Below are 288,358 nucleotides of genomic sequence, written 5' to 3' on the forward strand. Positions count from 1 at the left end.
ACTGTCAATCCGCCATACTGTTTGTTGCATTGGTGACTGTGTCTTCTTAACCTGACGCAAGTGCTCTAATCTGTATACGATTCATAACTGATCAGTTAGGTGAAAGAGAGCTCACTGCACAAAAAATAAGTCTCCTCTAGAGGACTCATGCAATTCCCCTCCAGGACTTGATTACCACCAGGATTCGGTTCAAATGATTCAAATGGCTCTGAGCACCATGGAACTTAACTTCTGAGGTCATCAATCCCCTAGAACGTAGAACTACTTAAACCTAACTAACCTAAGGACATCACACACATCCATTACCGAGGCAGGATTACAACCTGCGACAGCAGCGGTCAAGCGGTTCCAGCCTGTAGCGCCTAGAACCGCTCGGTCACTACGGCCGGCCCAGGATTCGCTTAGGAAGTAAGTCCAGAAGGTTGTGCAAGTACGTCGCATACAGGTATAGCTTCGCTCTGTGGATTTGATCGCCCTCTCCCACCAAAAAAATGTTCAAATGGCTCTAAGCATTATGGGATTTAACATCTGAGGTCATCAGTCTCCTAGACTTAGAACTACGTAAACCTAACTTAACCTAAGGACACCACACACATCCATGCCCGAGGCAGGATTCGAACCTGCGACCGTAGCAGTATCGCGGTTCTGGACTGAAGCGCCTAGAACCATTCGGCCACAGCGTCCGGCTGTCCCACCAAATTGTGAGGGTGCTGATGTCGGCGTTTTACACACTGTTCAAACATGTCCTACAGATTTTCTATAGTGTTCAAATCATGTGAATTTGCAGGGCAATCGAGATGAAGCAGGGTAGGGTAGTGTTTAGAAAACCAGTCACATATTTTTCCTGTCTGATGAATTCTGTTGTTGTCTTGAGTAACAGGGGTGTCAGTAGCATACCCATCATGCAAAAGGCAACACTTGATCATTCAGAACGTTTAAATAAACATGCTGGTTCATGCTACTTGTCACCTCAGTGAGTGGGCCCACTCTGTGATTAGAAAAACACACCTGAGGCGTCACAGACCCACCTCTGGCTTGCACCTGGTCTTGTACTCATTCCGGATGAAATGCTTTATTTGGTCTTCTGTGCCCCTGAGGATGTGTTCCATTTGAATATGGGCAAAAACTCTATTCTTCAGACAATAATACGTTCCACAGTCAGCTACGGTCCACGTTTCATGATTTCTAACCCATTTCGAGCAACGGCCTTTGGCACGGTGACCGACCTCAAATGCTCCTTGCATGCAGTTTCCGTCGCAATGTTTTCTAGCCGACAGCTGGGGTGGACATTCATTTGCTGCCTATAGCAATTTTTGTCGTGTTTCGACGCGATTTTGATCCACGTCTCTGATCCCTCTCAGCCATGATCTTTTTCTGACCACAATTCTGACGTGTTTCGCGACCACGTGTGTTACACCTCTGCTTGTAGACACGTGGGACAGTCCGCTGTGAAAACCAACAAATCCAACAACTTGACACACTATATGGCCATGGGCATGGCCTAACATGTTTGCCAGTTTTTGCCACTCTGTCACGTCCTTACATTTACCCATGTTTATGCGCAGTTTGGGCTTGAAATGTAAATGTCTCACTGATTGCTACTTCCTTATGCTCACGCAGAGACAGCGCGCGCTGTTGAGCACGTGACTGGATCGCTGGGCCATCTGTAAGTGCGTAAAGATTCATCTGTGCGTGCGCAACTGAGTGAGTAATTTTTTGCCCGGTGAGCTTATGGCTTGTGACCCCTATATCGAGGATTTTCGAAAGCCAACGCCGCGTGGAAAAAGAGAAGAAAAAAATGGTGAAAGCTCTAAGAATTGTGTACGTAAGTTATGCAGAAGTTTCGAAATAGTTCGAAATGCTGCTGACAGATGGCGCTGTACGCTTGTTGCTCGTACTGTATCAGCGTGCATCATTAAACTCGTCCTCTGCAAGCAGTCTTTGTAGTTACAATCAATCTTGTTCGAAATATCCACCACTCGTAGTAGGGAGATCGCGAACATGAAGAATGAAATTTGCCATCACACCCTGCGGTGCCTCAACGGAAATGAATTAAAATGCAACACAGATCGCCGACTCAAGCTTGTCCAGCGTCGTAGGATGTTTCTGGTAGACAGCGTCTATCAATATACCCCACAAAAAGTAGTCATTAGGAGTCAGATCAGGCGAATATGGAGGTCAGTCCATCTCGGCACCAGCAAATTTGCAGTAATCCAACGCCATGACTCAATTCCTGAAGTGTACGTCAAGAAAGCGAAGCATTTGTTCGATACGATGTGATCTGGCCTCATCTTCAATGAACGACTCGCTGCCTGGTCAGTGCTCCCAAGACATAAGTGTGGCGACAAATTCTTCCAAAACGTAACGTTCACTAGTTACCGTTTCTCTCATGAAAAATTGGCCAATAATGCCTCTGCTGCATACCAAAGCCCAAATAGTAACTTTTGGAGGAAACAGTGGTTTCGCTTCACACAAATGGGCATTCTTTGGAGCCCCAAAATCGCCAGCTTTATTTATTCACGACTCCATTCAGGTAGAAGTGTGCTTCATCAGTGAGCCGGACGGCCGACCGTTGTGGCCGAGCGGTTCTAGGCGCTTCAGTCCGGAACCGCGCCGCTGCTGCTGTCACAGGCTCGAATCCTGCCTCGGGCATGGATGTGTGTGATGTCCTTAGGTTAGTTAGCTTTAAGTAGTTCTAAGTCTAGGGGGCTGATGACCTCAGATGTTAAGTCCCTTAGTGCTTAGAGCCATTTTTTGTGAGCCGGACACAGACAACTTCATTTCTTTCATTTATCGATCAGTGTGAGAGTATCTTTCAAAAAGTCAGTTCTCCGTCTTACAACTCGTAAACGTACGGCCTGGTGACTTTGGATTTTGAATGGAAGCATGCGTAGGCTCTGTCTCAGTATTTTCAGTGTGCTGGAACGCTTCAACTCACTCTCTGCTGCAATTCCATGATTTTGCTGAATAATTCCATAAATCATGGCGTTTTCAGGGGTAACTACAGTTTGTCTGGAGCCACCATTCCTCGCTAGAACGTCAGCCACGCTGCCTGGAGGCCTTTGGAAATTGGCGAACAGCTTGCGAATGTTTTTCGCATCTATTGTTTTTGGAACACTAAATCGTGCTTTAAAACTACGCTTTGTTGCCATAGGGCTGTGTTGTAACTTGTGGTGCTGTCCTCTTCTTAAGGCACTTTATGATAACGGAGGTTGGCGTCCGGACATGACGCTGCAGCGCTTGTACTTTCCCTTCAGTGATGAGTTGTATCAACTGGCATCTTCCGCCTTTTTTTATGTGTCCTAGAGACTGAGTTTTCCTTTGTTTTATAGTGATCACAACTTTTTCCCTTTCTTTTTTCTCCATCCCATGAAGGATTCCTTTATTGTTTCAGCACCCACGGTATGCATAAGAGATGGCGATACCTATAGATTTCAGAAGCATCTACTCTTTTCCTTAGGTATTGGTCAACGGTTCAGCTTTCGCATTCTTCGACAAAAACGAGGAACAGGTATCAACTTGTCATTCGCATTCTCAGCTGCAGACTACAATTCGATCTCATAAAAAGTTCTTTTATGCTAATAAATAGTCTCCGGGCTTGTGCAGTTCAAGAGCTGATGTCTTTCTTGCAGTCACACTGCCCAAGTACTACAAGGAGAATATTTGTTCATTCTTATTTCCTTTTAAGGTTTGCTGGATACTTCTCATAGCGAAGACTACCACTTCGGTCTTGGAAGTGTTGACAAACCAACCAAACTGTTCACTGTGTTGGACTGAACTGTCTATCGTGTGTTGGGGAGCACGTAGGTCATTCGCTACAACGACACTGCGATTAGCGTACTAATACTGTTAGTTTCCTTTCAGTTTATAATGATCCCGTTGGCTTGCTCCACCGCCATTTCCCTGAAAATTACTTCGAATCAAATGTTAACCAGGTGAGGTGATAGTACACAGCCTTGACGAATGCCTTTACTAATTTTAGTCGCTTCTGATGTCCTTTGGTCAGGTATTCCAGTACCATAATAAAAGGTTGGTCAGTGGTATTCATGACTTAATTCTCTTCCTTCGATACGCTTACCTGCTCTGTGGAACTGATCACACTGCTCTGCGACGCAACATTTATAAGCAGTACGTATTGCGATTACTGTGCCATCTGTTAGCAGCTTTTTGAACTATTTCGATACTTCTGTATAGCTTCTGAACAGTTCTTATAGCTTTCACAATAAATATACCGCTTATTCCAGCTGTGCATCTACCTTACACACAGCAAAAAAGTTTTGCATTACCTCGGTTTCGAGAGTTCTGGAACCTGTACAGAAAATTGGAATAGAGATCAACATAAACATCATTTCCGTCCTTTTTATTGCTCATGAAAAACACACGTTGCGTGTCGTACCACCATATAGTGAGTCCTTCAGAGGTGGTGGTACAGATTGCTGTACACACCGGTACCTCATATAACCAGCAGCACGTCCTCTTGCATACTATCCCCAAGTTTATCAAGACACTGTTGGTCCTGATTGTCCCATTCCTCAACGGCGATTCAGAGGAAAACCCTCAGAGTGATTGGTGGGTCACGTCGTCCATAAACAACTCTTTCTAATCTATCCCAGGTATGTCTGGAGAACATGCTGGCCACTCTAGTCGAGCGATATCGTTATTCTGAAGGAAGTCATTCACACGATTTGCACGATGGGGACGCGATTTTTCATTCATGAAGACGAATGCTTCGCCACTATGCTGCCACATATGGTTGCACTATCGGTCGGAGGATGGCATTCATGTATCGTACAGCCGTTATGGCGGCATACGTCGCCCCCACATAATGCCACCTCAAAACAGCAGAGAACCTCCATTCTCTGGACAGTGTGTCTAAGGCGTTCGGCCTGACCGGGTTGCCTCCTAACACGTCTCCGACGATTGTCTGGTTGAATGCATATGCGATACTCATCGGTGAAGAGAACGTGATGCCAATCCTGAGCGGTACATTCGGCATGTTGTGGGCCCATCTGTACCGCGCTGCGTGATGTCGTGGTTGCAAAGATAGACCTCGCCATGAACGTCTGGATTGACGTTACTCATCATGCAGCCTATAACGCACAGTTTGAGTCAAAACACGACGTCCTGTGGCTGTACGAAAAGCATTATTCAATGTGGTGGCGTTGCTGTCAGGGTTCCTCCGAGCCATAATCCGTAGGTAGCTGTCATCCACTGCAGTAGTAGCCCTTGGGCGGCCTGAGCGAGGCATGACATCGACAGTTCCTGTCTCTTTGTATCTCTTCCATGTCCGAACAACATCACTTTGGTTCACTCCGAGACGCCTGGACACTTGCCTTGTTGAGAAACCTTCCTGGCACAAAGCAACAATGCGGAAGCGATCGAACCGCGATATTGACCGTCCAGAAATGGCTGAACTACAGATGACACGAGCCATGTACCTCCCTTCTGGTGAAATGACTAGAACTGCTCGGCTGTCGGACCCCCTCCATCTAATAGATGCTGCTCATGCATGGTCGTTTACATTTTTGGGCGGGTTTAGTGACATCTCTGAACAGCCAAAGGGACTGTCTCTGTTAAAATATCTACAGTCAATGTCTGCCTTAAGGAGTTCTGGGAACCAGGGTGATGCAGAACATTTGTTAATGTGTGTATTTGTTTCCTACACAACTTATACCATTCTTATGAGATATTTCACAAAGATTTCCCAGGCTATCTCAGGTGTTTAAGAGTGATATACTATTCTTCTTCTTTACAAAACTAATAATATATTTACTCACTGTAACTTAGCAAGTTGGTCACGTTATGGTAAATGGAACAATTTTTATTTAGAAATCAAACCCCATAACCATTGAGCAATGAGGACCATGGGTATTTGTTATTTTTTAATTCATTTTTATCTTGACTGCTGCCACTCTCAAATGAGGCTGCGGACCTAGTACCTCTGTCAGGTACGTGTTCGTGTGGCCTCTGGGAAAAGTCTGCAGCCTGTGGCCACTACCAGATGCTACGTATCATGTGTGACAGAGAGCAGCCAAGGCCATCTCCAGTAGAGTTATATAGGAATCATGTGTGTGTGGAGGCAGGCTGAACGCTAAAACAGTAGGTGCGAGTTTCACCTGTAGAGCAGCTAGGACCGATATTCCTTAGTAGGAATGATACAGAGCAGGTCGTTTGCATCACTCAGGTGTGTGGTATGCTCCTTATTGTTGGCATCACAGATATGAGCGGTGATGGCGTATGACACCTGCTGGCTTATGAAGACTGGAGCTTCAGACATAGGTTAAATTGCAGCATTTATATCTCTCCCTCTCGCTGGACGTTCTACATCTACATTTATACTCCGCAAGTCACCCAACGGTGTGTGGCGGAGGGCACTTTATGTGCCACTGTCAGTACCTCCCTTTCCTGTTCCAGTCGCGTATGGTTCGCGGGAAGAACGACTGCCGGAAAGCCTCCGTCCGCACTCGAATCTCACTAATTTTACATTCGTGATCTCCTCTGGAGGTATAAGTTGTAGAAAGCAATATATTCGATACCTCATCCAGAAACGCACCCTCTCGAAACTTGGGGAGCAAGCTACACCGCGATGCAGAGCGCCTCTCTTGCAGAGTCTGCCACTTGATTTTGCTAAACATCTCCGCAACACTATCACGCTTACCAAATAATCCTGTGACGAAACGCGCCGCTCTTCTTTGGATCTTCTCTATCTCCTCTGTCAACCCGATCTGGTACGGATCCCACACTGATGAACAATACTCAAGTATTGGTCAAACGAGTGTTTTGTAAGCCACCTCCTTTGTTGATGGACTACATTTTCTAAGGACTCTCCCAATGAATCTCAACCTGGCACACGCCTTACCAGCAATTAATTTTACATGATCACTCCACTTCAAATCGTTCCGTACGCATACTCCTAGATGTTTTGCAGAAGTAACTGCTACCAGTGTTCGTTCCGCTATCATATAATCATACAATAAAGGATCCTCCTTTCTATGGATTTGCAATACATTGCATTTGTCTATGTTAAGGGTCAGTTGCCACTCCCTGCACCAAGTGCCTATCCGCTGCAGATCTTCCTGCACTTCGCTGCAATTTTCTAATGCTGCGACTTCTCTGTATACTACAGCATCATCCGCGAAAAGCCGCATGGAACTTCCGGCACTATATACTAGGTCATTCATATTTATTGTGAAAAGCAATGGTCCCATCACACTCCCCTGTGGCACGCCAGAGGTTACTTTAACGTCTGTAGAGGTCTGTCCATTGAGAACAACATGCTGTGTTCTGTTTGTTAAAAACTCTTCAATCAAGCCACACAGCTGGTCTGATATTCCGTAGGCTCTTGCTTTGTTTATTATACACGAGGAAGGCCCTGGGCCAGCTTCAGACATAGGCTAAATTGCAGGAGCTATATCTCTCCTTCTGGCTGGGCGTTGTACTACATACGCGAGGAAAGCTCTGGGACGTCTGTTGGGACAAGTAGGGTACAACCCCTCTTTGTTGTAGACACAGTACGAAGCAGTTGTTGATTTGTTGTAGTGTGCTAATTGTTCAGTCTAGTATTTAGATGCATCCTCTTGAAAAGTGGGAGAAGGCTGGTTATAAATGTAGCAAAACTGTAAATAGCAATGCAAGGTGGTTGCAAATAATGCTTTTGTTTCTGAAGTGTAGATTGCCACCTTTCTCCAGCGAACTATGGTGAGATGACTACATTTTTTTTTTTAAAAGCATTAAAATGACTGGATGTTATGACGGAAAAATAAAAACAGTTCTGTAGGAACTATTATTTTAGTATATACAGGGTGGTCTGAAAAATCCTGAAAAACTTGCAAGGGTGTTGGCGGATAGGTCGTGCTGAGAAATAATTGTTAAGAAACAATTCCATATGTTGCGTTGTTTCCTAGTTAATTAGCATTGAACTTAGCCAATAAGCAATTGCATGCACAAGTTTGAGTGGACCGTTGGATGCTATTAGAGTCTGTTGTTCTAACAGCATACATGATAGTGCACGAAACTGCTCAGCCTTTGGCTTGGGTTCGATCCTTACTATCGTCCCATTTCCAATTTTTGTTTCACTGCCTTGTTCGGTTAAGGGAATAACATGTTTGGTGATACTGTCTCTGTCGGGGTGCTCGAATTTGCACACGCAATGGCCTGATTGGCTAAGTTACATCCTAATTAATACGGCAACAGTGCAACGGATCGAATTTTTTTTCTTAACAGTTATTTCTCAGCACAACCTATTGTTGTAGTTGTTGTGGTCTTCAGTCCAGAGACTGGTTTCATGCAGCTCTCCATGCTACTCTATCCTGTGCAAGCTTCTTCATCTCCCAGTGCCAACTGCAACCTATATCCTTCTGAATCTGCTTAGTGTACCCATTTCTTGATCTCCCTCTACGATTTTTACCCTCTGCGCTGCCCCACAGTACTAAATTGGTGATCCCATGATGCCTCAGAATTCGTCCTACCAACCGATCCCTTCTTCTAGTCAAGTTGTGCCACAAATTTCTCTTCTCCCCAATTCTATTCAATACCTTCTCATTAGTTATGTGATCTACCCATCTAATCTCCAGCATTCTTCTGTAGCACCACATTTCGAAAGCTTCTATTCTCTTTTTGTCTAAACTATTTATCGTCCACGTTTCACTTCCATACATGGCTACACTCCACACAAATACTTTCAGAAACGACTTCCTGACACTTAAATCTATATTCGATGTTAACAAATTTCTCTTCTTAGAAACACTTTCCTTGCCATTGCCAGTCTACATTTTATATCCTCTCTACTTCGACCATCATCAATTATTTTGCTCTCCAAATAGCAAAACTTATTTACAACTTTAAGCGTCTTATTTCCTAATCTAATAGCCTCAGCACCACCCGATTTTATTCGACTTCAGTCTATTATCCTCGCTTTGCTTTTCTTGATATTCGTCTTATATCGTTTCGAGACACTGTCCATTCCGTTCAGCTCTGTTCCAGGTCCTTTGCTGTCTCTGGCAGAATTACAATGTCATCAGCAAACCTCAAAGTTTTTATTTATTCTCCATAGATGTTAATTCCTACTTCGAATTTTTCTTTTGTTTCCTTTACTGCTTTCTCAGTATACAGATTGAATAACATAGGGGATAGGCTACAATCCTGTCTCACTCCCTTCCCAACCACTGCTTCCCTTTCATGTCCCTCAACTCTTATAACTGCCATTTGGTTTCTGTACAAATTGTAAATAGCCTTTCGCTCCCTGTATTTTACCCCTGCCACCTTCAGAATTTGAAAGAGAGTATTCCAGTCGCCAGTGTCAAAAGCTTTCTCTAAGTCTACAAGTGCTACAAACGTAGGTTTGCCTTTCCTTAATCTGTTTTCTAAGATAAGTCGTAGGGTCAGCACAACGTATCCTGCACAGACTCATCAGACTGTTTCTGACCATCCTGTATATATCGGGTGATCCAAAAGTCAGTATAAATTTGAAAATTGAATAAATGACGGAATAATGTAGATAGGGAGGTACAAATTGACACACATGCTTGGAATGACATGGGGTTTTATTAGAACCAAAAAAATAGAAACGTTAAAAAAATGTCCGACAGATCGCGCTTCATCTTATCAGAATAGCAATAATTAGCAGAACAAAGTAAGACCATGCAAAGTTGGATGATATTCTTTTCAGGAAATGCTCAATATTTCCACCATCATTCCTCAACAATAGCTGTAGTCGAGGAATAATGTTGTGAACAGCACTGTAAAGCATGTCCGGAGTGAGGCATTGGCGTCTTATGTTGTCTTTTAGCATCCCTAGAGATGTCGATCGATCACGATACACTTGCGACTTCAGGTTACCCCAAAGCCAATAATCGCACGGGCTGATGTCTGGGGACCTGGGAGGCCAAGCATGACGAAAGTGGCGGCTGAGCACTCGATCATCACCAAACGACAAGCGCAAGAGGTCTTTAACGCGTCTAGCAATGTGGTTTTTTTTTGTTCTAATAAAACCCCATGTCATTCCAAGCACGTGTGTCAATTTTTACCTCTCTATCTACATTATTCAGTGGTTTATTAAGTTTTCAAATTTATACTGACTTTTTGATCACCCGGTACTTATATACAGTGGCAAGCTTGACAAAATTAACATCGGCCCACAAATTGTAAAATGTTACTAAAGTTTTATTCCGACGTCTGCCAGGCAATCCATGGCAGCTCTGGCGAGTCCTGTTGACCAACACTCCAGCCAGACGGGTGTGTGACAATAGCCACAAGTGATGCAAGTAGAGCAACTAATAATACAAAGCAGTGTGACAGAGGGAGGAGTAACATCTTGTAACTCAGAGCACTTTCATGCTGCTGAAAACTCACATGTTGCAAATATGACCGAGGCTAAGAACCTGAACCCGGTGTGCAGCCTTGCAGCGACCCAGGAATAACTAACGACCTGAGTAATGTCGAACAAATCCGCCTAGACGTGATCACCCGCAGTCCTGGTGAGTGAGCAGGGCCTCGGCCATAGCAGCCGGGCACATCTCACTGATATCACGAGTAGTCAAACTTCGGAGACCGAAAGCGGGCTGTGCCCGTTTCTTCACCGGCTCCCAGGCCACACGGAGCCGCAGAGGTAGGGGCCTATGGCCCAGAGCAATGCACGTCACGTGCGCCGCTGACGGCATCGGCACATTCCACAGCCGGTGGCGCTAGCACGCGCCCTGGGCGGTCCCGAGGCCGCCGTTGCACTGTATGTTGCTCTTGGAAACAAACTTGTTAATACTACCACTGTTTCACTGTGCGATCCGGTGCAACTCGGCCCTACCCCCGGCCAATGTTTCTTTTACCCATCCCGAATTAACAGAGAACCTTCACCTTGCTGCACTCGCTGGACAGTGTGTCTAAGACGTTCAGCCTGGCCGGGTTGCCTCCTAACACGTCTCCGACGATTGTCTGGTTAAAGGCATATGCGACACTCGTCGGTGAATTTGATGCCAATCCTGAGCGATCCATTCGGCATGTTGTTGGGCCCATTTGTACCACGCTGCATGGTGTCGTGGTTGCACCTCACCATGGATGTCAGGAGTGAAGTAGCGCATCATGCAGCCTATTGCGCACAGTTTGAGTAGTAACACGACGTCCTGTGGCTGAACGAAAAGCATTATTCAAGATGGTGGCGTTGCTGTCAGTGTTCCTCCGAGCCATAATCCGTAGGTAGCTGTCATCCACTGCTGTAGAAGTTCTTGGGAGGCCTGAGCGAGACATGTCATCGACAGTTCCTGTCTCTCTGTATCTCCTCCATAAGCGAACAACATCACTTTGGTTCACTCCGAGACACCTGGATACTTCCCTTGTTAAGAGCCTTTCCTGGCACAAAGTAACAATGCGGACGCGATCGAACAGCGGTATTGACCGTCTTGGCATGGTTGCACTACAGACAACACGAGCTGTGTACCTCCTTACTGGTGGAATGGCTAGAACAGATCGTCCGTCGGACCCCCTCTGTCTAATAGGCGCTGCTCATGCACGGTTGTTAACATCTTTGGGCACCTTTAGTGACATATCTGGACAGTCTAAGGGACTGCGTCTGTGGTACAATATCCAAAGTCAACGTGTGTCTTCCAGAGTTGTGGGAGCTGGGGTTTTTGCATTATTAAAACCTTAAAGCGATGGAATGTAGTCGAATTAAGGCGGGTGATGCTGAGGGAATTAGATTAAGAAATGAGACACAAAGTAGTAAAGGAGTTTTGCTATTTGGGGAGCAAAATAACTGATAATGCCCGAAGTAGAGAGGATATAAAATGTAGACTGGCATTGGCAAGGAAAGCGTTTCTGAAGGAGAGAAATTTGTTAACCACGAGTATAGATTTAAGTGTCAGGAAGTCGTTTCTGAAAGTGTTTGTATGGAGTGTAGCCATGAATGGAAGTGGAACATGTACGATAAATGGTTTGGACAAGAAAAGAATAGAAGCTTTCGAAATGTAGTGATACAGAAGAATATTGAAAATTAGATGGGTAGATCACATAACTGACGAGGAGGTATTGAATAGAATTAGGGAGAAGAGAAATTTGTGGCACAACTTGACTAGAAGAAGGGATCGGTTGGTAGGACATGTTCTGAGGCGTCAAGGGATCACCAATTTAGTATTGGAGGGCAGCGTGGAGGGTAAAAGTCGTAGAGGGAGACCAAGAGATGAATGCACTAAGCAGATTCAGAAGGATGTAGGTTGCAGCAGGTACTGGGAGATGAAGAAGCTTGCACAGGATAGAGTAGCATGGAGAACTGCATCAAACCAGTCTCAGGACTGAAGACCGCAACAACAACAAAAAAGCGAATCCGTCTTTTGTGGAATCTGGCCTTGCCTCGCGGGATAGACGCGCGGTCTGGCCGCCTTGCCACGGTTCGTGCGGCTCCTCCAGTCGGTGGTTCGAGTCCTCCCGCGGGCATGGGTATGTGTGTTGTCCTTAGCGTCAGTTAGTTTAAGTCAGATTAAGTAGTGCGTAAGCGTAGGGACCGATGACCTCAGAAGTTTGGTCCCATAGGGACTTACCACAAAATCTGGCCTAAGATTGATGGTGACAAGACTTCTTCCAGGTGTCAGTTGAGCTGTGGAGAAACACAAAGAATTTTATTCCTCACGTTAGTTGCCCCACATTTGAGAATTTATTTATCAAGCGAATTTCCTTAAAAAAACGTCTGATTGTCAGTTACTGTGCTTATTGTACTGCACTGTCTGTACCGTACTGTACTACTGTATATCTTGTATTACTATATTACTGTACTGTTATTCTATTACTGTCAGTTACTGTATCAACAAATGAAATTTCTTCCACTAGGCAACAACCAGCACTGAAAGACCTGAGTCGAAACAAGGCCCCCGGAGTAGACAACATTCCATTAGAACTACTGACGGTCTTGGGACAACCAGTCCTGACAAAACTCTACCAGCTGGTGAGCAAGATGTATGAGACAGGTGAAATACCCTCAGATTTCAAGAAGAATATAATAATTCCAATCCCAAAGAAAGCAGGTGCTGACAGATGTGAAAATTACCGAACTATCAGTTTAATAAGCCACGGCTGCAAAATACTAACGCGAATTCTTTACAGACGAATGGAAAAACTGGTAGATGCAGACCTCGGGGAGGATCAGTTTGGATTCCGTCGAAATGTTGGAACACGTGAGGCAATACTGACCTTACGACTTATCTTAGAAGAAAGATTAAGAAAAGGCAAACCTACGTTTGTAGCATTTGTAGACTTAGAGAAAGCTTTTGACAATGTTGACTGGAATACTCTTCTTCAAATTCTAAAGGTGGCAGGGGTAAAATACAGGGAGCGAAAGGCTATTTATAATTTGTACAGAAACCAGATGGCAGTCATAAGAGTCGAGGGGCATGAAAGGGAAGCAGTGGTTGGGAAAGGAGTGAGACAGGGTTGTAGCCTCTCCCCGATGTTATTCAATCTGTATATTGAGCAAGCAGTAAAGGAAACAAAAGAAAAATTTGGAGTAGGTATTAAAATTCATGGAGACGAAGTAAAAACTTTGAGGTTCGCCGATGACATTGTAATTCTGTCAGAGACGGCAAAGGACTTGGAAGAGCAGTTGAACGGAATGGACAGTGTCTTGAAAGGAGGATATAAGATGAACATTAACAAAAGCAAAACGAGGATAATGGAATGTAGTCAAATTAAATCGGATGATGCTGAGGGAATTAGATTAGGAAATGAGACACTTAAAGTAGTAAAGGAGTTTTGCTATTTAGGAAGTAAAATAACTGATGATGGTCGAAGTAGAGAGGATATAATATGTAGACTGGCAATGGCAAGGAAAGCGTTTCTGAAGAAGAGAAATTTGTTAACATCGAATATAGATTTATGTATCAGGAAGTCGTTTCTGAAAGTATTTGTTTGGAGTGTAGCCATGTATGGAAGTGAAACATGGACGATAACTAGTTTGGACAAGAAGAGAATAGAAGCTTTCGAAATGTGGTGCTACAGAAGAATACTGAAGATAAGGTGGATAGATCACGTAACTAATGAGGAGGTATTGAATAGGATTGGGGAGAAGAGAAGTTTGTGGCACAACTTGACTAGAAGAAGGGATCGGTTGGTAGGACATGTTTTGAGGCATCAAGGGATCACAAATTTAGCATTGGAGGGCAGCGTGGAGGGTAAAAATCGTAGAGGAAGACCGAGAGATGAGTACACTAAGCAGATTCAGAAGGATGTAGGTTGCAGTATGTACTGGGAGATGAAGCAGCTTGCACAGGATAGAGTAGCATGGAGAGCTGCATCAAACCAGTCTCAGGACTGAAGACAACAACAACAACAACAACAGGCAACAACCATGTATCTTTAGAATAAACTACTTACTGCATTATTTTTCTTGATCTTTTTCTTGTCAGTGGCAGCAATTTGAAGTTCACTTTTACTGAACTGTCTTTAACTCTGGTCTAGTCCTGAACCCAGTGTGATACAACTACGACCACTTTTGGAATGTCCAGTTGTTCTTCTTGCAGGCGATTGCAGACACTTTCCAGATGCTGTTGCTGTTACTCTCCGGATATTGAGACGAGCCGTATATCAGCTTATATACTCATTTGGGGGAGGGTTCTCCAGTTGGAAACTGTCAGAATGTAGTGTGGCGGATGTATAAAATAGGTCTTGCTTAGTGCACGCCCTCTTGGTGTCTCCGGTTCACCTGTGTAGTAGGCAGCTCAACACTCTTTTGCGTATGGCTGTGTGCCATATCTTCAGGAGGAAGACCACAGCTTGTGGGTTGAAGGATTTTCAGGAGGCTATTGGGACCTCGAAGAACGGGCAACGATGAATATGGAAGATTAGCCAATCAAGAAGCGTGTACCCATATAGAGAGAACTCGGACACCACGGGGGAAAAGAAGGAGTTTCCTTAGATTGGATCGGGCGAGGTTGACACATCAGATAATACAGCTTCTCGTAAACAAGACAACCAAAATGCATTGGATGCAAAAAGTACAAAGGGATCTGGAAGAAACAGTAAAACAGTAAAAAGATATTTGAGGCCGTATGATTCTAAAATCAACAATTCAGGCTGTCAGAGGTTTCCAGGACAAACTTAGACTCAGGGAAATATCGTAGCCAGAAGAGTGAATAAGGTTGCAAAGTATAACAATGACAGAATACTTGACAAGGAAAAAGAAGAAACGAAGATAATCCGAATTATTGTCGTCTCTAGAAACCAAAACGAAAAGAAGAAGGTCATTTTTTACGCGAACGGTACACTGTAAGACAGTTTTGAACAGATCCTGACAAGGGAAAGCGCTATTTACAAAGACGTACAGCTGTTCATATCTACGTAACGAACAAAGTTAAAATGTCCCCCTGGTGGCTAAACAACATTTGCTCCCTCGTTTCCTTTTTTTTTTTTTTTTGGACTATCACCGTTATTTGGTGTGATGAAATACGCCCTCCTTCCAAAAAGTTCCGAGACTAATGGTATTTCTTGCGTAAGAGCGACGTCAGTACAGTAACTACTGCAACTGCGGCGAACCAAGAAATGTATACAACAGATGTCCATTCGACCACTCAGTCGTGAGCAGTCTGTATTGAGTAGTGGACGTGAGGCTGTAGTGTGTCAACATCGTTGTTTCACACACAGCAACAGAGCCTCAGTCTGAACAATTCTTCAGGAGTTCTGAAGAACAGAAAAGTGAGTGCAAACAGAATGAGATTTTCACTCTGCAGCTAAGTGTGCGCTGATATGAAACTTCCTGGCAGATTAAAACTGTGTGTCGGACCGAGACTCGAACTCGGGACGTTTGCCTTTCGCGGTCAAGTGCTCTACCAACTGAGCTACCCAAGCACGATTCCCGCCCCGTCCTCACAGCTTTACTTCTGCCAGTACCTCGTTTCCTACCTTCCAAACTTTACAGAAGCTCTCCTGCGAACCTTGCAGAACTAGCACTCCTGAAAGAAAGGATATTGCGGAGACATGGCTTAGTCACAGCTTGGGGAATGTTTCCATAATGGGAAATTTCACTTTGCAGCGGAGTATGTGCTGATATGAAACTTCCTGGCAGGTTAAAACTATGTGCTGGACCGAGACTCGAACTCGGGACCTTAGTAGTAGTAGTAGTAGAGGGGTTTTGGGCGCACGACAGCAAGGTCTTCAGCGCCCGTTCAGTAACTTAGTGAGACGGGTGTCAAGAAAAATCCCAGAACAGGAATATAAAACGAAACAGAAAACATGGGTAACAATCGTTGAAAAACATGTGCTCTACCAACTGAGCTACCCAAGCACGAGCGTCAGCAGTAAAACATAGACAACACAGAAAGAAAATATTAGAGGGAGCTAAAACAATGTAGCAGATCGAAGTGGCTGGCTGACCGCAAGGAAAAAAGGGTAGGAGTCAGCCACTCTGCAACACACTAAAACCTCCAGCCTAAAAGTTTAGGCCAGAGTCCAGACACATCACAAAACTTAAAAACCCTAGACACACACGTCTCATCATTAGCTAAAACAGAAGGCAGATCCCCATCAACTTGTGCTTCTGCCCGTGCATCACGGTATAAAATGCAGTCTGTTAAAATGTGCCGTACAGAGATGTGCACACCACAAGCATCACAAAACGGAGGATCGGGACCTTAGCCTTTCGCGGGCAAGTGCTCTACTAACTGAGCTACCCAAGCACGACTCACGCCCCTTCCTTTCTTTCAGGAGTGCTAGTTCTGCAAGGTTCGCAGGAGAGCTTCTGTAAAGTTTGGAAGGTAGGAGACGAGGTACTGGCAGCAGTAAAGCTGTGAGGACGGGGCGTGAGTCGTGCTTGGGTAGCTCAGTTGGTAGAGCAATTGTCCGCGAAAGGCAAAGGTCCCGAGTTCGTGTCTCGGTCCGGCACACAGTTTTAATCTGCCAGGAAGTTTCAAGTGTGTCCAAAGTTTGTCCCGCACCATTCGACTCCTGAACACAAACAATGACACTTGGACGCCTGGATCGACTTGACTGAAACGAATGAGGCTTACAGTTCCGTTCCGGAAGAAAAAAGGGTTGACAGTACTTGGTGTTATCGATACGGAACTACCACAAAACGGCAGAGCGCAGACAGGGTCTGTGAAGGTGCGGATGTGTGGCGCGAGTTGACCAACATCCCGAAGAAGGACTTTTCTGACAGTTTCACATGGTTTTATGAACCCTCTGCGCGTTTTACTCAAGTGGCGCACGTGATCTTTTGGATTAACGTGCCGTGAAAGCACACGCTTCCCTGGCGGTGCGCCGGCCGCTCCACGCCGGAGCGTGGAGTGGGGATAGCTAGCTAGCTACTTTCCCGCAACCGGTATAAGAGACGCACACACCTCGCCAGCCGCTATTGTCGCCATGAGGTCCTGCCTGCTGCTGTTGGTGAGTACCTCTCCGCTGTGCGTTTACCCACAATATAATAGTCGCACACCCTACAGTGTCCCAAATCAAAGTGCGAGTGATTGCAGGCTAGAGTGCTTGTGCTACAAAACGTGAACTGCCCGGTCAAAAAGTGGCGTCAAGATATGAGGTGTTGTGGGAAGAAGGGTTACATTTTACTGACATTAAACTTCTGTAGAACAAATGTTATTTTTGCAATTTATTACACTGGCGTCGAGAGTGAAAGACTTTCCGTCACATTTCAGTCCACAGCGTACAAAGTTTCTTCTCCTTTTTGTTGTTGACAATGGGACGTGGATTCAAACTGGCAGTTTCGTGTCCCTGCTGCCAAACTTTTGTGCAGTTGAGGTGCCTTCCGGTAACTGAGGATACCAGATACATGGTACTGGCCCTCGGAGGTAAATCACTTATGAAAAAGAGAAAGAGGTTTTGTCTTAAAATTAAGCCAGCAGGAACTCCTTGCGAAGTTGTGCTCCACTGAGACGCGTCACTTATATTATTCGATGTTACAATTACTGTTTGATTCTTATATGACAGTTAACGCCTGAGTTACTGCAGTGTATTATGTCAGTCTAGTTTATAAAGTATCATGGAGTGATAACGAACTGCAACTTTTTTTACGGTTAAAAGCGGAAGAGTGTCATAGATTAGGCATATTTAATTTATCACAGATAGTGGTACACTATTCTAATATTGGAATTTCGGTAACAAAAATCATCTACAATCCTTAAAGATACTGATAACATCTTTTCGTAGAAAAAGGAAAAAAAAATACCGAGGTTTATGGTTAAGAATCAAACTTTAATTTCACTGTGAGTTGAATGCGTGTCTATGTTAGATGGCAGCAACTAGATTCTGAGAAAACATTTGTGACAGTGTACATCCGAAAAAAAAATCGTTATCTAACTCTACGTAATGCCGTGACATTTCACACAAAACTTTCTCCTCTGGTGTTGTAATGCGACATGGCTATGACATCTACTTTCACAAACATACAACACTGTAGAACCCAACGTAAACCACCTAGTCTTGGCACGTTGGTTTTAAGCACCGAATCAAATACACGTTCTTGATTGAAAGTTACCTACTTTAGTACAACAATACAGTAAATTCGCGTACTGTCATGTATTCCTGTACACTTTGCTGTGATCGAGAAACTCAACAAACGAGTTTCGTCTTTGAGACAATTACTAGTTAATGCACACGTTTATCATTAAATGTCAACCACTGACGGCCTAGAGTGTGTCGAATGTCGACAGTCGCCCGCAGCAAATGACAGTTATTCAGCACGTTTCTCTGAATACGAAAATTGTTTTCTCTCTATCTTAATATCCAAACCGCTTGCCTTGTGCACTTTACTGCTCAGTTCATGCTGTCAAACAAGTGTCGTGTTAAATTTCTTATAATCGGAGAGAAAACAACTTCGTTAAATAAGACAGTTACTAACATTTTGGCACACACAGAGAAATTCTTCGACCACATTCACTGTCATAAAAACATTGGAGTAGGTTACGGAACTGACTTGAAAGTTTTACTGTGTGAGGTCGGAATGAGAGTCGAACCACGGCCTTTGAAAGTAACTGTTCACTTGCTGCTGCAGTAATGTTCTTTTAAAAAATTCAAAACCTCCGGCAGAAAATTTCAGGATTTTCTTAAATGCGATGCTAGATCATTGTCTTCAGTGCACTGACTGGGACAGAAATTATGATTACAAGCATTGCGAAAACGTGAGGGAAACAGGGAGAAGTAAGTTTCTGAACAAGTCCATAGAATAAAATAGGGAACTAGTGAATTTTATGAATCATTGTTGTCAGCACTTTCAGAAGATACTGAAAGGAATCAATGTACTTCAGAAATAGAGGCATGAGGAAATCCCATAGATCAAACAATAACAGGGGAGGAGATGTTTCGCACGGTTCTTAACCAACAGAAATTCATTCAGATTTGGTGAATATTTGTCACAAGTCCGTTCCTACATTTTCAGCTGTTAAGGTATTGGCATCTAAATTAAAACGAAGCTGATGATACACGTGAACGACTCCATAAAAGTGGAACCACCGAGAAATTGCAAATTACGGTATGGAACGATCCGTGTTTAAAGGGGTACGGAAGCATAGGCAGAGGTCTGCGTTCATACGCAAATCAGTTGTAATAATTACTTTGGGGATACAATCCCACTCCGTTGTGAATGTCCGAGGACATATCTGCGTATATCATCAATAACTGTTACTTTGCATTTAAAAGTTAAAGGATAGCGTCAGTTTTACGATTTCCGTCTATTTGGTTTTGCTTGTGATCGATAGTAATAATATTTACTATTTTAAGTTTCTATTATTACTCATTCGGAATTGAGTGCCACTGTGTTTGATGGAATGCACTTTATCCTGTAGAGGGTAGATCCATGTTCCATATCTGCAGGAACTAAAAGTGGCAATATGCCCTTCTTCCTCCTTTATCACTCAATTACACGTACATTCTATTTCCTTTGTGCCAGCAGCAAGTACAAATTGAAACGTTTATTGTATTGAGAATTATATTGTGATACCATGTTATTGTAAATTTAAGTAAATTTATTAAATAAACTACTCTTATATATTTGACCGCATGCAAAAGTAACGCCAACAGGAAACGACTACGTTTAACTTCCTAATGCACTGGAAATAACCCTTCAAAAATTCTCTAAATCTCTTCCGGTAATTACGATTTAAAAGTGTTTGTTACTGAATGTGAGATAGTCTGAATTGTTTTCATGGTCGAGCCCCACTTTCTTAGTCAATGGAATGTAAATTACGAAACACCACTTCAGCAGAAGAAAATTCAGGTCAAGTGCAGGCCTACCGTCTGGAATCCGGAGTACAGAAAGAGTGAAAGTGGTTTACAGACCTGCAATATCCGTGACTACGAATAAAAGACTTTTAGATGCAGATGCAGGTAATGGACTAGCGGATGGAATGCCGATGCGGATAACACTTCTCTTATTCGCGAAAACCGTAGGCTTATAGATGGAAGACGATAGCAGAGAGACATTGTGCAACACGGACGACTTTACCGTTAGAAGTGCGACTTCCTCTGTTGCAATAAGAGTCAAAGAACACGGTACTTAGTTCTAGATTAAATCTCGTGAAATGACCAGTCACAACTCATCAGGAGAGAAAGAGCGGAGTACCCTCTGCCCTACACCGCAAGGTGGAGTAGTCGTGTAAATGTAGGTTAGCCGTTTTCAAATTTGCATTCAATAAATAATAGACAGAAAATAGAAAATGCAGGTAAAAGCAAAGTTTTCACATGGAATATTCTACGAATCAAGTATTACGATTTTTCTGGAAAAGATATAAATGAAAAAAACTTCTAAAATTTTTACTAAAATTCGAGAGACACATATTGTGTCGCAAATTGTATACAGTAACTCTTTAAGAGTAACGTGGTGGGATTTCGAGAAAATTAGCATGGTTCTGTGACTTGGCAGGGGACAACTCTTACTCGTGGAAAAGATGTCGGTTCAAATACTTTATATCTAAGACTGAAAAATTCGCGAGAATACGCTAGATAAGCGATATTCTGACGAAAACAGAGTTCAGAGATGAGCTTGTGGGCAAACATATTTCAGCCTCTTACATTCGTCTCGCGAAGTGACTGCAGTGAGAAAATTGGGAGTTAATATGAAAATATTTATCAAGAGACATTCAGCAGCAGTAGTCCCATCTTTTTTTTTCTCGATCAATAAAGAGACAACATTCTCCCGTGAGTTTTGTGAGCCTAAAAAATGGATGGACTGACATGTTAATATGCACTCTCTTTTGTAGTCCTGTAGTATTTTCTAAGTGTTCTGCCAATGAAACGAAGTCTTTGGTTCGCCTTTCCCACATTTTACATGTGTTACACTATGTGATCAAAAGTACCCGGACACCCCCAAAAACATACGTTTTTCTTATTCATGCATTGTGCTACCACCTACTGTCAGGTACTCCATATCAGAGATCTCAGTAGTCATTAGACATCATGAGACAGCAGAATGAAGCGCTCAGCGGAACTCACGGACTTCGAACGTGGTCAGGTGATTGGGTGTCACTTGTGCCACACACCTGTACGTGAGATTTCCACACTCCTAAACATCCCTATGTACACTGTTTCCGATGTGATAAAAAAAATGGTTCAAATGGCTCTGAGCACTATGGGACTCAACTGCTGTGGTCATTAGTCCCCTAGAACTTAGAACTACTTAAACCTAACTAACCTAAGGACATCACACACATCCATGCCCGAGGCAGGATTCGAACCTGCGACCGTAGCAGTCCCACGGTGCCGGACTGCGCGCATAGAACCGCGAGACCACCGCGGCCGGCTCCGATGTGATAGTGAAGTGGAAATGTGAAGGGACAGGTGCAACACAAAAGCGTACAGGCCGACCTCGTCTGTTGTCTGACAGATACCGTCGTAATATTTAATAAGCAGCAACTATCCACACCATCACACAGAAAATACAAACTGCATCAGGATCCAGTGCAAGTAGTATGACAGTTAGGTTGGAGGTGAGAAAACTTGGATTTCATGGTCGAGCGGCAGCTCATAAGCCACATATCACGTCGGTAAATTCCAAACGGCGCCTCGCTTGGTGTAAGAAGCGTAAACATTGGACCATTGAACAGTGGAAAAACGTTGTGTGGAGTGACGAATCACGGTACACAATGTGGCTATCCCATGGCAGGGTGTGGGCATGGCGAATGCCCGGTGAACATCATGTGCCAGCGTGTGAAATGCCAACAGTAAAATTCGGAGGCGGTAGTGTTATGGTGTAGTCGTGTTTTCCATAGACATGGCCTGCACCTCTCGTTGTTTTGCGTGGCACTGTTACAGCACAGGCCTACATTGGTGTTTTAAGCACCTTCTTGCTTCCCACTGTTGAACAGCAATTCGGGGATGGCAACTACATCTTTCAACACGGTCGAGCACCTGTTCATAACGCACGGCCTGTGGTGGAGTGGTTACACGACAATAACATCCTTGTAATTGACTGGCTTGCACAGAGTCCTGACCTGAATACTACATAACACCTTTGGGATGTTTTGGAGCGCCGACTTCGTGACAGGTCTCACAGACCGACATCGATACCTCTCTTCAGTGCAGCACTTCGTGACGAGTGGGCTGCCATTCCCCAAGAAACCTTCCAGCACCTGATTGAACGTATGCCTGCAAGGGTGGAAGCTCTCATCAAGGCTAAGGGTAGGCCAATACCAAATTGAATCCCAGAACTACCGACGGGGGGTGCCACGAACTTGTAAGTCATTTTCAACCAGGTGTCCGGATACTTTTGATCACATAGTGTATTTCTAATATAAGTTGTTCGTAATTGTAATTCCTACGCACTTAGCAGAATTTACAGCCTTTAGATTTGATTGATCTATGGTGTATCCGAAGTTCAACGGATACCTTCTCTCAATCATGTGGATTACCTCACACTCTTCATTATTTAGGGTCAACTGATAATTTTCGCACCATACATATATATTTTCTAAATCGTTTTGCAATTTGTTTTGATCTTCTGGTGACTTTATTAGACGATAAACGACATCATCATCTCTAAATAACGGTTGCTCAGATTGTCTCCGAAATCGGTTCTATAATTAAGGTGCACCAGAGGGCCTATAACACTACCTTGGGGGACGCCAGAAATCAATTCTGTTTTACTCGACGACTTTCCGTCAGTTACTACGAACTGTGACCTTTCAGACAGGAAATCATGAATACAGTTGCATAACTGAGACGATATTTCATAACTACGCAAATTGATTAGAAGCCGCTTGTGAGGTATGGTGTCAAAAGCCTTCTGGAAATGTAGAATTATGAAATCAATTTGAAATACCTTGTCGACGGCATTCGCCACTTCGTGTGAGTAAAGAGCTAATTATGTTACACAAGAACGATGTTTTCTAAATCCGTGTTGACTATGTGTCAATAGACACATTCGAGGTAATTCATAATGGTCGAGCACAATATATGTTACAAAATCCTGATACGTATCGACGTTAATGTTATGGGTTTGTAATTTAGTGGCTTACTGCTATTGCCTTTCTTGAATATTGGTGTGACCTGTGCAACTTTCCAGTCTCTGGGTACGGACCTTTCGTCGCCCGAGCGGTTGTATATGATTGTTAAGTATGGAGCTATTGCAACAGCATATTGTGACAGAAACCTAACTGGTATACAGACTGGACCGGAATACGTGTTTTATTAAGTGAGTTAAGTTGCTTCACTACTGCGAGGATGTCTACTTCAGAGTTACTCATGTCGGCGGCTGTTCTTGATTCGAATTCAGGAATATTTACTTCGTCATCTTTGGTGCAGGAATTTCGGAAGACCGTGTTGAGTAATTTTGCTTTAGCAGTACTGTCATCGACAGTATGTCCATTGCTATCGCGCAGAGAAGGCACTGGCTGCGTCTTACTGTTAGCTTACGTTACATACGACCAGAATACCTCTGGATTTTCTGCCAGGTTTTGAGACAAGGTTTATTTGTGGAAACTATTGTAAGCGTCTAGCATTAAAGTCCGCGCTAAACTTCGAGCAATGTAGGGGTTCTGCGTTCGTTTAAATTTGGCATGCTTTTTTCGTTGTTTCTGCAACAGTGTTCTGATTTGTTTCGTGTACTGTGGGGGATCAGCTCCGTCGTTCGTTAATATTTTTGATATGTCAGTCAGTTGCTGTCGATGCTATTTCTTCGAATTCAAGCCGCATCTGATCTACACTTACATTGTTAATCTGGAAGAAGTGAAGAGTGTCTCTAAGAAAGGCGTCATGCAAATTTTTATCTGCTTTTTTGAATTAATATTTTTTTTCATTTTTTAAGGATTTGGGAGTTACGCTATTCAGGCTCGCTAGGGCAACTGTGTGTTTGATGCTCGTTATTAGTTAAGGATTATTTGCTGCTAAGAGGTCAAGTGTGTTTTCACAACCGTTTACTATTATACTGAGCTCATGAATTAATTGCTCGAAATAATTTTCAGACAATGGGCACACAATTTCGGATGATATCTAATGCGTACCTCCGGATTTAAACACGAATTTACACCAACACATGGTGGGTAATTTGAAGTTACCACCAGCTATAATTGTATGAGTCGGTTACGTGTTTCAAATTAGACCCAACTTTTCTTTAAACCTTTCAGAAATTGTATCATCTGAGCCGAGCGGTTCTGGGCGCTACAGTCTGGAACCACGCGACCACTACGGTCGCAGGTTCGAATCCTGCCTGGGGCATGGATGTGTGTGATGTCCTTAGGTTAGTTAGGTTTAAGTAGTTCTAAGTTCTAGAGAACTGATGACCTCAGAAGTTAAGTCCCATAGTGCTCAAAGCCATTTGAACCATTTTTAAGTTGGGAGGTCGATACAAGGATCCAAATTATTGTTTTATTCCGGTTGACAAGACTGACCTTTATCCATACTAATTCACAGAAACTATCTATTTCAATTTCGCTTCAAGATAAACTACTCCTAACAGGAACAAACAAGCCACCGCCAACTGTATTTTTCAACAACGGTGGATCCTTCTCAAAAATTTGGGCTGAACTTACCCCAGCTTTCAGTGCCTATAACAGTTTGAGCATCAGTGCTTTCTATTATCGCTTGGAGCTCTGGTACTTTCCAACACAGCTACGACAATTTAAAACAGATATAGCGATGGTTCCTGAGTCTACGTTATTCCCGTGTTCAACCTGCACGCATTGAGACTGGATCCCTTTTTGTGTTTCCCTTAGATTTTCTGACGCAAAGAAACTCCCAATCCATGTCACACATCCCCTGCTACTCGTGTAGCACTCTCCTGCGTGTAGTGGACTCCTGAAATATTGAGCCGTACCCGAAAACCAGCCACCCTATGGCACTAGTGGACGAATCTGCAGCCTACACGATCGCAGAACCGTCTGTCCCTCTGATTTAGATCCTCCACACAGGTCTGTACCAGAGGTCCGCAGACGGTCCTGTCCACTATTCTGCAAATGGTGAGCTCTGCTACCATCACGCAAGTAAGACTGGCAGCCTTTACCACTTCTGATACCATCTCGAAACCAGAGAGAATCTCTTCCGATCCAAATCGACAGAGATCATTGATACCTACGTGAGCCACCACCTGCAGTTGTCAGCACTCTGTGCTTTTCATGTCATCCAGAACAACCCGCTCCACGTCTGGAATGACTGCCCTCAACATGTACATGCCTGCACCTCGTGATCGTGCGGTAGCGTTCTCGCTTCCCACGCCCGGGTTCCCGGGTTCGATTCCCGGCGGGGTCAGGGATTTTCTCTGCCTCGTGATGGCTGGGTGTTGTGTGCTGTCCTTAGGTTAGTTAGGTTTAAGTAGTTCTAAGTTCTAGGGGACTGATGACCATAGATGTTAAGTCCCATAGTGCTCAGAGCCATTTGAACCATTTGAACCAATATGTACATGGAGTGCACTCTGGCTTTCTTCCCTTCAAAAATGGTTCAAATGGCTCTGAGCACTATGGGACTCAACATCTGAGGTCATCAGTCCCCTAGAACGTAGAACTACTTAAACTTAACTAACCTAAGGACATCACACACATCCATGCCCGAGGCAGGATTCGAACCTCCAACCGTAGCGGTCACGCTGTTCCAGACTGAAGCGCCTAGAACCGCTAGGCCACACCAGCCGGCTTTCTTCCCTTCCTTGGCAGCAAAGTCCTTAAGGGCCCCCATAACGCGCCTAACATTGCAGGTTCCAACTAACAATGATTTCATAATCTGTGAGTGCCCTTATCGTGAAGACTGAGAGGTTTCCTCTGAGACAGGACAATTTGGCTGAGGTACAGTGTCAGCTGGCATAGACAGCACCTGGAATCCGTTTGTGAGACTAACGGAGAAGGCCTTACTTTCATGCTCCCAGGGAACTCTTTCGCAGCCATTGCCAATAAATCCATGACAGTGTTAAAAGATCACAATCCACTTAACACATTTCCTTCACTCTTGACCAAGAGAATATTTGGTCAATTTGGCATTCCTAAAAGCGTTAGGATTTCCCTCTCCACTGTGCTCCAGCTGCGTCATATGTTTTGGGCAGAGAGGGACGGTGAATGGTTCAAATGGCTCTGAGCACTATGCGACTTAACATCTGTGGTCATCAGTCGCCTAGAACTTAGAACTAATTAAACCCAACTAACCTAAGGACATAACACACATCCATGCCCGAGGCAGGATTCGAACCTCCAACCGTAGCGGTCACGCTGTTCCAGACTGAAGCGCCTAGAACCGCTAGGCCACACCAGCCGGCTTTCTTCCCTTCCTTGGCAGCAAAGTCCTTAAGGGCCCCCATAACGCGCCTAACATTGCAGGTTCCAACTAACAATGATTTCATAATCTGTGAGTGCCCTTATCGTGAAGACTGAGAGGTTTCCTCTGAGACAGGACAATTTGGCTGAGGTACAGTGTCAGCTGGCATAGACAGCACCTGGAATCCGTTTGTGAGACTAACGGAGAAGGCCTCGCGTGGTTCCGGGCTGACGGTGAATACTTGCGGTTGCCTGTCTCTCACCCACGGCTTGCAACGCTGAGTTATGATCCGCATAGGGACGTTCTTTCTGCTTCTGTTTCTGTTTTAGAAAAAATTCTAGGAATACTTCCGCTTGTTAACGCAATATACACTCCTGGAAATTGAAATAAGAACACCGTGAATTCATTGTCCCAGGAGGGGGAAACTTTATTGACACATTCCTGGGGTCAGATACATCACATGATCACACTGACAGAACCACAGGCACATAGACACAGGCAACAGAGCATGTACAATGTCGGCACTAGTACAGTGTATATCCACCTTTCGCAGCAATGCAGGCTGCTATTCTCCCATGCAGACGATCGTAGAGATGCTGGATGTAGTCCTGTGGAACGGCTTGTTATGCCATTTCCACCTGGCGCCTCAGTTGGACCAGCGTTCGTGCTGGACGTGCAGACCGCGTGAGACGACGCTTCATACAGTCCCAAACATGCTCAACGGGGACAGATCCGGAGATCTGCCGGGTGTTGGCCCTGTGTGCCTCGGTCGTATGCAGTCCTGATTGTGGCGCTCACCTGCACGGCGCCAAACACGCATACGAACATCATTGGCACCAAGGCAGAAGCGACTCTCATCGCTGAAGACGACACGTCTCCATTCGTCCCTCCATTCACGCCTGTCGCGACACCACTGGAGGCGGGCTGCACGATGTTGGGGCGTGAGCGGAAGACGGCCTAACGGTGTGCGGGACCGTAGCCCAGCTTCATGGAGACGGTTGCGAATGGTCCTCGCCGATACCCCAAGAGCAACAGTGTCCCTAATTTGCTGGGAAGTGGCGGTGCGGTCCCCTACGGCACTGCGTAGGATCCTACGGTCTTGGCGTGCATCCGTGCGTCGCTGCGGTCCAGTCCCAGGTCGACGGGCACGTGCACCTTCCGCCGACCATTGGCGACAACATCGATGTACTGTGGAGACCTCACGCACCACGTGTTGAGCAATTCGGCGGTACGTCCACCCCGCCTCCCGCATGCCCACTATACGCCCTCGCTCAAAGTCCGTCAACTGCACATACGGTTCACGTCCACGCTGTCGCGGCATGCTACCATGTTAAAGACTGCGACGGAGCTCCGTATGCCACGGCAAACTGGCTGACACTGACGGCGGCGGTGCACAAATGCTGCGCAGCTAGCGCCATTCGACGGCCAACACCGCGGTTCCTGGTGTGCCCGCTGTGCCGTGCGTGTGATCATGTCTTGTACAGCCCTCTCGCAGTGTCCGGAGCAAGTATGGTGGGTCTGACACACCGGTGTCAATGTGTTCTTTTTTCCATTTCCAGGAGTGTATATTGTCAACTTTATGTCACCCGTAGTGAACACTGCAATGGTTATAAAGCCTCAGCATAGCTACACTAACACGAAAGCAAACTCGAAATACTCGGCGTGCATCTAAAAGTGCACACTTCAGAGAGAACGAGGTACTCTGTAGAGATTATTATTATGTAGTATTCTGCGTAGTGGCAGGTCTATGTTTGGAGAATTTCTGGCGCCATTGTTCCCTGTCTTCAGCTTCTTCCCTTAGTCTGGTGTATCTCCTTCTACCTTTAATGTTATCCCGATGTTTGATTCTCCTTCTTCCTCGTCCTGAAGTTCCTTTGATCTTCCATTCGATGACGGCGTGTAACAGCCCCGCGTGTCTAAGTACGTGTTCGTTCCAGTTAGGCTTCCTCTGAAGAATTGTGTTCAGAATAGTTTTCTTCTCTCCTTCACTTCTCAGTACATAGTCGTTTGTCACCCGACCTGCCCACTTGCTCTCCTCTTTTCTTCACTAGCACCACATTTCAAAGCTTTTCAGGTGTTTTTTCTCCATGTTTCGCATGGTCCATGTCTCTGCTCCGTACAGTGCAATGCTCCAGATTTAGAACTTCACCAGTTCCTTCCTTAAGTCCAAGGTCAACTTGCTGGTCAGCAGAGTCTTCTTCTTGTTGAATGCGGCTTTGGCCACGGCGATTCTTGCTCGAATTTCATTTGTACAGTGCGCATCCCTTGTCAGCAAGCTTCCCAAGCACTTGAACTGCATCACATTCTACAGCTCTCGATTGTCGACAGTGATCCTCAAAGGTTTCTCCCGTTTTGCTATCCGCGTCACTTCTGATTTCTCGATGTTGATTCCCATGGCGTATTTCCTTCCAGTTTCCACTAACTGGCTTGTCACATGTTGCAGTTGTGTTTGATTTTTGGCGACCGCTACCACGTCATTTTTATCCTTGATGGTTCTAAGGAGTCATCCTCCTATCCTGAAGTTTCCGCACTTTTTCAATGCTTCTCTCGCCAGCCATTTTCCATGTAGTCTGAAGAGACTCGGATGTAGACAACATACTTGTCTGACTTGAATTCATATTTCCAAGCTGTTTGTTTCACCGTAGTTCAGTCGCACCTTTACTCTTTGTTCTAGGTACAAGATAACAATTAGCATCCAGTCTCTACAGTTGATTCCTACCTCGTTATGGATGTTCATCAATTTTGTTCAGTTGACTCTGTCGAGGGTCTTCTGCTAGTCTATAAAACAAGCGCAAACTTTTAGGTTAACAGTCAAAACTCTCTCCGAAAAAATCCTCACATTGCCGATTTCGTTTCTAGTATTTCTAGACCTAGAGTAAGCTTTTAACAATGTTGACTGGAATACTCTCTTTCAAATCTGAAGGCGGCAGGGGTCAAATACAGGAAACGAAAGGCTATTTACAATTTCTACAGAAACCAGATGGCAGTTTTAAGAGTCGAGGGGCATGAAAGGAAGCAGTGGTTGGGAAGGAAGTGAGACAGGGTTGTAGTTTGTCCCCGATGTTATTGAATCTGTATACTGAGCAAGCAGTAAAGGAAACAAAAGAAAAATTCGGAGTGGGAATTAAAATTCATGGAGAAGGAATAAAAACTTTGAAGTTCGCCGATGACATTGTAATTCTGTCAAAGACAGCAAAGGACCTGGAAGAGTAGTTGAACGGAATGGACACTGTCTTGAAAGGAAGATATAAGATTAACATCAACAATAGCTAAACTAGGATAATGGACTGTAGTCGAATTAAATTGGGTGATTCTGCGGGACTTAGATTATTAAATGAGACGCTCAAAGTAGTAAATGAGTTTTGCTACTTGGGGAGCAAAATAACTGACGATGGTCGAAGTAGAGAGGATATAAAATGTAGATTGGCAATGGCAAGGAAAGCGTTTCTGAAGAAGAGAAATTTGTTAACCACGAGTATAGATTTAAGTGTCAGGAAGTCGTTTGTTGAAGTATTTGTATGGAGTGTAGCCATGTATGGAAGTGAAACGTGGACGATAAATAGTTTGGACAAGAAGAGAATAGAAGCTTTCGAAATGTGGTGCTACAGAAGAATGCTGAAGATAGATGGGTAGATCACATAACTAATGAGGAGGTATTGAATAGAATTAGGGAGAAGAGAAATTTGTGGCACAACTTGACTAGAAGAAGGGATCGGTTGGTAGGACATGTTCTGAGGCATCAAGGGATCACCAATTTAGTATTGGAGGGCAGCGTGGAGGGTAAAAATCGCAGAGGGAGACCAAGAGATGAATACACTAAGCAGATTCAGAAGGCTGTAGGTTGCAGTAGGTGCTGGGAGATGAAGAAGCTTGCACAGGATAGAGTAGCATGGAGAGCTACATCAAACCAGTCTCCGGAATGAAGACCATAACAACAACAACAACAACAACAACATCTTTTTCCTTTCCTAATTCTAAACTGGTCCTCTCCATTACTTCTTCAATTTGTTCTTCCAGCCGTCTGTTGAGTATTCTTGCAAAGATCTTCGACACGTGGAATTTTTCTGTAATCACTACACTTCTGTAGGTATAACCGATATTTGAAGCAGCTATTAAAATAACACCTTTTACGGAGTGGAACCTATTAAGCAAATAACACGTTACCTGCAAGACGTTCCAGGAATTTTAAACAAATGAATGAAAGTTTGCCTGGCGCTGTAATATACAGCATCAAGTTCCGTCTCGCAACTTCTTACGCACAGATAGCTTCGTGCAGTCACGGTGTTACTCGCTGCTAGAACATATTCGTTCCTTCGGTGAAAGTTACAGGGTGCAAGCAGTGGCACCGTTACAACACTTTTACAGCTTCGAATGTGTTCGTGCACCGTGTAACAGGAAAATCAGATACAGAAATTTTACGCTAAGTTTAGTCTGTAGTTGACAACAATGAATAAATCTAGTTATTTTTTGAGATATTTGTCTCTAATAGATTACAGTAACGAAAACTCTCTAGATTTCGAAATTTAAGCACCATCAGTGCCTCATTAATTTTTTTTTCAAAGCAGGCTATATAGTAAATGGTCGTCTTACTTGCTTAAGCACAATAGATATCAACCTTACGTTTTCAAATACACTACTGGAAATGGAAAAAAGAACACATTGACACCGGTGTGTCAGACCCACCATACTTGCTCCGGACACTGCGAGAGGGCTGTACGAGCAATGATCACACGCACGGCACTGCGGACACACCAGGAACCGCGGTGTTGGCCGTCGAATGGCGCTAGCTGCGCAGCATTTGTGCACCGCCGCCGTCAGTGTCAGCCAGTTTGCCGTGGCATACGGAGCTCCATCGCAGTCTTTAACACTGGTAGCATGCCGCGACAGCGTGGACGTGAACCGTATGTGCAGTTGACGGACTTTGAGCGAGGGCGTATAGTGGGCATGCGGGAGGCCGGGTGGACGTACCGCCGAATTGCTCAACACGTGGGGCGTGAGGTCTCCACAGTACATCGATGTTGTCGCCAGTGGTCGGCGGAAGGTGCACGTGCCCGTCGACCTGGGACCGGACCGCAGCGACGCACGGATGCACGCCAAGATCGTAGGATCCTACGCAGTGCCGTAGGGGACCGCACCGCCACTTCCCAGCAAATTAGGGACACTGTTGCTCCTGGGGTATCGGCGAAGACCATTCGCAACCGTCTCCATGAAGCTGGACCACGGTCCCGCACACCGTTAGGCCGTCTTCCGCTCACGCCCCAACATCATGCAGCCCGCCTCCAGTGGTGTCGCGACAGGCGTGGATGGAGGGACGAATGGAGACGTGTCGCCTTCAGCGATGAGAGTCGCTTCTGCCTTGGTGCCAATGATGGTCGTATGCGTGTTTGGCGCCGTGCAGGTGAGCGCCACAATCAGGACTACATACGACTGAGGCACACAGGACCAACACCCGGCATCATGGTGTGGGGAGCGATCTCCTACACTGGCCGTACACCTCTGGTGATCGTCGAGGGGACACTGAATAGTGCACGGTACATCCAAACCGTCATCGAACCCATCTTTCTACCATTCCTAGACCGGCAAGGGAACTTGCTGTTCCAACAGGACAATGCACGTCCGCAAGTATCCCGTGCAACCCAACGTGCTCTAGAAGGTGTAAGTCAACTACCCTGGCCAGCAAGATCTCCGGATCTGTCCCCCATTGAGCATGTTTGGGACTGTATGAAGCGTCGTCTCACGCGGTCTGCACGTCCAGCACGAACGCTGGTCCAACTGAGGCGCCAGGTGGAAATGGCATGGCAAGCCGTTCCACAGGACTACATCCAGCATCTCTACGATCGTCTGCATGGGAGAATAGCAGCCTGCATTGCTGCGAAAGGTGGATATACACTGTACTAGTGCCGACATTGTGCATGCTCTCTTCCCTGTGTCTATGTGCCTGTCGTTCTGTCACTCTGATCATGTGATGTATCTGACCCCAGGAATGTGTCAATAAAGTTTCCCCTTCCTGGGACAATGAATTCACGGTGTTCTTATTTCAATTTCCAGGAGTGTATGAAATGTTATTTGTTGAGGGATACGTTAACACACGGATTCGAATCTTCAATAAATGTTACATAATTCACACTTTAGAATGATTTCCTTAATGACGTAAAACACTTGAAGAACACTGTTACAATCATGCGAACTGTTCTGTTGGTTTCGCCGTACTTCATGGCCTGTGTGGAACCTTTTAAATGATTACTAGGTCTCTAGAACCAGGTGCTAGAACAAGGTTGCAACATGAACGTCGTAACGTATTACTGTTTAGCCATTCCCTGCTAGTAATGAGGCGGGTGCGTGATGCCATCTGTGCAGAGAGGGGCGGTATCGCAGTTGTGTTCTCTGTGTCTCACGCCACATGCTCCAGGCCTTGCTGCCCCTGGTAACTGTCTGACCCCTACTGTTTCTGTCGTATAAAAATTTACATTCACGGCAAACTGTCGCTGTCGTTTCGTAACGCAATACATTATGTGTTTGCCTTATGCTGCCCATAATGAACACTACATTGTCCAAGTCCCATTACAATACCAAAATTAACATGAAAATCTTTGCATGTTATGTTAGCTGGGTACCTAGAAACGACGGAGAGGCTCCGTTCCCACCGCAGCCGTAGTGGTCCACAACCCCACAACGACTACCGCAGTCCACTTCACCCCTCCGCAGCCCCACACCGAACCCAGGGTTCTTGTGCGGATCGGCCCCCGGTGGACCCCCCAGGGAACGTCTCACACCAGACTAGTGTAGCCCCTATGTTTGCGTGGTAGAGTAATGGTGGTGCACGCGTACGTGGAGAACTTGTTTGCGCAGCAATCGTCGACATAGTGTAGTTGAAGCGGAATAAAGGGAACCAGCCCGCATTTGCCGAGGCAGATGGAAAACCGCCTAAAAACCATCCACAGACTGGCCGGCTCACCGGACCTCGACACAAATCCGACGGGCGGATTCGTGCCGGGGACCGGCGCTCCTTCCCGCCCGGAAAGCCGTGACGTAGACCGCACGGCCAACCGGGCAGGGTAAAAATCTATGCATACCCAAAGCGTATGATAAACATAGTAGTGGCAGAATGACTGTATTGGCTGGAGCGTCACGTGCTACACTGTGCCTTGTTAGGTGCAGACTCTTATACAAAAAGGAGTCAAGACGTTGTGATCACGGGCCGGCGCGAGACAGCCAGGTGGCGTGATGCGCTAAGGACAGTATATAAGAGCAATGTGGAATCACGGTACAGGCAGGCAGCGTCTAATGGAAGTGACCGAAAGACGGTGGACCACGAACTGGTGTCAAGGGGTTCGACGTGGAGATCAGAGACTTGATTACTGTATATACTGGGTGATCAAAAAGTCAGTATAAATTTGAAAATTGAATAAATCACGGAATAATGTAGATAGAGAGGTACAAATTGACACACATGCTTGGAATGACATGCGGTTTTATTACAACCCAACAAATACAAAAGTTTAAACAATGTTCGACAGGTGCTGCTTCATCTGATCAGAATAGCAATAATTAGCATAACAAAGTAAGACAAAGCAAAGATGATGTTCTTTACAGTAAATGCTCAATACGTCCACCATCATTCCTCAACAATAGCTGTAGTCGAGGAATAATGTTGTGAACCACACTTTAAAGCATGTCCGGAGTTATGGTGAGGCATTGGCGTCGGATGTTGTCTTTCAGCATCCCTAGAGATGTCGGTCGATCACGATACACTTGCGACTTCAGGTAACCCCAAAGCCAATAATCGCACGGACTGAAGTCTGGGGACCTGGAAGGCCAAGCGGGATTGAACCGTCGTCCTCCCGAATGCGAGTCCTGTGTTTAACCACTGCGCCACCTCGCTCGGTAGTGAGGCAGTATTACACTGTAAACTGTAAAGTGGAAGGCCAAGCAGGACGAAAGTGGCGGCTGAGCACACGTTCATCACCAAACGACGCGCGCAAGAGATCCTTCACGCGTCTAGCAATATGGTTTTTTATTTTTTGTTCTAATAAAACCCCATGTCATTCCAAGCATGTGTGTCAATTTTTACCTCTTATCTACATTATTCCGTGGTTTATTAAGTTTTCAAATTTATGCTGACTTTTTGATCACCCGGTATATGAAGATGGTATCTGTTGTTTCGGACATGTCCGAAGGAACAGATACCATCTTCATACATATGTAGTTAAGGCTCACCGGCCATTTGACCATCTTCTTCTGTGCGGATGCATCAACAGTGCCTGAACTCTTACGGGAATCGGAGTTAAAACAGCGAGTAATGAGTATGATGGACAGGGGCACCATGAATTTAGTGCGGGACAATAAGCTGCGAATGTGGGTCTCACGGGAGGCTTGCCAGAGATAAGTCTCTGCAGTCACACTATCCTATGCGTCCTCGGTTGCACAGATGGATAGAGCGTCTGCCATGTAAGCAGGAGGTTCCGGGTTCGAGTCCCGGTCGGGGCACACATTTTCAACTGTCCCCGTTGACTTATATCAACGCCTGTATGCAGCTAAGGGTATTCGTTTCATTGTAACTTGATTGCTGTGTGAAATCGGATAGGCGGCGTTCTGCGGTAGATCTGACAACAGTTTACATGTAGAAGTCTCTCGTATCTCATCATTCGGCACACATTGAAGAACGTGGCTTCCGCAGCCGACGACCACTCCGTGTTCTCATACTGACGCAACGACGTCGCCAGCTACGATTCCAGTGTGCACGAAATCATCGATATTAGACCACGAACCAATGGAAACGTGTCGCCTGCTTGTATGACTCGCTTCCACGTTACACATGGTTAATGATCGCGTCGGTATACGCCCAGGTCAAGGTGAAGGGCTACTCGAAACGTGAAACAGTCCGTGGACACAGGACAGTGAGGCAGTTGGTTGGTTGTTTCTGGGGAAGGAGACCAGACAGCGAGGTCGTCGGTGTCATCGGATTAGGGAAGGACGGAGAAGGAAGTCGGCCGTGCCCTTTCAAAGGAACCATCCCGGCATTTGCCTGGAGCGATTTAGGGAAATCACGGGAAACCTGAATCAGGATGGCCGGACGCGGGATTGAACCGTCGTCCTCCCGAATGCGAGTCCTGTGTTTAACCACTGCACCACCTCGCTCGGTAGTGAGGCAGTATTACACTGTAAAGTACAGTCATCTGGGCTTCCGGGGGACATATGGTAGTAACCGAGAGCAGAATGACAGCTGTGGATTACGTGAACATTAACGCAGTCCACCTGAATCTCTTGATGCTCGATACCTTCCCCAATGGACATAGTGTCTTCCAGCAGGATAACGTCCATTTCACAAAATTTGAATCGCACTACAGTGGTTTGAGGAGCGTGATCGTGATCTCACGTTGCTGTCTCGGCCACGAAATTCACATGATCTGAATCCTCTAGATCACTTTTGTAACGCTATCTGGTACAAGCTTAGTGCCCACAAATCACCAATTTAGAACTTAAAATAACGAGAACCGCGTGGGCTGTGCGAAGCCATCTGGTGCCACATACCTCCGGAAACCTACTAAGGACGTGACGAATCCGTATTACGTAGAATCACTGCTGCACCCCGTTCCAAAGCAGAACCGGTGCGTTTTTCAGACAACTGTAAGTACCGTTATTCCACTGCGGTTTCGTGACTTGCATGTTCAGTACGAAGTCCGCTGGTGAGGCAACGAAGCGGCCAGATAAGGCGGTCGCAGGAAGGTCAGGCGAGTCGTCTCAAGATCTTGAACCTGACTGACTGCACAAAACCGGTTCACTCGTGCTTCTCGGCCGCAGAGCAGGTCACAAAGTGAACCACTTGCAGCTGCTCGGCCCGTAATCACTCTCAGCATTTTCCCTGTCCGTAGCAGTTCTCGTACTTAACGCACCAAGACTGCACTTTGTAGCAATTCCTGTAAGGTTGGTGCCGCGACACATATGTATACGCTGAGTCCATAATTGGTCTCCTCCGTGAAGTTCGATACGGAAATAGCGAGAGGAAATTCTAACATTCTGCACACGGTGGTTTGCTGATTCCTTGAAGATACATTTTCTTGCCTCATGTCTTCTAAATTTTTCCCGTTGTCCTACTGAAATTCGTCTGCAAATGGGGCAGCTTCTAACATAGCTACTTTCAATGTAAAAGTACGTACGGTCGTGGGAATCGCCACTATTGTTGCTAAAGAGTATTCACAGGTTTTTATTTAAGATAACGAGTAACACACTAGTTCCAGAATGAGATTTTCACTCTGCAGCGGAGTGTGCGCTGATGTGAGACTTCCTGGCAAATTAAAACTGTGTGTCGGACCGAGACTCGAACTCGGGACCTTTGCCTTTCGCGGGCAAGTGCTGTAACAATCTCATTCTAGAAACATCCCCCAGGCTGTGGCTAAGCCATGTCTCCGCAATATCCTTTCTTTCAGGTGTTGCTCTGCAAGGTTCGCGTCCGCAACTCGTGGTCGCGCGGTAGCGTTCTCGCTTCCCGCGCCCTGGTTCCCGCGTTCGGTTCCCGGCGGGGTCAGGGATTTTCTCTGCCTTGTGATGACTGGGTGTTGTGTGATGTCCTTAGGTTAGTTAGGTTTAAGTAGTTCTAAGTTCTATGGGACTGATGACCATAGATGTTAAGTCCCATAGTGCATAGTGCTTTTTTTTTGCGAGGTTCGCAGGAGAGCTTTTGTAAAGTTTGGAAGGTAGACAAGGTACTGGCAGAAGTAAAGCTGTGAGGACGGGTCGTGAGTCGTGGTTGCGTAGCTCAGTTGGTAGAGCACTTGCCCGGGAAGGACAAAGGTCCCGAGTTCGAGTCTCGGTCCGACACACATTTTTAATCTGCCGGGAAGTTTTAACACACTAATTATTTGATCATTATTGTTAAATAATGAGAACATTTATATCTGCCAATGTGGTACAATTAACGCCAAGTAGGAGCGTGCAAAATCATTAAATCTGTATTATGTTGACGTTGTGTGATCGTAGTATAGAGCATCCATTACAAATATCATAGCTGATGTTACTTTATTTTCTTTACTGAAAGTCACTGTGTTGCATGAGTTCTACCACTTGTTCAGTAGCCCGTGTAGGGTCCGGTTCGTCAAAGATCGGGCATCCCGCCATGTTTCGTGCCGTTAATTCTATTCCCTTTGTCTTCTTCAAATACAGTTATGAAACGACAGTATGACTAAGTTTTCCAGTAAGGTCAATTTGGCTTTTTAATAAGTTATTTGTTAATCATTAACATTTGCAGCTATGCATATTACCGCCAATTTTGTACGATATGTCCTAGCTCGAGGACAAAGTCTCCAACTGACTGAAAATTTCCCACGCTCCAGGTCCAAAGGTACTGATCATTTGTTGCAGTGCAATGGCTAAGCTGCCTATTCTGTTATAGCGCTGAAAGTAACTCCGTGTTGAAATAAAATTTAGAACTGCAAAAAGACATAAACGCCACAACTTGTCAGTTTCTTAAATAACTGAAGGCGAATAATGAAATGATTCGTTAAACGACATCAGGACCTGAAACTTCCTGGCAGATTAAAACTGTGTGCCGGACCGAGACTCGGACCTTTGCCTTTCGCAGGCAGGTGCTCTACCATCCGAGCTACCCAAGCACGACTCATACCCTGTCCTCACAGATATACTTCCGCCAATACCTTGTCTCCTACCTTCCAAAAATGGGTAGCTCAGATGGTAGAGCACCTGCCCGCCAAAGGCAAAGGTTACGATTTCGAGCCTCGGTTCGGCACACAGTTTTAATCCGCCAGGAAGTTTCATATCAGCGCACACTTCGCTGCAGAGTGAAAATCTCATGCTGACATCACGACCAACTTCGTTCTCCATATGTTCCCAGTCCTGCCTTGTGCTCTTGTGCTAATGGCCCGTCACAATAGTGCATCCAAATTGTCCTTTCTTCCTTCGACTATGTGATCGCGTTTTGCTTACACTTTACATATATGGATTTTCACTGGCACCCTTTTCGAGGGTGGGTTTTTAAATTTTTACTGAGATGTGACATTACTGATGCTTTAACATTTGCCATTCGCAGTTGTTAAAATAACGGATGTTCAGGAAATGACCAAGTACTTTCTTTACTTCCTTCTGCTTGTGCCTTTTTTCCCACGGATACGCAGGGTCAGCATGGTTAATCGGACGTGGCAATGTTAGTTGAAGGGGTGGCCGGATGCTCTTCCTGCCGCCACCCCGTACCCCCCGGGAAGAAATTAGTGTACACCAACTGTCTGCGACTAGTGTAATCCATGGAATGTGCGAAAGTGTTCAGATGTGTGCAAGCCGTGTAACGGAGGCGGGACGTGGGGACCAGCCTGGTACTCACCTAGGGGGATGTGGAAAACCGCCTAAAAACCACATCTACGCAGGCCGGCCCTCGTCGTTAATTCGCCGGGTGGATTCGATCCGGAGCCCGCGCGCCTACCCGAGTCGAGGAAGCAGCGCGTGCTCGGCTAATCTGGCGGGTCCAAGTACTTTGTTTACTGTGAGCGATTAAAGATACAGTGTTGTGAAAAACAGGAAATTTCACAGAAAACTCGTTTCCAGTTTGACGAATACTCAAGCTAATATCGTACTTCTATTGGCACAATATATCACCGGATTTTAAACCCATAGAAAATATCTTGAACTCCACATCCTGACGTAAAAAGTGAAACACCCAAAAGTAGAGGAGGCTACGAAAAGGTGCACTATGTGATCATAAGTACCCAGCCACCCTCCAAAACATACGTTTTTCATATTAGGTCCCTCCTATTGCCAGGTGCTCCATATCAGCGACCTCAGTAGAGAGAGCAGAATGGGGAGCTCTGCGGAACTCACGGACTTCGAAAGTGGTCAGATGATTGGGTGTCACTTGGGTCATACGTCTGTATGAGAGATTTCCACACTCCTAAACATCCCTAGGTCCACTGTTTCCTATGTGAAAGTGAAGTGGAAACGTGAAGGGACACGTACAGCACAAAAGCGTACAGGCCGACGTCGTCTGTTGACTGACAGAGGCGGCCGACAGTTGAAGAGGGTCGTAATGTGCAGTAGGCAGAAATCAATCCAGATCATCACACAGGAATTCCAGACTGCAGACTGGGTTTGTAATTATAGTGATGTCGAAAGGAAATGGAGGACTTATGATATATTTTTAATATGTTATGAATGGTTTCAGTCTATATACATTTTTACTAGTGTACTTAAAGGAGTACAGGAAGTGTATGTCCATGTAGACTTTCCCGGTGTATACAGCTGACGAAGTCTCGCATTCCCATCTGAGTGGCTGCGTTTAAATTCGGTTTAGTCTTAAAAGGTATAATGTTAAATTATTTTCACAAGAGTCACTTTCTAATTCGAAATAACACATTTGTGAGTGACATTGCTGATACTTGATTTGTGGGAATTAGGCCGTGCTCCATGGTACAAATAAATCTCTCCTGACGTTTCGTCTTCCACTGCTAGAGACTTCAACGACTCAGAGCTGTTACAGACTCAAGCAAGCTCAGCATGCCGAACTGTATAGAAGTATTCACGCAACGGTCGATTCGTGACGTCATCAGACCGCTGCCGAAGATCGCCTAGGAGCGCCGACCAATAATGCTATGTGGAGGGGAAGAGCTGGCGCTGTTTGTGTTATTTAGTACTGGGGCCTGTAATTTGTCTAATTTCGGTCCATCTTTTCTGTTGAAATCTTGCTGTAACCACAGTGTCAGAGAAACGAATTATGTGGTTTCCCGGTCCTCGTGCGTGATCTGCTACTGACGATTTATGTGTCTTGTTCAGGCGACAATTGCCTTTGTGTTTCTTGAGGTGGGTGATTACGCTTCTGTTTGTAGTTTCTACGGCAAGTGCACGGGATTTCACATTGTCAATTCACACTAATGTGATAACCCGTTAACAGTTTGAATAACCACCCTTTTGCAGTGCAGACAGTTGTTAGTCGTGCAGTAAGAGAGCCAGTCAGCTTCTGGGAGGTACGGACCGGAATGTGGAGTGCCGTCGTGTCCAGGTTCGTGAACAGATGAGCAAGATTTCTCCGCTGAGAATCCACTGTGCGCACTGCCCGATAGTGTTGGTCACACAGACTCTCCGTTGGGTTTAAATCCGCGGAGTTCGGTGGCCAAGGGAGTAGAGTATATTCATCCTGTTGCTCTTCGAATCACGCACATACACTGCACACTGCGCGGCACGTTGCATTGCCCTGCTGGTAGATGACATCTATCCTAGGGGATGGGGTTGGGGGGGGGGGGGCGGCTGCCATGATGCATCAAACACTACCATAATTAATATGATTGTAAACTTATCGAATCAGCTCCCGTCTAATTCATACACCCTGTGCATGCAACAACATCTACAATGAATAACTGACACGAACAAGTCGAAACTGGGTAAGTTCTAGATGGCGTCACTTACTCTTTGATAACCTCATACATGTTCACCGGAAACGTGATATCTGATTGATGGCAGCGGCTAGCTGACGAAATAAAGTTTCGACAATCAGCCAGCATGCGCGCTCTCAGAAGAAATAATTTATATTACCTCAATGGCTAATATTTTCGAGACTATTTTTGAAGAAAATCATTATCTCGAATGGTTATTTTTCTTTTTAGACAGAAACGTAATTCGTGTCAACCTGTTTGTTTATGTACAAGATGTGGCGCTGCAGTCATGGGCTGTGCGGCTGGTCCCCGCAGAGGTTCGAGTCCTCCCTCGGGCATGTGTGTGTGTGTGTTTGTCCTTAGGATACTTTAGGTTAAGTAGTGTGTAAGCTTAGGGACTGATGGCCTGAGCAGTTTAGTCCTATAAGAATTCACACACATTTGAACATTTTTTTGAACAAGATGTGGAAGAAAAATATCCCAACGAGTCACTCCTGTACGTGCTTAATAATGTAGGAAAGGCGACTGTCAATTCATATTTCCGTTCTTTAAATCCACGGTACAATAACGTTTACTGAATACAAAGCCGCCTGTAAAGAGGACAGCCTAAAAGATCGTCGGTAAACATTTGTACCATTACTCATTTGTTTGCTGATGTCTCAAGGCTACCATCATAGAATCATAAAAAACAATACTGATACTTGCCAGAGACAAAATTGTGAACATGTTAATGCTAATAAAATTAACTGTTTCTAGTACATAAATTAATAAACAGCATTTAAGATAAGTGGTATATACAATATACAGGGTGAAAAGAATTTAAACTGACAAACTCTTGGAGGTTGTAGGGCATATCTGAACAAATATTTTTCCCTAATGGCATTTTTTCGTATGAGGACTATTTAAACTGGTGGAGGCCATATTACACTCTTCAGTTGTTAGAGGCCGTATTTCGCTCTTCAGTTGCAGGCAACTGCTGTCCACCAGTGTAGTAATGCTTTGTCTCTGTTTACTAATGGAGCGATACACCTGGAGTGAGTACACTGATCTGGTTGGTGCGAACTACGTAGCGCACCACAACGGACGAGCTGCACAGCGGGTTTATCAACAAGAATATCCTATTCGTAGTATCACGCATCATACGACCTTTGCTGCTGTGTACCAACGTCTGCGTGAGGCCGGGTCGTTTAGCACATTACCTGGGCAGGGACGCCGTCGCACGGTAAGAACGCTGCGATTTGAGGAAGCTGTCTTGCAGCATGTGGAGCGGGATCCTTCAATCAGCACTCGTGCAATTGCATGTAACAGACGAATGTAAGAACAGTCCTTTGAGAGCACTTGTTACGTCCATTTCACTTACAGCGAATCCACAACATGGAACCAGTTGATTATCCACCCAGAGCACAGTTTTCGCAGTGGTACCTGGAACAATGTGAAATGCATCCTACATTTCCATCCTCTGTGTTGTTTACCGATGAAGCAACGTTCGGGCGTGACATGCACAATTCACATGTCTGGAGTGAGGATAATCTCCCTCCACCGGTTTAAACAATCGTCATAGGAAAAAATGACATTAGGAAAAAATATTTGTTTTGATATCCCCTACAACCTCCCAGAGTTAGTCGGTTTAAATACTTTTCACCCTGTATTTTCTAATGCCACTTAAGAGATTAAATTCCACACAACGCATGTTGTGTTTCCAAGTACTTGCTCCATTTAGCATCATACTCCTGGTTGTATACCCTTTACCATCGGCATTTCATTATTTTGTATTACAGTCATAGTAAAGCCCCCGATATTATTTTCTTGTTTTGCTGTTTTCCTGGTAATTCGTATCTCGGTTGCTACTTCAGCAACCGTTAGTTTTTCAATGGTTTTTGCACTGCAAGCCATAACTAATCACAAACACTAAAATTTTCTGCTCCATTTCGGTTTTGAAAACACTGTTTGATATACCGAAAGCAACCTACGCTATTTTTCTCTTCTCTTTATGTCTTTTGCTGTTCATCTTGCTGTTGCCTTGAAATATCCTACTACAAAAGCTCACGGCAACTCATCCACCACGGAACGCACTTTCTGAACATGCGGTGGTCAGTGCGTTGTCTCGAAACGAATGAGGCTTACGGTGGTAGGTTTACGAGGAGGCTCGGAAATGGAAAGCATTGTGAAACTGGGGCAGTCGAACAGGCCAGCGGCTCTTTCGGCGGGATCGATTCGTGGCGCTGCGAGCCACGGAGAGCACGCGCCCAGTCGTAAAGATGACGCCGGCCTTGACACGGATCAGTCGACATCTGCGTCTTGAGGAACCGAGAGCGCGCCAGTTTCACACCCGCGGAGAGAGTGATACCCTCGGCGGCTGACCTCGCCTGCCGGACTAAAAATCTGTTTTTTTTTCCCGATGCTGTAGCTTCCTGTGATTTTCTATCTATCCCTTTATGTGACAATTTTTTTCTGCACAACTAGTAATGCATGCCTCTACCCACTCCTTGGGTGACAGAAATTAATAAAACTTCTCATTTTATTATACACTACTGGCCATTAAAATTGCTACACCACGAGGATGACGTGCTACAGACGCGAAATTTAACCGGCAGGAAGAAGATGCTGTGATATGCTAATGATTAGCTTTTCAGAGCATTCACACCAAGTTGGCGCCCGTGGCGACACCCACAACGTGCTGACATGAGGAAAGTTTCCAACCGATTTCTCATACAAAAACAGCAGTTGACCGGCGTTGCCCGGTGAAACGTTGCTGTGATGCCTCGTGTAAGGAGGAGAAACGCGTACCGTCACGTTTCCGACTTTGATAAAGGTCGGATTGTATCCTATCGCGATTGCGGTTTATCGTATCGCAACATTACTGCTCGCGTTGATCGAGATCCAATGACTGTTAACAGAATATGGAATCCGTGGGTTCAAGAGGGTAATACGGAACTCCGTGCTGGATCCCAGCGGCCTCGTATCACTAGCAGTCGAGATGACAGGCATCTTATCCGCATGGCTGTAACGGATCGTGTAGCCACGTCTCGCTCCCTGAGTCAACAGATGGGGACGTTTGCAAGACAACAGCCATCTGCGCGAACAGTTCGACGACGTTTGCAGCAGCGTGGACTACTGCCGTACCATTAACACACTGTCCTAACGGATATGTTCGTCATACGTACACATTGATTTCTGCGGTGATATCACGCAGTGTTGATTGTCTGTTAACACTGACAACTCTATGCAAACGCCGCTGCTCTCGGTCGTTAATGAAGCCGGCCACTGCGTTGTCCGTGGTGAGAAATAACGCCAGAATTTTGAGATTTTCGTCACATCCTTGACAGTCAGGGTCTAGGAATATTCCTTAATGGAATGTTGCATGCGCCTAGTTCCAGCTACCATTCCGCCTTCAAAGTCTTTCAATTCCTGTCGTGCGACCATAATCACGTTGGAAACCTTTTCACATGAATCGCCTAAGTACAAATGACAGCTTCACAAATGCGAAGTCCTATATCATGTGTACGCCATACTACCGCCATCTGTACATGTGCATATCGCTATCCCATGACTTCTGTCTCCTCAGTGTACAGGTACTTTTGTTGTCTGGACTTACGGTACAATTTTTGTAGAACATATGTTTTCAACAAATCCTGCCCGAGGCAGGATTCGAACCTGCGGCCGTAGCGGTCGCGCGGTTCCAGACTGAAGCACCTAGAACCGATCGGCCACACCGGCCGGCGGAATCTACATTTTCTCCAGTTTTTCGCTAAGATTGACAAGATGACGATGTCGCGTGTGTTAGCCAAGCCTATGAACGCAATTATCAGATAATTATTCCGAGAGAAATATAGTTGTACCATCTCACCTTTCCCTTTCCGAAACCCAAGTTGTTTTTCCGGTAATATTTTATTGATTTAACACCACCATTATAAGCGCCGCTTTACGATCATTCCATTACCTTCGCTGAACATGATACTAAGGTGACAGGGCGATAAGACTCAGGTTTATCACGTATTTTTCCCGATTTGAATGTGGACGACACGACATGTTTTCAGCGCGTCGATTTTGATCTTTTGTGTCATTACGCTACTGTAAATTTTGAGCAATAACAATTTCTCTTCGTGTGGGGCGTGTCTCAGCATTGGGTAATGAATGTCGTCGGGGACAAGTGCAGTACCCTTCCCTTGGGAGAGAGCAGTTTGGAGTTCTTCTGCGTAATGACACTGTTGTTCTCTTCATACTCCACCTCGTCTTCCTTGTCCACTGTGTCTTGTGAAACTATCACACATAAGAACGATTCCAAAAGTTGGTCAGATTTGGAGGCGTGTGCATGTCCATTGTCAGACCATTTTTATGTTCCTGAGCGTGTTCCAAATCCTGATTATTTGTGTTTCTTTGCAGACTGTAGTCCATAAATTTTGCCACTATTTTTTTCTCGAATGTTTGCTTGGCTGTAGCTTTGGATTTCTTAAGAGCAGAAAATGTCGTATCACTTGAGAGATTTTTGTATTTAATCAGCGCCTCCTTTCATTGCTTGAGGACGACGTCGCGTTGTGAATCCCACCAACAGGGCGACGGCCGATGGATAATCCGCTAATCTCCTTTTTGAGGTATTGGGACTACCGCTGTTTCATTGATAAGTGAGGATAAGACCCCATAGTCTCTTTAGAGATCTTCAGTTTAGAGGATCGATTCCAATTTTTCAGTTTCGGCCTTCTCTGATTCGTTTCAGAGGCTGAAGTCGTGCGTAAATAAGCGAAAAACTGTGCCACCCCTTCAGTCAGAGATTTTACTCCTGACGACGACGGCAGAGAAAGCCATCGAAAGCTCTAGAATTTTATTCGAATTGATCTGGCTTGACAACGGAGAAGATTTTATTCGTTTTCTAAATGTTTTCGAATCGTCTAACTGAGGCGTGATGTTTCTAGCAGGCTGGTATTCACGTTCAATAAGTATGCGTTCGAAAATATAAGGACTGTATGTGCCGGCCAATTAATTGAAGCACTGTAATAGCAACAAACTGCCACGTCTTTGATAATGCCATAATTTACGCGGATGAAATGAAATTATGCACTCACAATGATCAGCACTACGCCTGTGAACACTGCTCTACGAGCTATGGCTATACGAGTGCGTAAATTATGGGAACTGTGTTTCTTTTAGTTGTTTCCGACTTCATTCAGGTGGTCAGTTATTTTGTTCTCAGTGGAGGGACTTCCCATTTCTGTCTTCGCTTATTCTACTTCCCAAGATTTTCCGGTTCTACCGAATCGTGTCGGGTTTGTTGTTGACAGCACGCATGTCTGGAATGTCAGGTCAGGCCGCAGTCTCTCGTGCAAGCAATTCAAAATTGTCCTTCTACATCTGCATCGACATACATACTCCGCAATCCACCATACGGTGCGTGGCGAAGGGTACCTCGTACCACAACTAGCTAGCATCTTCTCTCCCTGTTCCACTCCCAAACAGAACGAGGGAAAAAATGACTGCCTATATGCCTCTGTACCAGCCCTAATCTCTCTTACCTTATCTTTGTGGTCTTTCTGCGAAATATAAGTTGGCAGCAGTAAAACTGTACTGTAGTCATCCCCAAATGCTGATTCTCTAAATTTCCTCAGTAGCGATTCACGAAAAGAACGCCTCCTTTCCTCTAGAGACTCCCACCCGAGTTCCTGAAGCAATTCTCTAACACTCACGTGAAGATCAAACCTACCAGTAACAAATCTAGCAGCCCGCCTCTGAATTGCTTCTATGCCCCCCCCCCCCCCCCCCCTCAATCCGACCTGGTAGGGATCCCAAACGCTGGAGCAGTACTCAAGAATAGGTCGTATTAGTGTTTTATAAGCGGTCTCCTTTACAGATGAACCACATCTTCCCAAAATTCTACCAATGAACCGAAAAAGACTATCCGCCTTCTCCACAACTGCCATTACATGCTTGTCCCACTTCATATCGCTCTGAAATGTTACGCCCAAATATTTAATCGACGTGATTGTGTCAAGCGCTACACTACTAATGGAGTATTCAAACATTACAGGATTCTTTTTCCTATTCATCTGCATTAATTTACATTTAGAGTTAGCTGCCATTCTTTACACCAATCACAAATCCTGTCCAAGTCATCTTGTATCCTCCTACAGTCAGTCAACGACGACACCTTCCCGTACACCACAGCATCATCAGCAAACAGCCGCACATTGCTATCCACCCTGTCCAAAATATCATTTATGTAGATAGAAAGCAACAGCGGACCTACCACACTTCCCTGGGGCACTCCAGATGATACCCTCACCTCCGATGAACACTCACCATCGAGGACAACGTACTGAGTTCTATTACTTAAGAAGTCTTCGAGCAACTCACATATTTGGGAACCAATCCCATATGCTCGTACCTTAGTTAGGAGTCTGCAGTGGGGCACCGAGTCAAACGCTTTCCGGAAGTCAAGGAATATGGCATCCGTCTGATACCCTTCATCCATGATTCGCAAGATATCATGTGAAAAAAGGGCGAGTTGCGTTTCGCAGGAGCGATGCTTCCTAAAGCCGTGCTGATGCATGGACAGCAACTTCTCTGTCTCAAGGAAATTCATTATATTCCAACTGAGAATATGTTCGAGAATCCTGCAACAAACCGATGTTAAAGATATTGGTCTGTAATTTTGAGAATCCGTTCTTCTACCTTTCTTATATACAGGCGTCACCTGCGCTTTTTTCCAGTCGTTCGGGACTTTACGTTGGGCAAAAGATTCGCGATAAATGCAAGCTAAGTAAGGAGCCAATGTAGTAGAGTACTCTCTGTAAAACCGAATTTGTTGTAGTAGCTTGTAATTTCTGGAATTCCTCGCCATTTTCGAGAATCTTACTTTTCGTTCTCCTTCATTTTCCGGAATTTAGCTGTGATATTCAGAAATTCATATGTATAATAAACATAAATGCTCCTACAAAAACTGTTTTTTTTTTTTGGGGGGGGGGGGTATCATCACCAGTTTTCGCTGCCTCAGACCCGTGCCTATTTAGCACTAGTGGACTTGCTCTTTCATATGAGAGCATTCTCGATATCTGACTACAGAGAAACAACCAAACCAGAAAAGCTTGCCGCAGATTATTCTCCATGAGTGTGCGGTGCTGGCAGTTCATTCAACGTTTGTGCGTTCGTCAGTTTCCGGCAACAGCGCAACGGTGGGTGAGACGGCGTCCTTTACGAAATGGGCTGCGTTGCGCAACGTGGAGCGGAGAAAGTGTGCCTGTCGCCCGCTACACGCCCGAAACAACAGTACCAGGGCTGGCTAGCTCCACATGCTCACTAGCTGGCACCAAGACGCAAGGGGGTGCTTGGGATGCTGGGTGCATGCATGTCCGAAGAAACATTGCATTGTATCTCTTACAGCCCCTGTAATATCGTATTTATCCACCGGTACCAGGCTAGCGGCTTTCGATTAAATGAGTGCGCTGTATGTGAATTGCAGAAAGTGTACGAGTGCAGGTTAACGACGCATGGACGACGACATATGGTAATTTGGGTCTGGTCGTAAGACTTGCATAGATGTTGTTGTTGTGGTCTTCAGTCCTGAGACTGGTTTGATGCAGGTCTCCATGCTGCTCTATCCTGTGCAAGTTTCTTCATCTCCCAGTACTTACTGCAACCTACATCTTTCTGAATCTCCTTAGTGTATTCATCTCTTGGTCTCCCTCTACGATTTTTACCCTCCACACTGCCCTCCAATGCTAAATTTGTGATCCCCTGATGCCTCAGAACATGTCCAACCAACCGATTCCTTCTTCTAGTCAAGTTGTGCCACAAACTCCTCTTCTCCCAAATTCTATTCAAACCTCCTCATTAGTTATGTGATCTACCCATCTAATCTTCAGCATTCTTCTGCAGCACCACATTTCGAAAGCTTCTATTCTCTTCTTGTCCAAACTATTTATCGTCCACGTTTCACTTTCATACAAGGCTACACTCCATACAAATACTTTCAGAAACGACTTCCTGACACTTAAATCTATACTCGATGTTAACAAATTTCTCTTCTTCAGGAACGCTTTCCTTGCCATTGCCAGTCTACATTTTATATCGTCTCTACTTCGACCATCATCAGTTATTTTGCTCCCCAAAGAGCAAAACTCATTTACAATTTTAAGCGTCTCATTTCCTAATCTAATTCCCGCAGCATCACCCGATTTAATTTGACTACATTCCATTATCCTCGTTTTGATTTTTTTGATGTTCATCTTATATCCTTCTTTCAGGATAGTGTCCATTCCGTTCAGCTGCTCTTCCAGGTCCTTTGCTGTCTCTGACAGAATTACAATGTCATCGGCGAACCTCAAAGTTTTTATTTCTTCTCCATGGATTTTAATGCCTACTCTGAACTTTTCTTTTTTTTCCTTTACTGCTTGCTCAATATACAGATTGAATAAAATCGGGGAGAGGCTACAACCCTGTCTCGCTCCCTTCCCAACCACTACTTCACTACTTCCCTTTCGTGCCCCTCGACTCTTATAACTCGCGAAAAGTGAGAAATCTGGTTTCGACTCCGAGTCCAGCAGCCGGCCCGAGTGGCAGAGCGGTTCAAGGCACTACAGTCTGGAGCGGAGCGACCGCTACGGTCGCAGGTTCGAATCCTGCCTCGGGCATGGATGTGTGTGATGTCCTTAGGTTAGTTAGGTTTAATTAGTTCTAAGTTCTAGGCGACTCATGACCTCAGATGTTAAGTCGCATAGTGCTCAGAGCCATTTGAACCATTTGAACCAGTCCAGCACTAATTTGCAGTGTCGTCATTCCATTCTATTGCCGGATCGACAACTGTAGTATCGATAACTGCGAATACATTTCAAATTAGTTGACGCTTAAGGACCGAAACTGCTATTGCTGTGCCCGCATCTCGTGGTCGTGCGGTAGCGTTCTCGCTTCCCGCGCCCGGGTTCCCGCGTTCGATTCCCGGCGGGGTCAGGGATTTTCTCTGCCTCGTGATGGCTGGGTGTTGTGTGTTGTCCTTAGGTTAGTTAGGATTAAGTAGTTCTAAGTTCTAGAGGACTGATGACTATAGGTGTTAAGTCCCATAGCGCTCACAGCCATTTGAACCATTTTTGCTATTGCTGTAGCGATAATTACAGTGTGCTGGTATACAACTTATCGCTCCGCTCCCAAGGAGACAGGAAGTCACTCTAAAGTCTCTATTTCCAAAAAAATCACGTAAAAAATCTGAAATTCACATAGTGGTGAAGTTTTCTGTTCTGAAAAGCAACTGCAACCTTATCACGCCACATTTTGTAAACTATTAAAATTACTAAAATCGTTTTTATTTTTCGCTGAGTACCAAATTACCTCAGCCATCACTGGATCTTCCCAAACTTGAGTATAGCATTATGTTTGTCATATACTGGCTTCGCAACTGAGCACTTTTTATGTTAATATTTAACTTACAATAATTATGAAGTTTAAAGTCTCTGTCTCCAACAAACACCTCATAAAATTTCCGAATTCACGTATGATATAGATCTTTATAGTCCCTCGTCCCTCTACGCCTCTTTTTCAATTACTTTCATCGCCGTTGATGAAATGTAGATAATTATTTCATTCATTACGGGGGTTCCTATTTAAAAAAACTCAGTTGATATCCGTTTGACCTATGGCAGCGCCATTTAGCGAGCCAACCATAGCGCCATCTGGTTTCCCCCTTCAAGCTAGACAAGTTTCGTTCTTTGTAGTTTTTTCGTTTGACGCTTATTTCGTGAGATATTTGATACAGTCACGATCAATGGACCACCCTGTATAAACAAAATGGTCACCAGATGCCATCTTAATTACCATAATTTACTATGCAAAATGACTGTCTCCCCTCTCCCACTCCTGTAGTGCAATTATAACTGTGGAATTTGATACCACCCCCCCCCCCCCCCCCAAAAACCACTCTTTGGGGTATAGAGTCGTGAGATGGACTTAGCATTTCTGCTCTGTAAATTTGTCAATAGATGGCGTGAAGCATCCGCGGGAGAAGCTGCACATTCTGGATATATTTATGATTTTGTTTTCGTAATTTGTGGCAGAATGTCGTTCCCAGTGGTATTTTCTGCAAGCACACCAATGTATAATGCTATTGACAGATTTGGGGCCACTGATTTTCTCCCACTTTTCAAGCTCACCATCATAAATCAGATGTAAATATGAAATTTTAAACGTTAAACAATTTCCACATTGTGATGTTTTTAATAAATACACAAATATCTCACATTAAACAATTTGCACTGGCAGATGATATAACAAATACAGTAATATCCCATGTTAAACAATTACCTACGACTGCTTTTACCACTCGCATCCAGTGTGCGTGTGCTGGATAAACAGGCACAGGTGCTCTCTCCGTGCTACTATCGCAGACCTGCCCAGAACAATGATCACCTATCTCGAGTCATCACGTAGTCTGCAGCTCCCTGAAGGGATCAGCGATAGGCATCCATCTTAACATGTGTACTCTAAGTACTTTTTAAATTTAATCTGTCTCTTAGTCACAGGGGATATTCCCAGAAATGAGATGTTACTAATATTCCTTCACTCTACCACATTTTCCCATAGCTATATCTATATAGTAAAAAAATTTTATGTCATCTATACTATATTTAAATGAGTGATGATGGATAGCCAATGAAAATGCGATAACATACTCCACATAGCCAAAGATGCTGAGGGCAATAAATCCCACCAATAGGATTGCACCATAGGAGTCTGTGAGGGTTGTCGGCCATTTTTATGGCAAATTATGTTAATTAACGAGAAAGTTAGAAATCATGAATTAAATTAGGCTAAAAGCACCTGATGGCCATTTTGTTTATATGTAAGGACACAGCCACGAGAGCAGTTTATTTATATCGGAGTCATTAAGCGCCGGCCGCTGTGGTCGAGCGGTTCTAGGCGTTTCAGTCCGGAACCACGCGGCTGCTACGGCCGCAGGTTCGAATCCTGCCTCGAGCATGGATGTATGTGATGTCCTTAGGTTAGTTAGGTTTAAGTAGTTCTAAGTTCTAGGGGACTGATGACCTCAGATGTTACGTCCCATAGTGCTTAGAGCCATCATCCAGTCATTAAGCTAATAGCATTTGTTCATTAATTTAGTCCTAAATAAACATTACCTAGAGCTCAAGTGAAGCAGTTTGTTTACACTGAGATCATTAAATTAAGCTATGCCATGTGGCCAGTTGGTTACATAAAGGAAACAATGGGCCCTTTTCCTCCATTAGTTTGGATCGTCCTCTGGACTCTTTGTGCACACTTAAGACAACTTTCCTCGTACTCTATCCATTCGCCGGTACCGACCATAGGAGAGTCCCATTTATTGCACCAGTCTCTTTGTTACCGCCAGTTCTAGTGATGATAAACTGCGTTCGACCTATACTGAGTGGGACAGGAAACTGAATGACGACAAAATAACTTCAAGCAAGGTGTACCCGTCACTTTCAAAAATGGTTCAAATGGCTCTGAGCACTATGGGACTTAACATCTACGGTCATCAGTCCCCTAGAACTTAGAACTACTTAAACCTAACTAACCTAAGGACATCACACAACACCCAGTCATCACGAGGCAGAGAAAATCCCTGACCCCGCCGGGAATCGAACCCGCCACTTTCGTCTGCCCTGCTACATACATAGACGCCGAAGATGAAACAAATTTTTAAAATAATTAAATAGCGAACACACTGTGTCGGCCCACGGAACGGAATGTTGGACCCACCCCTGCCTTGTAATCTTGCTATAGACAAATCGATTGGTGAGAAAGAGGCATTCGGACGAGAGCTCTTCTCTTTCCACTGGCAGAAGGAAACGAAAGTGTACCTGAGCTGGCAGGATGAGGGAGGAGGGAAGTAAAGTCGTCTCCGGGAGAGGATTGTAGCCGCGCGGCTCAGCGGCAGTGGTGGCAATACCCAGCCCGTGGTTCCGGAACTCATAAATTCGGCCAAGGGCGGAACATAAAACCGCCAGAGGAAAGGATCTCCCGTTTTACGCAGTCACCGGTGGCCCTCTCTCAGAATGAAGGCTGTCACACACGCCGCCAATAAAGCACACTTCCCACTCTACAGCTACGTCTGTACACCGCAAGCCACCTTCGGTGCTTGGCAGAGGAGACTTTGTGTTTTCTGTCACGTCCCCCCTTTCCTCGTCCAGTTGCACAAGAATAACGTAGTTAGTGGCAGCTCGTATTATCTCACTAACGGCTTGTTTACGAATTTACTTTTCTGGCGCGATTTAGTTTCTGCTATCGCACTTTTTCACCCCTGTCCGTTTTCTCTATTATGATACATCCTGTGATACACGAGACTCTCGAAGTAATCAGATTTGTAGACGGAGTCAATGGAGTTTTCGTTGTTTTTTTTTGTTTCCCAGTGATATTCAAATGGTTCAAATGGCTCTGAGCACTATGGGACTTAACATCTGAAGTCATCAGTCCCCTAGAACTGAGAACTACTTAAACCTAACTAGCCTAATGACATCACACACATCCATGCCCGAGGGCAGGATTCGAACCTGCGACCGTAGCGGCCACGCGGTTCCAGACTGAAGTGCCTAGAACCGCGCGGCCACGCCGGCCGGCCCCACTGATATTACACATACATTATGTGTATAGTATATCTCCTTAGAACTAACTTGGTTATGTAAACTCTAGATGCCCAAACCCTAAAACCATAAAAACGTAAGAGCTTCTAGAATAAGTTTTTCGTTAGTCACTTCTTTCATGAGTGAATAACATTACAATTCTTCCACTGAACCTTAGACCGGCATCAGCTTTTCTTACAATTTGTTTTAAGTGGTCATCAGTCTTAACGTCACTCAAGACGGTTACGGTAGTTACTCTTTGATGTGTTTTGTGTAATCGTACAGTATCTGGTAACTTCGCATACCCGTGCACCCTACGTTACATTTATTTGCGTTCTAGGTCAACTGCCAGCCCCTGTACAACCTCCGCAAGTCTTACTGCAGTTCGCTACGGTTTTCTGGCATTTTTACCTGCTTATAGACCACGACATCATTTGGGAACAGCTACTCCAGCAGCGGCAGCACAGCCCTAGATCGCACTAACCAGGGTGGCCGAGCGGTTCTAGGCGCTACAGTCTGGAACCGCGCGACCGCTGCGGTCGCAGGTTCGAATCCTGTCTCGGGCATGTGATGTCCTTACGTTAGTTAGTTTTAGGTAGTACTAAGTTCTAGGGGACTGATGACCTCAGAAGTTAAGTCCCATGGTGCTCAGAGCCTTTTGAACCATTTTTTGAGCTACCGCCATGCAACAGCACCGCCCAGTCGTTGCTTATTCTTCGTGTTTCACTGTACCTGTTAATACGTAACGATATAACTAATATCGCTCTAGACTAATTTGGGATCGCTCTATCCAATGCGCACGTAAAATCCCGCTTTAATTTTTCTTTTATTATTGTATTTTCCGTCGACACTGGACGTCGCATGAAAGAGATGCTGGCCGCTGTGCCCGAGCGGTTGTGGGCCCTTCAGCCCGGAACAGCGCTGCTTCTAAGGTCGCAGGTTCGAATCCTGCCTCGGGCATGGATGTGTGTGATGTCCTTAGATTAGTTATGTTTAAGTAGTTCTAACAAGGGGAGGCCACGACGTTTGGAACGCGGATTTACTTCAGACTTCGTACACTCTTAGTACTCCATGAGGACAACAAAATGTGTAAGCAGTGGCACGTACTTCTCCAGCGTTAATGAGAAAATCGCAAGATAATTTCGGTGGTCGAATATGTATATCTGTACGTGGCCATTTTAACCATGAAGTGACTACAGCCGAGTGGTGACGGCACGGTAGCTCAGCGTGTTCGGTCAAAGCGTTAGCTTCCCTTTCAAATAAAAAGACTGAGCGAACAAATGAACGAACAAACTGAACGTGTGTTATGGGACGTCCCCCCTGAACAAATTCAGCGAACAATATAGAATTTTTTTTAAGACGCTATTAAAATACACTCGATATTGCATAATCAATTATCAGCGCCGATTTTTAAGGAAATACTGCGTTATGCATGGTTCGCTTCCAAACTATCGTCAGAAAGAGAGGTTTTTGAAAATGTTAACAAGGTTCGTTTTTCCACAGAAAACGTCAAGAGACCTTGCGTATGCGGAAACATAGCATGTATTCAATGGAGCTGGTGCCGTTTAACTTTATTTTTTCCATGTTTTTACGAAAAATACCATCCTGCAACTTGTACTCGTAATGTCGAAAGCGACGATTAATTGTTTATCTTTCGAAAGCCGTCTGTGCCGGTCAAAACTTGGAGGTAACAAGTCGTTTCGGGCTCCTTCCAGGTATAAGGGATTTCTCAAATCACAGACAAGCATACATTTTCAGTATTAATTTATGCATTCGCTCGTTTACTAGTCGACAGTTATGAATATTACATTATTTGTGATAATAAAAATTAGTAGATTGTCACATAACATTAAAAATTTAATAAAATTTCATCCGATTACACATACTTTCCCCATTATATCAGTTGTAATAAAAATAATAAAGAAAATGACTGTGTTGAAATCCCGCATCTCGTGGCCGTGCGGTAGCGTTCTCGCTTCCCACGCCCGGGTTCCCGGGTTCGATTCCCGGCGGGGTCAGGGATTTTCTCTGCCTCGTGATGGCTGGGTGTTGTGTGATGTCCTTAGGTTAGTTAGGTTTAAGTAGTTCTAAGTTCTAGGGGACGGATGACCTAAGATGTTAAGTCCCATAGTGCTTTGAACCATTTTGAACGGCGCTGAAAAAAAAAACAAAAAAAAACTGACGAACGCATCTCGATCCAGCGATCGAGCGGCTTGAACGCCAAACACTTAAAAAAAAAAAAAAAACCATTTTGTTCGTTGAATTTGTTCATGGTGGACGTCCAATGACACGCGTGGAATTTGTCGATGACCCGTTCACTCAGTTTTTTAATTATAAATGGTAGCTAACGGTCTGGCCGAACACGCTGAGCTATCGTGCCGTCACCGCTCGGCTGTAGTCGCTTCACGGTTAAAATAGCCACGCATATATATATATATATATATATATATATATATATATATATATATATATATATATATATATGACGACCGAAATTATCTTGCGATTTTTTCAGTAACGCTTGAGAAGTACGCGCTACTGCTTACACATTTTGTTGTCCTCGTGGAGTACTAACAGTGTACGAAGTCTGCAGTAAATCCGCGTTCCAAACGTCGTGGCCTCCCCTTGTAAGTCTAGGGGCCTGATGACTTCATATGTTAAGTCCCATAGTGCTTTGAGCCGTTTGCACCATTTGACCCATGAAAGAGATGAGCTGGCTCCAGCTACACACTGAAAAAACAAAATTGCAAACATCTGCCGAAGCACCATAGAAAATGTGCCTGACCGCCCTTAAGATGGACACTCGTTATGTTGTAAACAGTAGGGGTCCTATTACACTTGCCTGGAGCACACCTGAAATTATCTTCACATATGTTATATTTTGTTGAGTTCTCTCCGTGGCCTACAGTCGGCATGTGCTTTCCTCGCGAGAGATGTAGCCCGTTATGTCCATGACGTTAGGAAATAACTGGCCCATTTTCCCTCAACACTGAGGTGGCATTTAGGAACTGGTGACGAGGCGCGATAGTCAGATGCATACCGGTCCGGCGGCCTTGCGCGGAGAAGCGAAATGTCAGACCCAGGCATCCCACCCGCGCCTCCGGCTGCGGCAGCATCCGGATTTGGAATCGCGTCCCGTTACATAAGCGACGTAGCCCGTCTGAGACTCCGTGATTACCCCACTGTTCACATTTTAACTGTTTGCAAGACGCTACTTTCAGACTGTAGATCTGTTGTGCACGCGCCATCATTGCCCGAAAAATATGAACACGCAAATCGTTCTGGTACACAGGGTGGTCCATTGATCGTGCCCAGCCTAAATATCTCACGAAATAAGCGTCAAACGAAGAAACTGTCTAGCTTGAAGGAGGAAACCAGATGGCGCTATGGTTGGCCCGCGAGATGGCGCTGCCATAGGTCAAACGGCTAGCAACTGCGTTTGTGAAAATAGGAAACCCCATTTTTATTACATATTCGTGTAGTACGTAAATAAATATGAACGTTTTAGTTGGACCACTTTTTTCGCTTTGTGATAGATGGCGTTGTAATAGTCACAAACATATGGCTCACAATTTTAGACGAACAGTTGGTAACAGGTAGGTTTTTTAAATTAAAATACAGAACGTAGGTACGTTTGAACATTTTACTTCGGTTGTTCCAATGTGATATATGCACCTTTGTGAACTTATAATCTCTGAGAACGCATGCTGTTACGCCGTGATTACCTGTAAATACCACATTAATGCAATAAATGCTCAAAATGAGGTCCGTCAACCTCAATGCATTTGGCAATACATGTAACGACATTCCTCTCAACAGCGAGTAGTTCGCCTTCCGTAATGTTCGCACATCAAATCACAATACGGTGACTCATGTCGTCAGGCGTTGTCGGTAGATCACGATAGCAAATATCCTTCAACTTTCCCCATAGAAAGAAATCCGGGGACGTCACATCCGGTGAAGGTCCGGGTCACGGTATGGTGCTTCGACGGCCAATCCACCTGTCATGAAATATGCTATTCAATACCGCTTCAACCGCACGCGAGCTACGTGCCGGACATCCATCATGTTGGAAGTACATCGCCATTTTGTCATGCATTGAAACATCTTGTAGCAACATCGGCGGAACATTACGTAGTAAATTAGCATTCATTGCATCATTTAGACTGCCATCGATAAAATGGGGGACAATTATCTTCCTCCCATTATGCCGCACCATACATTAACCCGCCAAGGTCGCTGATGTTCCACTTGTCGCAGCCCTCGTTGATGTTCTGTGGCGCAATAGAGCATATTATGCGTGTTTACGTTACCTCTGTTGGTGAATGACGCTTTGTCGCTAAATAGAACGCGTGAAAAAAATCTGTCATCGTCCCGTAATTTCTTTTGTGCCCAGTGGCAGAACTGTACACGACGTTCAAAGTCGTCGCCATGCAATTTCTGGCGCATTGAAATATGGTACGGGTGCAATCGACGTTGATGTAGCATTCTCTACACCGACGTTTTTGAGATTCCCGATTTCCGCGCTATTTGTCTGGTACTGATGTGCGGATTAGCCGCGACAGCAGCTAAAACATCTACTTGGGCATCATCATTTGTTGTAGGTCGTGGTTGACGTTTGACATGTGGCTGAACACTTCTTGTTTCCTTAAATTACGTAACTATCCGGCGAACGATCCAGACACTTGGATGATGTCGCCCAGGATACCGAGCAGCATACATAGCACACACCCGTTGGGCATTTTGATCACAATAGCCATACGTAAACACGATATCGACCTTTTCCGCAATTGGTAAACGGTCCATTTTAATACGGTTAATGTATCACACGTAATACCACGTACTTATACGTTTATGACTATTACAGCGCCATCTATGACAAAGCGAAAAAAGTGGTCCAACTTAAACACTCATATTTCATTACGTACTATACGAATATTTAATAAAAAAATGGGGGTTTCTATTTTAAAAAACGCAGTTGATACCCGTTTGGCCTGTGGCAGCGCCATCTTGCGGGCCAACCATAGCACCATCTGGTTCACCCTTTCAAGCAAGACGAGTTTCATTCTTTGTAGTTTTTTCGTTTGATGCTTATTTCGTGAGATATTTGGCCCGGTCACTATCAATGGACCATCCTGTATACACGTTACTTTATCACGGTTATGAAGGTCATATTTATAGACGGCGTCCCACACCCGCCTCTCTCCCTTCCTGTTCCAACCACCACCACACGTTTGTGTTCTACTTTCGACGGTGATTGTTTTCATACTTTTTTGTTGCCCTAAAAAATAAGTTTCCACATTGCGAAAAAATGTAATCAATAACTGGACTCCTTAAAAAACATATCATTGAATTCATAGTTAAATTTTATCTTTCTATTTTGATTTACCTTCCTACCGTGAATGGAAAACCTCACTGATAGAGTCAAAACTTGACCACTGCATGAACGGCGGGTGCCAAATGGGAAAATGTATTGACGTAATCGACTTTGACTAAGATCAGACTGCCTCTGCCCGGCGCCTGGGAACACGCATCTCGGAAAAAGCGATGCTGGATGTCCACGCCTCATGACAGAACGTGCACGTCGGAGGCTCGTCACGTGGTAATCTCTGGCAGATCTGACGAGTACAATCCTGGTCCATTCACAGATTCTTGCAATACCACCTCTTGCAAAGTAGGTTAGAAATCAGATTAATAATGTTGCTCACGCAGCATATGTTCGCTTTATCGGGCAAAAACAAAGTTATTGACTGTGGATGGTATCGTCAGATTGGAAATAGTGAAGTCACTGTAAAAAAGTCATTAATTTGGCACTTATCTTGAATGGATTCCCACGCAGATTTCGTCGAAGTTGTTATGGCTCATCTTGTTGATTCTAGGGTGATTCAACTTTGATGCTAGAAGGTCCAGATCTGTATTTTAGCAACATTTGAAGACCTAACAAATGCGTTTTTCAGGAAATTCTTAATGATCAAGCAATCCCAGATCAGAACAATGGTATGGTAGAAATAATTTTTGACTTGGTGTTCACGATTCACATTTTTATTAAACTTCTTGTAAATTGACATATACTTCTTCTCAATTGTCACATCATCAAGAAAACAGTTTTGTATCAATCTTCATGTATTTAATTTCCACTTTAACCAAACACAAGACTTGACTGTTCTTTTACAAACGGAAATAACAACTTCACTTCTGCAAAGTGAAACAAAGACTGCTCTGTGCGCATTCGCGCCAAAACGATTACAAGTAAGTCAAAGATCATGACAGTCTCACAGACATGAATAGACACAAGAACCATATCACTGTACTATATCGATACATCGGAGTACCTAAACATTAATAAAACCAAATGTGAATATTGTCACAAAAATATGTCTGTTACTTCGCAAAAAAGTAGTACGATATTACTGGTATCGAGAAGTGGGGTTGGAGTGCCGTAATGATCACGTAAATAATGAACCATTACAAGGTGTTTCGGAAAAATCCATACAACGCACATTATGGAACATAGTTCTCCACAGCAGACGACCTCTCTGTGTTTTCATGTTGACCCAACGGCGTGGTCAATTACGACTGCCGTGGGCATGTGATCATCGAGGTCGAAATTGTAACGTGCATCAAGGAAAACAGTCGCCTGATCGATGAATTACTCTTCTGGTTACGGAAGGTCGATGGTTGCGTCTGGATATGCCATAATCCAGATGAACATCTGCTCGAAACATGCATCGTGCCACGGAAGCAGGGTTATGACAGCTGTAATATGCACCTGGGCTTCCACGAGACCTGTGGAAGTAATCTAAGGCGCCGTGAAAACTGTGGACAACGGGAACATTATTGCAGACCACCTGAATCTACATGTTCATCTATATCTACATACACTACTAGCCATTAAAATTGCCACACCAAGAAGACATGCAGATGATAAATGGGTATTCATTGGACAAATATACTATACTAGAACTAACATGTGATTATATTTTCACGCAATTTGGGTGCATAGATCCTGAGAAATCAGTACCCAGAGCCGGCCGCGGATCTAGGCACTTCAGTCCGGAACTGCATGACTGCTACGGTCGGAGGTTCGAATCCTGTCTAGGGGAATGGATGTGTGATGTCGTTAGGTTAGTTAGTTTTAAGTAGTTCTAAGTTCTAGGGAACTGATGCCCTCAGATGTTGAGTCCCGTAGTGCTCAGAGCCATTTGAACCAGTTCCCAGAACAACCATCTCTGGCCATAATAACGGCCTTGGTACGCCTGGGCATTCAGTCAAACAGAGCTTGGATGGTATGTACAGGTACAGCTGCCCATGCAGCTTCAACACGATCCCACAGTTCACCAAGAGTAGTGACTGGCGTATTGTGACGAGCCACCATTAACCAGACGTTTTCAATTGGTGAGATATCTGGAGAATATGCTGGCCAGGGCAGCAGTCTAACATTTTCTATATCCAGAAAGGCCCGTACAGGACCTGCAATTTGCGGTCGTGCATTATCCTGCTGAAATGTAGGGTTTCGCAGGGATCGAATGAAGGGTAGAGCCACGGGTCCTAACACATCTGAAATGTGACGTCCACTGTTCAAAGTGCCGTCAATGCGAACAAGAGGTGGCCGAGACGTGTAACCAATGGCACCGCATACCATCACGCTGGGTGATATGCCAGTATGGCAATGACGAATACACGCTTCCAATGTGCGTTCACCGCGATGTCGCCAAACAGGGATGCGACCATCATGATGCTGTAAACAGAACCTGGATTCACCCGAAAAAATGACGTTTTGCCATTCGTGCACCCAGGCTCGTCGTTGAGTACACCATCGCAACGCTCCTGTCTGTGATACAGCGTCAAGAGTAACCGCAGCCATGGTCTCCGAGCTGATAGTCCATCCTGCTACAAACGTGGTCGAACTGTTCGTGCAGATGGTTGTTGTCTTGCAAACGTCCCCATCTGTTGACTCAGGGAGCGAGACGTGGCTGCACGATCCGTTACAGCCATGCGGATAAGATGCCTGTCATATCGACTGCTAGTGATACGAGACCGTTGGGATCCAGCATTGCGTTCCATATTACCCTCCTGAATCCATTGATTCCATATTGTGCTAACAGTCATTGGTTCCCGACCAACGCGAGCAGCAATGTCGCGATACGATAAACCGCAATCGCGATAGGATACAATCCGACCATTATCAAAGTCGGAAACGTGATGGTACGCATTTCTCCTCCTTACACGAGGCATCACAACAACGTTTCACTAAGCAACGCCGGTCAACTGCTGTTTATGTATGAGAAATCGGTGGTAACTTTCCTCATGTCAGAACGTTGTAAGTGTCGCCACCGGCGCCAGTCTTGTGTGAATGCTCTGAAAAGCTAATCATTTGCATATCACAGCATCTTCTTCCTGTCGGTTAAAATTTCGCGTCTGTAGCACGTCATCTTCGTGGTGTAGCAATTTTAATGGCCAGTAGTGTATGTTTGCGGCAGAGGAATCATTCGGCATCAGCTTCAAATGCAAATTCTCTAAATTTTCTTAATAGCGTTTCTCGAAAAGAACGTCGCCGTCGCTCCAAGGATTCCCTTTTGAGTTCCCGAAGGATCTCCATAATACTTACGTGATGCTCGAACCCGTCGGCCGTGGTGGCCGAGCGGTTCTAGGCGCTACAGTCTGGAACCGCGCGACCGCTACGGTCGCAGTTTCGAATCCTGCCTCGGGCATGAGTGTGTGTGATGTCCTTATGTTATTTAGGTTTAAGTAGTTCTAAATTCTAGGGGACTGATGACCACAGAAGTTAAGTACCTTAGTACTCAGAGCCATTTGAACCATTTCGATGCTCGGACCTACTGGTAATGTGTTCTGCCCACTCGTTTAATATAGGGTGCCTAGGGAGCCTGCCTTCTCGGACCGCTAGGCAACAATTCAAGCAAATGGTATTAATAGATTTCTATTACAGTAAGTTAAGTGAGAATACTTAACTCTGCGTATTCACTAAGTTGTATCGCATGCAAATGGTGACATGCAAGTAAACAATGTCCTTCAGTACATACAATTCTAATGCAAGCAAAACAATTCAGTACATAAGCCACCTGTTGTAGCATTCGTTGGACGGTTTGTCTCCAACTCGGGCCGCGGCTAAGCGGCGCAGCTCTTATAGTCTCTCCGTGTATGGGCTGGTCCTATCTCGGTGTCGTCCAAGAGAGACTATCGGCTGACGTCGTATCACAGCCCTCTCTGCCCCCCCCCCCCCCTCCCCAAAGCGTCGTCGTGTAGGGAGCGCGACAACGGTGGGGCAGGCAGGACTGTGGACGCTTCGCTGGACCGGAAGCTGTGGCTGCAGGCTTCCGGTCGCACCCCGCCATACGGCCTTAGCTCTGCTGAAAACGTTCCCCGGAAACGACCAGAAGAATACGCACCCTCCCCCTGAGGCCCATAACCAGATATCGAAGGCGTCGGCTGCTGCGTTGTGGGCGGGTCCGGCTCCATCAATAAGACAGGAGGCGGAGGAGGCGAAGGCTCCGTCTCTGTGGGGACGTCCCGCTGTGTCTTCATGACACCCTTTGGCGGCTGCTGAAGCCACGGTGTCCTCGGGATCGGTGAATCTGGGGGGAGAGACACAGAAAGATCACCGTCCATCTGACAGAGGCGAATTTGATTGTGATGTAGGCGCTGCAATCCGTCGGGGCCTGAAATCAGATACATGCACACACCAAGTCGACGGACGATCTCGCCTTACGCCCATAGTCTGCTGCAGCTAGAGACACTGTAAAACACAATATCGTGCGGCGCGAAGCTATACTTGCGGCCTTCCTTCGGCGGTGGATACTGAGGAGGGTGGAGCAGGTTGAGCAGTGTCCGTTGGCGGTCGTGAAGCAATTTCGCCGGCGATGCGCCATCTCGTGGAGGCGAACGGTAGGAGGCGAGGAACAGCTGCAAAGCTCGATCCCTAGTGTAGGCGGTGCGAAGTTTGGCCATCTGCTACTTGATGGTTCTGACAAAACGTTCCGCTTCGCCTTTTGACTGTAGATGGAACGCTGCACTAGCTAGATGCTGTATGCCGTTGCGTTCACAGAATGTTTCAAATTCATTTCACATGAACTGAGGCCCTTTGCCCGACACTATCTGTGGTGAGCGTACTGTAAGACTTGACTTGTCGCTCTAACGAAGTAGGTGAGTGTCAGCAATATGTCTCGTGGACTAATTGTGGCGTGTTTATCTTCTGCCTTTAGGTCAGACGATAGAAATGCCACTTGCACGCTTAGAGTAGCAGATTGACAGTGACCAACTTTAAACAGAAAATTGACAATCTGAAGTTCCTTTGGTCTTGGTACGTTAATCTTATTCTCACATATATCTCTGATAGTTGACAAAAGTGTCTGTACATTTACCTTCACGGCTATGTACAGGAATATGGTAATCTTATTAGGCGCAGACTGAAACTTAACTATAGACTGGTACAGACTGGTGCAGACAAATGCAGACTCACTGATCGGAGGTCTGTACACTCGTTATAATACCTCGCGCGTTCATGTATCACTGTGCCAGTGTGATCCGCGAAAAGAAAAGGTTCTACGTTAGCAGCAGTCTCATTGGATGCTTTACATATTAATACGCGGATCGGCGGAAGCAGAATTTGGTCCGTCTCTATGGCAGCGCCATCTCGTAGTGCGGAGACGGACGATCGCTGCGCCTACGCTGTTGTGCTTAGCGGGGCGCGCTATAGTGGGAAAGTTGTGTACGCGCTGACTACGCAGAACTATGTACACAACACTATGACTTCAGGTAAAACTTCGAGGTAAGAAATAGAGGACAACGCCTGAATTGTGCTACATGACGTTGTCGAGTTCATTGGCACAGCAAAAGGAAACTTTCTATACGAGTTAACCACAATCAACGAACGAGTGTTCCAAAAAGGTCCCACAAAGCCTATGTGCACATGTTGCCATGGTGATCGCGACTTTGGCAGAGCTGAGAATGTTAATGGTGGAGCGGACTAATTTTCCGCACGTGCGTGACACTGTGACGTCATCTGCTCGATTTGGGTGTCCATATCCTTCCAAGTACAGAGTCGACTCCCTAACTATTTCGTACCAACATTCTCCCAGTGTCCTTGGTGAAGTAAATGCAACACTTGCTTTTGCAAAGCTTTAGGGATCAACACATGTGACTATCCACTGTCATTTTGAACTGTCATTCTGTATAGCGATGCTATGCCAGCGTGCAAAGTGTCTACATCTGCATCTACATATATACTCCCAAAGCCACCAAGCGGTGTGTGGCAGAGGGCACAATTCGCGAATAAGTCATATTCCCCTCCCCCCCCCCCCTCTGTTACACTCACGGATCGAGCAAGGGAAAAATGACTGTTTGAACGCCTCAGTAAGAACTCTAATGTCCCTTGTCTTTAAGGGAGTTCTTTAGGATATGCAGCGTTTATGGTATGAGTTTTATGCTATGCAGAGTTTATGCTATGAGGTTCACGCTATGCAGAGTTCTTTATGCTATGCAAGGAACGAGGTCAAGATGTGCGAATGTATTTTAGCAAAATGTTCAAATCTGAATCAGCTTTCGTGGCCTGCGCAGTTTTCCTACAGTTTAGCGGAAAAGACTGAAGCAATTCAGAATCCTGAGCATCGATGTGACAACAAGATGCAGCAGAAGTGTCAAAGTCTGTATCAGGACCAGTAGGAAGAGGTGAAAGTGCGTCCGCATTACCATGTTTAGCCGTCAGACGACACACAATGTCGCACTGGTATTGAGACAACAACAAAGCCCATCTTTGCAGTTTTTGGGCAGTTCGTACAGGTGGCTTGCGGAGTATGGATGTAGATGTAGATATAGATGTAGAACCGGCGTTGTCGGATGAGACAAGGACCGCAATGGCTTGTGATCAGTTACTATGTAAAATTTTCTGCCATATAAAAGTGGTGGAATTTGGTGACACCATACACAATAGCCAATGTCTCTTTTTCTATTTGTAAATAGTTACACTGAGCTTTGGCAATACTTTTGATGCGAAAGCAAGTGGTCTGTCTTTATCACCAATTCCGTGCGAAAGCACGGCGCCTATTCCATAAGAGGAAGCGTCAACTTGCAATACAGATGGTTGAGACAATTAGCACATATTTATTAGGTACCCTATCACCCATCTCATCTTTAGCATTCTTCTGTATCATTATACTTCGAAAGCTCCTAATCTCTACTCTGAACTGTTTCTCATCCATGTGTCACTTCCATACAATCACTCATGCCAGACAAATACGTCAAAAAAGATTTCCAACACTTAAAATAATATTAGATGTTAACAAAGTTCTCCTTTTCAGAAAGGCTTTTCCTGATCATGAGAATCTACAGATCATATTCTGTCAGTGTCAGCTATTGCCAGTTATTTTACGCACAAATAGCAAAACTTACCAAGTATTTATACTGTGTGATTTCCTAATCTAAATCGCCTGATTTAAGGATTTAAGGCTCCGAGCGACAGTCTGATGAAAACTACCGACTTTGCCTGTACCTCCATGGGACAGACAGTTCCCATGAACTCTTTTTCTTATCAAAATTGTTACACAACAGAAACGCTGATTGTATCAGTGAAAATTAATTATTTAAATTATATCAACATGGGCTCAAATAAGTGGCTTATGGTGGCAGCACCTCTCCATGTGCAGTATTTAACATGAAATAGGGTAATATTTCTAAACATTTAAATTAAATTCAACGTCCAGTGGAATTACTACATTTTTTTGCTCTGTATGTGTTCACATGAGATCAGAAAGGTACAGTAAATCGTAATCACGAAGTCTGGTGGAAGAATAAGATCATAGCACATACAAACAGTGAGACAGTTAGTACAACATAAGTATGGCAGGACTTTAGTGGTAATGGTGGATCAAGTGGGTACTACCTTACTGAATTCTAAAGACGATGACAAAATTTACCATTAGTAGCTAGTTGTGTGAATGGTCACATTAATTTTACTGCGATGTTATATACAGTCCAAAACACCAGATTTTGCCAAATAAATCACTATCGAGCTATGCGAACATTTACATGTAGGCAATGATACATACAAATTTAAGACAGTCCATGATGTGATGACATCTAAACTTCAGTAAAGCCTCGAAAGACCATGCTGCAGAAACGTCTTACCGGAAACTGAAGCTACAAGACATGCATTGCTGCAACCAGATGAGTCCTAACTAACAATTATGGGATGACCAGGTATCGCTCACCTCTAATATCCTTCGGCCTTCGCAGCACATCAACGCGAAATTTTCTAAGCTCAGAGCGAGCTCGAAAAGTGCTTAAAAGAAAGCCAAGACCCAAAACAACTTTACTCCGAGAGAGCTTACCACGATATCACTAAACTGCTTCTCCACTCCAGATTCGGAATTATAATTTCGTGCACCCACCTCCACTAATTACAGGGCTACCCCCAGAGCTTCTGTCCAATGGAAAGTTTAATAACAAAGCTACATCTCCCACCTACAATCTAAAGAAATTATCTGAATGAACCAATTGGCTGTGTCGCCACGTAGAAAAAATTAAGCATTCAAATCTTTCCCCAGGCTCAGTACCAGTCCGAAGACGACGTGCTGCAGACGCGAAATGTAACCGACAGGAAGAAGATGCTGTGATATGCAAATGATTAGCTTTTCAGAGCATTCACACAAGGTTGGCGCTGGTGGCGACACTTACAACGTGCTGACATGAGGAAAGTTTCCAACCGATTTCTCATACACAAACAGATGTGTTACGACCCGTGGCTCTACCCTTCATTCGATCCCTGCGAAACACTACATTTCAGCATGATAATGCCGACCCCATGTTGCAGGTCCTGTACGGGCCTTTCTGACTACAGAAAATATTCGACTGCTGCCCTGGCCAGCACATTCTCCAGATCTCTCACCAACTGAAAACTTCTGGTCAATGGTGGCCGAGCAACTGGCTCGTCACAATACGCCAGTCACTACTCTTGATGAACTATGGTATCGTGTTGAATGTGTATGGGCAGCTGTACCTGTACACGCCATCCAAGCTCTGTTTGACTCAATGCCCAGGCGTATCATGGCCGTTTTTACGGCTAGAGGTGGTTGTTCTGGGTACTGATTTCTCAGGATCTATGCACCTAAATTGCGTGAAAATATAATCACATGTCCGTTCTAGTAAAATATATCTGTCCAATGAATACCCGTTCATCATCTACATTTCTTCTTGGTGCAACAATTTTTATGGGTCAGTACTGTATAAGGAAGAGATGAAGTGAAACTGTGATTCGATTACATAACCACCAATCGATCCCAATGAATCAGTTTAATATGACAAGCGTAAGTCAATTTTTTTCCAAATTAGCATATCAAATTGAAGAAGTGAATTAAAAAAGAAAGGAGGCAGTCCAGCCTCTCACATTCAGTTACCCTTGTTTTACTTTTATTTTTACTCATCTTGCAACCTCTTTTCAAGACTCTATACACTCGGTACAATTGATCTTCCGAGTTCTTCATTGTCTCGGACAGAAATGCAATGTCTTTCGCAAACCTTACAGTCTATATATCTTTTGCTGAACTTAGCTCTGCGCTGTTCTCTGTCTCCTACATCTCCTTTACTAATCCTACATTTCCTTGTTCCTCAAGCCCTTCTTTCATCATTGAGACTTGTTTCTTTCTGTTCTTCTGGTAAGTCAGTATCATATTTCCATTTCCTTTCTTTTAATGAGTTCACTTATGCCACACTTCTTTCTCTCTGGTGGTTGAGACCTCTTCAGGTTTTTTATACAATTCTTTGTTCGATCTCTAGATAAATGCAAAATGATTTTCTGTTGATAATTTGGCCGTAGGTCTTCTTTATAAATTTCCTACCTTTTTGTTCTGTTTCTGAGCGTGTAAGTTAAAAGATGCGTTCAACCTCTGTCACTCCAAATCAGTTTATTTACTACACTACATGAATCAGAAGGCCCGCTTTAATCTTCACGTTTATCTTCCTGAATAAACTGATTCATAGCGGCAGAATTTGAACTTTCTCTTTATTATTGATTATTGTCAGGCATCCACGGTCATCTTTATACCACTTTCCCAAGGTGGACATGTTTCTGAGAGTCCATTTTTGCCCATCGTCTCTGCTGCATATAATCATATTAGTAATATTACAGTTATTATCACGATTCGTGTAGTAATTAGTGTAAGCTTAGGAACCGGAACTGACCCTAATTTGATCCAGTTGTGTAAATTTCTTGAGGAAACGAATAATTCTTTTTGTTCTTTTCAGTCGTTATGCACTTATCTGTTGCGATACCCATCTCTTGTTCCACTTTTTCTCCCTTTATGTTTGTTTCTTTCGCTGCCCATCGTGTTCATTCCATTTTGTTCATTATTCGTGGATGTTCTTTCCTAATTTGTAGACAATCAATTAAATCACAAAAAACTTAACCAAATAATATTAGGTTTTCACTTTTTCGAAAGAAATTGTGCAATATTTGCTTAATTTAGAGGTGGGAAATGTGATGTGAATACAAAATTTCCTCCATTTCTTCTCAATTTGCTTTTTGGGCTGCTTTGTTGAAATAGGCTATAACTGTCTTTAAATAGGGTAAGCTCGAAGTAATGTAGGCATTACCAACATTTTAAGAAGCGAACATATATTTTGATCAAAATTAGATTAAATTGTAAGCGCTCCCCCGCTTGAAACTACTGGCGCCACAGCAAGAAGAAATAGACTTGGTGACAATGGTTCGCCACAGACATATAGAGCGGAAAATAATGTGGCAACCGGGAGAGGTGCCGGCAATGGCATCCCAGCCTCCACGTCACAAATCTCTGTCAGCAGACGGCGGAAAGCGAGAAACGGACTGCGCGCTGCCGAGCAGCGATTGAATGGACCACGCAGAGTATTCAGGCACACGATGAAAGCTGCCGGTCTGAATGCTAATCATTACCCTCTCGCCCGCAGATTGGCTGCCCACCCTCGCCTTGACACGTAATACGGCGTCAGCAGAATCGGATTACTCGCGCCTGAGGGCGGAGGGGGCCGCTACGCATCTCTTCTCTGCTATTTCAGTTCTTAATTCACCTCAGTACTTGCCACGGAGGATGAATCTGTGCTATTCTCGTCAACTTTGTGAGGCCCGCTTGCTGGGGCATCATTAAGAACGTCTTCCGTGTCGCTGATTGTGGATCCCGTCTTTCATCCGCTAAGCCCGAAGTTCTTCTTGAACATGACGTTCTTACCCATCCCCATTGCCCAGTTAGTTAGGTTTAAGGGGGCCGATGACCTCAGGAGTTAAGTCCCATAGTGCTCAGAGCCATTTTTGAACCCATCGCTCTTGCGCTGACTATAATACCACGTTCTAGCTCACTTAAAACTTGATGAGCTGCCATTTTAGCAGCAGTAACCTATCTAACAACTGTGGGAGACACTTTTTGTCTTAGATAGGCGATGCCGACCGCAGCGCCGTATTCTGCCTGTTTACATATCTCTCTATTTGAATACGCTTGCGTATACTAGTTTCTTTGACGCTCCAGTGTATGAGTACTTCATCTTTGATACTGTGAAATAAATCTCTTCTACTTTTGTTCTTTGCATTCCATGTTTTGAGAGGTTGTAGTATGAACCAAAACAACAAAAATATATACGATAAACGTGGGCTGTACACTGCATACCATAAACGTTATGAGTACTTGTTGAGCTTTATCTGCGAAACACATCGCTTTTGCTCAAGTGCTCATAGCTCTTATGGAATGTATTTTAGAACCGATATTTACTAGACAATTTCTTCTTGTTTTGGTCCATAATACCCCGTCACAAAATACGGAAAGCAAAGAGCTTGCAGTAAAAAAGATGTTGGGTCGGGTTTTTTTGTGGGGAGGAGATCAGATAGCGAGGTCATTGGTCTCATCGGATTAGGAAAGGACGGGGAAGAAAGTCGGCCGTGCCCTTTCGAAGGAACCATGCCGGCATTTGCCTGGAGCGATTTAGGGAAATCACGGTAAACCTAAATCAGGATGGCCGGACACGGGATTGACCCGTCGTCCTCCCGAATGCGAGTCCAGTGTGCTAGCCACTGCGACACCTCGCTCGGTTAAAGGAGATGTCTTTCACAGTATCGAAGATGAAGTATTATATAACGTGGTTCATATTGCATGCTGAAGCGTAAATATCGGTTGTCTTTTTGTTACGAACACGTTACTTATATGTAATAGTTTTTGGCAGTTCCGGATCCAGCGATGCCATATGAGTACAATGGAATTTCTGTTTCGCGAAAAGGCAGTAATTACGTTTAATTTTTAGAGATACTGTTTTGTGGTTTTTAGTTAAATGTTAAATGTTCCACAATTTTTTGTTTGTCATGGCAATATAACCTTCTTATTTTATAATGTCAACAAATTTCTCTTTTTCGTAATTTTTTTCTTAATATTGCCAGTTTGCATTTTATATCCTCTCTACTTCATCCACAGTCAAAATTATTGTTTTATTGAGCAAGCAGCAATATTCTTCTTGTATTTCAGTGTCCCATTTCCTCATGTAATTCCCTCAGCATTGCCTGACATAACTGGGCTAGATTTCACTAATATTGTTGTATTTTTGTTGATATACATATTATAACTTGTTTTGAAAACACTACCATTCCTGTTGAGCTGATCTTCCAAGTCATTTAGTATCTCTTACGTCTTACAGAATTACGATTTCTTCGGCATATGTCAAGTTTTTATTTCTTCCCCCTGAACTTAATTTCCTTTTGGAATTTCTTCTATGTTTTCTTTAGTGCCCGCTCAATGTACAGATCGAAAAACATTAGAGAGAGGCTACAACCTTGTCTCATTCCCTGCCTCCCTTGCTTGTTCTTCGAATTTGATGGCATCTGTACAGTTTGTAGATAACGTTTCGGTACCTGTACGAGGCGTGTTTTTAAGTAAATACCGTTTTGAAATTAAAAAATACGTGCTAAGATATCTCATTATTTTATTTTTATGTGAAAGCCTATACCTTAATCTACCATTCGACGTAATTTCCATCAATGTTGAGGCACTTGTCATAATGTACCAATTTTTTAATACCCCCCCCCCCCCCATAGAAGTCTTCCGCCTGACTTTTTAACCATTGCATCACCACTGTTTTGAATTCGTCATCGTCTTGAAGACGCTGAGCGCCCAGGTGTTTCTGCAAGTGCAGGAACAGATGGTAGTCACTGGGCCCAAGATCGGGGCTGTACGGAGGATGATCTAGAATTTCCCATCGAAAAGATGTGATGAGATCTTTGGTCTGATTCGCCACATGCGGACGGGCATTGTCTTGCAGCTAAACGATGCCCTTGCTCAACTTCCATGGACTGTTAACTTGATTCTGATGTGAGGTAGGCCACCCATGTTTCATCGCCCGTAACAGTCTGGCTTACGAAATCATCACCGTCGTTGTGGTACCGCTCAAGGAAAGTCAATGCACTGCCTAAACGTTTGGTTTTGTGTGCACCCGTCAAAATTTTCGGTACCCAACGTGCGCACAATTTTCAGTAATTCAAGTGCTCGGTAGTCCAGACACTACGAGAAACATTAGGAGAGTCATCTCACAAGGAGGAAATCGTAACGCGTGTGTTTTCTCTCACCTTATTGTCCACTTTCTGCACCAAACTTTCATTAACGACCGAAGGACGCCCACTCCGTTGTTCATCATGCACATTTGTTCAAAAATGGATCAAATGGCTCTGAGTACTATGGGACTTAACTTCTGAGGTCATCAGTCCCCTAGAAAGCAGAACTACTTAAACCTAACTAACCTAAGGACATCACACACATCCATGCCCGAGGCAGGATTCGAATCTGCGACAGTAGCGGTCGCGCGGTTCCAGACTGTAGCGCCTAGAACCGCTCGGCCACTCCGGCCGGCGCACATTTGTGAGGATATCTTTAAATGTTCTCACCCACTTTCTTACCATTCTATCACTCATAATGTTTTCTCATTAAACTGCACAGATCTCACTATGAATATCGATCGGTTTTAGGCCTCTAGCACTAAGAAATCTTATAACAGCCACTACTTCACAGTCGGCGGGACTCACGATTATCGGAGGCATCTTAAACACTCAGTACAAAGTGTAAACAAGGAAGAATCAGACTGTAATGGCGTCAGTTCGTAGATTAAGGTACAGGCTTTCATGTAAAAATAAAATTATTAAGATATCTTAACACGTCTTTTTTTAAATTTCATAACGGTACTTGCTTAAAAAAAATACTCCTCGTATTTTATCCCTGCTTTCTTCAGACCATCTTCTGATATAAATGATAAGGTCAGTCCTGCCTCGTATGTTCATACACTTATCCAGAATCTAAACTGACCTTCCCTGGGGTCAGTTTCTACCTGTCTCTTTATTCCTCTGCATATAACTCGTGTCACTGTTTTGTGTACACATAAAATTCCCATAAAGACGTGTCGCTCTTTACGCCTGTGGTGGAGGCGGCGGTCGTTCGTCTAACCGTAGGGATTCTCGTTTCCTGGGATATTGTGCGCCCGGGAGGGCAATTTCACCGGCGAGAACAGCAAAGGAAGTGATAGCAATTTTATGGCTTCAAAGTGTTTCACAGCACAACGAGAAGCCAGGCGTACACATTCACGGTGTTTGTTTGCGGTATTACGTAAGCAGACAGGGAAGTAATCAGTGGCCGCCAGTTCCTTTGTCTTGCCGCTGTGGGCGTGGAGCAAAGAAAGGCATTCAGCTGGTCCGTTATCGCTTCAGGTTCTACGTGAACACGCAACCAGCGGCTTATAGGAAGTTCCACCGGCAATTGATTCGCTGCTCTGTGGATTCAATTTCAGTTTGTCGTGCTTTTACGTCAAGAGCAGAGTACCGGTATCGTAATGAACTGCTGCAGATGTGCGATAGTAACTTTCAGCACACAACAAAGAGGTCGATGAGTTATGCTGACAGTCTAAATTCGATATCCTCACTCGGCTCCTGCTTGAAAGCGCTTTCCATGATACGCGGATGCTGCGTATAGAATCGGGAGGCTACACTCACCGTCTGTATTTGTGCGTCTCAGCTTCCGGCCCGTGCGGCATACCGGTACCTAAGTGATTTCCGTGGAAAAGAAGGCCAGAATCCTGCGAAGATGATTGGTGTGTTTTCAGCACACAAAGAAGAAATAAAGTTTTTGTATGTCCAACCTCTTCTCAGGAGGTCTTGCGGACGACGGCCGTTTAATATTGTGAGAAAATGAAACGTCAACAGCAGTCCTAATGATTTTATTTATTTTATAGCTACCAGTTTCCGCGCCTCAATGCGCTATCTTGATGCTGTAGTTGATGCTGAATGGGTTGACACGGTCCCCATCTATACAGCATCAGTGCCCAACATAACTGGTTTCGCAGACTGAAAACGTTTGTGTCAGCACTCCAACCATCAACTGCCAAAGTCGGCAGTTGATGGCTGGTGTGCTGATAACAAAGTTTTCAGTCTCCGAAACCAGTTATGCCGACATTCACAATCCGTCTACTACGTCTGTCTACCGATCCGATTGCCTTCAAATTGAACAATAAATAATATTTCGAAAAAGAGGACCAAATTACAAACGCTCTGCTTCCATTTCTTGACTAAAATTCTCAAAATGAACTAAAACAAATGGTTACCCTATGTAACCCGATAATATCCATGGTTATCCTATATAACCCGATGTAATACATAAAACGATAAAGGCGTCTTTCAACTGCCATACCGAGTACTTTGACAAATCATCAGTAACGAATACTTGCTCAAATAACTGAAGCTATCTGAGTGATTAATATCAGCTCCGCAAATCTTTCATGGCCATCAGAAGCAGGACATCTGTGATCCACAATCATTATTAATCTCCTTAAAACTTACCCTACTATTCCACTATCACTATTGACAGATCACCACTAATTGTGCCGGCCGGTGTGGCCGAGCGGTTCTAGGCGCATCAGTCTGGAACCGCGCGACCGCTACGGCGGCAGGTTCGAATCCTGCTTCGGGCATGGATGTGTGTGATGTCCTCAGGTTAGTTAGGTTTAAGTAGTTCTAAGTTCTAGGGGACTGATGACCCTAGAAGTTAAGTCCCATAGTGCTCAGAGCCATTTTTGAACCACTAATTTCTAACCTCTGAAAGAAAGCACTGGAATAAAAGGAGGAGTCAGTTCATCCTTCCCGGTGACGCAAAAACATAGCGAATAATGCGGAAATAGGAAACCAGGCAGCATGTTTCGTCACACCCGCCCGTGATCTAGACTACGAATAAACACAGATGCCGCAAACGACCATCAGTATCCCACTCAGACTCATACGGCACAGGAGAAAATAATTACGAATGACAAAGAAACATCAGGCAAGCGGAGCCTTTCACAAATCCATTAACACAACCTCTCTCTCAAGTAGAAATTGGAACCATATCCGGTCAATTCCAAAAGCTGCCGCAGTGAACTTTTTCCGGACTTGAAATATACTTCAAACGATATCAGTCCGATGGAGAAAATGCATGTAGCTGTCCGAATTACAAACATTTTCCTTCATACACAGGACAGTGCTATTAAGAGAGGCCACGAGGTACCAGCAATGTGGCGCGCGAGTATTTTTAACGTTTATAGCTGCCCGATTATGATATCGACTTCGTTTTTTTAATGGTGCTAGACAGGGTGACGAAAAACTGCCGCACTTGGAGGACGCCATACGATTCCTCATCCAGATTCAAGGCAAAAGTTTATCTAGCAAAAGCAGATCGGTTGCATTTTGAAAACATGCGTATGAAAACGAGAAGCTGGTAAAATTGAAACATCGTGCAGCGCGTTGGAATGTACAGAGGAACGTGTATCACGCTGCGCTACCGTAATAGCAGTCGTAGCTCTCTTAGTGAACTGCTGGACAACAAACCTATTTCCAGAGAGCTATGGTTCGAATCTTCGTCGTTATTTGCGGATCCCTGACGGTGTCCACCATGCAGGGATTCGACTGTCCACGCGTGCTTAGCAGACCAGTCCCATACCCAGCCTCTGTGCTGAGGCTGGGGAACCGCCACTTACTATCCGGAGGCAACTCCAGCTGGTGCGCCAGGCTTACAAGTTTCTTGCAGCTCCAACCTGCTCACCATATTGTTGCTCATCCCCCTCTAGACCGCCTTTTTTCCAACCGTCCCCGAGCTACGTTGCCGTTTGGGATCCGTGTGCAACGTGTGCTAGAGTCCCTCGGTGTGGAGTCTGTACAACCCCAAATCCTGGGTTTTAGCCGCCTGCCACCCTGGTTACTGGAGAGGCCCAGAGAGATTTTAGATTTGGTGCAGTACAAGAGAGATTGCACTCCTGCCACCGTTTTCAATGCAGCATTTTCTGCCATTTTATCTGAGCACCACGACAATGTAGCTGTTTTTACGGATGGGTCGAAACAAGGGGATTCTGTTGGTTGCTCTGTTGTTTTTCCGGATCGTGTCCTCAAGTTTCCACTGCCTCAGGCTTTTACTGTCTTTGATACAGAATTGTCTGAAAATGGTTCAAATGGATCTGAGCACTATGGTCGTCAGTCCCCTAGAACCTAGAACTACTTAAACCTAACTAACCTAAGGACATCACACACATCCATGCCCGAGGCAGGATTCGAACCTGCGACCGTAGCAGTCGCGCGGCTCCGGACTGAGCGCCTAGAACCGCTAGACCATCCCGGCCGGCAGAATTGTCTGAGATCTTGCGGCACTGGAGCAGATGAGACATTCCTCCTGTCCTAAATTTCTTGTCTGTTCCGATTCACTAAGTGCCCTTCACTCATTGCAACGTTTTTATCCAGCAGATAAAATAGTCCAGACCATCCAGTATGCCCTCCTCCAACTAAAGCGACTGGGGAAGGTGGTGGCTTCTGCTGGGTTCCGGGGCACGTCGGCATTGCTGGAAATGAAAAGGCAGATCTCGCAACCAAGGAGGCGTGTCTCTATCCAGAAGTGTTTCAGTGTGCTATCCCCCTGCACGCACTCACCTCGCTGTTGAGCTCATGAGTCATGCATCGGTGGGAGGATGAGTGGCTGGAAGTGACTGACAATGAGCTCCGTTTAGTCAAGTCCACAACGCGTGTGTGGTGTCCTTCCTTTCAGCCCCGTCGACGGGACGAGGTTCTCCTCACCCGGCTTCGGATAGGCCACAGCTCTATGACGCATGGCTTCCTGCTCCGGCGAGAGGACCCTCCAATGTGTGGTGCTTGTGGCGTCCAGGTCACGGTGCGCCACGTTTTATTTTCTGACCAGCCGGCCGCGGTTGACTTGCCAGAGAACCTGCAATCTCTTTTAGGAAACACTCGGACGAATGTGGTTAAAGTTTTAAAGTTCTGTGCCATGTCAAATGTTTTTACAAAGATTTTAGGGAGAGGGTCTTAATTTGCTCACTTTGTGACAAGCTCGCCCGAATTTTATGTAAGTGCCCAGCCAGTGGCAATTTTATGTGGCATTCTTGCTGCTACGTTTTCCTTTTCCTTACGTTTTACTTTATTGTGTAGTATTTTCCTTCTTTTCCTGCTTTCTTTGCGTGTGTGCTTCAGTTTTGTTAGGTCTATCCACATTCGTTCCTTTTAAGGTGTGTCAAGGTGCTGACGACGTCGACGTTGAGCGCCCATAACCCCAACACACACACACTCGAATCTTCGTCAGCTTACTCCAATACTTGTTAAAAGCCCGTTCCCTAGATTTCGTCGTTTATAAGTAGGACGTCATTTTGTCACATGACAGTAGCCTATTTCATGACAGTGGGAGCCATTAAACTGCATGCATGTCTCTGCTAACCGTGCAGTTCACAACTATAACTGGCCCTGTCGGGATCGTGTAGGGGGGCTTCCCGATGGAGTACACAAACGACGAGCACGTCGTGATGCTTTTGGTGCCGAGTGCATCCGATAACCAAGCTACTGCTGTTGCTCGTGCGTATGCTGCACCGTATCCTCAAAGGCCCCCTCCTGATAAGAATGTTTTTCGTCGCCTGGAGCAACGCCGTCAGGAAACCGGTAATCTTCGTCCACTAGTACTGGATAGATATCGACCAAGGACTAGATGTACTCCAGAAACAGAGGACGCGATACTAGAAACCGTTCACGAATCACCTCGGCGACGTACCCGTGATATTGCAAGGGAGTTCTAGGTATCTCAAAGACTGGTTTTCAACTGTTGCACGATGAAGAACTGCATCTATATCATTTTATATTACCGAGCGGGGTGGAGCTGTGATTAGCACACAGCTCTCGCTTTAGGGAGGACGGCGGCTCAAACCTACGTCTGGCCGACCTTATTTCGGTTTTCCCTAAATCGCTTAACGCAAATGCCGGGAGGGTTCCTTCTTCAATCTTCCCTAATTCGAGTTTGTGCTCCGTCCACAATGACGTTGTTGTCGAAAGGACGCTAAACATTAATCTCCTATTTCTCCGCCTCACCTTCACGTTAACTCAACATCAGCGGCCAGAAGAACGTTTGCAAGTGAGTACAGTTTTGTGAATGTCTCTTGCAACAATATAATAAACATGTTACGAAAACGTGATATGGACTGACGAATCTAGAGTGAAGAAACTTTCAACCACCACAACAGCCATTATTGGGCGGGACACAACCCGCATGTCAACCACGAACTTGGGTTTTAGGCGAGCTTTGCCATAAACTTGTGGACTGGAATCGTAGGGTGAGTGTTTTTGTGCCCTTCCCTATTGCTGGACGAGTTGGATGCGACCCTGTATCGTGCGTTTCTTTGCAGTACTTTGACTGACTCATTAGAAAACGTTCCGCTTGTTCGGCGATAGCTATGGGTTGTGCATGAAGATGAACCGCAACACTTGGGAATGAATGTGCGTAACTGTTTAAATGAAGCGTTTCGGAGAAAATGGATTGGTCGCAGAGGTTCAATGTTCTGGCCTCGACGTTCCCCTGACCTCAGTCCACTAGATTTTAAGTTGTGGGGACACCTAAAGGAACTAGATTATAGTACTGCACCCACGGATGTACAGGACCTAACGGTGCCCGTGCATTCGACTTCGGCAGTATTGTATACAACTAACGATCCAATCAGTACCTAGAACAACCACCTCTGGCGTAATAACGGCCTTGATACTCCTGGGCATTAAGTCAAACAGAGGTTGGATGGCGTGTACAGGTACAGCTGCCCATGCAGCTTCAACACGATACCCAGTTCATCAAGAGTAGTGACTGGCGTATTGTGACAAGCCAGTTGTTCGGCCACCATTGACCAGACGTTTTCAATTGGTGAGAGATCTGGAGAATGTGCTGGACAGGGCAGAAGTCGAACATTTTCTGTATCCAGAAAGGCCCGCACAGGACCTGCAGCATGCTGTCGTGCATTTCCTCCTGAAATGTAGGGTTTCGCAGGGATCGGATTAAAGGTAGAGCCACGGGTCGTAACACATCTGAAATGTAACGTCCACTGTTCAAAGTGCCGTCAGTGCGAACAAGAGGTGACCGAGACGTGTAACCAATGGCACCCCATACCATCACGCCGGGTGATATGCCAGTATGGCGATGACGAATACACGTTTCCAATGTGTGTTCACCGCGATGTCACCAAACACGGGTGCGACCATCATGATGCTGTAAACAGAACCTGGATTCATCCGAAAAAATGACGTTTTGCCATTCGTGCACCCAGGTTCGTCGTTAAGTACACCACCGCAGGCGCTCCTGTCTGTGATGCAGCGTCAAGGGTAACCGGAGCCATGGTCTCCAAGCTGATAGTCCATGCTGCTGCAAACGTCGTCGAACTGTTCGTGCAGATGGTCATTGTCTTGCAAACGTCCCCATCTGTTGACTCAGGGATCGAGACGTGGCTGCACGATCCGTTACAGCCATGCGGATAAGATGCCTGTCATCTCGACTGCTAGTGATACGAGGTCGTTGGGATCCGGCACGGCGTTCCTATTACCCTCCTGAACGTGGTGGTACGCATTTTTCCTCCTCACACGAGGCATCACAACAACGTTTCACCAGGCAACGCCGGTCAACTGCTGTTTGTGTATAAGAAATCGGTTGGAAACTTTCCTAATGTCAGCTGAAAAGCTAATCATTTGCATATTACAGCATCTTTTTCCTGTCGGTCAAATTTCTCGTTTGTAGCACTTCATCTTCGTGGTGTAGCAATTTTAATGGGCAATAGTGTACTTTCTGGACCCCCCTCGTATTGAGATGCTCATTAACCTGACGCACTTCACGTCTGGAGGAAGAGGAGTATCAGGTAGCTCGCATAAGCACGACTCACGAATGAGGTCTCATGTACCGTTACTCCATTGAGAGATAATCGCATAACATGCATCAGTGGCTCGTGGGATAGAGCAAACAACATCTTTGAAAGCGGGCACCCTCGTGGGACCGAGCTGTTAATGCGACCTGCCACCTCTTCTTGGCGGTTTACCATCACCTTTGATGTTGCTCATCGGATCAGTTTCGTAAATATGAAGATGAAGACTAGTGGAAACGCCATGCGGCTCATAAATGACGATAATGATCATGATTTATCCTGTCGAATGTACGATCAAAGTCACTGATATCAGAGTTGCTCGCATTCGACACATTTCTGCAAGGTCTTTGATGTCACGACATTCACATAAAGCTGAGTGTATTCAAAACGGTGCCTTGTTTGTTTTAGGGACTTTCCTAGGGGAATTGTGGAAAGATTTCTCAACAAATAATGTTAGCGAATAGGTGATGAGTGGAATACATTATTTCAAATTCTGAAGGTGGCAGGAATAAAATACAGAGAGCGAAAGGCTATTTACAATTTGTACAGAAACCGGATGGCAGTTATAAGAATCGAGGGACATGAAAGGGAAGCAGAGGTTGGGAAGGGAGTGAGACAGGGCTGTAGCCTATCCCCGACGTTATTCAATATGTATATTGAGCAAGCAGTAAAGGAAACAAAAGAAAAATTCTTAGTAGGAATTAAAATCCATGGAGAAGAAATAAAAACTTTGAAGTTCGCCTATGACATCGTAATTCTGTCACAAACAGCAAAGGACCTGGAAGAGCAGCTGAAGGGAATGGATAGTGTCTTGAAAGGAGGATATAAGACGAACATCAACAAAAGCAAAACGAGGATAACGGAACGTAGTCGAATTAAATCGGGTGATGCTGCGGGAATTAGATTAGGAAATGAGATGCTTAAAGTTGTAAATGAATTTTGCGATTTGGGGAGCAAAATAACTGATGATGGTCGAAGTAGAGACGATATAAAATGTAGACTGGCAATGGCAAGGAAAGCGTTTCTGAAGAAGAGAAATTTGTTAACATCGAGTATAGATTTGTTAGGAAGTCGTTTCTGAAGGTATTCGTATGGAGTGTAGCCTTGTATAGAAGTGAAACGTGGACGATAAATAGTTTGGACAAGAAGAGAATATAAGCTTTCGAAATGTGGTGCTACAGAAGAATGCTGAAGGTTAGATGGGTAGATCACATAACTAATGAGGAGGTATTGAATAGAATTAGAGAAAAGAGAAATTTGTGGCATAACTTGACTAGAAGAAGGGATCGGTTGGAAGGACATATTCTGAGGCATGAAGGGATCACCAGTCTAGTAGTGGACGGCAGCGTGGAGGGTAAAAATCGAAGAGGGGGACCAAGAGATGAATACACTAAACAGATTCAGAAGGATGTAGCTTGCAGTAGGTACTGGGAGTTGAAGAAGCTTGCACAAGATAGAATAGAACGGAGAGCTGCATCAAACTAGTCTCTGGACTGAACACCACAACAACAACAACAGGATAATGACTTAATTCAAACTCTCGATCACCTTTCAGGATGAGACAACCAAGTTTCACCACACCAAGTGGAATTTTGTTCATGGCTCGCAGTGAGCCATGACTTTCCGTATTCAGAAGGGAAGAATTTTATTTGATTATTAGCGGTTCCGTGAGTGCAATAGTCGCAATGAGTCTGCGAGAACGAACTCAGCCCCAGAAAGAAAAGCGCGAGACCGGCACGATCTTACGGAGACCGACTAAGCAACGCATTTATTGATCAGTTAATTTGCTGATGACAACGGTTAATGGGGGGTTGCGAGATGCTCTTATGTCGGAGGGGAGTTTCATTGAACTGATGAATGAAGATTGACATTAATAAGACGTCTTTACTACAAAAAGGGCGCAAACGAGAACTTGCATAAATAGAAAGAAAGTACGGTAGCTATTTCCGCTCATCCAGGTACTATTGAACATAATTTTGTGGGGTAAAGGAACGATTGATGTATTAGTGTGCCCTCTCCACAATGGCGAAGAACAAGAGTGGTGGCGTGAAGTGGAATAACGGTTCTGATCGTTGCGACTAAATAGATACGCTACCAGTTTCTACAAGAGAGTGTAATTATCATCATTCACTCGCCACTACCGTAAACTAAGCATGGTAAGGGATAAATAGCAGAATAAGAAAGTGCCAAAGTGACCTCCCAATCGAAAACCAAGTAACTCACGTGAATATCCGTCGTAGCAACATTCGTTAGAGCTTTTAACACATTTGTTTGACTTTGTTAATGATTTGTTGGAGTGTTACAGAACCTTCGTTCTCCTGTCCTGTTACCTGACCATAGGGCGTAGCTGTGTAAAAGTGGCAGGGAGAGATTTTCTTAGGAGTGTACTGCACCACAAGCCGTTTCACGAACTCACAATCTCGGCTTACCGTAACAACAACGGCAACTCGGCCTCCACAGCAGCAGCGACGAGGTCTTTACAAAACAGGGTGTGTGCGGAAGTGTGCCCAACATTCTGGCTTATGATTATGAACAGCGCCGTATACCCGGAAAGCCTCTCTGACGTCCTCTGCAGGTATCTCGAATGGAAATTCGAACACGCGAATAGTTCTAATGCTTAATTCCACGCGTTCTACGTTGAGAAATCCGAATTTACCGTCATGGTGACGGTATGGGGTGCCATTAGTTACACATCTCGGTCACCTATTGATCGCAATGACGGCACTTTTAACAGTGGACGTTACATTTCAGATGTGTTACGACCTGTGGCTCTACCCTTCATTCGATCCACGCGAAACCCTACATTTCTGCAGGATAATGCACGACCGCATGTTGCGAGTCCTGTACGGGCCTTTCTGGATATATAAAGTGTTCGACTGCTGCCCTGGCCAGCACATTCTCCAGATCTCTCACCAATTGAAAACGTCTGGTCAATGGTGGCCGAGCAACTGGCTCGTCACTATAAGCTAGTCACTACTCTTGATGAACTGTGGTATCGTGTTGAAGCTGCATGGGCAGCTGTACCTGTACACGCCATCCAAGCTCTGTTAGAATCAATGCCCAGGCGTATCAATGCCGCAGAGGTGGTTGTTCCGGGTACTGATTTCTCAGGATCTATGCACCCAAATTGCGTGAAAATGTAATCACATGTGAGGTCTAGTATAATATATTTGTCCAATGAATACCCGTTTATCATCTGCATTTCTTCTTGGTGTAGCAATTTTAATGGCCAGTAGTGTATTTCGGTGGGATGTTTATTTAAAATACTACTGTTGCAAAATGGTAATAGAATGGCTCTGAGCACTATGCGACTTAACGTCTGAGGTCATCAGTCGCCTAGACCTTAGAACTAATTAAACCTAACTAAGCTAAGGACATCACACACATCCATGTCCGAGGCAGGATTCGAACCTGCGACCGGAGAGATCGCTCGGCTCCAGACTGGAGCGCCTAGAACCGCACGGCCACTCCGGCCGGCGTGGTAATAGAGCAGGATATTGTGTATCGTTAACGTTGCGTTAGATATCCTATTGTGGAGTTAGCAAATCATACTGTGTAATTACACATTGCGCAACACAATTAAAGACTCTCGTCTGCGGAAGGCTGTAATTGTCTATCATTGTGAGGTATAAAATTGAAATTAGCTTCAAAGGTGCCTCCAGCCTTCCTCAGTAATAGTGCAGAACTGTGTGTCCTTCCACGTCACCATCGGACATGGCGACGATTCAAACAAGTGTGTCGACACATGCGAAAGATAGGCAAGAACTCAGATCACGTGAGGAGTAAGGTGGGTTAGAGATCTCTCATCTGCACCAAATTTAACCACAGTTCTGCCCTACGCCACAGTGGGCGTGTCCAGCCCGCCTCCCCCTTACCACCCCCCCCCCCCCCCCGACGTATTACTCACATTTTAGCCCTTCTTTTGACACCTCTGCGATGGACGTCAGAGCCGCGACGCGCTGCGTTGTACTCACGCGGTTTTCTTATGGACGGGCGAGAAAACCATTTCGACACACAGTCGCTCAAAACCGATATGAATAGGCTGTACGTGGTTGAACAACTCTGTAAGAATCAGCATGGGTTTCGAAAAAGACGATCGTGTGAAACCCAGCTTACGCTATTCGTCCACGAGACTCACAGGGCCATAGACACGGGTTCCCAGGTAGATGCCGTGTTTCTTGACTTCCGCAAAGCGTGTGATACAGTTCCCCACAGTCATTTAATGAACAAAGTAAGAGCTTATGGACTATCAGACCAATTGTGTGATTCGATTGAAGAGTTCCTAGATAACAGAACGCAGCATATCATTCTCAATGGAGATAAGTCTTCCGAAGTAAGAGTGATTTCAGGTGTGCCGCAGTGTCATAGGACTGTTGCTATTCACAATATATATAAATGACCTCGTGGATAACATCAGAAGTTCACTGAGGCTTTTTGCGGATGATCCTGTAGTGTATCGAGAGGTTGTAACAATGGAAAATTGTACTGAAATGCAGGAGGATCAGCAACGAATTGACGCTTGGTGCAGGGAATGGCAATTGTATCTCAGTGTAGACAAGTGTAATGTGCTGCGAATACATAGAAAGATAAATCCCTTATCATTTAGCTACAAAATAGCAGGTCAGCAACTGGAAGCAGCTAATTCCATAAATTATCTGGGAGTAGGCATTAGGAGTGATCTAGAATGGAATTACCATACAAAATTAATCGTCGGTAAAGCAGATGCCAGACTGAGATTCATTGGAAGAAGCCTAAGGAAATGCAGTTCGAAAACAAAGGAAGTAGGTTACAGTACGCTTGTTCGCCCACTGCTTGAATGCTGCTCCCCGGTGTGGGATCCGCACCAGATAGGGTTGATAGAAGAGATGGAGAAGATCCAGCGGAGAGCAGCGCGCTTCGTTACAGAATCATTTAGTAATCGCGAAAGCGTTACGGAGATGATAGATAGACTCCAGTGGAATACTCTGCAAGAGAGACGCTAAGTAGCTCGGTACGGGCTTTTGTTCAAGTTTCGAGAACATACCTTCACCGAGGAGTCAAGCAGTATATTGATCCCTCCTACGCATATCTCGCGAAGAGGTCATGAGGATAAAATCAGAGAGATTAGAGCCCACACAGAGGCATACCCATAATCTTTCTTTCCACGAACAATACGATACTGTAATAGAAAAGAGAACCGTTAGAGCTACTCAAGGTACCCTCCGCCAAACACCGTCAGGTGGCTTGCGGAATATGGATGTAGATGTAGATGTAGATGTAGAAAGGGCGTCAGTGGAATCACCCTTTTCCTTGGTAAGTTGATTTCCACACATCTCTCGATCGAAAATAACAGTTCACTGCGTGATGAGCAATAATAGAACGTCAGTTTTGACAATCTTCGACAATGCTGACACCACCTCGACCAATCGAGCCTCCTCTAAGGACTCAGTGGGCCAGCAACACCACTGGAGACGATCGCACCCCATTGGATTCCAGTGTTTTTATTCCACTGTCCTTATGCTGGTGGCAGGGTGGAGTCACGAGGGACTGTCTGAAACCATTCCTCGAAATCTGAACACTATCCGAACGGTGGTTATGCTTTTTGAGCCCTCGGGTCTGTGGGGTGATTACAAAGGGGTGTAACATTTACACTCTGGAAGCGACTGTGCCACACGCCCACAATGGTGTTTTGTTCCTGCGCCCTTTCACACACTCCTTACGGATTCTTGCAACTTTTTGCTCCTTCAAATTAGCGCACGCTATTGTGTCATTTCGTTTCATCGTGCGAGGTTACTGAAGCGCTGGGATTCCAGACTCTACACAGGTACCTGGAAACAAGCAAGAAATTCATTACGCGACATTACTGTTTTCGTGTGATAGTTAAAGCTTTATGACCAGCCTCGTATGAAGGAGACACTATCACTGCCAGGCGGAGAAATGTTCTTCTCGCTGTCGCAAGACTCAGCCATTGTGTTGTAGTGAAGGTTAGCGACATTTTTGCCCTCGTTGCAGCCTGTGACTCCTGGTCCTGGGCCCGAACCGCTGCCATCCGTGTACCTTTTTCGTGCTCTCCAGTGAGGTCGCCCCTGTCCACCACCGTGTTCTCGCTCATTTCGTTTCATTTTTGTGGTCATAATGGCTGTAACCGCTTCACAATCATTAAAGGTATTTAAAATTGTTCTGTGCAACTATTAGAAGACGCACTTTTACATCACCATACTCGTTTTGTTTGACTGGAATACTCTCTTTCAAATTCTGAAAGTGGCAGGGGTAAAATACAGGGAACGAAAGGCTATTTACAATTTGTACAGACACCAGATGGCAGTTGTAAGAGTCGAGCGGCATGAAAGCGAAGCAGTTGTTGGGGAGGGAGTGAGACAGGGTTGTTGCCTATATCCGATGTTATTCAATCTGTATATTGAGCAAGCAGTAAAGGAAAGAAAAGAAAAATTCGGAGTAGGAAATAAAATCCATGGACAAGAAATAAAAACTTTGAGGTTCGCTGATGACATTGTAATTTTCTCAGAGACAGCAAAGGACCTGGAAGATCAGCTGAACGGAATGGACAGTGTCTTGAAAGTAGGATATAAGGTGAACATCAACAAAAGCAAAACGAGGATAATGGGATGTAGTCGAATTAAATCGGGTGATGCTGAGGGTATTAGATTAGGAAATTAGATGCTTAAAGTAGTAAATGAGTTTTGCTATTTGGGGAGCAAAACAACTGACGATGGTCGAAGTAGAGAGGATGTAAAATGTAGACTAGCAATGGCAAGGAAAGCGTTTCTGAAGAAGAGAAGTTTTTAACATCGAGTATACATTTAGGTATCAGGAAGTCTTTTCTGAAAGTATTTGTATGGAGTGTAGCCATGTATGGAAGTGAAACGTGGACGATAAATAGTTTAGACAAAAAGAGAATAGAAGCTTCCGAAATGGGGTGCTACAGACGAATGCTGAAGATTAGATGGGTAGGTCACATAACTAATGAGAAAGTATTGACTAGAATTGGAGAGAAGACAAATTTGTTAACAACGAGTATAGATTTAAGTTTCATGAAGTCTTTCCTGAAAGTATTTTTTTGGAGTGTAGCCATGTATGGAAGTGAAGCATGGACGATAAGTAGTTTGGACAAGAAGAGAATATAAGCTTTCGAAATGTGGTGCTACAGAAGAATGCTGAAGGCTAGATGGGTAGATCACATAACTAATGAGGAGGTATTGAATAGAATTAGAGAAAAGAGAAATTTGTGGCATAACTTGACTAGAAGAAGGGATCGGCTGGTAGGGCATATTCTGAGGCATCAAGGGATCACCAGTTCAGTATTGGAGGGCAGCGCGAAGGGTAAAAATCGTAGAGGGAGACCATGAAATGAATACACTAAACAGATTCAGAAGGATGTAGGTTGCAGTAGGTATTGTGAGATGAAGAAGCTTGCACAGGATAGAGTAGCATGGAGAGCTGCATCCAACCAGTCCCTGGACTGAAGACCAAAACAACAACAACTCGTTTCCTTTTATTGATTTAAAAAATTTTCATTAGTCTCGTATCTATTTTTAATGCTTCTAACCTGCATACCAGATTCAGAGATGTAACATTCTACTCTCCGAGCCCCAGAATGACAGTTTCGTGTCTCCTAATCCAACATCTTTCTGACTACTCCCCACCCCGGGATCCGAAATGGGTATTATTTTACCCCAGAATACTTAATCTTGTATGATACTATCATTAAGTTATACAGTAGAGCAGCATGCTCTGGAGTGAAACTACGGCCGTGTTTTCCTCTTCCTTTCACCCGTTGGCAGTATCAGTATAGCGAGTCCATTTTGGCTAGTGTTAAAAGCCAGATCAGTCAGCCATACAGACTGTTGCCGATGCAACAACTGAAAAGATTGCTATCATTTCTCAGGAACCATATGTTTGTGTGACCTCTGCACTGACACTCCTCCAATCTGGTTTACCTACGGTAAGGCTATCTGTATCGTAGAGGCACACAAGTCACTCCATCTTGGTATGGTCCTCGGATCGTAGAGGGTGGGGAGAGCGGCCGTTATTACAGCGTATATTCTACTCTTCTTACAACTGGAACGCTGACACACTTGAAAACCCACAGATGCAGATAAAATGCTCATACTTCCATGAAAGTTTTTGTAAGAATTTAAAATGTTCCAACATAGTGACTGTCTGACGACCAGGGGAAAGTAAGACTTCGCTTTTACAAGACTATCGTGTCAGTATTCGCAGATCGCAAAAATTTCAGAGAGCATAAGTTGTGTGTCATCTGTTATGTTTAGTGGAATACCATTGACACACATATCAGCAAAAGCAGCAGAGGCAGAAGGGAGCACTCTGGCGCCCTCCTCTTTACTCGACAACATTCAGAATCAATTCCCTACCCCGTTTGATGAGACTGGAGACAACCTTCTCTGTGTAGTGGCTTCAACGCATTTCAATCAAGCATAAAGATAGCAACATACACGAGGTGTTTTCAAAAAGTAATGGCAGTTTGGTACTTTGACATGTATTAGTCAGATTCATGCGATTTTTTGATTGTTATGTTGGCAAACATGCTTGAAAAGTGTCTGTACAGTGTCAGACACATCGAATATTCAGCTGCCAAAGAGGCTACATTTGTATTAGTAGTACCCGAGATAACTTATTTTGTGAATTTATATTACATTTTCATATGTGGGGAATAAAGTAGAGCAAAGCTTCAAAAATGTTAAATATTGTTTTGGTGAGTCTGCTGTGAGTAAATCTACGTTTTAAGAGTTGTACAAGTGTTCCAAAGAAGTCTATCAACATGACGAGCACGTTGGACCCACCAGCACACCATCAATCGATGAAATCGTAGAAAAAGAGAAAGAAATGATTATGAACGATCGACGAATCACAATTAACGGAGTCGCTGATGACGGTGGCATATCAGCTGGCTTAAACTAAGAAAGTTTCCTATTGTTTCAGGTATGAAACGAATGACATCAAATTTTGTTGCAGAATTGTTTAATTTCGAACAAAGTCAATAGCGAGTGCGACTTACTGAGGAGTCACTAGACGAAGTCAGCAGCGACGCAGAACTACAGAAACGTCTCGTAACAGATGATGAAACATAGATTCATAGACATTGGGTCGAAACAACTTAGGCCCAGTCGTCCCAATGGAAACATTCTGCCAAGCCAAGACAGAAAGTGCTTGACAGCCTGCAATCAAATGTGAATTGACGGTCACTGTGTTTATCGATTTTAACGGTATAGTCAACCATGAGGTCTTGCCACAACGTCAACGATAAATGAGGAGTAATACTTACAAGGGAACCTCCCCATCACACCCCCCTTAAATTTAGTTATAAATAGGCACAGCGTATAGGCCTTGAAAAACTGGACATAGATAAATCGCGAAAACAGGAAGAAGTTGTGTGAACTATGAAAAAAATAAGAAAAATATACAAACTGAGTAGTCCATGCGTAAGATATGCTACATAAAGGATATTGTTAAGTGAGGAGAGCCGTGGTCCCGTGGTTAGCGTGAGCAGCTCCGGAACCAGAGGTCCTCGGTCCAAGTCTTCCCTCGAGCGAAACGTTTAACTTTTTTATTTTCAGAGAATTATTATCTGACAGAGCACAGGGAAAACTGTGCGACTGTGAAACTGTTGCATTCATTTTTTGCAGTTTATGTGACAAACTATTATGTTTTCATCACTTTTTTGGGAGTGATTATCACATCCACAAGAAAACCTAAATCGGGCAAGGTAGAAGAATCTTTTTACCCATTCGCCAAGTGTACAAGTTAGGTGGGTCGACAACATATTCCTGTCATGTGACGCACATGCCGGCACCAGCGTGGTATAGAATATATCGGACGTGTTTTCCTGTGGAGGAATCGGTTGACCTATGACCTTACGATCAAATGTTTTCGGTTCCCATTGGAAAGACACGCCCTTTCGTCTACTAATCGCACGGTTTTGCGGTGCGGTCGCAAAACACAGACACTAAACTTATTACAGTGAACACAGACGTCAATGAACGAACGGACAGATCATAACTTTGAAAAAATATAAAAAGTAAACTTTTCATTCGAGGGAAGACTTGAGCCAAAAACCTCTCATTCCGCAGCTGCTCACGCTAACCACGGGACCACGGCACTCCGGAGCTCAGACTCTTCTTATGTTGCCTATCTTGCGCATGGACTACTCAGTTTGTATATTTTGCTTTTTTTTCTGAGTTCTACACACCTTCTTCCTGTTTTCTCGGTTGATCTGTGTTCAGTTTTTCAATGCCTATCCACTGTACCAACTTATAACTAAATCTGAGGGGGGTGCGATGGGATAGGTTCCCTTGTTAGAAGTTCATCGCCGTTTGCGTGACGCAGTTCGTAAAAGAGTCCACATTTTAGGTGGATTAGTTCACGGCTTTTGGACCTCGATAATGCATCTGTTCATACTTCGTTGCTTTTTCGCGAATTTTCGGCCAAAAACAGTATTCTAATCATTCTCCAGCCTCCATGTTCCACATGTGACCCTCTTTTATTACAAAACATTAAGAAAACCTGAAAGGGCCGAGATTTTAGAAGCACGCATCAGATTAAAAGCACATCTCTGAGAGAAGTAAAAGCTCTCCCAAAGATCGCGTTATAGAATGGTTTCGGATGTTTTTGAAAGAGCTAGCATATGTGTAAAGTATCTAATGGTGACTAACACTGATACAGACGAGTAAATAAATTTATTTCCAAAAAAGGAAAGTTACAGTTATCTTTTACACCTCGTACTTGGATTGGTTATTCTCTTCTTTTCCCACCACTCGACCTTATTTATGGGTGCTCCTGCGGAACGACGTGATCAAGTTGCAAGTGAGTCAGAATGCTGCCGCCAAGGTGAGCGAGTGCGCCCGCACTCACAGACACGACGGAGCATCTCCATTTGTCAAAGCGAGGTCAGCCACGCGCCTCCGCACCGGATCTCTTGCGGATTCCACATTTTATTGCGCCAGCATCCCAGAGACCTCATCTGCTCCCGGAGCGTCGTCTCTTCTCTCAGTTGCCTTTCCCAAGTTTAGGACCGTCCACATCTTGCACACGAGACAAAAGAGAGCATGACAAATCTACTGGGTATATGAACTCGCAGATACTCGGATAAAAACGCTTAATCTCGTGCTGAAAAGTAATGCCTCAGAATCTGTTATGTGAAAGATCTTAATGCGTTTTAAATACACACATCAAAAAAAGTTTTGCATCACCTCGGTTCCGAGAGTTCCGGAATATGTACAGAAAACTGGAATAGAGATCAACATAAACTTCATTTCCGCCCTTTTTATTGCTCATGAAAACCACACATTGAATGTTGTACCACCATACAGCGAGACCTTCAGAGGTGGTGGTGAAAAATGGTTAAAATGGCTCTGAGCACTATGGGACTTAATATCTATGGTCATCAGTCCCCTAGAACTTAGAAGTGCTTAAACCTAGCTAACCTAAGGACATCACACAACACCCAGCCATCATGAGGCAGAGAAAAATCCCTGACCCCGGCGGGAATCGAACCCAGGAACCTGGGCGTGGGAAGCGAGAACGCTACCGCACGACCACGAGATGCGGGCGGTGGTGGTGAGATTGCTGTACACACCGGTACCTCTAATACCTAGTACCGTGTGCTCTTGCATTGATGCATACATGTATTCGTCGTGGCACACTATCCACAAGTTCAGCAATTCATTGTTGGTCCAGATTGTCCCACTGAAGCAGAAAAAAATGTACAATGAATCAATAAAGGAAGGTTAACTATAAACAGGCTAGTGCTTCACTTGTCGCTAGAGTATTAATAATGAACACATACACCTACTTCAAAAAACACCTCTCAAAAGAGCAGCATTTATCCACAATCTACTACCACTAAGCCAAAATAAACAAGTACAATTATTTTTATAGTGACAGTTTTTCATCAGTCACATAAAAATCAAATGATGCTACAACTTTAATTAAAATTCAAAGTCAAAACAATTAATTGCTTTAGAATACACATACTAATAAAGCCTTAATTCACCATTCCTTCAGTCCAGCAACTAAGTTGTCACTCACTACAAAAAGTTTCCAGATGTGTTACAATCTATATTTTAAGTCTTTATCGAGCTTCTCGATCGCCAGAACATTCTTGGCATATCATGTGGCATGAAGTATGCGTCAAGAAGAACTTGGATAAAGATCCTGACGGAAGTTCGAGTCCTCCCTCGGGCATGGGTGTGTGTGTTTGTCCTTAGGATAATTTAGGTTCAGTAGTGTGTAAGCTTAGGGACTGATGACCTTAGCAGTTAAGTCCCATAAGATTTCACACACATTTTTTGAACTTGGATAAACCAAGCTTTATTACACATGGAAACAAGTCCATCAATGTACACAAAATACAAATGAATTTCAGAACAAATTTAAAAGAAATGTGTTCACCAGTCTCCAGTGTTTGGTCAAGAAGTGTCCGGTTATTTGCAATTCGGAAGCTAATGCAATAAATTGTGTAGCTTACAAAACCAAGCGCTAAACAATGTGCCTCAACCTCTGTGTCTAAGGAATTTCAGAACAAATTTAAAAGAAACAATCTCCAGTGTTTGCTCAAGACGTTTCCGTTTATTTGCAATTCGGAAACTAATGCAAGCAATTGTGTAGCTTACAAAACCAAACGCTAAACAATTTGCCTCAGCCTCTCTGTCTCTTTGGGCGGAACTCATCAAATGCAACACAAACACAGTCATACTCCTCCATCCGGAGCAAAACGTTTTGTCAGATACCCGGATAATATAAGCTTCGTGCTGTTACCTGGAAGTAGAACATTAAATGTCTTACGAACGGGAGAGAGCACCTGTTCTCAAGGCCGTAGCACATGTTGCCAACATGAGAAATGCTAGCGACGCCGGGATGCTGAATTAGGCGGCATAGCGGTTTTCTCCGCATCGGGCAAACGAGAAGAGTTCTCATTAATAAAACTGGGAAAATGATGATTAATATATTACTCTATTGAGTGTATGAGCAAAATAAGTAGCATTTGGCAGTGGGAAAGAAACCGAGAACTGCGTAGCGCATAAATGTTATTCGGGGGAAGTCACCGTTCTCTCAAGATGTTTTTGCTTTTCTGTGGTTTACCCAGATCATTTAAAGCAAATGACTATAGTTTCCTTCGAGCTGGCCGGTGTGACACAGAGGTTCAGGCGCTTCAGTCCGGAACCACGCTGCTGCTAAGGTCGCAGGTTCGAATCCTGCCTCGGGCATGGATGTGTGTGATGTCCTTAGGTTAGTTAGGTTTACGTAGTTCTATGTCTAGGGGACTGATGACCTCAGATGTTAAGTCCCATAGTGCTTAGAGCCATTTGAACCATTTTTTGTTTCCTTCAAATAGCAAACAATTTGCTTCCACCTTTGTTCACTCTATGTTTGTGCTCCATCAATAACAACGACGACGTCGAAGGGACGTACGACGCTAAATTTTCTTTAATAAACAAATCAGCCTAAGTAAAGTTTCATTAATTGATTACTAGTTTCCCCCGATTTAGGCCATCTTCAGATTTAATACTAAAATGAGGAGAAGTAAATACATAGGATATTTCGTATCATTTAAACTAAGTAAGGCCCCCCTGCCCTCCCCCCCCCCCCCTCCCCCCCGCCGAGACCACAGAGGTGCGGCAACACAACGTGGAATGGACTCGACTAATCTCTGAAGTAATGCTGGAAGGAATTGACACCATGAATTATGCAGGGCTGTCCATAAATCCGTCACAGTACGAGGGGGTGGAGAACTCTTCCGAACAGCACGTTATAAGTTATCCCAGATATGCTCAATAATGCTCATGTCTTGGAAGTTTGGCGGCCAGCGGAAGTGTTTAAACTCAGGAGAGCGTTCCTTGAGCCACTCTGAAGTAATTCGGGACGTGTGGGGTGTCGCATTGTCCTGCTGGACTTGCCGAAGTCCGTCGGAAAGCACAATGGACATGAATGAATGTAGGTGATCAGACAGGATGCTTACGTACGTGTTACCAGTCAGTGTCGTATCTAGATATATCAGGAGTCCCATATCGATACAATTCCACACGCCTGACACCATTACAGAACCTCCACCAACTTGAACAGTCCCCTGCTGGCATGCAGAGTCCATGGATTCGTGAGGTTGTCTCCATACCCGTACACGCCCATCCGCTCCATATAATTTAGTCAGAGGGCAGCGTGCTCTCTGTAATAAAAAGGAATCAACTTGAATGGATGTCATGTGACATCGCCCAGACCAAACGCAACGAACTATATCGAACGAAATAAAAAAAAAAAAGTTTTCAGCTCGACAGAATGTCAATCTTAAGGGCCCGGGTTCGATTCTGCTCAGGGAGTGGGTGTTGTGTTGTCCTAATCATCGTCATTTCATCCCCATCGACGCGCAAGTCGGCGAAGTGGCGAACGGTCTACCCGACGGGAGGCCCTAACCACACGACATTTACATTTTTAGTATGTAAACATTTTCCACCACATACGTATTAATTAAATTCGCAGTTGCGAATAAGGACTACCATCACGTTTATAATGAAAATTTGTGCCGGACCGGGACTCGAACCCGGATTTCCCGCTTATCGCGAGCGGTCGCCTTATCATTTGGCTATCCGTGCACGGCTCACGCTTAGACCCAAACTTCCGTATACAGTGTGGTCCATTGATAGTGACCGGACCACATATCTCAAGAAATAAGCATCAAACGAAAAAACTACAAAAAACGAAACTCGTCTATCTTGAAGGGGAAACCAGATGGCGCTATGGTTTGCTCGCTAGATGGCGTTGCCATCTACATCTACATCTACATCCATACTCCGCAAGCCACCTGACGGTGTGTGGCGGAGGGTACCCTGAGTACCTCTATCGGTTCTCCCTTCCATTCCAGTCTCGTATTGTACGTGGAAAGAAGGATTGTCGGTATGCTTCTGTGTGGGCTCTAATCTCTCTGATTTTATCCTCATGGTCTCTTCGCGAGATATACGTAGGGGGGAGCAATATACTGCTTGACTCTTCGGTGAAGGTATGTTCTCGAAACTTTAACAAAAGCCCGTACCGAGCTACTGAGCGTCTCTCCTGCAGAGTCTTCCACTGGAGTTTATCTATCATCTCCGTAACGCTCTCGCGATTACCAAACGATCCCGTAACGAAGCGCACTGCTCTCCGTTGGATCTTCTCTATCTCTTCTATCAACCCTATCTGGTGCGGATCCCACACTGCTGAGTAGTGTTCAAGCAGTGGGCGAACAAGCGTACTGTGACCTACTTCCTTTGTTGTCGGATTGCATTTCCTTAGGATTCTTCCATTGAATCTCAGTCTGGCATCTGCTTTACCGACGATCAACTTTATATGATCATTCCATTTTAAATCACTCCTAATGCGTACTCCCAGATAATTTATGGAATTAACTGCTTCCATAGGTCATATGGATATCAACTGCGTTTTTTTTTTTTTTAAGTAGAAACCCCCATTTTTATTACATATTCGTGTAGTACGTAAAGAATTATGAATGTAGTTGGTCAACTTTTTTCTCTTTGTGATAGATGGCGCTGTAATAGTCACAAACGTCTAAGTGCGTGATATCACGTATCATTCCGCCAGTGCGTACGGTATTTGCTTCGTGATACATTACCCGTGTTAAAATAGACCGTTTACCAATTGCGGTAAAGGTCGATACCGTGTTGATGTATGGCTATTGTGATCAAAACGCCCAACGGGCATGTGCTATGTATGCTGCTCGGTATCCTGGACGACATCATCCAAGCGTCCGGACCGTTCGACGGATAGTTCCTTTACTTAAGGTTCAAAAAAGTGCTTAAAATGGCTCTGAGCACTATGCGACTTAACATCTGTGGTCATCAGTCCCCTAGAACTTAGAACTACTTAAACCTAACTAACCTGCCCGAGGCAGGATTCGAACCTGCGACCGTAGCAGTCTCGCGGCTCCGGACTGAGCGCCTAGAACCGCTAGACCACCGCGGCCGGCGTTACTTAAGGAAACAATAAGTGTTCAGCCACATGTGAAACGTCAACCGCGACCTGCAACAAATGATGATGCCAAAGTAAGTGTTTTAGCTGCTGTCGCGGCTAATCCGCACATCAGTAGCAGACAAATTGCGCGAAAATCGGGATTCTCAAAAACGTCGGTGTTGAGAATGCTACATCAACATCGATTGCACCCGTACCATATTTCTATACGCCAGAAATTGCATGGCGGCGACTCTGTACATCGTGTAAAGTTCTGCTACTGGGCACAAGAGAAATTACGGGACGATGGCAGATTTTTTGCACTCGTTCTATTTTGCGACGAAGCGTCATTCACCAAAAGCGGTAATGTAAACCGGCATAATATGCACCATTGGGAATCGGAAAATCCACGGTGGCTGCGACAAGTGGAACATCAGCGACCTTGGCGGGTTAATGTATGGTGCGGCATTATGGGAGGAAGGATAATTGGCTCCCATTTTATGGATGGCATTCTAAATGCTGAAATGTCTGCTGATTTCCTACGTAATGTTCTACCGATGTTGCTACAAGATGTTTCACTGCATGACAGAATGGCGATGTACTTCCAACATGATGCATGTCCGGCACATAGCTCACGTGCGGTTGAAGCGGTATTGAATAGAATATTTCATGACAGGTGGACAGGTCGTCGAAGCATACCATGGCCCGCACGTTCGCCATATCTGACGTCCCCGGATTTCTTTCTGTGGGAAAAGTTGGAGGATATTTGCTATCGTGATCCACCGACAACGCCTGACAACATGGGTCAGCGCATTGTCAATGCATGTGCGAACATTACGGAAGGCGAACTACTCGCTGTTGAGAGGAATGTCGTTACATGTACTGCCAAATGCAATGAGGTCGATTGCCTCTTGGGTCGCCATTAGGAAATCCTGTGGATCACCCTCGTATGCCCTTAGTGGGCATTCCTGCATGATGTGTTTGACCGTCTGTCTCTCAGCGCCACAGTCGCAAGCGGACGAAGGAAGTTTACCCCATCTGTGTAAGGAGTCGGCGCATGTCCCACAGTTGGATTAAGAGTTGACCAGACTTTGCGAGGGCAATCAAATCCTTTTGGTCTACTAAAGATGCATGGCATACTGTGGCAGTTTACTGCTGTTCTGCTCTCCCATTCCTCTTTCCACCGGTCATTTATTTTTAAAGTTGGCTTGGTGCAGAGCCTGTGCGGTCTTTAGTGGAGGATGCCTAGACCGTAGTCGGTTTCCTTGGATGTCGTGAGTATCTTCATGGATTTTTAATTAAGGGTTGGTCATGATTTTTTGAAATTCTGCAACCAGAGCGTGTTCACGGCGCAGGTTAGAAGGGGCTATGTTACTGAGAACGGGCAGACACACTGTAGGAGTTGGCCTGATTGTGCCTGATATAATACGCATTGTTGCATTAAGTTGGCTATCTACCATGTGTGTGTGTTTGCTGTTGAGACACACTGGGGCACAGTATTCTGCCATTGGATACTATTCCTTAATGGGATAATGGAACAACCGAAATAAAATGTTCAAACGTACCTACGTTCCGTATTTTAATTTAAAAAACCTACCTGTGACCAACTGTTCGTCTAAAATTGTGAACCATATGTTTGTGACTATTACAGCGCCATCTATCACAACGCGAAAAAAGCGGTCCAACTAAAACATTCATATTTCTTTACGTACTACACGAATATGTAATAAAAAATGGGGGTTCCTACTTTTTAAAAAACGCAGTTTATATCCGTTAGACCTATGGCAGCGCCGTCTAGCAGGCCAGCCATACCGCCATCTGGTTTCCCCCTTCAAGACAGACAAGTTTCGTTCTTTGTAGTCTTTTCGTTTGACGCTTATTTCGTGAGATATTTGGCCCCATCACGATCAATGGACCACCCTGTATAGTCAACCATTCTACAGCTGATGGTAGTCTTTAGTCGCAATTGCGAATTCAACTGATGTGTTTCATAACGCCGGCCCTTTGTGACCGAGCGGTTCTAGGCGCTTCAGTCTGCAACCGCGCGACCGCTACGGTCGCAGGTTTGCATCGTGCCTCGGGCATGGATGTGTGTGATGTCCTTAGGTTAGTTAGGTTTAAGTAGTTCTAAGTTCTAGGGGACTGATGACTTGAGATGTTAAGTCCCATAGTGCTGAGAGCCATTTGAACCATTTCTTTCATAACGGCTGTGGTCGCTGTAGTGCTGAAGAACTTTTTGAAAACTCTTTAAAACTCACATGCATGCCCAAAACGGCTTTCGAATCAGGTGCTTCAATATTGTATACTCTCATCACTGAAGACACTGCGAAAGGGGCTTTAGGAAGACAGAGCTGCTCGAAAGGGATTTGTATTGCACTGTATTGTATTGTATGGAACTGGAGACCTAGAAACGACGGAGAGGCTTCGTCCCCTCCGTAGACCTCAGTGGTTCACAGCCCCACAACAGTCTACAGCAGTCCACTCATCCCACCACCGCCCCACAACGAAGCCAGGGTTATTGTGCAGGGGTTCGGCCCCCAGTGGACCCCCGGGAACGTGTCACACTGGACGAGTGTAACCCCAGTGTTTGCGTGGTAGAATAGTTGTGGTGTACGCGTATGTGGAGAAAGTGTTTGAGCAGCAATCGCCGACGTAGTGTAACTAACGCGGAATAAGGGGAACCAGCCCACATGATGGTGGAAAACCGCCTTAAAAACGATCCACAGGCTGGCCGGCACACCGGACCTCGACACTAATCCGCCGGGTGGATTCGTGCCGGGGACCAGCACGCCTTTCCGCCCGGGAAGCAGTGCGTTAGACTGAACGGCTAACCTGGCGGGCATACGAAAGGGATAATTAACTAAATTTCTGGCATTACAAGTTCTGCTTATTGGTTGTTGTCTCCAACGCTCCCGCTGTTTGACTTTATCTCTATCATACACTACTGGGCATTAAAATTACTACACCACGAAGATGACATGCTCCAGACGCGAAATTTAACCGACAGGAAGAAGATGCTGTGATATGCAAATGATTAGCTTTTCAGAGCATTCACACAAGGTTGGCACCGGTGGCGACACCTACAACGTGCTGACATGAGGAATGTTTCCAACCGATTTCTCATACACAAACAGCAGTTGACCGGCGTTGCCTGGTGAAACGTTGTTGCGATGCCTCGTGTGAGGAGGAGAAAAGCGTACCATCACGTTTCCGACTTTGATAAAGATCGGATTGTACCCTATCGCGATTGCAGTTTATCGTATCACGACATTGCTGCTCGCGTTGGTCGAGATCCAATGACAGTTAGCAGAATATGGAATCGGTGGGTCCAGGAGGGTAAGACGGAACACCGTGCTGGATTCCAACGCCCTACTATCACTAGCAGTCGAGATGACAGGCATCTTATCCGCATGGCTGTAACGGATCGTGCAGCCACGTCTCGATCCCTGAGCTAACAGATTGGGACGTTTGCAAGACAACAACCATTTGCACGAACAGTTCGACGACGTTTCCAGCAGCATGGACTCTCAGCTCGGAGAACATGGCTGCGGTTACCCTTGACGCTGCATCACTGACAGGAGCGCCTGCGATGGTGTACTCAACGAGGAACTTGGGTGCACGAATGGCAGAACGTCATTTTTTCAGATGAGTTCGGGTTCTGTTTACAGCATCAGGATGGTCGCATCCGTGTTTGGCGACATCGCGGTGAACGCACATTGAAAGCGTGTATTCGTCATCGCCATACTGGCGTATCACCTGGAATGATAGTATGTGGTGCCATTGGTTACACATCTCGGTCACCTCTTGCTCACATTGATGGCACTTTGAACAGTGGACGTTACATTTCAGATGAGTTAAGACCCATGGCTCTACCTTTCATTCGATCCCTGCGAAACCCTACATTTCAGCAGGGTAATGCACGACCGCATGTTGCAGGTCCTGTACGGTCCTTTCTGGATACAGAAAATGTCCGACTGCTGCTCTGGCCAGCACATTCTCCAGATCTCTCACCAACTGAAAACGTCTGGTCAATGGTGGCCGAGAAACTGGCTCGTCACAGTACGCAAGTCACTACTCTTGATGAACTGTGGTATCGTTTTGAAGCTGCATGGGCAGCTGTACCTGTACATGCTATCCAAGATCTGTTTGACTCATCGCCCAGCCGTATCAAGGCCGTTATTACGACCAGAAGTGGTTGTTCTGGATACTGATTTCCCAGGATCTATGCACCCAAAATGCGTGAAAATGTAACCACATATCAGTTGTAGCATAATATATTTGTCCAATGAATACCCGTTTATTCCTTCTTGGTGTAAAAATTTTAATTGCCAGTAGTGTATAAGTTTCGAGATATCGTAACTAAGTACTACATCACACAGCTTCACACCGTCTGTTGCAGAAGCTCCTTAGCTTCAGAACCACCATGATGCTCTTCTGTATGAAGACATGGTAGCTTATATCTAGAGCAATATTTTCTTGTTACAGCAGCAGGAAATGTGTTGGGTCATTCGGAAAATGATTCGTAGCTTTTATTAAAGACGTAAAGCTATGTTATAAATTTCGCGAAAGGTAGCCACATAATCCTTCCTGCGGTGAGCGGATTAGCGCGCAGCTAATGAGCGTCGCTGTGGTTATGGCCTGTCATTACAGGCCTGCCAACTTACTCAGGCGCGGCGCAACGCGGCCGCATCGATCGCGCAGGTGGCAACAAGCAGGCTGCCGGCGAGACGGCCTCATCCTGATAACCACAGTCCCAGCTGACTTCTTTCGCGGCCAGCGCTTCTCTGTGTTTATGCTAAGTGCCTGCTGCATAAGTAATGCTCTGTTCGCCCTTTCCATCCTCACTGTCTAGTCAAGCGGCCCCTTGACGGTTTAATATTACTGTACAAAACGTTTGTGCAATATTACTGAAATTTCTCCCTAGAGTGCTCGGCATAAAAGAACATTAATATTGTGCAACATTTAGTCTTGTTAGAGGATCAAGACGCTAGAAATTGCCTGTTGTTTGCAGAAAAAAAGCAGATGGAGAAAAAATGGTACAAGGAGCGTCAACAGCGTTGAAATAATTAAGTCTGAACCAGATAAATGATTCATCAGAACTTTCTATGCGTTGATGTTCCAACATTTGAAACATTAATTTGCTGTTCCCAGAATGAGATTTCCACTCTGCAGCGGAGTGTGCGCTGATATGAAACTTCCTGGCAGTTACTGGTAGAAGTAAAGCTGTGAGGACGGGGCGTGAGTCGTGCTTGGGTAGCTCAGTTGGTAGAGCACTTGCCTGCGAAAGGTAAAGGTCCCGAGTTCGAGTCTCCGACCGGCACACAGTTTTAATCTGCCAGGAAGTTTCGTATCAGCGCACACTCCGCTGCAGAGTGAAAATCTCATTCTGGAAACATCCCTCAGGCTGTGGCTAAGCCATGTCTCCGCAACATCCTTTCTTTCAGGAGTGCTAATTGTGCAAGGTTCGCAGGAGAGCTTCTGTTAAGTTTGGAGGGTAGGAGACGAGGTACTGGCAGAAGTAAAGCTGTGAGGACGGGGCGTGAGTCGTGCTTGGGTAGCTCAGTTGGTAGAGCACTTGCCCGCGAAAGGCAAAGGTCCCGAGTTCGAGTCTCCAACCGGCACACAGTTTTAATCTGCCAGGAAGTTTCTTACTTTGCTGTTCTTTACCGCTCTTCTCTGATACATCATGGTTCTCGTGAAAACTAATTTCCTTGAAACACGCAATGTTTGTTACCATATTTCGTCAGTTTATGCACGTTTTCGTTTACGCCTCTTGTTCTTTTAACTCCTTTCCTGAACTTTGATCTTAAATTACTATATTTTTAAAGATTTTGCCCTCATAGTTGTAGCGTATATTTATGTAATGGCCAACAACTCGTAACAATCAAGTCTTAATTTCCTAGTCTTCATACTGATCCGCAGCTACATCCCATAATGCCGGAAATGTTTCACTCAGCTCGATGCACTTCAATATGAATGGTTTTTCTTCTTGCTTCGAGTAGATAAACACAACAACCAACACAAAAACCAGAAACTGTACTTGAACGACACACGTGTGAGGCTCGGTACGATATTATGAGTAGTGATCATACTCGGCGTAATATTTCGAGGCTAGGGCAATATATTTCAAAAGATTTTGATCTGCTCAATGTTACTGGTCAACCTTTCAACCTTATCCACACACCTTCAGAGCTACTACACATCCGGAAATACTGACCAATATTATTGACCGGCCTCACACCCTAATTGCCCCTGGCCCATTTGATTGCACTTTCGAGCAGTCCGCAGTGTCTTCGCTTTGCGCGTGTTATGTAATAAGTACGTGGCAGGTATAACATTAAATTACGGCTTCTGGTGTGAGACCTGTGTTATCCTCGCTTAGGTGAGCAATAAGTAAACGAATGGCGTCAGCACAAATTCCTGCCATAAGCATTTGGAAGATTTCAGACTACATTTGTCCGCTGGGCCGGCAGCGGTGGCCGAGCGGTTCTGGGCGCTTCAGTCCGGAACCGCGCGACTGCTACTGTCGCAGGTTCGAATCCTGCCTCGGGCATGGATGTGTGTGGCGTCCTTAGGTTAGTTAAGTTTAAGTAGTTCTAAGTTCTAGGGGACTGATGACCTCAGATGTTAAGTCCCATCGTGCTCAGAGCCATTAAAACCATTTTTTTTCTTTTTTTTGTCCGCTGGTGCGGATCACAAGGAAACTGAAATCTTCCCACAGAATGTCGTACCCATTTCCAGACAGTAATCCTAAGCTTGCCTTGTTGTGTTGCCAACAACAGCAATGTGTGTTTCTTCTTCTCCACAAAATATATCCACGGAGATATCAGTTACTTGTAAATCTAACGAATGAAGTAATGAAAGAGCCTGCAGTTTTGTCGGTGATTCACCCAGAACCGATTCATTACTTGTGTTTACGTATTATAGGGAAAAATCTGAATAAAACAAAACAAAAATAACGCAGAGTTAAACAACTCCGTTGAGATGGTTACAGTGCCATTGTAAGATTGCAGTTAGTATCGAAGCATCCTGGCAAATGAAAACTGTGTGCCAGACCCGGAAACTCTGCCTTTCACGGGCAAAGTGTCTATCCAGTGAGCTACCCTTGCACAATAGCTACTTAACTTCCTCCGGAGAGGTAATGGCGGAAGCGAATCTGCGATGGCATTCATGGATAGCTCAGCCCGTGGAAGGCAAAGACTCCGGCTGCGAGTTCGATCTGGCTCACAATTTTATCAGCCGGAAGGTTACACGGCAGCGCACACATCGCTGCAGAGTGAAAATTCATTGCGACTCTTACTATCGTTTCCTCAGTGTTCCGAAGTCTGCCGTTTTAAGATGCAACCAAACCCGCTACATACGGAACCGATGGGGTAGAGCATTGTATGATGAACGTCAAGATATTGCAGATGTAGAAACGGTTGCTAACATTTCATTGTATCGTCAGATGATGATAGACCTACCAGGGGACAAATTTCACCCCATGCAAACATTTTCCATACGAATTTAACACCGTGGAACAGAACACTTCTTAGCTGCCATCGAGATGGTCCCCAGTTTCTATAATTGTTTGGTAGCAAGCACCCTGATCAGTCACTCCCAACTAAATACTCTTTGAAATAACTTCCGCTAATTCAGCCAGGTAACACTTTCAGCGACCGCCGATATTTCGGTGGGAGAACACGCCGCCATTTTCAAGACAAACTTCATCGGACAGGCGACGTACATGCAAATTTAAAACCGCGGTTCTCGGACTGAAGCAGAAAGATTACACACACTGAACACTATTGCCACCAAACATGACCAAAGCCAGAGCTATAAATAGTGAGATTACGAATTCGCAGGTGAGGTAGCATTGACTCCGTCCCTATGTTTTTGGACCAGGGAGAGAGCCGGATTCCAAAGAGAGTTTAAACAGAAACCTCCATCCCTGTTAACGAGGTTGCTCGCTAATTTAATCTCAATTGCTTCCCTAATAACACAGTCCCAATAGCTGGACGTGAGTGCCAATATCTCGGTGTTATTATACACTCCTGGAAATGGAAAAAAGAACACATTGACACCGGTGTGTCAGACCCACCATACCTGCTCCGGACACTGCGAGAGGGCTGTACAAGCAATGATCACACGCACGGCACAGCGGACACACCAGGAACCGCGGTGTTGGCTGTCGAATGGCGTTAGCTGCGCAGCACTTGTGCACCGCTGCCGTCAGTGTCAGCCAGTTTGCCGTGGCATACGGAGCTCCATCGCAGTCTTTAACACTGGTAGCATGCCGCGACACCGTGGACGTGAACCGTATGTGCAGTTGACGGACTTTGAGCGAGGGCGTATAGTGGCCATGCGGGAGGCCAGGTGTACGTACCGCCGAATTGCTCAACACGTGGGGCGTGAGGTCTCCACAGTACATCGATGTTGTCGCCAGTGGTCGGCGGAAGGTGCACGTGCCCGTCGACCTGGGACCGGACCGCAGCGACGCACGGATGCACGCCAAGACCGTAGGATCCTACGCAGTGCCGTAGGGGACCGCACCGGCACTTCCCAGCAAATTAGGGATACTGTTGCTCCTGGGGTATCGGCGAGCACCATTCGCAACCCTCTCCATGAAGCTGGGCTACGGTCCCGCACACCGTTAGGCCGTCTTCCGCTCACGCCCCAACATCGTGCAGCCCGCCTCCAGTGGTGTCGCGACAGGCGTGAATGGAGGGACGAATGGAGACGTGTCGTCTTTAGCGATGAGAGTCGCTTCTGCCTTGGTGCCAATGATGGTCGTATGCGTGTTTGTCGCCGTGCAGGTGAGCGCCACAATCAGGACTGCATACGACCGAGGCACACAGGGCCAACACCCGGCATCATGGTGTGGGGAGCGATCTCCTACACTGGACGTACACCTCTGGTGATCGTCGAGGGGACACTGAATAGTGCACGGTACATCCAAACCGTCATCGAACCCATCGTTCTACCATTCCTAGACCGGCAAGGGAACTTGCTGTTCCAACAGGACAATGCACGTCCGCATGTATCCCGTGCCACCCAACGTGCTCTAGAAGGTGTAAGTCAACTAGCCTGGCCAGCAAGATCTCCGGATCTGTCCCCCATTGAGCATGTTTGGGACTGGATGAAGCGTCGTCCCACGCGGTCTGCACATCCAGCACGAACGCTGGTCCAACTGAGGCGCCAGGTGGAAATGGCATGGCAAGCCGTTCCACAGGACTACATCCAGCATCTCTACGATCGTCTCCATGGGAGAATAGCAGCCTGCATTGCAGCGAAAGGTGGATATACACTGTACTAGTGCCGACATTGTGCATGCTCTGTTGCCTGTGTCTGTGTGCCTGTGGTTCTGTCAGTGTGATCATGTGATGTATCTGACCCCAGGAATGTGTCAATAAAGTTTCCCCTTCCTGGGACAATGAATTCACGGTGTTCTTATTTCGATTTCCAGGAGTGTGTAACATGGGGTGACCAGTATCCAAACAATGTTCAGCAATAGCAGATCTACTTGGCTGCTGTAATCGTGTGTGCCGTTTATGCTTAGTACATCGGTGCTCCACGGTCCTGATAGTTTGACCAATATATGCCATGCCGCAGCTACACGGAATACGATATACACCCTTCTTACGCAGACCAAGATCATCCTTAACAGAACTCAAAAGCGCTCTAATTATAGATGGAGGTAAGAAAACACATTTAACATTCAGAATGAGATTTTCACTCTGCAGCGGAGTGTGCACTGATATGAAACTTCCTGGCAGATTAAAAGTGTGTGCCCGACCGAGACTCGAACTCGGGACTTTTGCCTTTCGCGGGCAAGTGCTCTGCCAACTGAGCTACCGAAGCACGACTGCCAGGAAGTTTCACATTTAACATCGTATTTCCGTAAAATACGACCGATCTTGTCAGAAGTGTTTCCTACGTAAGGCTAAAAGCCAGTAGACTTACATGTCGACTCAGCATTATCATCAATCACCGGATGTACAGTTGGTCGATAGCGCAACGCTCGTTCAATTTGTCTATCACTATAACCATTTTGACGAAATGTAACTTCAAAATGGGACAGCTCAGCAGCGACAGGCTACAATCCGACCTTTATCAAAGTCGGAAACGTGATGGTACACATTTCTCCTCCTTACACGAGGCATCACAACAACGTTTCACCAGGCAACGCCGGTCAACTGCTGTTTGTGTATGAGAAATCGGTTGGAAACTTTCCTCATGTCATCTCGTTGTAGGTGTCGCCACCGGCGCCAATCTTGTGTGAATGCTCTGTAAAGCTAATCATTTGCATATCACAGCATCTTCTTCCTGTCGGTTAAATTTCGCGTCTGTAGCACATCATCTTCGTGGTGTAGCAATTTTAATGGTCAGTAGTGTATCATATGTCTGAATAGGCTACATGTAATAGCTAAAAAAGTTTTTTGGGGGGATAAAATTTCTGGAGGTGGATTTGTTCCTGGGGAGGGGGGGTGGCTAAAAGAATTTTTTGGTTTCTGGGTGGGAGGTTGATTTTTTTCCTGAGGAATCCATTTCTCCCGCAGACCCACCCCTTGCTACATACATGGAAGAACAAACAGGCACAAACTTACTTGCTTCTAGAGAGTGGGATGTATCTGCAATAGAAAGTATCCGAGACTGGGGATGCATCTATAATAGGAAGTATCCAGAGTGGGGATGCACACATCCTAAACTTTAATGATACATGAACACCTCAATGGTGTCAACAGTAATATCCAGTTCACCATGGAGGTGGAAAAAGATAATGCATTGCACTTCCTCGACGTCCTTGTCCACCGTAAGCGAAATGGGTGCCTCGGCCACAGCGTCTACAGAAAACCCAACCACACAGACCTGTACCTGCTCGCCACCAGCCATCATCATCCAGCACAGAAGCGCACAGTGTTACAAACATTGGTGCATCGTGCAAGAGTTATATCTGACGGCGATAACCTGCCCCACGAACTGGGCCATCTACGAAAGGTTTTCAGGAATAACGGTTACAGCGTCCATCAAGTAAAAGAAGTCATTTCTGGGAAATATCAGAATAAGACCACCGACGAAGAGCAGGAAAAGAAAATTGCTTTGCTGCCATTCTGTGGCTCTGTGTCGAGCAAGATAAGCCGCCTGTTGAAAAGACACAAGATCAAACCAATCTTCAGGCCTCCAGCGAAACTCCGTCAATTATTGAGACCAGTTGAAGACGCATTAGGTCTCAGAACACCTGGAGTCTACGAAATACGTTGTGAGTGTGGCCAGAAGTACATCGAACAAACAGTCCGCACTGTGGAACAACGCAAAAAAGAACAAGAGAGGTATTATCGCCTACGCTATCCAGAAAAATCTGCATTAGCTGAGCATGCGTTAGAAAACGGTCATCACATAAAATTTGACGATACCTCCGTCGTGGCTCGCACTAACTGCTTCTGAGACAATTTAATAAAGGAAGCTATTAAAATAAACATTACCGCAAACACCCTGAATAGAGACGGTGGCTTGCAGCTGAGCGCTGCGTGGGATCCAGCGATCGCGCGGTTGAAGAGGGCACATCGAACGCCGACTCAAAACATGCCCATATATGGCAATGTCACGGGAACCACTGACGTCTCAGTCGGCAGCTAGCGTATATAAGGGCGCACCAACAGCCCACTGGCAGTCATATCACTTGACAATGGCCAAGGAGTGCTTTCAGCAATTGACGCTGTTGGAAAGCCGATAACATTTTATTTAATGATACATTTTGTTATAATGCACGATATGGCAAATGCCATGTTGGGTGACATGATGGCATGTGTCATTTTATACGTCACATGTTACTTTACATTACACATCACATTATATTACATGACATCGGTACAAATACTAAGACGTAAAAAAAGCGCGAATGTGTCATTTTATACGTCACACGTTACTTTACTTTACGCGTCACATTATATTACATGACATCGGTACAAATACTAAGACGTAAAAAAGCGCAAATATGTCAAGATGTTTTCAATTAAATGTCTCTGATGCTGCCGGATAAGTGGAAAAGCTAATTCCCTTCTTTTATGTCGCTTTCTCTGACCAAGACATATCCGCCTATTTTGTGCTACGATATAAAGAATTTTCACTCTTGTCTCATTAATATATGAACAAGAGTTTGAGACAAATAACCAACAAAAAATCATAATTTTAGCAGTTCATGCTCTAACAATACCACCACTTGCAAAGTAGGTTAGAAATCAGGTTAATAATGTTGCTCACACAGCATACGTTCGCTATATCGGGCAACAACAAAGTTATTGACTGTGGATGGTATCGTTAGAATGGAAATAATGAAGTCACTGTAAAAAAGTCATTAATTTTGTCACTTATCTTGAATTGATTCCCACGTAGATTTCGTCGAAGTTGTTATGGCTCATATTGTTGATTTTAGGGTGATCCCACTTTGACTGCTAGAAGGTCCAGATCTGTATTTTAGCAATATTTGAAGATCTAACAAATGCGTTTTTCAGGAAATTCTTAATGATCAAACAATCCCAGATCAGAACAATGGTATGGTAGAAATAACTTTTGACTTGGTGTTCACGATCCACATTTTTATTAAACTTCTTGTAAATTCACATATACTTCTTCGTAATTGTCACATCATCAAGAAAAGAGTTTTGCATCAATCTTCATATATTTCATTTTCAATTTAACCAAACACAAGACTTGACTGTTCTTTTACAAAGGGAAATAACAACTTAACTTCTGCAAAGTGAAACAAAGACTTCAAATGGGTCTGAGCACTATAGGACTTTACATCTATGGTCAGCAGTCCCCTACAACTTAGAACTACTTAAACCTAACTAACCTAAGGACATCACACAACACCCAGTCATCACGAGGCAGAGAAAATCCCTAACCCCGCTGGGAATCTAACCCGGGAACGCGAGAACGCTACCGCACGACCACAAGCTGCGGACGAAACAAAGACTGCTCTGCGCGCATTGGCGCCAAAACGATTACAAGTAAGTCAAAGATTATGACAGTCTCACAGAAATGAATACGCGCAGGAACCACATCACTGTACTATATCGATACATCGGAGTACCTATACATTAATAAAACCAAATGTGAATATTGTCACAAAAATATGTCTGTTACTTCGCAGAAAAGTAGTACGATATTACTGGTATCGAGAACTGGGGCTGGAGTGCCGTAATGGTCATGTAAATAAAAAACCGTTACAATGTCCTACAACGTTTGCTCATAGGGAGTTGGTAACGCTTACGATCCACGATGACTCAGCCATTCGTGCAAATGACTGGTGTAGCTGTGGCAGGGCCATGTCGGCACATCACAAGATGAGTTGATTGAGAAGGGGGAGGGGGGTGAATGACACGTGAGCCACGCTTACTGCAGTGTAATGGTATGAATGTGTTTATCGCACAGTGACGCCTGCCCCAAATACCTGGGCTACGACTACAGCAGGAACAATGGCCTGCGCCCTCAATATGCAAGCGGTTTCGACACAGCCACTGCAGTTGTGACAGACTACCTGACCGAGCCGCAAACGCTACTGTCGATTTTCTGTCGTTTATCGAAGTCTGCCGAGACAGAGCCGCGCAATACGTCAGCGCTCCTGTCGGCAAAGGCGCGAGCTACTGGGGTCACGCACGAAAGCGTATTGTGGATTCCCCGAAATACAATACTGGAGAGAGGAATCTGAATTCCAATTACGACGACAGGTATTTTGAAACTCTGTAGAGCCCGTGTGCATTGGCAGAATTTTCCTCCTTTCCTTAAAGCTCTGTTCTTGTACAGATATGCAAGCTGTTTAATTAATGTATCACGCAATAGGAAAGCTCATCTAGATAATCTCCACAATTATCGAAAGTTACAAGTGACAGTCGACCAGATAGACCGCGGTTAACGTGCTGCTGTAGTATTTTCTAGCACTTTTTTTTCCTACCGCCTACACGGCTTCTGTTTCTTGGCGTTGGTCACTGAGTCCGAAAATAGTTCACCAGAAATGATGGTAGTAAAGTTCAGTGGAATATTAAAGCTTAACATCCCGGAGGAATATTAAAGCTTAAACTCCCGTCTACAATGAGGTGCCGGCCGGAGTGGCCGAGCGGTTCTAGGCGCTACAGTGTGGAACCGCACGACCGCTACGGTCGCAGGTTCGAATCCTGCCTCGGGCATGGATGTGTGTGATGTCCTTAGGTTAGTTTTCACCAATCTTATCCCGACGACGAAAACATTTCGCACGTCGAGAGGCCAGTGTCTTCATATAGCCTTTGTAGAATGTCTGACTTTGTTGACGGAGCCACTACCTCACTTCTGTTTGCACCGCTTCATTACTATCGGCAGTGAAGTCCTAGAAGATGTTCTTTAAGTTTTGAAAACAGATGATAGTCGGATGGGGTCAAGTCAGGACAGCATGGGGGATGATCGATGACAGTAAACCCAAGGCGCCGGATAGCTGCAGATGTTACAGCGCTCGTCTGTGGGCAGGCATTGTAATGCTGGAGGAGAGGATGCTTCGAGCGTGGATGAATTCATCGAATTCGAAACAAGAATACAGCACGCTGTTTCTCACTTTCCGGCATAGTTACGTTACACACCGCCCAATTACACGCTACATAGTTACGCTACGCACCGCCCAATTCCAGGCTACATAGTTACAATACACACCGCCAGATTACACGCTACGATTCGGAAGCCGCTTGAGTCTGGGACCACGCGACCGCTACGGTCGCAGGTCCGAATCCTGCCTCGGGCATGGATGTGTGTGATCTCCTTAGGTTAGTTAGGTTTAAGTAGTTCTAAGTTCTAGGGGACTGATGACCTCAGAAGTTAAGTCCCATAGCGCTCAGAGCCATTTAAACCATTTAGTTGCACGCAATTCGGATAGGTTTAAATACCAGCACCACAGATCGAACACCGGCGCGTTAGAACGGAGAGGCGCTGACTGCTAAAGTGGCCTTGATCTCTCGACTTTCGCCACGCCAGGGATCACAGGCCGCCTAACGCGCACCGAATTTCACTGTGACATTTACAACAGCGCGAAAGAATGCCGATCCGTTTTCTCTCGGCCGTGGCCGCGCCCTCGCTTTCCCGAACTCTGACACGCTGCCAAAAATCGCTCACGCACTCTCTCGCGACTCGCTTTGGAAGAGAAACCACAGTTTGCTGCTGTAAACTGTATTATTAGTCTGCCAATCCCGCCGTGTTCCGCAAAGACCGTTCAGTCGGCCCACCGTCTAGTGACATCAGTTCCTACTCCGTAGTCGCAATGTGCCGGACAGCCTACCTAGCGAAAGGCGTCACAAGTGTCTGTTCCTGTACTGCCCATTAAAACTGCTACACCAAGAAGAAATGCAGATGACAAATGGGTATTCAATGAACAAATATATTATACTAGAACTGACATGTGATTGCATTTTCACGCAATTTGGGTGCATAGATCCTGAGAAATCAGTACCCAGAACAACCACCACTGGCCGTAATAACAGCCTTCATACGCCTGGGCATTGAGTCAGCCACAGATTGGATGACGTGTACACGTACAGCGGCCCATGCAGCTTCAACACGATAGCACAGCTCATCAAGATTAGTGACTGGCGGTTTGTGACGAGCCAGTTGCTCGGTCACCATTGACCAGACGTTTTCAGTTGGTGAGAGATCTGGGGAATGTGCTGGCCAGGGCAGCAGTCGAACATTTTCTGTATCCAGAAAGGCCCATAAAGGAGCTACAACTTGCGGTCGTGCATTATCCTGCTGAAATGTAGTGTTTTGCATGGATCGAATGAAGGGTACAGCCATGGGTCGTAATACATCTGAAATGTAACGTCCACTGTTCAAAGTGCCGTCAATGCGAACAAGAGGTGACCGACACGTCTAACCAATGGCACCCCATACCATCACGCGGGTGGTACGCCGCTATGGCGGTGACGAATACACGCTTCCAATGTGCGTTCACCGCGATGTCGTCAAACACGGATGCGACCATCATGATGCTGTAAACAGAACCTGGATTCATCCGAAAAAAATGAGGTTTTGTCATTCGTGCACCCAGGTTCGTCGTTGAGTTCACCATCGCAGGCGCTCCTGTCTGTGATGCAGCGTCAAGGGTAACCGCAGCCACGGTCTCCGAACTGATAGTCCATGCTGCTGCAAATGTGGTCGAACTGTTCGTGCGGATGGTTGTTGTCTTGCAAACGTCCCCATCTGTTGACTGAGGGATCGATGACGTGGCTGCACGATCTGTTACAGCCGTGCGGATAAGATGCCTGTCATCTCGGCTGCTAGTGATACGAGGCTGTTGGCATCCAGCACGGCGTTCCGTATTGCCCTCCTGAACCCACCGATTCCATATTCTGCTAACAGTCATTGGATCTCAACCAACGCGAGCAGCAATGTCGCGATACGATAAACCGCAATCGAGATAGGCTACAATCCGACCTTTATCAAAGTCGGAAACGTGATGGTACTCATTTCTCCTCCTTACACGAGGCATCACAACAACGTTTTACCAGGCAACGCCGGTCAACTGTTGTTTGTGTATGAGAAATCGGTTGCAAACGTTGTAGGAGTCAATGAGTAACACCTAAACGTATTGCAACGCGTTTCTCTCCTAATTCCTACGCGAAGTGATATTTGAAAGGCGTTCTACTTGACTCGCGTGATTAAATGCGAACGTTAATGCACTTGAACATGCAACTATATTACATAATGTTTCTTTTAGCTACTCGCAGATTACTCACATCTTACAGAGGAACTGTCCAATACCAAAAGCTGAAACATATCCTGAATTTTTTATGCAGGAAGAATACACCGACAGAACCAGTGTAAAAATTGTAGCTGCAAGTATATTATAAAATTGTTTAAGATTAGATATGTCCAGAAGGGCCTCTTCTCGTGCGGAAGACCAAATGGAAGAGGAGGAAGTTCTGTAAGGAACGTATTGCACGAAGGCACGCTCTCGTGTTCACACACTGCGCCACTGTTCAAGCAGTAAGCATCCACTTCTTTCTGGCAGATTAAAATTGTGTGCTGGGCCGAGATTCAAACTCGGTGCATTTGCCTTTGGCGGGCAAGTTCTCTACCGAATGAGCTACCCAAGCACATCTCACCACGCCTCCTCACAGCTTTACTTCCCCCAGTACTTCATTTTCTACCAGCCAAGCTTCACATAAGTTCTCCCGCGAAACTTTTAGAACTAGTACTTATGGAAGAAGTTGGTTCAAATGGCTCTGAGCACTATGGGACTTAACATCGGAGGTCATCAGTCCCCTAGAACTTAAAAACTACTTAAACCTAACTAACCTAAGGACATCACACACATCCATGCCCGAGGCAGGATTCGAACCTGCGACCGTAGCGGTCGCACGGTTCCAGACTGAAGCGCCTAGGACAGCTCGGCTACACCGGCCGGCTGAAAGAAGTGACAGGAAGTTTCATATCGTCGGACACTTCGCTGCGAAGTGAAAAATTCATTCTGAAAACATCCCCGAGGCTCTGGCTAAGCTATGTCTCCACAATGTCCTTTCCTCCAGGAGCGTTAGTCCCTCAAGTTTCTCAGGAAAACTTTTGCAAATTTGGAAGGTAGGAGAAGAGGTACTGGTGGAAGTAAAGCCGTGAGGAGTCGATAGTCGCGCTTGAGTAGCTCAGTAGGACCCCGAACCCCCACCGGTCAGTGGGAGAGAGTGTATGTGTTCGAGCACTTGGAGGAAACATTAAATTTTATATTTTCGTTCAGCCTTTTTCCTCTCCTTGCATTCGTATCTAAATCCAATAAAAAAAGCGATTTAAAAGAAGTCTGTAGAACACTTGCCCATGGAAGACAAAGGTTGCAGGCCGCGAGGGATTAGCCGATCCGGCTCGGTAACTCAGCTTGTTCGGTCAGAGGGTTAGCTGCCCTCTGTAATAAAATAAACTGAGTTAATGGATCAACGACGAACTGAAACGGGTATCTTGCGACGTCCGCACCGAGCAGATAAAACGAACGAAAACGAAAAAAAGCCGGCACGGTAACTCAGCGTGGTCGGTCAGAGGGTTAGCTACCCTCTGTAATTAAAAAAAAAAGAAAAAAAACTGAGTTAACGGATCAACGACGAACTGAAACGGGTGTCTTGCGACGTCGGCCTCGAGCACATGCAACGAACGAAAACGAACAAAATGAGATAAAAAAAAGCGGTCTAAGGCGCTGCAGTCATGGACTGTGCGGCTGGTCCCGGCGGAGGTTCGAGTCCTCCCTCGGGCATGGGTGTGTGTGTATTTGTCCTTAGGATAATTTAGTTTACGTAGTGTGTAAGCTTAGGGACTGATGACCTTAGTAGTTAAGCCTCATAAGATTTCACACACATTTCAACATTTTTGTCAAAGGTTCGAGTCTCGATTCGGCACACCGTTTTAACTTGCCAGGAAGTTTCATGTTAGGGCACACTCCATTGCAGAGTGAAAAATTCATTGTAAATCCACTTCTTTGCTCGGCAGTTTGCGCCGCGTTTGTTGTGATGAAAGGCGAAAGAAAATACGAAATCGATTATGATAAAGACTGTAACTAAATAACTAGGCACTATATTCGAAAAATGCAAAGTGACAGCGATATTTTGTTTACAAATTTTAGAAAGACCTCTTATCAGTCTCCTAGTTCTGTCGGAGACAAATAATTGTACCCCATTTCCAGAGGATAAGAGGCTCTGCCAACTGAAATGTAGTTATCTCCTACGTACGATTTAGCCTCGAGTTACGTTACAAGCGAGAAAGCGCAGTGGTTCCCCAATTCGACCTTCAGTTCCGTCACTCTAATAACCGAGTCGTCCACGGTAGTTGTACCTTTACCTTCCTCCCTTCATCGAATTATATTTAGTTTCTGCCTGTGATGTTTTTTCGAAGCACGTACGATGGTTCTTGTGATATCTTTATTTTTCGTACGATTCCTTTTCAGCTTGAAGCACTGCGTTCCTGTAAAAGGAAGTCCAAGCCGTACGTGAGACAATGAGTGTGAACAAATTACCAGTGTCAAGCAATGACAGCGTGTTACCTTTTCACAAATGAGATAGGCAGGTCTATTCACTTCGTCACGTTGCTGCGCATGCGTAATGCTTGCCTGAGGCGCTTCAACTCTGGAGCGCAACAGCTGGCTGCCCCATTCTCCCCTCCCCATCGCATTACTGCGTATATTGCGTCACGCGCTCTTGTAATACGACTGAACTCTTTGCCAAACACGCCACTGAGACAAGGTCGCTCCTCCACTCATAATGACTCACAGCACCGTTTGCTCTGCATCTGTGTCCCACCACAAAGTTTCGCTTTTACTGGCAGAGCATCATCAATGGGGTCGGCGTTTATTACTCCTTTTCACATATTTTGAAATCGAAAGGTTGCTGGCAACCAAAAGCAACAGTAAAATTTCTAGGAAAACAACTTGGGCGAAGTATTACTAAAAGCGAAGTGCAAAGGACGCAAATGCAGAAAAGGAAAATCTGTGTTCCTGAAAGACGAAAAATAGCGACCAACGAATATACAGCCAACGTTTTTGATTACACTCTCCGCTAGCAAAGAGGAGAAAACCTGTTGGCTTCAAAATCTGTAGAAAGGAGTAATCATCGTAAAGTACGACCGATGACGCGGTATCAATGAAAGCGAAACGCATCTGGTGTAACGCTCATTAAATTGGAGTGAACTTAAAACAGAAAAACGTTTATAATAATTTATTTATAACAACTTTTTCGAAATATGAATATCCAAGAAAAAGAACATATCCCTGTTATTTGTTTACAGTAGTCATCGGAACTCATTTACCTCCTGCCGTGCGGATGAGATGATGAATATTAAGGCCATTTGGAATAATAGTACTGATAGCAATAACAGCAATACCACAACTGGACAAAAGCGGACCTGGAAGAAATTAAGGGAAAACGCGGTAAATTTCACGAAGTAGCATCTCTACCATCGTTAATTACTGAAGGGCTGCTTACCCCACGTGAGTAAGGCGGCAGGGGGCTAACAACTACTAACCAGTTGCAGAAAAGCTGATTTGTAATCTGAAGTTTTTTTTTCACAATCGCAAATCAATACGGCATTAACCAATAGCAACCGTAGGCATTAATTACACACCAGTCAACCTGGTTGATGTATGTGGAACAGTCGCAAGGTCCCAAGCAGAAATAATTAACACGAATACGAAAGGTTGGATTTGACAAGAACTGTAACAGATGACATACGAACGACCTCAGCCAGGATCGTGTTGATTTGCAAGCATCGAACCACACATAGATTAACGCTCGCAGGTTTGCGTGCCCAAACTAAGGGCTTTCTGAGTCAGAATTTTATTTAATATTAATGATACATAGTGACAGTAGAAGACACGGATGAGTGAACTAAAATGAGATATTATCCCACAGCGACGCTGAGACAGATAAGTTCAGACTGCCCAAAGCTGGCCGGCCGATATGGCCGAGCGGTTCCAAGCACTTCTGTCTGGAACCGCGCGACCGCAACGGTTGCAAGTTCGATTCCTGCCTGGGGCATGGATGTGTGTGATGTCCTTTTGTTAGTTAGATTTAAGTAGTTCTAAGCTCTAGGGGACTGATGACCTCAGATGTTAAGTCCCATAGTGCTCAGAGCCATTTGAACCACTTGCCCAAAGCTAATGAGGAGGTAACGGATGCGACAAAAACAGAGGCCGGCGTTATTGTTGTTTTAGTGTTTTAGTAGATAAACCAAATAGTGAAAATTCTAGATGCCTCGAGCTAGTGATGAATGCTTGCGTTAGATACGTGTGCAATATTCGGTTGTATGATCATATCAGTCCTTCATACTCCCAGCTAGGTTGGATACGCCCACATAAGGCACGCTATCTCCACACGATATGCTTACTTCATCAATTTCTTAGCCACTGGTGCCCCCAATACTTATCTTCTCACATTAAACACCTATCATCATTCCACAATCGCAATACCAGATCGGATACGTCTAGCATCTTGGCTGTACCTTTACATAACACAAAATCTTTCTCCGTGTCATTCTCCATCTCAGCCATACGACTATGGAACGCGCTCCCCTGTGATCTGCGTCTTATCCAGAACTACTCAACATTCAAGAGGGAACTCAAAACTTACATATTAGGGACGGTATAGCCACCATTGTTGTGCCCCTCCCATCTCTTTCTTTCTCCTCTCCATCACAGCTTCGAATTTTACCATTCTTTTTCTCTTCCTCTAACCTATCTACCTCTTATATATCTCTTTCACCCCATTCTATCGTCTTATGTCTCTGCTCGATGAGAATAACTCACAAGCTGCAAGAATATAACGAGAAAATTCTCAACTAACAATAGAACTGACATTCACAAAAGAAAAGTATGTTTACTTTCATATACATAGTCACTATTATTATTATTATTATTATTATCATTATTATTCTTGATTGTTATAATTATTTTTTATTGTTATGATTATCATTGTACTACTTTTATAATCTCTATTTTTTTCTTTAACATCAATACTGCATAATACGTTATATGTTCTGAATGTTATGTAGAAACTGTAACTCGTTCAATCTGAGTATGCCTGGTTAGGTGTAAGAGAGGGCCTGAAGGCCCTAATCTTTCCAGGTAAAATAAATGCATAAATAAATAAATAAATAAATAAACCATTAGCTGTCTTGTGAAGCGACAGATGTGACTTATTTCTCCGATACTGCGCGGGAGATCATTGCAAAGTTGGGTTCGTGCGAACGAAATGACTTAGAGAGAGAGTTAGTGTGGTGGAGTGGAACAGAAACGATTTTTCTCTGAAGGGAACGAATTCTCCAGCTGTCTTGTTCAGACAAGAGCAATAAGATCGACGAGAGGTAACACGCATTACAATGGATATGCAGATCACGCGGTAGAGCAGAGTGTATGAAAGTCTCTACGCTTGTATGCACTTAGCTGCGAATGACGAGGAAGAATTTGATCCAAATGACCAACGTCGCAGTTATATAATTGACACAGACTTTCGTCATAATCTGCAAGAACCGTTAGCTTTCCCGAGAGAGACCTTGCAGCAATAACATCGTTGTAATTCTTATATGGAAGAACATGCGTTCGCTGAAGTTCCTGACGCGGTTTCGAAAGAAACACCTTATTATAGGGTGTTTCAAAAATACTTTACAAACTTTGGGGCAAGGTTTCATATGCCATAGTAAGAAACAAAGTTCATGTAAACATACAGTATGTTCAAATATCCTTCGTTTTCTTGTTATTAGTGAAAGTTGACGTTCAACGACTTTCCGGGTACTACCCAACAACTTCACTTATTTATGGACCTGTTTTATGCGTTGTATCCTAGATGGCGTGGAGTTGCAACGGAGGCTTGTTGTCATTCGCCTGTGCTACAGGTAATAAGTCAAATGAAAGTGCTCCGTTGGAACATGGCAGGATATTCATCTCGTGATTTTTATGAACGGCCGGACGAATGGTAATGGACACGAGTCCGCACTGCTGTAGCAGACGGCGTTTCCAGGCCAAGACCTTTGGCGTTGTCCATAGTCATGTTGCCGAGACAAGAAGTTACAGCATTAGAAAATTGCAGCGGAATGCAGGAAGATCTGCAGCTGATAGGCACTTGGTGCAGGGAGTGGCAACTGACACTTAACATAGACAAATGTAATGTATTGCGAATACATAGAAAGAAGGAACCTGTCCAGGTTTCAAGAGGGTGCGTTTCTGGATGACGTATCGAATATATTGCATCCCCCTACTTATACCTCCCGAGGAAATCGCGAATGTAAAATTAGAGAGATTCGAGCGCACATGGAGGCTTTCCGGCAGTCGATCTTCCCGCGAAACATACGCGACTGGAACAGGAAAGGGAGGCCCTCCGCCACACACCACTGGGTGGCTTGCGGAGTATAAATGTAGATGTACACTCCTGGAAATTGAAATAAGAACACCGTGAATTCATTGTCCCAGGAAGGGGAAACTTTATTGACACATTCCTGGGGTCAGATACATCACATGATCACACTGACAGAACCACAGGCACATAGACACAGGCAACAGAGCATGCACAATGTCGGCACTAGTACAGTGTATATCCACCTTTCGCAGCAATGCAGGCTGCTATTCTCCCATGGAGACGATCGTAGAGATGCTGGATGTAATCCTGTGGAACGGCTTGCCATGCCATTTCCACCTGGCGCCTCAGTTGGACCAGCGTTCGTGCTGGATGTGCAGACCGCGTGAGACGACACTTCATCCAGTCCCAAACATGCTCAATGGGAGACAGATCCGGAGATCTTGCTGGCCAGGGTAGTTGACTTACACCTTCTAGAGCACGTTGGGTGGCACGGGATACATGCGGACGTGCATTGTCCTGTTGGAACAGCAAGTTCCCTTGCCGGTCTAGGAATGGTAGAACGATGGGTTCGATGACGGTTTGGATGTACCGTGCACTATTCAGTGTCCCCTCGACGATCACCAGAGGTGTACGTCCAGTGTAGGAGATCTCTCCCCACACCATGATGCCGGGTGTTGGCCCTGTGTGCCTCGGTCGTATGCAGTCCTGATTGTGGCGCTCACCTGCACGGCGCCAAACACGCATACGACCATCATTGGCACCAAGGCAGAAGCGACTCTCATCGCTGAAGACGACACGTCTCCATTCGTCCCTCCATTCACGCCTGTCGCGACACCACTGGAGGCGGGCTGCACGATGTTGGGGCGTGAGCGGAAGACTGCCTAACGGTGTGCGGGACCGTAGCCCAGCTTCATGGAGACGGTTGCGAATGGTCCTCGCCGATATCCCAGGAGCAACAGTGTCCCTAATTTGCTGGGAAGTGGCGGTGCGGTCCCCTACGGCACTGCGTAGGATCCTACGGTCTTGGCGTGCATCCGTGCGTCGCTGCGGTCCGGTCCCAGGTCGACGGGCACGTGCACCTTCCGCCGACCACTGGCGACAACATCGATGTACTGTGGAGACCTCACGCCCCACGTGTTGAGAAATTCGGCGGTACGTCCACCCGGCCTCCCGCATGCCCACTATACGCCCTCGCTCAAAGTCCGTCAACTGCACATACGGTTCACGTCCACGGTGTCGCGGCATGCTACCAGTGTTAAAGACTGCGATGGAGCTCCGTATGCCACGGCAAACTGGCTGACACTGACGGCGGCGGTGCACAAATGCTGCGCAGCTAGCGCCATTCGACGGCCAACACCGTGGTTCCTGGTGTGTCCGCTGTGCCGTGCGTGTGATCATTGCTTGTACAGCCCTCTCGCAGTGTCCGGAGCAAGTATGGTGGGTCTGACACAACGGTGTCAATGTGTTCTTTTTTCCATTTCCAGGAGTGTAGATGTAGATGTAGGATCCGTAGCACCACGTGTTCTTGTCCGCAGCTCGTGGTCGTGCGGTAGCGTTCTCGCTTTCCGCGCCCGGGTTCCCGGGTTCAATTCCCGTCAGGGTCAGGGATTTTCTCTGCCTCGTGATGACTGGGTGTTGTGTGATGTCCTTAGGTTATTTAGGTTTAAGTAGTTCTAAGTTCTAGTGGACTGATGACCACAGATGTTAAGTCCCATAGTGCTCAGAGCCATTTGCACCACGTGTTCTTTGTACGCTTGTCCAGGAAAAGCATGTTCTACGCGCTGTCGTAAGGGAGCCAGGGATCAGCAAGAAACAATTGGCCCTGGCATGTAGCACTTTTTCAAGGCCGGCTGGTGTGGCCGATCGGTTCTAGGCGCTTCAGTCTGGAACCGAGTGACCGCTGCGGCGGCAGGTTCTAATCCTACCTCGGGCATGGGTGCGTGTGATGTGCTTAGGTTAGTTAGGTTTAAGTAGTTCTAAGTTCTAGGGGACTGATGACCTCAGACGTTAAGTCCCATAGTGCTCAGAGCCATCTGAACCATTTTTTGAACTTTTTCCAGTTCAACATGGAGGATACGTTGCGAGCAACTCATGTATCCATATCAACTTCAGTGCGTGCAGTTCCTTGCACCCACCGATCACCCCCCACGGGAGAAGTTTAGTCGATGGTTTTTTGCTCAAACTGCGAATCCGTTGCTTGTCTCTTCAGTTCTGTTTACAGTCAAGCTAATGTTTGGAACAGATCGGAGAAGAGATTTCCACAACCACCACATATGGCCTGGTCGTAATCCTCAGATAAGAAATTTCCACAACCAGCACATATAGACCGGTCATAATCCTCATGCTATACAATACATTCTAGGCACCACCATCAATTAAAAATCAATGTGTGGGCTAGAATTGTGTGTGACCGTCTCTCCAAGCAGGTCTTAAAGGTTCAGTAGACAGGGGCTTAGAACACGCCTCCAGGACCTACTAGATGATCTGTCCCTCGAAATAAGAAGCAACATGTTCTTTATCCATGATGCAGCTTCACCTCATTTCAATCTCAGTGTTCGAGAAGCACTGGCAGGTAGCTACCACGACAGATGCATAGGTAGAGGGGACCAGTTGCATAGTCTGGACTATCCCCTGAATTCAGTCCTTTGGTTTATTATCTCTGGGGGCACCTTCAAATATTGGTTTATGCAGCAGACCACCTGGATGCGAAAACTCTCCATCGACGCACCATGGAAGCTTTCGAAACCTTCAGGGACTAACTGAGAGAGCACGACTGTCCATGCTACGATTAGTGCATGTGTGTTTAATAGCGAGAGGACATTTCGAGCAATTACACTACTGGCCTTTAAAATTGTTACACCACGAAGATAACGTACTACAGACGCGAAATTTAACCGACAGGAAGAAGATGCTCCGATATGCAAATGATTAGCTTTTCAGATCATCCACACAAGGTTGGCGCCGGTGGCGACACCTACAACATGCTGACATGAGGAATGTTTCCAAACGATTTCTCATACACAAACATCAGTTGACCGGCGTTGCCGGGTAAAACGTTGTTGTGATGCCTCGTGTAAGGAGGCATCACAAATGCGTACCATCACGCTTCCGACTTTGATAAAGGTCGGATTGTAGCCTATCGCGATTGCGGTTTACTGTATCGCGACATTGCTGCTCGCGTTGGTCGATATCCAATGACTGTTTGGGGACGTTTGCACGACAACAACCATCTGCACGAACAGTTCGACGACGTTTGCAGCAGCATGGACTATCAGCTCGGAGACCATGGCTGCGGTTACCCTTGACGCTGCATCACAGACAGGAGCGCCTGCGATGGTGTACTCAACGACGAACCAGGGTGCACGAATGGCAAAAAATCAGTATTTCGGATGAATCCAGGTTCTGTTTACAGCATCATGATGGTCGTATCCGTGTTTGGCGACATCGCGGTGAACGCACATTGGAAGCGTGTATTCGTCATCGCCATACTGGCGTATCACCCGGCGTGATGGTATGGGGTGCCATTGGTTACACGTTTCGGTCACCTCTTGTTCGCATTGAGGGCACTTGGAACAGTGGACGTTACATTTCAGATGTGTTACGACCAGTGGCTCTACCCTTCATTCGATCACTGCGAAACCCTACATTTCAGCAGGATAATGCACGACCGCATGTTGAAGGTCCTGTACGGGCCTTTCTGGATACAGAAAATGTTCGACTGCTGATCTGGCCAGCACATTCTCCAGATCTCTCACGAATTGAAAACGTCTGGTCAGTGGTGGCCGAGAAACTGGTACATCACAATACGCCAGTCACTACTCTTGATGAACTGTGGTATCGTGTTGAAGCTGCATGGGCAGTTGTACTTGTACAGGGCATCCAAGATCTGTTTGACTCAATGCCCAGGCCTATGAAGGCCGTTATTACGGCCAGAGGTGGTTGTTCTGGGTACTAATTTCTCAGGATCTATGCATCCAAATTGCGTGAAAATGTAATCACATGTCAGTTCTAGTATAATGTATTTGTCCAATGAATACCCGTTTATCATCTGCATATCTTATTGATGTAGCAATTTTAATGGCCAGTAGTAAAGTAAGAGTTTGTGTGTTGCTGAACTCCTATCACCTAAATTGTAAACTATCATTAATAACTCGAAAACGATATTCGGACACCTGTTTATATGAACTTTTTTCCTTGTTTTCGGGCACGGAACCTGTCCCCCTAGCTTGTTATAGTATTTGTGAAACACCCTGTATATTAGTAGAGCGTTGGGAGTGATTGACGTCTCCTTGCAAATTGTGGTTCACTGTAGTTCGTCTGTTATTATTTCTAGACTCTGCAAGTGGTCTTCTGTATGCAGATCGGTAAAATGTCTGTTGTTCTTCAGTTTAACAGTAGGTATGTTGTTTTCCTCGTCGTAAGTCAGGAGAATGGTTTGATGCAGTTCTCCACGCTAGTCTAACCTGTACAAGCCTCATCTCCGAATAACTATTGCAACTTACAGCCTTTTGGAACTGGTTATTGCATTCATCTTTGTTCTCCCTCCACAATTTTTATCCCCCTCACTTCCCTTCAATACTATATTCAACCTATCCCTTATTCTAGACAGGTTTTGCCAGAAACTTCTTTGTTCCCCAGTTCTATTCAGTACCTCCTCAATAGTTACGTTATCTCCGGTCTTCCGCATTCTTTTGTAGTACCACATTCTGAAATTTTCTATTCTCTTCTTGTATGAACTCTTTATTTTCTACGTTTCACTTCCATATAAGACCACACTCCATACAAGTCCCTAAGAAAATACTTTCTTACACTTAAATATTTGACGTCAACAAATTTCTCTATTTCACAAATGCTTTTACTGCCGTTGCCAATCTAAATTTTATATTCTCTATACTTCGGACATCATCATTTATTTTACCGCCCAAATAGCAAAACTCATCTACTACGTTTAATGTCTCGTATCCTAATCTTACACCGAGCGAGGTGGCGCAGTGGTTAGCACACTTGACTCGCATTCGGGAGGACGACGGTTCAATCCCGTCTCTGGCCATCCTGATTTAGGTTTTCCGTGATTTCCCTAAATCGTTTCAGGTAAATGCCGGGATGGTTCCTTTGAAAAGGGCACGGCCGATTTCCTTCCCAATCCTTCCCTAACCCGAGCTTGCGCTCCGTCTCTAATGACCTCGTTGTCGACGGGACGTTAAACACAAACCACCACCGCCTCCTAATCTTATTCCCTAATCACTGTCTGATTTAATTCGACCACATTTCGTTACCCTACTTTTGCTTTTGCTAATGTTTCTCTTATATTCTTCTTCCAAAGCACTGTCCATTCCGTTCCACTACTCCTGCGAGTCCTTTGCTGTCTCTGACAAAATTATGATGCCATCGACAAATCTGAAACTTATTGATTTCTTCTCCTTGAACTTTATCCCTTTTCCAAATTTTTCTTTGGTTTCCTTTACAGTCTGCTCAATGTACAGGCTGTATAACATAGCGGATGAGCTACAATCCTGTGTGACTCAGTTCTCAACCACTGCTTTCTTTGGTTCCCCATGAGTCTTATAACTGCCGTCTGATTCCTTTACAAGTTGCTGCCAGTATTTTACCCCTGCTACCATCAGAATTTCAAAGAGTGTATTCCAGTCAACATTGTCAGAAAAGTTCTCTAAGTCTACATATGCTGTAAGCAGAGGTTTCTTTAAACTAACTTCTAAGAGAAGTCGAAGGACCAATATTGCTCAACGTGTTGTTATAGTGCGTAATCCATCAACAAAAGCGCATAACGTACGTTTTAGTACAAAAATATACTCCTGGAAATTGAAATAAGAACACCGTGAATTCATTGTCCCAGGAAGGGGAAACTTTATTGACACATTCCTGGGGTCAGATACATCACATGATCACACTGGCAGAACCACAGGCACATAGACACAGGCAACAGAGCATGCACAATGTCGGCACTAGTACAGTGTATATCCACCTTTCGCAGCAATGCAGGCTGCTATTCTCCCATGGAGACGATCGTAGAGATGCTGGATGTAGTACTGTGGAACGGCTTGCCATGCCATTTCCACCTGGCGCCTCAGTTGGACCAGCGTTCGTGCTGGACGTGCAGACCGCGTGAGACGACGCTTCATCCAGTCCCAAACATGCTCAATGGGGGACAGATCCGGAGATCTTGCTGGCCAGGGTAGTTGACTTACACCTTCTAGAGCACGTTGGGTGGCACGGGATACATGCGGACGTGCATTGTCCTGTTGGAACAGCAAGTTCCCTTGCCGGTCTAGGAATGGTAGAACGATGGGTTCGATGACGGTTTGGATGTACCATGCACTATTCAGTGTCCCCTCGACGATCACCAGAGGTGTACGGCCAGTGTAGGAGATCGCTCCCCACACCATGATGCCGGGTGTTGGCCCTGTGTGCCTCGGTCGTATGCAGTCCTGATTGTGGCGGTCACCTGCACGGCGCCAAACACACATACGACCATCATTGGCACCAAGGCAGAAGCGACTCTCATCGCTGAAGACGACACGTCTCCATTCGTCCCTCCATTCACGCCTGTCGCTACACCACTGGAGGCGGGCTGCACGATGTTGGGGCGTGAGCGGAAGACAGCCTAACGGTGTGCGAGACCGTAGCCCAGCTTCATGGAGACGGTTGCGAATGGTCCTCGCCGATACCCCAGGAGCAACAGTGTCCCTAATTTGGTGGGAAGTGGCGGTGCGGTCCCCTACGTCACTGCGTAGGATCCTACGGTCTTGGCGTGCATCCGTGCTTCGCTGCGGTCCGGTCCCAGGTCGACGGGCACGTGCACCTTCCGCCGACCACTGGCGACAACATCGATGTACTGTGGAGACCTCACGCCCCACGTGTTGAGCAATTCGGCGGTACGTCCACCCGGCCTCCCGCATGCCCACTATACGCCCTCGCTCAAAGTCCGTCAACTGCACATACGGTTCACGTCCACGCTGTCGCGGCATGCTACCAGTGTTAAAGACTGCGATGGAGCTCCGTATGCCACGGCAAACTGGCTGACACTGACGGCGGCAGTGCACAAATGCTGCGCAGCTAGCGCCATTCGACGGCCAACACCGCGGTTCCTGGTGTGTCCGCTGTGCCGTGCGTGTGATCATTGCTTGCACAGCCCTCTCGCAGTGTCCGGAGCAAGTATGGTGGGTCTGACACACCGGTGTCAATGTGTTCTTTTTTCCATTTCCAGGAGTGTACTTTTGTATTTCATGAGCTAATAGCGCAATAACTATTTCTCTTATCTATCGAGGCAAGCTAAATTTACAGCTGGCTATATCAGTTTGCAAGTACACCAGAACATGGTAACTAAATAATCTGTCGCATTATCTTAGAAGAGGTGCGCTTGCCACAGCTGTGACAACGTTTCTTTTCGGGACTACGCTAGTCTGTCCTCTTCTGAAGTACTGTTGCGTGGTTTTGGACCCTTACCGGAGAGGATCGACGGAGGATATCGAAAAAGACCAAAGAAGGTTAGCTTGTTTCGTGTTATCGCGAAATAGGGTAGAGAGTGTCAGGGATAGGGAGAAATGATCATCAAATGTTCAAATATGTGTGAAATCTTATGGGACTTAACTGCTAAGGTCATCAGTCCCTGAGCTTACACACTACTTAACCTAAATTATCCTAAGGACAAACACACACACACACCCATGCCCGATGGAGGACTCGAGCCTCCGCCGGGACCAGCCGCACAGTCCATGACAAAATGATCATCATGATAAAATAAGACAAATCAGAGTTCGCATTTAGAGATGTAGGTATTCGTTTATGCCGCGTGTTATTCGAGATGTAGAGAAATATCCAGGTAAAGCAGATGCCAGACTGAGATTCATTGGAAGAATCCTAAGGAAATGCAATCCGACAACAAAGGAAGTAGGTTACAGTACGCTTGTTCGCCCAATGCTTGAATACTGCTCAGCAGTGTGGGATCCGCACCAGGTAGGGTTGATAGAAGAGATAGAGAAGATCCAACGGAGAGCAGCGCGCTTCGTTACAGGATCATTTAGTAATTGCGAAAGCGTTACGGAGATGATAGATAAACTCCAGTGGAAGACTCTGCAGGAGAGACGCTCAGTAGCTCGGTACGGGCTTTTCTTAAAGTTTCGAGAACATACCTTCACCGAAGAGTCAAGCAGTATATTGCTCCCTCCTACGTATATCTCGCGAAGAGACCATGAGGATAAAATCAGAGAGATTAGAGCCCACACAGAAGCATACCGACAATCCTTCTTTCCACGTACAATACGAGACTGGAATAGGAGGGAGAACCGACAGAGGTACTCAGGGTACCCTCCGCCACACACCGTCAGGTGGCTTGCGGAGTACGGATGTAGATGTAGATGTAGAAGTGATTCTAAGAACCTTCTGCCAAGAACTTACGTGTGAACTGCATAGTGTCATGCAGGTGTAGTAGATATTCTCAGGCTGTCTGTGCGCAAGGAATATACAACGCTCGCCATCAGTTTTTCATGAGCAGTATTGATCCGAAGCGTGTATTATTCGAAGACACGGCTCACTCTGAGACGATACTGTATGCGGTACGACACATTGTAATAAAGGTCACGCGACGACATTTTTATCGGTGCAACACTCGTGATTCCACTGGGACAAACCTGGCGTAATATTTCTACAACTTTTCAATTTCGCAAAGTAGCATATGACTCAGCTTGAGAAGTATTCAAAAGAATTTGAAGTGTCTGTGTCCTATCGCTGTCGGCCCATTATCAAACAGGTAAGTCACTTCAACTATTTTCTGGAGTTATTTCCTCAGTAAAACTTTCACTTTTTGCATAAAAGATTAAAAACTACTGTTTTGGGATTCACTCCTGTTCTCCGCTATGCATTCTGTTGTGGTTGGCAGGAGAGCCAAACGTGTTTTTCTAAAGGAGGCCGAAATGCACGCGTCTCAGCTCACGCAGGCTGGCGTGAGGTCTGGATCATGACAAGGGAATTAGAATTGAGAAAAACGGACGTAGCTGGTGGAATACTTAACTTTAATCCATTAATGGAGAACGTCGCTCTTTATGGTACATGATTCACAATATCAATAGCACGGATACTGGCGCCTTGCTAGGTCGTAGCAAATAACGTAGCTGAAGGCTATGCTATCGTCTAGGCAAATGAGAGCGTAGAAGTCAGTGAACCATCGCTAGCAAAGTCGGCTGTACAACTGGGCGAGTGCTAGGAAGTCTCTCTAGACCTGCCGTGTGGCGGCGCTCGGTCTGCAATCACTGATAGTGGCGACACGCGGGTCCGACGTATACCACCGGACCGCGGCCGATTTAAAGGCTACCACCTAGCAAGTGTGGTGTCTAGCGGTGACACCACACAGTCTCTCCCACTGAGGTAAATATTCGGTAAAAAGCATTCATTTTCCCATATTACAGTTTGATATCACAGCTTGATAACGAACTAGTTTATTATTGCGATTTTTCACAAATAAGTGAAGGGTGTAGTCACTGATTAATTCACTAGTTCACGTTCGGTGGGTTTTAGGTTATAGAATGCTGCATAAGAAATATAGCTAACATATCTAAACTGTTTTTCATCCGGGAAGGGGAGCGATACCACTTTCCATTCTCGAGAGAACATGTGAGATATACTCGAAGTCGTCCGCGACCAAGTTGGCAGCTACGCACAGTCAGCTGATGATGCTGATAGGATGTCTTTTCAGTCTATGTTCACTGATTTCAGGAAACGTTGCGACAGGCATAAGCGGGAATTAACAGCCAAATTACTTCTAAATGAGCAGCTGGAATAAGCGGAGAAACACACACTGGGATTTTTCTTATCATGGTGGGCTTCTTCCAGTTCTGTCAACTTCTATGCGGAGTTCATCACTCACTGCTACATCATCGATGTCGACTGATCTCATTTCAAGTCCAGCAACTTTTCTTCTGAATTCTCCTCAAGCTGAATGATATGTCACTTGGCGAAATTGAACTGTTGTAGAAATACTATCCTATGTTTATTAATTTGTAGCCATTATTTACATATGTAGCACATTGAATAAAGTACCGTGATATTTTTAAAGTAATTCGTACACTTTCACGCATTTACCTTATTGTAATGTGTAGATTCTCAGCACGAGAAATCACACGCCGATAACTTTTTGGCCTGCTTTGTGAGACTAGCTAACACTACTTGCTCGAAAAAGTAGAATTATGTAGAATTCATGAAATTTTTCGTGGTGGGAGACCGCTCGAAAAAGGACAGCCAAACTATGTTGGACATTTATAGCATTTTACGGGTGCACACACTACTTTCTTTTCTTTTTCAGTTTTTGGAGCTTTAAATAGTGATAAGCCACAACAATATCGTCTTCAAAAAAATGGTTGAAATGGCTCTGAACACTATGAGACTTAACATCTGAGGTCATCAGTCCCCTAGAACTTCGAACTACTTAAACCTAACTAACCTAAGGACATTCACACACATCCATGTCCGAGGCAGGATTCGAACCTGCGACCGTAGCAGTCACGCGGCTCCGGACTGAAGCGCCTAGAACCGCTCGGCCACCGAGGCCATACATCGTCTTCAGCAAAGCTCATGACTGCAGCTGAAACAGAAACAGAAACGTGATTTCTACTGTCTCGTTGCTTTCGTCCCTGTGGGAACACGAGTGTCACTTCGATAAGCGCGACCTTCATTGCAACGCGCCGTATCGCGTAAAGTATGGTCTCAGCGTGAACCACGCCGATCCGCGATGTCCAGTCGGCCAAATCCTGAGAAGAAACGACATTCCGATGTAACGACCTTAACTCGGCAAAATTTTTGACTTACGTAATATAACTTTTTAAATTTGAACATCCTATTAGTATTTTAGATTGAAAAATAATTATTTTTATTAGCCGTATTTATTGATGTCAAAATATTTTAGGTGATAAATTTTGGAGCTTATATGCTTCAAATCGAGGCTGAAGTGTGCATGATAAACGTAGACCAGCACTTGAATCCCGTTTACGTCCAAAGTTTTGTAAACTCTCGTCGCCAGTTTTGTAAAGACCTCGTTGCTACTGCTGTGGAGGCCGAGTTGCCACTGTTGTTACGGTGGACCGACTTTGCGAGTTCGTGAAACGGCTTCTAGTGCAGTACACCGCTAAGACAATTTCTCCCTGCCACTATGCCCCAGGTAACATGGTAGGAGAACGAAGGCTCTGCATTCTCCAACAAATTAGTAACAGAGTAACATTAATTAGTCAAAAGATATACTTATCTTTGTGACCAGCTGAAATATGATGTCTGCAACACTGCTTGTAATCTGATACAAAAAATGCCCTCAATGGATAAGCACAAATAATAGCAGGTAGACATCACAGTACATATAAAATGCAATTTGCAGTAACTCTTTGTTCACTACTAAGAGTTCACTGAAGGACGTTCCCTGTCAAGTTAGACCTGGACGATGATCCACTACTGGCCATTAAAATTTGCTACACCACGAAGATGACGTGCTACAGACGCGAAATATAACCGACAGGAAGAAGATGCTGTGATATGCAAATGATTAGGTTTTCAGAGCATTCACACAAGGTTGGCGCCGGTGGCGACATCTACAACCTGCTTACATAGGAAAGTTTCCCACCGATTTCTCATACACGAACAGAAGTTGACCGGCGTTGCCTGGTGAAACGTTGTTGTGAGCTTCGCGTAAGGAGAAGAAATACGTACCATCACGTTTCCGACTTTGATAAAGGTCGGATTGTAGCTTATCACGATTGCGGTTTATCGTATTGCGACATTGCTGCTCGCGTTGGTCGAGATCCAATGACTGTTAGCAGAATATGGAATCGGTGGCTTCAGGAGGGTAATACAGAACGCCGTACTGGATGCCAACGACCTCGTATCACTAGCAGTTGAGATGACAGGCACCTTATCCGCATGGCTGTAACGGATCAACAGATGGGGACGTTTGCAAGACAACAACCATCTGCACGAACAGTTCGACGACGTTTGCAGCAGCGTGGACTATCAGCTCGGAGACCATGGCTGCGGTTACCCTAGACGCTGCATCACAGACAGGAACGCCTGCGATGATGTACTCAACGACGAACCTAGGTGCACGAATGGCAAAATGTCGTTTTTCGGATGAATCCAGGTTCTGTTTACAGCATTATGATGGTCGCATCCGTGTTTGGCGACATCGCAGTGAACGCACATTGGAAGCGTGTATTCGTCATCGCCATACTGGCGTATCACCCGGCATGATGGTATGGAGTGCCATTGGTTACACGTCTCGGTCACCTCTTGTTCGCATTCACGGCACTTTGAACAGTGAATGTTACGTTTCAGATGTGTTACGACCCTTGGCTCTACGCTTCATTCAATCCCTGCGAAACCCTACATTTCAGCAGGATAATGCACGACCGCATGTTGCAGGTCCTGTGCGGGCCTTTATGGATACAGAAAATGTTCGATTGCTGCCCTGTCCAGCACATTCTCCAGATCTCTCACCAATTGAAAACGTCTGGTCAATGGTGACAGATGCAACTGGCTCGTCACAAACCGCCAGTCACTACTCTTGATGAACTGTGGTGTCGTGTTGAAGCTGCATGGGCAGTTGTACTTGCACACGCCATCCAAGCTCTGTTTGACTCAATGCCCAGACGTATCAAAGCCGTTATTACAGCCAGAGGTGGTTGTTCAGGGTACTGATTTCTCAGGATCTATGTACCCAAATTGCGTGAAAATGTAATCCCATGTCAGTTCTAGTACAATATATTTGTCCAATGAATACCCGTTTATCATGTGCATTTCTTCTTGGTGTAGCAATTTTATTGGCCAGTTGTGTAGTTACGTTACACAACACCACGTTACACGCTACAATTCGTAGCCCCCTAGCAACAAAGGGCTGCAAATATGTAGACATTAAGAATTAAGATGTGGTATGTTAACAACGTCTGTTTTAGTTAAAAAGCTCTAAGAGTTTTCATATTAAAAATTCCGAGACATTACCTTTCTGCACTCCCTCGTTATTTTCAGCCCAGCCGATCGGACGTGCCACAGCGATAGCAGCAGCGGCAGCAGTTGTCTCACACTCAGTGATTTAGTTTCGTTTCTGCTCTTTTTTCGCATACTTCTGCAAATAATGTAACCACACCCGTGTATTTTACTGTGTATACCAGGAGTTCCCATAAAAATTTCTCGAGGATCCCGTCATCGAGCATGATTGGTACCTTGTCGTATCACAGTATCAAGTACCTAAAAAAGCCAAATTAAGAGTCTTTTTATACCATTTCTATTTTTGATACTTAGAAAAAACATTGACATATTCATTATTGAAAAAATATTGTGCTTAAAACTTTTTCAATTTAGCCATCATTGTTACTGTTAAACTTTTGATTATTGCTCAAAATCTTTGTCTTCAAATCTGGGTGTTTAGTATAAGAAATGCATTATCTTCCTCTTCATCTGTAGGCCTTTCTTCTTTTTAACGAACCACTTTTTAGCCAACGGTCCATTTTTTACTACGCGAACTGTAGTTTCCAAAAAAAAAAAACGCTTTACAAACACTACTGTTTTAATACAGAATATTGAATATGTAAACAATACGGCCCGTGAAAGCACTGGAAATAAATTAACAATGGCCGATTGTCGTCTGAAATGCGAGTTTCTGTGTAAAGTGACTGTCAGTTGTCAGCTGCAAAGAGGGAGCGCGCGCAGTCTAACGGCATACAGCAGAACTATTTGCATCTATCTAATTCTAGTTTTGCGCTAGAATTGCTAGCGTTAGTTGGCTCTAGGAAAACGCTAGACGCAGAAGTTAGCGTTCGCTAAAGCTCTGCTCATGCAGAAAGCGGCCAAAACTAAAAATCTCTCATAATACGAAATATATTTAATATATTTTTTATTCTTAAACATAGCATCTTGCGGACCCCTGGGGTCCGCTGACCACCTGTTTGGAACCACTGGTGTAGACTGGCGTTTAGTAAATTACTCTAAGTTTTCGTTTCTGCGTAAATCTAGGTGCATATCTTTGTGTAGACGGCGTAATTTTCCAGCCAACAGAAGCTTCAGGTCACGCCACTAAGTTTAAATCTCGTGCATGTAATTTAGATCACTACACTCTAGTTTGCATGCATATTTCGCACAGTAGCTTTTGGGTAGGCAGGGTCCACTTTAATGGGCTAAAGGCAAGTGATAAGTGGCTTCATACTGCCAGGTTATTTGTAAATTTGACTAGATTTTGTAATCACTGAAATATTATCACTTAAAATTTTGGATGTGAGGTCCACCAGTTATGCAAAACACCGTGTTTCTCAGTACCCAAACATGTTTCGGCACTACTGTGCCATCATCAGTGGGTATTCGTTTTTATTTATTCTGCAGTGTGAACATTTTTGTTAAATGATTATAAAATTATGTGCATTTTTAATTCAAACAACAGATCGTTTCTTTTTCTAAATATCATTACATTAGGTGCGCATGAATTTTCTGGATCACTTTTGAGTTAATTACTACATGTTGTTGATGAGAAAGTTTTTTGCTGGGAGTTAACCTATCAGTCTAAAACTGTGAACCGTATATTTGTGACTATTACAGCGCCATCTATCACAAAGCGAAAAAAGTGGTCCAACTAAAACATTCATATTTCTTTACGTACTGCACGAATTTGTAATAAAAAATGGTGGTACCTACTTTAAAAAACGCAGGTGATATCCGTTTGACCAATGGAAGCGCCATCTAGCGGGCCAACCATAGCGCCATCTGGTTTCCCCCCTTAAGCCAGACAAGTTTCGTTCTTTGTAGTTTTTTCGTTTTACGCTTATTTCGTGAGATATTTGGCCCAGTCACTATCAATGGACCACCCTGTATACTCTGCCCTCAAAGAACTGTTTCTAAAGGCAAACAACAAAAACCAAACGCAAGTTAACTCACCATTCATACAAACACAGACCAAAACACATGTGCGAAGTCAGAACTAACTTCCACCCAAATACTCTAGGAATGTCCATTTCGTGATGCTACTGGGCAAGTTAGAAGCCTTGCATTGTAAACAGAACTCGTTCCTTATATTCAAAGGCCTTTCCCGTTGATTTCATAAAAGCACCTCACGAGAGCAAGAGGGGACGGAAGACATAAGAATTATTTCTACAAAACGATCTGTAATCATAAGTTTGAGCTCGTGCACACATCATCCAGTGTCACTGCAGAAGGCACATGGCCAGACTATGGCTGCACTCGAGATCTGCGCAGTGGCAGGCGGCGGGAGAACCGCCAAGGCCGCGCCTAACGGGACCGGTGCCACAATGCCATTTTTGAAACGCTGGTGTGTTGTCAGCCGGAGTTGTCGCGTAAAATGTCAGCTGCGGAGCTTCGCTTTCACCACCTAACTGCAAGTAATGTGCTGAACTTGTCACCCCAAGGGTAGTTAGTGCCGGAGACGACACACTGCAACCGTCAAATTGACATTAAGTGTGCTACGTGTTTGGATCCGTAAATGACTGGCTTTTCAGCATAACTGCACAAGGTGTTAGGGGTAATGCCTCTCACATTCTGTTTATAAGGAAGTTTCCTCAATTCGAAATCGCATTTGAATGTTGGTTGCTTGTGAAAATATGGTGTTATGCATCCTCTAATCTGTAAGAAGGAGAAACGCCTGCCAGCACGCGCAGTTGAAAGTTGCTCGATATTCCTTGGGATCCCACGAGTGATACTTGATTCAGGTGTGCCATACCCAACGTTAAAGGACGATCTCAACGGCACCACGTAACTAGCAACCCAGGGGAGAGAAAAAATGGCTCTGAGCACTATGGGACTTAACATCTGAGGTCATCAGTCCCCTAGAACTTAGTAGTACATCATGCTAACTAACCTAAGGCTAGCACACACATCCATGCCCGAGGCAGGATTAGAACCTGCGACCGTAGCAGTCGCACGGTTCCGGACTGATGCGCCTAGAACCGCTCAGCCACCGCGGCCGGCCTATGACTCAACTTTTGATATCAAATTGAACTCACGAACATATGGTAGCCTGTAAATGAAGCGCCTTCACATGGCTGGAAGGCTCAAAACCCATCCACAGGAACTTGCTCACTGGCGACTAACTTAAAGTACACTTTCTTGGCATTTTAGAGACACTCAGCGTTCATGCTTCATCTATGTTCCTGTTGTTGTTGTTGTTCAGATGGTTCAAATGGCTCTGAGCAGTATGGGACTTAACTTCTCAGGTCATCAGTCGCCTAGAACTTGGAACTACTTAAACCTAACTAACCTAAGGACATCACACACATTCATGCCCGAGGCAGGATTCGAACCTGCTACCGTAGCAGTCGCACGGTTCCGGACTGAGGCACCTAGAACCGTTCGACCCAGAGGACAGACACACAGTTCCCTCAGCCATGCAATGCGTAACACGAGTCAGGAAATGAATCTTTTCCCCGCCAGTATGTTAGTTCATTTCTTCATATGTTTCCCCACTTTTCAACAAAATATTTTCGCATTCGGAGGAGAAAGTTGGTGATTGGAATTTCGTGAGAAGATTCCGATGCAACGAAAAACGCCATTCTTTCAATGATATCCACCCCAAATCCTGTATCATTTCTGTGACACTCTCTCACATATTTCGAGATAATACGAAACGTGCTGCCTTTCTTTGAACTTTTTCGATGTACTCCGTCAGTCCTATTTGGTTAGGATCCCACACCGCGCAGCAGTATTCTAAAAGAGGACGGACAAGGGTAATGTAGGCAGTGTCCTTAGTAGGTCTGTTACATTTTCTAAGTTGGTTCAAATGGTTCTGAGCAGTATGGGACTTAACTGCTGAGGTCATCAGTCCCCTAGAACTTAAAACTACGTAAACCTAACTAACCTAAGGACATCACACACATCCATGCCCGAGACAGGATTCGAACTTGCGACCGTAGCAGTCGCGCGGTTCCGGACTTTTTCTAAGTGTCCGGCCAATAAAACGCAGTCTTTGGTTACCCTTCCTCACAACATTTTGTATGTGTCCCTTCCAATTTAAGTTGTTCGTAATTATAATTCCTAGGTATTTAGTTGAATTTACTGCTTTTACGACTAGACTGATTTATCGTGTAACCGATGTTAAACGAGTTCCTTTTAGCACTCATGGGGATGACCTTACACTTTTCGTTATTTAGGGTCAACTGCCACTTTTCACACCATTCAGATATCTTTTCTAAATCGTTTTGAAGTTTGTGTTGTTCTTCTGATGACTTTATTAGTCGATAAACGACAGCATCATCTGCAAACAACCGAAGATGGCGGCTCAGATTGTCTCCAAGATCGTTTATATAGATCAGGAACAGCAAAGGGCCTATAACACTACCTTGGGAATCGCTAGAAATCACTTCTCTTTTACTCGATGACTTTCCGTCAATTACTACGGACTGTAACCTCTGACAGGAAATCGCAAATCCAGTCCCATAACTGAGCCGCTTGTGTGGCACAGTGTCAAAAGACTTCCTGAAATCCAGAAATACGGAATCGATCTGAAATCCCTTGTCAATAGCACTCAACAATTCACGTGAATAAAGAGCTAGTTGTGTTTCACAGGAATTATTATCCATATTAGGTGTGACCACGTGCCTTTTCCCAGTCACAGTACAATTCAAAGCTCACATACCATTATTTTTGATGCATGGCGCACAAATTCTCGACAGTCTTGTGCGTCCTCCTCTCTAACAATTGAGAAACTGGCCTAATGATGAATATGATTTTCCAGAAGCACAATAAATGTTGGGCTCGTCTGCTTCTTAGTATAGCTAAATGAAGAAATATCGAAGGCCAAACCCACAAGACCTATTACTTTCCAAGTTCTATCATGCCCTTGGAGACAAAGGCCGGAGGACGAAATTACCTGCCAATGGAGATGCATGGATGCAACCTCTAATCAAGCATACACCCTCGTACGTAAAAGGAAGGCGTTGCGCAACGGCAGCTGCTACTGAGAGCCACGGACGTATTGATTCATCCTCAGTTGCGAATGAGAAAATGAGTTTCTCTCGGGGCCATAAAATGTTCTGTAAGCGACATAAAGGGAAACATTTTCTGTGATGAAAGTCCGATTTCTTGACAAAGAAAAGTCACTACGTCAACTGGATACGTTGCGCTCCCTTTACTCTGGTTTAGGCTGCACGGTCAGGTTTTCAAACCCAGTATGCCGCATTCGTAACGATTTTTATTTTTATTTTTTTTTTGCTGCAAAAGACGAAAAAATGCTACAGAACCTCTCTCTCTCTCTCTCTCTCTCTCTCTCTCTCTTTCTCTGATTGAGTGATGGGGCGTAGTGGTTAGCACGCTGAACTGGCATTTGGGAGGACTATAGTCGAAATTGAAGTTCGGCACCCAGATTTAGATTTGCCGGGAGTTCCCTACACCGTTTCAGGCATATGCCGTGATCGTTCCTTTGAAAGGGCACAGTCGATTTAATTCCTTATACTAGAAACCCTCCAATGACCTCGATGTCGAAGGGAGGTTAAACGCTGATCTGCCTGCCTTTTCTTCTTTCTCTAACTCTCTCTCCCACACACACGTAGATCTGTCTCTGTCTCTTTCCCAGGGGTTAGTCTAGCTATCGCTATCGCAATTTCCACAATAGCGTCATCTGAATCTGAGGTTGGGTGAAAATCATGTAACTCATTATCTTGTAGAATGGCTGTGGTGGCTCCAGCACACTTTGTTTACATCCGTAACGTCACGCGACCTGGGCCATCGACTTTTCGATGACGTCATCAAACCACACACCTTTTCACTGACAGATTTGTGAGGTCACAGGCCACGCTCTTTTCCTGATTTTGTCAAGAGGAAAGTAAATTTCAAATCCTAAGTAATCTGAAAAATTAATGGGAAATTTAAACACAAACATACATACACACACACACACACACACACACACACACACACACACACACACACACACAGAAACAGGTCAAAGGTATGCTATATTTTTGTGAAAATAAAAGATATTTACGTATGATATTTTCTCCTGAACTACGTAAACACACACACACTTCGCCGAAAACTACTGTATTTCCACATCTGTATTACTTACTAAAAAAGAATAAGCACCTAAAAGTCTGATCATTGAAATTTTCCCGGCGTAAAGAGTTCTCCATGAAATTTTGGGATTGCAGTCCGATAGCGCCGTCTTGTTGCCTCGATATTTCGGCTGGCAACCATTCAGCCATTCTCAACTCATTGTTTTGCAATAGAGACTGCTTTTTTGTGGGAGGTCGAGCTATAGCGTCATAGGTGGATTTCGGTGTTGCTGTCTTTGTGTAAGGGTAAAATTGTTCTTCCCTACAATGAAGTCATTCCAATAACATTATTGGAATGCACAGTAAAGGTGTGGCGGTGGGACCTGACGTCCCATACCACCCTCCGACGGTGGAAGTTCAAGGTAGCAGGCAATTGGTAACACAACTACATAGGTACTGATACAAGTGGTCGTATGATGCTCTACACATATCAAATGGCCGTATCAAGACTGACACGTCATTAGTAGACGTAACAAGGCTATCGTTAGCCATGGTCTGAATCTGATTTCTCAAGGATGGTGAGAGGAACAGGGTGGCGGTGCCAGTGCTGGGGAGTCGTGTTGCCAATGTTTTATAAGTCAGTGACTGTGTCACAGGAGACTGCTGTTTCTTTTTTTTTATGGTATGTTGTGTCCAATGAGTGATCGCCTTTGGCGATTTTTTCTTCTGGGGTGGTTAGATGTGAGAAATACACTATTCGCCATTAGAATTGCCACACCACGAAGATGACGAACTACAGACGCGAAATTTAACCGACAGGAAGAAGGTGCTGTGATATGCAAATGATTAGCTTTTCAGAGCATTCACACAGGGTGGGCGCCGGTGGCGACACCTACAACGTGCTGACATAAGGAAAGTTTCCAACCGATTTATCATACACAAACAGCAGTTGACCGGCGTTGCCTGGTGAAACGTTGTTGTGATGCCTCGTATAAGGAGGAGAAATGCATACCATCACGTTTCCGACTTTGATAAAGGTCGGATTGTAGCCTATCGCGATTGCGATTTATCGTATTGCTACATTGCTGCTCGCCTCGGTCGAGATCTAATGACTGTTATCAGAATTCGGAATCGGTGGGTTCAGGAGGGTAATACGGAATGCCGTGCTGGATACCAACGGCCTCGTACCACTAGCAGTCGAGATGACAGGCATCATATCCGCATGACTGTAACGGATCGTGCAGCCACGTCTCGATCCCTGAGTCAACAGATGGGGACGTTTGCAAGACAACAACCATCTGCACAAACAGTTCGACGACGTTTGCAACAGCAGGGACTATCATCTCGGAGACCATGGCTGCGGTTACCTTCGACGCTGCATCACAGACATGAGCGCCTGCGATGGTGTACTCAACGACGAACCTGGGTGCACGAATGGCAAAACGCCATTTTTTCGAATGAATCCAGGTTCTGTTTACAGCAGCATGATGGTCGCATCCGTGTTAGGTGACATCGCGGTGAACGCGCATTGGAAGCGTGTATTCGTCATCGACATACTGGCGTATTTCGGCAGGATAATGCACGACCGCATGCTGCAGTTCCTGTACGGGCCTTTCTGGATACAGAAAATGTTCGACTGCTGCTCTGGCCAGCAAATTCTCCAGATCTCTCCCCAGTTGATAACGTCTGGTCAATGGTGGCCGAGCAACTGGCTCGTCACAATACGCCAGTCACTATTCTTGATGAACTGTGGTATCGTGTTGAAGCTGCATGGGCAGCTGTACCTGTACGCGTCATCCACGCTCTGTTTGACTCAATGCCCAGGCGTATTAATGCCGTTATTACTGCCAGAGGTGGTTGTTCTGTCTACGAATTTCCTAGGATCTATGCACCCAAATTGCGTGAAAATGTATTCACATGTCAGCTCTAGTATAATATATTTGTCCAATGAATACCCGTTTATCATCTGTATTTCTTCTTGGTGGAGAAATTTTCATGGCCTGTGGTGTAGTTTCATTTTATTGTGTATGCGCCTACAAAGGAACTTGGGTTCTCTGTGGGTCCTTCAGTCCTTTGAGGGTGTTGGTCTGATAGTCGTACGAGTGATTGACAGTTATTATTTGCATGTAAGATAGCGAATAACTGAACGTTGCATCATCTTTGACGGCCCTGTGGGGGTGCAATAATGGCTCGAGGGACCTTGTATTTTTGTCATTGTAGTGGTATGGCCTGGCCTACATTCGCAAGCTGGAGGACGTTTCCACGATACTCGTCTAATTTGTGAAAAAGACGAGTTGCCTGGTCTTTTATTTTCTCAGCGACGTATTTTTGTCCAGTCAGCTCGTGTATTTCTCTCGTCCTGGGACACCTTGGGGCGTCAAGGCTCCACTTCAAACACATGTTTTGTAGTGGTTGCAAACTGCGTAAGTTAGAGTCATATGTTGTTCCCCTAGACGTCGAGCCGTACACCAAGGAGGGTTGTGCCGCTGCTCTATAAAGTTTTAATTTCGTTGATTGGTTTAGATTCATGCTCGTGAAATAAGGCGTGAGTGCACGGATCATCTTCACAGTATTCAATTTTCTATCTTGTACGTGTGGGGTAAAAGAGATTCCCTTATCCAGTATCACTCCCAGGTATTTCGCCGTCATGGTCCAGGGTATTGGCTGTCCACTGATGGCAAGCCGCATCCTCGGTTCGTAAACAGTACTGCTGCAGTATTCGTAGGGTTTAGGGTGATTTCATTGCTCTTTGCCCACAGGAGACTGCTAGGTCACGTGGCTACCTTTATACAAAAAATTGGCGCGAAGACGCACGCGGAAAGAAAACCGCTACATAAGCGACCACTGTCGAGTTAAGCGCCCGCTTCGTCTACAGGGTGTTACAAAAAGGTACGGCCAAACTTTCAGGAAACATTCGTCACATACAAAGAAAGAAAGGATGTTATGTGGAAATGTGTCCGGAAACGCTTACTTTCCATGTTAGAGCTAATTTTATTACTTCTCTTCAATTCACATAAATCATGGAATGGAAACACACAGCAACAGAACGTACCAGCGTGACTTCAAACACTTTGTTACAGGAAATGTTCAAAATATCCTCCGTTAGCGAGGATACATGCATCCACCCTCCGTCGCATGGAATCCCTGATGCGCTGATGCAGCCCTGGAGAATGGCGTATTGCATCAGAGCTGTCCACAATACGAGCACGAAGAGTCTCTACATTTGGTACCGGGGTTGGGTAGGCAAGAGCTTTCAAATGCCCCCATAAATGAAAGTCAAGAGGGTTGAGGTCAGGAGAGCGTGGAGGCCATGGAATTGGTCCACCTCTACCAATCTATCGGCCACCGAATCTGTTGTTGAGAAGCGTACAAACACTTCGACTGAAATGTGCAGGAGCTCCATTGTGCATGAACCACATGTTGTGTCGTACTTGTAAAGGCACATGTTCTAGCAGCACAGGTAGAGTATCCCGTAGGAAATCATGATAACCTGCTCCATTGAGCGTAGGTGGAAGAACAAACTAAAATGAGCTCTAACATGGAAATTAAGCGTTTCCGGACTAATGTCCACATAACATCTTTTCTTTATTTGTGTGTGAGGAATGTTTCCTGAAAGTTTGACCTTACCTTTTTGTAACACCATGTATATCTCCATCTACGGCGCTTGCGTAATGAGATACTACATGCACGCTCTCTGTCGGAGTGCGTAGTCGCGGAAGTAAAATTCGGATGTCAAAATGAATAAAATTAAATGTCGGTATACGTGTCACCGGCCATAGAACGTTTTCTTTCTGAAGAAATTGTAGATATCACCAGATCCTTGCCTTAGTATGCGGCACAGTGGCTCCGGTATCGGTGGACGACAAATATCGGCCAGAGGCGACTGACCTTTTCAGATCAGTACGCCACGCCTCTATGTGCGCGGTCACACTATAACCGATCTTATCTCTCAAACGTACATAAAGCCTTCGGACGACAGTCGGTGAAATTCAAATCAGTTCGTTTTCTTCGTTCAAATCGACCTAAGTTATCGCATACGAAACATGGAGCTTGCGAAACTGATAGGTTTAGTCCAAGAGTTTGTGGCCTCCTGAGTATGAAAATATCATAACCTAGTTACAGTTCGGAAGCTATGGACTGAAATCGCAGGTTTATTCGAAATCTCAAACAGGCAAAATCTTTATTAGAAAATTTAGGCATAGACTGTAACCTCAAAAACTAATTTGTTCAAGTGAAAAGGTTGGCGTATCTTATTTGTTTATAGCTACTGTACTGGATCTTTTTTGTGGCAGGTTGTCGTTACTTGTCTACAAATTATTATTACTGCATTCTGGTGTTTAATGGCAGTAGGATAGTGATTCTCTTAATATGAAGTGGCTTGCAAATGTGGTGTACGGTAAGTATTTCCACTTTGAAGTGTCTTAGGTCTTCAGAGTACCTTGTTATGCTTGTCTTTCACTCGTGTTGTTTGAAAGAGGGCGCATTATTGGCACTAGAGAATGAGATGCATCCATTCGGGAAAATGCTGCTATTGTGGGCTGAAATGTTTCTGCAGTGCAACAGGTGTGTCCAAAATGGTTCACGGAAGGCCACAGAACACGACGACATGGGTCAGGTCGTACCGCACAGACCACCCACAGAGAAGATCGGCCTCTCGACTGAGTAGCATTGCAGGACTGATCTGCGTCCTCCTCAGCTCTGGCGCAACAGTGGAACAGTGTAACACGTCGTACACTATGAGGAGTGACAATCTGTCCCTTTTTTATGGCATGGGTTACGTGCGCGTCGTCTACTTCTCCGCTTGCCTATGACGATTGTACAGAAACATACTAGACGGCAGTGGCATATGGAACGACGTCCCTGGCGAAAGGAATGGCATCAGGTAGTGTTTCGGGCAAATCAAGGTTCCGCTTGTCTGAAAATGATGGTCGCAATGTAGTTCGCCGCAGAGAGGTGGAGCGGCATCACAGCGACTGCATTCGCACAAGACACACAGCAGCAACTCAAGGCCTTGTGGTGCTAGGTGCTATTGGGTAGAAACACAAATCACAGTTGGTGCGTGTCCAGGAAATGTGAGCGCTGTGACCTATGTGAATGACATCCCGCAACTCGAAGCCATACCCTATCTGAACAACACCCCAGACGCCATTTTTCAGCAAGACAATGCACTATCACATGTTGCTGCACGAATACTTGCTTCTTGGTGCCACAGGATGTCAGCCTTTTGCCCTGACCCGCCAGATCACCAGACTCGTTGCCAGTCTAAATTGTGTGGGATTTGGTGAAATGGAGAAGAAATAAAATCTTTGAGGTCCGCCGATGACATTGTGATTCTGTCAGAGACAGCAAAGGACCTGGAAGAGCAACTGGACGGTATGGACAGTGTCTTGAAAGGAGGATATAAGATGAACATCAACAAAAGCAAAACGAGGCTAATGGAATATAGTCGAATTAAATCAGGAGATGCTGCGGGAATTATTTAGGAAATGAGTTGCTTAAAGTAGTAAATGAGTTTTGCTATTTGGGGATATAAAATGTAGACTGGCAATGGCAAGGAAAGCGTTTCTGAAGAAGAGAAATTTGTTAATATCGAGTATAGATTTAAGTGTCAGGAAGTCGCCTCTGAAAGTATTTGTATGGAGTGTACCCATGTGTGGAAGTGAAACGTGGAAAGTTTCAGGAAGTCGTTTCTGAAAGTATTTGTATGGAATGTAGCCATGTATGGATGTGAAACGTGGACAATAAATAGCTTAGACAAGAAGAGAATAGAAGCTTTAGAAATGTGGTACTACAGAAGAATGCTGAAGATTAGATGGGTAGATCACATAACTAATGAGGAGGTCTTGAATAGAATTGGGGAGAAGAGAAATTTGTGGCACAGCTTGACTAGAAGAAGGGATCGGTTGGAAGGACATATTCTGAGGCATCAAGGGATCACCAGTCTAGTAGTGGACGGCAGCGTGGAGGGTAAAAATCGTAGAGGGAGACCAAGAGATGAATACACTAAACAGATACAGAAGGATGTAGGTTGCAGTAGGTACTGGGAGATGAGGAAGCTTGCACAGGATAGAGTAGCCAACCATCACAGACAAACTTTGGAACCATGTGGATGTGTCACGGATGGGTATACCACAGGACGCCATTCGCGCCTTATACGCGTCGATGCCATCATGCATGAAACAAATTATGAGAGCCGATGGCGGACCCTGCGCCAACTAGGCCCGTCGCTTGTCGTTCGAGGTGTTCGTTTTTTTCTGAACCCGAGTGTACTTATTTGCAATTCTATGATAATGTCTCCAGCAGCAACAGCACCAATCAGTTACTTATACTAGTTGTCGTCTCGTATTTATACATAATTTCTTTGTGAGACAGCAAATACCGACAAGGTCTAACAAGCAAAAGTGCTTAGTCATAGGCAGCGACTCAATACTTTTGCAATCTCCAAGCATGTTATATACCGAGACAACGAAATGCGCGTGCTTTTCTCATAACAAGTCGGATCTTGCAGAACGGTCTGTGAGCGAGTTCAGGTTTGCTGCTGCCTAATCGACATAAATGTCATTTAATGTCAAGCTGAGGGAAACACAATATTGAAAGAAGTGGAGAGGCAGCAAGAGTATTTCGTAACATTGACCAACGCCAACTGCGTGGTAAATAGTACAGCATTATTAAAAAGTTTTACATAATTCAGATACTTTTGAACGTCATAGGCTACGTTAACCGCAGAGACACGATGGCATTCTGACGCATGTGATCTCACATAATGAGTTCTGCGCTTGTCAAGTCTCTCGTTTAAAAGGCATCGGGCGCACCAGCTCTTTGAGCAATCTTTTGCGAGCGTTGTAAATTTTTTTTCTCGAGAGCACCTTATTGTGTGTGCATATCCATGTCGTATCGTTTCGAAATTCGGCAGTATCTTTTGCATTTGCGACTACAATACACACAGGATTGGCTGCGAGAGACAACGATTTTCTGTTTTTCAGAGCAAATTTTCCTCGTTATCTCTTACGAAAGCTGCAAATAACTGACTTTAATACGGAAAAATGCTATGCAAATGACAACCAACAGTGTAACAAATACTTAACACAACATACTGCATACGTTCTCACACTTTCTCACTGTGTAAGAGAATTTGTTAACTGTGTCCGAAAGAGCAGACACCACGTATTCATGTAACTGATTTGCCTCTCTAAGAGCGCGCAGGAGAAACGAACACTTAAATCTTTCCGTGCGAGCTCTGACTGCTCATATTTTATTACGGTGGTCAACTCCCCCAGTGTAGGCGGGCGCCAACAAAATATTTTCTATCCGAAAGAAATAACGACACAACGACATTAACTGCTAGTCTGCTCTGAACTCCATCACTCAGATTTTTCTGTTTCTTTCGAACGATTGCTTTGACCACCTTGTCTTTATTTATTTATGTATTTATTTATATATTTAATGAAAAAATAATACAAATTCAAGCGGTGGCGAGGTTCGAACCCGGGTACCATGACTTTTTGATATCTAATCGAAGACACGACCGCCCTTGTCTTAAAAAAAAGAATAAATTTAATTATTAATATGGGAAGGAAGTTAAAGTTATTGTTTTTTATTTTTGTATATACTCTTTATACTACCTTTGTTAATACAACGAAAAGTTAAGACAAGTGACAATCCTCGTTATGGGCAGGAGTCAAAAGAAATCAGTCATCTGCATCACACACCCGGCAGCACCCGATGATGCCTCATAGCTCTTGCTTCCAGCCGGGTTTTAATATTAACTTCAGAGCAGAACGCATAATGGCAGTTATACATAATACGCCGCGACATTGCCTCCCATCTCCATACTGCCCTTCTAACTGACGACTCACGCTGACCGTCCGTGACTTCTGCCTGGACTCAACGACCAAAATCAGACGAGCTCCGCTGAGACATACACCTATCTTATTCAGACTACTTGTATCTCGGTCCTAATCCGTTACAGCATGTTTTACTCTGGCGTCCGAACGCTCAAGGTTAGTGTATCTGTATACTGTTTCAGATCATACATGAAAAGCACCAGTCTGATTTTATTCTACAGTATTTTATTGCGCTAACCGGTTTTCGGCCTACAAGGCCATCTTCAGACATTTACTGAGTATTGTCGCCAAATGTCTGAAGACGGCCTTGTAGGGGAAAACCGGTTAATACAATAAAAGTAATACTGTAGAACAAAAGCAAAGTGGTGCTTTTCATTTACTGTAACGTTGTTCTACCAAGAACCGACGGAAGATTCAGTTAACATATACTGCTGGCCATTAAAATTGCTACACCAAGAAGAAATGCAGATGATAAACGGGTATTCATTGGACAAATATATTACACTAGAACTGACATGATATTACATTTTCACGCAATTTGGGCGCATAGATCCTGAGAAATCAGTACCCAGAACAACCACCTCTGGCCGTAATAACGGCCTTGATACGCCTGGGCATTGAGTCAAACAGACCTTGGATGTCGTGTACAGGTACAGCTGCCCATGCAGCTTCAACACGATACCACAGTTCATCAAGAGTAGTGACTGGCGTATTGTGAAGAGCCAGTTGCTCGGCCACCATTGACCAGACGTTTTCAACTGGGGAGAGATCTGGAGAATGTGCTGGTCAGGACAGCAGTCGAACATTTTCTGTATCCAGAAAGGCCCGCACAGGAACTGCAACATGCGGTCGTGCATTATCCTGCTGAAATGTAGGGTTTCGCAGGGATCGAATGAAGGGTAAAGTCAAGGGTCGTAACACGTCCGACCTTTATCAAAGTCGGAAACGTGATGGTACGCATTTCTCCTCCTTACACGAGGCATCACAACAACGTTTCACCAGGCAACGCCGGTCAACTGCTGTTTCTGTATGAGAAATCGGTTGGAAACTTTCCTCATGTCAGTACGTTGTAGGTGTCGCCACCGGCGCCAACCTTGTGTGAATGCTCTGAAAAGTTAATCATTTCCAAATCACAGCATCTTCTTCCTGTCGGTTAAATTTCGCGTCTGTAGCATCATCTTTGTGGTGTAGCAATTTTAATGGCCAGTAGTGTATTTAGTAATCAGAATTTGTATCTGTTTACATTTTCTTTGATGTAACGTACAACTTGCTAACTTCCGTAACTTAATGTGTGGTTTGAGGTTTGGCAACCATTGTTCTGCCGTCCTGCGCGGAGAAAAGCGCTGCCATTCCTTAGCTGTATGGGCTACTATTGCGGTGTTTTGTGACGTGACGCCGCAGACGTAAAGAACGTGGGCTGTTGCTAGTTCCTGTTGCCGACCACCGCATTTGGATGTTAGGAGATTCACTTTCCCGTAGCGAGTGTACGGGGCGAGTAAGCCTCCGTAGATGAGTCCATATTTCGTGTGCAGCCATGCAGATTGTTTGCTAGTACCCACCATGTACCCCTCGCGGCAGCCGCTCACGGTTGATGTTTGTATCTTTATTCTTCCTGCGACGTGCATACCAGATTCGTGTTGCATTTAATGAGTCTGCACATCTGCTGTGCATTTACCTCCACATCACCCGACAACACTGAAATGATACACACAAAACCGGAACCGTTTCTATCTTTGTCACACTGTTATCAGGTGCGGAAACATAGCCAATAATTGGAACATATTAACAAACATAATATTTCAATAATGTGAAACTGTGAAAGTTATCAAAGAATCACTTCTGACTTTGATACAGGTCGAATTGTAGCCTATCGCGATTGCGGTTTATCGTATCGCGACATTGCTGCTCGCGTTGGTCAAGGTCCAATGATTGTTAGCAGAATATGGAATCGGTGGGTTCAGGAGCGTAATACGGTACGCCGTGCTGGATCCCAACGGCCTCGTATCACTAGCAGTCGAGATGACAGGCATCTTATCCGCATGGCTGTTACGGATCGTGCAGCCACGTCTCGATCACTTGAGTCAACAGATGGGGACATTTGCATGACAACAACCATCTGCACGAACAGTTCGACGACGTTTGCAGCAGCATGGACTATTAGCTCTGAGACCATGGATGCTGTTACCCATGACGCTGCATCACAGACTGGAGCGCCTGCGATGGTGTACTCAACGACGAACGTGGGTGCACGAATGGCAAAACGTTATTTTTTTTGGATGAATCCAGGTTCTGTTTACAGCATCATGATGGTCGCATACGTGTTTGGCGACATCGCGGAGAACGCGTGTATTCGTCATCGCCAAAGTGGCGTATCTCCTTGCGTGATGGTATGGGGTGCCATTGGTTACACGTCTCGGTCACCTCTTGCTCGCATTGACGGCAGTTTGAACAGTGGACGTTACATTTCAGATGTGTTATTACCCGTGCCTCTACCCTTCATTCTATCCCTGAGAAACACTACATTTCAGCAGGATAATGCGCGACCACATGTTGCAAGTCCTGTACGGGCCTTTCTGGATACAGAAAATGTTGGACTGCTGCCCTGGCCAGCACATTCTCCAGATCTCTCACCAATTGAAAACGGCTGGTCAATGGTGGATGAGCAACTGACTGGTCACAATACGCCAGCCACTGCTCTTGATGAACACCTGTGGTATCGTGTTGCAGCTGCATGGGCAGCTGTACGTGTACACGCCATCCAAGTTCTGTTTGACTCAATGCCCAGGCGTATCAAGGCCGTTATTACGGCCAGAGGTGGTTGGTTGTTCTGGGTACTGATTTCTCAGGATCTACGCACCCGAATTGCGTGAAAATGTAATCACATGTCAGTTCTAGTATAATATATTTGTCCAATGAATATCCGTTTATCATCTCTTCTTGGTGTCGCGATTTTAATGGCCAGTGGTGTAATTCCAGCCGGCTTTGCCTGCCATCTCCTTACTGCTCCGGTAACTTACAACTCACAACTGATAGTCCGTGACGTCTGCCTGGGTTAACAAGCACAAAAAGAAGAGGTCAGCTCAGAGATATACCTATCTTATTGAAAGGCTACTCGTAACCCAATTTTAATCCGTGACAGCATGGTTACCTCATGCTAGAGTTGAATACACCAGATGTAGAAGTATGAAACCGGAATTTTCTTATACATGGTTCTAGCCGTCAGTGTAGGGCCTGTGAGACCGCGTCTTCAGCGCCATCTGCTTCCTGTAACGGCTGACGACGAATATCCATACACAGTAACCCAAGTTCCAGACATCGGTATCTGTTTCAAACTCGTAAACATGTCGAGTTTTGTGCCTACGAACTACGATTTGCGGAAAGCACTGGTTTTCTGTTATCATTTGAACAGATCTGCTGAAGAAGCGCATCGAATGCTTGTCGAAGCTTTCGGTGAACAAGCTCTTGGGAAAACACGGTGTTTCGGTTGGTTCCAAAAATTCAAAAGTGGTGATTTTGACGTGAGAAACGACGAGCGCGGAAAACCATCGACAAAGTTTGAAGTCAACGAATTGCAGGCCTTATTGGATGAAGATGGTACACAAACTCAACAGGAACTGACAAACTGCCTATTGGGTTATTCGGCCGACGTTCATCAAATGATTCTACTGACGTTTCGCCAGCACGAGCGGCTGGCATTGTCAAAGCTTCACCCTCCATTGACGGTGGTGAACTGGAGCCAAGCTCTCGGCCGCAGACTTTATGTACCTGGCGCGCCAACGTCCGAGGGCTTCTCCGCGGTCATTTTCGGAGCGGTTCTCCTCTTGCTACCTGCGAAGGTCGTTCGCTGCAGTACGGGAATCCAGGATCCGTTTACCTTAAGGCTTTCCTCTTTCTTGTTGAAACTGATCGCGTGTTTTTGTATTTCTACAGCTTCTCTGAACAAGCGCGTGTGATAATGCTTCTCTACAGCCAGAACTTCCGTGTCGGTGAATTTTATTACGTGGTCGGTCTCACTCAGTGCATGCTCTGCCACGACCGATTTCTCCACCTGCCCCAACCTGAAATGTCGCTTATCTTCTTTGATCCTGGCGTTGATTGATCGTCCAGTCATTCCGACATAAACTTTTCCGCATGTGCATGGCATACGGTATATTCCCGACATTGCAAGTGGGTCCCTTTTCTCCTTGGCGATCTAAAACACTCTTTGATCTTCCTTGTCGGTTTGAAAATCTTCTTTACGCCATGTTTGTGCAATATACGGCAGATTCTGTCCGTCACTCTGGGAATGTATGGCAGAAAGGCCGTACCCGACATTTCTTTTTCTGGTTCCTTACTTCGGCGAGTTTTTGGCTCTGTTATACTTACATATAGTCTGCGGCCGGGAGCTCGGCTCCAGTTCACCACCGGCAGTGGAGGGTGAAGCTTTGACAATGCCAGACACTCGTGCTGGCGAAACGTCAGTAAGATCATTTGATGAACGTCGGCCGAAGAACCCGAGACAGAAGCCAATAGGCAGTTTGTCAACATGTGGCCATGGAAGCCCTAACAATTTTGTATCAACAGGAATTAGTGGAGCAATTGAATGTGACGCAGATAGCCGTTTCTCTCCGGTTGAAAGCAATGGAGAAGGTACATAAAGTGGGGAAATGGGTTCCGCATGAGCTGAATGAAAGACAGCAAGCAAATCGAAAGACCACTTATGAAATGCTGCACGCCAGATACAAAAGGAAGCCGTTTCTCCATGGAATACTGGCAGGTGACGAAAAATGGATGTACACTCCTGGAAATTGAAATAAGAACACCGTGAATTCATTGTCCCAGGAAGGGGAAACTTTATTGACACATTCCTGGCGTCAGATACATCACATGATCACACTGACAGAACCACAGGCACATAGACACAGGCAACAGAGCATGCACAATGTCGGCACTAGTACAATGTATATCCACCTTTCGCAGAAATGCAGGCTGCTATTCTCCCATGGAGACGATCGTAGAGATGCTTGATGTAGTCCTGTGGAACTGCTTGCCATGCCATTTCCACCTGGCGCCTCAGTTGGACCAGCGTTCGTGCTGGACGTGCAGACAGCGTGAGACGACGCTTCGTCCAGTCCCAAACATGCTCAATGGGGGACAGATCCGGAGATCTTGCTGGCCAGGGTAGTTGACTTACACCTTCTAGAGCACGTTGGGTGGCACGGGATCCATGCGGACGTGCATTGTCCTGTTGGAACAGCAAGTTCCCTTGCCGGTCTAGGAATGGTAGAACGATGGGTTCGATGACGGTTTGGATGTACCGTGCACTATTCAGTGTCCCCTCGACGATCACCAGAGGTGTACGGCCAGTGTAGGAGATCGCTCCCCACACCATGATGCCGGGTGTTGGCCCTGTGTGCCTCGGTCATATGCAGTCCTGATTGTGGCGCTCACCTGCACGGCGCCAAACACGCATACGACCATCATTGGCACCAAGGCAGAAGCGACTCTCATCGCTGAAGACGACACGTCTCCATTCGTCCCTCCATTCACGCCTGTCGCGACACCACTGGAGGCGGGCTGTACGATGTTGGGGCGTGAGCGGAAGACGGCCTAACGGTGTGCGGGACCGTAGCCCAGCTTCATGGAGACGGTTGCGAATGGTCCTCGCCGATACCCCAGGAGCAACAGTGTCCCTAATTTGCTGGGAAGTGGCGGTGCAGTCCCCTACGGCACTGCGTAGGATCCTACGGTCTTGGCGTGCATCCGTGCGTCGCTGCGGTCCGGTCCCAGGTCGACGGGCACGTGCACCTTCCGCCGACCACTGGCGATAACATCGATGTACTGTGGAGACCTCGCCCCCCACGTGTTGAGCAATTCGGCGGTACGTCCACCCGGCCTCCCGCATGCCCACCATACGCCCTCGCTCAAAGTCCGTCAACTGCACATACGGTTCACGTCCACGCTGTCGCGGCATGCTACCAGTGTTAAAGACTGCGATGGAGCTCCGTATGCCACGGCAAACTGGCTGACACTGACGGCGGCGGTGCACAAATGCTGCGCAGCTAGCGCCATTCGACGGCCAACACCGCGGTTCCTGGTGTGTCCGCTGTGCCGTGCGTGTGATCATTGCTTGTACAGCCCTCTCGCAGTGTCCGGAGCAAGTATGGTGGGTCTGACACACCGGTGTCAATGTGTTCTTTTTTCCATTTCCAGGAGTGTATTTTGAGAATCATAAGCGTTGTAAATCATGGGTGAATCCAGGCAAACGATCGACATCCACTGCAGATCAAATCGCTTTGGAAAGGAGACAATTCTCTGTGTTTGATGGGATCAGTAGGATGTCATGTTTAGTAAGCTGCTAAAACTTGGTAAAACCGTTAACACTGATCGCTACCAACAGCAAATGATCGATTTAAATCGAGCATTACGTGAAAAACGACAGTAATGTGCTCCATGATAACGCCCCATCACACACAGCAAAACGGGTCAGGGAAACGATCGAGGCGTTCAGCTGAAAATACTAGGGCAAGCGGCTTATTCTCCAGCCTGGACTCCGTCCGATTATCATCTATTTGCATCGCTGAGACACGCTCTCGTTGAACAACGCTTCAATTCGTACGAAAATGGCTCGCTGACTGGTTCACTTCAGAAGAAGAACTGCTTCTTTGGCGTGGCATTCATAGCTTGCCGGAGAGATGGGAGAAATATATAAATAGGAACGGAGATTATTTTGAATAAAATACTGTTTATCAGTTTCAGACAACAAATGTGCAATTATTGCAACCAAATTCCGGTTTCATGCTTCTACACCTGGTATCTATACACTATTTCAGTTTATTTAATGTAATTACATTTCATTGAGAAAATGAAACATATTGAAGTAAGAATTGCATAGATAATTTGTCCTTCAGGTCCAGATAATTATTTCTTTTCATTGGGACCTAAAGCCCCACTTCACTTGCTGCGTTCACTTAATATTTTCCTGTCGTTTTGATGGTTCTCATCCGACAGATGGCATAGAATTAGAAAATTTATGTTTTGAGTTTAGGAAGCTCGTTCCAAGCTGAAACTACCATATTCTCGTCTTTTACACTGCAAAGTCTCCACCTAGACCATCATTGGGGAAAAGAGAAACCTCAGTCCGACAGTTGTGCGCTAACTGAGGGGTGTTCACCCTTCAAAGAAAAGACTTTGGGAGCTATCGGCTGAAATCTCTCTAGGAACCAAATTCTCATTTCTTCTATGACAAAGTTACCCTCAGGCAGATCGATAATAAGTAAAAAAATCTTTAGAAAACTTCTCCATAGTAAGTTTTCTTTCTTCTTTGATTCAGTACACTGTAGATTTAAAAGTGAAAAACTTGCAGATTTGCACAATTATTATTGCCGCTTTTCTGATTCTACAGAGATAAGTTTTGGTTTTTGACGAAGAAACAATAGTAGTAACTTAATTGGGGTATTAAATAATTGAACTGGATTTCGATGCGTGTCTGCCAACACTGCTATATTTCCATACTTTCGTGGTAGTCTTGCAACTCTACTCCAGTATGACCGTGGACAACACATAGTCACAGAGGGTTTTGTATGCCAGAAGTGCATAATTTCTTGCTAATTCATGACGATTTGGGGGCGTTTGTTTTATGCGTTATTTGTTATTATAGAAGACTTTTGTTGTAATATTACCATATTGCAATTCATGTGTATAATTACAATGTGTACCTCATAGTGCCTTTTTTCGTTAGTTAGTTGAACACACAGGGTAAATATAAGTAATAAATTAATCATCAGCAATATAGTCTCCCGCATTATCTAAAATTATCGAACTTTCAGTGTACGCAGTCGCTTGTTTCATTTTCTTCATAGCTTTCTGAGTCCTGTTTTTTGGTCGTTGAAAAGATTTCCTTGCAGGGTTTGCTTTTCTGATTTGGCCGCGTCTTCGAAACAAGAGATTCCCATCTTCTAGCCAGGTCGGCATATCAGTTGAGCCAATGTATTCTTCCTGTCGGAAGTGTAATGGAGAATTGGCACCGTTGTAGAATAAGTTTGGCAACTATGTGATCGTCGATTTACCTCCTGGCGTGATTCAGCAGCGTCCTGCTAAATTCACCTGATGCTTCGTTGCCGTTTCCGATAAATAATCTGACTGATTCTCACTTAAGGTGGCGTATTTACTATTTGATTCCATTAAGGTCATACCACACAGAATCTGTAACTAATGTCATATTAACCATTACTAATGCTTTCTGTTAATGACGAATACCGCATTGATAGCGTACGACTCGCCTAGCTAAGCGGTTACGTTGCTGTGCAGTATAGTAAACGCGGTTCTGGATTTAGGTTCCAGTGTCTAAACATTTTGTCGACTTATTACTTCTTCTCTTACCGAGCTATAAGCTTCTATATCGAAATCCGTTAAGGATATCTTAACTTCAGCACCTCAAATCTTATAGCAATTAAGATTTAATGCCCCATATATCTAAAGGTCAAAAATTTAAGACAGTGTGACCTTGCATTCTTGTTAAAACTTATATTTTTCTTCTTACACCCACACACATGTGAATTGTTTCGGCATTAAAGAATGTGATAACTGGGCTCTTTTTGGGTCTACTCTCACTGCAAGGTTTACATATTTCTGTGGTAATCCCTAAAAGTTTTTAGGTAGTACACAGGACTTCATGTAGACACAGACCATAGGTGGGTCAAAAGTGCTTAATATTTTGCAAATGCGTGATGTTTTGGGCAGTCCCATGATACAGATACCATTCATTGTATTAAATTAGACTTCAGTCGTAAGGACATTCTACTAAGTTGTAATCTATTTGTGTCTGAGCAGTGCATATTTTATGGCTTTTTCGTTGGTTCATGGAACATAACAGAAAGACATAATATATAAATTAATCATCAACAACATATTCCCCGCCTCCCCATAAACTAAAATAGTCTGACGATGGTCAGGCACTGTTTGGATTTCACGCCCTTAGAGAGTTACTGGTTTGGAGTTAAAAGATGTCGATAACGGAAGTTTAAAGAACATTTTCGTCCAGAAACAAATGTTCTTCATGGTTATTCGACAAGGAGCGAGAAAGATAACCGCTTAAGAGAGCTAGATCTGAAGATGAAATGCGCAAGGGATTGCTTGTTAGCCAAACCCCTGGACAGTTTCTTTTCTGAAATCAGCAGAGTGTACACAAGGCTCTCCTACAATATCAACTCATCCACTTCATAATGATTGATCCCTGTCTTTGAACTCATATTCTGGTCATATTGCATTACGGAGATCGCTATGTTATACCTTGCCCGAATCGTGGAAATGTCTACCTTTATTTGGTGTATGAATATTATATCTTAGTTGAAATGGTGGTGACTTGCGCGCTAAAATTTAAGAGGAACCATGCTTCTCCTAGCTTGTTTCGGCGAGTGTCTACTTCAAGGGCGCATAAAAATCAGACAGTAATTAGGAGAAAAATTTCCTGTCCACAGTTTAAAGATACAGCCTTGTTATATCTACAGGCTGATTTTCGTTATTTCCTGATTACTCGTGTCATCGCTATAATTTCAAACGCAAGACGCTGCAATTGAGCTTACCGTTGTAGCTATTGTGACGGAGAAGACACTGGTGTTAAGCTTTAACTTTTCTTGGTTACATCATACATCTTTACTGATGAACACTGCTCGTGTTTGTTAGTTAAGAGATTGTAAAGCAATTGTGTTAGTAGCTACGAGGGTGTGTCAAATGAAAAGCTTAAAAGGTAGCGTTACCGATTTCGAATCACTACAATTCATCGTCAGACGGCTTTCATGCTTCATTAGAAAATGTGGTGCTTTTTTATTGGTTAGTTGTCCTAAAATATAAATAATACATAATTCTAAGCACGCCACATAGATTTGCATTGGGATGTGACTTACGTGAAATGTCGGTTTGGAGTAGTCATTTTCATATTTTTCGTCCAACAGATGATCTTCGTACGAATGATTCGAAACCGGTAACGGTACCTTTTGAATAAAGGAACTTAAAATAAACTGACAAAATTTCACCCAAACAAGTTCAATGGCGTTCAATTCGCAGTGCGCTGCAGACAACCGCTCAAGTTCAGTTTTCTTGTCCACTGATCGCAATACGCTTTCCAAAAGGTATTCCTGTACTCTGAAGTGCGGTCGCGCGTGTTGCAGTAGGTCAGCTTTACTAAATTCCTCATATGATGTGGTATTAGATTGTAAGCTCTACATAATTGATTTCCATCCATTCATTAATAGAATCCTTTCTCCATTTCGTAGATGGATTTCGTGACACTGGGTTTATCATCGTGTGATATGGAGCCTGTTCTGAAACAATCGCAGATCTGTTTGGTAATTTTTCGAGAACGCTCCTGAAACACTCTTCGTAGTGCCTGGCATTCATTTCAGAATGATAATCCGCACCTCCTTTTTGCCTAATAAAACATAAATCAAAATTTTGCACGAACCTACCTTCGTTCCCATTGCGGTACATTCTAATCCTTTTTTCCAGTACCGGACGCTGTTTTAATTCCTCTTCTACCAGCCATTCCACTCTTGAACACTTCCTCTGTGACAATTGTATACGTTTTCAGCTGCGATAGGCATTTTTTGTACCTGCCAACCAAACTTTCTGAAATGATTTTCACCACACCAATTCTCATCAGTGTAATAAGTAATCCATCCAGTGTTGCGCAGGTGTCTGCTTTCCAGCAAGAACTCGTCTCTTTTTCCTGCCACTTGGTTATTCTACATCAGCATGTTTGTTTGTTTTTTAACTTTTTGTACCTGTAGCACAGTTTTCGAATAGCACGCCAAAGTATAGGTTTACTCAAATCAGGACAATCTTCCTCTTCAGTCTTCAACTTTTCCAACACGGTTGCCACTGTTGGCAACTGCTTTTCCACCTATAAGCCGTGGATTTTTCTTCTTGTAAGTCTCTGTGTAAAATCGTCCAATGCAAACTTCTGTCGCCTGCTGGAACGCATTTTGGTGATACAAGACGAAATTTCTCTTTATTCTCTCGAAATTCCCTTCACTGTACCTACACTAATACTGAGACATTCCGAAGTTCTCTTTACTGGCTGCGATACGGAACTGCTCGCGCCCTGTTCTTTTTCGGTCTCAGAGTGAGTATGGGCACTGATCACCATAGATTATTCACAACTCCGTAAAGTATGCATTGGTTCACACAAGAGCAAGGCAACTAATTATGTTACGAGCACAGTCTCACACGGATACACAGCAACGAATGGGACCACGGCTGTTTCCTATATGACGGAAAGCCGCGAGGTAAACACTGAAACAATGAACAATGAAGTGGCAGTACTTTTCAGATATCCGGTAACATAGCACACGCGAGCACGCGACACATTGAAACGCAAAAGCAAAGAAATTAAAGATCATAAAGTCATAACAGCTACGAAAGGCAGCAACAGAGCTTGCATTTACACTTTTCGTCTTATTAATATGTATCATCATTAGGCGAATTGCAGAAATCTACGTCTACCATTATCACGACAAAATGACTCATTGGAAAGCAACGACAATTCGTCTGGAAGTAGAGTATGGTTGTATCTTTAAACTGTGCACAGGACATTTTTCTCCTGTGACTCCCAAGATTTGACACTCGGCAAAAAATGGTCGAAAAGCACGCTTTCTCTTAAATATTACCGCGCACGCCACCCTCTTTCCAACAGAAATGTAATATTGATACACCAAATACGAGTAGACATTTTCACAATTCAGGCAAGGTTTAACAAATCGTTGTTCATCAGGCGATGTGACCAGAATCAGGGGTCAATCATTATAAAATGGATAGTAGTTGCTGATTCCTTGGTCGCTTTTCATATGTTGCGGACTCAAGGCGCCTCAGTTGTTGAAAACATATCGCAACTGCGATGGACACATCCCTGACATGCAGTTCTTAACGCCTTCTGCATAACTGAACATTTTGAAAATTCACACTGGCCTTTGCTTCGGACACCATCTGTTAGGGCGAACCACTATTTTCTGTTTATGAAGTTGATGCACAGTGATTCCAATTCGCGTACGACCATCCTGATTTAGGTTTTCTGTTGTTTCCTTAAATCGATAAAGGCAAATGGTGGGATCTTTTCTGCGAATGGGCAAATAGATTTCCCTCGGCAACCTCTCCAATCGTAGTTCTGCTTTATCTCTAATGACGTCATACTTGACCTTAAGATTTCTTTCTGTCATTTTCATCCAATATCACCCATTGAGTGCAAGTGTCCCAAGGAGTTTAAATTGTCACAGTTCATCACAATGGCCAGTAATCGGGTATTCCATACAGATAAACAATAAAAACGACATTCATCAAAACCTACTGGTCTTATTGAATGTGGCGACTAATTCACGTTGAAGCGATTCTACCCGACATGAGGGAACAATTTTTTGAAGTTATTTCTTCTATGCACTTATCCTCCACAGGGCAAAAATCTTTCCAACTGCCTCCGCTGCCTGCAACCGTCTATTAAATCCTAAGAGACCAAAATATAACAAATATTAAACTTTGCCCCTGTTCACGCTCCAGTTTCTAACGCTTGAGTTACTATGCTCGTAACCTTCAAATTGACAACATTCAGTAAACCACGGCAAGAAAAGTTTATTAAAAAATAACAACTGATAAATATATTAACAACACGCCAAAAAAATCTGCATGAAGTTATGCACCAACAATTTTCTTCAGAAGAATTTGGCCACCGTGGATTATAAACATCAACATTTTTGGAATAAAACACTGCACGAGAAAATGTTAGTACCCCCTACCAATGAATTATATGAGACGAAATGCGGTTTAAAAACGTAAGGATGAGAGTGTGTTTGATAACTAGCGTGTGCGTTTACAGTGCGTCTACCATAAATACACACTTCAGCACAGAATTATAGCAGGAAAACAACACTTCCAGGAGAAATTTCCCTATGCAGCTGGCTGACACGTGAGTTTATTTCAGTGATTATAAAATCAAGTCAAAAGCACGCATTGGGTAGCCATAGCATGGCTAGCGAATATCGATATGGATGAACAAGGAAACAAACGTTTCGAACAGGTTGTAATCAGCCTCCAGGGAATCAGAATTCTCTTTCAGTGTGGACCATCCTTCTTTACCAAACAACTATAAACCAATGCTGTTTACAGACTGGTTTCTGTTGACAAAATTCTACTGAACGCCAGGGTTCCATTCTCACATCACGTAACCATTATTAATAGCAACAAACAGTCCCTTTTCGCTTTTTGTAACGTCAGTTGGACGATGTAGGATTGCATCGTGGTTCCAAATCCACATTAAACATGACGTCTCTTCGCTACCTATTGGAGCTGAGTCGGTGTAGGTTGGCCCACGACAGAGGTGAAGGTCACGCCAGGCTGAAACTGTCTACAGTAAGCTTTCTTAAACAAGAATTTTTAATTAATGAGCCAATCGTCAGGTAAGATCACAAGCCACTTATTTCTTATTGTATCGGAACCTGAGATGTGGAAAATATTGGTGCTGGGCAAATGACTCGAATTTACATCCCCCTTTTGCTAGGTTTCACCCCTTTGCGATGATACATTTCCACCGCTTCGTTGTTTCCCGAAGATTCCAAAGCCCTCAAGGTCTGGGTTCGTACCCTGGTCTGGCACAAAAATTTACATCGTGTGTTTTCAAGCTGTAGCCTGCGCTCACCGGAATACTGGGGAAAAGTAATTAAGGTTTGTAAAGACTCTCTTCAGCGATATCAGTGGGTACTGGTTTCGACTCTCAGTCAGACACAGAACTATTCACCATTTCAGGTTCAAACATGCCATTCCAAGTTACTGGTTAAAAAGAATTCGGTAATTAACGTTTCTGCATGTGTAGTCATCAACGACGATATGTGTAGGGTACGACTCCCAGTCAGCGTATAACTCTTATTCATGTTATTTCCAGTTCAGATGTGTGCACAGCTCGCCATTAATGAAATAAATGTATCTTAACGCCTATTCGTGGCTAGAAGTCGACGACAATAGGTGCTGGGTTCGAATCTCGGCAAGGCAAAACATTTTCTTCTCGTCGTTTGTTTGAACCATATCGCTATTGGTGAAAAATACGATTTCTAACATTTGATTGGGCTTAATTAACAATCAGATTACGTGCTTGGTTCGAATCTTCGTCCAACAAAAAGCTTTATGCCATGCCATTTCAAGTTAAAATGTGCACACACTTTATTACTTGTGACTGAATCCCTATTTAAGATATTTTGTGGTTAGTTAACAGGAAAGATAGTTTCTGGGTAGGGGTCCCAGATCTCAGTCCAGTACAAAAATTTTAGTCGTATAATTTCAAGTTGAAACTTGATTTTTGAAATGTCATTTATTGTAATAAAATTGAGTTTACAGGCGTAATAGCTGTGTCATCTCTCATAACCTCTTTTCTGATATTTGCATTGTCGTGGTGTTAATTTGCATCTGGACTGAAAGTCACACATAGGAGTTATCTCTTGTGGCCTCTTGCAATAACCATTTTGTTTGTCAAACGACCATACCGAAAAGAGAGCAGAGGACATGCAAGATAGTTAGTTTACGTGGGATGTATACAAATCAGGTGAAACGTAGTTCAGGTCGTTCGGATACTTTTGAGCATGATAGTACATTATCGTCTGTAACCGTTCGGTACCACGAGTCGTCGCATTCCTGGAAAACCCCAGATGTCGGGTGGAATGTGAAATATGCTTCCTAAATTGTTGGCAAAGTGAGTTCTGTAATTCGTATGACAACATATGAGCTCATGCGGTTCTTGTAGGTATATCCAGTGTTCCATCACAGACAATACATCTCGCGAAAACATGTATTGTGTCACGTGTCCATCGATTCTGTTGACCGCATACGTCTTATGTGTGGCAGAAAACATCGCGTCCGGTAGTAAAAGTGCGTCTGAAGCTATTTCTGTGTCGGTGGTGAACCGAAGGAAGGCCAGTATATGACGCGTCAGTATTAAAACATAACTCGCCGCGCCGCACACTAAGCCATGTTCTTCCATGGTCCAACAAACCACAAGTTATGCAAAGGTGAGAATCAGCCCTATGAATAGCGTACAACCGGTTCAGAGTGACAATTTTACGATTGACGAGGACACTTCCATGAGAACATAGCTATAATCCACAAAAAAGAGGCTACATGTGCAAGTGAAGGCGACATGTTCCCTACCGCCATAGGAGTTCCGAATGACGACAGAAGAAGTTCATCTATCAGAGATGATGTTATTGTGTGTTTCTGCTGCAGTGTGCGATTTGCTGAGGGGGGGGGGGGGGGAATGGGGGGGGGATTTCCCCCCCTCTGCATCAGACCATCCCATCCTCTGGTTTTAGTTTATGCATCCCAACCTGGGATGTTTATTTCCCACGTACTGGAGTAAAACTTCACATATAATTTAAATTTGTGGAGCCGAACACTGAAAGTTTTTAATAAGTCTTACTATTAATACTATTAATGTGTTTCAGTTTTCTGTCATCAGAATAAGTACAGCTTTTCACAAATGTGCCTCTACTTTTTGAATTCCCCTCGTATACCTGTATGTAGATGATTTTGTAAATAAGCTTTACCTATAATGTACATTTAAAGATACAACAAGGGATGGCTTTTCTGATAGTGCATACGCGTGAATAGTGAGTTTGGGCATTAACATCTATTTATAAATAGCTGTTGAACAATGCGTAACGCCACGGTCCAAGCTAGTAACATATATAATTCTACTAACCCCCTAAGGCATACCCCCCACTGGTAAAAGCACAAATCGCACCCTGTTCTGCTGTTGCCAATTCTGAACCATCGCTCGCAGATAAAGTGCCGAAGCTTTGACGCGCAAGTTAATGAGGTCGAGACTGTCGCTTCGGAACGGTAGGGTTAGCGTGTCATACTTGATCTTGAAAGACCGAAAGGCAGTCATGAGGCGGCCCATGTTACCCTTCGGTAACGGTGGAATCTGCGCCAGAAGTGGCAGTCAAGAAGCGAGTTGAACGTTGGTGTACACTACGCGTTGGACCATGTCTAGGGCCGTCAACGAGTTCTTGCGTACAGACAATCCATCATTCTGGAACAGCGACCGATGACTCGGCGACTCTGACCGCCACAAAGAACGAGTGAATATGATCACTAGGCACCGCAGCGTTTCCACGATTCGAAACAGTCTCGGCACGTTTTCCAGACCTCGTCCAATGTGCAGTATTCTGGACTTCGCCATGTCAACGACACTAGCTGCTACCGTCCCGTAAGTACTGAGATGCCCAAAAGCCTGGCGCACTTCACGTCCTGAGCGGGCGAGGAGTATCAAATCGTCCGCATAAGCACGATAAATGAATGAGGTCTCACGTAGTGTTATTCCAGTGAGAGAGCGTCGCGTAACACGCATCAGAAATTAGAGTCCTATTGCAAAAAGCTCCATTCAAACTGGTAGCCTACTCGGACCGAACTGTTGAACTGAGCCTGCTTCCATCATCTTTGATGTAGCCCTTCGGACCAGTCTCATAACTATGGAGATGAAGACCGATGGAACCCCCGTTCGCCTCATAAAAACGATTAAAAAAATCATGGTTTACCCTGTCGAATGCACGATGAAAGTCCATCGATATTAGAGCTGCTCGCATTCGACATGTTCCCGCAGGCGCTATGACGTCACGGTATCCGCTTAATGTTGACTGGATGTTGCTTCGCAACCCTCGGCTTGCCTGATCGGGTGAGATAGTCCTCCATATTGCCAATTTAAGACGGGACTCTAGCAGTCGTGCAAGGATTTAGTAGTCGTTGTTTATCATGGTGAGTGGGCGCTATTGATTTGAACTGCTACTCCCCTCCGACATAGAAACCGAAAGAATAAAACCCGTCGGAAAATCCGGCGGCATGCGCATTTCAGAGTGCGTCAGCTCATTGTACATCGACAACCATTGGGCATCACCACTTACGCGAATTCCCGAAAAAATTCTAATGTTATCCCATTGGGCATGATGATTTATGACTCCATTACTGCAGTCTTATCCTCCTTAGTCTCGCTGGCAAATGTTGCAAGATGTCCTTCATATGCGGTTTTCCGTCGAAGAGCCAGCAAAGTGGTGGCATAAATGCATCAAAAATCCTACCAAAATGTCCTTTTGTGTCATCAGTTGTCGACGCTCCGTTTCATGGAGCTCTGTGAGAAATGATCGGCGATATTGTCTGTTCTCGCACCTCATAATGTATGGCGTGATCGACAGGATGTGTGCCTTGCCAGGATGAAATTCTGCAAGATGTTCTGGAGTCGAATCCCGAAATGACATTTCATGAAGCACTGCGTCATATTGAGTGTCCCTTATCCATCTCGTTTTATACCTACCGTATTGTGTAAGACTGTAAGAGCTCTTCATATCATCGGCTTAGCATGTACTAACCACCAGTGAAGAATAGAGGTGCAAGTCGCAATGCGGTGTTGGCACGTCGCCCATACATCTTCGACTCACCGACGACATTCAGGGTCCGCCAACAGTGACGAATTGAGCTTTCATGTGCCACGGTTTCTCCACACCTTTTGTTGAGGGAGGGATATGGTACACAGAAAAACTAGATGGTCGGTAAAGGCAGTGGTCCATCGTTCAGCGTCGACCACTTTATCTCATGGACCAATATAAACATATATGCGATCAAGTCGGCTCGCCGAGTGACTAGTGAAAGATATATATTCCTCTCAATTTCCATTCATTCCATCCCATGCGTCGTATAAGTCCACTTCCTGGCGTATCCCTTGTAGTTCACGACAGGTACTGCAACTTGGAGTTTGATCCTTTGAGGCTAATGCACAGCTGAAGTCTCCACCTACCAGTAAATGACCGAATCCGCTAGTAAATAAGCGGACGATCTCTTCCGAATAATATTTTGCATGTGCTCGTCTGCTCGCTGTGCTGGATGGGGCTCATACATTCACAATACAGATCCCATGAACTGTTACCATCAGAAACAGTGCCAATGAAATATAAGACAAGTTGCGACCTGGGACCCTCTCTCAGACCAATATCGTCGTTCCACTGCCGTTCGAGTTTGACGCAGTATAGGAGATGTAGTCATATACATCCGGGAACACAGTAGTATAGATTTCATGCACCATTGGTATATCCACATCTGAGGCATGCGGCATGTCCTGAACAAGCTGCTGTTTCACAGGCGATATACACTCCTGGAAATTGAAATAAGAACACCGTGAATTCATTGTCCCAGGAAGGGGAAACTTTATTGACACATTCCTGGGGTCAGATACATCACATGATCACACTGACAGAACCACAGGCACATAGACACAGGCAACAGAGCATGCACAATGTCGGCACTAGTACAGTGTATATCCACCTTTCGCAGCAATGCAGGCTGCTATTCTCCCATGGAGACGATCGTAGAGATGCTGGATGTAGTCCTATGGAACGCCTTGCAGTGCCATTTCCACCTGGCGCCTCAGTTGGACCAGCGTTCGTGCTGGACGTGCAGACCGCGTGAGACGACGCTTCATCCAGTCCCAAACATGCTCAATGGGGGACAGATCCGGAGATCTTGCTGGCCAGGGTAGTTGACTTACACCTTCTAGAGCACGTTGGGTGGCACGGGATACATGCGGACGTGCATTGTCCTGTTGGAACAGCAAGTTCCCTTGCCGGTCTAGGAATGGTAGAACGATGGGTTCGATGACGGTTTGGATGTACCGTGCACTATTCAGTGTCCCCTCGACGATCACCAGAGGTGTACGGCCAGTGTAGGAGATCGCTCCCCACACCATGATGCCGGGTGTTGGCCCTGTGTGCCTCGGTCATATGCAGTCCTGATTGTGGCGCTCACCTGCACGGCGCCAAACACGCATACGAACATCATTGGCACCAAGGCAGAAGCGACTCTCATCGCTGAAGACGACACGTCTCCTTTCGTCCCTCCATTCACACCTGTCGCGACACCACTGGAGGCGGGCTGCACGATGTTGGGGCGTGAGCGGAAGACGGCCTAACAGTGTGCGGGACCGTAGCCCAGCTTCATGGAGACGGTTGCGAATGGTCCTCGCCGATACCCCAGGAGCAACAGTGTCCCTAATTTGCTGGGAAGTGGCGGTGCGGTCCCCTACGCCACTGCGTAGGATCCTACGGTCTTGGCGTGCATCCGTGCGTCGCTGCGGTCCGGTCCCAGGTCGACGGGCACGTGCACCTTCCGCCGACCACTGGCGACAACATCGATGTACTGTGGAGACCTCACGCCCCACGTGTTGAGCAATTCGGCGGTACGTCCACCCGGCCTCCCGCATGCCCACTATACGCCCTCGCTCAAAGTCCGTCAACTGCACATACGGTTCACGTCCACGCTGTCGCGGCATGCTACCAGTGTTAAAGACTGCGATGGAGCTCCGTATGCCACGGCAAACTGGCTGACACTGACGGCGGCGGTGCACAAATGCTGCGCAGCTAGCGCCATTCGACGGCCAACACCGCGGTTCCTGGTGTGTCCGCTGTGCCGTGCGTGTGATCATTGCTTGTACGGCCCTCTCGCAGTGTCCGGAGCAAGTATGGTGGGTCTGACACACCGGTGTCAATGTGTTCTTTTTTCCATTTCCAGGAGTGTATTTGTAGTAACGTTAACTGTCTCCATTTTGTATGCGTGGATCCGAGTATCCATCACCTTCACACAGTGGTGAACTGGAGAAAATCTACGAAGTCGGTGATCTCATCGTATGTTCTCAGAAGGCAGCCCATCTGACGTCTTCCTGCAGCGTTAGTTGTCCTGAGTTTTGGGAGAGGGATGATAGTCTTCACCAAGGGGAGAAGTCACATTAGTGAGACTTCGACCTGCTCAACCCAGTCGGTACCAGCGAGGGTCTCTACTACGCTGTTTACTGCACCGATATGTAGTGTTTGTGAATTTTCTGCAGCATCATCCGCTGCAGCTGAAGGGCTGATGGACGCCTCAGGGGGTGGATTGTCAGAATGACACATATTATCACTATCCAAATGCACTTGTTCAGTGATGTCCGGAAGCTGTTTGTCCAGATCAGACAGGTCCATAGCCATTGCTATCAGTTCAACAAGTAACACACGCAAGTACACGTGGTGTAAACACTGTCTCTCTTCCTCGAGCACTTTGCAGCTGGGACATAAATAGGTCCGAGGTGCTCTGCTTCCAAAGGCAGACTGCTTCCGCCATCTGGACACAGTCTCTGACCAACTCAAATTTCCAACTTATCAACACACTACTGACGTAGTGCCCTTGCGCATTATCCTCACTACTCATAGCGATTTTCTGATTCCCATAAAATTTTGCGCATGTTTGTGCATTTGCACTGAAGGGAACATTGGGCTGTCTCATCCTAGTTATATACACATGTGTGTGTATGTGTGTACGTGTTTGGCGACATCACGGTGAACGCACATTGGAAGTGTGCATTCGTCATCGTCATACTGTCGTATCACCCGGCGTGATGGTGTGGGGTGCCACTGGTTACACGTCTCGGTCACCTCTTTGTTCCCACTGACGGTACTTTGGTTCAAATGGCTCTGATCACTATGGGACTTAACATCTTAGGTCATCAGTCCCCTAGAACTTAGAACTACCTAAACCGAACTAACCTAAGGACATCACACACATCCAAGCCCGAGGCAGGATTCGAACCTGCGACCGTAGCGGTCGGTACTTCGAACAGTGGACGTTACATTTCAGATGTTTTACGACCCGTGGCTCTACCCTTCATTCGATCCCTGCGAAACCCTACATTTCAGCAGAATAATGCACGACCGCAAGTTGCAGGTCCTGTACGGGCCTTTCTGGATACAGAAAATATTCGACTTCCGCACATTCTCCAGATCTCTCACCAATTGAAAACGTCTGGTCAATGGTGGCCGAGCAACTGGCTCATCACAATACGCCAGTCACTACCCTTGATGAACTGTGGTATCGTGTTGAAGCTGCATCGGCAGCTGTACCTATACACTCCATCCAAGCTCTATTTGACTCAATGCCCAGGCGTATCAAGGCCGTTATTAAAGCCAGAGGTGATTGTTCTGGGTACCGATTTCTCAGGATCTACGCACCCAAATTGCGTGAAAATGTAATCCACATGTCAGTTCTAGTATAATATATTTGTCCAATGAATACCCGTTTATCATCTGCATTTCTTCTTGGTGTAGCAGTTTTAATGGCCTGTAGTGTATTTACCTGGACACAGTACTGAGACTGCTTCAGCTGTGGCTAATTTCCCGGTTGTATCCGCCAGTATCCGGTGTCCGCAATAGAGTCCTGCATGACCGAGTAAGCGAGCACAAAATACGGAATGGGGTGAGCACAGCCTAATGGATAGGCTGCCCGCATTAGTTCTAGTGACCGAGCATAGAAGCCGTGACCGAATACGTAGCACGTAACTTCAAACAAATTACACGTGTCATTATCCGTGTGAGACTGCAGCCAGTACGGGCTTCTCATTTGTGGTGTGTCTTTATGTAATGAGGCAGCGCGACGAAACCAGTGCAGTAAGACGTAAGATTGAAACCAATGTTTACACAATGAAGAAACGGGAAGGTCTAAAATGCCAGGGGTGGAGTACATTTCTATTATTGTAGACGAAAACAGTGGATCTACTGGGTGCGTTTCGTGCATAAAATGCTCCACATTATTGTGCTTCCAGTCGGTAACGACTCATTTAAAGGAAAAAAAGTTGCAAGAAACATCAGAAAGATACAGCTCCTTCAGGGATACCGGCACTAATAAAAAATAGTATTACAGAAAGGTGTGTTACAATGGGTGCTAAAGATATGAGACCTTTTAATGTTGTTCCCGGTGAAGGTTTCAGAGAACTAGGCCAAGAGTTAATATATCAAGGTGCCTATTCTGGAGAAGTTGGCAGATGTCATGCCAGATCCCTCTACTATAAGCAGACATGTCAAAGAACAAGCTGATACAATACGAAAGAGCATTATGCCTTCTGTTATTGCGGAAGTTATTAATAAAAAATGTGCCTCGACAGTTGATATGTGGACTGATTCGCATAATCAGGTGCACTATTTGACGCTTACAAAACATTACATTAGCACAGATTGGTCTCTTGTGAACCATGTTTTATTTACAACAAAATTCCCGGACGTTAAGAAGATGGTAGTAAATATTATGAAAGAAATTGAACAGAGGGTGGCTGATTGGGACATTTCGTCGGACATGTTGCACAGTTTTGTTTTTGTCTCCGACCAGGGAGCCAATGTAACAAAGGCTGTGGAAAATCACGAAAGAATCCCTTGTGCTTCTCATTGTATAAACACAGCACTTAGCCACACTTTCGATGAAGATAACTTATTGTTAAATCATGGTCGGCCGATGTGGCCGAGCGGTTCTAGGCGCTACAGTCTGGAACTGCGCGACCGCTACGGTCGCAGGTTCGAATCCTGCCTCGGGCATGGATGTGTGTGATGTCCTCAGGTTAGTTAGGCTTAAGTAGTTCTAAGTTCTAGGCGACTGATGACCTGAGATGTTTAGTTCCATAGTGCTCAGAGCCATTTGAACCATTTGAACAAGCGCCCCTAGTGAAAGATGCTTTAGTAAAGCCGGCATGTTACTAACAAATCGCCGCAGCCAATTAAATCCGGAACGCGTTAGTGATTTACTGCTGATCAACAATGACTATAATTTCGTTTCTGTTGCAAACAAGCGAAAATTATGACAAGTTACGTCTGTAAATGTTTAATGTTCTTTATGAAGAAGGTTGTCTTCTAGATTACAGGGAACGCACTTATTTAATGTTTCCTATTAATGAAAGGAAAAATATATCTTCTGTTTGGGAATGAAACTCGTCTTCTATCCGCGATTGTACTGAAATGTCATTTTACTTTCCACGTGCTTTATGAATTTAGCTGTGTCACGTACCCGTTCTTGGAAACGTTACTTTTGTATTAAAGGAGAGAGAGACAGAGATAAATACATTGTGTGTATGTATGTGTGTGTGTGTGTCCGTGTGTGTGTGTGTGAGAGAGAGAGAGAGAGAGAGAGAGAGAGAGAGGGAGAGAGAGAGAGAGAGAGGCGTTGGATTTGTACAGTACAGTGAAGCGAGCCGGGGCGAGGCGAGGTGAGACGTCAGCGTTGACCGGTCATGCTCGGTTATCCGCGTGTCCGGAATCCGGACAACAGACATGGGACTAGTACGTGACAGAGCCGAGTCGTATGGGGCCGGACACGAGCAGCTCGGTCCTCGTGTCAACAGGCGAGCCGTGACCGGTCAAACATTGAGCGTTGCAGCACTCTAGTCCGCAAGTCCCCCACCTCGTGGAGAGCAGCACAAAGGAGTCTCGGAACAGAAGAGCAGTGCAATGGGGCCGGTGTGTTGCAGGTGTGGTGCGGCGCAGCGCTGTCGCAGCTCCGCGTGCCCGCCGGGCGCGCCATCCTGTCCCCCCGTGGGAAGCGGCCGGGGTTCCCACTCGCTGCTGCGCCAGCCCCCTCTGCCGCCACCACATTCGCAGAGCCACTGCCTCAGGTAAACTACGTCTGTTTTCTCTCAACAGTAAGCGAGTCACCGCCACGTCCTCTCACGCGACGTGAAAATGTTCAAGCGGGAGGAGCTGGTGACGTAATAGTGTGAAATTCCATCTTCTACAACACTGCGTAGCTTGAAAGGTGGAATCCGCCGTGTCAGATGATTTATCCCACTCTAGGTTGAATGGCTGAGCAGGGATGGCTAGAGGACAAATGTAAGGATGTAGACGCGCGTATCACTAGGGATAACATAGGTACTGCCTACAGGAAAATTAAAGACACCTTTTGAGAAAAGAGAACCACTTGCATGAATATCAAGAGCTCAGATGGAAACCCAGTTCTATGCAAAGAAGGGAAAGCAGAGAGGTGAAGGAGTATATAGAGCGTCTATACAAGGGCCTGGGCAAACATTGAGAAAACGTGATTGCAATACATCTGGGGAGTCTATGTTTCTGCCAGTCTCGGAAGGTATTTTATCCCACACTGGTTTGCGTACTGTTGTGTACATAGTTCCGCGTAGTCAGCACGTACACAACATTCCCACTAGAACGCGCCCCTCTAAGCACAACCGCGCAGGTGCAGAGCTCGTCCGTCTCAGCACTACGAGATGGCGCTGCCATAGAGACGGACCGAATTCTGCTTCCGCCAATGAGCGTACTAATATGTAACGCAGCCAATGAGATTACTGCTAATGTAGAACCTTTTCTTCTCGCAGATCACACTGGCGCAGTGATACATGAACGCGCGAGCTATTATAACGAGTGTACAGACCTCCAATTAGTGAGTCTGCATATGTCTGCAACAGTCTGTACATTTTCTACATTTGTCTGTACCAGTCCATAGTCAAGTTTCAGTCTGCGCCCAATAAGATTACCATATTCAAATGGTTCAAATGGCTCTGAGCACCATGGAACTTAACATCTATGGCCATCAGTCCCCTAGAACTTAGAACTACTTAAACCTAACTAACCTAAGGACAGCACAAAACACCCAGTCATCACGACGCAGAGAAAATCCCTGCCCACGCCGGGAATTGAACCCGGGAACCTGGGCGTGGGAAGCGAGAACGCTACCGCACGAGAATGAGCTGCGGACATTAACACATTCCTGTACATAGCCATAAAGATAAATGTATAGACACTTTTGTCAAGTACCAGAGATATATGTGCGAATAAGATTAACGTACCAATACCAAAGGAATTTCAGACTGTCATCCAGAACCAAGTAATTTTTATGCTTGATATTATTTTATTAAATGTGTGTGAATATTAATCAACTTCTGTTTAAAGTGGGTCATCATCAATCTGCTACTGTAAGCGTGCAAGTCGCATTTCTATATTCTGACCTAATGGCAGAAGATAAACACGCCACAATAAGACCACGACACATATTGCTGACAGTCGCCTACTTCGTTAGAGTGACAAGTCAAATAATCTGATGGTGTGTGTACTGAAGGTCTTACAGTACGCTCACCACACTTACGACTAATAGACAGTCATCCAACCTAGAGATGGTGTACAGTAGAACTGTCAACATCACTGTTCGGTAGTTCATGAAGTCGATTTCCACGTTAAGCAATTAAAACTACAGACACATAGAATACAGCTTTATAACCAGTTATCGGTCCTTATCACCTGGTATTTGTGCACTGTCACACAAGTCAACTCCATTTACTTTAATTCTCCGGAAGATGGTGGTTTAGATCCTATGTCAATCTGCCTTAGTATTCGCAAAAGTGTAAGACAAATACCATAATACCTATTAGCACATCAGTATTACCACCAACGGCAAATGCTTTTTATTAATGAAGATTATTCTGTCTACTAGCAAAAACCGTCGGTTAAAGGCCAAGGTGTCAAAACTGCCAGTCATGTGATTTTCTGGTCATACCTACTAAATGTGACTGGACTATTTTTTGTGTGCACTGTGACATGGATATTTCAGATCAATGAGATTAGACGTGGATTCAGAAATGACAAGCAACACACACTCAAGGCGCCACCACTTTCGGTTGTACCCTCTAAGCGCTGATGAAACATCATTCTATTGTGTGTGTGTGCTGCAGCATGAACACTCCAGTGGCCAGGGGTAGGGTTGATGTGACTTTTTTCCTGTATGTATGACATTGCCCAAAACACATATTAACGGACGAAATTCACTTCAAAGTCATCCAGACCACTTTATAACTAGAGGGTCATTGGTTATTTAAGTAATAATAATGTATGACTGTAAGATATTAAACAAAAGATGGCGAGAGGAGATCATGGGATTACAGACAGAACTGTCAGGAGACGCTGGCAGTCCAGTGAAGACCAACCTACTGCAATTGATTTGGCGATGAGACAAGTAGCTGTATCTGCACTGACTGTAAATTCAACCATTCATCGCCAATGTGCGTTCACGCTCATCCAAAACACCCAATTCTATATGTATTGACAGCAGTAAATTCCGCACAACTGAAACTGTCAGAGAGAACGAAGAAAAAATCGTTTTAAAAATTAGACAAATGGAGAGCAATAGACACCCTTTTGTCATCTTTCAGCGTATTTCTCGTGATTTCACCTATAAGAGCGTGTCACTGAAATGATACAGGATTTGGGCTGGACATAACTGAAAGAAAGGAGTTTTTCGTTGCAACGGAATCCTCTCACGAAATTCCAATCACCAATTTTCTCTTCATAATGCGAAAATATTTTGTTGGCACCGACCTACATAGGGAGTACCGATCACCACGATAGAATAAGGGAAATCAGAGCTCGTACTGAAAGATATAGGTGTTCGTTCTTTCCGGGCGCTGTACGTGGTTGGGATAACAGAGAATTGTGAAGGTGGTTCGATGAACCCTCTGTGCGCACTTAAACGTGATTTGCAGAGTATCCATGTAGATGTAGATGGTAATTAGAGGAGATAGGGCCTGGATACACTGAAACAACCAGAGGTTGTAGAGTGTATGAGGCAGAGCATTAGGGAACGATTGACAAGGATGGGGGAACGAAATACAGTAGAAGAAGAATGGGTAGCTTTGAGAGATGAAATAGTGAAGGCAACAGAGGACCAAGTAGGTAAAAAGACGAGGGCTAATAGAAATCCTTGGGTAACAGAAGAAATATTGATTTTAATTGATGAAAGGACAAAATACAATAAGACTGTAAATGAAGCAGGCGAAAAGGAATACAAACGTCTCAAAAATGAGATCGACAGGAAGTGCAAAATGGCTAAGCAGGCATGGCTAGAGGACAAATGTAAGGATGTAGAGGCGCATATCACTAGGGGCAAGATAGATACTGCCTACAGGAAAATTAAAGAGTCCTTTGGAAAAAAGACAACCTATTGTATAAATATCAAGAGCTCTGATGGAAATCCAGTTCTAAGCAAAGAAGAGAAAGCAGAAAGGAGGAAGGAATATGTAGACGGTCTATACAAGGACGATTTTCTTGAGGACAATATTATGGAAATGGAAGAGGATATAAATGAAGATGAAATAGGAGATATGATACTGCGTGAAGAGTTTGACAGAGCACTGAAAGACCTAAGTCGAAAAAAGGCCCGGATGTAGACAACATTCCATTAGAACTACTGACATCCTTGGGAGAGCTAGGCCTAACAAAACTCTACCATCAAGTGAGCAAGATGTATGAGACAGGAGAAATACACTCAGACTTCAAGAAGAATATAATAATTCCAATCCCAAAGAAAGCAGGCGTTGACAGATGTGAAAATTACCGAACTATCAGTTTCATAAGCCACGCTGCAAAATACTAACATGAATCTTTACAGACGAATGGAAAAACTGGTAGAAGCCAACCTCGGGGAAGATCAGTTTGGATTCCGTAGAAATGTTGGAACACGTGAGGCAATAATGACCCTACTACTTATCTTAGAAAATAGATTAAGGAAAGGCAAACCTACGTTTCTAGTATTTGTAGACTTAGAGAAAGCTTTTGACAATGTTGACTGGAATACTCTCTTTCAAATTCTGAAGGTGGCAGGGAGATGAAGGCTATTTGCAATTTGTACAGAAACCAGATGTCAGTTATAAGAGTCGAAGGGCATGAAAGGACAGCAGTGGTTGTTAAGGTAGTGAGACAGAGTTGCAGCCTCTCCCCGAAGATATTCAATCTGTATATTGAGCAAGCAGTAAAGGAAACAAAAGAAAATTCGGAGTAAGAATTAAAATCCATGGAGAAGAAATAAAAACTTTGAGGGTCGCCGATGACATTGTAATTCTGTCAGAGACAGCAAAGGGCTTGGAAGAAAAGTTGAACGGACTGTACAGTGTTTTGAAAGGAGGATATAAGATGAACATCAACAAAAGCAAAACGAGGATAATGGAATGTAGTCGAATTAAGTTAGGTGATGCTGAGGGAATTAGATTAGGAAATGAGACACTTAAAGTAGTAAAGGAGTTTTGCTATTTAGGGAGCAAAATAACTGATGACGGTCGAAGTAGAGACGATATAAAATGTAGACTGGCAATGGCAAGGAAAGCGTTTCTGGAGAAGAAAAATTTGTTAACAACGAGTATAGATTTAAGTGTCAGGAAGTCGTTTCTGAAAGTATTTGTATGGAGTGTGCCCATGTATGGAACTGAAACGTGGATTATGAATAGTTTGGACATGAAGAGAATACAAGCTTTCGAAATGTGCTGCTACAGAATAATGCTGAAGATTAGATAGGTAGATCACGTAATTAATGAGGAGGTATTTAATAGAATTGGAGAGAAGAGCGCATTGTGGCACAACTTGACTAGAAGAAGGGATCGGTTGGTTGGACGTCTTCTGAGGCATCAAGGGATCACCAATTTAGTATTGGAGGGCAGCGTGGACGGTAAAAATCGTAGCGGGAGACCAAGAGGTGAATACACTAAACAGATTCAGAAGGATGTAGGTTGCAGTAGATACTGGGAGATGAAGAAGCTTACACAGGATAGAGTAGCATGCAGAGCAGTGGACGTTACATTTCAGATGCTCGACGACCCGTGGCTCTACCCTTCATTCGATCCCTGCGGCGAAACCCTACATTTCAGCAGGATAATGCACGACCGCGTGTTGCAGGTCCTCTACGGGCCCCACTGGATACAGAAAATGTTCGATTGCTGCCCTGGCCAGCACATTCTCCAGATCTCTCACCAACTGGAAACGTCTGGTCAATGGTGACCGAGCAACTGGCTCGTCGCAATACGCGAGTCACTACTCTTGTTGAACTGTAATATCGTGTTGAAGCTGCATGGGCAGCTGTACCTATACACGCCATCCAAGCTCTGGTTGACTTAATGCCCAGGCGTATCAAGGCCGTTATTACGGTCAGAGGTCGTTGTTGTGGGTACTGATTTCTCAGGATATATGCACCCAAACTGCGTGAAAATGTAATACATGTCAGTTATAGTATAATGGCCAGTAGTGTATAATCTTTAGATGCCCTGGTGGTGTTGGGACTCTATATGAAAATTGGATGGAATATGAAAAAATAGCAAGTCCCGCCTACTTATGCAAGCAGCAGGAGATGTATTCACTTGTACATTTACGTATGGAAAATATCGAAAAAGTGTGGAAATGTCAAAAATTCGATGAAGTATGGATACGATATAGTCATACAGGTTACCTGTATCTATACTTAGGAAGTAGCCGAAACTTTTTGTGACATAAGAACTGGACTAAAGTACCTCGAGATTGCTTGAATATTCTCGTAGACAGCTACAAGAAAGAGACAGCTTTTAGAACAACAGCACCATCCTCCTGTAAGTTGACAGAGTTCTGCAGTTGAGGTTAAGAGAGAGAGAGCTCATCATAGACAACCCCCCCCCCCTTTCCACTTTGGAAAAATAATATTTGGAATTTATTACTTATGCAGAGGGACGAAGAGACATGACATGATATATATACTTTGAAATACAAAAAGAAAAGAAAATCATTGCACAGGTGATGGAATCGGTAGAGAGGGGATGTAACAAACAGATATAGGCGAATTTGTGGCACCACATATGATTTAACTGTGGGAAAGTGGTGTGTGCTAGACAGAAACAGACATCATGGGATAACACGATGTTGTCATACTCGCATTAGTTCCATGTGTGTGAGGAAATTGTAGTGTAATTTTATTCTGAATGCTGTGGCATTCTCCATCTAATACATGTGGGTTGCAAGTTATATGTATTTGGAATTGTGAAAAATATTTGGATTCAATGTAAAGCTCTAAATATGGATTACATCTGTTATCCAGTGACCTCCTGTCTTCATCCTCTTTTCAACATTTTACAGTCAAATGGTATTATTATTTAAACAAGCAATTACCCTCTTCCTATAAAGTGGTCTGGGTGCCTGGTGTCTTTAAAGTGAATTTGCTCCGTTAGTATCTGTTTCAGGTAACATCATGCGTACAGAAAGAAAATCACATCCATCCAACCCCTCGCCTTGAGATACTAATCCCAGAGCACAGGCGTAAAATAGTGTAATTACTTCCGCTGTTAGAGGGTATGAGCGATGGTTGTTGCAACTTTCTCTTGTGGTGAGATGGTCGCACACAGTTTTGGGCAGGCGTGTGGAGCCCACTCGTTCACAGCCAGTGATTTGTTGAAGAATAAGGTTTTCACTCTGCAGAAGAGTGTGCCCTGAGATGAAACTTCCTGGCAGATTAAAACTGTGTGCCGGACCGAGACTCGAACCCGGAACTTTGACTTTCGCGGGCATGTGCTCTACCAACTGAGCTACTCAAGCACGACTCACGCCCCGTGCTCACAGCTTGGAAGGTAGGAGGCGAGGTACTGGCAGAAGTAAGGCTGTGAGGACGCGTCGTGAGTCGTGCTTGGGTACCTCAGATGGTAGAGCACTTGCCTGCGAAAGGCAAAGGTCCCGAGTTCGAGTCTCGGTCCGGCACACAGTTTTAATCTGCCAGGAAGTTTCAGTGATTTGTTGGTTGCTGTAGATGGACTGCATTGATGATTCTATAACAGCATCTCTGCAAATGCAGGAAGGGAGAGGGGGGTTGGAGTTTCTTGTATTCTAGGCGTGTATTTATAGCAGTCTTTGATATTTCCACCTACGTGTTGGGATCTGTGTGCCGTTATTACATTAGGCCAGGGATCCCTCAGACAGAACTTCTTTGCCAGCTGCACCTTTTGTGTCAGCCACAAGGCTGGAGAATATTACAAGTATGCATCTTCTCAGCCATTTCTAGAGTGATGTTCATGGCTATATCTCACATCTCAGAGTTTGAAGTATGTTTTTCTGCAAGTGACTTGCTTTGTACTGGTATGGTTACAGTCACTGGTCAGCTCTATCGCTCGGTGCGTTTTTTGCAGCGCTGTGCTACACATACATAGTGTATTGGGATGGAAAAAAAATCACTCCGTCCTCAGGCCACGAGTGGCCTACCGGGACCATCCGACCGCCGTGTCATCCTCAGTGGAGGATGTGGATAGGAGTGGCGTGGGGTCAGCACACCGCTCTCCCGGTCGTTATGATGGTATTCTTGACTGAAGCCGCTACTATTCGGTCGAGTAGCTCTTCAGTTGGCACCCCGAAGAATGGCAACAGCGCATGGCGGCCTGGGTGGTCACCCATCCAAGTACCGACCACGCCCGACAGCGCTTAACTTCGGTGATCTCACGGGAAGCGGTGGATCCACTGCCTTGCATCATAATTTTACAATGATGTCACACAAACTATTAATGTGTTTGTGGCTTAACAAGGGATTTACCCATTGTGGTAGCATTTATAGAATTAGCTATAACGTCATTAATGTGATGTGACATCATTATTTTTCGTTTCAACTACATACACTGTGACGTCACACACACTAGTAGTGCAGTGGAGGCTTAGAAATGATAACTAAATCGTGACCATGCTGCACTGTGATTCGCTGAAAGCATCATGGAGGGCCGGCCGCTGTGGCCGAGCGGTTCTAGGCACTTCAGTCCGGGACCGCGCTACTGCTACGGTCGCAGGTTCGAATCCTGCCTCGGGCATGGATGTGTGTGATGTCCTTAAGTTAGTCAGGTTTAAGTAGTTGTAGGTTTTGGGGGACTGATGACCTCAGAAGTTAAGCCCCATAGTGCTGAGAGCCATTTGAACCATCATGGAGGCGACGCGATGTCAGAAGTAGTGGGATGGATCTTGGGTGACTGGATAAATAGAACTGTCAAAAAACACGTAAAATGTGGAAAATACCGAAAAGTACGAGAAGTGGTGAAAATACATATAATGGGGAAAATACGAAATAATATGGGTAACATGTAAAATTGTGGAAGAATGAGAGTACTTACGTATCTGCCAGGGTATGGTCTCTGCTGGTCCCTCAAATGACGTAATATTAAATTTTTATTCACAAATAAAACTCAAGTGATGTGACCTAATGTAATTTGTTACTAACAAATAGACATAGCCTGATCCTATCCCTATGCTGTCCAGCTCCAGAGTGAATCCTTCCCACTCAAGTCTCTGAGTTATAGAAGATGATGACAAGGAGGGAGAACGAAGGGAAGCTCGAATCTTATTGGGTATCCTGCCATTTTATTGTGCTCCCATTGGGTGAGAGAGATAGGGAGGGCTTTCACATGAATTTTATATCAGGTGGCCACTGTCCCACAACTGCTTAAGATGTGGGGAGATTCCCCTGAGTGACTTTGGCAATTCCCGGCAGTTTCCTGTGGAAGCATGAACGGGGTTGGCGTTGAATATAAGGATCCCATGCGTGTAACCTTACACCGCATGTGTAACCTGATACTGGATGTAATAAGATTTTTATCTTGATTCGAATCAGCTTTGCTATCCTACTGATGTTTCTGGCGCAGACAGATGGCTCCCGCTGATGGATCGATGACACGGCTGACATAACTGCGACTTGCTCGGAGGCAGGCAGCATCTGTTCACTGCCAGGTCTCCGTAGTCATGTTGTAAGCGCCTATGAATATCTGCGATGCTCTGGTTTCCCGCCAAAACAAACTCAAGGACAGCTCTCTGCTGCTCCATTATAGACGCTCTTTTGAAGGATCTGTATGAAACCACCACCTAACAGTTCTTTAAACTATAGAGGATGAAGCGGGAATATCCCACTATGTCCTATAATGAATACCGGATTTTTTTTCAATCGAAACTGGCAGAAAAGAAAAAGTGTTGCAGTATTTATTGAGCGCCTCTCTTATGTAAAAGTGTCCCTCTTTATCTGACATAATTAAATCGTTGCTCTCCAGTACGTGTATAACGGTCAAGGAATTCATTATCTGAGAAATAAAACAATTAACTCAGTTTATTACATTAAAATGCATGATAAGTGAAACTTCCTGACAGACTAAAACTGTATGCTGGACCAATACTCGAAGTTGGGACCTTGGTATTTCGTGGGCAAGAGCTCTACCGACTGAAATATCCGTGCAAGACTCAGTAGCCGTCCTCACATCCTTAAATTCCGCCAGTATCTCAACTCCTACCTTCTAAACTTCACAGACGTTCTCCCGCGAAACTTGCAGTACTGTTCAAATGTGTGTGAAATCTTATGGGACTCAACTGCTAAGGTCATCAGTCCCTAAGCTTACACACTACTTAACCTAAATTATCCTAAGGACAAACACACACACCTATGCCCGAGGGAGGACTCGAACCTCCACCGGGCCCCGTTTATTGCGGAGGGGAGCAAGTTTTCGTCACACCCAATGCACCTCAGACTGTTCAGTAAGACATACAACATTTTCACACCTTGCGTATACACAACATGTTGAATTTTGGCTAGGACATGATCCTCACCGGAGGATGATGTCCCAAACATGAATTGAAAAGGTTCCAAGCACCTGGTTCCGACCAAGGTTTTCGGGTGGTTTCCCTTGGTTGTAAGGTGTATGCTGGAACTGATAAGCCCCACTCTTTTATTCCCAATTGGGATCTCCGATTTGCCCCAGTATCAGCTTCTCCAATAATTTTCTGAACAGAACCGCGACCCTTAATGGAACGGAACTTGCCGCGCGGGACTAGACGAGCAGTCTAGGGCGCTGCAGTCATGGACTGTGAGGCTGGTCCCGGCGGAGGTTCGAGTCCGCCCTCGGGCATGGCTGCATGTGTTTGACCTTCGGGACTGATGACCTTAGCAGTTAAGCCCCATAAGATTTCACACAAATTTGAACATTTGGAACGGAACTCGAACAACCCGCTTACGTGTGAAGAATGAAAGGAGTGAAAAAATGTCCTCGACTACTCACCTGAAGATGACTGGGAGATCTCAGTTGAAACGTCGTGTAATACGTTAAATGACTACCATTTGCAAGCCTATTTGTTTGAACAAATACACACATGTAAAGATGATGCACCTCTGTTGTGTATTTCGCTGGTTGTGTGTATAGAGGTCATTAGAGATGGAGAAAAAAGTGTCACTGAGCACTATGGACTTAACATCTGTGGTCATCAGTCCCCTAGAACTTAGAACTACTTACACCTAACTAACCTAAGGACATCACACACATCTATGCCCGAGGCAGGATTGGATCCTGCGACCGTAGCGGTCGCGCGGTTCCAGACTGAAGTGCGTAGAACCGCTCGGCCACCGTGGCCGGCCCCGCTACAGTGACCTTGTGTTCACTATTTCCTGTATCTGTCATGACGCTCTCAATTAGATCAGGATTATTTGTGGCTAAGAGGTCAAGTGTGTTCTCGCAACCATTTACAATTCCTGTACGGAGAAGAAGTTCGGGTTGTTTCAAAGATGGGGAAGGACGTCGGCCATGCCCTTTCAAAGGAACTATCCCGGCATTTGCCTGGAACGATTTAGAGAAATCACGGTAATCCTCAATCGGCATTACACGAAATGTATTCGCAGATGCGAATATGAGCAACCATCAGCTGTGAAAGGGGATGACGGCAATCCAAATCTGTGCGGGACCGGAAGTCGAACTCATATTTCCCGTTTTACACTAGCGGTCGCCTTAGCCACTTCGACAATCCGGGCACAACCCACGTCCAGACCCAGACCTCCATATTTCATCGTTCCTGCGTCACATCCTGTACTCAAAAACAAGTAGATAAGATCCAAAGAAGGGCGGCGCGTTTCGTCACAGGGTTATTTGGTAAGCGGAGATGTTTAGCAAACTCAAGTGGCAGACTCTGCAAGAGAGGCACTCTGCATCGCGGTGCAGGTTGCTGTCCAGCTTTCGAGAGGGTGCGTTTCTGGATGAGGTATCGAATATATTGCTTCCCCCTACTTGTACCTCCCGAGGAGATCACGAATGTAAAATTAGAGAGATTCGAGCGCGCACGGAGGCTTTCCGGCAGTCGTTTTTCCCGCGAACCATACGCTACTGGAACAGGAAAGGGAGGTAATGACAGTGGCACGTAAAGTTCCCTCCGGCACGCATCGTTGGGTGGCTTGCGGAGTATAAATGTAGATGTAGATTCTGTAATTCCCATACATGGGAGGACATTTTAATTGAATATCGCTGCCTGCCTGCCTGCATGCACGCATGCGTGTCGGAAGGAGCATTGCATCGTTCGTCTTAACAACACAGGCACTGCAATATCGTATCCTAAATCTGGATGGTGCGACGCGGATTTGAGCCGTCGTCCTCCCGAATGCGAGTCCAGCGCGCTAACCACTGCGCCACGTGCGGATAGAGGAGCGCTCAATAGTATCGACAGCACTGGCGTGCCTTTACGTAACAAATGATTGGTGCAATCCGACATGTCGAGGCCTATCCTGAAATGTTTCCCACAGGAAAAATACATTGAAAGAAATGCACTGTCATAATTTTAGCTGCTAAGCCGCAGTGCCAGTGTTTAAAAAATGTGAGTGTTACTCATTGGTGCCTCCTAAAGAACCGCTTATAACAGCGGTTTGTACAGCCCTTCCTGCCTGGCGCGCGAATCGGCTTGTAAGCAGACGCGGACGTAATAAGAAGTCGTAGCGCTGCGTGCACTCACGCGAATTTTAAGCCAATAAGCCACACCAGAGATGTCTCGAATCATTAATTTCTTGAATAACTTGCAATTCATATTAACAGCTAAACTGTTGCAGATGTAATTCTTAGACACGTGTCTTACAGAGGTAGTGTATGCTTTTACACTATAGACGACTTCCATCAATCAGGACTTTAATTTTTTGATGTTAAATATTGTATAACAATTCCTGTAGCACAGTCCTTATGAGAATTTTTGAATAATGTATATTTTTCTAACAATGAAACGATTCCTTGTTTGTTCGTCGCAAAAATGCGAGGTGTCTGACGACTAATACGAACATTTTCCTTACACCAGGCACACCTAACAAAGGAAAAATTCATGCATTCTGGCATTTCACAGTAATTACTACTTTTATTTAGACATAATTTAAAATGCAGTAAGAAATGGTTGTGACCGTTGTTCTGCGTACCAGGCATACTTGATCAAATTCGTAAAACATGGTGGTACAAACTGTCAATGCCGAAATGACTGAAGTACAATAATATTATTCCGCTGATAAACCTGAAATGACGAAGAGATAACGGAAATTATATAGCCCGCCAATTTCTTGAAAAATGCTTTAGACCGCCGATTTTTTATTTTTTTATCGAGAGGCTCAATCACACAATAAGTTTCGCGTGGAATTCGAATTATATTAACAGTCTTATTGCCGTCCTCTACAGACAGTGGTGCCGATATTTCCAGGCTAACAGCCCAACAGAAGCAGTGACCTTTTTTCTTTTTTTTTCGGGAATGGTAAGAAGTCTTTTAGAGATGTTTGCAACTAAACAGTCCTTTTATTTCTAATTTGTCTTGATGTCCCGAAAGACTGCGGAAACAGTAATCCACTGATACCAATAGCATTGCTGTATGCGCATGTGTTATTCATCGACTGCAACACCGACTCTGCCTTTTTTTCGCTTGAAATGATAAAGTTTGGTTTGCACGAAACTTTGCTGATTGACTATATAAGCAGCATTTTAGCGGTTAACAAGAAGCTTCGTCTTCATGTCAGCTACGAATTTCTCTATAGTATAGCCTGAAGATGACATCTCCGCTACAAGTTTGCTTCAGGTAAACATTGTAATTTTTCGACTTCCTTTTCCGAATAATTTCCTGAATCTGTTTAATTAGGCCGGAGGATCTTGGAAATCAGTGACGTTCATTTCACCTGCAATTCAGAACGTCCAGTACCGTAGATTTTCCTCGGATATGGTGCATTTCTAACTCTTTCGAATGGTTTTCTTTCACACTTTTGCGAGTTTGATTTCGGCGCATATTTCGTACTTTGTGCAAATCTTTCTTCTATTTATACAGTTCATGTTCAGATTTTATGAAATCAAACCGACTTTGGACACTGCTTGTGTACAAGCATATTCTCCCTCTTGCGCTTTACCAAAAGTTTTATAGCCTTTTCTTTCTCACTGGAAGTTATTACTGTACATGTTCACTTTGGGTTTGGAAGGTACTGTATTTTTGTTTTGGACTTTATTTTGCACAACAGTCGTTCGAAGCACAATTCACAGAATCGTGCGAGATATTTCCTCTTTCGTTTAATGTTTCCTCAGTTCCAAACAAAATGTCGACATCATTCGAGTGAATTTTCGAGAAATTAAGTAGTAAATAACACATATGTTTTCAGGAGAAGTAGGTGATGTCGACTGCATACCACATTCTTCATATTTCATCTTTGCAAAGCTGAAAACATTAATTGGGCACAACATTACTCTGAAACTCTGAAATCTGCAGAAAGACAAATGTTATTAGCTAGTTTATGCGAAGCAATAGCAAAGGAGAAATTCAGTTTTATCTTCATTGTTAACACTTAGCAATACAGGAAAGGCAACTCATAATTATTATGCCGGCCGCGGTGGTCTCGCGGTTCTAGGCGCGCAGTCCGGAACCGTGCTACTGCTACGGTCGCAGGTTCGAATCCTGCCTCGGGCATGGATGTGTGTGATGTCATTAGGTTAGTTAGGTTTAAGTAGTTCTAAGTTCTAGGGGACTAATGACCACAGCAGTTGAGTCCCATAGTGCTCAGAGCCATTTGAACCATAATTATTATGAATATTAAATGATATTCAAATGTTAATTCCTAAGGGACCAAATTGCTGAGGTCATCGGTCCCTAGACTTACACCCTACTTAAACTAACTTATGCTAAGTGCAACACACACCCATGCCCGAGGGAGAACTCGAACCTCCGGCGAGAGGGGCCGCGCAATTCGTGACATGGCGCCTCAAACCGCGCGGCCACTCCGAGCGGCTAATGTTGCAAATTCGAGCAAATAGTATCTGTGAACATTTGTGACAACAGAACTATCAACAGAAACTGAAATTCGCTTTACAAATTGCGATCGCGTTGTGGCATGTTTACTGTTTGCCGATGTCTCGTCAACCAATAATATAAGCCCGCGGTCTTGCACATGCACAGTCTTCTACAACTAGGCCAGGGGTGTTCATTTCGCCAGCCGCTTGGCTAGCTATGAATTTGGTGAATTTCAACCTTTTTTTAAAAGTACTTACAGTGTGTCGGTAGCAGCTACAATTTTGACAATGTGTTTCCTTCGGTGTATTCTCACTGTGTTAAAAATTTCAGGCCACGTTTCTATATGTCGTAATGGACATGTAAGAAGGTTACATTGGTTCCATTCTAATAGGACTCCTTTGTTCAGCTTTCTGTCTAGCAATCAGTTCACATTACTTTACAGTGCACCGCGTAAATCTAGTAGCATGTTTGTATTCCTGGGCAGGTTAATACCATATTACCTCCTAACGGGACAGAAGCAGGAGACTGGAACTGCAAACTGTGCTTTAATTGCCGGCTGGGGTGGCCGAGCGGTTCTAGGCACTACAGTCTGGAACCGCGCGACTGCTACGGTCGCAGGTTCGAATCCTGCCTCGGGCATGGATGTGTGTGATGTCCTTAGTTTAGTTAGGTTTAAGTAGTTCTAAGTTCTAGGGGACTGATGACCCCAGATGTTAAGTCCCATAGTGCTCAGAGCCATTTTTTTGTGCTTTAATTGTTCCTCTGCTCCAGGAAGGCTATTAGAGTTGGACAGTAGCAAGAAAAATTGACCTACACTAATTTCAAGTGGTGTATACATTGATGCTGTCAAAGCAAACTGCTTTCAATGCAAGTGTTTCGCGATCTACGAGTAGAACACCCAAAGTAACATCATACACGGAGACAGTACATATATGTGCAGAATAAACGTCAGTTACCACGTACTGCACTGAGATTCGCAAGGAAGTAGACACTATGAGAGCAGAATGATATTTTCACTCTGCAGCGGAGTGTGCGCGCCGCACGGGATTAGCCGAGCGGTCTCAGGCGCTGCAGTCATGGACTGTGCGGCTGGTCCCAGCGGAGGTTTGAGTCCTCCCTCGGGCCTGGGTGTGTGTGTGTTTGTCCTTAGGATAATTTAGGTTAAGTAGTGCGTCAGCTTAGGGACTGATGACCTTAGCAGTTAAGTCCCATAAGATTTCACAAACATTTGACACTTTTTTTTTTTGGAGGGTGCGATGATATGAAACTACCTGGCAGATTAAAACACACATTGACTCTTCATACGTTCTCCAAAAAGTCGACGAACAGACATTCGGCGACGGCTTCCAAATACCTCAAACGTAGATTTGTCCGTGAATAATACCTCGGTCCATAGCTGCTCGCTCCACTTTTTATGTTGCTGTACCCATTTCAATCTTTTCACCTTCTTTTGTTTGTGTAGAGAAAGCTTTCTGGTCGCTCTGCACCCCTTTAAACCTAATTGCACTGTTGCGTCAGAGATTCGAGCTGCTCTCATACTAAAACTTCCTGGATGATTAAAACTGTGTACCGGACCGAGACTCGAAATCGTGACCTATTACCTTTCGCGGGCAAGTGCTTTACCATCTGAGCTACCCAAGCACGACTCACGCCCCGTCCTCACAGCTTTACTTCTGCCAGTATCTCGTCTCCTACCTCCCAAACGTTACAGAAGCTCTTCTGCAAACCTTGAAGAACTAGCACTCCTGGAAGAAAGGGTATTGCGGAGACATGGCTTAGCCACAGCCTGGGGGAAGTTTCCAGAACGAGATTTTCACTCTGCAGCGGAATGTGCGCTGATATGAAACTTCCTGGCAGATTATAACTGTGTGCAGGACTGAGACTCGAACTCGGGACCTTTGCCTTTCGCGGGCAAGTGCTCTACCATCTGGTGGGAGTCGGTCATGGTGTGCGAAAATGATAAAGTCGGTGATCTGGTGAGAATTAATGAAAGGAAGGATATCACTGGAAACTAATGAGCAATGCAGTTCCATCTAACAAGAGACTAATTGGCAGAGGGTATGTTCCGCGGCAAGACAATGAATAGTGCAGAGAAATGTGGCTAAATGAAGAATATGATATGGCGATGTCAGTCACCTGACGTTAATCCCATTGAGATCTTATGGAATGAACTTGGCAGGGAGGTCAGAAAACTGAGGTCATCTGATGCTGAAGACCTTTGGTATAATTTGCAGACGGTTAGACTGCCATGTTTACATAAACACTACAAAATATCTTTTCCAAAAGTTTGTGCAGCTCTCCTGAGGGCAAAGGGTGGATACTCTGAAGAGGCTAAAATGTAAACCATATTGTATTGTACAGCTAGAGCAAATTTTTATTTTGTTTCTCTATTTAGTTCGTACGATGCGTTTGTACATTGAAATAAAGTATGCAGTTTTTATCATGGGTGATTTTCCTTTTCCGTAAGTCACTCCAGTGTCCACTATCGTCTGAGCAAGATCACAAAAACCTTCACCTCCTATAATTTCGTATGAACATATACGTCACGCGTACAAATAGCAACGAATTTATCAATAATCATCTCCTTAACAGATTTAAGAATGATCTTCTCGTAAATACACAAGACGCTAGTTTATTAGACGCTCATGGTCGGCAAAAATATGCCACTTGTCCCTTTAAAATACCTTTGACTGCACATCTAACACAAAACAGAATCAACATTTCTCTCGGCAGCATCCACTACAGGCTTAAATACCGTTCAAATTGAACTTCTAAGTTCGTTATAGATTTTGTCGTTTTATACTCGCCACAAATTACGAGGGTCACTCCAAAATAAATGCATACTATGTTTGTAAAAATGCAGTTTTCATTCTGCATGTGTGAATGTTTTACAGTATGTAGATACATCGTTCCCGCTTGTTTTCAAACTTCGTTCAACCTGTTCCCGTGAGCGGCGTCGTCACAGCATGTCTTCAAGATGACTGCTACACGTAACGTTCGTCAGAAGCAACGTGCTGTCATAGAATTCCTGTGATGTGAAAACGAGACAGTGGGAAATATCCACATGAGGTTGAAAAAGGTGTATGGAGATGCTGCTGTCGATCGCAGCACAGTTAGTCGGTGGGCAACAGGTTTCATGATGAAAGCGGGCACGGCAATATTGAGGATTGTCCTCGCAGCGACAGGCCTCGTACTGCACACACTCCAGACAATGTACAGAGAGTTAACGAATTGGTGACTGCTGACAGACGCATCACAGTGAACGAATTGTCACGCTGCGTTGGTATAGGGGAAGGAAGTGTTTGCAGGCTACTGGAAGTGTTGGCATTAAAACAACAGGTTTGTGCCAGGTGGGTTCCCAGGATGTTGACAGTGCCTCACAAAGAAGCAAGAAAAACGGCATGCAGCGAACTTTTGGAACAGTACGAAAATGATGGAGATGAATTTCTTGGAAGAATTGTGACAGGTGATGAAACATGGCTCCATCCTTTTTCACCAGAGACGAAGAGGCAATCAATGGAGTGGCATCATGCAAATTCACCCCAGAAAAAAATTTAAAACCACGCCTTCTGCTGGAAAATTTATGGCTACGGTGTTTTCCGATTCCGAAGGACTCTTGCTTGTGGACATCAAGCCAAGTGGCATGGGGCGAAAGACATTCCGGAGGGCTGAACGGAAGGCCTCTCCAGTTTGTCTGACGAACCGGTTTCAGGCTCTGTCTCCGGCTGATACTGATGTTCGGCCGGAGATGTCTGCTTGTCCTGTTACATAGGTTGCCCCTCAGTCTGCAAGATCCGGGTGATCGCAGAGGGTGGGCTTACTGGTAGTTGGGACCTCCAATGTCAGGCGCGTAATGGGGCCCCTTAGGGATGTGGCAGCAAGAGAGGGGAAGGAAACCAATGTGCACTCCGTGTGCATACCGGGGGGAGTCATTCCAGGTGTGGAAAGGGTCCTTCCGGTTGCCATGAAGGGTACAGGGTGCACCCACCTGCAGGTGGTCGCTCATGTCGGCACCAATTATGTGTGTCGCTATGTATCGGAGGAAATCCTCTCTGGCTTCCGGCGGCTATCTGATTTGGTGAAGACTGCCAGTCTCGCTAGCGGGATGAAAGCAGAGCTCACCATCTGCAGCATGGTCGACAGGACTGACTGCGGACCTTTGGTACAGAGCCGAGTGGAGGGTCTGAATCAGAGGCTGAGACGGTTCTGTGACCGTGTGGGCTGCAGATTCCTCGACTTGCGCCATAGGGTGGTGGGGTTTCGGGTTCCGCTGGATAGGTCAGGAGTCCACTACATGCAGCAAACGGCTACACGGGTAGCAGGGGCTGTGTGGCGTGGACTGGGCGTTTTTTTTTTAGATTAGATGGCCTCGGGCAAGTACAGAAAGGGCAACAGCCTCAAAGGGTACGGGGCAAAGTCAGGACATGCGGCGACCAAGCAGCAATCGGTATTGTAATTGTAAACTGTCGAAGCTGCATTGGTAAAGCACCGGAACTTCAAGCGCTGACAGAAAGCACCGAAGCTGAAATCGTTATAGGTACAGAAAGCTGGCTGAAGCCAGAGATAAATTCAGCCGAAATTTTTACAAAGGTACAGACGGTGTTTAGAAAGGATAGATTGCATGCAACTGGTGGTGGCGTGTTTGTCGCTGTTAGTAGTAGATTATCCTGCAGTGAAGTAGAAGTGGATAGTTCCTGTGAAATATTATGGGTGGAGGTTACACTCAACAACCGAGCTAGGTTAATAATTGGCTCCTTTTACCGACCTCCCGACTCAGCAGCATTAGTGGCAGAACAGCTGCGAGAAAATTTTGAATACATTTCACATAAATTTTCTCAGCATATTATAGTCTTAGGTGGAGATTTCAATTTACCAGATATAGACTGGGATACTCAGATGTTTAGGACGGGTGGTAGGGACAGAGCATCGAGTGGCATTATACTGAGTGTACTATCTGAAAATTACCTCGAGCAATTAAACAGAGAACCGACTCGTGCAGATCACATCTTGGACCTACTGATAACAAACAGACCCGAACTTTTCGACTCTGTAAGTGCAGAACAGAGAATCAGTGATCATAAGGCCGTTGCAGCATCCCTGAATATGGAAGTTAATAGGAATATAAAAAAAGGGAGGAAGGTTTATCTGTTTAGCAAGAGTATTAGAAGGCAGATTTCAGACTACCTAACAGTTCAAAACGAAAATTTCTGTTCCGACAATGTTGAGTGTTTATGGAAAAAGTTTAAGGCAATTGTAAAATTCGTTTTAGATAGGTACGTGCCGAGTAAAACTGTGAGGGACGGGAAAAACCCACCGTGGTTCAACAACAAAGTTAGGAAACTACTGCGGAAGTAAAGAGAGCTTCACTCCAAGTTTAAACGCAGCCAAAACCTCTCAGACAAACAGAACCTAAACGATGTCAAACTTAGCGTAAGGAGGGCTATGCATGAAGCGTTCAGTGAATTCGAAAGTAAAATTTTATGTACCGACTTGACAGAAAATCCTAGGAAGTTCTGGTGTTACGTTAAATCAGTAAGTGGCTCGAAACAGCATATCCAGACACTCCAGGATGATGATGGCTTTGAAACAGAGGATGACACGCTTAAAGCTGAAATACTAAACACCTTTTTCCAAAGCTGTTTCACAGAGGAAGACCGCACTGCAGTTCCTTCTCTAAATCCTCGCACAAACGAAAAAAATGGCTGACATCGAAATAAGTGTCCAAGGAATAGAAAAGCAACTGAAATCACTCAACAGAGGAAAGTCCACTGGACCTGACGGAATACCAATTCGATTCTACACAGAGTACGCGAAAGAACTTGCCCCCCCCCCCCCCCCCCCTTCTAACAGCCGTGTACCGCAAGTCCCTAGAAGAACGGAAGGTTCCAAATGATTGGAAAAGACCACAGGTAGTCCCAGTCTCCAAAAAGGGTCGTCGAACAGATGCGCAAAACTATGAACCTATATCTCTGACGTCGATCTGTTGTAGAATTTTATAACATGTTTTTTGCTCGAGTATCGTGTCGTTTTTGGAAACCCAGAATCTACTCTGTAGGAATCAACATGGATTCCGGAAACAGCGATCGTGTGAGACCCAACTCACTTTATTTGTTCATGAGACCCAGAAATCATTAGATACAGGCTCCCAGGTAGATGCTATTTTCCTAGACTTCCGGAAGGCGTTCGATACAGTTCTGCACTGTCGCCTGATAAACAAAGTAAGAGCCTACGGAATATCAGACCAGCTGTGTGGCTGGATTGAAGAGTTTTTAGCAAACAGAACACAGTATGTTGTTATCAATGGAGAGACGTCTACAGACGTTAAAGTAACCTCTGGCGTGCCACAGGGGAGTGTTATGGGACCATTGCTTTTCACAATATATATAAATGACCTAGTAGATAGTGTCGGAAGTTCCATGCGGCTTTTCGCGGATGATGCTGTAGTATACAGAGAAGTTGCAGCATTAGAAAATTGTAGCGAAATGCAGGAAGATCTGAAGCGGATAGGCACTTGGTGTAGGGAGTGGCAACTGACCCTTAACATAGACAAATGTAATGTATTGCGAATACATAGAAAGAAGGATCCTTTATTGTACGATTATATGATAGCGGAACAAACACTGGTAGCAGTTACTTCTGTTAAATATCTGGGAGTATACCTGCGGAACGATTTGAAATGGAATGATCATATAAAATTAATTGTTGGTAAGGCGGGTACCAGGTTGAGATTCATTGGGAGAATCCGTAGAAAATGTAGTCCATCAACAAAGGAGGTGGCTTACAAAACACTCGTTCGACCTATACTTGAGTATTGCTCATCAGTGTGGGATCCGTACCAGATCGGGTTGACGGAGGAGATAGAGAAGATCCAAAGAAGAGCGGCGCGTTTCGTCACAGGGTTATTTGGTAACCGTGATAGCGTTACGGAGATGTTTAGCAAACTCAAGTGGCAGACTCTGCAAGAGAGGCGCTCTGCATCGCGGTGTAGCTTGCTCCCCAGGTTTCGAGAGGGTGCGTTTCTGGATGAGGTATCGAATATACTGCTTCCCCCTACATATACCTCCAGTGGAGATCACGAATGTAAAATTAGAGAGATTTGAGCGCCCACGGAGGCTTTCAGACAGTCGTTCTTCCCGCGAACCATACGCGACTGGAACAGAAAAGGGAGGTAATGACAGTGTCACGTAAAGTGCCCTCCGCCACACACCGTTGGGTGGCTTGCGGAGTATGAATGTAGATGTAGATGTAGATGTAGAACCACCATAAATTCTGATGGATATGTGACGACACTGAAGAAACTTCAAGCTCGACTGAGTCGTGTTCGACCACATCGCCAAAAGCAGGATGTTTTACTATTGCACGACAATGCACGGCCACATGTCAGTCAAAAAACCATAGAAGCGATCACAAAACTCGGATGGACAACACTGAAACACCCGCCTTACAGTCCTGACCTGGCTCCATGTAACTATCATCTCTTTGGGAAACTGAAAGTCTCTCTTCGTGGAACAAGGTTTGAAGATGATGACTCCCTTGTGCACGCTGCCAAACAGTGGCTCCAACAGGTCGGTCCATAATTTTACCGTGCGGGTATACAGGCGCTGGTTCCAATATGGCGTAAGGAAGTTGAGAGGGATGGAAATTATGTGGAGAAATGAAAATATTGTTCTAAAGGATGTATTTACACACTGTAAAGTTTTCAAAGATGTAGAATAAAAGATGGATTTATAAAAAATAGTGTGCATTTCTTTTGGAATAACCCTCGTAGAATTTTTCTTAAGCCCGTATTTATTGATATGATGTCCTTCGTTTGCAAACCATGGTTAATGTCCCCGCACATGTTCTGCAGTAAGAACGAATTGATAAGCTGGTGATAATGTAAATTGGCCTACACACTGTGCCGTATCGCTCCACTAACAGTGCCATACCTGCCGTTGACAGGCAGTAGCTACCACCAGCCCAGCTTGCGGTGACATCAGGGCGCGGTTCGAGACTGTCGTAGCTGAGTACGGAGCGGCTTCTGTGCACATACATCAACGAATCGGCAACTTAAATCACAGTCTGATGAGGAACATTCCAAACATCGTAGCTCCATTCTGTTTGTCTCCTTAGTGAGCCATTTTAACGAGTTGATTCCATACAAAGGAGAGGCATATACACAGCAGACGATCACGTGCTACCAGTTCTGTGGACTCCACAGCGCTCGAAGCCGACGAGTGTGTTGCGTGAAGAGGGTGACTAATATCTTGTCTGGTGAACTTACGAGGGCTGTTCGGAAAGCGAGGTCCGATCTGTCGCGAAATGGAAACCACAGTGAAAATCAATAATTTTTTATTCGCAACAGTTAGCCACACCTTCCAGCTACCTCTGTAAATAGTCGCCGCGCAGACTTAGACATTTGTCGTGGCGTTGTACAAACTTTACAGTACCCTCGTCACAGATAGCAGCCGCCTGCACTTTCCGCCAATTCACTAAAAAAAGTTGGAAGATTTTTCTCTTTAGCAAAAGTGACAAAAAGCAGATTACAGAGTACCTGACGGCTCAACACAAAAGTTTTGTCTCAAGTACAGATAGTGTTGAGGATCAGTGGACAAAGTTCAAAACCATCGTACAATATGCGTTAGATGAGTATGTGCCAAGCAAGATCCTAAGAGATGGAAAACAGCCACCGTGGTACAACAACCGAGTTAGAAAGCTGCTGGAAGACGACGGTTCAATCCCGTCTCCAGCCATCCTGATTTAGGTTTTCCGTGATTTCCCTAAATCGTTTCAGGCAAATGGCGGGATGGTTCCTTTGAAAGGGCACGGCCGATTTCCTTTCCCATCCTTCCCTAACCCGAGCTTGCGCTCCGTCTCTAATGACCTCGCTGTCGACGGGACGTTAAACACTAACCACCACCACCACAGAAAACTGCTGCGGAAGCAAAGGCAACTTCACAGCAAACATAAACATAGCCAAAGCTTTGCAGACAAACAAAAATTACACGAAGCGAAATGTAGTGTGAGGAGGGCTATGCGAGAGGCGTTCAATGAATTCGAAAGTAAAGTTCTATATACTGACTTGGCAGAAAATCCTAAGAAATTTTGGTCTTATGACAAAGCGGTAGGTGGATCAAAACAAAATGTCCATACACTCTGTGACCAAAATGGTACTGAAACAGAGGATGACAGACTAAAGGCCGAAATACTAAATGTCTTTTTCCAATGCTGTTTCACAGAGGAAGACTGCACTGTAGTTCCTTCTCTAGATTGTCGCACAGATGACAAAATGGTAAATATCGAAATAGACGACAGAGGGATAGAGAAACAATTAAAATCGCTCAAAAGAGGAAAGGACGCTGGACCTGATGGGATACCAGTTCGATTTTATACAGAGTACGCGAAGGAACTTGCCCCCCTTCTTGCAGCGGTGTACCGTAGTTCTCTAGAAGAGCGTAGCGTTCCAAAAGATTGGAAAAGGGCACAGGTCATCCCCGTTTTCAAGAAGGGACGTCGAACAGATGTGCAGAACTATAGACCTATATCTCTAACGTCGGTCAGTTGTAGAATTTTGGAACACGTATTATGTTCGAGTATAATGACTTCTCTGGAGACTAGAAATCTACTCTGTAGGAATCAGCATGGGTTTCGAAAAACGACGGTCGTGTGAAACCAAGAGCTCGCGCTATTCGTCCACGAGACTCATCGGAGGGCCATAGACACGGGTTCACAGGTAGATGCCATGTTTCTTGACTTCCGCAAGGGGTTCGATACAGTTCCCCACAGTCCTTTAATGAACAAAGTAAGAGCAAATAGACTATCAGACCAGTTGTGTGATTGGATTGAAGAGTTCCTAGATAACAGAATGCAGCATGTCATTCTCAATGGAGAGAAGTCTTCCGAAGTAAGAGTGATTTTAGGTGTGCCGCAGGGGAGTGTCGTAGGACCGTTGCTATTCACAATATGCATAAATGACCTTGTGGATGACATCGGTAGTTCACTCAGGCTTTTTGCAGATGATGCTGTGGTGTATCGAGAGGTTCTAACAATGGAAAATTGTACTGAAATGCAGGAGGATCTGCAGCGAATTGACACATGGTGCAGGGAATGACAATTGAATCTCAATGCAGAAAAGTGTTATGTTCATCGAATACATAGAAAGAAAGATCCTTTATCATTCAGCTACAATATAGAAGGTCTGGAAGCTGTTAATTACATAAATTATCTGGGAGTACGCATTAGGAGTGATTTAGAATTGAATGATCATGTAAAGTTGATCGTCGGTAAAGCAGATGCCAGACTGAGATTCATTGGAAGAATCCTAAGAAAATGCAATCCGAAAACAAAGGAAGTAGGTTACAGTACGCTTGTTCGCCCACTGCTTGAATACTGCTCAGCAGTGTGGGATTAGTATCAGATAGGTTTGATAGAAGAAATAGAGAAGATCCAACGGAGAGCAGCGCGCTTCGTTACAGGATCATTTAGTAATCGCGAAAGCGTTACGGAGATGATAGATAAACTCCAGTGGAAGACTCTGCAGGAGAGACGCTTAGTAGCTCGGTACGGGCTTTTGTTAAAGTTTCGAGAACATACCTTCACCGAAGAGCCAAGCACTATATTGTTCCCTCCTACGCATATCTCGCGAAAAGACCATGAGGATAAAATCAGAGAGATTAGAGTCCACACAGAAGCATACCGACAATCCTTCTTTCCACGAACAATACGAGACTGGAATAGAAAGAAGAGCCGATAGAGGTACTCAAAGTACCCTCCGCCACACACCGTCAGGTGGCTTGCAGAGTATGGATATAGATGTAGAGATGTAGACAATGGTCTGCCTTTTGATGTGTGTGCCAAAATGTCTTCGTAGCCAGCGGTTCTTGCGAGCAGAGATGAACAACGGAGGCAGCCGATTAAGTCTGTATTGTGGGCGATCAAACACTTCCCACCGAAACGCTGTTGGAGCGTCTTCATTGCCCCTGCAGAAGGCGGTTCAAAATTGCTTTGAAGAAAGAAATGCATGACATTTATGATATGTGGGCTGCATACCTTCAGGTGAAATCCCTCATGAGATCCACATACTTGGCGGGGGACACTGTTGTTTTAGACATTTCTACGTGATCAATTTGTGGTGTGGACGGAAAAGAGTGACTGAAGCGATCGACAGGCACTAAAAACACTGGCCAACACATCTGTGCAGTTCCATCGGATTTTCGCAGTGGTTTCCATTTCGCACCTAATCAGATCTTACTTTCCGTATATCCCTCGTACATAAGTAACTTATTTTGCGACTAATTTTGTTCCATAAATAAACTGTCGGTTTTACACAGTACTGTGGTTACTCACAAATGAAAATAACGTGAATACCTCCTCCGACTTCCACTTGGACTCCGACAAAGCGGTTGAGTCGGAGTTCAATTTTGACAAAACCACTTGCTATAGTGAGAGCAAGTAAGAAGGCAAGTACGCGGTTTGTTCTGCACAGAGTGAGAAGGAGAATACTTTGCGGCCTCGATGCTGTGATGTCTGTTCCTGCCCCACCTTTTGCCGCGCGGGGCTAGCCGAGCGGTTAAGGGCGCTGCAGTCATGGACTGTGCGGCTGGTCCCGGCGTAGGTTCGAGTCCTCCCTCGGGCATGGGTGTGTGTGTTTGTCCTTAGGATAATTTAGGTTAAGTAGTGTGTAAACTTCGGGACTGATGACCTTAGCAGTTAAGTCCCATAAGATTTCACACACATTTTTTTGTTCCACGTTTTATGCTCCAGGCGTTGTCTATCCTGCGTAACTGGAAAATGTGGGGTGTGCGCCACATTAGCCAGTGTTTCTGAATCTGACTCTCTTGATAAATTTATATACCCTCGAAAAAGCTCCACTACTAATGGCTGCTAAACGTTTTATGTGCATCCCAAAGCGTACCCTATTATAGGCAATCGAAGTAAAGTGCCCCAGTTAGATTTTGAGTTACTATATGATGATCGAGAGGAAAGGTATAAAATGGGGCCGCACAGCAGCAAAAAAAACATTATTAAAAGCTGGAATTTGTTAACATCAAATACATATGTAAACCAATGTTTAGTAAGCAGGAGACCTAGGTTTCAACCCTGGTCCGACACAAATTTTCAACTTGCCCCATTGAAATAAATGGGTGCCCACTGGTAGCCAATGTCTTTGATTCCTTTGCATCTCGATTCATAGTGGCAGCAGGATCAAACTAGGATCTGTCGATACTTTCAGTGGAGACGCACAACGAACTCCAACCTTACAGGAATCGGCAAGATGCCGTGGGTAATGAGGTTAATGAGCAAAGGCACTACATCAGTAGTGTGTGGGACATCAGTAGAGAATTTGGGTGTGAAGTCGTGTGACTGTGGCGACCACTGCGTCCGGATTGCGCAGTGTTCAGCGCATCTGCCTAGTAAGCAGCAGACCCGGTTTCGAATCCTGATCCGGAACAAATTTTCAACTTGCCTCATTGAAATGAATCGATGCCCACTGGCAGCTAATGTCTTTAATTCCTTTGTGTCTCTATTCATTGTGGCCGTAGGATCGAAATGGTTTCTGTTCTTTCGTACATGTCAGAAATTGCGGACATGACATGCATGCAAATGCAAATGTTAGGAAGTCTTCCGTGAATGTAATTGTCTGGAATGTAGCCTTTTACAGAAGTTAAATGTGGATATTAAGAAGTTCAGACAAGGGGAGAATAGAAACATTTGAAATATGGTGCTTCAGATGAATGCTGAAGACAGGAGGAGTAGACTGAATAACTAACGAGCAGATGCTGAATGTAACGGAAGAAAAAAGGATTTCATGCTACTACCTGACTAAAAGATGAGACTGGGCGACGTGACAAACCATAAGGCACCGAGGCATTGTCAACTTAGTAACGAAAGTTTCAAGGGCATAAATTGTAGAGGGTAACGGAGGTCGGAATACGGGGTTATCCGTTAAGTGCCTCCAGGGGCTCAGAAGACGGCTACACAAATCCTGAAAGAAGTACAGAAAATAGACACGTATCGGTGGACAGCGTTTTTAACTCGCATTACAGGTGTTCGATAGGGCCACCGTTTGCACAGCGGGCGGAGGTACACGTGCACGCAATTCGTCGACCCGGTGACATCGGCCCGCTTTGAAAATCTGTTCGCCAGGTTGCGCATCTACGAGCGCCAACTAATTCGATGCGACAGTACCGAGCGGACGATTTGTCTACAAATTCTGACACGCTCTCTCTGTAGTGACGTTCTCTGCTACTAAGTTATGTTACTTATTACGAATCTAAACTCGGAGAGATGCCGTATCCACCGATACGTGTTTTTTCTCTGTATGTCTCGTAGTTTCCGTGCAGTTTCCCCGAAAGTCCCAGAGGTGGATATACGTTGTTGTTATGTCTCTATGCTCGTAGTCAAATATGTGAAGTCTAGGAATCTTACGTACTCGGTTCGCTAGACACACAATTCAAACAAATCGATATAATGGGTTTTATTACAAAAAAGTAAATGACAATACTTAACTTTTAGAATTACACAGATAAGTCGCAAGCAAAGGGCGACATAGCAAATAAGCAATCTCTACAGTATAACAACTCCTAAGTCTAGAGTGTGCAAGCGTAGGAACGAGCGTTGACGCTTCTATTCAAGTCGCTAGTCTTGAAGTTACTCCTCAACTGGGGCGTCGCCTTTCTTGTTTTCGCAAAGGATGGGGCTACTCCACGCCTACACCAACGAGGTGACCAAACCAAAAGTTCTACTGTCACCTCCGTATAGCATGTTAGTTTTTGAATCAGGAGTCACAGGATGTGGGCTGTGATGTTATCCATGCGTCTGGGTAAGATTACTCATTAACATGGTCCATCAGGAGACAGAAAGTGGACGAAAGCGATCGAAGGGTAGCGGTTGTAAGGGCAGAAGAAACAAAGTGCCAAGGCAAGAGCCAAGGGAAAAAATCCTCTGCGACAGTAGGACGGGTAGTAAGGGCAGTAGCGGCTTGCTATCTGCGACAGTGCATGCAAGGTGTGGTTATGTTAGTGCGAGGTATCGTGCATCGTTACCTTTGTCGTTGCTGGAGCTCGTTGCGGGGCTTGCTACAGTTGCTGCGTCCCTGCAACAGTTCAAGGTCGTTGTACATTAGTGGGGGATCGGTCATAAATCGGCTCACAAACAGTGTAGGGGGGGGGGGGGGGGTGTGTGGTTGGTTTGCGTGCTGTGTACACTACGGTTTCCCTACGGTTGCCTGTTTTTCGGCGAGTCGAGCATCTGGGGTTATCAGTAGTAGCTGTTTTGCAGGGACTCGCCAGTACTGTGTGGGGCGTTGCCAGGCGGTCGCAGCACGTAAGTCTTCTTCACGTAGGGGCTGCTGCTGACACGTTGTCGTCCTGGAGAGGGGCAGGTCAGCGTGCGATTGGCTGACGTCTACTCACGGCCATCTCTTCTCCTGACTGGCGTGCCGGCGCTTCACTTTACGCAGTAATAGTTGCAGTACATCTACATCTACATTTATACTCCGCAAGCCACCCAACGGTGCGTGGCGGAGGGCACTTTACGTGACACTGTCATTATCTCCCTTTCCTGTTCCAGTCGCGTATGGTTCGCGGGAAGAACGACTGCCGGAAAGCCTCCGTGCGCGCTCGAATCTCTCTAATTTTTCATTCGTGGTCTCCTCGGGAGGTATAAGTAAGGGGAAGCAATATATTCGATACCTTATCCAGAAACGCACCCTCTCGAAACCTGGACAGCAAGCTACATCGCGATGCAGAGCGCCTCTCTCGCAGAGTCTGCCACTTGAGTTTGCTAAACATCTCCGAAACGCTGTCACGCTTACCAAATAACCCTGTGTAGAAACGCGCCGCTCTTCTTTGAATCATCTCTATCTCCTCCGTCAACCCTATCTGGTACGGATCCCACACTAATGAGCAATACTCAAGTATATGTCGAACGAGTGTTTTGTAAGTTTGTTGATGGATTACATTTTCTAAGGACTCTCCCAGTTAATCTCAACCTGGCACCCGCCTTACCAACAATTAATTTTATATGATCATTCCACTTCAAATCGTTCCATACGCATACTCCCACATATCTTACAAAAGTAACTGCTACCAGTGTTTGTTCCGCTCTCATATAATCATAAAATAAAGGATCCTTCTTTCTATGTATTTTCAATACATTACATTTGTCTATATTAAGGGTCAGTTGCCACTCCCTGCACCAAGTGCCTATCCGCTGCAGATCTTCCTGCATCTCGGTGCAATTTTCTAATGCTGCAACTTCTCTGTATACTACAGCATCATCCGCGAAAAGCCGCATGGAACTTCCGACACTATCTACTAGGTCATTTATATATATTGTGAAAAGCAATGGTCCCATAACACTCCCCTGTGGCACGCCAGAGGTTACTTTAACGTCTGTAGACGTCTCTCCATTGATAACAACATACTGTGTTCTGTTTGGTAAAAACTCTTGAATCCAGCCACACAGCTGGTCTGATATTCCGTAGGCTCTTCTTTTGTTTGTCAGGCTACAGTGCGGAACTGTATCGAACGCCTTCCGGAAGTCTAGGAAAATGGCGTCTACCTGGGAGCCTGTATCTAATATTTTCTGGGTCTCATGAACAAATAAAGTGAGTTGTGTCTCACACGATCGCTGCTTCCGCAATCCATGTCGATTCCTACAGAGTTGATTTTGGGTTTCCACAAATGACATGATGCGCGAGCTAAAAACATGTTCTAAAATGCTACAACAGATCGACGTCAGAGATATACGTCTATAGTTTTGAGCATCTGCTCGACGACCCTTCTTGAAGACTGGGACTACTTGTGCTCTTTTCCAATCATTTGGAACCTTCCGTTCCTCTAAAGCAGGGCTTCCCAACCTTTTCAGCTGGTGGACTCCTTCTCCAGTCGAAAATCCATGGCGGACCCCTAGTCAGTCAAGAGCACAGTAACTTTAAATTTTAGACTGAAACCCATGGGAAGTGAAAGCTTCTTAATGCAAATTCCGTGTTCCCAATGACACCCCCTCCACCTCCCCCTCCACAAAGTATCAATAGCCTTTGGTTCAGAGATGAATGAAAACAACTTGAAGGTCAAAAATCGACTTATGAAATAGGTAGTGCACTGACAAAGTAAGTTTAACATTTAATTATGCCTGGCGCCGCATACGTACCAGCGAGCACTGTGATTGGTCGACAAAGCTCGCTCCGCGCACGCGTAAAAGGTTCCAGCGCATCTACCGCCATGAGCCGGCGCACAAACGACCCCCGTGTTATTGCGAAACAGTTGGTCAGAGAAGCCGCATTCTCCGGCACTAATCTGTGTATGCGTTCTCAATTAGGAACCGCAAAGGCTGCTTGGGAATGCGCCCTGAAGTACACATGTTTTTCATACGAAAAAAAAAATAGTGATGAATTTGATTTTCACATTTTTATTCAATAATTTTACTCATTATTTTACACGATTTGGTGAAGGGTGACCGCGGACCCCCTAGAAAGAGCAAACGGACCCCTAAGGGGTCCGTGGACCACTCACTGGGAAGCCCTGCTCTAGAGACTTGCGGTACACGGCTGGCAAGTCCTTTCGCGTACTCTGTGTAGAATGGAGTTGGTATCCCGTCAGGTCCAGTGGACTTCCCTCTGCTGAGTGGTTTCAGTTGCTTCTCTATTCGTCGGACACTTATTTCGACGTAGTTACGAAGTGCCTGTGTGTGGTGCCCAGGTGAGCGCGACGCCGCCCAGCCCGCCGCCGGTGGCGGAGTTCCCGGAGGAGGACGACTACGACGTGGAAGCGTTCCGGCCCGGCCGGCCGGCCACGCCCGCCGCGGCGCAGCCCTCGCCACCCCCGCCGCCGCCGCCCACGCTCGCGCTGAGTGACGCCGACGAGCCGTCGGCGACGCGCCGCCCCGCCTTCCGCCCTGTGGCCGCTCCGGAACCTCCCCGGCCCGCCTTCAGGTAAACACCGGCTGCCGTTTACTTTATTCTACTCTCGCGGTGAACGGCACACGCTCCACTTTTTCCGGCTCCGAGCTGCACGTGCTTTCCAATCCATTTAGTAACCGTGTGCCACTAACAGCAGTGTACACATTGACGACCCACGCAGATGACTCCTCAAATACACTACTGTCCATTAAAATTGCTACACCACGAAGATGTGCTACAGACGCGAAATTTAACCATCAAGAAAAAGATGTTGTGATATGCAAATGATTAGCTTTTCAGAACATTCACACAAGGTTGGCGCCGGTGGCGACACCTACAACGTGCTGACATGACCATATTTTCCAACCGATTTCTGATACACAAACAGCAGTGACCTGCGTTGCCTGGTGAAACGTTGCTGTGATGCCTCGTGTAAGGAGGAGAAATGCGAACCATCACGTTTCCGACTTTGATAAAGGTCGGATTGTAGCCTATCGCGATTGCGGTTTATCATATCGCGACATTGCTGCTCGCGTTGGTCGAGATCCAATGACTGTTAGCAGAATATGGAATCGGTGGGTTCAGGAGGGTAATACGGAACGCCGTGCTGGATCCCAACGGACTCGTATCACTAGCAGTCGAGATGACAGGCATCTTATCCGCATGGCTGTAACGGATCGTGCAGCCACGTTTCGACCCTTGAGTCACGAGATGGGGACGTTTGCAAGACAACAACCATCTGCACGAACAGTTCGACGACGTTTGCAGGAGCATGGACTATCAGCTGGGAGACCGTGGCTGCGGTTACCCTTGACGCTCCATCAGAGACAAGAGCGCCTGCGATGGTGTACTCGCCGACGAACCTGGTTGCACGAATGGCAAAACGTCAATTTTTCGGATGAATCCAGCTTCTGCTTACAGCATTGTCAAGGTCGCATCCGTATTTGGCGACATCGCGGTGAATGCACATTGGAAGCGCGTATTCGTCATCCCCATACTGGCGTATCACCTGGCGTGATGGCATGGGATGCCATTGGTTACACGTCTCGGTCACCTCTTGTTCGCATTGACGGCACTTTGAATAGTGGACGTTACATTTCAGCGTAACTTCGCAACTTCGCAACAAAATTGCGCGTAATTTTCGACGTAAGTACCATAACCACTTAACCTTACATATTTATTTACTCTGTATTTCATCGTTTGGAGGCTAGTTATTTTCACATAGGGCGCTTCTAACACTGTTTTTCTACCGTAGGGCAACAACACGCCAAAAATACGTATTTCGCCACAGTGGAATAATAAAAATCAAAAACGGACGATAATGTAAAGTGTATCTTGAAAATCATGTGAACAGCCGTCTGATGAGTCTGATGATGAACTTTCCAGTTCGAAACCGGTAACGGCGCTATTTACCTAAATAAATAGCAGTGTTAATAGTGGCTGGTTGCTGTTTTCTTCTCTGTAAGAATTAACCTACATTAATTGTACACAGCCACGGTCTCACCATGTCAGTTTTAGACAAAATAGCATAATTCATAATGTTCGATCACAATGTATATTACACAGTCTTGCTGCATGCCGACGTTAATGATATGGGACTGTAATTTAGTGGATTGCTTCTAGTACCTTTCCTGAATATTGGTGTGACCTGTGCAACTTTCTAGTCTTGGGTTACCGATCTTTCGCTGAGCGAACTGTTGTATATGATTCTTAAGTGTGGAGGTACTGTATCAGCATACTCTGAAAGAAACCTAAGTAGTATATAGGTTAGACCGGAAGACTTGATTTTGTTAAGCGATTTAAGTTTCTTCACTACTCCGAGGATATTTACTTCTACGTTACTCATGTTGGCAGCTGTTCTTGGTTCGAATTCTGGAATATTTACTTCGTCTTCTTTGGTGGAGGAATTGGAAGGCTGTGTTTAGCATCTCTGCTTTGGTACCACTGTCGTTTATAGTACTTCCACTGTTATCGCGCAGAGAAGGCATTGATTGTGTCTTGCCGCTAGCATACTTCACATACGAGCAGAATCTCTTTGGATTTTCTGCCGGGTTTCGCGATAAAGTTGCGATGTGGAAACTGTTATAAACATCTATCACTGAGGTTCGCACTAAATTTCGAGCTTCTGTAAAAGATCGTCAATCTTGCAGATTTTGCGTCCGTTTCAATCTGGCATGTTTCGTTCGTTGTTTCTGCAACAGTATTCTGACCAGTTTTGTGTGCCAAGGAGGATCAGCTACGTCGATTGTTAATTTATTTGGTTTAAATCTCTCAACTGCTTCCGATACTGTTTCTTTGAATTCAAGCCACGTCTTGTCTACACTTACATTGTTAATTTTGAGTGAGTGCGGTGGCGGTTGTCTTTCAGGAAGGCTTGTTTGAATAGGTATATTTTTCGTTTATTTCTGGAGGATTTGGAGGTTACAATATACAGTCTCGCTACGACAACTCTGTGTTCACTAATCCCTGTATCCGTTTTGATGCTAGTTATTAGCTCAAGATTATTTGTTGATAAGACGTCAAGTGTGTGATCATAACCGTTTGCTTTTCACCTGGGTTCATGAACTAACTGCTAGAAATAATTTTCAGATAATGCGTTTAGCACAATTTCGGATGATGTTTTATGCGTCCTTCTGGAATTAAACATGTATTTTCGCCAACATATCGAGGGTAAATTAATGTCACCACCAACTATAACGGTGTCGGGTACGTGTTTGAAATTAAACTCAAGTTTTCTTTGAACCTTTCAGCAGTTGTATCATCTGAATTGGGAGGTCGGTAAAAGGATCGGATTACTGTTTCATTCCCGTTACCAAGAATGACTTCTGCCCATATTAACTCACAGCAACTATCTACGTAAATTTCGCGTCAAGATAAACTACTTCTAATAGCAACACTTATAAGTATATTGAAATCTGCCGAGGAAAATTAATGATACTGGACCACAACACTGTCACCAAATAGTGGTATTTATCGACATTTGTGAAAGAGAAAATGAGACTTCAACTGATAGTCGAAGACAAATTAGCGCGTTCCAATCGTTTTATGAGTACATAAAGACGGAATCTAATATATTCGATATTCCACTAGTGAGAATAATAGGTGCGGCTGGGATTATAGTTAACCTATAAAGGAGGTATTTGTATATTAAACCTATTCCCTTTGAACATTAATTTTTAGTTGTTCTGGAACTGACTAAAGAAACATAGTAGGATTATATTATAGACTGAGATAAAAGAACAGTGACAAGATTGGCCAATCGTGAAACAATCTGTAAGCAATTTAATGGAATAAAGGAAGTGGGTGACGTGCAGTACACAGAAATGCCAAACAAATTACGTTTCCTACTTGTAACGGTTTAGGTAATAGGGCAGAGTGCTGTCATCTACGAAACCATAACGGGTTTAACCACTCAGAGAAAGGATTTGTAGAGATCACAGAACCTATTTTTGATATATCTTCACAAGAAACAGAAAATCTGTACAATATTTTAATAGAAAATATAGAGATTTTTCTGACTAACAAGGCCTATTCCATAACCCATACATATTATAAAAATGAATCTGTGCATAAGTATTTTTGTAAACATGTATGTATGTTCCACATCTCCTGCTACACAACTGGACAGATTTCAACAAAACTTGGTATACATGTCACTTAATGACTGGAAAGAATTCGTGCCTTTTAGATACAATATACGACAAGGTAGACATCCTAGTTTAAGTCCCAGATAGTTTCACTATTCTAACCTCTAATAACTATTAATCGTAGCGTATTCTACGCTAGAGAGGGGAGAAACAATAGCATCTTATAGAGGGCTCACTGTTTACCAGGGTTGTCTTAGCGCAGTGAATCTTGCCTAGAAGTGTTTCTGTGTCGACGTTCCTTTTAAGAAGATTCCCAAACTCTGTGTGCCATTAAAATTCTAGGCTTGTTTTAGTACGACCCATAAAATTGGTTTCTTTGGTAAAATTCCACTTCTTTGAGTAACGACACTTTAGCTGTTCAGCAACAAAACTACCTGCCAGCCATCTTAACAAAACATTATTTTTCTTCAACAAGTTAAGACAACGCCTTTTGGTGTACAGAACAGGAGCAGAAAAGTTAGCTGCTGGAATGGTAAGGGCATTTATGAAGTTCTGAAACGAAATTACATAGGAACGGCAACACACTTTTTAACCTGCCGTTTAGGATGACAAACTTTGTAAGCATGAGTGTTACCAGTGTTAAATTCCCAAGCTGTCAGCTTGCAGTGACCTTCCATCACACGCGATACAGATGCAAACAAAAAGATCTATGGCATCTTTGTAATGTTAGTGACTTGAGTCGGGACAAAAAAAAGTTCCAGTCATCAAAAATGGTTCAAATGCTCTGAGCACTATGGGACTTAACTTCTGAGGTCATCAGTCCCCTAGAACTAACTAACCTAAGGACATCACACACGTACATGCCCGAGGCAGGATTCGAACCTGCAACAGTAGCGGTCGCGCGGCTCCAGACTGTAGCGCCTAGAACCGCTCGGACACTCCGGTCGACTCCAATCATCAAACAACTTTACACAGGACTTCACAGCCACCGCTGTTACTGCTGTGACACTTAAACAATAAGTTAAGACAGGTATCACGTTATGAGTTAGAGTAAAGAGCTGCTGGCAAAAATGACCCTGCACGTATTTTTAATTTGACAGGCGTAATCTGTAGTGAACTTGTAATCATACCCGTCTCAGAAAAGAGTAATAAAACTGTTGCTACTGGTTTTGTTACATGTAACGACACAATGTTAGAAGCTTCTGGAGATGTTTCCTACTGCTGTGATTTTTTTCGGTGGAAGGTTGTGCCATCAGTAAATTGAGGTAAAACGCATATAATCAATGCTTGCTGCAAAGACGTGCAGGAGGTGCCTAAAATTAGGAAATTCATTGATATTCCCTGATGCCTCTGATACGGTTTAAACTGTCGTTGATAAACGTTGGAATAACCCCACAGCGACCAAAACATTAATGGGTATTCTACCACAACAGTATGCTGGAGAAAGCGATTTTTAATATAAACCTCTATCTCTAAGTCTGGCAGATAATGTGAAGAGATTCCAGTTGTATGTTAAGTACACCAGCAATCAATACTCTCATTGCACGATAAAAATGGTAATGTTATGAATGACACTGCCACTAAAGCAGAGTTACTAAACAGAATTTTCCGAAATTTCTTCACCAAAGAAAACTAAGTATACATTCCTGAATTTGAATCAAGAACAACTGCCAACATGAGCAACTTAGAAATAGATATCCTCGGTGCAGCGAAACAGCTTAAATCACATAATAAAGCCAAGGCCTCCGGTCCAGATTATATTACAGTCAGGTTCCTTTCAGAGTATGCTGATACAATAGCTCCATACTTAGGAATCATATACAACCACTCGCCCGAAGAAAGATCCGAAGCTAAAGATTGGCAAGTTGCACGTGTCACACCAATTTCCTAGAAAGGACATGAGAGTAATCACCTGAATTACAGACCCATATCATTAACGTCGATTTGCAACACGATTTTGGAACATATACTGAGTTTGAATATGACAGGTTACCTTTAAGAAAATGGTTAATAGACAAACAGCCAACACAGATTTAGAAAACATAGCTCTCGTGAAACTCAACTAGCTCTTTATTCTCACGAAGTGATGAATGCTATCGACAGGGTAGTAGCAGTAGTAGTAGTAGTAGTAGTAGCTTTATTCATCTGTAGATCTCTTTTTACAATGATATAGGACATGTCAAAGTATTTACAAATTTAGATCAATTTAAAATAAGCTAATTGGTATACACGTATAATTACAGACTTCTAGTTAGAGACAATCATTAGATTTACTCCTGCTATAATTTTTTTTTTTAGAAATAACTTATTAAATAATGTAATGCCACATTGTTCACTCATATCTCATTATCAGTCACTGCACACACTATACACACATTATTTCACAACACTTCACTCACTACACACACACACACACACACACACACACACACACACACACACCAACCGGTGATCTCTGAGCCATTTTCTGTACTGCAACTTCCCATTTGCTATACTGAAAACTGAGTCAGCATCCCTCCATAATGTGAGAGATGGTGAGATCAGAAAGGGGAAGAAGTGTCAGTCTTGTGCTATGCATAGCTTGGGGGTAAGTATTTCTAGAAAGGAAAAAACATAAAGTGAAGGTTTTATGTGGAATGTTGGTTATTCTATAATTATTATTATTATTGTTATTACACTCCTGGAAATGGAAAAAAGAACACATTGACAGCGGTGTGTCAGACCCACCATACTTGCTCCCGACACTGCGAGAGGGCTGTACAAGCAATGATCACACGCACGGCATAGCGGACACACCAGGAACCGCGGTGTTGGCCGTCGAATGGCGCTAGCTGCGCAGCATTTGTGCACCGCCGCCGTCAGTGTCAGCCAGTTTGCCGTGGCATACGGAGCTCCATCGCAGTCTTTAACACTGGTAGCATGCCGCGACAGCGTGGACGTGAACGGTATGTGCAGTTGACGGACTTTGAGCGAGGGCGTATAGTGGGCATGCGGGAGGCCGGGTGGACGTACCGCCGAATTGCTCAACACGTGGGGCGTGAGGTCTCCACAGTACAACGATGTTGTCGCCAGCGGTCGGCGGAAGGTGGACGTGCCCGTCGACCTGGGACCGGACCGCAGCGACGCACGGATGCACGCCAAGACCGTAGGATCCTACGCAGTGCCGTAGGGGACCGCACCGCCACTTCCCACCAAATTAGGGACACTGTTGCTCCTGGGGTATCGGCGAGGACCATTCGCAACCGTCTCCATGAAGCTGGGCTACGGTCCCGCACACCGTTAGGCCGTCTTCCGCTCACGCCCCAACATAGTGCAGCCCGCCTCCAGTGGTGTCGCGACAGGCGTGAATGGAGGGACGAATGGAGACGTGTCGTCTTCAGCGATGAGAGTCGCTTCTGCCTTGGTGCCAATGATGGTCGTATGCGTGTTTGGCGCCGTGCAGGTGAGCGCCACAATCAGGACTGCATACGACCGAGGCACACAGGGCCAACACCCGGCATCATGGTGTGGGGAGCGATCTCCTACACTGGCCGTACACCTCTGGTGATCGTCGAGGGGACACTGAATAGTGTACGGTACATCCAAACCGTCATCGAACCCATCGTTCTACCATTCCTAGACCGGCAAGGGAACTTGCTGTTCCAACAGGACAATGCACGTCCGCATGTATCCCGTGCCACCCAACGTGCTATAGAAGGTGTAAGTCAACTACCCTGGCCAGCAAGATCTCCGGATCTGTCCCCCATTGAGCATGTTTGGGACTGGATGAAGCGTCGTCTCACGCGGTCTGCACGTCCAGCACGAACGCTGGTCCAACTGAGGCGCCAGGTGGAAATGGCATGGCAAGCCGTTCCACAGGACTACATCCAGCATCTCTACGATCGTCTCCATGGGAGAATAGCAGCCTGCATTTCTGCGAAAGGTGGATATACACTGTACTAGTGCCGACATTGTGCATGCTCTGTTGCCTGTGTCTATGTGCCTGTGGTTCTGTCAGTGTGATCATGTGATGTATCTGACCCCAGGAATGTGTCAATAAAGTTTCCCCTTCCTGGGACAATGAATTCACGGTGTTCTTATTTCAATTTCCAGGAGTGTATTTATTAAATTAAATACTTAAGAATTAAGATTACGAATAACTATAAATTGAAACGATCACATAGAATAAGTTGTTGGAGAGCAAACCAAATACTGCGATTTATTGGCAGAATACTTAGAGAATACAACAGGTCTACTAAAGAGACTGCTTACACTACGCCTATCCGCCCTCTTCAGGAGTATTGCTGCGGTGTGGGATCCGCATCAGATAGGATGAACGGAGGACATCGAAAAACTTCAAAGAAGGGCAACTCGTTTTGTATTATCACGAAATATGGGATAGAGTGCCACGGATAGGATGCGTGAATTGTGGTGGCAATCATTAAAGCAAAGGGCGATTTTAGTCGCGGCAGGATGTTCTCATGAAATTTCAATCACCAACTTTGTCCTCAGAGTGTGAAAATATTTTGTTGGCGCCACCTGCATAGGAAGGAATTATCATCATCATAAAATAAGAGAAATCAGATCTCCAACGGGAAGATTTAAGTAATAGTTTTTCCCGCGTGGTGTTCGGGAGTGGAACGGTAGAGAAAAAGCTTGAAGGTGATTCATGGATGCTCTGCCAGGCATTTAATTGTGAATTGGAGAGTAATCATGGATCTGTAGATGTAGAAATTGTAGACGAGGCAGATGTCGGGTTCGAATTCGTCGGAATTAGCTCAAGGAGTGCCACTTACAATTTCTCATATAGCCAATTTTTCATTATTCTGGGACACGTAGCGGTGAGTTGTGTTTTGCTGCGTCGTAGCACTGGCTGTTTTCATTTGTTTTTAATTTACCTGCTAACAAGCGCCAATAAAACGAATTTCGAACGAGGCTAATTAGGGGCCATTGTCTCGAAGGAATACGTAAAATTCCGCTTACAATCATTTTTTTTCGCAGCGGGAAACAAAATGGAAGTCGCGTTCTTTGTCCGTGTTTGCCAGCAATGGTAAGAGAAATGTCCAACACACATGAGGTGTACGGTACGCCACCCGCGACTTATCTCTTGCTCGCCATGGAAGCATCGTTTCCGTCAACGCTTGGCGTTGCATTTGAGACATAGTTAGAGATATTTGTTCAAAAAAAAATGTAACAAAACAGGTGAGACAACCCATCAGATGGGTCGTACGAGTAACACATTCTATCGCTGATTGCTATGTTATTGGTAGACGTCCGGACGCTTTTGAGCGGATAGCGTATAGTGCTCCAGCTATGGGATGTAATAACGAATTATTTTTGGAAATATCCCCAACAATTAGGCTCTTAAACATATAGCACATGAATCGATTACGCCTGTCCATATAATCCGATGTTTCCGCTGGCGAGCAGGTGGTTACGCGCGGTTGGCGTCCCGTGTACCTAAGGTATGCAGGACATTTCTCTTACTATTACTGGCAGACGGGGTTACGTCACGCCCCTTCCGTAATCAGCTGGCTCTTTGTGGGCAGATTTTTACGTTAGTGGCTTGTGCGACATAGAGTGCCTAGAACTCTATTCTCCATCTCGCTCTCTCTCCAGCAGCGTTATCTATCAGTCGTGTGTAGGCGATTTTGCAGTTACTGACCAGTGCATGATATGTTAGTTGCGACCTGCTCTGATGTGATCTGCCTCTTCTGTCTCCAGTGAGTAATATCTTCAATAGACCCTAACCCAGATATCGTGAAAGTCACATGGGACCACGGGGACAACTGCATGTGGGACTCCACCAGACATATTTAGTTTGTTTTAATTAATAAAGTCCGTACGTCTATACGAATCCTATCCATTGCCACTGGTAGTAGTAATCTTACAGTGTACGATTCACGATGTATTGTGGGTTTACATACACTACTGCCCATTAAAATTGCTACACCACGAAATTGACGTTCTACAGACGCGAAATTTAACCGAAAGGAAAAGATGCCGTGATATGCAAATGATTAGCTTTTCAGAGCATTCACACAAGGTTGGCGCCGGTGGTGACACCTACAACATGCTCACCTGAGGAAAGTTTCCAACCGATTTCTCATACAGAAACAGCAGTTGACCGGCGTTGCCTGGTGAAACGTTGTTTTGATGCCTCGAGTAAGGAGGAGAAATGCGTACCATCACGTTTCCGACTTTGATAAAGGTCGGACGTGTTACGACCCTTGGCTCTACCCTTCATTCGATCCCTGCGAAACCCTACATTTCAGCAAGATAATGCACGACCGCATGTTGCAGTTCCTGTACGGGCCTTTCTGGATACAGAAAATGTTCGACTGCTGCCCTGTCCAGCACATTCTCCAAATCTCTCACCAATTGAAAACGTCTGGTCAATGGTGGCCGAGCAACTGGTTCGTCACAATACGCCAGTCACTACTCTTGTTGAACTGTAATATCGTGTTGAAGCTGCATGGGCAGCTGTACCTGTACACGCCATTCAAGCTCTGTTTGACTCAATGCCCAGGCGTATCAAGGCCGTTATTACGGCCAGAGTTGGTTGTTCTGGGTACTGATTTCTCAGGATCTATGCAGCCAAGTTGCGTGAAAATGTAATCACATGTCAGTTCTAGTATAATATGTTTGTCCAATGAATACCCGTTTATCATCTGCATTTCTTCTTGGTGTAGCAGTTTTAATGGCCAGAAGTGTATCTTTCTATAAATCAAGAAAACTGCTCTTCACTACTTGTAACATATAAATTTAAAATTTTATTACAGCATTTGCAAATTTGAAAGACAGGTGGAGTTTTGTATACACCTTGTTACCACGTGCTGTGATTGTCCTGGATTTGGTGCTTTTTAATGCATTTGTTTTCTTTCACAGTCTGTCTTCTGGAACCATATAGAACAGTTACTTACTTCGAAATTTTACGAATGGGAATGTTATGGTTATGTCTAACATGAACTAATTCTATGTGGAAGATTGTGTGTGTGTGTGTGTGTGTGTGTGTGTGTGTGTGTGTGTGTGTGTGTGTGTGGAGTGAGGTGGGGACTTTATGTTATTTATGTGTTGGTGTTATCTCATAGTTCTCTTCAGGTAGAGAAAAAAAAAGGAAAAAGAAAAATGGTGTTTCTTAACGCGGACCCTCCCAAAAAATAAGTCTGTTTGTAAGCAAACACCTACAGAAGAGCTTTAGCCTTAAGATGTCTGAAATGTTATTTACAATGGAAATCTAGAGTCCTAACTGAGTGGACACTAACCTCCAAAATGGCAGCGCACGAACGTGTTTCACTCTCCTCCGGCCGTATACGAATCATAATTTGTAGCAAGCGCTCATCAGCACATGTTGTAAACCACGCAGTAGTGGAATCTTTGAAAGGGGTAACCATTGTGTGCATCAGTATGGTGTGCCCCTGAGCTGGCGAGACTTCATGTCCTATAGGGACAGACTGCGCTCAATCTAAACAACAAATTACATTTTGGAGCATGCTCACAGACAACCCATTTCATAGCACGCTCTTCTGAGTTACACTGGAAATTCAGGTACAATTTTACCTCCACTACACAGCCAGCACATCTGGAGGTAATAATTTTCACTAGTCGGCAGAATATTAGGAGTGAGGTCTCTTACTGTAAATAAGAAAGTTGTTGTTGATGTGGTCTTCAGTCCAGAGACTGGTTTGATGCAGCTCTCCATGCTACTCTATCGTGTGCAAGCTTCTTCATCTCCTAGTACCTTCTGCACCCTACATCCGTCTGAATCTGTTTAGTGTATACACCTCTTGGCCTCCCTCTACGATTTTTACCCTCCACGCTGCCCTCCAACACTAAATTGGTGATCCCTTTATGTCCCAGAATATGTCCTACCAACCGATCCCTTCTTCTAATCTAGTTGTGCCACAAATTTTTCTTCCCTCCAATTCTATTCAATACCTCCTCATTAGTTATGTGATCTACCCATCTAATATTCAGCATTCTTCTGTAGCACCACATTTCGAAAGCTTGTATTCTCTTCTTGTCCAAACTATTCATAATCCACGTTCCACTTCCATACATGGGTACACTCCATACAAATACTTTCAGAAACGACTTCCTGACACTTAAATCTATACTCGTTGTTAACAAATTTTTCTTCTTCAGAAACGCTTTCCTTGCCATTGCCAGTCTACATTTTATATCCTCTCTACTTCGACCATCATCAGTTATTTTGCTCCCCAAATAGCAAAAATCCTTTACTACTTTAAGTGTCTCATTTCCTAATCTAATACCTTCAGCATCACCTAACTTAATTCGACTACATTCCATTATCCTCGTTTTGCTTTTGTTGATGTTCATCTTATATCCTCCTTTGAAGACACTGTCCATTCCGTTCACCTGCTCTTTCAGGTCCTTTGCTGTCTCTGACAGAATTACAATGCCATCGGTGAATTTCAGAGTTTTTATTTCTTCTCCATGGATTTTAATTCCTACTCCGAATTTTTCTTGTGTTTCCTTTACTGCTTGTTCAATACAGAGTGAATAATATTGGGGATAGGCTACAACCCTGTCTCACTCCCTTTCCAACCACTGCTTCCCTTTCATGCCCCTCGACTCTTATAACTGCCATCTGGCTTCTGTACAAATTGTAAATAGCCTTTCGCTCCCTGTATTTTACCCCTGCTACCTGCAGAATTTGAAAGAGAGTATTCCAGTCAACATGGTCAAAAGCTTTCTCTAAGTCGACAAATGCTATAAACGTAGGTTTGCTTTTCCTTAATCTATTTTGTAAGATAAGTCGTTGGGGCAGTATTGCCTCACGTGTTCCAACATTTCTACAGAATCAAAACTGATATTTCCTCGAGGTCGGTTTCTACCAGTTTTTCAATTCGTCTGTAAAGAATTCGTGTTAGTATTTTCCAGCCGTGGCTTATGAAACTGATAGTTCGGTAATTTTCACATCTTTCTTTGGGATTGGAATTATTACATTCTTCTTGAAGTCTGAGGGTATTTCGCCTGTCTCATACATCTTGCTCACTATATGGTAGAGTAATGAGCTGTAAACTTTGTTTTGAGCAGTTGACATCACAAAACGACCGTGTCGAAAATATTTGTGCTCAAACGCAAGCTCAGAAAGAGTGTTTCTTTTTTTCTTCTTTTCTCTTTTATTTTCGCGATTGGGGAAGGCGACAGGCACACGAAGTTCCCACAATTCCACACTACATTATACGCGTAGATTTAGAAATGTGAAGAGCTGCGATTTCCTGTCATGTGGTCAAGTGACGTGGTGTGACTTGGCAGGCCGGCGCCCGACGTGGTGGCCAGGCCGTCGTTTCGGCCGTCGCCCAGCACGCCCGTCTTCAGGAACCCGGCACCCACGCAACCGCCACTCGCCGACTTCCCGCAGCCTTCCAGGGGACCCGTCCGTCAGCCCGTAAGTCATCGAGATTTATTTATTTATTTTACTTATTTATTTGTGTAATGTTCCGTGGGACCAAATTAAGGAGAAGTCTCAATTGTCATGGAACGAGTCAATACATGAAATTATAACACGATAGTAGAAACAGATAAAATGAAATATAAGAAACATATTCAGGCGACAATTCGTAACTTTAAATAAAGAAAATCAACAATGTAACACTGCAATTTGTTTAATTTTTCAGCTCTTCCAAGAGCTCCTCAACAGAATAGAAGGAGTGAGCCATAAGGACACTCTTCAGTTTAGACTTAAAAGTGTTTGGGCCACTGCTAAGATTTTTGAGTTCTTGTGGTAGCTTATTGAAAATGGATACATCAGAATACTGCACTCCTTTCTGCACAAGAATCAAGGAAGTGCATTCCACGTGCAGATTTGATTTCTGCCTAGTATTAACTGAGTGAAAGCTGCTAACTCTTGGGAGTAAGCTAATATTGCTAACAACAAACGACATTAAAGAAAATATATACTGCGAGGGCAATGTCAGAAATCCCAGACTATTGAATAGGGGTCGAACAGAGGTTCTCGAACTTACACCACACATAGCTCGAACAGCCCGTTTTTGAGCCAAAAATACCCTTTTTGAATCAGAAGAATTTCCCCAAAAAATAATACCATATGACATATGCGAAGTAGACTACTTTTCGTGTTGAACTGTCAGTTATTTCAGATACTGTTCTAATGGTTAATAAAGCAGCACTTAGTTTCTGAAGAGGATCCTGAACATGGGCTTTCCACAACAGCTTACTATCTATCCGAACTCCTAGGAACTTGAACTGTTCCGTTTCGCTTATAATATGCCAATTCTGTCTGATCAAAATATCGGTTCTTGTTGAATTGTGAGTTAGAAGCTGTAAAAACTGAGTCTTACTGTGATTTAGCATCAAATTATTTTCCACAAGCCACGAACTTATTTCATGAACTACATTATTTGATACTGTTTCAATATTACGCACAAGATCCTTCACTACCAAGCTGGTGTCATCAGCAAACAGAAATGTTTTTGAATCACCTGTAATACTAGAAGGCATATCATTTATATAAATAAGAAACAGCAGTGGCCCCAGCACCGACCCTTGGGGAACGCTCCACTTAACAGTGCCCCATTGGGACTGAACATCACTACCACTCTCAATATTGCGGAGAATTACCTTCTAATTTCTGTTCTTAAAGTAAGAGGCGAACCAATTGTAAGCTACTCCCCTTACTCCATAATGGTCCAATTTAATATTTTGTGGTCAACACAGTCAAAAACCTTCGTTAAACCAAGGAAAACACCTAGCGTTCGCAGCCTTTTATTTAATCCGTCCAAAACCTCACAGAGAAAAGAGAACATAGCATGTTCAGTTGTTAAACCATTTCTAAAACGTAACTGTGCATTTGACAGCAAATTATGTGAATTTAAATGCTGCAGTAACCTTGTATATACAACCCGCTCGATAACTTTAGCAAACACCGATGGCATAGAGATAGGTCTGTAATTGTCAACATTATCCCTGTCTGCCTTTTTATAAAGTGGCTTCACTACCGAGTACTTTAATCGGTCAGGAAACCGACCACTCCTAAAGGAAAAGTTACAGATATGTCTAAGTACTGGGCTAACATCCATAGAACAATACTTCAGTATTCTGCTAGATACCCCGTCATATCCATGAGAGTTCTTGGTCTTTAGTGATTGCATCGGCCAACTGCTTCGTTATCTGGTATCTGCCTGATTTCACTTCATACAGCACTTTTAGTCTTCTCTTTCCTGTTTTCACCTTCAATAGTTGTTACTCGAAATCCTTTTCCTCGCCCTATATGTCCGCTCCAATTTGTTTTCCTTTTTGTGCCCAGGTTTACGATAGTTCTTTGTTCCTTTACCCTTTCCATTACTTCGCTTTATCCACCCGGTTTATTTCCTCCATTCTCCAACAAATCCTCATCTCGAATACTTCAGTTTTTTCTCTGTCTCTCCTCTTCAATGTCCAGCTTCCACAGCTTCCATACGAAGCGTTTAACCAAACTTTTCCTCTACTACAATCCCATTTTGCTGCTTGATAACCGTTTATTTTTGTGGACAGCTAGCTCTGCCGCTGCAGTTCTTCATCTTATTTCTTTTTCACTCGTTCAGTTCTCAGTTAGCATGCTGCCCAAATATTAGGTGTTTTGCTTGTTGCTGTTCAGGTTGATATGGGTTTATTTATCGAGTGTCATTTTTTTATTTGTAGTTCACTGTTTCTGTTTGAGTTTACATGTTGTCATTTTTTCAAAAAGTGGTTCAAATGGCTCTGAGCACTATGGGACTCAACTGCTGCCGTCATCAGTCCCCTAGAACTTAGAACCACTTAAACCTAACTAACCTAAGGACATCACATACATCCATGCCCGAGGCAGGATTCGAACCTGCGACCGTAGCAGTCTCACGGTTCCGGACTGCGCGCCTAGAACCGCGAGACCACCGCGGCCGGCGTCATTTTTTCATTTGGAGAGTGTGAGTGGAGCTGTGGACGCTAGGAAATGGAGTGCCAAGTTGAAAAATCGGAACATTTCTGACATATTCTTCTGTTTGAGGCAGCCAGAAACATTTTCGAAAGGTATGAGGATAGTGGTCTCATAACTAACGAGGAGTCATTGAATAGAATTGGGGAGAAGAGGAGTTTGTGGCACAACTTGTCTAGAAGAAAGGGACATGTTCTGAGGCATCAAGGGATCACCAATTTAGTATTGAAGGGCAGCGTTCAACGCGGTATTAGCCGAGCGGTCAAGGCGCTGCAGTCATGGACTGTGCGGCTGATCCCGGCGGAGGTTCGAGTCCACCCTCGGAAATGCATGTGTGTGTGTGTGTGTGTTTGTCCTTAGGATAATTTAGGTTGAGTAGTGTGTAAGCTTAGGGACTGATGACCTTAGCAGTTAAGTCCCATAAGATTTCACACACATTTGAACATTTTTGAGGGCAGCGTGGTGGGTAAAAATCGTAGAGGGAGACCAAGAGATGAATACACTGAGCAGATTCAGAAGGATGTAGGCTGCAGTACGGACAGGGACATGAAGCAGCTTGCACAGGATAGAGTAGCATGGAGAGCTGCATCAAGCCAGTCTCAGGACTGAAGACCACAACAACAGCAACAACATGGGGATAATGGTTGAAATGGCTCTGAGCACTATGGGACTTAACTTCTGAGGTCATCAGTCCCCTAGAACTTAGAACCCCTTAAACCTAACTAACCTCAGGACATCACATACATCCATGCCCGAGGCAGGATTCGAACCTGCAACCATAGCGGTCGTGCGGTTCTAGACTGTAGCGCCTAGAACCGCTCGGCCACTCTGGCCGGCCGCTATCTTCCGTTTACATGGACTGGAGTCAGAAGTGGAACAACTTACATTGGTTATAGCACTGCTGGATTTGAGTGTTATGGAGCAATTGGATGATGTTCTCCACCAACACTCGTACGCATTTCTTAAAGAAGCAGTGGTCCAATGTTTTGTGTTACTACCTGAGTTGCAGCTACAAAAAATTAATGAAAGTGACGCATGTTCCAGTGGTTTCCCTTCTCAGATGCTTGTCGCTTGCCGCGCTCGATGGCGGGTAGTGAAGTTGTGTCTGAGCAATCTCTGATCTTTTTTCTACAAAGATTGCAGAAGAATATTACGGCTACTTTGTCCGCCTTCACATAGCTTCCTATTGATGATCTGGGCTGCAGGAGGGATGCCACGCCCATCGCATATACGAACAATAATTCATGTGCAGTAGTTAGAGCAGCTGTGGAGGAAGGTTCCAATCCAAGCATTCAACCATTTGCGGAGACGAGCGCCCGGACCCGCGCGTTACTTCTGGGTGAGTGTAGTTGCCTGTTACATCAGGTGTGACGTCATTATGACGTGTGCACGCTTTATCGAAGACGACGGAGACCGTGTATCGACTTTTGTGGTCGTTCGAGACGCGAAACAGCAGTAGCCATTTTTGCAGACGAATTGAAGGAGCAGTCCATTGCATCTTCAATTCGTATGTTCACTGCAATTGTGGAAGCTATTGGCGTCTTTATTGTCTCTTGAAGTATGAACCTGCAAACTTCAGGAAAAAAGAAGAACTCACAATACGATTAGTAAACGTCGCCGGAACCGCAGCAGCGTAGTCCGCCGCCTAGCCGCCAGGTGCCTCTGCCGCCGCCGGTACAAGCGCGACCCCAGCAGCAGTCTGCAAGCACACAGATTAGTAAACGGTAAATGGTTCAAATGGCTCTGAGCACTATGGGACTTAACATCTGAGGTCATCAGTCCCCTAGAATTTAGAACTACTTAAACCTAACTAACCTAAGGACGTCACACACATCCATGCCCGAGGCAGGATTCGAACCTGTGACCGTACCGGTCGCGCCGTTCCACACTGAAGCGCCTAGAGCCGCTCGGCCACACCAGCCGGCGTAAACAGTAAAATTTGTGTTCTTGGGACTAACCTCATCGTGGTTCAGACAGTTGAGTGCATTTGTACGATGGTAGAGATCCCATATTCGGAACTACTGAGAGTCTCATTTCGTGTTTTTTTTTTTTTTTTTTTTTTTTTTTTTTTTTTTTTTTTTTTAAATACGAAAATTTCCGCCAAGTAACGTTGCGCTACGGACTTCACGTTAACCTCGACGCACGTAGTGAATTACGTTTAGAAATGAGTCGGCTGTTAAAATTAAAGACTGAAATTTCTAATGCCAATGCTTAGTTTGACAGATGTCCTCCATATTGTCACGTAGTTACACATATCACTGAAGAACTGCAGCAATGTGTCTGAAGTTGTCCAAGTCTAATTTATTAGTAAGGATTATTGAATCTGACCTTCAGACACCATTTTGAGATTTTCGGTCTCACTAGGGAGAAACACAGGCTCCAGCCTGACTTATTTGCTGTGAGATATCAGCGAAGTCATTTGTCACATCTAACGGTATGCATAACTTCTCATTTCGCTTCTGTGTATAGCCTATAATATGTACAGCATTTTGCTGAAAATAGGTGATCAATGAGCTTTTTTTCTAAATTACCAGTTTCAAGTGACTACACCAAACTGACAAAATTTGAAAATGGTTCTTTAAACCAGTAAAATACAAATCTTTGTTAACATTACTCATCTGACACTTACTTTCTGCACATTTTAAAATTGGCGACAGTGCTTCCATTGCAGTTTCCAAATTATGAGTACTGGATTGAAGAATTCTATACATGTTGACTTTCGAGTAAAATGAGACGAAGATACTGAATTAAACTACGTACAAAAGTAATCTATGGCACGATATCTCCTCCTACATCTAAGAACAACTGCTGTGTTTCGTGTGCCAGTGCAGACTACATACGTCGTGATTAGAGATGCCCTAAGTTTTTAGGATTCTGATGAGTAATGTCACAAAACGCTGCATTTTACTGATATAAAGAACCATTTGTAAATATTGTCAGCGCAGTAGTGTCACTTGAAACTGGTATTTGAGGTAAAAGCTCTTTGTACACCCGTTTTGAGCAAAAACTACTGTGCCCACCATATACACAGAAACGAAATGAGAAGTTAAATTTAACATTAGATGTGAGTAATGACTTACCTAATGTCTCAGTGCAAACAAGTGAGACTATCATTTGTCTTGTAGCCAGTAAAATTTAAACTCTCAAAAGTGTGTCTGAAAGTCAGATTCAATAATCCATACTAATAAACTACTAGGACAACTTCAGACACACTAATGCACTTTTTCAATGATATGTGTAACTGGTTGGCAGTATTGTGTATATCTGTCAAATTATACTTTGGTGTTAAACATTTCAGTCTTTAATTTTAACAACTGGATCATTTCTGAATTCAATTCCCTACCTGCATTAACAAAGAAAATAAAAAACATCAGTATGTTCCAAAATTGCAGTAAGTACGCGAACTGAAGATGTAATCAACTGCTTCTTTCCAGAATGAGAGTTTCACTCTGCAGTGGAGTGTGCGCTGATATGAAACTTCCTGGCAGATTAAAACTGTGTGCCAGACCGAGACTCGAACTCGGGACCTTTGCCGACCACGGGCAAGTGCTCTACCATCTGAGCGACCCAAGCACGAATCACGCCCTGTCCTCATAGCTTTACTTCTGACAGTATCTCGTCTCCTACCTTCCAAACTTCACAGAAGCTCTCCTGCGAACCTTGCAGAACTAGCACTCTTGGAAGAAAGGATATTGCGAAGACATGGCTTAGCCACAGCCTGGGGGATGATTCCAGAATGAGATTTTCACTCTGCACCGGAGTGTGCGCTGATATGAAACTGCAAGGTTCGCAGGAGAGCATCTGTGAAGTTTGGAAGGTAGGAGACGAGATACTGGCAGAAGTAAAGCTGTGAGGACAGGGCGTGAGTCGTGCTTTGGTAGCTCAGATTGTAGAGCACTTGGCTGCGAAAGGCAAAGGTCCCGAGTGTGAGTCTCGGTCCGGCACACAGTTTTAATCTATCAGGAAGTTTCAACTGCTTCTTTAATTAGTCTGCAAGAATGGCTGCCGCATTTTAGCATCTCGGACGATCATAACATTGGTACAGCGTGTACACGTAATAATAACGCCACGCCTGACTTACCCTGTGGGCAAACATTCACCGATTGCTTCACTGCAAATGCAATCGCCACAGAGCAGTCTACGACCCAGTTGGTGCATGATAAACAAGAAAATGTTAAATGGTGTTGGTACCACAGATGTTTCTGTGAGGCAGCAAGACAGTGTATGAAACCATGACACTACCCAAATAGAAATGCCACTAAGTCCGTCCAGAACACTCAAAGCTCGTCACGTGCCGCAGAAATGCAATGGTATCTGCAGCCGCAGGCTTCACTAGACCATCTGCAAAGGACACAAAAATTGATCGACGCTGGATCCGACATAAATTTATATCCAAAGATGCCGGACAAACATCGCTGATTTACAATAGTTCCACTTCCCATAGCTGCTAAGAGTTCGGCAGCTGAGTCATTTGGGAAGACGGAGTTAACTTCGGACTTGTATGACGATTTACACCCTGCTTCGACATTTATTATTGCGGATGCGAATGGTCCACTATTGGGGGCCGATTTTCTCCGTCAGTTTTCTGTGATGCCGGGTCTACTATACCGTTGCTTAGAGTGTCTGTCTCCCTACTCCTTTGTATCGCGTAGGGCCACGAGTTGCGCGATGCCGCTGTTCTACACACATCGAAAAAAGTTTTGCATCACCCCAGTTCCCAGAACTCCTGAACATAGCCGTTACACAGACACAGTCTTTTTGACTGTTCACAAAAGTGTCACTAAACCCGCCCAAAGATGTAAACAACCATGCATGAGTAGCGTCTGTTAGACAGACAGTGTCTGACAGCCGATCCGTTCCAGTCATTCCACCAGGAAGGAGATAAATGGTTCAAATGGCCCTGACTTAACATCTGAGGTCATCAGTCCCCTAGAACTTAGAACTACTTAAACCTAACTACATCCATGCCCGAGGCAGGATTCGAACCTGCGACTGAAGCGCCCAGAAGCGAGGACGGAGATACACGGCTCGTGTTGTCTGTAATTCAACAATGCCTAGACGGTCAATACCGCGGTTCGATAGCGTCCGCAATGTTACTTCGTACCAGGAAGGGCTCTCAACAGGGTAAGTGCCCAGGCGTCAGCCGGCCAGAGTGGCCGTGCGGTTCTAGGCGCTACAGTCAGGGGCCGAGCGACCGCTACGGTGGCAGGTTCGAATCCTGCCTTGGGCATTGATGTGTGTGGTGTCCTTAGGTTAGTTAGGTTTAATTAGTTTTAAGTTCTAGGCGACTGATGACCTCAGAAGTTAAGTCGCATAGTGCTTAAAGCCAATTTTGAACTCAGGTGTCACGGAGTGTGGTGTGCGTACTGTAATTTCAATTTTATTTTTTTCCAAACAGAGTCAAGTTTAACTGTAGAAACATGAAGTAAACTTCACTGATCAGATTACTAAAAAAAGATCTGAAATTATTTTAGGTAGCCTGTCTTCGACGTCAAAAAATTGTTTTAATGGAATCAAAAGCTGAGGAATTCTCTCTACTGCAGGCATTAACGGCAGCCATCTTGTTTTGAGTGAGACAGAAGAGTCAGATGATTGATATCAGCATATAAGCTGAACTTTCATTTTCTCTTTGCTTACTTTGTAAATTGAAAAATAATTAAATATTTTCATGACGATTATTTCAGTGTCTACAGTTAAAACTCCATCAGCGCTTGACGTAGTATTGTGGAGGATATGGGTACAGCGTCCAATAGCTTCTACATTTTTCCTAGTTCTCCTTTAATTTGTTGAAACACATTGATCAGGCTGCTTCAATGAAGCCCTCCGGAGTTGGCATTGGTAATGTCTCTACAGAAAGCGATTAATTTATGTAATGAAATTTCCAGTTATCTTAATATGTCCGGACAAAACTTTGCAATTTTCTCCAATGTTTCGTTATTCAGTGAATCAAACTTCAACAGCTTCTGTTGCATTCTGTCAGTTTCAGTTAAGTATTGAACAATTAAAGGAAAACATCTCTTCAGTTTTGTGGTTTGATGCGTCGGTGCCCACGCCGTAAACGAAACTTTTTGCAGTTGTTTTGTGCATTCGGACACGGCGTGTGCTGCGAGAATATTTATAACAGCCACTGTGGCTTTGGTCCTGGATGTAGACCGCTTTGCGGTGACTTTGGGTTCGGGATACATTGCGGCATTCAGTTTTATCACTGAAAACTGACACTTTCTCTTACCCTCCTTAGGTATTTTCGTAAGCTATCATTCTTATCATGTGGTAAATAGGCGACAGTAACACTTTAGTCATCGAAGTACACCTCACCATACACTTCGCGCCATATATATCCGCAGTAAACACTTCAAACATTACGAACTTACACTCGTTGTTTGTATCACATTTAGAAAGAACAGTCTTACAACATCGCTGTTCATATTGGAACTGCCCGATTCTTCTGCGCGGCGCTGCTTAAACTGTTCCAACACAATACTACTGGATAAGTCTGATATTTTCTCCAATGACGGAGCCTGACGTAGAAGATGCGTGCAACGTCGATACAGGATATGCAACATACAACGCCATCTATGAGACGACTTTGTCGCTATAAACTTGGAGTAAATAAAACTGAGGCAGCATTTTTATGTTGCACTTACAGATGGCGTTGCTTCAGTACTTGAGCTACGCTCGTAACAGATTTTGCAAAATCAAGACAAAATTTGGAGTTGTCGGAATGTCGGGACAATAAGGTGACGGTCCCGATATAACGAGAAGAATGGCGACCCTACCCACAACGGACTGAAAGTGTTCACAACGCTACTTCGTAGCTTCGCATCAACAGACACTTCCTTGTGGTACATTGGCAACAGCGGACAGCTCACGTGAGACGTTGGGAGCCCTGGGTGGAGAAGTGTAAGATGACAGACTATGGTATGAGTTGATCTCTGTTTGTTTGCAGACGCGGACGTCGCCGGAGCCGCAGCAGCGTAGTCCGCCGCCTAGCCGCCAGGTGCCTCTGCCGCCGCCGGTACAAGCGCGCCCCCAGCAGCAGTACCAGCGCACCAAGAAACCCGTCGCCCAGGTACTACATAAACGCTGGCGATATCTCATTCATTCGGTCACCTGCATAGACTCCTTAACATAAGAGCGATTTACTGAGCTGTTTCATCTGATATCTGGAATACGGTGCATTGTGAAATCCTGCTATAGAAAACCAACTGGTATGTTTAACTGGAGGGGCAGCTGATATTCTTATATCGGCTAAACCTTGAATGGTAAATTTCTTTTTGAAACTTTTCTTGGGAACTTAGTTGTATACATCTTCCTATTCTATATTTCACAAATGCATTTTAAAGCCTCAACTCCACTTTCATTTATTATGATAGTCTTGTAGTTTAACTACAACTATTTACGGAATGGCTTTGCAAATCACGAAATGTGCATAGAAATGTTACCACAACCAATATACACAACTGATGTGGTACATTATATGAGAGAGAGATTACATGAAATGCCAATGGACTGAAGATTACTCATAGCATGCGTATGCCCTAAATATTTCAATCGAAATGTCCACTTAATATTACGCCATTCTATTTATAAGTTGAAACTTGAATAATGTGTGTAGCCTACTTGGTTCACAATTACATAACTCAAAATAACCGGTTGAAACACAGTATATTGTGAACATTGCTATGAACTGCCATGACTATCTATTTCAAAAGCAGAAGCTTCAAAATGGAGCTCACTGCTAAATTTAAGAAAATCAAAATATTTACTTTTCTAACTCCTGTTGATATAAGTAGCAACTCCACCTTCAACTACTACTCCTAATAATGGTTGATTGGTTGGTTGCTTTGGGGGAAGACCAAACAGCGACTTCATCAGTCCCATCGGATTAGGGAAGAATGGGGAAGGAAGTCGGGTGACCCGAAAGGTTAGCAGAGTGCTAATGCGCTGCCTCCTGGACTTGGGTAGGTGCACCGGCCCCAGATCGAATTCGCCCAGTGGATTACCATCGTCGGTCGGTGTGGCAGCCAGCCTGGATGTGGTTTTTAAGCGGTTTTCCACATCCTGCTATGTGAATACTGGGCTGGTCCCCACATTCCGCCTCAGTCACACGACTCGCAGACATCTGAACATGCTCACACTATTCCATTAATTACACTCGACGCAGACAGCAGGTACACTAATTCTGTCCCGGGGGTATGGGGTGGTGGCAGGAAGAGCATCTGGCCAACCCTTTCCACTAACCTTGCTAAATCAGTTCCTAACAATGCCGATCCTGCATCAGCGCAGGACATGGCATCAGCGAAAGGAAGAAAGGGGTAGGAAATCGGCCTTGCCCTTTCAAAGGAACCATCCCGGCATTTTCCCGAAGCGATTTAGGGAAATCACGCACAACATAAATCAGAATTACCAGACGTAGGTTAGAACTGTCGTCTTCCTGAATGCGAGTCCAGTATGCTTAAGCACTGCGCCACCTTACTCAGTGCCTTCAACTTCATATTTTAGAGTGGTTAGTACAATAAGTGTACAATGGGGTTGTTTGGGGGAAGAGACCAAACAGCGAGGTCATCGGTCTCATCGGATTAGGCAAGGGCGGGGAAGGAAGTCGGCGGTGCCCTTTCAAAGGGACCATCCCGGCATTTGCCTGGAGCGATTTAGGGGAATCACGGAAAATCTAAATCAGGGTGGCCGGACGCGGGATTGAACCGTCGTCCTCCCGAATACGAGTCCAGTATGCTAGCCACTGCGGTATCTTGCTCCATAAAAGAGATGTCTTTCACAGTATCGAAGATGATGTGTTATATGACGTGGTCAATATTGCATGCTGGAGCGTAAATATCGGTTGTCTTTTTGTTATGATCACGTTACTTATACGTAATAATTTATGGCAGTTCCGGATCCAGCGATGGCATATGAGTACAATGGAAACTAGCACTGCAAATATTGCGGAAATGGAAAGTGGTATTGACATGAGGCTTTCACAGAATGGATTGGTAGTCAGGGGATCGTATTGTCAGTCAGTCAACGGATTGTAGTAATACTTAGAAAGTGTATTTGTGTGCAAACATAAACTTTTTTTAAATGTAACACGCCTATTGACATTAAGAAACTAAAAGTCAGCCTGTGTAGTTGCTACATACAATGTTGTTATGTTTGCTTATGCTGTGCCTGTGTGTTCCTGGAATGCATTGCCACTTGCTAGTCAGTTAGTGTGCGAAAGTTTAAGCAGTAGACCGTGAGTGGAGGATGGAATTTACCAATGTAGAAAAAGCCGACATGCTCATACTGTATGGAAGGTGTAGGAAGAATGCAGTTCGTTCTTGTACCGCGTATACTGCAAGATATCCCAATAGACGACGACCATGTCGGTAATTACTTATGAACCTCTTGAGCCAGTGACGTGGAAGTGGCAATGTAACAAATAGGCAACATAACAGAAGGAAATAACTGAATACAGAAAATAGAGAAATTAATGTTCTTGCTTCTGTTGCCGTTGATTCGAACGTTAACTCCCGCCCAACCACATGAGGAAGTGGGATGAGTCAGGCAAGTGTTCTACACATACTCCATCGACATAGGTTCCATCCCTATCACATCTCTCTCCATCAACAGCTGCATGGAAACGATTATGAGAATCGTGTTAACTTCGGTACATGGGCATTAAAGAAAAGATACTGCAAATGTACAAGGCGTGTTTTTTAAGTAAGTACCATTTTGTCACACCGCTGCCGCAACGCTGCTTTCGGCGTTCTGCGCATGCGCACTGGGTACCTACATCTTTTGTCTGCGCACTGACGCCATTACAGTCTGATTCTTCCTTGTTTACGTTGTGTACTGAGTGTTTAAGATGCCTCCGATAATCGTGAGTCCCGCCGACTGTGAAGTACGGGCTGTTATAAGATTTCTTAGAGCTAAAGGCCTAAAAGCGATCGATATTCATCGTGAGATCTGTGTAGTTTACGGAGAAAACATTATGAGTGATGGAATGGTTAGAAAGTGGGTGAGAGCATTTAAAGGTGGCCACAAAAATGTGCATGATGAACAACAGAGTGGGCATCCTTCAATCGTTAATGACAGTTTGGTGTCGGAAGTGGACAATGAGGTGAGAGAAAACAGACGCTTTACGATTTCCTCCTTGCGGGATGTCTTTCCTGGGCGGTCAGCGTCTTCAAGACGATGACGAAGTCAAAACAGTGGTGATGCAGTGGTTAACAAGTCAGGTGACAGACTTCTCTGAGGAGAATATTCAATAACTTGTACAACGTTATGACAAATGCCTTAATATTGACCGAAATTCTGTAGAAAGATAGATTAAGGTATGGGCTTTCATGTAAAAATAAAATTATTGAGATATCTTAGCACGTCTTTTTTTAAATTTCGAAACGGTACTTACTTAAAAAACACACCTTGTATCATCTACCTTGTTTGGTGGTGACGGCACATTTACCAATCATGGCCAGATAAACCGCCGAAATATGCACTATATGCACTATTGGCCTGTTGACAGTCTCCATTGGCTTCGTCCGGTGGAACTTCAGCGTTCAGAGAGTGTAAACGTGTGGTGTGGGATAGTGAACCATCAGCTCATAGGCCCGTGTTTCATAGAAGGAACACTGACCGTGCACAAGTATCGGCGTCTCTTAACAGACGATCTTCCATCAGTACTACAGGACATTCCTCTGCAGACTAGGAGGAACCTGGGGTACCAACATGATGGCTTTCCAGCCCATAGTGTCGAATGTCTTCATAAATTGTTTCCAAATAGTTGGACTGGACACAGAGGACCTGTAACTTAGCTGGCCCGTTCCCCAGATTTGACGCCTGTAGACTTTTTTGCGGGAGTAAAGCTGAAAGACACTGTCTTCAAAGACATTCCATCTACACCCAACGAGTGTCGACGACGAATTACTGCAGCCTGCTCGGACACCTCCGCTGAAATGCTAGCACGTGTGCAGCAGTCGTTCCGTACCAAGTGAAAGCGTGTATAGTCACTGTCGGTGGTCATTTTGAACACAACCTGTGATGGTCGGTTGTCTCATTACTGGTCATAATCCACATACCTAATGTATGCACTTCTGTTGTTCTTTAGGTATTGTACAGGTGTCGGTGTGGGAACTTTCTAAAATGCAATACCTCGTGGACGACTCGCACTAGAATTCTGCAAAAAACACCACTGACCTTCTAATTCACCACAACTGTATTTTGTTGATGTCAATAGGCACTGTCCCATGTAAAAAAGTGTATGTTTGCACAAAAAATACATTTTCTAAGTATTATTGCAATCTGTTGATTAGATAATAATATACACTACTGGCCATTAAAATTGCTACGCCAAGAAGAAATGCAGATGATAAACGTGATAAACGGGTATTCATTGGACACATATATTATACTAGAAGTGACATGTGATTACATTTTCACGCAGTTTGGGTGCATAGATCCTGAGAAATCAGTACCCAGAACAACCACCTCTGGCCGTAATAACGGCCTTAATATGGCTGGGCATTGAGTCACACAGAGCGTGGATGACGTGCACAGTTACAGCTGCCCATGCAGCTTCAACACGATACCACAGTTCATCAAGAGTAGTGACTTTCGTATTGTGACTAGCCAGTTGCTCGGTCACCATTGACCAGACATTTCAATTGGTGAGAGATCTGGAGAATGTGTCAAACAGGGCAGCAGTCGAACATTTTCTGTATCTAGAAAGGCCCGTACAGGACTTGCAACATGCGGTTGTGCATTATCCTGCAGAAATGTAGGGTTTCGCAGGGATCGAATGAAGAGAAGAGCTACGGGTCGTAGCACATCTGAGATGTAACGCCCACTGTTAAAAGTGCCATCAATGCGAACAAGAGGTGACCGAGGCGTGTAACCCATACCATCTCGCGGGTGATACGCCAGTATGGCGATGACGAATACACGCTTCCAATGTGCCTTCACCGCGATGTCGCCAAACACGGATGCGACCATCATGATGCTGTAAACAGAACCTGGATTCAACCGAAAAATGACGTTTTACCATTCGTGCACCCGGGTTCGTCGTTAAGTACGCCATCGCAGGCGCTCCTGTCTGTAATGCAGCGTCAAGGGTAACCGTTGCCATGATCTCCGAGCTGATAGTCCATGCTGCTGCAAACACCATCGAACTATTCGTGTAGATGGTTGTTGTCTTGCAAACGTCCCCATCTGTTGACTCAGGGATCGAGACGTGGCCACACGATCCGTTACAGCCATGCGGATAACATTCCTGTCATCTCGACTGCTAGTGATACGAGGCCGTTGGTATCCAGCACGGCGTTCCGTATTACCCTACTGAACCCACCGATTCCATATTCTGCAAACAGTCATTGGATCTCAACCAACGCGAGCAATAATGTCACGATACGATAAACCGAAATCGCGATAGGCTACAATCCGACCATTATCAAAGTCGGAAACGTGATGGTAAGCATTTCCCCTCCTTACACGAGACATCACAACAACGTTTCACCATGAAACGCCGGTCAACTGCTGTTTGTGTATGAGAAATCGGTTGGAACCTTTCCTTATGTCAGCACGTTGTAGGTGTCGCCACCGGCGCCAACCTCGTGTGGATGCTCTGTAAAGATAATCGTTTGCATGCCACAACATCTTCTTCCTGTCGGTTAAATTTCGCGTCTGTATAACGTCAATTTCGTGGTGTAACATTTTTAATGCCCAGTAGTGTATTTCCTCTTAATATGGCGTTATTACTAACAACAAACCTGCGGAATGAGTTTTGTATTTCGGATTTTTCCTTAGCCAATTGTGCTCTGAGGCAGAGTGGGGATGACGGAAGTTATATTTAGAAAAGTGGGTGTCCCCCCGCCCCTTTCCTCTAGAACTCGTCACAGCGTCCGCTCCTGTGTTCTCGTCTTAAACGGAATTTATTATTATTTTTTTTTTTCATTTCAGGTGATTCGGCGGTATCGCGAAGACAACCCTGACGGCAGTATCACCTGGGGCTTCGAAAATGACGACGGCACGTTCAAGGAGGAGACAATCGGCGTGGACTGTGTGGTGAAAGGGAAGTACGGCTACATAGACCCGGACGGCGTGCGACGGGAATACACGTACAACAGCGGCATCCCCTGTGACAAGAACCGCCAGAGCGAGAACTCGGGGGAGGGCTTCATCGACTACCAGAGCAACCAATACGTGCTGCCCAACGGAGACTCTGTCGACCTCGACTCGGTCTCCAAGAACAAAGCGCGCAAGCAGATACCTCCCACTTACAGAAATCCATCCAATTAACGCACAGGTTATACGCCTGTTCGTTACTGCCAATGGAAATCAATCATTTCCCCATTACAAATGCTCCGCTGTATCAATGCGCCGACAAATTTATCATTCCGCAACAGTCATATGACATTTTATGAGATCCATTGTGCTCAACTAGGAGGTTTTCTTTATCCTAACTCCCCATTATTAACCTTCAAAGCAGTAATTTATAGAAGGGTGAGTTTCTACTCAGTAAAATGCGATAATATTACAGTTCCTTGTATCTGCATACAGTGTCTGTCCCTGAATATAGTTGTCCGATATTGCTCAATTCTAAGAGACGCTATATGAGCTTATTAAAGAGTCCCACTGGTTTTTTTGACATAATTAATCACTTTAAAACCTGCTGAGAAAGATACCATTTGTGATTGTGACAATAACATCGACATTACTGCAGCATTGCGTACCGTTTGTGACGTAATTTAGTATGAATGGTTTTCAAATCTGAAAACATCAGTGTAAAAGACTCCATATTTCACTTACTTATTTATTCAATTTCCGGTTAAGAAGAGTAGCTAAGACATTGAAAATAAACCAATTCGTTTCACCTACTTGTCACACTCTCTGTCCTTTGAGCTGATTTTGCAAACAACAGCTTAAAATTAGCACGTAAGTTCCCAAACACATGTACTGTTATCCATTTACTGTTTATTGATATGTATCATCTTTTCGAATAAATAACCTCTTTATTAAAAGAAAAAAAGTTTGTACTAAATATAAATGCTAGATTAATTCCAAATGGAAAATTATAATTCATTTCAATTGACATTACTGTTCTTAATTAGCGAATAATTGTAAGAATTGTACAGAAACTCCATCGTAACCCATGTTCAATAAGACTGTTGCAGGTTCGAATGACTATTTCAATTATTACGAGCCGGCCAGGGTGGCCGAGCTGTTCTAGGCGCTACATTCTGGAACCGTGCGACCGCTACGGTTGCAGGTTCGAATCCTGCCTCGGGCATCGATGTGTGTGATGTTCTTAGGTTAGTTAGGTTTAAGTAGTTCTAAGTTGTAGGGGACGGATGACCTCAGAAGTTAAGTCCCATAGTGCTCAGAGCCATTTGAACCATTTTTGAATTATTACTAAAGATGCAACAACAGCACTTGTTGTTCTGCAAGCACAAAGAGTGAGCTACAAAATTGGAGGCATAAATCTAATTCGTTAATGTGTTCCATTGTCTGTGTTTAGATAATCTTTTTGTACGTTTGGCTTCATATTCACAGTGCCACAGTGACCTACGTTTAATAAAAAAACAAACTCATTATTTTTTGCTACTTCACCCGTTATTAGTGTAAATTTTTGAAATTTATCTAACAGTTGAATAGTTTGACGTTTCCTTGTTACACCGCCTCCGTAGTCGAACGATGCCTCTGCGGTAGCTAAGTGGGCACTGATCACCCTCTGTAATAGAAAACTGAGTAAGATTTTCATCAAAAAAATTTGAGGGCTGTCGTGCGATCCCTTCACAGAACTACAGAAGAGAAACGACGAAGGAACAGATTGAAAGAAAAAGAAATGGTTACAGTCGCTGCGTTAGGTACGGAAGGACCCGGGTTCGATTCTCGGTACCTTCTCAGGTATTGTACAGAGGTCTGTACCGGAGACCATTCAGCCTCGTGAGGCCAAATGAAGAGCTGCTTGAATAAAGAAGGGGCAGGACAATCAGGAGTCATTTTCAGTAACGGCTGGAGGGACTGGTGCCATGCTGATCATGATCGTAAATGGCTTCACTTACCGTATCGTATGCGGCAGTCAGGCAGTCCGAACAGGCCTTAATGCGTAATCTGTGAGTGGTGGCGTGTTTATTTTATATGGTACTAGTGAAACACGCTTAAATAACAAAATTGAAGGCATTTCTCTGTTATTAAATGAAACAACAAGTTTACTGTTACCAGTCACCGTTTTATTTATTTCCACGACGCGTTTCAAAGATTTAAACCTCCATCATCTGGTGGATTTACATTATTTAGTATGACATTTGTCTGTGTGTGTTGTGCTACGATTTTTGGGGGGAACTTGTGGCACTGCCAAGTGGAGAAACAAGACACTATTTCAGAACATGGTTTTGGATTTACTCTGACAAAAAATTAAACTGATGTCTAATGGTAAACATAAAATAAGTAAAATAGAGTACCTCCAGTGGTCACAGGTTCCTATTCGCTGTCGTAACACATCACATGTGTACTGTCACATTTGTAAACAAATATGGCGTCTGGAGTCTGCTGTGTGCAAGGTTCGTATAGCAGAAGAGAAGACATAATCGCAAAGTACATAGAATATACATCGAAACAACATTATTACATAATAATTATTTAAAGAATTTGGAGGTGTTTGTTTTGAGGTGTCGAACATATGAGTGTCTACTTCAGGTGGCATATAAATACGATTTTGACAAGTTAAAACAGCTTCACATTCGTACTCGTTTATACAATCAGGTGAAATGTTAAAATGGCTTAAATATCATACTTGTGAATAACAATCAGGTGAAATGTTATAGACTTTAAGTACAATAATCATATCGGCTACAGCAGTTAAATTATATATAGATGACAATATTTGATTGGGATTAATAAACAGATGTGAGAGGTTGGAAGCAGAAGGAGAGGAAGAGAGAGAGAGGGTCGATAGAGTGATTGTATGAGAGCAAACATTTAGATGGCAAAATAACATGTTATATATACTATCTGCCTAAAGATTTCGCTGTTATACTAAATACCCAATTTTTTATTAAACCTTTTTCCATACAGTGTTCTCGTTGATGCTGCCACAGTAGAAGAAAAGAAGGAGCTATGAAGTGGAAATTATTCTGGTTTGTGTCATAGCATTGTAGTCGAAACGCGGTCAGTTACTAAGTTGTGTGTTTTTCAGAATCAGACCAGGATGCTCCTTGCGGCCACCTGAATGTAGAATTTCATCTGTAGAGCATTTTTCTGCCTGGCTCCTAGACAATTATATGCAAAAATGGAATAAATTATTAGAAGTATCCAGCTTTCATTGTGTTCGTTTAGTCTGATACAGTCTGACTTTCATTACAAACCAGATTGTTTTCAGGTTAGTACTGAAACGTATCTGATGATAGTGAATAAATATCCTAGCACCGTGAGCTAAATGCAGCGTATCTGTTGACAGAGAATAAACAATCTTGGCAGCCTGAGGTAAATGGTTGGTTGACTGATTTCGGGAAGGGGACCAAACAGCGAAGTCATTGGTCCCACTGGATTACGCAAGGATGAGGAAGGAAGTCGGCCGTGCCCTTTCAAAGGAATCGTCCCGGCATTTGCCTGAAACGAGTTAGGGAAATCACAGAAAATCTAAGTCAGGATGGCCGGAAGCGTGTCTGTGTACCGTCGTCCTGCCGAATGCGAGTCCAGTGCGCTAACCACTGCGCCACCTGGCTCGCTGAGGTAAGTAAACAAACATATCAGTTAACTGGGGCTGAGGGCTATACAGGGTGGTCCATTGACCGTGACCGGACCCAATATCTCAGGAAATAAGCGTCAAACGCAAAAACTACAAAGAACGAAACTCATCTAGCTTGAAGGGGGAAACCAGATGGCGCTCTGGTTGGCCCGCTAGATGGCACTGCCACAGGTCAAACGGATATCAACTGCGTTTTTTTAAAAATAGGAACCCCCAATTCTTATTACACATTCGTGTAGTACGTAAAGAAATATTAATGTTTTAGTTGGACCACTTTTTTCGCTGTGTGATAGATGCCGCTGTAATAGTCACAAACATATGTCTCACAATTTTAGACGAACAGTTGGTAACATGTGGGTTTTTAAATTAAAATACAAATCGTAGATACGTTTGAACATTTTATTTCGGCTGATCCAATGTGATATATGTACCTTTGTGAACTTATCATTTCTGAGAACGCATGCTGTTATAGCATGATTACCTGTAAATACCACATTAATGCAATAAATGCTTAAAATGATGTCCGTAAACCTCAATGCATTTGGCAATACGTGTAACGACTTCCTCTCAGCAGCGAGTAGTTCGCCTTCCGTAATGTTCGCACATGCACTGACAATGCGCTGACGCATGTTGTCAGGCGTTGTCGGTGGATCACGATAGCAAATAGCCTTCAACTTTCCCCACAGAAAGAAATCCGAGGACGTCAGAGCCGGTGAACGTGCTTCGACGACCAATCCACCTGGCATGAAATACGCTATTCAATACCGCTTCAACCGCACTCGAGCTATGTGCCGGACATCCATCATGTTGAAAGTACATCGCCATTCTGTCATGCAGTGAAACATCTTGTAGTAACATCGGTAGAACATAACGTAGGAAATCAGCATACATTGCACCATTTAGATTGCCATCGATATAATGAGGGCCAATTATCCTTCCTCCCATAATGCGACACCATACATTAATCCGATAAAGGTCACTGATGTTCCACTTGTCGCAGCCATCGTGGATTTTCCGTTGCCCAATAGTGCATATTATGCCGGTTTACTTTACCGCTGTTGGTGGATGACGCTTCGTCCCTAAATAGAACGCGTGCAAAAAATCTGTCATCGTCCCGTAACTTCTCTTGTGCCCAGTGGCAGAACTGTACACGACGTTCAAAGTAGTCGCCATGCAATTCCTTGTGCATAGAAATATGGTACGGGTGCAATTGATGTTGATGTAGCATTCTCAACACCGACGTTTTTGAGATTCCCGATTCTGGCGCAATTTGTCTGCTTCTGATGTGCGGATTTGCCAGGACAGCAGCTAAAACACCTACTTGAGCATCATCATTTGTTGCAGGTCGTGGTTGACGTTTCGCTTGTGGCTGAACACTTCATGTTTTCTTAAATAACGTAACTATGCGAGGAACGGTCCGGACACTTGGATGATGTCGTCCAGGATACCGAGCAGCATACATAGCACATGCCCGTTGGGTATTTTGATCACAATAGCCGTACATCAACACGATATCGACCTTTTCCGCAATTGGTAAACGGTCCATTTTAATACGGGTAATGTATCACGAACCAAATACCGTCCCCACTGGCGGAATGTTACGTGATACGACGTAATTATACGCTTGTGACTATTACAGCGCCATCTGTCACAAAGCGAAAAAAGTGGTCCAACTAAAACATTCATATTTCTTTACGTACAACACGAATATGTAATAAAATATGGGGGGTTCCTATTTTAAAAAACGCAGTTGATATCCGTTTGACCTATGGCAGCGCCATCTAGCGGGCCAACCATAGCGCCATCCGGTTTCCACCTTCAAACTAGACTAGTTTCGTTCTTTGTAGTTTTTTCGTTTGATGCTTATTTCGTGAGATATTTGTCCCGGTCACTATTAGTGGGCCACCCTGTATACGAGAGAACTGTCTTTGCAGTGGAAGGTTATTTAAAACGCTGTGTGTAATTTGGCTAAAACGTTCACACTACGGAATTGCCGAAGAAACTCACCTCTCATGTATGGGGTGAACCTAGCAGAGCTGACACGGGTAGGGAGAAGACGCACTTTCCATTTTCATACTTGCCAGTAGGTGGAAGCACTATAGTTAGTAATTGTAGAGGAAAGACGTGCTGCCAACTATGTACAAACTGCGAACGTATTCACAAGTTTTAGGGGGAGTTTTCTCATTCACTGGCCGAGCTTATTGTCTGAAATTTTATTAACAGTGCAATATTGTTATATAATGGGCATGAAAAGGAATTAACGAAAAACCGGATGATGCAAGCGATAAGAGGTTAACGATAATTGCGTGTGGAGTGTTTAGTGGTAATCAGACAGTTTTACACCGGAAAGGCAACAAGCGTCTTCTTCAATACCACTTTTGCAGTTGATGCGTCAAACCAATATGAGACAAGATGCATATCTGAAACTAGTATCAATTTATTGTGCGCCCGTTTTACACGTATGGTGTAACTTAGTTTGTCTGAATTAACTATGATTTGCTTGCAGGTTAAATGTATCATGCTGAATACCCATAATCCAATAAAGAATCGAGCTGCTTCGAGAGACAATAATTTGAGAAATGCGACCAACGCTGCAATTACTCAGAGGAATTCGATGAAGATGAATTTGTAGAAAGTCTGTAACTTTAGTCTCAAACCCGATCTAAAGCTGACTGGTTAGAATGTGTAGTATATAAGCGATGGTTGTGTGAAGATTGTTCAGTTTACGAAATATGTGCCTTTTGTGAATGACATGAAAAGTAAAACCTGCAAAAATTACACATATACAAAAGTAGAATAATATTTCCTGACCGGCCGGTGTGGCCGAGCGGTTCTAGGCTCGTCAGTCTGGAACAACGCAACCGTTAAGGTCGCAGGTTCGAATCCTGCCTCGGGCATGGATGTGTGAGATGTCATTAGGTTAGTTTGGTTTAAGTTGTTCTAAGTTCTAGGGGACAGCAGGTACGGTAGCTGAGCGTGTTCGGTCAGAGCGCTGCGTGCTCTCTGTAATAAAAAACCTGAGTCAAGGAATCAACGATGAACTAGAACGGATGTCTTGTGACGTCCGCCCAGACTAAACGCAACGAACTATATCGAACAAAATGAAGAAAAAAAGGAGACTGATGACCTCAAATGTTAAGTCCCATATTGCTCAGAGCCATTTTTTAAAATATTTCCTGTCTTGTAATTTCTTTGTTTATTTAGTTACCAATCTACGAACAATTCCATTCAGTTTTCACGTCTGTATCAGTTACCACATGCGTTTACAATAGTTAAGTGTTATTCTGACTCCTTCACTACCTAAAACTGAAATAAAAGCTTCTTTAGGGTGTTGTGAACCAACGCGCTACTCTTGCCCCTGCAATTAAACGAACTAGTTCCAAAGTATAATCATGAGGCATCTCTCCTACACATGGTGCATCATCTTACCTACCCCAGGAGAAGAGTTGGAAAAATACTGTTAATGTAGATAGTGTTTAAAATTCCAGTTTCGTCGATGTACATTTATAGAAGAGATCTTTTCGTCAGTGACGGGAAACGTGTGCCAAACATTTGGGAATCATCTGCACTTCTACATATGCACTTTTACGGGATTTAGACAATGTTTTCGAAATATGCGCTTAGCTCTCCTCGCTTTCCTCTAAGTGTGGCTGATGGCCCTGACTAATCCATACGCAAAGAGTGACAGAGGTTAGTAATTACTGAAATGATAGCGAAATCAATGCAATTGCTGCATTTTTATTTCACAAGTATCTGCATACGTGGGGAAAAACTAACCATAACAACCGTATTCGATCATAATTAACAAACTGCACATTGCGACAATAACGGCTCTCGCGGTCTAAACTGGGAATCATACAAAGTCTTGCACTCATGTTCAAAAAAGAAAAAGAAGAAAGAAACAGAACACCATGAACGGCTGGAGATAGGACGTTCATATTCACAGGACATGTACATTAGTATGTTCTGCAGAAATTTTTAGCATTTCAGTCACCTGGGCTCAGCATGTGTCCTGTTGCCTAGTAGACACAGAGTCCGTCGTGGGCCCTAATAACTTGATTCTTGTGTGATGACATCGATGCGTATAAGTTCCGAATGGCGTCTTCTGGTATAGCCATCCACGGTGCATTCATCTGGTTTCAAAGTTCATCTGTGGTGGTTGGCCTTGAGTCACAGCATTGCATCCGTCGTTTCACCATATCCCACACATTTTCGATTGGCGACAAGTCTGGTGATCTGGCGGGCCAGGGCGAAAGGCTGACATCCTGTGATATATCCTGTGACATTCAATAGCATCCCACACCATAAGGTACTGAGTTGGCGCTGCATGTCTTGTGCGAATGCAGTCACTGTGATGGCGCTCCCCCTGTCTGTGGCGAACTAAAATGTGGCGATCATTTTCTCGAGGCCCACAAGAAAGAACACTGGAGGAAGATCGGCGATCAATTATATGTGCACGGTCCTGTTGGAGGTATTTGGTCGATGGTGAACTAATGTTCCTAAAAACATCGAACCCTCAAATGTATTTTCCGAAAGAGAAGAGATCATATGCTGTAATATTACGTCTGAATAACGTACATAGGCGAGACAACGCCATAAAAAGACGATTAAAAAGGACAAACAGTAAGAAATACATAAATATTATTAGACCGGCGTTAAGCGGTGAACTTAGCGGAGGCCATGCCTTTCACATTCAACATAAAAGGCTGAACACACTACCTCTGTGATGTGGGCTACCAACATAAGTACAAGGATAGCGTACCAATAGGGACAACAAAGGAGGCATGAAGGGCGCCAAAACAGAAATAACAATCATCCATTTATTGCACCATTACTCACCTACATCATCATATACACTCTTGGAAATGGAAAAAAGAACACATTGACACGCGGTCTGCACGTCCAGCACGAACGCTGGTCTAACTGAGGCGCCAGGTGGAAATGGCATGGCAAGCCGTTCCACAGGACTACATCCAGCATCTCTACGATCGTCTCCATGGCAGAATAGCAGCCTGCATTGCTGCGAAAGGTGGATATACACTGTACTAGTGCCGACATTGTGCATGCTCTGTTGCCTGTGTCTATGTGCCTGTGGTTCTGTCAGTGTGATCATGTGATGTATCTGACCCCAGGAATGTGTCAATAAAGTTTCCCCTTCCTGGGACAATGAATTCACGGTGTTCTTATTTCAATTTCCAGGAGTGTAAATAAAGGAATAGCCATAGGATAACTTATTTCGGCATTCACAGTTGATAAAGCAATCCATACCACACTTAAATTGTCTGCAAGAACAAATTACAAACAAATGATGACTGTGACTCATTACGCATTGAGGAAGAACAAGCCTACTGGGTATTCAAAAACTTGCATCCAGTCAGTAGCGACGCACAAAAATCGTCATGAAGAAGAGGAAAAAAGGAGTAAGAAGAAGCAGTCGTGTTAAAACGCCAAGGATCATGCCAATACCTAAGACATCTGGTAGAATTACCCAGTTTGTAATTCCTGCATTAGCGGTCCTACCGACGGTTGTGGCTTTCTCGGGTGGCGCTGCCACCACAGACCAAGCAATCAAGAATGCACAAAATACGAAGAAGTAGCGGGAGGAATCTAAAAGGCATAATAGAATAATAGAGGCTGACGCTATTGGTAAAGGACTATGTTTAAAATCATAAAAGAAATAGCTTGGACTGTTTATTAAAAGGAAAAAGTCCCCAAACTATTCTACCTAACAGATCACTTACCATCACTGCGCCGGCCATGGTGGCCCAGCGGTTCTAGGCGCTACAGTCTGGAACCGCGCTACCGCTACGGTCGCAGGTTCGAATCCTGTCTCGGGCATGGGTGTGTTTGATGTCCTTAGATTAGTTAGGTTTAAGTAGTTCTAAGTTCTAGGGGACTGATGACCTCAGAAGTTAAGTCCCATAGTGCTCAGAGCCATTTGAACCATTTGAACCAACACTGCTCTGCTCAAATTCGAAGAAAAACTCAAAAGACCAAGATTTCACGGCGTGTTCTTGCAGAATACTTTGCTGTAGAAGATATGGAAATGCAGGGAGTATGGAATCGCTGTACTTTGACTCGTATAGTGATCTACGGCCGCCAGAAAACTTGCACCGATACTTCGCCAACAGTGAAGTGCTCTACAATTTTCAACGCTACAGAGACTTTGATTCATACCCCTATGGTCATTTCTGCCAAATATTTCTCCTGATGAATGCACAGAAACAAGCAACATGCACATCACCTCGTCAGTCGAGATTGAGATGCCATGTCATACACTCTGACTCTTAAGGAGCGTTCGTCTGTATTAAGTTCAAATTACTTCCTCCCACTTAATTTAAATAAGGGTAAATGGAGTATTGTACTGATCGTCTTGGAACCTTATAACAGCATCGCCATCATCATCGAAGTAAGCAATAAATTTCACCTTGGAGGCAACAAGGTTGTCGAGATTGTTCTTGGCTCGTATGACACTGAAGATCTAAATGCAGTTATAAACCTATCTGTAAAACGTGCAAACGTTAATACAGAGGTAAGAGCGATAAAATATACAGTAGAATTCAACCAGGGAGGTTCAACAGACTCAATACCCAGTTTCTCAAGGAATCAAGTTTTAACTAATAATACTGAGAGAATTTACGAGTCTGATCAACCTACGGATATTCTTGCTGTTCATATGATCTGTGTCGAGTGCAATATCGCTACAAATTCGTACATCAATGACCGATTAATGCACACAATCTATGAGTTCTTTCCAATAATGGGACCAAGATATAAACTCTGTACTATTATTGGGTTTTCCGTCGTTTGAAAGCAGTGAGAACCCTTGGAAAGGCATTCACCTAGCTGTGGGTTAAATGATCAACTTATGAGATGAGACCTATTCTTTGAAAGACGTTTGTTTTACATAAGTTACGTAACTGTAAAGGTGCGTAACTAGCGCGAACGCTAATACATCGACTGCGCAGTCAAAGAAACATTTTAACAGAAGCTGAACTGAGCGTTCCGCTTCAATGTAAATGAAACATATGACGGTAAATGACCTTTGTTGATCTTCAGATTTTGTGGTACTTCTGCTTGTAATGTCAAAGCGTAAAGAAAGTCGACTTTAAGCCATAAAAGTGAGCGCTCTTGCCAGCGTGCAAACAACAGTTGTTAATTACTAAAATTCAAGTAATTAATGCTCGATACTCTAAACCGGCAAGTTATTGTTATGAAGGTGTTGAACGGTGCAAGAAATGTCTCGAAGGAAGGAGAAAAGTAATGACTGCAATTTGTGACAATAACGTGAACCAAGAAGTTAGCACAGGACAGGCTGAAATCTGATCGCACCATTCAGTCGGAAAATTACGTATGTAAGTTATACTGTTTATAAATAAGCCCTAATTGCTTGTGGACTTATTTGAATATATATAATGTTTACCAGATTTCTTATTCTATTCTATTCCTTTATTTTTTACCTCCATATCATATTTTTATAAATGGCAAACAGCCTTTACTACAACAGAGAATACTGCAGCATTCTGGTCATAGACAGAAGGCCGCTCCTTGCCTTCTACACAACTCTTAGTTGCCCCATTTGTTAATGATTTCATTTGCCAATGCACATTTTTATTGGTCATTGTTAAAGGTCCCTTAGGTAATTATAAAATTCATACTGTTTATCCACATTGTTTTTCTTTTCCAAATAATAGAAGTCTTTGCGTAATCAAAAACTAGCCTCCTTCTGACAACGATCGGGAGTCGACCAGAAGACGGACGTCGTCGACCGCTTTCGTGTTTCCTGTGGCATAGCTGTGCCAAACTGGGAACACGACATTATATATAACGTCGAGACTCACCCATAAAGCATTTGCCTTCCTGTTTCCAGTGATGTCATACGAACATAAAGACGTCAATGTCGACTGAACATCAGTCAGGAACCGCGCGACTGCCGCAGTCGCAGGTTCGACTCCTGCCTCGGGCATGGATGTGTGTGATGTCCTTAGGTTGGTTAGGTTAAAGTAGTTCTAAGTTCTAGGGGACTTATGACCACAGATGTTGAGTCCCATAGTGCTCAGAGCCATTTGAACCATCGACTGAACAGCAAACATCAGAATCACCTATAAACTCAAAACTTACATATCTGCATCAAATCCGGACATAAATGTTCTACAAAAGGCAGGATGCTTCATCGACAGAATGATGAATAATCTATTTAATATGTATATCCCGCTGACAACGCTTATGGGATTGTTTGAGGACAATAAGAGAGCCATTTTGCACGGTAAACAGGAACTGACTCCTATTCAAAGGACAACAGAAAATAATACCTCCATTCAAAAACAGGAAACAGCGAAAAATAAAATTGTTTTAGTAGAAAGTGGACATGATAAGTGCAGTCAGCACCGAAAATCTTGATAAATAAAATTAATCAAAAATTAAAATAAAATTATTTGCGTTAATTCATCAAAAAACGTGTGCAATAAAAAGATGCTGACTGTGTTCAACATACCTACTTACTTGTTATATATAAAAATCCACATCAGTTTTGAGTGCATTAGAATTAATTTAAGAACTTACAAGTGGTGAAATTCATTATTATTGATTCTTCATTCCTAATATTACCTTTTTCATACTAATAAAATCGTTAGAAAAATTATTAACAAAGTGAATAAACAAATTTTGTTGAAAATTTACTGCTCAGAACAGTTTTTCTGTTAGCAAAACAACCTATCTTGTATGGTGAAATCTTGGGCAAAACTGCTTAGGATTTTTTTAAATCTTCAGTATCTGAGCAGGATTCGAACCATGAAATGTCACTAGTAAACACGATTTGAATCCACTCATCTTGGGTCTGGGCTATAACCACAAGGCGAAAAAGGTTGCTTTAATTTCATTCATGTGTCATGCAGTAAACTTTGAAAACGATAGTAACCAACTTAGTTAGCAGAAGTTCGAGGTTTAAACGTTAAAACTAGATTAAAAAATAAGTGAAAAAATTGCTTACAAACATTATACCACTCGAAATATGTGGTATGTGTTAAGTTTTTAAAATAAATTTCAACCATTGGGACACAGTAGTAAACCATTAAATTGCAGTAACTCAAAGTTTAAACCATTGATATCGGTTAAGGAACAGGAAAAATAAGCTTAAAAACCTCGTATTAAACTTCACAACACTGCTGACATCTAGTAATCACAATTTAAAACACTCCCTTCTGTCCAACACACTTAATAATCTGTGTGATAAAGTTTGAGCACCGCATCAGCTACTGGCTGGGCAGATAAATAGGTCGATTTTTGTTTATTTCTCAGCTAATTATTAACTAATATTAAAAATTTTAAATGTTAACATAACCTAAATAGAAAGAGCTATGCAGAAAAGTAATAATGAATAAACTCGAAAATCATTAGGTACTCATTGTTTTCCTTATAAAATTCCTTGATTAATGTTCTGTGTTTTGCATCAAACATGAGACTGTTCTTTCCATACATGATTATGTAGGTGCCTGTGAGCTACTGTATTTTGTCATTGTATGTTGCACATAATAGAATCTCCAGCATGTGAACTCCAAGTAAAAAAGCCAGTAAGGTCACCCTCCTACATAATAACCACCAAGAATTTCACATGGATAAGGTTCCTCTTATTTCTTACTATTTGTTATTCCATTATTAAGTGTATGTCTTTCCATACTTATTTTATCTTCAAGATATGAAGTTAAATATCATAATTTAATATCACTATCAATAATAACTATGTTTAGAATTTCATCTGTTCTAATGAGTACATTAGATATTTTTTGAATCTATAAGTTTTTCAGGTTATACTGACCTACAGGAAATTCTATCATTTCTCCATCACAATATAATTTTATTTTTACGATTTAATATTTGAGAAATTTGTCTAAATACCTGCCTTATATAAGAATTCCAGAGAAGAAATAAAAAAATTAAAATGTTAAATTATTACAAAGTTTTATTCTGCATGCAATAACAAAACCAAATGGCTGTTGAAAACTGACATTAATGATTTACAGCTATATTCTAGCTACAGAATGGTTGAACTGGAATGAAATTAATCACTTGTATGTTTGCTCTAAAATTTTAGATCAACCAAAATATCCGTAATCTATGATAATGTGTACAAAAGTTGAAGATAAAAATAATGAGAAGACAACTACTTTTACTGAGAATAATGATGAAATTATATCACTGGATCAATGTCAAGGTACTTGAATAGTAGGATTCGAAGATTTTATTCTTGAAAATGAGATTGTACTTAGAGAATACTTTTCTACAGGTAGATATTAAAAATATATCGTTTTTATCTAGCTCAGGAATATTCAAAAATAACTAAGCAATTAGTCAAAGATAATCTAAATTTTTAAAATATTTTTAAACCAGTTGATAAAAATGTAAATCTTATTTATAAAATGTAAATGTTATTAGATATAAATCTTATTTTATGCTTGATGATTTTAAAGAATTGTGTAGTAATTATTGGAATAATGAGTTTGGTATTTTTATGATAGACTGGTCTAGGAAACCTAACACTCTTTTTATCCTGATTACACGAGTCCTTTAAAAGATGACATTGCATATCTATTAGAGCATGATGATGCTCTTGATTACATAAAAGGATATGAAAAATTAGAGAAGACTGGTCAACATTATAATAAATGTTCATGGGCTAGTAAATATGGGCCAAATACTGGTGGCTGCTATTTTTGGTAAATGTACAAGCAGAATCTATTATCTTATTAACTTTTATAAATTTATCTTCCTTTACAACATAATGCTAAATGCTAAAAAATTGCAGTAATAGTTTCTATCCTTAGTAAATGTTTATGAAATATTATTTAGAGGTTGTAAAAAAAGTAATGAAATAGAAAACAATTTGAAGAATTGAAAGAAGGATTCAGATTTTGGAAAAGCAACCAAGAACTAAATACAAAAAACATGAAAAAGAAGATCAACCTGATATTGACACAATAGAAAAAATTAGAGAAGTAATCAAAAGTGTAGGTGATAATGTATTGAGATGACAGAGTAGTTGAAAAACAAATTATTCCTTATACTCATCATATCATTCATCATCAAGAAGAATTTGGAAATATTCCACAGATTAAACAATATGATCGTTCTCACCATGACTATAGTTTAAGTGAATCAGAAATACCGTCTGTGTTGAGTAAATATGAGAAGAGGTTAAAGTTTGAAAAAAGATAGTTAAAGTTCAATGTGCTGCTAAAATGTAAAGGAAGGTGATGCTAGAAAAACAAATAGAAGTTCTGATTGTTGAAGTCTATCAACTATAGTGAAGCCACAGTTTTTGGTTAAGAACTACATTGGTGATAAACCACTAAAATCTGATGGAGATTACAATCAACAGAAACGAATACAAAGGTACAGATGGACTAATGAATCTGTTCGCTAAAAATACATTACTATAGATGATATAGGTGAAACATTTTATGGTGTTGATTTATCAAATTATACAGATAAATTTCTTCATTCTAATGCCTTACATTCTGAAAAGAATGCAAATAAAATTCGACCAAGAAGAGGTTTTACATAAAATACCTTGATAAGAAATTGTTGATGACTAATTCCCAAAATTAAGATAATTACAATAAAATAAAGATTCTTGAGATTATGATTTTCTAAAAATAGAAGTAGATGACAAACTACATGAAGTCCTAATATAGAAATAAATATAAAAACCAATTGAATATGTTTCGATAATAATAGAGATTTAATCAACAGATTAGCAGTAATTCACAGCGAAGAATTATCTAGAAATAAAAGTTATCGTAGTGAAAAAATGAAATAACACACATGTTAATGAATAAATTTAGTGATTTCACTATCAACAATTCAAAAAGAATCTATATTTGATAACATTTTTTAATGACAAAGCACACACATTTTGTAAAAGTGAATTATGGGAAAGGCCAAGTTAACACTGATTAACAGACTACCATTTAAATGCATCTACTAGGTGACCAATTTTGTGGCCCGGAAATCAAATTGGATGAAAGATTAGCTAGTGGAGATCAAGGAATAAATCCACTAGCTGAAGCTTGCAAAAAAACATAATATTGCATGCAGAGATATTAAAGGTTAAGAAAAAACAGGAGATAGATAAAGAATTCCAGTTAGCTGAAAAATAAAGAATGCTTACTTCTAATGCTTCACTTGATAAAAAATTAGCAGCATCAGCAGTTAGAGGTATGGGCTCATTCCACCCTGAAGGGCTAAGTATGATCGTGGTGAGAATTGATGGGGATTATAATTTTTTATAATAACATAATTTTATAAATTTTTAAAATAAAAGATATTATTAATTTTGTAAAATATTAATTTTATAAAATCTACTTACATTTACTATGTGTATAAACGAAAAACTTCAGTGATGATTACACATTGCTACGTAGTGGAAAACTTAACCAAAACCAGTTAAAATTAAACCCAAAAATGGTCAGTTACATATTAACTGATTCACAAATAACAAAAGACAGATGAAAACAAAGTTTTAAGAACCTGTCAGGGTAATAAAAAAAACTGGTGACCATTTACTCATAACACTAGATATTCCTTTTGTAAAAAAATTATTGAATATATAAGAAAAAGAAGGAAGGTTCAGGACTAACAAAATATAAAGGCGCTTTTCTTGCATTACTTTTGGCAACATTACCATATCTAGCAACTACTGGTTCAGTAGGTGGTGGAGCAGCTGCTACTGCAAAATCAGTAATGGACAATAAACAAGATGATGCAGAAATAGAAGAAAAAACCTATAATTTAGCATTGGAGAAGAAGAATGGTACCAAAAATTACAATAAATAGTCGGCATGGGGCCTAAGACATTAAGTAATTTGTTATAAAAGAGTTGCTAAAAATTTAAGATTAAACATCGTCCTGGGCCTATTTTGTAGAAAACAATTTTGTTAGATTTTTTAATTAATTACATTCTTATGTATAAATGTATCATACAATATGAGTGGAAAAATTAACACTGTTACATTTTCTATCCATATGTTATGCTGATGAAGATGTATCCACATTCATAGGTCGATTAAGCAATGAGAATTTGAATTACTTACACAATGTAAATGGAGAAGAAATCTGTATTTTTTATATGTACTATAGAAAAAGAGTGAAATACGTATTCCTCTTTATTATCAAATATTCCTTTAGAAAAATTAAACAGTGATTTCTTTTTGTCTGTTTATTTCAGTATGTACCCAAAACCACTTTCTACTACAGATTTATGTCAAGATTTTAAATTAAATGGCGTAGTCAATACATATTCAAGTTAAACGTTTTTGTTCTTTCAGGACTTTTTTGTTTCAGAGTTTGATGAATCTATATTTATGAAGAAATTACGTGGTCTTATAAATAGTCAATTTTCAGGGTTACCTACAGGAGAAGTTCTGCATTTAGGTACATTAATGAATTGTAATATGTTTAAGGATGATGCTATCTGTGGATATAGTGCCTCTCACTTTGTATATGCAGGCATGTCCAAAGGAACTTTGCATCGTAATCAGATTAAGCAGGCACTGCAGTATCATATGGAAGGGCAAGGTTTTGCCACCCATGATGAGATAAAAACAAATTCACTGGAGGAACTGAACACTGTAACGAAAGGTGTGTTCCCGAATTGCTTCCCAGATTGTAAAAAAAGCGCTGGCACAAGGGAATTACATCTGAAGGGGATTACTTTGAATAGGACAAAGTTGATGTTTATGAATAAATAAAGATTCTTCAAGATAAACAAAGTCCTTGCAAATGAGGAGGTTTCATAGCCAAACTGCAGTCTGTACGTTTCACTAATACACTGCGTTATTGGCTTCCTTTGCGTTTTTAATGTAGCCTGTCGGCAAATGTAGCAAACATTGTCAGCACTGTTTATACATTTGCGAGGCATATAGAATCACGGGTATTACAATGACCACATGTAGTAATTACACTTCAGTAACACGTTCTTCCAGCACACGAGCAGAACGAAGTTTGTAACAGACTGAATTTACACATAAATGAAATATCCTCCGCTCCTGTCTTCCACTGCCGCATCCCCTTGTTGCTATGAGTCCGCGCTAAGAAAAGAGACAAAATACACACAGCTACTGTTGTGCGAAACTTCATCACTCTGTATACCATCAGTGGGATTTCGAAACCTATATGGTAAGGAATTAACGATGAATGCTAACAAAATGTAATTATAATTAAATGCAGCCCGCCCCCCTCTCCCCTTTAACTTGGAAACGAGGAATAATTCGAATTTTTCACTGTCTTTTTCGTTACCGAAGTGATCGATATACAATGAAGAGCAAAAGAAACTGGTACACCTCCATAATGTCGCGTATGGCCCCCTGGAGCACGCAGAAGTGCCGCAACACGACTTGGCATGGACTCGACTAAAGTCTGAAGTAGTGCTGGAGGTAAATAACACTTTGAATCCTGCCAGGCTGTTCATAAATTCGTAAGAGTACGTGGGGGTGGATATCTCTTCTGAATAGTACGTTGCAAGTCGCCTCAGATACGCTCAATACTGTTCATTTCTGGGTAGTTTGGTGGCCAGTGGAAGTGTTTAATCTCAGAAGAGTGTTCCTAGAGTCACTCTGTAGCAATTCGGGAAGTGTGCAGTGTCGCATTTTCCTGCTGGAATTGTCCAAGTGCCAAATGGGCATGAACGGATGCAGGTGAACAGACAGTATGCTTACATATGTGTCACCTCAGAGTCGTATCTAGACGTATCAGGGGTCCCAAAGCACACCAACGGCACACACGCCACACCATTACAGAGCCTCCACCAGTTTGAACAGTTCCCTGCTGACATGCAGGTTCCATGGATTCATGAGGTTGTCTCCATAGCCGTACACGTCCATCCACTCGATACAATTTGAAACATAACTCGTCCGGCCAGGCAACACGTTTCCAGTCATAAATAGTCCAATGTCGGTGTTGGCGGGCCCAGGTGAGGCGCAAACCTTTGCATCATGCAGTCATCAAGGGTACACAAGCGGGTCTTCGGCACAGAAAGCCCATATCGATGATTCTTCGTTGAATGGTTCGTACGGTGACAGTTGTTTATGGCCCAGCATTGAAATCAGCAGCAATTTGCACAAGGGCTGCTCGTCTGTCATGTTGAACGATTCTTTTTAGTCGTCGTTGGTCCCGTTCTTGCAGAATCTCTTTCCGGCCGCAGTGATGTGGGAGGTTTGATGTTTTACCCGAGTCCTGATATTCACGGTACACTCGTGAATACATCCAATTCATCGCTACCTTGGAGATGCTGTGTCCCATCGTTCATACACCGACTATGACATCGCGTTAAAAGTTACTTAAATGTTTTTACCCGCTATTGTAGCAACAGTAACCGATCTAATAATAGCGCCAGACACTTTTTGTCTTATGTAAGCTTCCCCGACCTCAGCGCCATACTCTTCCTGTTTTCATATCTCTGTATTTGAATACGCATGCCTACACTAGTTTCTTTGGCACTTCAGTGTAGTTGTAGCTGCCGGATTCGATTCCCGGTGGGGTCAGATATTTTCTCAGCCTCGTGATGACTGGATGTTGCGTGATGTCCTTAGGTTAGTTAGGTTTAAGTAGTTCTACGTTCTAGGGGACTGATGACCATAGATGTTAAGTCCCATAGTGCTCAGAGCCATTTGAACAATTTTTTTGTAGTTGTAGCGGTGTGTCGCCACATATGATAGTTTTAGTGAATTTGCGTCAATAGATTGCAGACGTATCACTAAGTTAGGTGCGCACATGTTGATAATAACTTAGTACAATTTGAAATAGTCAAGTATGTCGGACCGACATGGGCGGAAGAGTTGCCGAAACGGTGTGTTCAGAGGGACTAACTCTTACCGCAAACCTCCATCGAAACCAGCGCACTGGAGCTAACCTAATGTGTATCAGTACGTGATTCGAAGAGGAGCGTCAGCAAAACATTTGTGCACTGCTGAGTATAAATAGGAGGCAGTCAAGTAATCTAGTGACCTTACGTCACATCTCTCTTGGACGACGGAGCTGTGTTACAGGGGTGGTCACACGAAGCTTCTGGCGGAGAACCACAGTTCCAGTCTGGGGTCGAACCACGGTTCGACCCGCGGGTTCGCTGGCAGCGGGCCACACCACGCCTCCAGCAGAACGGTCGACTCCTGCCGGAGGAGCGGTGATCGCATCCCGGCTGGTGCAGAGGACATCCGCCCTCAACCTCCTCGAGGGCAGGTCGGCGTGGCGCGAGTGCCTCTTACCGCCTGAGGTCCCCATCGAAGAGTTCTCTGCTGGGTACCGTGCCTCGCCTTGGCTGTCGCAACTGGGCCACGGGCAACGGGGCTGCGTCCTCAGCGAGGCAGAGCGACCAAACCGCCGGGTGAGCGGAATTCGACGTGAGCGAAACGATGGACACTTGTACCGGCTGAGGCAAAGGAAAATTAAATGTTTACACATACCCAAAGAGTCTGTGGGCAGCCATGAGCTGCCCTAGGTCCCACCCCACGGCATCCACAACAGTATACCCGTGCCTATGGTGATTTCGCAGTAACAAACTTTTATTTAGATCCTGTTATACGAGGATCACGCCAAAAGAAATGGACACTTTTTTTTAAAAAAATCCATCTTTTATTCTACATGTTTGAAAGTTTTACAGTGTGTAGATACATCCTTTAGGAACAATATTTTCATATCTCCACATACACTACTGACCATTAAAATTGCTACATCAAGAAGAAATGCAGATGATAAACGAGTATTCATTGGACAAATATATTATACTAGAACTGACATGTGATTACATTTTCACGCAATTTGGGTGCATAGATCCCGAGAAATCAGTACCCAGAACAACCACCTCTGGCCGTAATAACGGCCTTGATACGCCTGGCCATTGAGTCAAACAGATCTTGGATGGCGAGTACGGGTACAGCTGCCCATGCAGCTTCAACATGATACCACAGTTCATCAAGAGTAGTGACAGGCGTATTGTGACGAGACAGTTGCTCGGCCACCATTGAGCAGACGTTTTCAATTGGTGAGAGAAATGCAGAATGTGCTGGCCAGGGCAGCAGTCGAACATTTTCTGTACCCAGAAAGGCCCATACGGGACCTGCAACATGTGGTCGTGCATTATCCTGCTGAAATTCAGGGTTTTGCAGGAATCGAATGAACGGTAGAGCCAAGGGTCGTACCACATCTGAAATGTAACGTCCACTGTTCAAAATGCCGTCATTGTGAACACGAGGTGACCGAGACGTGTAACCAATGGCACCCCATACCACCACGCCGGGTGATATGCCAGTATGGCGATAACGACTGCACATTTCCAATGTGCGTTCACTACAGTGTCGCCAAACACGGATACGACCGTCATGATTCTGTAAACAGAACATGGATTTATCCGAAAAAATGACGTTTTGCCATTCGTGCACTCAGGTACGTCGTTGAGTACACCATCGCAGGCGCTCCTGTCTGTGATGCAGCGTCAAGGGTAACTGCAGCCATGGTCTCTGAGCTGATAGCCCATGCTGTCTGAAACGTCGTCGAACTGTTCGTGCAGATGGTTGTTGTCTTGCGAACATCCCCATCTGTTGACTCAGGGATCGAGACTTGGCTGCACGATCCGTTACAGCCATGCAGATAAGATGCCTGTCATCTCGACTGCTAGTGATGCGAGGTCGTTGGATCTAGCACGGCGTTCCGTATTACTCCCTGAACCCACCGATTCTATATTCTGCTAACAGTCAGTGGATCTCGACCAACGCGAGCAGCAATGTAGCTATACGATAAACCACAAACACGATAGGCTACCATCGGACCTTTATCAAAGTCGGAAACGTGATGGTACGCATTTCTCCTCCTTACACATGGCATCACAACAACGTTTCACGAGGCAACGCCGGTCAACTGTTGTTTGTGTTCGAGAAATCGGTTGGAAACATTCATTTCAGCACATTGTAGGTGTGGCCACCGGCGCCAACTTTGTGTGAATGCTCTGAAAAGCTAATCATTTGCATATCACAGCATCTTCTTCCTGTCGGTTAAATTTCGCGTATGTAGCACGTCATCTTCGTGATGTAGCAATTTTAATGGCCAGTAGTGTAATGTCCATCACTCTCAATATCCTGACGCCATCTTGGAACCAGCGCCTGTATACCCGCACGGTAAAATTCTGGACCAACCTTTTGGAGCCACTGTTTGGCAGCGTGCACAAGGGGGTCATCATCTTCAAACCTTGTTCAATGAAGAGTCTTTCAGTTTCCCAAACAGATGATAGTCACATGGAGCCAGATCAGGACTGTAAGGCTGGTGTTTCAGTGTTGTCAATCCGAGTTTTGTGCTCGCTTCCATGGTTTTTTGACTGACATGTGGCTGTGCATTGTCATGCAACAGCAAAACATCCTGCTTTTGCCGATGTGGTCGAACACAACTCAGTCGAGCTTGAAGTTTCTTCAGTGTCGTCACATATGCATCAGAATTTATGGTGGTTTCACTTGGCATGATGTCCACAAGCAAGAGTCCTTTGGAATCGAATAACACCGTAGCCATAATTTTTACACCAGAAGGTGTGGTTTAGAATTATTTTTTCTTGGGTGAATTTGCATGATGCCGCTCCATTGATTGCCTCTTCGGCTCTGGTGAAAAATGATGGAGGTATGTTTCATCACCTGTCACAATTCTTCCAAGAAATTCATCTCCACTAGTCCTGTACTGTTCCAAAAGTTCGCTGCATACCGTTTTTCTTGTTTCTTTGTGAGTCACTGTCAACATCCTGGGAACCCACTTGGCACAAACCTTTTTTAACGCCAACACTTCAGTATTCTGCAAACACTTCCTCTCCCTATCCCAACGTAGCGTGACAATTCGTTCACTGTGACGCGTCTGTCAGCAGTCACCATGAAACGTCCCCTTAGAAAAATTATACATGACTGTGCTTAAACTGACATACAATATTTTTTAGCGCAACGCAATCTGACTTTCAATAATCCCTACAAGAGAATGGCCCTGACTAAATTAACCTATAAGTTTCACAAATCACTTACCTCTCAAAAATCTTCGTTACTCGAACTACTGCTATACAGCGAGCGCCACTACTGCCAGCTAACTAAAAGATTCAAACTACTGACGGCACTAACTACTGATAGGCATAGTTAGCAAATGAAAGATTTTGATAGAGAACAAACAATGTGTTTACCTTAATAGTGTTCAAAAGTCACAATATATATAGCAGTTCATGACATCCAGTCTTACAAATTTCAAAACTCCGCCATTTCTCTCCCCACATCCACCACTGCTGGCGGCTCACCTCCAACTGCGCAACGCTACGCGCTGTTCACATCCAGCTGCCCAACCCTACAATGGCAGACAACAATGCAAACTAGCCACAGATTGCACACAGCACAGCCAGTGATTTTCATACAGCCAGTGATTTTCATACAGTGCGCTATGTGGCGTTACCAATATAAAAACCTAAACAGCCTACTTACAAACCAATTCGTTAAGTCTCTGCACATTGTCTGGAGTGTGTGCAGAACGAGGCCTGCCGCTTCTAGGACAATCCTCGCTATTGCTGTGCCCCCTTTCATCACGTAACCTGCTTGCCCAACGACTAACTGTACTGCGATCGACAGCAGCTTCTCCATACACCTTTTTCAACCTCTTGTGGATGTTTCCCACTGTCTCGTTTTCACAGCATGGGATTTCTATGACAGCACGTCGCTTCTGACGAACGTCAAGTGTAGCAGCCATCTTGAAGACATTCTATGACGGCGCCACTCACGGGAGCAGGTGGAACTAAGTTTGAAAACAAGCGGGAAGGATGTGTCTACACACTGTAAAACTTTCATACATGCAGAATGAAAACCGTATTTTTACAAAAATAGTGTGCATTTCTTTTGGAGTGACCCTCGTAAGTAGACGCATTGTAGGGCATGCTGCTATTGATTTAACAAATTCTGTAAACTGAAGGAGGAGGGAGAAAAGAGGAAAGGAAAGACATTGTTGATATCAGCTGCATCAGGACTTTGTGCGGCATGAGCGGCGACGAGTGAAAATATGTGCCGGCCGGGATTCCAAACCGGAATCATTGCGCCACCTGGACACAGTGTTGATGCAACTGCGCGGACAATCCCGGCCGACCAACATTCCCAACAGCGCCGCCTATCCGCAGTCTCCATGCTCGCTACTTAAAGATTCCCGCAGGAGGTCGGAGTTACTTGTGCAGCAGCACGGAGTATGGTGGGTCCATTGCCCATAGAGGCAAAGCAATTATATGAATACGTTGCGTCTGCTCTTTCGGACACAATTAACAAATTCTCTTACACACTTTTACAGAGAAAGTGTGAGAACGTATGTAGTATGTTGTGTTAAGTACTTTTTACACTGTTGGTTGTCATTTGCGCAGCATTTTGGCGTCTTAAAGTCTGTTATTTGTAGCTTTCGTAAGAGATAACGAGGAAAATTTGCTCTGAAAAACAGAAAATCGTTGTTTCTCGCAGCTAATGCTGTATACATTGTAAGTCGCAAATGCAGAAGATACTGCCGATTTTCGAAACGATACGACATGAATATGCACACACAATAAGGTGGTCCCGAGAAAAAAAATTACAACGCTCGCAAAAGATTGCTTAAGGAGCTGGTGCGCCCGATGCCTTTTAAACGAGAGAGTTGACAAACGCAGAACTCTGATTATGCGAGATGATATGCGTCAGACTGCCATCGTGCCTCTGCGGTTAACGTAGCCTGTGACGTTCGACAGCATCTGAATTATGTAAAACTTTTCCGAAGGATAGTTTTCATAATACTGTACCATTTACCATGCAATTGGCGTTGGTCAATGTGACGAAATAACTCTTGCTGCCTCTTCACTTCTTTCGACATTGTGTTTCCCTGAGCTTGACATTAAATGACATTTATGTCGATTAGGCAGCAGCAAACCTGAACTCGCTCACAGACCGTTCTGCAAGCTCCGACTTGTTCTGCGAAAAGCACACGCATTTCGTTGTCTCCGTATATAACATTCTTGGAGATTGCAAAAGTATAGAGTCGCTGACAATGACTAAGCACTTTTGCTTGTTAGACCTTGTCGGCATTTGCTGTCTCATCAAGAAATTATGTATAAATACGAGACGACAACTAGTATAAGTAACTCATTGGTGCTGTTGCTGCTGTTATTGTTGGCTAGCGTAAGCGTATCCTTCAAAGACCAACTAGCTACTGGATTAAACAATGTGAACAACACATGCACAATGTCCGGCGGCAAAGCGAGTTGCACATTCCTGATAACACTGGTACCAGCACAATATTTATGACGAGATGCTGTTCCTATCTGCCGGCGCTACAGACCCAGGAACCACGAGGGCAGACATCGCCATTATGAGCCTGCAGACAGCTCGGGGAATACGAGACTCTTCATCACTCTCGCTGGTCCCAGACGAAGAGATACCTCTTTTACTCCAAGTAACCGCGGGATAAATCATATGCAAACTGATTAATGGAGGGAATCTCCGACCTGTGAGCCGCTAGGAGTAGCGGTCCAGAATTCTCTTCCAACGGCCTTAATTTGGTAACTCGCACTGCCTCGGTCGCAATGTCGCTGTTAAGAAGGGATATCTGAACATCGCCCACACGCTAGCTGGGACGCCATAGGACAGTCTGATAAAGCTACCAGCGTGTCGTCTGACGGATTCGTAGCAGACAGCAGAAACTCTTGGAATAAAAACGCACATATAATACACAAATGAAAGAAAGTTATGCATCACCTCTGTTTCGAGAGTTCCGGAACCGGTGCAGAAAATTGAAACAGAGATCAACGTTAACATCATTTCTGCACTTTTTATTGCTCATGATAACCACACATTGCATGTGGTACGGCCGTACAGCGAGACCTTCAGAGTTGGCGGTCCAGATTGCTGTACAAACCGGTACATATAATACCCAGTAGCACGCCCTCCTGCATTGCTGCATGCCTCTATTCGTCGTGCCATACTATTCATAAGTTCATCAAGGCACCGTTGGTCCAGATTATCCCACTCCTCAACGGCGACTCGGCGTAGATCCCTCAGAGACGTTGGTGGGTCACTTCGTCCATAAACAGCCCTTTTCAATCTATCCCACGCATGTTCGAAAGGGTTCATGTCTGGAGAACATGCTGGCCACTGTAGTCGAGCGATGTCGTTATCCTGAAGTAAATATTCCAGAATTCGAAACCAGAACAGCTGTTAACATGAGTGACAGAAAAGTAGATATCTTAGGTGTTGCGAAACAACTCAAATCACTTAAGAAACGCAAGTCTTCCGGTCCAGATGGCATACCAATCAGGTTCCTTTCAGAGTATGCAGACACAATAGCGCCTTTCTTAGCAATCATGTACAACCGCTCACTTGACGAAAGCTCTGTTCCTAAAGCCTGGAAAGTAGCACTAGTCACTCCAATATTCAAGAAGGGAAATAGGAGTAACACATTGAATTACAGACCCATTCCTTTCTTTCTTTCTTTTGCTACTGCCTTTATCCCGCATTGTGCGCAGCGTCGGCAGGGTTAAGTACGGATTTGGCCTGGTGAATTTTATGGGGTATCCTAATGCCCTTTCTGCCACTACCCCATACCCCCAGGAACAGAAGCAGTATACCCTAGGTGTCTGCGTCTAGTGTAAATCATGAAATAGTGTGAATGTGTTGCAAATGTCTGTGAGTCGTGTAACTGAAGCGGGACGTGGGGACCAGCCCGGTATTCACCTCGCAGGATGTGGAAAACCGCCTAAAAACCACATCCAGGCTGGCAGGCACACCAGCCGCCGTCGTTAATCCGCCGGGCGGATTCGACCCGGGGGCGGCGCGCCTAACCGTGTCCAGGAAGCAGCACGTTAGCGCTCTCGGATATCCTGGCGGGTAGCTTGAATTATAGACCCATACCACTCCTCAATTTGCAGTAGGGTTTTGGAGCATATACTGTACTCAAACATTATGAATCACCTTGAAGAAAATGACTTATTGAAACATAACCAACACGGATTCAGAAAATATCATTCTTGTGCGAAACAGCTAGCTCTTTATTCCCATGAAGTAATGACTGCTGTCGACAAGGGATCTCAGATCGATTCCATATTCCTAGATTTCCAGAAGACTTTTGATACCGTTCCTCACAAGCGACTATTAATCAAATTGCGTGCATATGGAGTATCGTCTCAGTTGTGTGTCTGGATTCGTGATTTCCTCTCAGAGAGATCACAGTTCGTAGTGATAGACTGTAAATCATCGAGTAGAACAGAAGTGATATCTGGCGATCCGCAACGTAGTGTCATAGGCCCTCTGCTATTCCTGATTTACATAAATTATCTAGGTGACAATCTGAGCAGCCCCCTTAGATTGTTTGCAGATGACACTGTAATTTACTGTCATCAGACGATCAACTCCAATTACAAAATGATCTAGAGAGAATTTCTGTATTTGCGAGGCGGTTTTCTTTGCGGCGAGATGTATTTACGAAATTTCAATCGCCAACTTTCTCTTCCGAATGCGAAAATATTTTGTTGACACCCACCTACGTAGGGAGAAATTATCATCATAATAAAATAAGAGGAATCAGAGCTCGAACGGAAAGATTTAGGTGTCCCTTTTTGGAATGGTAGAGAAGTAGTATGAAAATGGTTCGATGACCTTCTTCTAGACACTTAAGTGTGAATTGCAGAGTAACCGTGTAGATGTAGATGTAGAAGTCATTCACAAGACGTGCACGATGGAGCACGAATTGTCGTCCATGAGGACAAATCCCTCGCCAATATGCTGCCAATATGGTTGCACTATCGGTCGGAGGATGGCATTCACGTATCGTACAGCCGTTACGGCGCCTTTAATGTCCACCAGGGGCGTACGTCTGCCCCAAATAATGCCACCCCAAAAGAACAGGGAACCTCCACCTTGTTGCACTTGCTGGACAGTGTGTCTAAGGCGTTCAGTCTGACCGGGGTACATCCAAACACGTCTCCAACGATTGTCTGGTTGAATGCATATGCCACACCCATCGCTGAAGAGAACGTGGTGCCAATCCTGAGCGGTCCATATGGCACGTTGTTCGGCCCATTGTACCGCTCTGCATGGTGTCATGGTTGCAAAGATGGACCTCACCATGGACGTCGGGAGTTAAGTTGCACATCATGCAGCCAGTTGCGCACAGTATGAGTTGTAACACAACGTCCTGGGGCTGTACTAAAAGCATTATTCAACATGATGGCGTACTGTCAGGGATCCTCCGAGCCATAATCCATAGGTAGCGGTCATCCACTGCAGTAAAAGCCCTTGGCCGGCGTGAGCGAGACATGTTATCGACAGTTCCTTTCTCTCTGTATCTGCTCCATGTCCGAACAACATCGCTTTGGTTCACTCCGAGATGCCTGGACACTTCCCTTGTTGAGAGCCCTTCCTGGCACAAAGTAACAATGCAGACGCAATCGAACCGCGGTATTGACAGTCTAGGCATGGTTAAATTACAGACAACACGAACCGTGTACTTCCTTCCTGGTGGCATGACTGGAACTGATCGGCTGTCGGACCCCCTCCGTCTAATAGGCGCTGCTGAAGCATGGTTGTTTGCATCTTTGGGCGGGTTTACTGACATCTCTAAACAGTCAAAGGGACTGTGTCTGTGATACAATATCCACAGTCAACGTCTATCTTCAGGAGTTCTGTGAACTGGGGAGATGCAAAACTTGTTTTGCTGTGTGTATTTGTATTACACATCTGTGAACTGCTGCATACATTCTTACGAACAGAATAAGCATTATCCAGTAGCAAAGACATTCCATACTGTATTGGTTACAACATATCACCATATGTTGGAAGTTAAGAATCTATCGCGAATCAAGCTCTCACATATCGCTACAGTTCCGACAACACCCCGTCTACGACAATGTCGTCGATTATGAATCACAAATCAAGTAATATCGTAGCCTGATACTTCTGCAAGGAACGGTAGCTAAGTCTACATGCAAAGCGAGATTTTATAGGAGAAAAAGTTCTGAGACAAATATTCAATAACTTGTGTTATGTCAAACTGCCTGTTGGCTTGTGTCTCGAGATCTTCGGCCAGCGTTCATCTGATGATTTTTCTGACGTTTCGCCAGCACGAGTGGCTGGCATTGTCAAAGTTTCGCCCTCCATTGCTGGCGGTGCACTGGAGCCGAGCTCGCGGCCGCAGACTATATGTACCTGGTGCGCCAACGTCCATGGCTTCTCCGTGGTCATTTTCTGTTCTGTTCACCTCTTGCTACTTGCAACGGTAGTTTGCTGCAGCACGCGAAGCCAGGATCCGGTTACCTTGAGGCTTTCTTCTTTCTTGGTGAAGCTATTCTCGTGTTTGTGTATGAGAGCTCTTCTCTACAGCCAGAACTACAGTATCGGCGAATTTTACTGCGGGGTCGGTCTCACACAGCGCGTGCTCTGCACAACTGATTTCTCCAGCTGCCCCAACCTGTTATGTCGCTTACGTTCTGTGATCCTGGTGTTGACAGTGTGTTCTGGAGGTGGCGCACGATTACAGCGTTCCTGATGATTCAGTTACGACAGCAGCTGTGACCTATCACACAGATCTGCTATTGTGGTTAATGTAACCACCATTGTTCTCGAATGCAAGTACATATCTAATTTTCATTCTGTATAAAATATATTTTATGACTTTAACAATTACCTCTGCTCCCTCTTGCAGTTCTAGACGTGATTATTCTGGAATTTTTATTGTGCTTCGTATCTCCAGCATAATACACTGCTGGTGAAGCCCTCCACGTGTTCCTGGGTGTGCGTTGCCAAAGCTTCTGCCCCACATCCTTCACTTGGACCTCATTCATACCAAGTTTCTTTATTCACAGACACAACACAATAACTGATGTTTAAGGCGTAATTTCTTTAATGGGGAGTGGATTAAGTCTGTGCAATACGTTTATTCTTTTATTAAAACTTCTTGGATAACACTGTGGTTACCAGTCCAAAATCGGCGATATCGTATCTGACGGTATTGTGAATAATAATATCCTGTGAGAACAATATCTTGGACTGAGAGAAACGTGTTTCTCATGCTTTAACATAGCACATCTGAGTAATAATTACGTCGTTTTTGTTGGAGGTAGTGTTAGGAATCTCCATGTAATAGATAATTAAGGATGTATGCAGACGACATAATTAACAAGCTTTACTCGGTCTTGACTGTCTGGACGGTTTAAGGCAATTTTCGAGTATTCTTACTACCTCCAGTAGACCAACGGCAGTTGTTCTACAAGTTATCCGTTAGGTGCCACCACATGCACGTGATTGACACAGACAGTAGTGGAGCATATTGTAAATACTGGTCGTTATAGTTCAAAAGCACTTGAACAGTCTTGCACTGGGTCAAACACATGGCACATTCTGTAGTTGTGTATTATAGCGCTCAGGCTGGTAATACAATGTTCTTTAGCTATGGAGAAGTTAAAAGCTCCTCGTAGCTTCCTAGGAAAGCATCGAAGAGGTCTCCCCAGACAGTATATCACATTCCGGCTACGCTCTAAGGTAAACGCAGATATCGCGTATAACCATACCGCACGTTTTACGGAATGTTTGACGTTTTCCAAATATTTTATCTTTATTCCTTTTTTCCTGCAAGCGAGTGTACAAGTATAAATATGCTCTTATTGCTTATATGACCAGATGCGTGTTGCTACGTTTTTATGCCATCCAACTTTAATACAGAGCTCCAACCCAGCTAGGGCATATGCCTATTCTTCCACTGGCAACACTTAGTGTCGAAACCAATTCTAAAACGCACGTACACACACACACACACACACACACACACACACACACACACACACACACACGCATACAAACGTAGTTTGATTGGTGTTAGAGATAGTGTTTTGATGTTATTCTGCTGTAACCACACAGTGACGCTATTTACTCGATTCCCTACCCCGGAATTATTGCGTATACAGAGCCACCTCAAACTTTACATCTCACTTTGCGACAGCTGGTCCGCTTTGTATGTACCGCATGCTGGATCCAGCCTCGAACAATATTCACCCACATGCTACGTGATGAATCCAGCTCTAACAATATTCCTGGATGTAGCCCTGCCATATCTGCCTTTCAGACAGTACCTCAAATAATACGTAGGTCGATGCATACAGAACATTATCTGAGAATTATTGTGCATATACATTGAAATGTTGATGCATTATGTTTCTGAAACCGGTGCTGATATTCAAGACAATAAAAGCGGGTTAAAAGCTGTGAGCTTTCTGGGGAAATTAATCTTGCATTACTGAGCAACTGTTTCACCAGGTATCCAGTCTAGCTTACGAAATTCCCAACCAGACTAACATTAATTATAATCTTTTAATAGTCATCTTACGACAATATATATAAAGAGAATTTAAATAAAAAGAAATAAAGAAGTTTATATTTGGACATTCATTTTAACATTGATCATTGTTCCGTTAAAATTTCAGCATATTAAACTTGATTCAGAACTAAACTGGTGCCTTATTTAGGATTGTGAAAATGTGAGTTTGTCATCTTTCGGAATATATCAAATATGGAGCCAAGACTGGGAGACTGCGTACAACACTGCTTTCATAAAATAACACACGAAGAACGTTGAAACATATGCAAGAGGAAATTAACCACAACCAACCGATTCTATTTTCACCCAAAGAAGTTACGGTCGTAGCGCAATCCTGTCCGTCATGAAATTACCACACACTGGTATACTAAATTCATACTAACTCTCTGTGAAATTTTCCCGAAAAGAATAGCTGAGGGCTACTTTGACGATTACGCCACATGCTTCAAGTGGTCAACTTGGTTTACAAAAAGAGTGTAACTCCACAATAATTTTGATAATTAAAATAAATTACATCGAAACGCAATTTACAAAAGAAAAACCTCGAACTGGTTACTATCGTCTTACTATTAACCTGATGGGTCAAACAATTGTATAATCACGTGGTACTGGTCTCACAAAGTACACCCCACGTGGGTTAAACATAAAGATAAGTTGCTATATTGACAAATATTGTCAAGACGAGACGTTATAATCTCACGCATTTCAGCATTTAAGATTGATGATCTTAGAGTTACAGATCCTCAACACGTGGTTCCACTTTACTCACAAAGAAGTGACAAAGCTACTACTGGAAGATATTCTGAACTTCACACTCGAATTACAATGCGTTGCAATTTAACATAACATTAGATATTTTAGATCTAAACCTGAAATAAAGGTGACTAAACTTTCAGCTAGGCTGAACTTAAGAAATCCATTGTCCTACGGACTTGGCAGAGACGCGCTTAGCTGGAGATCTTACCACTTCAGACGCTCGCTGCTTACAGACTGGGCTAGGTCCCTACTGAGGGTGCTCCACAGATACAAACGGAAGTGACCAGAGAGGCAGCTTCCTATACCAACATGACAAGGGACGGACAGGACCATACTATGAATAGAAACCTCTTTGCTTTTAGAAAGCGTAGCTACCTGTTCCGACGTTGGTCCTACTGTTCTCTAGCAGACAGGCTTGCCTGCTACCATCAAGCATGCAACTAGAAATACATTTGCTCATTCATCCTTTCACACAGAAGGGAAGGGGGATGACAGCATCTTATCATATACAGTATATAAAAGAAAGCGATCGTAGGTTCGTATGAGACTGCGTGACATGAATTACATATAAACTGTGCTTTAAAGTGTAGTAGTGTGACAGATCGTTCTTGTTTATGTGTAAAAGTAACGCGTTCCACTGCTCAGTCTCCTCCCAGATAGAGTCAGAAACACCACACTAAATTTAGAAGTGGAATTTATGCCGTAAATGACAACAGATTTAAGAAATTAACATGAAAGGAATCCAACAGAGATCTTTCAACATCCACCACAATCATTACCCAGGACTTTGCGCAAGTGGATCCACCACGTAAGTACTAAATGTTGGATTCAGATGGATTGGATTTACACTTGGACACATAGATACGGAAAAAAAATTAACAGATATTGAATATGTGGAAAATGTGAAACATACTGTAAAAATTTCTTTATGGTCAGACACTGTATCTGCATTTATCTTAGAGTGTGTTCGCTATGCCATATAAACTCTACATCATGGTGTCTGAAGACATCACTTCGATGCTTTCCCAGGCTAGAGGCTACACTACACAACTACAGACTTGGTCATGTGCAAGATTGTTTAGGTGTTTTTGAACTATAACAATCAGTATTTACAATATTCTCCGCTGTACTTTGTGGCAAAAAAAAAAAAATGTGGTGGCAGCTACTGATAACTTGTAGAATATTCCCTGACGTACTACACACTTAATCAAACTCTAACAATATTTCACGATGTACTACATACTGGCTCCTGCTCAAACCGTATTCTCGCATGTAGTACTCGCGATACCTCGGACAATACATGGGTGGGTCCATACAGAACATTATCCAAGAGTTATTGTGGTTATAGATCCACACCAAGTTTTACCTTCGACTTGGTGCAAGCAGATTCTGCTCGGACGTAGTGCATGTTGGATCCAGTCTGAACAATATTCCCTGATGAAACACATGCTGGATCCAGCATCAGCAATATCCAACACCTAAAGTGCATCCACCACCATCGCCGCCGCCTCCAACGTCGCCTTCGGCATAGGTGGGAGAGGGATGTGACGGTCCCTGCTGAAAGTCAACCCACTAAACACATTACTTTTAAAGGCAATCCATGTGTTTATGTGTATTAGTGTGTGTGGACGTGTGTGTGTGTGTGTGTGTGTGTGTGTGTGTGTGTGTGTGTGTGTGTGTGTGTGTTTTAGCTTTGGTACTTGTGGCGTGCGTTACTGTAAGCACACACCCTCAGATTATTTGACTTGTCGCGCGACTGCTACGGTCGCAGGTTCGAATCCTGCCTCGGGCATGGATGTGTGTGATGTCCTTAGGTTAGTTAGGTTTAAGTAGTTCTAAGTTCTAGGGGACTGATGAACACAGATGTTAAGTCCCATAGTGCTCAGAGCCATTATTTGACTTGTCGCTCTAACGAAGTAGGCGAGTGTCAGCAATATGTCTCGTGGTGTTATTGTGGCATGTTTATCTTCTGCCATTAGGTCAGACGATAGAAAAGCTACTTGCACGCTTAGAGTAGCAGATTGACGGTGACCAACTTTAAACAGAGCTTGATTAATTTTCACACACATTTATTAAAATAATAAAAAGCATAGACTTTACGAAACTTGATTCTGGATGCTATTTACAATTGACAATCTGAAGTTCCTTTAGTCTTGGTACGTTAATCTTATTCTCACATATCTCTGATACTTGACAAATTGGCTATTCACTTATCTTCATTGCTATGTACAGGAATATCGTAATATTATTAGGTGCAGACTGAATCTGGACTATAGACTGGTACATACTAATGCAGACTGGTACAGACTGTTGCAGACAAATGCAGACTGACTAATCGGAGGTCTGTACACTCGTTATAATACCTCGCGCGTTCATGTATCATTGGCTGCGTTACATATTAATACGCGAATCGGCGGAAGCAGAATTTGGTCCATCTCCAAGGCAGCGCCATCTCGTAGTGCGTAGATGGACGAGCGCTGCGCCTGCGCTGCTGTGCTTAGTGTGGCGCGCTCTAGCGGGAAAGTTGTGTACGCGCTGACTACACGGAACTATGTACACAACAGTACTGACACTTAGCGTTGCCAATAGCAGAATAAGTATGTGCCCTAGCTGGGTTGGGGCTGCTTATCAAAGTTGGATGACACTAAAAAATTGTGTCACATCTGGCTGTGCAAGCAATAAGAGAATGTTTACACTTGGACACATAGATATGGAAAAAATTAAGAGAAATTGAATATGTGGAAAATGTGAAACATTCTGTAAAAATTTCGTTATAGTCAGACACTGTATCTGCATTTATCTTAGAGTGTGTTCGCTATGCCATATAAACTCTACATCATAGTGTCTGAAGACATCTCTTCGATGCTTTCCCAGGCTAGAGGCTACACTACACAACTACAGACTTGGTCATGTGCAAGATTGTTTAGGTGTTTTTGAACTATAACGATCAGTATTTACAATATTCACCGCTGTACTATGTGCTAAAAAAAAAAGTGATGGCAGCTACGAATAACTTGTAGAACAGCTGCCATTGGTCGACTGGAGGTAGTAAGAATACTCGAAAATTGCCTCAAACCGTCCAGAGAGTCAAGACCGAGAAAAGCTTATTAATTATGTCGTCTGCATTCATACTTAATTATCTATTACATGGAGATTCTTAACACTGCCTCCAACAAAAACGACGTAATTACTACACAGGAGTGCTATATTAAAGCATGAGAAACACATTTCTCTCAGTCCAGGACATTGTTCTCCCAGGATATTGTTCAAATGGCTCTGAGCACTATGGGACTTAACATCTGAGGTCATCAGTCCCCTAGAACATAGAACTATTTAAATCTAACAAACCTAAGGACATCTTACTCATCCATGTCCGAGGCAGGATTCTAACCTGCGACCGTAGCGAATGCGCGGTTCCAGACTGAAGCGTCTAGAATTGCTCTGTCACAGCGGCCGGCCCAGGATATTGTTCTACACAATACCGTCAGATACGATATCTCTGAATTAGAGTTGGTACCTACAAAAAATGTTATCCCAGACGTAATAAAAGACAAAACGTATTGCACAGACTTAATCCATTCCCCACTAAAGAAATTACGCATTAAACAGCAGTTATTGTGTTGTGTGTGTGAAAAAATACACTGGGTATGAAGGAGGTCCAAGTAAAGGATGTGGATCAGAAGCCTTGGCAACGCACACAGGAAGACGTCGGGGGCTTCACCAGCTGTGTGTTATGCTCGAAATACGAAGCAGAATAAAAGTTCCAGAATGATCTCGCCTAGAGCTGCAGGAGGGAACAGAGCTAATTGCTAAAGTTATAAAATATATTTAATACAGAAAGATAATTAGATACGTACTTGCATTCGAGAACAATGGTGGTTACATTAACCACAACAGCAGATCTGTGTGATAGGTCACGGCTGTTGTCGTAACTGAATCATCAGGAACGCTGTAATCGTGCGCCACCTCCAGAACACACTGTCAACACCAGGATCACAGAACGTAAGCGACATAACAGGTTGGGGCAGGTAGAGAAATCGGCTGTGCAGAGCACGCGCTGTGTGAGACCGAGCACATAGTAAAATTAGCTGACACCGAAGTGCTGGCTGTAGAGGAGAGCTCCCACACATAAACAAGAGAATAGCTTCACCAAAAAAAGAAGAAAGCCTCAAGGTAAACGGATCCTGGCTTCTCGTGCTGCAGCAAACGACCGTTGCAAGTAGCAAGAGGTGAGCAGAACCGAAAATGACCACGGAGAAGCCATGGACGTTGGCGCACCAGGTACATATAGTCTGCGGCTGCGAACTCGGCTCCAGTCCACCACCAGCAATGGAGGGCGAAACTTTGACAATGCCAGCCACTCGTGCTGGCGAAATGTCGGAAAAATCATCAGACGAATGCCGGCAGAAGAACCCGAGACACAAGCCAACAGGCAGTTTATCATAACAATAGTTATTGAATATTTGTCTCAGAACTTTCTCTCCTAGTACAGTCGTCTTAATAAGATCTCGCTTTGCATGTAGACTTAGCTACTGTTCCTCGCAGAAGTATCAGGCTACGATATTATCCGATTTGCGATTCGTCATTGTCGTAGATGGGGTGTTGTCGGAACTCTAACGGTATATGAGAGCTGGATTCGCGATAGAATTGTAACGCCCAACATCTGCTAATATTGTTGAAACCAGTACAGTATGGAATGTGTTTCCTACTGATTAATGCTTATATTGTTCATAAGAATGAATTCAGCAGTTCACAGACGTGTAATACAAATAATATAAGTACGTTTTTATTCCGAGAGTTTCTACTGACTGCTACGAATTCGCCACGCCACACGCAGGTGGATTTATCAGGCTGGCCTATGGCGACTCAGTCAGCGTGTGGGCCGACGTTCAATTATCCCTTCTTAACATTCGTATTGCGACCGAGGTAGTGCGAGTTACCAAATGAAAGCCGTTGGAAAAGAATCATTTTGCATATGATTTTTCCCGAAGCCAGAGAGGTAGGTCTTCATCTCGGAGCGAGAGAGGCGATGAGTGTCGCTGTATTTCAAAGGCTGTTCGCAGGCTCACAATGGTGATGTCTGCCCTCGTGGTTCCTGGGTGTGTAGCGCCGGATGATAGGAACAGCATCTCGTCATAAATATTGTGCTGGTACCAGTGTTATCAGGTACAGGGTGGCGCACGAAATGTGTTACCAATTGTTTCTTTCACAATTTACAACTCACATGAGATATCCCGCTGGGATTTCTTCAGCATTACCAGCAGAGCTTGGAAAAACAAATGAATTACGAAATGACGTGTAATTCACGATACTGCCGCTAGAAGACTAATAAGCAGCTATGGCTGACAATGGAAGACTGACGACACAGCAACGATCGGCAACTCTGTTACTTTTTCATGAAACGAAAACCCTTATTTTGACTTAGAGGCGTTTTCGACAACAATTTAACATAAAATGGGTCCTTTGCAACAAGACCATCCACAGGTTGTACTATGAATTTGTACAGGAAGGAACAGTATTGGAAGCAAAACGACCTCGGTCTAAGCCTGTTTGTTTGCCGGAGAATATTGAAGCAGTACGAGTTGCTGTACAGAGAAATCCCGGGAAACCCTGTAGAAAGGCAGCAGTGCAACTGGGAATGTCCAGATGCTCCGTTCAACGCATTCTTAAAAGTGACCTCCATATGTACCCATACAAGATGACCTGTGCACAGAAGCACACTACGAACAGCAGCAGCAAAGACTACTGTTTGCTCAGTGGGTGGAGGACAGGGAAGAAACTCTCAACAACGTTTGATTTTCTGACGAGGCGTATTTTCATTTAGACACTGTGGTTAACAAACAAAATGTTCGCTTTTGGGCCACTGAAAACCCACATGTGCTTCATGAACGACAACGTTATGCTCCGAGGATTACAGCGTGGGCAGCAATTTCCAGTCACAGACTTAATGGACCCTTTTTCTTTGGAGAAACTCTGAACAGCGAGCGTTATTTGATCATGCTTCGCAATAGCTTCATTCCACAGCTTCTTGCTACTGCCTTGCCCTTCAACACGCAGTGGTTCATGCAAGATGGAGCAAGGCCACATACTGCAAACACTGTGTTGGGGTTTTTACACTAGCATTTCGGCATACGGATCATTTCACTCAGGTTTCCAGGTCGCTTCAATGACGGCCAAAATTGCCCCCCCCCCCCCCCCCCACCCCCGACCCCCATAGTCCAGACCTCAATCCATGTGACTTTTTTCTTTGGGGGGAGGGGGTACCTAAAGGAAAAAAAATTCCTGAAACGTCCACGTGATTTAATGGAGCTCAGAAGACTTATTCTTCAAGGTCGCAGTGAAATTACGGAAGACATGTGCCGTAGGGTAATCACTAACTTCAGTGTTCGTTTGAAGGAAGTTAGGAAACGAAATGGTGGACATATTGAGCATGTGCTGACTTAGAACAAATCTCCATGGACGGCTCTTCATTGTAGTATATGTTCCTTTCAGATTGTATTGAAAATAAAGTTTATATTCAAAAACCAAATGATGACATATTTCGTGCGCCATCCTGCATGTGCAACTCGCTTTTCCGGCGAGCATTATGCATGTGTTGTTCACATTTTTTTAAATTACGAATCTAATTGGCGTTTGGAGGATACGCTTACACTAGCCAACAATAACAAAGTAACAGGGACAAAATAAATGTTTGTTAACTACGAGGTCACCATAGGTACGGGAATAGTGGACTGGGTCCCGTGGGGTTGACCACAACGCAGCTCACGGCTGCTCCTTTGCCTCAGCCGGTACAGGTGTCCATCGTCCCGCTCACGTCGAATTCCGCTCACTCGACTGTTTGGTCGCTCTGCCTCGCTGAGGACGCAGCCTCGTTGCCCGTGGCCCAGTTGTGACAGCCAAAGCAAGGCACGGTACCCAGCAGAGAACTCTTCTATGACGACCGCTGGCGGCAAGCGGTGCTCCTGACTTCACGGTAAATGATGACAGCCAAAACAGATGCACGATAAAGATTTATTAAAATTCTTCACCAAGGTTTCGGTATATACAGGGTGTTACAAAAAGGTACGGCCAAAATTTCAGGAAACATTCCTCACACACAAAGAAAGAAAATATGTTATGTGGACATGTGTCCGGAAACGCTTACTTTCCATGTTAGAGCTCATTTTATTACTTCTCTTCAAGTCATATTAATCATGGAATGGAAACACACAGCAACAGAACGTACCAGCGTGACTTCAAACACTTTGTTACAGGAAATGTTCAAAATGTTCTCCGTTAGTGAGGATACATGCATCCACCCTCCGTCGCATGGAATCCCTGATGCGCTGATGCAGCCCTGGAGAATGGTGTATTCTATCACAGCCGTCCACAATACGAGCACGAGGAGTCTCTACATTTCGTACCGGGGTTGCGTACAGAAGAGCTTTCAAATGCCCCCGTAAATGAAAGTCAAGAGGGTTGAGGTCAGGAGAGCGTGGAGGCCATGGAATTGGTCCGCCTCTACTAATCCATCGGTCACCGAATCTGTTGTTGACAAGCGTACGAAAACTTCGACTGAAATGTCCAGGAGCTCCATCGTGCATGAACCACATGTTGTGTCGTACTTTTAAAGGCCCATGTTCTAGCAGGAGAGGTAGAGTATCCCATATGAAATCATGATAACGTGCTCCATTGAGCGTAGGTGGAAGAACATGGGGCCCAATCAAGACATCACCAACAATGCCTGCCCAAACGTTCACAGCACCGAAGTCAACATTACCTTCCTTCAATTGGGCCAACTGGCGGTGAATCGAGGAAGTACAGTACATATTGACGAAACTAAAATGAGCTCTAACATAGAAATTAAGCATTTGCGGACACATGTCCACATAACGTCTTTTCTTTATTTGTGTGTGAGGAATGTTTCCTGAAAGTTTGGCCGTACCTTTTTATAACACCCTGTATAAACATACCTTCATCAGAAGTAAAAAAAAAAAAAGAAAAAAAATCCTGAACAGGAGGACACTTTCATATCAGCAAAAACTTGGCATCCGAAAAAAAAAAAAAAAACAAAAAAAAAAAAAAACTAAAGCTTAAGTAACCGTGAAATTACCAGAGTAATACAGGCACAAAATCTTTTAGTTACTTACTATGATTACATCCTGCAGTGGAGATTAATATAGCAATTGTGCCAAAGGCGTCGTCAATAGTTAACACAACATCTCCATTTGTACAACATGATTATGGACACAGGGTTAACGCAAATACAGTTTAGTACCAGTACTTCGCCAATGAACTATCGTGACGAGAGTGTGAAAGCACTAGGGCAGATGGTTTCGCCGAGAGAGGGCACTTGTGGTATGTGCCAGACACTCGCGCATATTAAAATCCATAGATACATACACAAGCGCATCAAAATTATTAAAAGTTGTGCTAATTCAAACCTTCTGTCTTAATAAATAAAACATATCAGGCCATTTAAAAACATCTATGTTGTGGTGTCACCGCCAGACACCACACTTGCTACGTGGTAGCCTTTAAATCGGCCGCGGTCCGGTGGTATACGTCGGACCCGCGTGTCGCCACTATCAGTGATTGCAGACCGAGCGCCGCCACACGGCAGGTCTAGAGAGACTTCCTAGCACTCGCCCCAGTTGTACAGCCGACTTTGCTAGCGATGGTTCACTGACAAAATACGCTCTCATTTGCCGAGACGATAGTTAGCATAGCCTTCAGCTACGTTATTTGCTACGACCTAGCAAGACGCCATTATCAGTACTATTTATATTGTGAAATACGTAACGTCAAGAGTGACGTTAAGTATTCCACCAGCAACGTCCGTCTTTCTCAATTCTAATTCCCTTGTGATGTTCCAGACCTCACGCCAGCCTGTGTGAGCTAAAACGCGTGCATTTCGGCCACCTTTGGCTCTCCTTCCAACCACAACATATGTAAAATAGAAAATATGGAACGAATTTACCTGTGTCCTAGTGTCAAACAGATGAATCTTGCGCTATGGAACACATCTAACGGGAGAGGGCACTAGTGTAACGCGCGAGAATCTCACGTAACGTAAGCGGTGAAATCCATACTAGCGAAGACAACCAAAATGTTACAGTAAAACGAAACCATCTGTCGTTGTGAATAAAAACATACTAGTCAATTAACCACAGTAACTTCTAATCAGCCAGACTATATTACATTAAGGCTAGGAGGGGTTTGAAAGTGCCTAAAAAATTCATGACTTCGTTCTAGTTGGTTTGTAAGCAACTAAAGCGACACGTATATACTTATGTTACTTTCCTAGGACACCAGAATAGTGTAGAAATATGTAGTTTTATCATTTTAAAATTTGGCGCTGTAGTCGTTGAGGTAGGAAATTTCCAGAGTGATTGTATGTCAATGCTGGACAAATATATCCTGAACTAGAGTATTAAGAGCGTTGCATTCCACTCAACAAATACTTCGGATAGCATATGACTTTATCAATATAGCATTTTTAGATGCACAACTGTGTAGTCATAGGAGTGCGAGTTGGTGCTCCATGATCATTTATCTCATGTCGGTAACTACCTTGGACTGATTCCAGGCAGTGGAATAATACTTCAGAATTGACAACACAGTTGACTACTGTGGAATGTTTCAAACTCCACCCGTCTGGAATTGTATCATGTATAAAGCACACATTTCTTTTTAACCATCTGTTATATAGTGGCAACCCTCTCATGGTTACTATACACCACTAAGGGTTGCTACGCTTCTTGACATGCCCATATCTTGAGAGATCTTGTTCATTTTGATAGACTTTCACGGCCGGAAATGTCATGTTCATTATAATTATCCGGGCTGTTATGCCGTGTTCGGTTGATGAATTCCGTGTAAATTCCCAACGTTTCGTCCCCGTCTGTGGGGGATATCTTCAAGGGGGATCTGTAGCTCGATGGAAGGTCCAACACACCGGAAGGAGCATTCAGGTTCACCAGATGAACTGTACAAATCGTGACTGCCGCTAAATTCCGTGTCCGCGCGCTCCCTCGCAGCGGCGTGACGTCACGTGTTTTGAAAACGTCAGTGCGACTGGCCGCTGTCCGTCGCCGTCGATAGCCGTTGCCATCACCCAGTAGTGGACGGGTAGTACACATCTTCTTTAACACCGGTATCCATATCCGTTTAATTTCACACCCTCCTCCTTTCGATTGAAGTTATAAGGGTATTTAGCGATTTCGATTGCCTCCCTGTAGAGCCTTTCGTAATATCCGCTTGTGGCCGCTAGTACTTGCGTCTCCTCGAAACGAATACGGTGGTTCCCTGGCTGGAAAGCTGATCGTTCCGTTTCTCCTCTTCTACAATCTCTCCAGGATCAATGTCAACGGCGTTACTTCTGCTCTCAAAACCCGCGTGCTGCGGATCTGAATGTTGTTTTCCTTCAAGAAGTCCGATCAGGACTCTGTATCGATACCTACGGATATATCGCCTACGCTATGCCTGCAGAGCTGGGCGGAGGAGGTGCGGCTATTTTGCTGAGGGAGGGGATTACGGAAACTGATGTATCCTACACTCCTGGAAATGGAAAAAAGAACACATTGATACCGGTGTGATAGACCCACCATACTTGCTCCGGACACTGCGAGAGGGCTGTACAAGCAATGATCACACGCACGGCACATCGGACACACCAGGAACCGCGGTGTTGGCCGTCGAATGGCGCTAGCTGCGCAGCATTTGTGCACCGCCGCCGTCAGTGTCAGCCAGTTTGCCGTGGCATACGGAGCTCCATCGCAGTCTTTAACACTGGTAGCATGCCGCGACAGCGTGGACGTGAACCGTATGTGCAGTTGACGGACTTTGAGCGAGGGCGTGTGGTGGGCATGCGAGAGGCCGGGTGGACGTACCGCCGAATTGCTCAACACGTGGGGCGTGAGGTCTCCAGAGTACATCGATGTTGTCGCCAGTGGTCGGCGGAAGGTGCACGTGCCCGTCGACCTGGGACCGGACCGCAGCGACGCACAGATGCACGCCAAGACCGCAGGATCCTACGCAGTGTCGTAGGGACCGCACCGCCACTTCCCAGCAAATTAGGGACACTGTTGCTCCTGGGGTATCGGCGAGGACCATTCGCAACCGTCTCCATGAAGCTGGGCTACGGTCCCGAACACCGTTAGGCCGTCTTCCGCTCACGCCCCAACATCGTGCAGCCCGCCTCCAATGGTGTCGCGACAGGCGTGAATGGAGGGACGAATGGAGACGTGTCGTCTTCAGCGATGAGAGTCGCTTCTGCCTTGGTGCCAATGATGGTCGTATGCGTGTTTGGCGCCGAGCAGGTGAGCGCCACAATCAGGACTGCATACGACCGAGGCACACAGGGCCAACACCCGGCATCATGGTGTGGGGAGCGATCTCCTACACTGGCCGTACACCTCTGGTGATCGTCGAGGGGACACTGAATAGTGCACGTACATCCAAACCGTCATCGAACCCATCGTTCTACCATTCCTAGACCGGCAAGGGAACTTGCTGTTCCAACAGGACAATGCACGTCCGCATGTATCCCGTGCCACCCAACGTGCTCTAGAAGGTGTAAGTCAACTACCCTGGCCAGCAAGATCTCCGGATCTGTCCCCCATTGAGCATGTTTGGGACTGGATGAAGCGTCGTCTCACGCGGTCTGCACGTCCAGCACGAACGCTGGTCCAACTGAGGCGCCAGGTGGAAATGGCATGGCAAGCCGTTCCACAGGACTACATCCAGCATCTCTACGATCGTCTCCATGGGAGAATAGCAGCCTGCATTGCTGCGAAAGGTGGATATACACTGTACTAGTGCCGACATTGTGCATGCTCTGTTGCCTGTGTCTATGTGCCTGTGGTTCTGCCAGTGTGATCATGTGATGTATCTGACCCCAGGAATGTGTCAATAAAGTTTCCCTTTCCTGGGACAATGAATTCACGGTGTTCTTATTTCAATTTCCAGGAGTGTATTTACCGTCGACCCGGGGGTCGCACTCACGATTTGTATAGTTCGTCTGGTGAACCTGAATGCTCCTTCCGGCACTGACAGAAGGGCAGAGTGGCGCGACTTTTTTGCCGCAGTCGTAGCACTGCTCTTCCAGGGAAATGTCGACCACTTGGTAGTAGGCGGAGATTTCAATTGTGGGCTCAGACCATCCGACCAGATGCCGCACTATACCACCTGTCCAGCGCTTCAGGCGCTTGTAAAGGGCTTGGCTTTGTCGGGCACAAGCCGGCCGCAGTGGCCGAGCGGTTCCGGGCGCTTCAGTCTTGAACCGCGTGACCGCTACGGTCGCGGGTTAGAAACCTGCCTCCGGCATTGGTGTGTGTGATGTCCTTAGGTTAGTTAGGTTTCAGTAGCTCCAGGTTCTAGGGGACTGATAACCTAGTAAGATAAGTCCCATAGTGCTCAGAGCCATTTGAACCATTTGTCAGGCACATGGGTCATGCAACACGGCGACCTACTTTACTAATCATTCCGCGAGCCGTTTGGATGGTGTTTACGACACACGCGGCCTGCGATCGGCGGTTGTAGACGCTGAGATGTGGCAGCGTACACGGACGTGTGTACTCACACCGTCCACCGACAACGCGTCCGACGAAGTAGAGGTCCGTGGCGCCTCACTGTGGCCCTCCTTGATGAGATACACTACTGGCCACTAAAATTGCTGCACCGCGAAGATGACGTGCTACAGACGCGACAAGAAGAATATGCTGTGATATGCAAATGATTAACTTTTCAGAGCATTCACACGAGGTTGCCGCCGGCGGCGACACCTACAACGTACTGACATGAGGAAAGTTTCCAACCGATTTCTCATACACAAACAGCAGTTGACCGGCGTTGTCTGGTAGAACTTTGTTGTGATGCCTTGTCTGAGGAGCAGAAATGCGTACCATCACGTTTCCGACTTTGATAAACGTCGAATTGTAGCCTATCGCGGTTGCGGTTTATCGTATCGCGACACTGCTGCTCGCGTTGGTCGAGATCCAATGACTGTTAGCAGAATATGGAATCGGTGGGTTCAGGAGGGTAATACGGAACGCCGTGCTGGATCCCAACGGCCTCGTATCACTACCAGTCGAGATGACAGGCATCTTATCCGCATGGCTGTAACGGATCGTGCAGCCACGTCTCGAGCCCTGAGTCAACAGATGGGGACGTTTGCAAGACAACAACCATCTGCACGAACAGTTCGACGACGTTTGCAGCAGCACAGACTATCAGCTCGGGGACTGTGGCTGCAGTAACCCTTGACGGTGCATCACAGACAGGAGCGCCTCTGATGGTGCAGTGAATGACGAACTTGGGTGCTCGAATGGCAAAATGTCATTTTTTCGGATGAATCCAGTTTCTGTTTACAGCATCGTGATGGTCGCATCCGTGTTTGGCGACATCGCGTTTGGTGCACATTGGAAGCGTGTATTCGTCATCGCCATACTGGCGTATCACGCGGCGTGATGGAATGGAATGCCAATGGTTACACGTCTCGGTCACTTCTTGTTCGCATTGACGGCTATTTGAACAGTGGACGTTACATTTCAGATGTGTTACGACCCGTGGCTCTACTCTTCATTCGATCCCTGCGAAACCCTGAATTTCAGCAGGATAGTGCACGACCGCATGTTGTAGGTCCTGTACGGACATTTTTGGATACATAAAATGTTCGACTGCTGCGCTGGCCAGCACATTCTCCAAATCTCTCACCAACTGAAAACCTCTGATCAATGGTGGCCGGGCAACTGGCTCGTCACAATACGCCAGTCACTACTCTTGATGAACTGTGGTATGGTGTTGAAACTGCATGGGCAACTGTACCTCTACAAGCCATCCGAGCTCTGTTTGACTCAATGCCCAGGCGTATGGAGGTCGTTATTACTGCCATAGGTGGTTGTTCTGGGTACTGATTTTCAGGATCTATGCACTCAAATTGCGTGAAAATGTAATCACATGTCATTTGTAGTACAATATATTTGTGCACTGAACACCCGTTTATCATCTACATTTCTTCTTGGTGTAGCAATTTTAATGGCTAGTAGTGTAAATCGCAGACTCGAAGTTGTGTGCACATGAAGCAGAAGCAACCGGTGATTACCCGCCTACAGTTCCATATTTCATGGGTGGTTACGGTGTGTCAAGCCCACCTTGTGCCGAACATTAGCCAGCTATGCACGAGATAGAGCGCACTGGTATACCGCGACCACTGCTTTATACTAGACTGCGCTCAGCGGCCTGGCTGGGCAATCGCTGTCGCCGGAACGACAATCGGCAGAACACCCCGTCAAGGCACAACTGCTACGTACCACCACCGTACGTCTCGCGTGTGTGCGGGTGTGGGCGAGGAGAACTGATGATGTTGGAGGAGAACGACCTTCCCTCCACCATATCATTCAAGATAGGAGAAAACGCAAGAGGCAGCTCATTACGGAGGTCGAGACGGAGGATGGATGACGAGCTGAAACACAAATAGACATCGTCAGAGCGTTCGCACAGTCATATACACTTCTCGACGAGCGAGAGTACAACACGGAACAACAGGGAGGTTCTATCCGACCTACCTGTCTCTCTGAACCTACAAGATGATGCTACGCTCTTGTCGGAGTTGACTTTAGAAAAACTACGGGAGGCTATGCTGCGCGGTACTCCCAACAAAATGCCAGACCCTGACGGACTTTCAATGGAGAGAAGTCTTCCGAAGTAAGAGTGATTTCAGGTGTGCCGCAGGGGAGTGTCGTAGGACCGTTGCTATTCACAAGATACATAAATGACCTTGTAGATGACATCGGAAGTTCACTGAGGCTTTTTGCGGATGATGCTGTGGTATATCGAGAGGTTGTTACAATGGAAAATTGTACTCAAATGCAGGAGGATCTGCAGCGAATTGACGCATGGTGCAGGGAATGGCAATTGAATCTCAATGTAGACAAGTGTAATGTGCTGCGAATACATAGAAAGAAAGATCCCTTATCATTTAGCTACAATTTAGCAGGTCAGCAACTGGAAGCAGTTAATTCCATAAATTATCTGGGAGTACGCATTAGGAGTGGTTTAAAATGGAATGATCATATAAAGTTTATCGTTAGTAAAGCAGATGCCAGACTGAGATTCATAGGAAGAATCCTAAGGAAATGCAATCCGAAAACAAAGGAGGTAGGTTACAGTACGCTTGTTCGCCCACTGCTTGAATACTGCTCACCATCGTGGGATCCGTACCAGAAGGGGTTGATAGAAGAGATGGAGAAGATCCAACGGAGAGCAGCGCGCTTCGTTACAGGATCATTTAGTAATCGCGAAAGCGTTACGGAGATGATAGGTAAACTCCACTGGAAGACTCTGCAGGAGAGTCGCTCAGTAGCTCGGTACGGGCTTTTGTTGAAGTTTCGGGAACATACCTTCACCGAAGAGTCAAGCAGTATATTGCTCCCTCCTACGTACATCTCGCGAAGAGACCATGAGGATAAAATCAGAGAGATTAGAGCCCACACAGAAGCATACCGACAATATTTCTTTCCACGAACAATACGAGACTGGAATAGAAGGGAGAACCGATAGAGGTACTCAAGGCTCCCTCCGCTTGCGGAGTATGGATGTAGATGTAGATGTAGATGTAGACTCCCTCTTCAATGTTACAAAAGGTTTTTTGATCTTATGGTCCCAATGTGGGTCAGGCTGTTCAGAGAATTCCAGAACGCCGATTTTCAAGTATCATCTTAATTCACTGGGGGCCTCTTGATTCCGGTGCCCAAACCCGGAGGAGGCTGTCGGCCACTTGATTTTCGACCATCGACAATGCTAAACACCGACCTCAAATTGTTGACATGCATCCTCCGTGAAAGACTTAAATCTGCCGTTATGGCGGCCATTCACACTAATCAAACCAGCGTCGGAGGCAGCACTAATGTGTTTACGACCTCGAGCACGTATAGAGACGTGGTGGCGCTGATGCAAACATGCTATCTCCACGGTGCTCTTGTTGCGCTGGATTTTGACCACACTTTCGATCGCGTCGAACATTGAGTCCTGCTTGCAGTTATAGAACACATCGGTATCCCGCGCATGACGACATCTGTTGTGCTTCCTTTGATCCATGGGGTGGTCACGAGAATTATGGTAAACGGCTGTCGGTTCGCCCCCCTCCCTGTCAACACGTCCGTGAGATAGGGTTGTTCTCTCTCTGACATGGTATTCGTCATTGCCATCGAACCAGCTCTTAACGGACTGCGGACACGGTTGGAAGGTCTTCGCCTCCGCTCTGTGACCTTTTGATGTGGCGCATACGCCAATGATATGATGTTCTTACAAAGGAACATCCCCATCGCACCCCCCTCAGATTTAGTTATAAGTTGGCACAGTGGATAGGCCTTGAAAAACTGAACACAGATCAATCGAGAAAACAGGAAGAAGTTGTGTGGAACTATGAAAAAAATTAGCAAAATATACAAACTGAGTAGTCCATTAGCAAGATAGGCAACATCATGGATAGTGTATGCTGAGAAGCGCCGTGGTCCCATGGTTAGCGTGAGCAGCTGCGGAACGATAGGTCCTTGGTTCTATTTTTCCCTCGATTGAAAGGTTTACATTCGTTATTTTCGCAAAGTTATGATCAGTCCGTTCGTTCATTAACGTCTCTGTTCACTGTAAGAAGTTTAGTGTCTGTGTTTTGCGGCCGCACCGCAAAACCGTGCGATTAGTAGACGAAAGGACGTGCCGCTCCAATGGGAACCGAAAACATTTGATCGCAGGGTCATAGGTCAACCGATTTCTCCACAGGAAAACACGTCTGAAAATTCTATACGACACTGGTGACGGCATGTGCGTCACATGACAGGAATATGTTGTCGACCCTCCTAACTTGTACACTTGGCGAATGGGTAAAAAGATTCTTCTACCTTGCCCGATTTAGGTTTTCTTGTGGATGTGATAATCACTCCCAAAAAAAGTGATGAAAACATAAGAGTTTGTCACGGACGGTCAGATAATAACTGTCTGAAAATAAAAAATTGAACTTATCACTTGAGGGAAGACTTGAACCAATGACCTCGCGTTCCGCATCTGCTCACGCTAACCAGGGGGACCACGGCGCTCCTGAGCTCACACTCTCCTTGTTGTTGCCTATCTTGCACATGGACTACTCAGTTTGAATTTTGCTTTTTTTTTCATAGTTCCACACAACTTCTTCCTGTTTTCTCGATTGATCTGTGTTCAGTTTTTCAAGGCCTATCCACTGTGCTAACTTATAACTAAATCTGAGGGGGGTGCGATGGGGAGGTTCCCTTGTTAGCACAGACTGGTGACGAAATACGAACGGCGCTTTCCTGGCTCCAGCAGTATGGGGCGATGGCAGGCAGTGTGATCAACCTCCGGAAATCACGCTACATGTAGGTGGGACGAGGCATGCTTACGTACGCTGAGATACCCCTGACAATGGTCCCACTGCTCAAATGTTATGGATATCGCTCCATCGACAAATACAACATACGGCATCCTTTACGTGTCGTAACGTCTTACGACGACTCTGCATAGAGGCTCAACCCAAAAAATTTAGATCGTTGGACACTTTGCAACGCGCTCAGTACGTCAATGTGTACATGGCTTCTCAACTTAACCGTTACGCCCACGCACTACCGATGACAGACACGATGGCTTCCCGGAAACTGGCAGTGTTCGGACACGTGGTGAACGCTGGTGCAGTCTTAAGGATCCGTTTTGTTACTCTTACATTACCCTTCCACAAAGGAGGTGTTGGACCCGCCGGCCGGAGTGGCCGAGCGGTTCTAGGCGCTACAGTCTGGAGCCGCGAGACCACTACGGTCGCAGGTGCGAATCCTACCTCGGACATGGATGTGTGTGATGACCCTAGGTTAGTTAGGTTTAAGAAGTTCTAAGTTCTAGGGGACTGCTGACCTCAGACGTTGAGTCCAATAGTGCTCAGAGCCATTTGAACCATTTTTTAGTGTTGGACTCACTCACGTCAAGCACAGAGCGTCGGCGCCGTACCTTCGCTCAGTGCGGTGACTCTGACTTTTACGGGCAACCTCCCTGACAACCTGATAGCAGAGGTGGCCCTACACATGCTGTGCCCACAGGTACTTGTTGGACATTTATCACCCTCGATATCACATATTAGGAAGTTTTTCGTGGAGCAAAACTATACGTAGAAAGTTATACCGGAGACACGGACTCCGACGGTAAAGATTTATTGTGTTCTCCGACGCCGGAGTCCAGCTACCGACACTGTACGACGCCACCCCACGGTCGACTGGACGCTGGTATAGCGAGCCATCCACGCTCCCTTCCTGTCCTCTTCAGTGCGACCACCACCGAGAAATTACCGACGCAACAGAGGCTACATGCCGTTCACCTTACTGACGACCTCATGAGCCCCCGTTGAGCGATGGTACACTACTGGCCATTAAAATTGCTACACCAAGTAGATATGCATGTGATAAACGGGCATTCATTGGACCAATATATTATACTAGAACTGACATGTCATTACATTTTCACGCAATTTGGGTGCACAGATCCTGAGAAACCAGTACCCAGAACAACCACCTCTGGCCGCAATACCGGCCTTGACGCGCCTCGGTATTGAGTCAAACAGCGCTTGGATGGCGTTTACAGGTACAGCTGCCCATGCGGCTTCAACACGATACCACAGTTCATCAAGGGTAGTGACTGGCGTATTGTGACGAGCCAGCTGCTCGGCCACCATTGACCAGACGTTTTCAGTTGGTGAGAGAAATGCAGAATGTGCTGGCCAGGGCAGCAGTCGAACATTTTCGGTATCCAGAAAGTCCCATACGGGACTGCAACAAGCGGTCGGGCATTATCCTGCTTAAATGTAGGGTTTCGCAGGGATCGAATGAAGGGTAGAGCCACGGGTAGTAACAGATCTGAAATGTTACGTCCACTGTTCAAAGTGCCGTCAGTGCGAAGAAGAGGTGACCCAGACGTGCAACCAATGACACTCCATACCATCACGCCGGGTGATACGGCAGTATGACGATGACGAATACACGCTCCCAATGTGCGTTCACCGCGATGTTGCCAAACACGGATGCGACCATCATGATGCTGTAAGCAGAACCTGGATACATCTGAAAAAATGATGTTTTGCCATTCGTGCACCCAGGTTCGTCGTTGAGTACACCATCGCAGGCGCTCCTGTCTGTGATGCAGTGTCAAGGGTAACCGCAGCCATGGTCTCCGACCTGATACTCCATGCTGTTGCAAAAGTCGTCGAACTGTTCGCAGATGGTTGTTGTCTTGCAAACGTGCCCATCTGTTGACTTAGGGATCGAGACGTGGCTGCACGATCCGTTGCAGCCATGCGGATAAGATGTGTGTCATCTCGACTGCTAGTGATACGAGGCCGTTGGGATCAAGCACGGCGTTCCGTATTACCCTCCTGAACCCACCGATTCCATATTCTGCTAACAGTCATTGCATCTCGACCAACGCGAGCAGCAATGTCGCGATACGATAAACTGCAATCGCGATAGGCTACAATTCGACGTTTATCAAAGTCGGAAACGTGATGGTACGCATTTCTCCTCCTTACACGAGGCATCACAACAACGTTTCACCAGGCAACGCCGGTCAACTGCTGTTTGTGTGTGAGAAATCGGTTGGAAACTTTCCTCATGTCATCACGTTGTAGGTGTCACCACCGGCGCCAACCTTGTGTGAATGCTCTGAAAAGCTAATCATTTGCATATCACAGTATCTTCTTCCTGTCGGTTAAATTCCGCGTCTGTAGCACGTCATCTTCGTGGTGTAGCAATTTTAATGGCCAGTAGTGTAGACGCGGACGAACACAGACTAAACTGTGGCCCCATACGCGAGTGCTGGAAACTGATCCACCAGATGCCGGCCGCTGTGGCCGTGCGGTTCTAAGCGCTACAGTCTGGAACCGCGCGACCGCTACGGTCGCAGGTTCGAATCCTGCCTCGGGCATGGATGTGTGTGATGTCCTTAGGTTAGTTATGTTTAATTAGTTCTAAGTTCTAGGCGACTGATGACCACAGAAGTTAAGTCGCATAGTGCTCAGAGCCATTTGATCCAGCAGATACTGGCTGTCCTCATACGCCGCTCCTATGTTTCGATTGTGCATCAGGGCCTCTTTCATCCCGAAGCCGTCTATTTCCCGATGACCTGGATGAATGCTGTCAATTGACTACAAGGAATGGCAATACATTACATATACGGCGACGGCAAAAAGGAAGTCCTCGATTTAAGGCAATACATGATCGACGAGTTCCTAGGCTTAACGAGCAGAAAGCAGTACCGGAACATTTTTGTTAACTATTTGGAGTTGTCATTCATGGACCCACCTCCGAAAAAAATGGCTCTAAGCACTATGGGACTTAACATCTGAGGTCATCGGTCCCCTAGACTTAGAACTACTTAAACCTAATTGATCTAAGGACATCACACACGTCCTTGCACGAGGCAGGATTAGAACCTGCGACCGTAGCAGCAGCGCAGTTCCAGACTGAAGCGCCTAGCACCGCTCGGCCACAGCGGCCGAACCCACCGCCGAGCTGGGGAGTGCCATATTTGAGAAGAATTAACTTTAAGGTTCGCCGATGACATTGTAATTCTGTCAGAGACAGCAAATAACCTGGAAGAGCAGCTGGACGGAATGGACAGTGTCTTGAATTGAGTATATAAGATGAACATCAACATAAGCAAAACGAGGATAATGAAATGTAGTCCAATTAAGTCGGGTGGTGCTGAAGGAATTAGATTAGGAAATGAGACACTTAAAGTAGTAAAGAAGTTTTTCTATTTGGGGAGCAAAATAACTGATGATGGTCGAAGTAGAGAGGATATAAAATGTAAACTGGCAATGGCAAGGAAAGCGTTTCTGAAGAAGAGAAATTTGTTAACATCGAGTATAGATTTAAGTGTCAGGAAGTCTTTTCTGAAAGTATTTGTATGGAGTGTAGCCATGTATGGAAGTGAAACATGGACGATAAATAGTTTGCACAAGAAGAGAATAGAAGCTTTCTAAATGTGGTGCTACAGAAGAATGCTGAAAATTATATGAGTAGATCACATAACTAATGTGGAGGTATTGAATAGAACTGGGGAGAGGAGGAGTTTGTGGCACAACTCGACTAGAAGAAGGGATCGGTTCGTAGGACATGTTCTGAGGCATCAAGGGATCGCCAATTTAGTATGGAGGGCAGCCTGGGGGGTAAAAATCGTAGAGGGAGACCAAGAGATGACTACACTAAGCAGATTCAGAAGGATGTAGGCTGCAGTACGTACTGGGAGGTGAAGCAGCTTGCACAGTGTCGCGTCCCAAGCGTGGGTTTTGCGAGGGATTGAGCGACACGGTTCGTAAACGGGAATTAGCCGGTTGACCTAATTGAGAGGGAGACTTTTGATCTGGCTAAGATGTTAAATTCCCTGGTGTGAAGGTACAAGGCTAGGATGTTGGTAGAAGTAAACTCGTATGGACGTTATAAAAGTTCTAATTTATTCATAAAGAATACAGATCACCCTAACTGCGTAGTGATTGTACCTACAGAATAGCCAAGCCCATTACAGAGACGGTGACTGACTTCCATCGTTCTGGCTGCCTGATAGAACTTTCCAGCACTTTGCCGCCCACACTAGCACCCTACGTCAGAGTCCCGCGGTCGCTGCCTAAACGCTCATCGGCGACTATCTCCAACTGTCTGCCTGCAGCCCGCCCTCAGCCCAAGTCGGCTGCTACTCACGCTGACTACCGTCGCTGCCTAAACCCGAGAGAGAGAGAGATCCCCGGAGCGGCGTGCCTCCGAGTTTTGTTAGCTCTTCCCCTTCGACCCCGCCAGCGCTTGGCATGACGTAGCGTCGAGTGCAACTTTTCCTTATTAGGGATTGTTTTAGTATTAACTTCAGTACTTTTCTTCAGAAGCTGGGTGGAGGAGTAGAGGGGCCTCTCCCTATATGGTCACGCACTGCGTCCTGAGCCCTTCATTGGCTCCTCATGACGTAGTGCGGTCCCCACCTAGGGCCCTCTTTCTTTCTCTCTCCGTTCCCAGACTTCTCCCTCTAGCCAAGAGTGTTGATACTGTAAGTTATTGCTTATTAAGGGACCTGCCCAGAGCGCCCTTTTTATCTTAATAGCTGAGTCTGCTTCCTTGCTTATCACGCGCAGCTGCCTGGCCGCTTGGACCGCCGCCTCGGCTATCTGGCTGCGTCGTTATCTTTTGTGACCCCTCTGACACGCCTGGCGTCCCCTGTTAACTCTATCTCCCCGTATGATTTCTGGTGTATCGTCTGAGAACAACTGCATTTAGACTTGGCTTTTCTGCGGTTACAACACCTCCCCCGCCAGGGAAATTGGCGTTACTCCTCAGAGTAGCGTCAATTGTGACTCTTTTATTTTTTTTCCATTACATGCTTTACAGATTTGTTTATTACATTAGCATCTGATATGTTATATTTTTCATTTTCATTTAGTTAAGTCAAATTCATTAAACACACAATAATACAATTACATTATACATGCCTAACATTCAGTTATGTCAAAAGCATTTGCATTAAAATCAAAAGACACTTTCATTGATACATACATTCACATTTCAATTAGAATTACATTTCAAATACAGTTACATTTCAATTACACATTTCAAATACAGTTACATTTCAATTACATATTTCAAATACAGTTACATTTCAATTACACATTTCAAATACAGTTATTTAACGTCTGTTTCTGAAAGCGACCGTATCACCTTGGTCTTTTCCACATCTTTCATAAATTACTATCTCTTCAGTTTCTTTATTACTGTGTCTTCTAGCTGAACTAGTCTCTGGGTATTGGTTCACTATGGTATTTCTTATACATACTTTTCCACAACAATCACTGTCTTCAAAATATTTCCATATACTTTTAAAACAGTCTTTACAACATTTACAGTTTTTACAACAGCATGTTATTATGATTAGAATAACTATTGATATGGCTACATACGTAGTTATGGAGTAATGTGTAAAGTACCTGGAGTACTTCATTTCCTCCTCTTGTCTCTCTACCATCTTCTGGACATCATCCAGTCTTTTTCCTGCGACTTTCAAGTCGTCTAACTGTGTTATCACCTGGTCCAATGGCAAATCTAATGCTAACGTTGAGACATTCCTTTTTTCCTTGTTTACCACGCAACAATCGAATTCTAGATTGATCTGCGGAACTATGTCTTTCTTCGTCACATTACTCTGAATCACTCTATCTGTTTGTATGAACACTCTAGTGCCATACCCCTCACATTTACTGTAAAAACTAAATTTTCCTACCCCTTTTATTACTAGGTCCTTTGGTGGTTCCCTTCCACACAATACTGTTAAGCCTTCTTCCTTCGGTGCTACATATAGCCATTCGTTACTGTTTAGATGAGTCCAAAGGCTCTGATTCAGTGCGACTATTTTTCGCACACAATCTTCCGGAATTTCTCTTACCGGTTGCAACAATTTGGCTTCGCACTCTTCGTGGTCGAATGTTGACAGCAAGGCGAATGCTTGTTTGCACAGTCTCCTATTTTTACTTAGCTCCTTGCATTTTAGTTCCTCCGCAGAAAGTTTCGCGTACTGCCTTTTGGATTCATCTATTAGTAAGAATTCTTTCTCTGGCTGTATGTACACATATTTACCTTTCATGTTTGGAATTTCTTTTGGTAGTGGGAGTACTCTATACAAATTGAAATTGTTATTATTTATTAATGGAATATTAATTACATATCCTAGTATGCTACCCGAGATGAAAACATCTAAATCAATTATTCTTAACAATAGATAACCTGAGGACTCCGTAAGAGGAACAGGAAACTTTACATCTTTTAGTTCTTCCCGTATTAAACTTAGGTATTTTACAATTTGGACTGGATTAATTATATGAGGCTGTAGTATTCCCTTCTGAGCATTTACAATGGCATTTATCATTTGTTCGTATTCCTCTTCGATCTGACCAAACACTGCCGATAGTTATAATACTTGCTCTGTTACTGTGGCGAAGGACGCTACACGTTTAAACCCTATATCGGTTTCCTTCACGTATTCCTTCATGAATCGTTCTAGTCTTTGCATACCTGTCTTCAGAACGTGCTCATTTGTTGCATGCTCTGATGCAGTGATGTAGTATGCTGTTATCACTATGACGAATTTCACGACCTTCCACTTGAGTGCCATACCTGAAATTTAAAAGAATTGTTTCAGCCTGTTGGCATGTACTTTTGTTTCCTTATTTCTTTTAACTTTTATTACTACGTTAGGACCTTCCACTTTTACTACTTCAAATGGACCTCTCCATTGTGAATCTAATTTCCGAGATCTACCCCGTCTCACCGACTCATCGTGCAGTAATACTTTATCTCCTACCTTGAAGTTTTTTGGATTTTGTTTCATGTCATACTGTTCCTTACTGATTTTCTTACTTCTTATAATCGAGTCTCTGGCCACTCTGTGGGCTTCCTGCATTCTCGCTCTTAGTTTATTTACATACATTTCATAATTGTAACTTACCTGCTGTGTTTCTTGCTGCAGTACTCCTGGTATGTTAACCTTTCTTCCGTATAGTAATTCAAATGGTGTGTATCCTGTGCTGCTGTGTGGTGTAGTGTTGAACACAAAAATTGCATACGGTACCCATTTGTCCCAAGAACTTTGATCTCCTGTTACAAAGTGTCTGAGATACTCCACAATAGTTCTATGACTTCTTTCTAGTGCACCATTTGATTCAGGGTGGTACGCTGTAGTATTTATACGCTTTACCTTCAACAATTTACATACACTTTTAAATACATCACTCAGAAAGTTAGACCCTTGATCTGTTAATAATACTGATGGAATTCCATACCTTAATACTACGTTTTCCACAAATGCCTCAGCTACTGTTTCGGCATCTTGTTTGTCAATTGGGATTGCTAAGGTAAATTTACTCAGATCGTCTTGGAATGTTAACATGTACCTTTTTCCTGTATTAGATACATCTAGTGGACCCACTATATCCATCGCACACTTTCCGAATACTGTTTCTGCTGTGTCTGTAATTTCTAAGGGCATCCTAGTTTTCATTTGCGTGTTTTTATTCTTTTGACACGATGGGCATTTCTTAATGTAATTTTCAATGTCACGCTTCATTCCGCGCCACTGCTTGTATGCTTTAATTCTTTCGAGTGTCCTGTGCATTCCTTGGTGACCTCCCAAGGGATTGTCATGCATTTCCTTTAGTATATTTTCTTTTTCTTCGGGACTAATTTCCTCACCACTATCCGTTTCCTGTTCTATTTCACTCCACACTTGTGCTTGCCGCACGTTTACGGAACTTTCTTCCCCATTTGCTTTTGCTGCCGAGATCTCTGTCTCCACCTTCTGCTTCGCATCTATCTCTTCCTTCCCTTCATGCCTTATTCTACTCAGCGCATCCGCATTACTATTTAACTTTCCTGGCTTGTATATTACTTCATAATCATACTCCTCGAGTTTCAGTCTCCACTTCAGGAGTCTCGAACTCGGATCTTTGACACTAAATATCCACGTTAGTGGCTTATGGTCTGTCACTACAGTGAACTTTCTGCCATATACATATGGTCTGAACTGTTTTACTGCGTGAACTATAGCCAACAACTCTTTTTCCGTTGTGCTATAATTTAGTTCGGCTTTGTTCAATGCTCTGGATGCATATGCGATGGGCAAGTCTTCGCCAATCTTCTTACCTTGCGATAACACTGCACCCAAGGCTGCGTTACTCGCATCCGTTGTAATGATGAACGGTTTCGTAAAGTCAGGGAAAGTCAGGGTACTGAAGTAACGGAGGGTTTATTAATTTCTCTTTTAGTTCTTCGAACGCATTGTTCTGACGTTCGCTCCATCGGTACTCCACTCCCTTTTTTAAGAGCTCATGGAGAGGTTTCGCAATCTTGCTGAAGTTAGCAATGAAACGGCGGTAGTAACCTATCAATCCGAGAAACCCTTTTAGTTCCTTACTTGTCTTTGGCTGTGGGAAGAACTTCACCTTCTCCACCTTCGCCATATCTGGTGATATTCCTTTGTCAGTGATGCAATGACCTAGGAAGATTACTTCCTTCCTCAGGAATTCACACTTGTCTGGTTGCAGCTTCAAATTGTGCTCTCGCAACCTGTCAAATATTTCGCGGAGCTTTTCGTTATGCTCCTGCAGGTTTTTCCCATAGCATACTATGTCGTCTAGATATACAAAGCATTTCACTCCTTGTAAACCTGCCAAGACTGTATTCATCAGTCTCTGAAAACATCCTGGGGCTCCCTTCAGTCCCATCGGCATTCGTTTGTATTCGTAATGCTGATAGTTTGACCTAAATGCCGTTTTCTCTCTGTCTTTCTCGTCCGTCAATATTTGATGGTACCCGCTTGCGAGGTCAAGCGTCGAGAAGTACTTAGCTTGCCCTAACTGATCCAGTATCTCGGAGATATTCGGTAGTGGAAATGCATCGCCTACAGTGATATCATTTAATCGTCTGTAGTCCACTACGATTCTCCATTTCTGTTTGCCACTAGCGTCTAGCTTCTTTGGAACTAACAGTAACGGTGCGTTCCAAGCGCTCTTACTCTCGACAATTATGTCATCTCTTAGCATCTGCTCCATTTGCTCCCTTAGCACTTCCTTTTGCGCTTCCGGGATCCTGTACGGTCTAGCGTTTACTACCTTTCCCGCGTGTTCCGGTGCAATCGGTATTCTGTGCTTCACTGCGGAAGTATAGGACAGGTTGTCCCCTGGTAAATGAAATACATCTCCGTATTCCGCGCAAACCTCTGCTAGAGCGCTTTTCTCTTCAGCGTTCAAATGATCCATTCTTAATTGCCTTCGCAACACACTAGTACGACTTTCTGTCTTTCCTATGACATTAGTACAACATTTTACTTCGCGTATTTTCCCTAATTTTTCTAATTCTTCCGTCATTAACCTGACGTTTCCTAACTGCACTCTGTCTTCTGACAAGTTTAATGCACTTACTATGCATTTCCCATTTGGCACTTTTACTAACGCTTCAGGTACATGTACCCCTTGTGCAATCTCCTGCCTAGGAATAATCATTTCCTTTTCGATTCCCCTTTTTACATTTCCTTCCACCTTTAATAACATTATTTTTTCCTCTCGGGGCCCTATTTCCCCGCCTACTTCTGAATCTTGTTCGTTCTCATGTCCCTTTGGCTCTTCCTCTACTACTAAGGGTATATCTCGCCCTTTTAGTCTCACTATTTTACCTGCATAGTCTAACTTAACTCTATGCTCTGTCAAGAAATTTCTGCCTATCAGTCCGTCGTACGGAATATCTAATCCTCTCCCGTACACGTGAAATTTTTGCCTACTTGCTCAGAACCGTCCACACTTAAGTGTACCTGTACCGTACCTATTGTGCTGATGGCCTCACTGGTTACACCTTTTAGCCGAAGCCTTTCCGCTTCATTAATTGCAAGTGTACTATTTATCGGAATACTCGTTCTCTTGAGCAGACACAACTGTGCTCCAGTGTCTATTAGCAACTTCAAATATCTTTTTAATTCTATGCAGTATAAAACCAAAACGTCATTTTCTGTTGCACAGTCGATTACCCTAACTGAGGGTTTACCTATCGCAACAAGGCCCGACTGTGCGGCCTTGCCGCCTCTTAGTTTCCCTGCACCACTTTACCGGTTTTGCTCGATACTGGCACCCTGCCTTTTCTCCATGCGTGCCAGGGCCCTGCGTGACAATCTTTCGCGTAATGTCCCGGCCGCTTACACTTGAAACAAGCAACGTCTTTTACCCTCGTACACGGAACTCCACAGTTCCCTGGTAGATTACATTGTGGGCACCTCCACTCTCGTAACCCTCCATCAGCTTCCCTATGATTTCCTCTAAAGTCTCTTTTATCTATCTGCTGAATTTTTCTTAATCTTACCCGGCATTCCGCGTCTGTATGTCCTGGCTTGTCGCACCCGTAACAAAAATTCGTAAACTCTTTGCCCGTCATTATCCGTACTCTTCCCTCTGGCCTATTCTTTCTACACTTGCTTGCCATGTGCCCTCTCAATCCACAATTGAAACATTTCAAATCTCTAATATCTCTGGTATTCTTCACCGTTTCCTTTCCCCGGTTGAAAGTTACTCTTGGGGCTAGTCC

General features: G+C 44.4%; 1 protein-coding gene across 1 annotated transcript; it reads left to right on the forward strand.

Moving 5' to 3' along the window:
• The first annotated feature begins 17,276 nt into the window (after window positions 1–17,276).
• On the forward strand, window positions 17,277–229,389 carry LOC126298553 (uncharacterized). The gene is made up of 6 exons (XM_049989911.1): window positions 17,277–17,352; window positions 168,678–168,821; window positions 199,686–199,918; window positions 212,734–212,866; window positions 222,336–222,458; window positions 228,323–229,389. Exons 1-6 carry the CDS (start codon window positions 17,329–17,331, stop codon window positions 228,659–228,661), a joined length of 996 nt encoding a protein of 331 aa, XP_049845868.1. The 5' UTR covers window positions 17,277–17,328; the 3' UTR covers window positions 228,662–229,389.
• The last annotated feature ends 58,969 nt before the right edge of the window (window positions 229,390–288,358 follow it).

Source organism: Schistocerca gregaria, chromosome X (assembly GCF_023897955.1).
Source record: "Schistocerca gregaria isolate iqSchGreg1 chromosome X, iqSchGreg1.2, whole genome shotgun sequence".
In the NCBI taxonomy this organism is placed as follows: Eukaryota; Metazoa; Arthropoda; class Insecta; order Orthoptera; family Acrididae; genus Schistocerca; species Schistocerca gregaria.

What these genes read in the sequence shown, in the direction of transcription:
- LOC126298553 (XM_049989911.1), top strand. Translation starts at nt 17,329, where the DNA reads ATGAGGTCCTGCCTGCTGCTGTTG. An exon ending in GGTCCTGCCTGCTGCTGTTG is followed by an intron (nt 17,353 to 168,677) that starts GTGAGTACCTCT and finishes GGTGTGTTGCAG; the next exon opens with GTGTGGTGCGGCGCAGCGCT. An exon ending in TCGCAGAGCCACTGCCTCAG is followed by an intron (nt 168,822 to 199,685) that starts GTAAACTACGTC and finishes TGTGGTGCCCAG; the next exon opens with GTGAGCGCGACGCCGCCCAG.